The sequence below is a fragment of the Lagenorhynchus albirostris genome, chromosome X (genome assembly GCF_949774975.1).
Source record: "Lagenorhynchus albirostris chromosome X, mLagAlb1.1, whole genome shotgun sequence".
NCBI lineage: Eukaryota > Metazoa > Chordata > Mammalia > Artiodactyla > Delphinidae > Lagenorhynchus > Lagenorhynchus albirostris.
This window is the reverse complement of record NC_083116.1, coordinates 11,606,547-11,894,904: the sequence shown is the minus strand read 5'-3', so window position 1 is coordinate 11,894,904 and position 288,358 is coordinate 11,606,547. Positions and strand designations below refer to the sequence as shown.

Genomic DNA, 288,358 nt, shown 5'->3' with positions numbered 1-288,358 from the left:
TCCTGATCTGAGTCTTGAAAGAGAAACCAAGTTATTAGACAAAACCAAAAATGGGATTTCAGTCCAATTAAAGGGAAAAAGCATGTGCAAAGGCAAGGAGGTGAGAGATGAGTTCGACTGCAGTGTAGGATGTGAGGAGGGGAGCAGAGTGAGACAATAATAATATTATTATATAATATATGATATAATAATAATATTAATATATTATAAACATGACAGGTAATAACATAGCACTTACCTTGTGTCAGACACTGTGTTCACTATTTAACAGTTGATAGCACATTTAAATGTTAAAGCAAGAAAGCTAATAGTTTTAACAGCTAAAATATAACGAGTACACTTCATACACCGGCTACTAGACTGAGTGGTTTTTGTGCATGATCTAACTTTATCTTCATTATTAACCCCAATATACAGATCCGGCAACTGACCTTCAGAGAGATTTAAGTCATTGGCCCCAGGTCACACAGGTGGTAAATGGCCAAGCTGGGATTTGAACCAGGGAACTGTCGGATTCTTGGTCCATAGGCTACAGAGAGGCAGCTATTTCCTCTCGGTGCCTGTTGGGCAGATGCCACTCTGGTGAAAAATGATCCCACGGGGGACTTTCCTGGTAGTCCAGTGGTTAGGACTCCAAGCTTCCACTGCAGGGGGCATGGGTTCGATCCCTGGTCGGGGAATTAAGATTCTGCGTGCCGCAGTGCGGCTAAAAAAAAAAAAAAGAACCTTAAAGAAAAATAAAGAGTCCCACATTAGGCAATACTGCCTGGACACTAATTCAACCTCCTGGAATTTTTTCTGGAGTTAAGGCAGGTTATAATAAAATAATGCATACCCAAATGGACCTTGAAGCCAGCAGGGAGGTGATAACTGGTTACTCCTGAAGAAAAGTCTTTCTGCGCAGGAGTTAAGAGAGTTCCGAAAATGGTATTAAGCAGAGTCTCTGCCTTCATGAGAAACTCCAGGTCCTGCAAGGTCTTTTTAGAAACACTAAAGTCCTGTCTAGCCAGAGTAAACAGAGTATCTCAAATTGGGTTCCAATGCCAGTGGTGAGCTGTTTGTACAAAAGGGCTCGATCTTCCTTGTAGGCCATCAAAAGCCAATTTCCTTCCTGGCAGAGCTTGCCCTGCTTAACCCAGGTGGCATCCAGCTGCACTCCCCTGGGACTTGTGAGACCACCTCTGGGACTCTGATTGTAGCTTGGGCTTCGGCTCTACTTGCTTTTACACCTGGGTTCTGGCCCTGGCTCTTGTGCTGATTAGCTGTGTGACTATGGGCACGTCCCTTAACCTCTCTGAATTTTCCTCATCTGTCATGTGGAGCTGTGGCTATTCACCTTGCCTACCTCACTGGATTGTGGAGGATAGAATGACGGTATGTGCAGGTTGGGGCCTTGAGAATGCAAAACCATGAAATAAGCATAAGGGGCGATTCTTATTCTCTGTCCACGTGGCTCTTCTCCTGCACGGACTTTTTAAAATTAACTAAGGACAAGAGTGCAACCTTCTTACTTTTGGGAACTTAAGAAGATGAGTCTGTTCGTCCTGATGAGTGTTTGCCCAGAGGCCATCTTGGTACTTCTGGCAGCTACTTTATTAGGCCTGAGCAGCTGCTTATTTCTTTCATATTATTATGATTTCATGCTGTAGAGTCGCTAAAGAGTGCTTCACCCCCCTCCTCCTTTGGAAAATAGTGGCTCTTGGTTGTCTTCAGAGCTCTTGAACAGTCGCGAAAGTCCCAAGCAGGCCGGAGCATACTCCTTTCACTTGCGCGGTGAGCACGCGGTAATTAGTTGGCCAGGGACGGGTGGGGAAGAGGGCTTTGTAAACTGAGGACAAGTGAGTGAGTCATGGTACACAGGCTGACCCCCTCACCTGGGCAGCCTCTGAGGACACCTGCTTCAGATCATTAAGGCCCCATTGACACAGTCTGACTGCCTCCGCCCGTGGGGGGAACAAAGCCGAGCATTTACTGGCTGGAGTGCAGAGATGAATAGAATGAGGCTCTTCGGCCAGGCCTGGCCCAGACAGCTGCTCATGCAAAGGGGTTTCAAATGAACGTGTTTCTATTTAGAGCGTGTATGTTTTGATTGAATTTGAAGAAAAGCATGAGGTGGCTCCCCCTTTGGAAAACAAACTAATTATATACTCCCATGGTGTCTAGTGGTCGGAAGCCGGACATGTCCACAACAATACTTCATGGAAAGAATTTTCTTCCCTGTTGTACATGAGACTTATCTGTAGGACCACAGCTGGCGCTTTTTCAAAATCACATGGCTCGTGGCTTAAAAGGACCCTTTAGGGAAACCTTGAGTGCAGTAAATATTCTTTTTTTAATTGGGAATTACCATCCTGTAATTTTTGTGTTCTCTTAATTTGGTTTGGCACATACTGGGTTTTCCCTGGAGTTGGGATACAGGGTCTAGTAAGGTGATTTTCCCTTCTGTGTGCAGCTGAAAAAGTTCCACGGAGGCCAGAGCTGGTGGACCAAGTGACACCCAGAGCCGTTATTGGACTGAACCATTTGCATTTCCATTCAGGTCATGCTGTCTCGGCCAAGCTGTTGACTTAGCGCTGTTTTGACTTGGGTGGCTTTGACTCTTCCATTCAGGCTTTAGAAACATCATTGAGTTAACAGGCCACACACCAATTCACCCTTCTCCCTCCCTACTCTTCAACCCCTTTGTATTAGATAAGGAGGCCTTTCCCTGCTACAAAAAGGTAGCAGGCCTGAGTTTCCATGAGCTCTGTGCCCCTTCTACCACCCCCAATTTAGTCTTTGTGCAAGGCTGCTTTTGTTTCCCTCCAAGAATTAAAAGTTAATTGATACCTCAAATGGTTGTTGGTCACAAAGCATTTCACCATCCAATGCAGTCCTGCATCCCATTAGATTAACCCTCTTCTGCAGTTCATTGTAAATAAACATCCCACAACAAAAAAAGCTTACCTATCTGAATTCATTTGGGTTCTGCAGTGGGGCTAAAATTCTATGACATTGTCACTGGGTTAATTAATTTAGATTAATGACTCTTGGAGTTCTGTTTCCCTTTGCCTTCCCTATTTGTCACAGACTGCTGAACAAGTATTTCCAAATGTCTGAATTTATCAGGTTATCCAGAGCTCTTCCAGAGATGGGTAGTCATCTCAACCTTGGGCCTCTTATGGCAATACTGCAAGTCCTCCTAAGTGAATCAAAATGTTGGATCCTGATGTGGTAATCCAATATAGATGGACTGTATATTCCTATTGTTCTCTGATAAGAGTTTATTTTCAGAGAAGAGAAATATGTGAATTTTTTCCCAAACATGGAGGAAAAAATTTCTCTAGGGTCAACTGAAAGCACAGTGGAATGCACCCAATTAAGTTAAGAAGTAAAGAAATAAAGAGCACACTCATGTTAGACTTCTGCTGTTATTCCAAGGTACACAAGGGCACACACCAATGATCTGACATCAATAAGATGTTCTGGAATTTTGAGGCTTAGAGCTGACTAAGTTGTCTTCCTGCTAAACAAACTTCCCCCCCTACCTAGGTTCTGTTAACTCTCAGCTAAGGCTCCACAAATAGAATCATTTTTGTTGCCATTAGAAGCACGGGTTTTCTTTTTCCTGTAAGTTAAGCTAATTAATTCAGTAACGTGGTAGAAGGGCTTGGTGGATATTTAATATCTACTTAATCAGGGTTCCTATTTCTATTTCAGATGGTCCCACCTGTCACATAATGCTTCCCACACCTCTTGGAATATCAAAATGAAACCATGACTTCTCCAGAGAAGATATACAAATGGCCAATAAGCACATGAAAAGATGCTCAACATTGTTAGTCATAAGGGAAGTGCAAATCAAAACCACAGTGAGAGATTACCTTATACCCCCTAGAGTGGATATAATCGAAAAGTCAGGCAGAGGCAAGTGCTGGCCAGGATGTGGAGAAATTGCTGGTGGGAATGTAAAATGGTGTAGCCACTTTGGAAAACAATCTGACAGTTCTTCAGAATGTTAAACATAGTGTTACTATAGGACCCAGAAATTCCATATACCCGAGAAAACTGAACACATATGTCTACACAAAAACTTGCACTTGAACGTTATAGCAGCATTATTCATGATAGCCAAAAAGTGGGAACAACCCAAATGTCCATCAGTGGATGAATGGATAAACAAAATGTGGTATATCTTAGAATATTACTCAACCATAAAAGGGAATGAAGTGCTGACACATGCTATAAAATGGATGAACCTTGAAAACATTGTGCTAAAGTTAAAGAAAGCCAGACACAAAAGGGCACAGATTGTAGGATTCCATTTATATGAAATGTCCATAAATAAGCAAGTCTGTAAAGACAGAAAGTAGATTAGTGTTTGCCAGGGGCTGAGGGGAGGGAAAATTGTGTGTGTGGGGGATGATGGCTAAGGCACGTGGAGTTTGTTTTGGGGGGCTAATGAAAACATTCTAAAATTGATTGTGGTGTTGGACACACAACTCTGTGAATGTACTAAAAGCCGTTGAATTGTACACTTTATTTTTTAAATATTTATTTATTTAGGCTGTGCCGCGTCTTAGTTGCGGCACATGGGATCTTCGTTGCGGCATGCGAACTCGTAGTTGCGGCATGAATGTGGGATCTAGTTCCCCGACCAGGGATCGAACCCGGGTCCCCTGCATTGGGAGTATGGATTCTTACCCACTGGGCCACCAGGGAAGTCCCTGAATTTTACACTTTAAATGGGCAGGTTGTATGGTATGTGAATTATATCTCAAAAAAGCTGTTAACATTTTGAAATCATGACTTTGGGTGTAGAGAAGCAATCTTTGGGCATAGAGAACCATATTCAAGCCCTTAAGAAAAACTAACTTAAGCCAAAAGCAAGACAACCATATATGGTTTTCCTTGAAATGGGTACTCAAGGGCTGAAGCATGTTTGGTACTTTCCTTTAGTCTGTATTCAGATGGAAACAAACCCTATTAGTTTGAAACCCTGTTAGAAAGCCCCTATTAGTTTTCTAAGCTATACATAAAATAAGATTTGTGATGCTGTTGAATTCGAGTTTGTATTTTTCAGTTTCCCAGTTTATTGGTTCAAGTGATGGTTGCAGGACAAGTGGTGGGTTGAACTTTTCAGCCTTTATGACATTTCCCCTGAATTGCAGTCAGGTTTGTCAAAACTCTAAGCTGGCAATGAGAGACACTAAGACTTGCATACCAAGATATTTAATTGTAAAACAAATGAATATTTCCTTCTGAAAGGAGAATAATCACCTGCACTTGTATATCTGAAGATTTAAGCTATTTGGCAATATCATGCCCTTTTTCCCTATAGCACCAGTCTCTCCTTGCTCAGAAAAATGAGCAGTCCTGTCACCTTGATACAGAAACTGAAGGGAGAGGTGTACCCAGCCCATCCGTTACTTCCTGATAATAATAGTGTCTTATGTTTTGGAGTTCTACATGCACGATGTACTAAACTAAATGACTTACACAAGTCATTGTTTAATCTTCACAATCCTATAAGGTAGATTTTATTATCTTCACTTTACAGACGGTGAAACTGAAGCACAGGACTGTAGCACATAAGGTCACACATCTACCTGAGATTTGATCCCAAGTCTATATGATGCCAAAGTCCTGCCCTTGACCACAACAGTGTTATCATGCTCCTTAGCCTTTCAGACTAATTAATTTTTTTTGTTTTATTTTTGTTTTTGGATTCAGTGGGTCCCTATGGCTCACCTGGGGGTATTTTTGTTCCTCAGGAGATATTTGGGAATTTCTGGAGACAATTTTGGTGGTCATGACTGGGGGAGAGGGCAGGGAGTGCTACTGGCATCTAGTGGGTAGATGTCAGGGATGCTGCTGACAGAAGCTGGTCCTGTCTTTACTAAATTTTCATATTTTGTTCATTATGGATTTTTGGCATTAATTTTTTTTTTTTTTGCGCTACGCGGGCCTCTCACTGCTGCGGCCTCTCCCGTCGCGGAGCACAGGCTCCGGACGCCCAGGCTCAGCGGCCATGGCCCACGGGCCCAGCCGCTCCGCGGCATGTGGGATCCTCCCGGACCGGGGCACGAACCCGCGTCCCCTGCATCGGCAGGCGGACTCCCAATCACTGCACCACCAGGGAAGCCCAACCTTGGCATTAATTTTAATTTTTAAAATATATTAAAATATTATTTATCTTCATTACTGAATTTTTTGGTGTCCCCTTAAATTTTGTGCCCAAGGCAGGTGCTTTGCTCACTTCATTCGCCTCACCCTAGTCCTGGCCCTGCTGCTAAACATCCTACAATTCATAGGACAGCCCCAGAAACCAAGAATTATCCAGTCCCAAATGTCAATCTTGCCGAGGTTAAGAAACATTGACTTGAAGTACTGGAGGAATTTTCCCCATGGAAGGGTAAAGGGAGAATGAAATGGAAGCACAATAGGGTGAGTCATAACAATAGCCACCGTTTACTAAACTGGTACTCTAGGTGATGCTGCACTTGTGTTATCTCACACAGGTGTTGATCTATCTTTTGCCAAACCCACCCCAGGAGCCACTAGGCTGCCTTGCACTCCATCATCCGAGCCATCTTCTAGCCATTATTTAGGTCACTGAACTGCACTTTCATAGGGTCACAGAAAACAGCGTACAGTATTGCTCCGACTACCCATGTAGAATGGGTTTCGTTTCCTCCAACATCGAAACTATGTTTCATAACACAGCATTATAAATCAACTATACTCCAATAAAAATTAAAAAAAAAAACTATGTTTCACATTTTCTCCTAATAAATTCGGGAGGCATTTTGCTAAATGTTGTCACTGATGTAACTTTGGGAGCTGCCAGAAGACACAACCAGTTATTGCAATCCAAGTGCTCCAGAGTATCTTTCCAGATATAATTTAGTAATTTGATAAGGAGTATTAACTTAGTTTTAAACCACAAAGACGTTCTTAGCAAACACTCCCTGTAATTGTTTTATTCTAATCTGAATGGTAAAAAATGAGGTAGTTTGGAAAGCTGGGGGGGCTTCAGGGGCAGACAGAACTAAGTTCAAATTCCTCCTCCACTATTTAGTACATATATGACCTTGGGCAAATTAGTCAGCCTCTCCAGGCCTAGTTTTCCAGCCTGGCAATAATAGTAACACCTAGCTGGTTGAGGCATTAGTGTGAGAATGAAATCTGATAGGTTATACAATATAACACTCAATGAATGTTAGTTCTATTCCTTCCCTTGAAAAGTGTATCAGGACAAATGAATTTTATTCAAAGGAAAGGCTTTATAGTTCCAATTTTTTAGAAATCTAAAACTAACTTCTCTTTGGAGAAAATAAGCTAGATTTCATCATCTTTAGCTGAAAATAGTGGGAATAACAGTAAAACGTGTGGAACTTGAAATGTTCTTAGAAGTTTTCACTATGAAAACCCACTAGAACATCTTCCTTACCACCCTCCCCATCACTTTAAGGCTAGCAAGCTGTTAATTTATTTCTCCAATTTTTCCTGAAGCCAATCTTTACCTTATTCCTAAAGCCATCTGGGCTGGTTTAGCTCAGTCAGAACCCAGAGCTAATGAGGCCAAGGTCAGGGCTGGATCCCCATGGGGAGCAGTTAGCTTTGCCCCCTTCTTTGGCCCTACCCTGCTTTTCTAACCCTACCAGCTGGTTTCCCACCATGTGTTTGCTCCGAGGGGCGGGGGTGGGGTGAGAAGGAGAGGGGGCTATGGAACTTCACTACCAGCAACACGGCTGAAAGCCTGAGTCTTTGGATGAAAAGAGCTGCCGGTGAAAACCAACCCCCAATTCCACTGGGCCCTGAAGACAGATGATTAGCACTGATGGCCATATAAATGTGCTGATCACAGTACAGTTTATAATTATTTTCTTTCTAATTTATCCCCTCTTCCTGAATGACTGCCCCCATCAGACAGTGGCAGCAACTTCTTGGTGCTCTAACATGGTCCTTGGTCATTTGAAGCCACATAACTGATGCCTTCTATTGTCAGCAGTGCCAAGGCAGGAACCTTCTGCAAAGCTTGCAGCCAAGGTTAAACATTGGGAGAAGGCTCTTGTTAGTAGCATCCCATTACTGTTGCTATGATACATTTGGCTCATTGACTGCAAGGCATGAACAAAAAGTCCTCATGATCCAAGGCGGAGACAGTTTTTCCTGTGGCTTTTGACATACTTACATTGCATGTGTGTCTTTTAAAGGGCATTTGCTAACCCATTACACCTGTGTCACAGAGCAGCACATGCTTTACCATTCTGGTTGTAAACAAAAATTCTCAGCCAAAGTCCCCAAAGAAGAGACAGTTTCTCTTGGGATTTCTTACCTATTTCCTTCATTAGTATCAAAGTAGGAATGAAACCGGCTGAAATCTTTTCAAAATTTGCATCTAAATTGTGCTCAAACATTGTCCTCAGTGTGTGCAGGATGTGGACCTTCTGCTCTTTCGGAGGCAGTTTATGATTTCAAGGTATTTCTGGCAGCAACGTATGTAAAAAAAGAGAAACTACATTTTGTATGAATAAAATTATACACAGCTCAGGCTAAAGAAGTGTCAGAGGGAAGGACTAAGAACATTTTTAGGCATAACTTTTTATTATGGAAAATTTCCAACATGTTAAAAACAGATTAATACAACGAACCCGCAGGTACCGATCACCCAGTTTTCATGACCATGCCTGTTTCATCTCTACCCTAACTCGCCCCCTTCCCTATTATTTTGAAGCAAACCCAAGTTACCATATTTCATCCATAAATACTTCAGTAGATAAGGACTAAAGAACATGCGTAAAGAACATATCAATTTCAAGAACATTTTAAGTAGATTTGGAAAATGGCAGAAAATCCTGTGATGGGAGAAAATATCCTGAGTAGTGTTGACTGTTCTGGTATCACATTTTTTACATCACAGACTTTTAAAACCTGAACAATTGATTGGAGGGGCCTGAAAGGAACAGGATGTTTGGGAGTCCTCAGAGGACTGTCACTAGATGAGGCAAAGATACTGATACCCAGGTGGGTATTCCAGAAGAAGTCTGCTACCAAGCTGTCCTGCAGAAAGTCAGAAAGAAGAGTAGGATCAGTGATAAGAAGAGCAGCTCATCAAGAGGAGTGTACCAAGTGAGATTTGTACACATTGCTCTTATTTCTTTTAAAAGTTGCCCCCAAATCATCATAACAGTCATTAACATTTATTGAACGCTTACTGTGTACCATGTGCAGTTCATGGATTACCTCCTGTAATCCTCAAAATATCTGTGATATATACTGTTCTTATCCCCATTTTATAGATGAGGAAACTGAGACCTAGAGAGGCCTGAGGGCACAGCTGTGATTCGAATGCAATCAGTCTGACACCAGTGCCATTGTTTGTAACTACCATGCAGCTCTGCCTTTCATCTAGCTTTGAAAATAGTAGGTTAATGGTTAAATGTAGCTGTTCTAATACTTTTATTTTTGACCAATAAGATTTAGAAAATGTATAGTCATAAATTCATGGATACTGAGCCTTATCTGAATCTCAGCTAAAGCTCATGCCTGGTGATTTGGAACATATGCCTCCATTCATTCATCACACATTATATGGGCACCTACCACTGAAGTATATGCCAGACATTGTGTGTGCCAGGATCATTGCTGCCTAGGTGGACCCTTGAGTGCAAACTCTTTTTGCTTTAAAGTGAGTGTATCTCTTTAAAAACTGAAGAATGCCAAAATTAAAGTTTGAAAGTGCAGTCATTTGGACTCTTAGCTGTAAGGACTAGAGACCTACTTTAGCTGGTCTAGGCAAAAAGGAGGAATTTATTCTACAGGCCCCCAGGGTTCTCAAGGAACCCAGGGATAAGAATGCAGACAGGCTTCAGGAATGACCTGGGACCAGACACTGGGTTAGTAGTCAGGACTTTCTTTCACTCCTTCTCACCTCTGCCTCTCTTTTCATGTCAGCTTGAATCTTTCTTTCTCTGCTCCCTGGTCTGCTGACAGTAGATGGCTATCCCTACCACCTGCATTCATACTATAGGCCCAGCTACCCAGCGTGAGACCAAGTTTCTCTTAGTCTCAATTCCAAATTCATGGATGGCTGCTCAGCCCTGGACCAGTCACCTGTGGTCAAGGAGGGGGTCATGTTGTACCAACTCGGCTGCCAGTAGCCACCCCTATAACCAGGAGGATTGAGGAAGGAGGGGCTGTATCCAGGGAAGGAAGACAGAGGGGAGGCCAGTAGGATGATCTAATAGGCTTTCAATAAAGGGATAACAAATACTGTAGAAGTTTCTTTTTTTTAATTTTTCTTTTTAAATATTTTTTTCTTGTTTTAATTGAAGTATAGTTGATTTACAGTGTTTCATGTGTACAGCAAAATAATTGCATATATATATATTCTTTTCAGATTCTTTTCCATTATAGGTTATTACAAGATACTGAATATAGTTCCCTGTGCTATACAGTAGGTCCTTGTTGTTTATCTGTTTTACATATAGTAGTGTATATATGTTAATCCCATACTCCTAATTTAATCCCTCCTCCCACTTTCCCTTTTGGGAACCATAGGTTTGTTTTCTATGTCTGTGAATCTCTCTCTGTTTTGTAAATAAGTTCATTTGTATCCTTTTTTTTAGGTTACACATATAAGTGATATTATATGATATTTGTCTTTGTCTAACTTCACTAGTATGATAATCTCCAGGTTCATCCATGTTGCTGCAAATGGCATTATTTCATTCTCTTTTATGGTTGAGTAATATTCCATTGTATATATACACCACATCATCTTTATCCATTCCTCTGTCGATGGACGTTTAGGTTGCGTCCATGTCCTGGCTATTGGAAATAGTGCTGCAGTGAACATTGGGGTGCATATATCTTTTCGAATTAGAGTTTTCATATTCCTGGATATAGGCCCAGGAGGGGATTGCTGCATCGTATGGTGGTTCTAGTCTTATTTTTTTTGAGAAATCTCCATACTGTCTTCCACAGTGGCTGCACCAATTTACGTTCCCACCAACAGTGTAGAAGGGTTCCCTTTTCTCCACACCCTCAAGTTTCTTACTCTTCTTTCTGGGATGAAAATTAAGAAGCCAAATCAGATATTACTCAAATATCTGCCATTTGTCCACAGGCATCATCGTGGCAATTATTACATAACATATGTATCATACTGTTGTATGCCTTGTCTTGATTCTAGATAAAAACACTTGAAGTCAATATCAATTGGATTACCCCCCCCAAAATTCTGACTGAACACCTCCCATGGTCAGTTGAAACTTCTTTCAGTTTTATTTTAGGTACCTACAAGTTCCTAAATAGGACAAAAAAACGTATAAACCTTATGCTTACCCAAGTTCTTGAGACTGCAACAGGAATTAGTTCTTTGCTTTCTACAACTGGAAGGATACAATGAATGATACATGTATTAGTCCTTTAGCATTGGTAATTGTGCTTTTAAAAATAGTAAGATTTCCAGCTCCAAATTATACTCAGAATTAATCTAATAATACCTAAAGATATGCAAATATGCACTACATTCTTTTTTTTTGCCCATGCTACATGGCTTGCAGGATCTTAGTTCCCCGAGCAGAGATTGAACCCGGGCCTCCTGCAGTGTAAGCATGGACTCCTAATCACTGGACCGCCAGGGAATTCCCTGAGCTGCATTCTTGTAATGGGTGTCTTTCACCTTTTAGCGTAAGCTAATATGTCATTGTACCTCACAAATAATATTGTATACTGTGTACTCTGCTTTGCCTATAACTGTGTTGTTTGAACTGAGAAAAGTCTCATTTACTAGGTGTGGTGGTGATTTTCAGCTATTTAAACCTTCACTCGATGAAGGAGATGCAAGTGGTTATAACAACATGTTCTTGAAATTGGCATGAGTCATCAATGGCCTCAAATGTCTAGCCAGGGGGATCTGGCAGTTCAGAAGATGCAGGCTACATGAAATTGAACAGGCTGTCTGTGTTTCTCGTCCCCTCTTGGGAAAGACGCATCTTTTGTCAGAAGAGGGGGAGGTTCAACTCCTCAGCAAGGAACTCTGTGCAAAAAGGAGCTGACTTTCTGGTTCAGACTCATGAAAAGTCATTGAGGGATGCATGTAAATAAGGGTTGCGGGGTCAGTCCTTCAGTCTTAAAGCCAGAACGATGCTTAACATTCCAGACCATGGCCTTCTGCAAACCACCAGAAGCCTCTTCAAAGGCCTCCTCTGCCCCGTTCCTACCCTGTTAGCACAAGGTGGAAATTCCATTTTGAGTTCTATGATAGGAATAATCAATACCATTTTTATACTGCTTTACATTTACAAATCACTTCCACGTGCATTTTCTCATTGGATTAGAACCATCCATTTTACGGAGAAGGCCATTTCATTTAAGAGAGAATGGGTAACCTGTCTGTGGTTACAGAGCCAGTAAGGCACAAAGCCAAGACTGAAATCTAGGTTTTTGGCTCCAAATCCTGTTCTTTCCTGAGCATACATGTATCGCTTCTCTTGTGGGTATGTGTTATTGAGAAATCTCCAAGCTAAAGATACCATGGCTTCTTGTCTCAAGGGAACTAGATAAAAGATTTAGGGATAGTTGTGCAAAGCAGGGATAAGGAAGTTGATACTTCCCAGCCCAAAGTTTGGTAAACGAGTGACCACAGTTAATGATACGTTAAGATTCCTCACAATTACATCAAAAAACACACGTTGGGGCTTTAAGGAGTGACATGTGGAAAAAATAGAGCCTATTCAGATAAGATGTTTGAAGACCTTTATTAGTATTTACTCACCTAGCTCATCTTCCTGTTGCCCTTCCCCCATTGAAAAAACGGGAAGGATGTTGGGAGGTTAAAATTTTTTTAAATACACAATTTTATTTCGATTTATCCAGACAGCAGATCTAGGCATCTAGCTTTTGGGAAATTCATAGCACCGCTCTTAAAAAGTGAGCTCCATTACATGATTTTAAAATGATTTCATTGATGAAAACCTGACAGCTTTTTTCCCCAGGAGCACAGCAATAGCTTGAAGGGGGATCAGCCTGTGGTTCTAGGATGTTTTTCTTACAAGACTGTGTTTGCCTTTCTCAGTTACTCTCCGCCCTGTGGATGTGGCTGCAAAGCTACTGTTTGTCTGATTTTTCACAATGAGCTGGAGGACATCAGAGACTCACAACTGTTTTAGCGCCTCCCTTACAGATTCCTATAGAGACAGCACCCAGGACACAGCCAGGATGTGCTGTTGAGCCTAAGCTTCTGTAAACATTAAATATAAATACCAACCTCACTGAGCCCCCTCCTCCTCTGGAAAAGGAAAGTTAACGGCACTTGCACAGTCAGAATTTTCTATCTATAAATCCGAGTGAAAGAGGACTGGGATTTTTTTTTTAACATCTTTATTGGAGTATAATTGCTTCACAATGTTGTGTTAAGTTTCTGCTATATAACAAAGTGAATCAGCTATATGTATACATATATCCCCATATCCCCTCCCTCTTGCGTCTCCCTCCCACCCTCCCTATCCCACCCCCCTAGGTGGTCACAAAGCACCGAGCTGATCTCCCTGTGCTATGCGGCTGCTTCCCACTAGCCATCCATTTTACATGTGGTAGTATATATTAGTCCATGCCACTCTCTCACTTCGTCCCAGCTTACCCTTCCCCCTCCCCGTGTCCTCAAGTTCGTTCTCTGCGTCTGCAGAGGACTGGGATTTTAATGGGTGATGATAGTTGCATTATGGCCAGTTAGTGGCTTCTTGAGTGTGTAGCAGAGTGAACCATTTGCTTGATACATTCCCACCTGAACTAAACACTGTTATCTTCTTATTTCTTACCCGCTTCCCCACTCACCTGGAACCGAACACTTCCCTTTGTGTTGTATCTTATCTAGGAACAAGGAAATGCCACTAGCTACAGGTAAATATGACCTTTGTGAACTGGCAAAAACCTTCCTCAATGGCTGGCTTGGAGCTTTGGTTTCCAACATGAGTTTCATTTCAAAGTGGCCTCGTCTGAGTTTATACTTAACCATGGAGTCATGGGTAGTTGCTGGTGGTTTGTTGATGCAGTTATGCCTACTGCTGGTAAAAGTCATGTTACTTGGATTTATAGAAATTTAATTAAAATTTCTTAAGACAAGGAGTTCATTCTAGAACATTGAAAAAATGTAATTAGTTGATTTTGTGATCGAATATAGTGGTACTGACTGCTAAATGGATATTCTTTATGTCATCAAATTCATATATTTAGAAAGTTGTAAGTAAAGACCAGTAGTTGTATAAAAATAGGCTTGCCAGATAACATACAGAGTGCTTAGTTAACTTTGAATATCAGATAAACAACAAATATTTTTTTTTGTATAAGTCTGTCCCATGAAATATTTGGAACCTGCTTACCCTAAAAGAATATTTATTGTTTATCCGTAATTCAGACTTAACTGAGCATCTTGTATTTTTATTTGCTTGATCTGGTAAGTCTGGTAAATATCACCTATTTCTCCATCATATGAAGCCATTAGATCAAATAGTAATCATTCTTAACACACAGCTCAATTGAAATAAGCCTGTTAATAACAGGCAACCGACTGGAAAGGAATATGTTTCAGCAGCATTTCTATTAGCTAGCCTATTTTACAAATAACGTCAGAATTGCACATAAAGAAGTATATGCTTTTATTCATTCTCTGAGTTCAGTGATTCAATATTGTAATTAACCATATAGTAGCAGAGGGGATCTTGGGACAGTGTGTCCACCAGCTGTGACAGAGAGCCAGGTAGCAATTAGGAAGAACTGCAGGAGCTTATGAGGCATATGTTTAGATTTTTTTTTTGCTGCTATTAGGAAAAACTACAGACCTGTAAAGGTGATTAGTACAGAATACTGCTTCAGCCAGTATCAAAAACGTTTATAGTATTCCTTGATCTGCTTTCAATGTAAAGTTTTTAAGATTATTCTATGAAAGGAGTAATTAATAATGAGAGCAGTAGCAGCAGCAGCCCAGTTGCTATTTGTTGAAGGCTGACTATAGACCAGGCACTGTGGTGGGCTCCTGACTTCCTGTTGGACTCTGGCTAACTACGGAATCCATGCTTTTTGTAGTAGACCACCCTGCCTTCTCATGTACAGGTGATGATAGAAGGTGGTTGCAGGTAACTAAGGGGACCTAACTATTTGATATATTTTTGTTTTGTTGTTATTATTTATTATGTTATTGTTACTGTTATTATTATCTGCAGCAATAACATAAGGGGTTACTATGTGCCAGGCTCTGTACTTTTTTAAATTGAAGAATAGTTGACTTAAAACATTGTGTTAGTTTTAGGTGTACAGCAAAGTGATTCAGTTATACATATATATATATATGTATATGTGTGTATATATATATGTATATATGTGTATATATGTATATGTGTGTATATATATGTATGTGTGTATATATATATATGTGTGTGTGTATATATGTATATGTGTGTGTATATATATATTCTTTTCAGATTCTTTTCTCTTATAGGTTATTAAAAGATATTGAGTACAATTGGCCAACAGGCACAGGCTCTGTACTTTTAGTGCCTTCTCATTGACTCCTCATATCGGCTCCATGAGGCTTCACTATTATTCTTCTTTATAAGATGATGAATCTGTAGCTCAGAGAGGTTATATAATTTGCCCAAAGTTACTTGACAGAGCTAGAATTTTAACTTGGGTTGAAGTTCCTAACAGCTCTGCTGAATTCCTTCTATAAATGACTAACTCCATACAGAAGTATCTCAAAATATGGGCCATACTTTCACAGGTTGCTTAAACATCTGTAGTGTGGACTAATGGTGGAAAGTTCTGCCTCAGGTTTTCAGAACTCACTTTCAGTATAAGATCAGTTTAAGGACATTGTACTTTAAGAATCAAGAGGCTGTTGAGAAGAAATTAATCTCATCAATTTTGTTGATTTTATTTTCTACGCCATTCCAGAGAGGATTTCAGGCAACTTGTTAACTTTTATGCTAATTTATTTTCTGTTAAGATCAGCTGATCTTAATTTTGCTGGAACTGTGCTACTCAGTCATTTATTTAGCAAACCCTTTTAGAGCATCTACATGCTTGACTCTTGCCCTTAAGGAGCATCACCTGGCCTGGGAGAGAGGTAAAACAAAACTTGGATAAAGTCGTCCTCTCAAAGACTTGGAAATAATCCGGAGATTAAATCTATTCCAACACAACCTGAAACAAGAAGAAAAACAATATAAACGATTCCATTTCCACCCATCCCTTCCCCAATTCAGAAATTACCAGAAGTTTTGTCTTTCGCAAGATGAGGGCAGTTATCTCTTCTCTCTTTTCCACTTTACCTCTGAGCTCAGAGTGTTAGCACCCTCTGGGCTTCCCTCCCTTCCAGAAAGAACTGGCTACACTTTCTCAGCTGCCCCTTTTGTCACCTGATCTAGGTTAAAAAGGAATTGTGAACTTTTGATGACTGCTCCTGCAAGATGAAATCTGAAGGGCTGCCCTCAGGTGGAAAGATGAGCCTCTTGATGGATAATCTCGCTTAACCAGATGGCCTTCCCATTAGATTACATGCTCCTGTCTTTCTTCGTCATCTCAGTGAAATTCCCCGGAGTTAGAAGAACTCTAATTTTCTGGATGAGGAGATTGACTGAGGCTCAGAGAAGGGAAGGACTTACTATAGGAAACAGAGCTAGTTAGTTATTTGTTAGAGGCAAGACCACAACCTGATTACTAGCCTTCTCTTCGGTCAAGAAACAGATTCCACAGAGTCTCTGACAGAGTGTAACCATCATTTACCAAGAGCAGAAGCATGCCCGGTGAGAGTCATGAAATAAATCACATCATCTTTCTGGCTAGAGAGCTTTCGTATCCAAAAGCATAAATTTGAAGCATAAATTAGAATAACAACCCTTCCCCCACTAAAACAAAGCAGTTAGTGGTTTGTTATTATTCCTGGGGAAACATCCTTTAAAAAATGATTTTTGGAGTTCTTTGAAGGAAGAAACTAGAAAGCTGGGGATGGAGGTACAGTAATAGCCAAGTACAAGAAGTGGCATTGCAGAAGGTGGATTACAACTGGGAAACTGTAACACCCTAGTCGCTTCCATTGATAGAGAAGGAGGAAGATGGATTTCTCTTTAAATGCAATTGCATTTTTTATATGCGTATAGATATGCATATAAATAATATGAGTAATAACATTTGATTCCCAATTTTATCTGAGCTCTACTTGAATAAACCTGACACTGTGACTAAACCAGCCAGAGAAAAAGACAACCAGCGGGGTTATTTGGTAATGCGTAGACCAAGCTGAGTTTGTGCAGCATTTTGTAGACCCTGCTTTGGTCAGGCAAACAAGGATCAATAATTAACATTTCCCAAATGCTTTAAAATTATTCATTGATCACAATAGCACATCTGTAAAGACATTTCCATATGAGAAGCATAAGGCTCTGATCTCTTTAGATCAGACCACCTGGTCCCCAATTGGCAGCCCCCAATTTACAACTGAATCAGGTCATGTTCCAGACGTTAGTGTTTAAGTCAGTTGGAAACCTGGAGCATGTTTTCCCACAGAAGCAATATTATTTATGATGGTCAGTTTCTTAGGCTAGCCCATCAGTTACACCATGGGTTGGCTTACAAGTCTATTTAAATTACGGTGTAATTGATGGGAAAGAGTGTCGCTGGTTAGGCTAACAAACTAGGTAGAGGGGTGAGACCCATATTTCTCAGAAGATACTGGTAAGCAATTGACGTGGGTGCTATGATTTAGATTGCGGAACTCAAATCTACCTTGTAGCAAATTCTGCAAATTCGACTTGCCCCTGTCGTTCCTCATTTGTAAAGGGCTAAGCTGGAATAAACTAGTGTGGTACCATCATGAGGCAGCTGCTGTGGGGAGACCTGGCCTGAGCATCCAGACTTGAGAATTCTATGGCCAGGGCACTGCCACTCATTTGCTCTGTAATATTGGACCACTGACCTCCGTTCCCTGAGCAGCACTCAGGGAAAATGGAGTCAGACTCAGGGGGAAATGTGCTCCTGGCCTTGCTTGTGTTCCAGTTGATGTCCTGCCCCATCCTGGCCCCACCAGTGCTACCTGGAGAAGTGGATAAAGGAATGGAAGAGGACTCAAGAAATAACAAGTGTTCAAGTTCCTGTTTTTAAAATTAAAAATAGAAATAAATATACATGTGGGTACATAGAAACGCATATATATATATGAATATAGAAGTAATATGTGCTTGTAAAAAATTGTGATAAAGAAGTATTAAAAAGAAGAAAGTAAAATTTGTCCATAATTTCCCCACGCACAGATAACTACCGCTAATATTTTGGTGAATATGTTTAAATAATTTTTCTATGTTTGTGAGTGTACACATACCTTTTTAAAAATTACAGTGGGACGATACTAATATTGTTTGGTGACTTAAAAATATCATAATAGCATATTGCAGATATGTTCCATGTCAATAAATATAGGTCTATTTCAAAAGATAAGAAAATTTATGAATGAATAACTATAGATCCATGTCAGCATTTTTGACAATAGCTTCGTGGGCCATTGTATGGGTAAACTCTCCTTTGTTTAACGACTCCTCTCTTGACAGGCCCAATTCTGTTTTGCTACTTGGTACAGATTTTCCTGCTTGGCTCGTGCTGGTTTTGGAGAGCTGTTGTTCGTATCTCTTCCCAGATTCACATTCAGTGGGGTCACGTGGTAGCTTGAAATCACCCATGGTGGGTGTATTTACACCACGGAAATTGGCAACTGTTCCATCTAGGAGATGTTTTATTTTGTTTTGTTTTCTCTCTCCCTGCGGGAGAACTGATTTACTGGCACATCGTACAGAGCTCCTCAGCTCACTCCCTGGCTTCACTTTGCCTAGCTCAGCTGGCCTGATGAAGGGGGATGGATGGGAGAAAAGGAACTGACAACAAATCATCAGTAACAACCAGTCCTCAAACGCTGATAACATAGATCCATTTGTGGCTAATGCTCCTATCACAAAGTACAGGCATTGTATCTTAACAATGATGTGTAAATAAATAATAATAAGGTTTTGGAAGCTAAGTGTTTTGGCAAATAAATTAAAGCTGTGTTATCTGTTAACCTGGTAACAAGTTTCAGATTGAATAGATTACAGATGAGTAGCAAAGCCAGCAATAAGAAGAGGCTCAAAGAAGACCACAACTGGTGTTTTGGCTTTTCAGGGATTTTTGTTGTTTCTGTCGGGGAAAGAATGCTTGCCAGTAGAATGTCTCCTGTGATCTCCTTGTTTGTTCTGTTTATTGTGGGATTTTAAACCTGTAGGTGTGATGCCAAGGATTAGGGGCAGCACTTCTTGATTCTTTTCTGGTCAGGGTAGGATTGATCAGATTCTAGTTTTCGGAAAGAGTGATAAAGAGGGCCAAAGAATATGGGACTTCATACCCTTAGGGATGGCATAGACATGTCACTTCACTGCAGCATGTTTTGCTTTCTGCCTTGACAAAGTAGCAAGGGTAGAGTGTATAGGACATCTCAATAATCTGAGGGTGGCTACCGGCATCCGTTCCTGCCTCTCTGTCCCTGACACCACACAGTACCTTGAGTGCCTCAGAAACTGTGCTCTACCACATTCCGTTTCCCCCCGCCCATTACCTTTAGCCTGTAGTGTGGTGGTGAAGAGTGTAGGCTCTGGAGTCTGACAGATTTTGGTGGTAAAGGGTGTTGGTTTTGGAGCCTGACAGGTCTGGGTTCAAAGCCCAGCCCTGCCACTTACACACTATGTGACCCTGGGCATGTTTCATAAAATCCACTCTCTGCCTCAGTTTCTTCAGCTATAAAATGGGGATGATAATGTGCCTGATTTGGAGTTTTGTTGTGAGACTCAATTGGGATGATACCTCTGAAATGCTTGTTACAGTGCCTGGCATTTAGGACAAGTTTACTATCGTCGTGATTTTCCTGGATTGGTCTAGCTCTCTCCGGAAATTTTACAAAAATGCTATCAAAAGGACCCCCTGACTACTCTCCTGTGCCCTTCTCTCAGTGATCTTTAAGATAGTCAAGCCCCTACTCTGATAAAACTCATCTCCTGAACACAATACACACTGTCTAGTTCATCTTAGCTTCAGCTTTTTCTCATGAAACAGCTCCTGAAAATTTTCTCTGTCCTCCTCCTTCCAATCCTGTCTCCTCCAGGGAGCCTTCCCTGATCACACCAGCCCGCAGTGCTTGCGTATACCCACATAGCTGATGTTCTTCAGCAATTCAACTCCTTTTTCATCTCAGGATCATTCACTTGGCCCTAACTTGTGACAGGTCTGAAGCTGTTACAACAGAATTGCCATCTAACCCCTGTGTCATGTGATAACTGCTCCGGATTCCTAAGACACAGCAGCAAGTCCCACATCAATCCAGCTGTGCATTGGGAATAGGGTTGCCAGGTTTAGCAAATAAGAATACAGGATTCCCAGTAAATTGGAATTTCACATAAGCAATAAATAATATTTTAGTATGCATATATCCCAACTACTGTGTGTACTTATACTAAAAACTATTTATTGTTTACCTGAAATTCCAATTTAAGTGGGCATCCCATATTTATTTGGCAGCCCTAATTGGGATTGAGGAGAAACTCTGAGAAGGCAAAAGAGCTGTGACAAATCCTGGGCATGCAGGTACTCTGAGATAATTGACTCATTTAACCAATACCTCTTAACCCACTTTGTCATCTGGTTTCTCTGCCACCAGGGCCAACGTGTACAGTTGTGTGTTGGGCGCTCACAGCATCATTTTGTTTCAGGGGCACCATGCATTCTGTTGACATCATTAAGATTTATTTATTTATTTATTTATTTATAAATAACCATTTCCTGGCAGATGGCAGTCAAGTGTTTTACTCTAAAAAATCAACTTAGCTTGACAATTTTTTTTTTTTTGCGGTACGCGGGCCTCTCACTGTTGTGGCCTCTCCCGTTGCGGAGCACAGGCTCCGGACGCGCAGGCTCAGCGTCCATGGCTCAAGGGCCCTGCCGCGGACTCCTGGACTGGGGCACGAACCCGTGTCCCCTGCATCGGCAGGCGGACTCTCAACCACTGCACCACCAGGGAAGCCCAGCTTGACAATTTTTTGACAAATGGAATTAATCCTCTTGAGGGAGGGGCATCTTTTTCCAGTTTACACCAAGGTGTCATATGGCCAGGGGTGACCCTGTATCCATCGCAGATTAACCATAAAATGTGCTGCAGCATTTTTCAAACCATGGGTTGTGACCCATGAATGGGTTGGGAAATCATTTCAGTGGGTCACAACCAATATTAGTAATAATAATATGATGATGACAATGATGATGATGATGATGGAATAGAATATCAGAATGTGCTCCATGTAACGTGTCGTCATTGGAAGTTTTGATATATTTGTGTCTACTGGATAAAAATATGTTTCTGATTGTGTCTCACTATCAAAAAGGTTTGAAAGGCAGTAGTGATGTGGTGGTAAAGACCTGGGAATCTTGAGACCAGCAGGTCAGTGTCCAAATCCTGGTTCTGCTACAGGCTTGCCATGTAACCTTCAGCAAATAATTTGACCCTTCTGGGCCTTGGTTACCCCATCTGTAGTTTGGGGATAATAATTGTACCTGCCTCAAGGGTTGCTCTCAGGATTTAATTAATTAATCCATTCAAAGCACTTCTCACAGGGCCTGGCATGTAGCAGGGGATCAATGCAGTTTTTGCTGTTATTATCAGTGATTAGTCGAGAGCTGAGAGGGTTGGAAGAGACAGGCTCATTAACTGTGGGTGAGCAGTGACAGCTGACAGCCAGATGTGCAAAGAAAGAGAATTCAGAATAATGCAAAAGCAGACGAGGTACAATGAAAGATATTCATATTGATGACCCTGAGTCATCAGGAAAAGGTTAAATTATGCCCAGAATGTTCCACTGAATAAAACAAATTTATAATACATGTAGAAGGCTTTCCAGTGAGAATGATCCGAACAAACAGGATGAACACTTAACTGAAAATATCAGTTAATTGGATGGTTAATTTATGTGGAAGTTCTGCCTCCACTGCAAGTCCAGATAAATCCAGTCCTGTATTTCTCCTATAAGCAAGTCATGACTCGCAGCTCGGTTGCAGGCTCTCTGAGGGCACAGACTGAATTTTGCTTTCCTTCTGAATCCCCCGCAGAGTTGGTCCTAGGCTCCCCATTCCCTAGGCTAAAAAGTGGGGACAGCCTCCCACCCCATATAGCAGGGCACTTCTGCAAACTGGACCAGGTACTAGCCCACAGCAGTGTGCGTGCAGGGGTGGTGGTCTCCCCTTCACCTTGCTCCTAGCTAGCTTTGGGAAATGAGAGATGGGAGCAGGGGTGGTAAGTTTGCAACCCTTCTCTGTCATAGGCATGTTGCTGCTTGCTAATACTTGTCAGATGCTCACCTGTGTGTGTGCCTCTGTGTGTGCCTCTGTGTGTGTGTGTGTGTGTGTGTGTGTGTGTGTGTGCATGAGAGAGAGAGAGAGAGAGAGGGAATGTATTACGACTTCAGAGCTTTATTAGACTGGCCATTCATAATTCTTCTGAGTATGAAGATCACTTTTTATTTTTTTTATTTTAAAATTTAAATTTATTGAGGTATAGTTGATTTACAACATTGTGTTAGTTTCTGCTGTACAGCAAAGTGAATCAGTTATACACATATACATTCTTTTCTGTATTCTTTTCCATTATGGTTTATTATAGGATATTTAATATAGTTCCCTGTGCTATACAGTAGGACCTTGTTGTTTTTCTATTTTATATATAGCACTTTGTATCTGCTAATCCCAAACTCCTAATTTATCCCCCCCCCCTTTCCCCTTCGGTAACCATAAGTTTGTTTTCTATGTCTGTGAGTTTGTTTCTGTTCTGTAAATAAGTTATTTGTATCATATTTTAGATTCCACATGTAAATGATATCATATGATATTTTGAAGACCCCTTTTAAAATAATGACCATTTTTATTGAGTAAATCAAACAGCTAATCTTGAGAAACCCTTGATAAAAAAATGTTTTTAAATGTGTCAAAAATCCCTTCCAAATACATTTTGGGTTTGTGGCACAGCAATGCAGTATTCACTTAGAAAGCCCAAGGTTTCTCTCAAAGCATGGACACGTGTGAAAACCCTTTTCTAATGTTTGCAATTTCATAAGGTATCTTGTCCCATTCCATCCTCCTTACTGCCACATTGGTAATAGCTGTGCTCTTAGAATTTGGTGATTGAGAAAAAAATACGTGAATTCAACAGCACTTTAAATGAATCGATCATAACTACATCTATCTACATTTAAAAATATAGCGCAGGTAGGAGCAAGACACATTATTTCAATATATTGCTCTGATCGCTCCCTGCACTCTTTCTCCTTTGCAGTTGCACGACCTGTAACTATTTTTCTTGTTCGCTTGTGAACTAGCGTGATGCCTGTCTCCCCTACTGCGCTGTGAGCTCCACAGGGACCACCTCAATCTCTGCTCACTTTTCTTTCTCCCAGGCTCAGCACAGTGCTGGGGACCTACCTGGTAGATGTTCATTACATATTTGCTAAATGTGGGCTTGGATGACAACAGTTGCTAATGCAGCTTCTGGGCTTTTCTGTGGTTCTGGTGGAACAAATTAGAACTGAGCTTGCCTACATTCTCCAGAAGGCAAGAGACAACACCATCATAGGTGAAATTGCACACACATGGGTGTCAAACATTGTGCGTACACTGCCTTTATTCAACAAATACAGGCACAATGTCTAAGTGGGAGGGAGATCGAGCAGGGCGCCTAAGCTAGACGCAGGGGTGAGGAGATGACTGAGCCAACATCAAGAGGGTGTGTGTGAGGCAGGGGGTGCTGCACGAACCCTGGGCCTGCAATGGGAAAGCGGGGCACCTGTGCTAGAGGGGCCGAGGGAAGGCTGCCTGTGTGCCTACCGAGGAGACTCCTGGTTACTCCCTGGCTTCTGAGAGAGCCTGTAGGTCTTGAGATACAACACTGAATTTTTATTTCTTCTTTTGAATATAATATGTGCATATGGTACAAGATTCAAAAGGAATAACGGGGAAACAGTGAAGAGTATATCTCCCTCCCCGCCAGTCAATCCTGCTGCCGCAGACCCGGTTCTCTTCCTTCTGCCACTTGTTCTTAAGCGAACATTGCCCCTGAGGGAAGTTTTCAGGTTCCACTGGTGCAAAATAAATGCATAATAAATAAGTAAACAAATAAATGGTTTTCTACTTTTCACTCCCCTTGAGATATACACCAGTAAACATTGTACTGACCGTCCTATCTCACTTCTTTGTGTGTGTTTGTGTGTGTGTGTGGGCACGCACACAATTTTACCTAAATGGGAGTACAGAATACAAGTTTTCACTGTGGACACCTTTATTTGAAAAATGTGCAGTCTTTTTTCCTTACACTCCATAGCACTCCCACACAGGTAACAGATTTGAATAATCCAGTACATACCTTTCCATGCCTTCCTCCATGCTTGCATAATTATGTAGAATTTACGTTTCACAGAGATAAAGGATGTTTCAGACATTTCACTTTACAGCAGTGGCAGCCTAGTATATACGCTACCACATCTTGCTTTTCTCACTTAATACACCATGGAAACCACCTGGTTCTGTTAAATGTTAGTATAAAAGACCATGGTTTGGATATGCAATTCACAAACATTCCTTCCATTTCCAGTGCCTTTATTTCTGTGGACTAGATTCCCAAGAGTGGCATTGCTGGTTGAAGTGTATCTATATTTTTTATTTTAGTAGATAATACCAGATTCCTCTCCAGATGAGTTGTAAGGATTTATTTTTCCACCAGCAATATATGAGTACACTTTCTCCAACATTTCAGCATTCACTTTGGTAAAAAACAAATTTAGGATGACTGTTCAATTTGTTATCAGCTATTTGTTGGCTCAAATTGTGAAATATTTTGAACACTGAAAATACTTGAGTACACTCAACTTCTAAGCCAGAGCCCTGCATAGGAAAATGCTTTGACTTTATCCATCTTACCTTAGTGCAGTGTGGGCTAGTAATCAACATGATAGCTACCAGTTGCTAAGAGCTTCCATGGCATCCAGCTTTAACTAAGCACTCTCTCATTTAAACCTTAGAACCATTAGGAAACACTTATTCCTCCCATTTTACAAACGAAGACACTTAGGCACAGAGAAGTTGAGAAACATACCAAAGGTTACACAGCCAGGAAGTGACAGAATGAGTCTGTTTAAGCGCAGCTTGGGACTCTCAGCTACAGTGTCATTAGACTTTGATTGGTGTGTATACCTTTGGGCTACTGGAGGTTGAAGCTAGACCTGATATTTGTAGAGGTGCACCTTTGCCCTTTATAGAGACAGTGAAGAGTTAACTGGGGATACATCCAAGGTCCCAAGTACCGCATGTTTGGACCAGGCCAACTGGATGTGGGTTGCTCTGTCTTGCAGACCGTGAGAAGGTCAAGTCCCTCCTGAGGGGCGCAGAGCATCCCCCAGCCAAGGGAGATCATGGTCCCAGGATGAGAGGCTGGAGTCAAAGTGTGCAGCCGGCATTGGGAAGTTGGATTTTTTATCTCCTGTCCCCGGGCAGAATTTCTATCATTCAGGAACTGGAAGTCTTTCCTTAGGTGCTCTTCCTTCATGGCCACTTTGTTGCCAGAATTTTTCCAGCCTATCTCAGCAAAACAAGGCAGGCTTCTGCAGGAGAAGTCTTGGAGCAACGAATCGCCAGGGCTTGAGTATGTTTTCATCCCTGCAGCTCTGTTTCTGTGCCATCAGGACCAGATCAGGATGCATTCCTTAATGTCATTGTGATAGCACAAGTACTTATGCAAATAGATTCGCAGAGGCCATTAATTTCCTCGGCACAGAATCCCAGCCAAATCTTCCTCATGAGAGAATGTGAAGGACACATTACAATTCTACCCCAAGAGATACTTACAAAGAGTTAATCAGATGCAGATTGGTTCATCAAATAAAGGGAATCACTGTTATTAATGCTTTGGCTGGAAATTATTTCACCTTGGACGGGTAATCAAAGTAACTATCATTTATTGAGCAGCCAGTATATGGCAGGTGGTTTACATACATTATCTCATTTGATTTTTACCACAACCCTAATGAGGTAGGTACCATTACTGTGCCCATTTTGCAGATGAACCAGTTGGGGCTTGGGGAGGCTAAGTGGCTTTCCGTCTGAGATCTTAGTGAGTAAGTGATAGAAGCTGGGATCGGAAACCAGGAGTGTCTTAGCCTTCCTTAGCCTCCCCCTCTACCCGCTATCCTACTCAGGCTTCTGGAGCCATCCCTTTTCTTGGACAATTGTGTCTAAGCATCATCAGACATTCATAATGACAACAGTTTCCATTTATTGAAGACCTGTGATGAGCTAGGCACTTCATATCTATCCTATCCATTCTGCATGACTCCAAAACCTGTGCTTTTTGTTCTTTATTCTCCACTGCTCCATCTCTAGAAGTTTCCCTCTGTAGAACAAAATTATGTGATTCATATTATTTGCAAAGATGACTGTTTTCACCTTGCCCATCACATATGGGTCTTGTGTCTGAGTCTTGTGAAGTACAAAACATACTTAGCCATTACCTCTTGTCTGTCAGCCCTAAGCAACATTATAGAAAGTAGACTGACAGATCTGTTGACCAAAGTCCTCAAGGGAGATTCTTCATGTGGTGAAATGTAGTAATGACCATGGAACAACTTAGAGTGTAGTGGTGGGAAGTGGGAAGAAACTTGATTTTCAAGACACAGCCTCTAAAAGTCCCAGCTCTCCTATTTGTCAGCTGTGTGCCCTTGCATAAAGGAAGGTGCAAAATCCTTATGAGCTCACACAAATATGAGGTGATCAGAATGGGAATACGCATGTTCTCAACCAGCCTTTTTCATAGCAGAGTCAAGGGCTAAGGCCCCCCCCCCAAACCTTGTCTTTAAGGTGAGGTTTAACCTCACCCTCTTCTATCTACTGAGCTCTATTTCTCCTTGCTTATTCTGCCTGAAATGCCCATCAATTCGTTAGTTGTACTCAGTCCTGAATGAATATTTGAATCACGTGGGGAACTTTGAGAACAAGCTGTCATTCATTAAGCACCCAGTAAGTGACAGGTGATTTATATACATTATCTCATTGATCCTCATCATAATCCTAATGAGGTAGATACCATCCTTGTGCCCATTTTACAGATTAGTCAAATGGGGCTTGTCCTCTCCCCTAGAAAATTTGATTTAATTGACCTGGGGTCTCAGAATTTTAAAAAAGCTTCCTAGGTTATTTTAATGGTAGCCAGGTGTGACAGATCCTAACTGAGAGACCGGTGGGTCCTGTTATGGACTGAATATTTGTGTTTCTTCTAAATTGTTGAATTTGTGTCACTCCTAAATATGTTGAAGCCCTAACCTCCAATGTGATGGTATTTGGAGATGAGTCTTTGGGAGGTAGTTAGGATTAGATGAGGTCTTGAGGGTGGGACCCTCACATGGGATTAGTGCCCTTATAAGAAGAAGAGCGCCACCCCCCTTTCTCTTTCTTTCTCAATCTCTCTCTCTCTCTCACGCACATACACACGCACATACTTGCGTTTACCAAAATCATAATTACAGATTTAAAAATAAAATGACAGGTTCAAGATGCTGAGTAAATCTCAAACAAGATAAGCCCAATGAAATTGACACCAAGGTACATTATAGTCAAATTTCTGAAAACTAAAGACAAAGTATCTTGAAAGCAGCGAGAGAGAAAAAATACCTTCACTATAAGGAAAAGCAACTTTACTAACAGTGGATTTCTTATCAGAAACTCTGGAGGACAAAAGGATATAGCATAGCATTTTTCAAGTGCTGAAAGAAAAATACTGTCGATCAAGGATTTACACTGAGAAAAATTATCCTTCATGAATGAAGGGAAAATCAAGACATTTTCAGATGAAAGAAAACTAAGAACATTTGTTGCCAGCATATCCTCTAAAAGAATGGCTAAAGAAAGTTTTCTAAACAGAAGAGAAGTGATGAAAGAAAGTATCTTGGAATGTTAGGAAGGAAGAAAAAACAACAGAAGAGTAAACATATAGGTAAATAAAATACATTTTCTTTATCTTGAGTTTTCTGAATTATATTTATTTGATGGTTGAAGCAAAAATTATAACACTGTCTAGTATGGTTGTCAATGTATGTAGAAGGAATATTTAAGATAACCCTATTATAACTAGGGGAGGATGAAGTGACATAATGGGAAGTAAGTTTTCTGTACTTTGTTTGAACTAGTAAAATGATGATACCAGTAGACTGTGATAAGTTATGTATATAAAATATAATGCCTAGAGCAATCACTTAAAAATCTATACAAATAGATACACTCAAAATAAATCAAAATGGAATTCTAAAACATGCTCAAGTAACCCACTGGAATGCAGGGGGAAAAATAGAGAAAAGAAAAACCGAGAGAATAAACAGAAAACCGAAAATAGTATGGCAGACTTCAGCCTTAATGTATCAATAGTTACATTAAATGTAAATGATCTAAATAAATCAATTAAAAGACAAAGATTGGTAGAGTGGATTAAAAAATACAACCCAACGATATACTGTTTATATGAAACTCACTTCAAATTCAATAATGTAAGTAGGTTGAAAGCAAAAGGATAGACAAAGATATATGATACAAATGTGAATTTTTAAAAAGCAAGAGTGAATATATTAGTATTTTATAAAGTAGATTTCTAAGCAAAATTTCTAAGGATAAAGAGGGTCATTGCATAATGAGAAAAGCATCAGTCTAGCAAGAAGACATAGCAAATGTGTATTCACCAAACAGTAGAGCTACAGCATATATGGATCAAAAACTGATAGACTGACAGACAGTATTAAATGCTGGCAAGGATGTGGACAAACAGGAACTCTCATTTCATTATTGGTGGGAATACAACATGATACTGCCACTTTAGAAGGCAGTTTGGCAATTACTGGGTTGGCCAAAAAGTTCATTCGGGATTTTTGTAGTATCTTACGGAAAACCCGAATGAACTTTTTGGACAGCCCAATACTTAAAAAACTAATGTACTCTTACGATACAATCCAGCAATTGCACACTTGATATATAACCAAAGGAACTGAAAACTTACATCCACACAAAAATCTATACGTGGATGTTTATAGCAGCTTTATTCATAATTGCCAAAAGTTGGGAGCAACCAAGATGTCCTTCAGTAGGTGAATGGATAAATAAACTGTGGTGCACCCAGGCAATGGAATATTATTCACTGCTTAAAAAAATGAGTTATCAAGCTATGAAAAAACATGGAGGAAACAAATGCCTATTACTAAGTAAAGAAACCAGTCTGAAAAGGCCACATATGCTACATACTGTACGATTCCAGCCATACGACAATCTGAAAAAGGAAACAGTAAAAAGATCAGTGGTTGCCAGAGATTAACAGGGAGGGATGGATGAAAAGATGGAGCACAGAGGATTCTTAGCACAGTGAAACTGCTTTGTATGATACTGTAATGGTGGAAGCATGTCATTACACGTTTGTCCAAACCCATAGAATGTATAATGCCAAGAGTGAATACTAATGTAAACTGTGGACTCTGGGTGATGATGATGTGTCAACGTAGGTTCATCAGTTATAACAAATGTACCATTCTGATGGGGGATGTTGATAACAGGGATGACTATACATGTGTAGGGACAGGAATATATGGGAAATCTCTGTACCTTTAATTCAATTTTGCTGTAAACCTAAGACTACTGTAAAAATTACAATCTTTAAAAAACTGAGACTGAAACAAAAAGTAGGCAAATACACAGTTACAGTTAGAGACTTCAACACCTGTCTGTCAACAATTGATAGAAAAACCAGACAGAAAATCAGCAAGGGTACTGAAGAACTCAACAATACCATCAACCAACAGTATTTCATCAGTATTTGCAGAACACTCCACCCAACAAAAGCAGAAGACACATTCTTTTCATGTGCCTATGGAACATTATACCATGATTGACTTATCCTGGGCCAGAAAACAAACCTGAAATAAATAATTTCTGTATCAGATCATAGTGTGTGTTCTCTAACCACAAGAGAATCAAACTAGAAATCAATACCGGAAAGACAACAGGAAAATCTCCAAACACTTGGAAACTAAACAACATATTTCTAAATAATCTATGGGTCAAGAGGACATCTCAAGGGAAATAAAAAATGCATTGAACTGAATGAAAATGGAAATGTAATATATCAAAATTTATGGGACAAAGTTAAAGCAGTGCTGAGAGAGAAATTTATAGCACTAAATGTACACATTAGAAAAGAAGAAAAGTCTCAAACCAATCATTTAAGTTCTCACCTTGAGAATCTTGTTTTTTAAATTTTTTATTTGTTTTTAATTTAGGCCATGCTGTGTGACACGTGGGATCTTAGTTCCCCCATCAGGGATCGAACCTGTGCCCCCTGCAGTGGAAGTGTGGAGTCTTAACCACTGGACCACCAGGGAAATCCCTCACCTTGAGAATCCTAAAAGAGTAAAATAATCCAAAAAAACATGATGGAAGGGAATAATGAAGATAAGGGCAGAAGTAAATGAAATTGAAAAACAGAAAAACGATAAAATCAATGAAGCAAACAGCTGGTTCTTTGACAAGGTCAATAAAATTGATGAATCTTTTGCACGACTGACCAAGAAAAAAAAAAGAGAGAGAAGACAAAAAATTAGAATCAGGAATGAAAGGGGGGACATCACTATAAAACCTGCAGACATCAAAAAGATAATTCAGATTAATACAATTACAAATGCATACATTTGACAAGATGAAATGGACCAAGTCCTCAAAAAACACAAACTATCACAACTTTTACCCAACATGAAATAGATAACGTGAATAGTCTTATAATTATTAAGGAGATTGAATTCATAATTTAAAGTGCACACACAAAATCTCCAGAGTCAGATGGTTTCACTTGAGAATTCTACTTTGCATATAAGAAAAATCAATAGCAATTCCTCACAATCTCTTCCAGAAATAGAAGGAAACACTTCTCAAATCATTATATGAAGCTAGTAGTACTCTATATCAAAATCAGACCAAAAAAAAAAAAGATAAAGAAAAATACAGAGTGTTATCCCTCCTGAATATAGATGCAAAAATTCTTAACAGGGCATTGTGAAATAGAATCCAGCAATATATAAAAAGAATTAAACACCTTAACCAAGTAGATTTTATCCCAGGGATTCAAAAATGGTTCAACATCCAGAAATAATTAATGTAATCCATTACTTCATCAGGCCAAAGAAGAAAAATCACAAGATCATATAAGTTGATACAAAAAAAGCATTTCACAGAATTCAACCCGTTTATGATAAAATCTCTCAACAAATAAAGAATAAGGGGCAACTTCTTTAACTTGATAAAGAACATCTGCAAAACTCTAGCTAATATCAGACTTAATAATGAAAGGGAGGTTGCTTTCCCCCAAAGTTGGGAATAAGACAAGGATGTCTGCTTTCAACACTCTTACTCAACATAGTACTGGAAGACCCATGCAACTCAATAATGCCAGAACAGAAAATATAAGGCATACAGATTGGAAAAGAAAAATAAACTATCCTTGTTTGTAGTTGACGTGATGATCTACACAGAAAATTTCAAGGACTCTACATAAAATATCCTAGAAGTAAAAACTGAGTTCAGCAAGTCACAGGATCAAGATAAACTTACAGAAGGTCAGCAAGATGGCAGAATAGGAAGCCCCGGACCCTCCTCTCCGTGGATCTACTGATTCAACAGCAATAGATGGATCAATTCCCTTTGTGAGAAATCTAGAAACTAGTTGAGAGGCTCCTGCACTTCAGGCAAGTGAAAAACCAGCCACATCAAAACTGGTAGGAAAATTTGAGACACCTGCTCACAACAGTCCTCACACCAGGTACAGCAACATAGGATTGGGAGGACACCCTCAGCTCCCAGCTTCTTCCTGGGGAGGGAAGGAGCTAGACTATGCATCAAATATTCCAACTTTTCTAGGTGCTGCCCAAGGGACTGGCTTCTCTCTCACATGTCTTGGGACACTGACAGGGCTTGATGTTCACGAAACCCCTGGGGGCTATAGAGAAGAAAGGCAGTGGTTTGAACTGTTGTGTGAGCACTTGCCACAGCTCCTCACCCAGTGCAACACAGAGCAAGTAGGCAAAAAACTGCTGTTTCTCTCTGGGGAGAGAAAGAGTCGGTCCACACAGCTAACATCCTAACTTTTCCAGGTGCTGCCTAAGAGACTGACTCCTGTTTCTACTGTCTTGAAGTGCTGACTGGACTCAGCATATATTAGACACCAGGAGGTTACAGCAAACAATGGTAGCATTTTGGACTAGGGTGTGGGCCCTCACCACAGCTCTTGCCCCTGGCTCAGTGCAGAGTGAGCAGGTGGAGAAAACCATTTCCTGGCTTCTCCCATGGGGTGGAAAGAGTTACACAGCGTATCTAACATTTCAGTTTTTCCAGGTGCTTCCTGAAGGACTGGCTTGTATTTCACCTTTCTCAGAGTGCTCAGGGACCTGGCATATGCAAGACCACTGGGAACAACAGATAACAGAGACGACCTTTTGAATCAGCATGCAGGAACTCAGCACAGTTCTCCCCCACCCCAATTAGTACTGAGCACGTGGGCAAAACCCCACAGCTCCCAGCTTCTCCCTGGGGAGGGAAAAAGTCGCACTGTACATCAGTCATTACAGCTTTCCTGATGGATGCCTGAGTGGCTGGCTTCTGTCTCACCTGTCTCAGAGCAATGACAGGACCCAGTGTATTCTAGATGCCCAGTAGTCACTGACAACAAAGACTGGTTTGAACTAGCATGCAAGTACTTGCCACAGTCCTTCTACCCTGTCCAGAACAGAGCAAGTGAGAGAAAAACCTATTACCAGCTTCTCAATGGGGAGGGAAAGAGTTGGAGTGCACATTCAAAGTTCCAACTCCTCTGAGTGCTACCCAGGGGACTGGCTTTTGTCTCACTGTCTTGGAGCACTGATGGGACAGACCTGGCATACTCTAGATGCCTGGAGGTGGGGGAATACTAAGAACAAAGATGGTGGTTTGGTTTGGACTAGCACAGAGTTCTGAGGGACTCACAGAATATCTGACCAGGCTGATTGGTAAAGGCTTTCTTCTGTATGTGGCCAATCCATGAAGACTGAGAGAAGTGGTGTTTTTTTCTTATGTGTAGATATCAACACAAAGAGTCAAGGAAAAGGTGGAGGTGATCCAAACAAAGAAACTAGGTAACACTCCAGAAACTGACCCTAATGAAACACAGTTATATAAATTACCTGACAGAGAGTTCAAAATAAGTCATAAAAATGCACAATTAACTAAGAAGAGCAATGTATATACAGAATGATAATTTCAACAAAGAGAAAGTTTAAAAAGAACCAAACACAAATCTTGGACCTGAAGAGTACAATAACTAAACTTAAAAATTCACTAAAGGAGTTCAACAGCAGAGTAGATCAAGCAGAAGAAAGAATTAGCAAACTTGAAGACAGGTAATTTGATGTTATCCATACAGAGCAGCAAAAAGAAAAGAGAATGAAGAAAGTTTAAGGAATTATGGGTCACCATCAATTGGGCCAATATATGCATTATGGAACTCTGAGGAGGAGAAGAGAGAAAGGATCAAAAAGTTTATTTAAAGAAATAATGGCTGAAATCTTCCCAAATCTGGAGAAAGAAATGAAGACTCAGATCCAGGAAGCCCAAAAACTTTTAACTAAGATGAATCCAAAGAAAACCACATTGAGACACATATAATCAAATTGCCAAAAATACAGAGAGAATTTTTAAAGTAGTAAGAGAAAAGTGACTTGTCATGAACAAGGGAACTCTTACAAGACTATCAGTGGATTTCTCATCAGAAATCTTGCAGGCCAGATAGGAGTGGGATGGTATATACAAAATTCTGAGAGAAAAAAAAAAGCATACCAACCAAGAATACTATACCCGGGAAAACAGTAATTCAAAAAAGAAAGAGGGGGCTTCCCTGGTGGCGCAGTGGTTGAGAGTCTGCCTGCCGATGCAGGGGACACGGGTTCGTGCCCCGGTCCGGGAAGATCCCACATGCCGCAGAGCGGCTGGGCCCATGAGCAATGGCCGCTGAGCCTGCGAGTCCGGAGCCTGTGCTCCACAATGGGAGAGGCCACAACAGTGAGAGGCCTGCGTACCGCAAAAAAAAAAAAAAAAAAAAGAGGGAGGAAGCCTTTTTCAGAAAAACAAAAGCTGAGGGAGTTGATTACCAGTAGATCTGCCTTACAAAAAAAATGCTAAAGGGAGTTCAAATTGAAATGAAACGATGCTACATGATAGCATGTGAAAATGTAAAACTTATTTGTAAAGTTAAATATATAAACAAATACAGAATACTGTACTGCTATAACAGTGGTGGGTAAGTCACTTGTAATTCTAGTATAAAAGTTAAAAGGCAAAACTATTAAAACAACACTAACAGGGCTTCCCTAGTGGCGCAGTGATTGAGAGTCTGCCTGCCAATGCAGGGGACACGGGTTCGTGCCCCGGACCGGGAAGATCCCACATGCCACGGAGTGGCTAGGCCCATGAGCCATGGCCGCTGAGCCTGTGCGTCTGGAGTCTGTGCTCCGCAACAGGAGAGGCCACAACAGTGAAAGGCCTGCGTACTGCAAAAAAACAAACAAACAAAAAAACTAACTATGAAATATGTTAATAGATACACAATATAAATAGGTGTAAATTGTAATACTGATAAAGTGTGGAGAGAGCGTAAAAGTGTAGAGTTTCTGTATATGATTGAAATTAAGGTGTTTTCAGCTTAAAATAAACTGTTATTAATATATTTTATGTAAGCCCCATGGTAACCACAGAAAAACACCTATAGAAGTTGCACAAAAGAAAAAAGAATCAAAAAATATCAATACAAAAAATTAATGAAAGTTGAAGACAGCAAGAGAGGAAAAGAGGGACAAAAGAACTATAAGACAGATAACCAAGTGAACACAGATTTTCCCTTAGCAATAATTACTTTATTTTTTTAACATCTTTATTGGAGTATAATTGCTTTACAATGATGTGTTCGTTTCTGCTTTATAATAAAGTGAATCAGTTATACATATACATATGTCCCCATATCTCTTCCCTCTTGCATCTCCCTCCCTCCCACCATCCATATCCCACCCTACTAGCTGGTCACAAAGCTCTGAGCTGATCTCCCTGTGCTATGTGGTTGCTTCCCACTAGCTATCTATTTTACATTTGGTAGTGTATATATGTCCATGCTACTCTCTCACTTCGTCCCAGCTTACCCTTCCCCCTCCACTTAGTGTTTAAACAGCAATCTGGAGGCAAATCACACAAAGGACATACACATACACACTCACAATAAGAGAAAAAGGAAAAATGTATATAAAAAAGGAAGTAACCAAATCAATAAATCTACCAATGATAATAAGCTCTAAATACAAAACTAAGACAAACATAAAACCAGAAACAAATTAGATGCAGAAAGCAAACCCCAAGTCTACAGTTGCTCCCAAAATCCACCTCCTCAATTTGGGATGATTCGTTGTCTATTCAGGTGTTCCACAGATGCAGGGTACATCAAGTTGATTGTGGAGATTTAATCCGCTGCTCCTGAGGTTGCTGGGAGAGATTTCCCTTTCTCTTCTTTATTTGCACAGCTCCCGGGGCTCAGCTTTGGATTGGGCCCCGCCTCTGCATGTAGGTCGCCTGAGGGCGTCTGTTCTTCGCTCAGACAGGTTTAAGGTGTACAGCGTAATGATTTGACTTACATATGTCATGTAATGATTACCACAAGTTTAGTGAACATCCATCATCTCATAAAAATACAACATTAAATAAATAGAAAAAACAATTTTTCCTTATGATGAGAACTCTTAGAATTTATCTCTTCACAACTTTCGTATGTAACGTGCAGCAGTGTTAACTATATTTATCATGTTTTACATTACATCCCTATTTTTAAAAATAGTCTTTCTGTCCCTTTCTCTCTCTCTCTTCTTCTCTGGAATTCCCAAAATTCGTGTTTCTCTTGATGGTGTCCCATAAGTCCCATAGGGTTTCTTCACTCTTTCATTCTTTTTCTTTTTGTTCCTCTGACTGGATAATTTCAGATGACCTATTTTTGAGTCCATTGATTCTTTTTTCTACTTGGTCAGGTCTGCTGTTGAAGCTGTCCACTGAATTCTTCGGTTCAGTCATTGTATTCTTCAACTCTTCAGCTCTAGATTTTCTGTGGGGTTTTTTTTGGTGGCTTCTACTTCTTTGTGGATCATCATTTTGTTCAGGCATTGTTTTCCTAATTTTGTTTAGTTATCTTTTGTGTTCTTGTAGTTTGCTGAACTTCTTTAAGTTAAGGAGAATTATTCCAAATTCTTTGTCAGACAATTCATAGATCTCCACTTCTTTAGGGTCAGTTATTGGATCTTTATTAGTTTCCTTTGATGGTGTCATGTTTACCTGATTCTTCATGATCCTTGTATCCTTATGTTGGTATCTGTGCATTTGAGGAAGTGGTCTCTTCTTCCAGATGTTACAGGATCATTTCAGTAGGGAAATAACTTCACCAGTCAGCTTACCTTAGGTTCTGCATAGGTCGTCTGGCAGCATCTGCAGGAAGGTGGGGTTTTCTGTCAAGGTCTCTGATTGGATGAGGCTGCTTCCTGTGATCTGAGGTCAGGTGGTGGCTGCTGGTTGGACTCTAAGGTCACATGCGCCTGCTGGCTGGGCTCTGCCTTCGAGTGGGGCTGCTCGCTGGTTTCCCTGGTTGGGCCTGGTTGCTGGCTGGCCTCTGCAGTCATGCAGGGCAACTAGTTGGACTCTGCAGTCACCTCTGATCGACTGGAGTTGCAGGCTGTGTTTCCTGACAGGGTAGTTCTGCGGGCACCATGGTCAGATGGGGCTTCAGACAGGGTTCTGTGGTTGGATGGGGTCTCAGTCTGTGATCTGCAGTCAAGTGGGCCACATGCTGTGCCCTGCATTGGGGCAGGTCCACAGGCTGGGCTCTGCAGTCATGCAGGTAGCTAGCTATGCCCCACTGTTAGTTGAGTTTGCAGTCTGAGCTCCCTGGTTATGTGGGGCCTCCAGTTGTACCTAGAAATTGGGTGGTGCTGGAGACTCTGTTCCGTGGTTGGGTGGGGCTGCTTTCCAGGCTTCCTGGTTAGGTGGGGGCATAGGCTTTGCTCAGCAACTGAGCAAGCTTTGCTGCTGGATGGGCTTGTAGGCTGAGCTCTTAGGCTGTCAAGGGTCACTGTTTGGGCTCCCTGCTCAGGTCGGGTGAGAGATTACGATCTACAGTTCATTGTGGCTTTTGACTTGGCTCTCTGCCCAAGTGGGGCTGTAAGATGAGCTTTGCAGCTGCCCAGCATCTCTAGCCAGTCTCCCTGGTCAGGAGGGCCCAGAGACTCTGCTTAGCAGTTGTGCATGGCTGCTGTCTTGCCTTCCTGCCCAAGTAGGGTTATGGGATGGGCTCCATGGCTGCTTGGGGGGTTTGGCCAGGCTTCCTGGTTGGGCAGGACTGGAGGCTATGCTCTGCAGTTGTATGCAGCTTCTGGATTGGCTCTCTGCCAATCCAGAGCAGAGCTGTAGGATGAGCGCTATGGCTGGTACGGACAGTTCGCTTGGGACCCAAACCAGGCAAAAGTGCCAAATGAGCACTCTGGCCAATTATAGACAGTGGCTTGGTTCTACAAATAGGCAGAGCCATGGGCTGAGATTTCTGCATAGGTGCTTCTTGTGGGAACATAGCCCATCAAGATCCATGGGCTTGTTCCTGTAAGCCCCACCCCCTTCTCCATCTCTATTTGATCCCCAGTGATCCCTGTGAAGAGAGAGCCATTTGGGTCTCCTGGGGTGCATCCTGCAATGCCGGGCAGCTGGATGTCCACTTTGGGCTCTCTTTTTCCCAGTGGGGAAATCATAGGCCCTGGTGCAGTACTGTGCCATCCTGGGGAGGGGCAATGCAGTCAAGATGAATTTGCTCCCTCGCCCATCTAATACAGCCCTTCTTGGTTTCTGTGGCCAAAGGGCTTCTTCAGGCTCACCTCTGGGTTCTGAGATTTTCATAAAGGTATCTTTTCTATGGATAGTTGCTATTTGGTCTTCTTGTGAGGGGGCCTGAAGCCAGAAATGACCTATTCTGCCATCTTGATCTCTTCCTTTCTTTCTTCCTTGTTTCCTTGTGCTTACAAGATACTCCAGTCTCATCTTAAATGTTTCCTTTTCCAGTTCTAGAATTAGCCATTTCTCCAAGAAGCCCTCATTCCTTATACTGGAGAATGGTATTAGAAACCAAGATCTGCATGCCGGATGTGCTTTTTGCTACAAGGACGTTATTGCTTCTAGGCTCTCTGAGATAACAGAGCAAGGAAACATGTATACTAACCCATGTATATACACATATGTATAAATATTTCTATATGTAACTTGCCACTTTCTGCTAAAATTTTGAACTTTAGGTACATCAAACTGCTCTAATCTCACCCTAAACTTACCCTGCTGGTTGTCACCTCTGGGCCCTTGTTTATGCTGTTACCTTGATTTGCCTCCTCTAGGAAGTATTCCCTGACATATCCAATTTAGGTTACGTGATCTTCCTCTGTGTTTCCACGGCACACATGCGTTCCTTTATCACTGCACTATTGTGCAATATTTGAATGACACTGCCTCTTTCCTCAAAAGATTTTGAACTCCTTGTGGGAAGGGAATGGGCCTGATTGATTATTACGTATGCAGCACTTGTCTCAGGGTTTGTGTGTTCACCATCTCACACAAAGGAAGGTGGATGATTAGAATTTGTTAATGGATTGATTCCTTCAGACAAGGAATTGTATTTATTTGAATTAAATGGTTACTATATTTAAATGTCTGAGGTGGAGAGTTGTTTTGGCATTGCTTAACTGGGATCTAATTAGAGAATCCTGACTTTCAGTATCTACAGAGGCAATGTAAAGTTAAAATTAGTCTCAAAGGAAAGAGAATCCATTGCATAGTATTCCAGTTTCCCTCCTCCTCGTGCCCTGCTACACATCTAGCTAACAAACAAACAACCCAATTCCTCCCTGATGCCAGAAGTCAGCCCTAAATGTTACTCTCTCCTGTGCCAGGTCTTGGAGAAGCCTTTGCCTCATTATTAAGGAAAAAGAGATCCTTACCCTCTTTCCAGAAACTCTGAGTTGGGCTTTGCAAGGAGTCCCAATTACTTTTCCCTTTTTACATCTTCATGGAAATAGAGCTTAGCATTTTTTTCTCTAACTTTAATCAGTTCTGTAAAGATTAATACCAATTAATGCAGCAATATTCTCTTATCTGTCATGCTGAATGTTGACTAGACAAAATAGGAGATGGCTGCAGCCAGGCATTTTTGATTGGAAGCATTCTGTTCTGAGGCTCCTTGACTAAGGTGAAGCAGGCTGTGCAGTCATCTGCTTTGATGACGAGCTTGGGGCTGAGCTGGGTCAGGGACTTTGATACATGCCCACTTTCTAGCAGCAACATCAGGCGATAATCCTCTCTAAAGGTGCTGGCAAGGATTTCCCCTCAAGTTAGCTTGGCATAATTATATTTTTTCAAACCAAAATATACTGGAGCTATTTTAACTCTGATGTTAATGCTTCCAGAAATAATACTGAGAAGAGTGCTTTGAAAACCTGCTTTTTGGAGAGTTTTATGTCTTACATAACTGATGTGACCAATTTATAATACAAAAGACTTCAGCAATCAAATGATACCGACAGATTTTGCTCTAGCAATTCCCTGTGTAAACCTTTTGTGAGAACTGATGAACAATAGATTACTATGTAGGAATCAATAGTACTAATGAGCAAGAATTAGTTTATTCTTATTTTTAGTAGAATCAAAAGAGAACTCTCCTGATCTTAGAGGAAATGCTTTCAGCTTTACACCATTGAGTATGATGTGGGTTTGTCATAAATGGCCTTTATTATGTTGAATATGTTCCTTCTGTGCCCACTTTCTGGAGAGATTTTATCATAAATGGGTGTTGAACTTTATAAAAAGCTTTTTCTGCATCTATCGAGATGATCATATGGTTTTTATTCTTCAATTTGTTAATGTGGTATATCACATTGATTGATTTGTGGATATCCTTGCATCTGGGATAAATCCCACTTGATCCTGGCGTATGATCCTTTTAATGTAATGTTGAATTCGGTTTGCTAATATTTTGTTGAGGATTTTTGCATCTATGTTCACCAGTGGTATTGGCCTGTTATTTTCTTTTTGTGTTTTATCTTTGTCTAGTTTTGGTATCAGAGTGATGCTGGCGTCATAGAATGAGTTTGCAACTGTATCTTCCTCTGCAATTTTTTGGAATAATTTGAGAAGGATAGGTGTTAGCTCTTCTCTAAATGTTTGGTAGAACTCACCTGTAAAGCCATTTGGTCCTGGACTTTTGTTTGCTGGGAGTTTTAAAATTCCGGATTCAATTTCATTACTGGTAATTGGTCTGTTCATTGTTTCTATTTCTTCCTGGTTCAGTCCTGGGAGATTGTACCTTTCGGAGAATTTGTCCATTTCTTCTAGGTTGTCCATTTTATTGGCATATAGTTGCTTGTAGTAGTCTCTCATGATCCTTTGTATTTCTGTAGTGTCAGTTGTGACTTCTCCTTTTTCATTTCTAATTTTATTGATTTGAGTCCTCTCTTTTCTTGATGAGTCTGGCTAAAGGTTTATCAATTTTGTTTATCTTCTCAGAGAACCAGCTTTTAGTTTCATTGACCTTTTCTATTGTTTTTTAGTCTCTATTTCATTTATTTCTGCTCTGATTTTTATGATTTCTTTCCTTCTACTAACTTTGGGTTTTGTTTGTTCTTCTTTCTCTAGTGCCTTTAAGTGTAAGATTAGGTTGTTTATTTGAGATTTTTCCTGTTTTCTGAGGTAAGCTTGTATCACTATAAACTTCCCTCTTAGAACTGCTTTTGCTGAGTCCCATAGGTTTTGGATTGTCGTTTTTTTGTTTTCATTTGTCTCCAGGAAGTTTTTGGTTTCCTCTTTGATTTCTTCAGTGACCCATTGGTTGTTCAGTAGTGTACTGTTTAGCCTCCATATGTTTGTGTTTTTGCAGTTTTTTTCTTGTAGTTGATTTCTAGTCTCATAGTGTTGTGGTCGAAACAAGACAAGGAGGTCCACTCTCGTTTTTATTCAACACAGTTTTGGAAGTCCTAGCCACAGCAATCAGAGAAGAAAAAAAATAAAAGGAATCCAAATTGGAAAGGAAGTTGTAAAACTGTCACTGGTTGCAGATGACATGATACTATACATAGAAAATTCTAAAGACGCCACCAGAAAATTACTAGAGTTCATCAATAAACTCAGTAAAGTTACAGGATTCAAAATTAACATACAGAAATCTGTTGCATTTCTATACACTAACAACAAACTATCAGAAAGAGAAATTAAGGAAACACTACCATTTACCATTGCACCAAAAAGAATAAAGTACCTAGGAATAAACCTACCTAAGGAGGTAAAAGGGCTACACTCAGAAGCTATGAGACACTGATGAAAGAAATTGAAGACGATGCAAAAAGATGGAAAGTTATACCATGTACTTGGAGTGGAATAATTAATATTGTTAAAAATGACCATACTGGGACTACCCTGGTGGTACAGTGGTCAAAACTACGTGCTTCCACTGCAGGGGGCACAGGTTCGACCCCTGGTCAGGGAACTAACATCCTGCATGCCTCATGGTGCAGCCAAATTAAAAAAAAATGATCATACTACCCAAGGCAATCTACAGATTCAATGTAATCCCTATCAAAATACCAATGGCATTTTTCACAGAGTGAGAATACATAATTTTAAAATTTGTATGGAAACACAAAAGACCCCAACTAGCCAAAACAATCTTGAGAAAGAAGAACAAAGCTAGAGGAATCATGCTTCCTGACTTCAGACTATACTACAAAGCTGCCATAATCAAAACGGTATGGTACTAGCACAAAAACAGACACATAGATCAATGGACCTGGATAGAGAGTTCAGAAATAAACCCACACACTTATGGCCAATTAATCTGTGACAAAAGAGGCAAGAATATACAGTGGAGAAAAGACAGTCTCTTCAGTAAGTGGTGCTGGGAAAACTGGACAGCTTCCTGTAAAGAATGAAATTAGAACATTCTCTAACACCATATACATATACATTTAGTCAAAATGGGCTAAAGACCTAAATGTAAGAGCAGAAACTATAAAACTCCTAGAGGAAAACATAGGCAGAACACTCTTGGATATAAATCGTAGCAATATTTTTTTGAATCCATCTCCTAAAGCAAAGGAAACAAAAGCAGAAATAAACAAATGGGACCTAGTTAAACTTAAAAGTTTTTGTACAGCAAAGAAAACCATCAACAAAATGAAAAGACAACCTATAGAATGGGAGAAGATATTTGCAAACGATATGACCAATAAGGGGTTAATACCCAACATATATAAACAGCTCATACAACACAATATCAAAAAAACAAACGACCCAATTAAAAAATGGGCAGAAGACCTAAATAGACATTTTTCCAAAGAGGATATGCAGATGGCCATGAGACACATGAAAAGATGCTCCACATCACTAATCATCAGGGAAATGCAAATCAAAACCACAATGAGATATCACCTCACACCTGTCAGAATGGCCATCATCAAAAAGAACGCAAATAACAATGTTGGCAAGGATGTGGAGGAAAGGGAACCCTCGTACACCATTGGTGGGAATGTAAGTTGGTGCAGCCACTGTGGAAAACAGTATGGAGGTTTCTCAAAAACCTAAAAATAAAACTACCAAATGACCCAGCAATTCCACTCCTGGGTATATATCCCCCCAAAAAAACCCCCCAATAAACACTAATTTGAAAAGATACATGCACCCCAGTGCTCATAGCAGCAGTATTTTACAATTGCCAACGTATGGAAGCAACCTAAGTGTCCATCAACAGATGAATGGATAAAGAAGATGTGGTATATATGTACGATGGAATACTACCCAGCCATGAAAAAGAATGAAATTTTGTCATTTGCCCAGCATGGATGGACTTGGAGGGCATTATGCTAAGTGAAGTAAGTCAGAGAAAGTCAAATAGTCTATGATATCACTTATATGTGGAATCTAAAAAATACAACAAACTAGTGTATATAGCAAAAAAGAAGCAGACTCACATATATAGAAAACAAATCTGGGGGAGAGGGAAGGAGGGATGAACGATATAGATGTAGGGGGGAAAAGGGTTATGGGATTATTTGAAATCATGTGTGTGAAATTTTTGAAAATTGTAAAGCACTATAGAGTTTAAAGAATCTTTCATTCAATAAAAAAGATATGATTTGAGTTAATTAAAATGCTAATTAAATCTAATCCTAAATTTAAAAAAGAGAGAACTCTCTTCTGAAGGATTTACAAATCTATAAATTATATACCAAAATCAGCCAGTGAGTTGTTGATAAATGACTGGTACTCAGTAACTCTGTCACGGCAGGACCTATTTATTACGGGGGAGGAATATCCACCTCCAGTATTTTGCCTTCAAAAGCTACATTTAAACTCCTTTATGAAACAACTCCAACTGAGGAAAACAGATTGGTATAAGTGTTGATTGTGTTTTGCAACCGGCCATCAAAATTTGACCCTCATAGGAATGCAGAGAAAACTAGCTTTTTAATAAAGCACCAAAATCTGTAAGCTTCTGTAGGCCATCAGTTGATTCTTATATGAATAGGCTGAGAGGAAGGTTACTCAACCCACGTGGACTAAGGGGGGTTGCGAATTTACAGGAAATTAGGTGGCTGCGTGTGCGTGTGTGGGTGTGTGCGCACACGCACGTTGGGCAAGAAGGAATGGAAAATAATTGCAGCAAATTCCTTTACTTGAGCTTCTCTTCTTAGACCCTCCAAACATTATCTCACCATATTCTGCTTTCCATGGCTTTACTGTACTTGTATTGTTCTCTGCTCATGTCCCAGTTCTAGGCCAGGCCTGATTCTCAACAACTTCATTGGATAACTGTGTTAATAGTTACACATATATTGAGCAATGTACATGTGTCGAACTCTCTGGTAGACACTTTAAACACATGATAACATTTATTCTTCATCACAAATTGTAAGATTGGTGGAGAGTGGTAGGGGATGATTTGGAGAAATGAGCAAGAACCAGATCAGATAGGGACTTGTTGGCCGTAACAGGAGTTTAGGTTTTATTATGAATGTGAATGGACATCATTGGAGGGTTTTGAGCCAAGGAATGATACAGTATGATTTACACCATAAACTGAATCCTCTGGATGTCTGATAGAGTATTGACTGAATGGGGTCAGGAGCAGAAGTATCGAAATCAGTAAGGAGGTTGATGAAATGATGCAGACAAAAGAAAATGGTATCATTGACCATAGAGATAATGATGGAAGTGGTACAAAGTGCCTGGATTCTGGATATATTGTAAAGAAGAAAGAGTTGACAGTTCTTGCTGTTGGGTTGGATGTAGGGTGGTGAGTGAAAGAGGTTTAAGGATGACTCCGTTTTTTTGCCTGAGCAACTGGGTAAACGCTGGTGCCATTTATTATGATGAGGAACACTGGGGGAAGATTTGGAGTGAGAGTAAAAATCAAGAGTTTAACTTTTTAGGCACATAAAGTTTGAAATGCTTATCAGACACCCAGAGGGGAAGTCAGGTAGGTAGTTGGATGTAAGAATCTAGAGCTCAGGAAAATTTGACTGCTACACTTCCTCTCGGTGCCAGGGGCTAGAACATTATAGGAAGCTATTAGCCTAGGGTGGTAGGAAGACCAGCAATCAACTTTTGTTAGGAGGAACTAAATCAAGCTGCCACTGGCTGTGCTATATCTTCAATATCACTATGTGACAGAAATCTTTAAAATCTATAATAAGACCTGGTTCTGGACTACAGTCTTGGGAGCCCTGTAGGAGCAACACAAAATGCCAGTAAAAGGAAGCATGGAACCTAGAAATTGTGGGAGAGGAATAAAATTATGTTCTATTCAAAACGAGCCTCCACACCAAAATTTCAAAACACATGAAAAAATCTACACTGAGAAATATCACAATGGAAATAAACCATCAGAATGTGAATTCATTCAGGATGAAATGATTTAATGGTAAGGTCTGTCAAAGATTTTTTTAAAGTATGTTGATGATGCTCAAAGAGGTATACAAACAGTTTTCATCAAAAATATCAGGAAATTATGAAACAAGCAGAAACTAAATAAATGAAAATGAGACCCAATGGATATGAAAGAACCAGTTAGAAATCTTGGAAAGGAAAATAAAGTCATTTAAATGCAAATTCAAAACAGTATAAACTTGGGATTGGACATATAGAGAAAATAGCAAAGTGAAAGACTACTGAGGAATTCCAAATGTAGTGTGGAAAGAGAAGGATATTTTAAAAATATAACAGTGAAGAGAGATTGTGAGGCTTCAACGAATATCCTGCAGGAGTTCCTGAAGTGGTGAAGAGGATTTCGGAGAAATAATATTTGCTGATACAATAACACAAAAATTCCAGTACTGAAGAAACACCTGAGTCCTCAGTTCTGGAGTATACTTTGAGTATTGAGCAGTATAAATGAAAATAAATACACAGCTATACACATCAAAGTAAAACTGTAGAATATGAAAGATTAAGATAATACTTTAAAAAGTACCAGAAAAATTGATTACTTATTAAGGAATGGCAATTAGACTCAGAGTAAAATAAAGCGTTACCTTCAAAGTGCTAAAGAAAAGTAATTCTCAAGAGTGAGGGTAGAATAAAATAATTTTTAGGTATGCAGAGACTGAGTAAGTTGAGAGCCCAGAAACCATCACTTCACTAAAGGAACTCTTAAAAGAAATACTTGCCAAGAATAAAGGGAATGTTTAGGATACAGAAAAATGAGAAAAAAAATGATTGAGAAAAAAATCAAAGAGAGTATTTCATGACATGAAAATTATATGAAATACAAATTTTAGTGTCCATAAAGTTTTATTAGAACATAGATACACTCATTCATTTAAGTATTTTATGGTTGTTTTCACCTACCACAGAGTTGAGTAGCTGTGACAAAGACTGTACAGCCAGCAATACATAAAATATTTATTATCTGTTCCTTTACAGAAGAAATTTGTCAACTCCTGCTGTGTTCTGTTCCATCTATTTGTCTTTATGCCAATACCACACTGTCTTGATTACTGCAATTTTATAAGAAGTCCTAAAATGAGCCAGTGTAGCTTATTCAACTTTGCTCTTCTTCTACAAGATCATTTTGGCTATTCTAGGCCATTCACATATTCATATAAATTTTAGAATCAGCTGTTCTATGAATATGAGAGCCTGATACTATTTTACTGTGATGGTGTTTAATTTATAAATCAATATGGGGAGTTTACCAGTGTTGAGACTTTCAATCTGTAAACATGTTACGGCTCTCCCCTCATTTAGGTTAATTTAATTTCTGTCTGCAATGCTTTTTAAATTTTCAATACACAGCTCTTATACAATTTTTGTTAAATTAATTCCTAAGTAAGCGTGTTTGTGTGTGTATTTTTTAGTCAAGTGCAGTAGTAAAAAGGGGGGAAAGAGTACAACAAGGAGTTCGATCTCTAACTGACTATGAACAATCAATTGAGATAACTTCCTACCTTTGGACCAGTCTGTATTTTATATTTTGGTGCTGTTGTAAATGGAGTTGTCTTTAAATTTAATTTGTGATTTTTTGCCAGTATTTAAATTATATGGGAATGAAATTGATTATTATATATGGAACTTGCATCCTGTGACCTTTTAAATTTTACTTATTGGTTCTAGTAGTTGTTTTGTAGTTTCCTTTAGATTTTCTACCTAAACAATCATGTTTTCTGTGAGTAAATACAATTCTACTTCTTTTCTTTGCCACTTATAATTTTTATTGCCTTATTATACTAGACTATACCTTCCAATGCTGAACATAATTGACGAAAATTGACCTCTTTGCATTGCTCCTGATCTTAGAAGGAATGTAGTAAATATTTCACCATTAATTATACTATTGGTTATAGAATTTCTTGTTGACCTCCTTTATCATAATTAAGAAAGTTCCCTTTCACTCCTCATTTGTTGAGAAGTTTTTAATGAATGGGTATTGAATTTTGTCAAATACATTTTCAGCACCTTTCTAACCATATGTTTTTCACGTCTATTCTATTAATGTGGTGAAATACATGAACTGATTTTTAAATATTGCAACAAACTTGCATTCTTAAACTCCATTTGGTCAAGATGTATAATTTAAAAAAATAAATTGTTGTATTTGATTTGTTAAGATTTTTTGCATCAATTTTCATGGGTGATTTTGGACTATAGTTTTCCTCTTTTTGTAATTACTTTGTCAGACTTAAACATCAAGGTCATGCCGGCTTCATAAAAGCAGTTTGGAGGAACTTCCGCCTCTATTTTCTGAAAAAGTTTGTTTAAGATTGGCATTTTTTTTTCCTTTAGTATTTGGTAGTATTCACCAGTGAAGCCATCCACTTTTGGAACTTCCTTGTGAGAAGGTTTTGCATTTCAAATTAATTTTGATATTTGCATTATTCAAAATTCTAGTGTTGGGTTGGTTTTGGTAAATTGTTTTTCAAAGAATTTTTCCATTTCATATAAATTGTTAAATTTGTTAGCATGAATCTGTGCATAATATTCCATTCATAGTTTTTAAATGTCTGTAACATGTGTAGTGGTGCCACCTCTATAACTGGTAACTTGTGTTTTATGTGTTGTTTTTTTTTTCTTGATTACTTCTAGCTTAGCTTTTATCAACTTTATTAATTAAAAAAAAACTACTTTGGGCCTTCTTGGTTTTTCTATATTGTTTTGTCATTTTCTGTTTCATTGGTTTCTGCTCCTTGTCTTTATTATTTTTTTTCCTGTTTAACTTGGATTTTGTTTGCTCTTCTTTTTATAGCTTCTTAAAGTGGAATCTTATATAATTCATTTTAAACCTTTTGTCTTTTCTAATATAAAAATAAAACTATAAATTTCTTACTTAGGACTACTTCAGCTGCAACTCACAAAATTTGATACCTTGTGTTTTCTTATGCAGTTTGATTTATTTTCTAATTTCACTTGTGATTTCTTTTTTAACCATGAATTATTTAGAAGCATGTTGCTAATTCCCAAATATTTGCAGATCTTCTGGGTATACTTTCTGTTTAATGGAAGTATAGTTGATGTACAGTATTATATAAATTACAGGTGCATAATATAGTGATTCACAACTTTAAAGGTTATGCTCCACTTATAGTTATTATAAAATATTGGCTATATTCCATATGTTGTACAATATATCCTCATAGCTTATTTTATACCTAATAGTTTGTGCCTCTTAATCTCCTACCCTTATGTTGCCCCTCCCCCTTTCCCTCTCCCCACTGGTAACTGCTCTTTGTTCTCTGTATCTGTGAGTCTGCTTCCTTTTTTGTTTTATTCACTAGTTTGCTGTACTTTTTAGATTCCACATATAAGCAATGTCATATGTTATTTCTCTGTCTGACTTATTTCACTTAGTATGATATTCTCTAGGTCCATCCATGTTGTTGCAAATGACAAAATTTCATTCTTCTTTATGGCTGAGTACTATATATACTATATATATACTATATAGTATATATATACTGTATATATAGTACTATATATATATATCTCATATCTATCTATCTATCTATCTATATATATATATATCACATCTTCTTCATCCATTCATCTGTTGATGGATACTTAGGTTGCTTCCATATCTTGGCAGCTGTAAATAATGCTGCTATGAAAATTGGGGTGCATGTATCTTTTCAAATTAGTGTTTTTACTTCGTTCAGATATATATCCAGAAGTGGAATTGCCAGGCCATATTTTTAATTCTATTTTTAGTTTTTTGAGAAACCTCCCTACTGTTTTCCACAGGCGCTGCACCAATTTACATTCCCACCAACAGTGTATAAGGATTCCCTTGTCTCCACATCCTCATCAACATTTGTTATTTGCGTTCTTTTTGATGACAGGTGTGAGGTGATATCTCATTGTGGTTTTGATTTGCATTTCTCTGGTGATTAGCGATGTTGAGCATCTTTTCATGTGCCTGATGGCCATCTGCATGACCTCTTGGAAAAATGTCTATTCAGGTCTTCTGCCCATTTTTTAATTGGGTTGTTTGTTTCCTTGATGTTGAGTTGTATGAGCTGTTAATATATTTTGGATATTAACTCCTTATCAGTCACATTTGCAAATATTTTCTCCCATTCTATAGGTTGTCTTTCATTTTGTTGATGGTTTCCTTTGCTGTGCAAAAGCTTTTAAGTTCAACTAGGTCCCATTTGTTTATTTTTCCTTTTATTTCCTTTGCTTTAGGAGACAGATTCAAAACATACTGCTGTGATTTATATCCAAAAGTGTTCTGCCTATGTTTTCTGGTCTTATATTTAGGTCTTTAATCCATTTTGAGTTTATTTTTATATATGGTGTTAGAGAATGTTCTTTTTAAAAAAATTTTTATTGGAGTATAGTTGATTTACAATGTTGTGTTAGTTTCAGGTGCACAGCAAAATGAATTAGTTATACATATGCATATATCCACTCTTTTTTAGATTCTTTTCCCATATAGGCCACTATAGAGTACTGAGTAGAGTTCCCTGTGCTATACAGTAGGTCCTTATTAGTTATCTATTTTATATATAGTAGTGTGTATATGTCAATCCCAATCTCCCAATTTATCCCTCCCTCCCCCTTAACCCCTGATAACCGTAAGTTTGTTTTCTACATCTGTCACTCTATTTCTGTTTTGTAGATAAGTTCATTTGTACCCTTTTTTTAGATTCCACATATAAGCGATATCATATGATATTTGTCTTTCTCTGTCTTATTTCACTCAGTGTGACAATCTCTAGCCATCCTTGCTGCTGCAAGTGGCATTATTTTGTTCTCTTTTATGACTGAGTGATATTCCATTGTATATATATACCACATCTTCTTTATCCATTCCTCTGTTGATGGACATTTAGGTTGCTTCCATGTCCTGGCTGTTGTAAATAGTGCTGCAATGAACACTGGGGTGCATGTATCTTTTCGAATTATGGTTTTCTTCTGATATATGCCCAGGAGTGGGATTGCTGGATCATATGGTAGCTCTATTTTTAGTGTTTTAAGGAACCTCCATACTGTTCTCCATAGTAGCTGTACCAATTTATATTCCCACCAACAGTGTAGGAGGGTTTCCTTTTCTCCACACCCTCTCCAGCACTTATTGGTTGTAGAATTTTTGATGATGGCCATTCTGACTGGTATGAGGTGATATCTCGTAGTTTTGATTTGCATTTCTCTAATAATTAGTGATGTTGAGCATCTTTTTATGTGCCTTTTGGCCATCTGTATGTCTTCTTTGGAGAAATGTCTATTTAGATCTTCTGCCCATTTTCTGATTGGTTTGTTTGTTTGTTCGATATTGAGCTGCATGAGCTGTTTGTATATTTTGGAGATTAATCCCTTGTCGGTTGTTTCATTTGCAAATATTTTCTCCCATTCTCAGCGTTGTCTTTTCATTTTGTTTATGGTTTTTTGTTTGTTTGTTTTTTGCTGTGCAAAAGCTTTTAAGTTTAATTAGGTCCCATTTGTTCATTTTTGTTTTTATTTTCATTGCTCTAGGAGGTGGATTGAAAAAGATCTTGCTGCAATCTATGTCAAAGAGTGTTCTGTCTATGTTTTCCTCTAGGAGCTTTATAGTATCCAGCCTTAAGTTTAGGCCTTTAATCCATTTTGAGTTTATTTCTGTATATGGTGTTAGAGAATGTTCTAATTTCATTCATTTATATGTAGCTGTCCTGTTTTCCCAGCACCACTTATTGAAGAGACTGTCTTTTCTCCACTGTATATTCTTGCCTCCTTTGTCATAGATTAATTGACCCTAAGTGCATGGGTTTATTTCTGGGCTTTCTATTCTGTACCGTTGCTCTATGTATCTTCTTTTGTGCCAGCACCATACTGTTTTGATTAATGTAGCTTTGTAGTATAGTCCAAAGTCAGGGAGCATGATTCCTCCAGCTCTGTTCTTCTTTCTCCAGATTGTTTTGGCTATTCAGGGTCTTTTGTGTTTCCATACAAATTTTTAAATTATTTGTTCTCATTCTGTGAAAAATGCCATTGGTATTTTAATAGGGATTGCATTGAATCTGTAGATTGCGTTGGGTAGTATGGTCATTTTAACAATATTCTTCCAATCCAAGAGCACAGTTATCTTTTCATCTGTTTGTGTTGTCATCAATTTCTTTCATCAGTGTCTTATAGTTTTCTGAGTACAGGTCTTTTACCTCCTTAGGTAGGTTAATTCCTAGGTATTTTATTCTTTTTGATGCAATGGTAGGTAAATGGGATTGTTTTCTTAATTTCTCTTTCTGATAGTTTGTTGTTAGTGTATAGAAATGCAACAGATTTCTGTATATTAATTTTGTATCCAGCAACTTAACCCAATTTATTGATGAGCTCTAATTGTTTTCTGATGGCATCTTTAGTATTTTCTATGTATTGTATCATGTCATCTGCAAACAGTGACAGCTTTACAACTTCCTTTCCAATTTGGATTCCTTTTCTTTCTTTTTTTTTAATTAAAAATAATTTATTTATTTGGTTGTGCTGTGTCTTAGTTGCAGCACGTGGGCTCCATAGTTGTGGCATGTGAACTCTTAATTGCAGCATGCATGTAGGATCTAGTTCTCTGACCAGGGATCGAGCCTGGCCCCCCTGCATTGGGAGCACAGAGTCTTATCCGCCAGGAAAGTCTCTATTTCTTTTTTTTGTCTGATTGCTGTGGCTAGGACTTCCAAAACAATGTTGAATAGAAGTGGCAAGAGTGGGCATCCTAATCTTGTTCCTGATCTTAGAGAAAATGCTTTCAGCTTTTGACCATTGAGTATGATGTTAGCTGTGGGTTTGTCATATATGGCCTTTATTATGTTGAGGTATGTTCCCTCTATGCCCACTAATGTTGTATATCACACTGATTGATTTGCAGATATTGCAAAGTCCTTGCATCCTGGGACAAATCCCACTTGATCCTGGTGTATGATCCTTTTAATGTAATGTTGGATTCGGTTTGCTGATATTTTATTGAAGATCTTTGCATGTAGGTTCATCAGTGAAATTGGACTGTAATTTTCTTTTTTGTGTGATATATTTATCTGGTTTTGGTATCAGGGTGATGCTGGCCTCACAGAATGAGTTTGGAAATGTTCCTCCTTCTGCAAATTTTGGGAATACTTTCAGATGGATAGGTGTTAACTCTTCTCTAAATGTTTCATCCAGTTCACCTGTGAAGCCATCTGGTCCTGGACTTTTGTTCTTTCTCCCAGGTGTGTTTTTGTTATTGATTTCTAATTTAATTCTGCTGGGGTCAGAGAACATAAAATATTTTAAAATATATTGAAACTCATTTTGTGGCCCAGAATTAGGTCTGTTTTGGTGTAGATCAAAGTTGGTTGATGTAGGTTTCAAATATTATATATCCTTACTGATTTCTTTGTCTTCTTAATTTATCAGTCAAGAAGAATTATTAGAAGAGTGTTTGTATCTACAACTATGATTGTGGATTTATCTGTTTCTCTATTTTTGTAAATTTTTGCTTCATGTATTTGGAGCTCTGTTATTGCCTACTTAGTTACGATTGTTATATATTCTTGATGCATTAATCCTTTTATCATTGTCAAATGATACCAATTTCTGGTAATGCTTATTGTTTTGAAGTCTACTTTGTCTGATATTAGTGTACTTACAACAGCTTTCTTATGCTTTGCAGTTGCGTGTATATCTCGTTCCATCCTTTTACTTTCAAGCTAGCTGTGTTTTTATATTTGAAGTGTGTTTCTTGTTAAGGACATATAGTTGGATGTTAATTTTTTGAGTCCATCAACCTCTGTCTTTTAGTTGGAGTGTTTAAGCCATTTATATTTAATAAAATTATTGATATGACTATGTTTAAGTCTACTCTCTATTTGGTTTAAATTTGTTCCTTCTGTTATTTGTTATAGTCTTCCTTCTTTCTTGTATTCTTTTGGGTTAATTGAGTATTTTTTGTATTCCATTCTATTTCCTCTATTGGATTTTTAGCAATATCTTTTTGTATTATTTTTTTAGTTGTTGTAAGATTACTATATGCATCCTTATCACATTTTACACAGAAATAATAACATTAAATATATAGTATTCTATAATGTAATTACATTTATATTTATCCTGTTCTTAGTTATATTATTGTCATATATTTTACTTTTACTTAAAGTATAACAGCCATAATACATTATTATTTTCTGCTTTCAGTATTCAATTGCCTTTAAAAATTTTTTTTTAATTTCTTTAATTAATTAATTTATGGCTGCACCAGGTCTTAGTTACAGCACGTGGGATCTTCATTGCATCATGTGTGATCTTTCATTGCAGTGTGTGGGCTCTTTGTTGTGGCATGGGGGCTTCTCTCTAGTTGCAGCACACAGACTTCTCTCTAGTTGTGGCATGCAGGTTTTTCTCTCTCTAGTTGTGGTGCACGGGCTCTGGAGTGCGTGGGCTCTGTAGTTGTGGTATGTGGGCTCCAGAGTATGTGGGCTCTGTAGTTTGTGACACATGGACCCTCTAGTTGAGGCGTGCAGGCTCAGTAGTTGTGGCATGCAGGCTTAGTTGCCCTGCATCATGTGGGCTTTTAGTTCCCTGACCAGGGATCGAACCCATGTCCCCTGCATTGGAAGGCAGATTCTTTACCACTGGACCACCAGGGAAGTCCCACCTTTAAAATTTTTAATGAAAGAAAGAAAAATAATGTTTTATATTTACTACCGATTTAGCATTTCCATTGCTCTTCATTTCTTACCTTAGACCTGAATTTCCGTCTTGTATCAACACCCTTCAGCCTGAAAAACATTCTTAGCATTTTCAGACAGTGAATGTGCTAGCAACAGATTTTCTCAGCTTTTGTTTTTATGAAACTGTTTTTATTTTGCCTTGATATTTGCAAGGTATTTTTTCTGGACATAAATTTCTACATAAACAGAATTTTCTAAAATTTCAGCACTTTAATGATGTTATTCTTTGATTTTCAGGCCTCCATTGTTTCTTTCTTATTTTAATTTTTAATTTATTTTTTGGCTGCATTGGGTCTTTGCTGCACGCAGGCTTTCTCTAGTTGTGGCGAGAGGGGGCTACTCTTCATTGTGGTGCATGGGCTTCTCATTGTGGTGGCTTCTCTTGTGGAGCACGGGCTCTAGGCATGCGGGCTTCAGTAGTTGCAGCATGTGGGCTCGGTAGTTGCGGCACATGGGCCCTAGAGTGTGCAGGCTTCAGTAGTTGCGACACGTGGGCTCAGTAGTTGTGGTGCGCGGGCTCCAGGGTGCATGGGCTCAGTAGTTGTGGCTTATGGGCTCTAGAGCACAGGTTTAGTAGTTGTGCTTCATGGGCTTAGTTGCTCCATAGCATGTGGGATCTTCCTGGACCAGGGATTGAACCTGTGTCGCCTGCATTGGCAGGTGGATTCTTAACCATGGTGCCACCAGGGAAGTCCCTCCATTGTTTCTTATTTGAAACCATCTGTAATTCTTGTTGTTTCCCTGGTCATAATGTGTCTCTTTTCTCTGATTACTTTGAACATATTTAAATTTATCTTTTCAGCAATTTGTCTATGGTGTGTTTAGGTGAGGTTTTCTTTAGGAGTTTCACTAATTTTCCTGAATCTATGGGTTGTTGTTTTTGGTCAAACTTCAAATTCTTTTTTCCTGACTCATTCCTCTGGTATTACAATTGCATGTTTCTTAAGAGTCCTTGATTTTGCTCCAAAGGTAATTGAGCCTCTCAGGTTTTTTTCAGTATATTTTCTGTTTGTGCATCATTTGGGATAAATTTATTGACCTATCTTCAAGTTCATTGATCCTCATTTCTGTTGTGTTCCAATCTACTATAAAATTTTTTAATCCAATGATTTTTTGACTCAGATATCATATTTTTCAGTTCTAGGATTTCCATTTGTTTTTTTTTATAGTTTCTGAATCTCCCCTGAACTTCTCCATCTTTTAATCCATTATATCCATCTTTTCCTCTATACTTTTTTTTATTGACATAAAATTCACAAAACCGAATTACCCATTTTAAAGTGTACAGTTTAGTGGCATTTGGTACATTTACCATGTTGTACAACCATAACCTCTGTCTACTTCCAAAATATTTGCATCATCCCAAATGAAAAACTTGTAGCTATTAGGCAGTCACTTCCAACGTCCCCCAACACGTAGAAGCCACTAATCTACTATGGATTTGCTTACTGTAGATATTTCATATAAATAGAATCATACAATACATTACTTTTGTGTCTGGCTTCTTTCATTTAACGTAATGTTTTCAAGGTGCGTCCATGTTATAACATGTATCAGAACTTCATTCCTTTTTATGGCTGTATAATATTCCACTATATTTATATACCCCATTTATCCATTCATCAGTTGATGGAGACTTGGATTGTTTCCAGCTTTTGACTGTTGTGTATAGTGCTGCTATGAATATTTATGTGCAATTTTTTGTTTGAATACTTCTTTAAAAATTTTTTTGTTATATACATAGGAGTGAAATTGCTAGGTCACATGATAACTCTATGTTCAACTTTTTGAGGAAGCACCAAATGGTTTTCCACAGTAGCTGCACCATTTTACATTCCCATCAGCAATATATGAGGATTTCAGTTTCTCCACATCCTTGCCAACATTTGTTTCTGACTGTCTTTTTGACTATTGATATCCTAGTGGGTGTGAAGCAGTAGCTCACTTTGATTTGATTTATATTTCCCTAATGATTAATGATGCTGAACCTCTCATGTGCTTATTGACCATTTGTATATTTTCTTTGGAGAAATGTCTATCCAAGTCCTTTGCCTATTTTCAGACTGGGTTGTTTGTCTTTTTGTTTTTGAGTTGTATGAGTTCTTTATATATTTTGGTTACTAGACCCATATCAGATATATGATTTGTAAATATGTTCTTCCATTTTGTGGTTTGTCTTTTCACTTTCCCGATAGTGTCCTCTGATGCACAAGAGTTTTAAATTGTGACAAAGTCTAATTTTCTTTTTTTTTTCTTTTGTTGCTCATGCTTTCGGTGTTATGTGTAAAAATTCATTGCCAAGTCCAAGGTACAAAGATAATATCCCTATCTTTCCTTCTTAGAGTTTTATGGTTTTAGCTCTTATATTTAGGTCACTGATCCATTTTGAGTTAATTTTTGTATATGGTATGAGGCAGGCTTTCAGCTGTAGCATTAATTTATTTATTCAGATTAAATTGGTAGCTGCTAGTGTTTCCTGGGAGGAAAAAAAATTTTTAAACCTTGAGAACTGACATAAGCTCCATCTTCTGCTACAGCTTTGAAGATATCTCAACCCAGCTGAAGAAAAAAGAGCATAAGAGCTCCAAAACCCCTTAGCTTTACATTTGACATCCTCAGCCATCTAACACCAACCTGCTTTTTCAGGTATATCTCTTGCCTTTTCTCTAATTAGATCCTCCAAGCCAAGCAAATTGTCCCTCCCTACCTCAACCTCAGCAGCCCTTTCTTTTGTAAGTATCTTGCCAGAACTATGTCTATCTCATTGACCACTGTATTTCCAGCATCTAGCGTGATGCATGGCACACATAGTGAAGTCTCTCCTTACACATGAAACAGGTCCTAAAGTCAGCACATAAAATGAAAATCACGTGGTTTAAATTACTTTTGATAAGGTCTTATGAAGGTGCCACATTGGAGAATGACATCCTTCTCTCAGGAAGTCCAGCATGACCAGCCTTTTTTCCAGTGTGGATTGCAGATCACTGGGTTGTTCTTTTTGTTTGACCCCCAGATTAAGTAGTTGGCTTGCACTAGTAGTTGGCCATACTATATGAAAAATATATATCTTTAAACAAAAGAATGACACTCAGGAAAGTGAGGTGTTCACACTAGGAGACAGAAAACCAGATTCTTGCATCTTATCTCACAGTAGATTCAAGGTATATATTAATTGAATGTAATGGTAGGAGGATTTGCCCACACTATTTCTCTCCTAGTGTGTATTGCTGAGTTCACGTAAATGAAATATGCCTATGCATGCCAATGTCGTAGACATTCAGAAGTTTCTTTGCATGAGTGACTTAATTAATGCTGTTCTCTCTACTTGAATGTCTTCCTTTTGTCTCTGCCTATCAAAACCCTTTATGTTTTTCAGAGCCCGGCTGATGACCCACTTATCCCCCCAAGAGGCCAATTATTTCACTTATTATGTGTCACCTCTCCAGAACACAATGCAAAGCACCTTATATGCTTTGCCCTCCTCTAATGCTCACAGCAATCCTATGAAAGAGGAATAATATTCTTCCTGTTTTAAGGATGAGAACATGAGATTTAGAGAAGTTAACTATCTTGCCCAAGGTAGGTGGCATCTACCTTGCTCACTGCTGTCTCTCCAAGAACAGTGTCTGGCATGTAATCCATGTTCAAAAAATACCACTGACTGCATAGAATGACTGTCAGACTCCAAGCCTATACGCTTAGCCCATCCGTCAAGGGCTTTTTGACGTGTTTCAGTTAATGGCCGCAATCATACTCTCGTATTCTATTATCTGCATATTGCTCCTGCCAGTAATATACTGTGGATCTTCATTTGCTTTAAATTTGTGTTACAAAAACTATAGGTATCATAAATGTTATTTCAAACTCCACCCACTCCTGGAGAGTCGGATATGCTTTCCAACTCCTATTCCCTTCTCTTTCCTCATATCTCCCACAAGATATAAGGTCTGTACCATTCAAATCATATTTAACAAAATATTGCTTTTTGTGGCAGAGGCTTGAATACACACCTCCCCTCCTCTCTTAGCTGCTGACTGAGTAGTATCATTCTGAAGCATTCATTACTGAACCCTAGTCTTGATAAGCTACGTGTCTAGAGATAATTGCTTTTCTGCCAACATGTTTGATACCCTGACAATCTGGACTGAAGGGGATGTTCCTTGCAGGCCTCCTGGTTTCCCTCACATAAGTGTCTTGCTGCCCGTCCTGAAAGAAACTGGTCGAAGGATGATCATGCCTAAGTCTGCCTGGTCAGGTAACTGGCAATTTTGACGCATCAGAAATTTACAAAATGCATTTTACTGCTGATTGAATGTACAAAAGAGAAGGTAGAAGGATGACTTCTTAAATATTGACGTGATCTATTTAGAGCTTCTGATTTATTAATGATGTAGACATGTCTGCTCCCATGGCTTCATGGAACCCTTGGACCATTCTGAAGTTCCAGTGTAGGAGCAACCTTAGCTTTTATTAATCAGAGAAACAGAGACACAACGATAATAATCAACCACAAACTGTCATCTTTTTAAGTAAACAGGCTTATGGTGAGATTTGCAAACACAGAAATCATGGTTAGTTGGGACCGTATAGTAAAAGGATCCAAGTTTCCCTTCAGAAAATTATAAACAGCAAAGTATGTGTATGAATTGGGTAGAAATGACTAAACTAGATTTCTAACAGAATTTTTCATAGGCCATACCAATGTCATTCCTAGGCAATCAATCATTTTAATTACTGTAGTCAGGAGGAATGAGTGGATAGACAGATTTGGGCATTGTATAATAAGGGGTTACTGCATGCCAAGTCCTTTAAATGTATTAGCTCATTTGATTCTCATAACTCTGGGATGTGGGTACTGTTTTCATTCCCATCTTACAGATGAGGAAATTGAGGCTCACAGATTGTGAATTGTTTGTGATTATAGCCTGTAATGGCAGAGCTGGGATTTGAATTCAGATCCTGTGCTCATTTTACTATACCACACTGCCTCTCAGTGGTACCTATTAACCGCCGATAATAATAGCCAACATTTATTGGTAACTGTAAGAACAGAAGAATGGAAAAGTGGATACACTCCTTCTGCTTTATAAATAATAGTTACCGTTTACTGAGTGCTAGACATGGTGATAGGGGCTTTACATGTAATAACTCATTTAATCATCAAACCGCACTATGAGATAGGCATTATCGATATCTCCATTTTACAGATGAGAGTGGGCAGGTGTCTGGTGGTTAAGTAACTTACCCACAAGAAAGAAAGTTTCAGAGCCAGATTTCAAAGCTGTCTGTCGGATGCTGGAGCTAGAGCCCATATACCACTAGTTCAAGGATCAGCTGATGAGGCTGTTAAAAATCTGGATTCCTTGGCCCCATCCCTGAGAGTCGGATTTGATAGGTCTTTTCCAGCTTTACTGAGGTATAATTAACAAATGTAATATAGTTGGAATAATACAGCCCTTTCAGACTGGCTTCTTTCACTTAGCAATATGCAAACTATAGAGACAATGAAAAGGTCAGTTGATGCCAGGGGTTTGGGAGGAGGGAAGGATGAACAGGTGGAGCCTAGGGGATTTGTAAGGTGGTGACATTATTCTATATGATACTATGATCGTGGATTCATGACATTATGCGTTTGTCAAAATGCATAGAACTGTGCAGCATGAAGACTGAACCTTAATGTAAACTAAAGCCTTCAGTTAATCATGTATCAATATTGGTTTATCAAGTATGACAAATGTACCTCACAGCTCTAAGTAAGATGTGATATCTTTGTTGAATTTATTTCTTTTCTTTGGTGGCTCTTCTATCTGGTAGTATTGGCCTCAAAGACCAATTTGCGAAGTGTTCCCTAGGGTGGTGGTCCTATAGCCTTCTTGGTTTCTCCTCCCAACGTGGGACCTACACACTCCCAGTGAACTGGGGCACCGGAGATCAGGACGCAGGATATTCAGGCTGCTGTGCCTGGCTGGGTGTGGAGTGGGACTGTAGACCTCTCTGCCACACTTGCCTAAAATAGCACAGAGTTGGGGCCTGCCCCTCCCAGGGAGACACCATAGCCCTAGACTAAGAGTTGAGGGGAGAGGAGTCCCTATTTTCCTGACCGCACCTGCCTGGAGTAGAGCTCTCAGAGTAGATTCTTCCAAAATAGAGCTGGGAGAGGAGGAAGGGCAGAGCAGAGATGGCTCAGATACCACAGAGTCACTGTTCTTACCATGATTTAGTAGATTTCCTTGATTGTATTTTTCTCTACTTGCTATATGCCCTTAGGAAAATTTCCAGAGACTTTCAATTATTTAAAAATTTTTGTCCAGATAAATGGTTGTTTATTGGGGTGTGAGCTGCACTCCTCACTCCACCACTCTGGAAATCTTATATAAGATTTTACCTTCTGTCATGCGAGCAGATTCTCTCTCTTGCTGACATTGATGAAGCAAGCAGCTATGTTGTCAGTTACTCTATGGAAGAGACCTACATTGTCAGTTACCCTCAAGGAACTGAGGGCAGCTCTGACAGAGATATAGCAACAAGAAACTGCCTGTTGATCTGAATTCAGCAGACAACCGTGTGAGCTTGGGAATGAGTCTTTCCCCAGCTGAGCCTCAAGATGCAACCACAGCCCTAGCTCATGGCTTGACTGCAGCCTTTGTGAGATCCTGAAGCCGAGGATCAGGATATATATATATAAGGGCATATAGCGAAGCGGCGCCCAGACTCCTGACCCACAGAAACTGTGAGATTGTAAATACCTGTTGTTTTAAACCACTAAGTTTGTGGTCATTTCTTATGCGGTGACAGATAACTAATATGATGGCATAAAATAAAATTGAAATAGTTAGAATATTTAAAAAGAGCCTGTGATATAATACTATGTATGCGTCTTTGTTTCTTTTTTTATAATTTTTTTGGAGTATAGTTGATTTACAGCTTTGTGTTAGTTTCAGGTGTACAGCATAGTGATTCAGTTATACATATACATATATTCGTTCTTTCTCAGTTTCTTTTCCCATACAGGTTATTATAGAATATTGAGTAGAGTTCCCTGTGCTAAACAGTAGGTCCTTCTTGGTTCTCTATTTTATATATAGTAGTGTGTGTACATTAATCCCAAACTCCTAATTTAGTATTTCTTATATGGCAGGTGTGCTAGCAATGAATTCTCCAGTTTTTGTTTATCTGGGAATATTGTTGTTTCACCTTCATGTTTTTAAATTAATTTTTATTGGCATAGAGTTGCTTTACAATGTTGTGTTAGTTTCTACTGTACAGCAAAGTGAATCAGCTACATGTATGCTTCTTTATTAATGCATTAAATAACCAGATCTGGCAATGGATCTAATATTTGCCATTATTTAAAAGTCATTATTAGCATTAAATATATTTCAGGGTATCTGCAACAACAATAAGTGAAATAAAGATGTGTGATTGCTTTTGCTGAAAGAGGTACAAGTACTGTTAATACTATGGATTGTTGCCACATTCATACTTGAAAGAACTGCTAAATTTTATTTAGAGGTAAATGAAAATAAATGTTTAAACTATTTTTTTTAATTGAAGTACAGTTGACTTACAATGTTGTGCTAGTTTCTGGTGTACAGCAAAGTGATTCAGTTATACATATATACATACATTCTTTTTCATATTGTTTTCTGTTATGGTTTATTACAGGATATTGAATATAGTTCCCTGTCCTATCCAGTAGGACCTTGTTGTTTATCTATTTTATATGTAGTAGTGTGTATCTGTTAATCCCAAACTCCTAATTTATTCCTCCCCTACCCCCTTTCCCCTTTGGTAAGCATAAGTTTGTTTTCTATGTCTGTGACTCTATTTCTGTTTTGTAACTAAGTTGATTTGTATCATTTTTTTAGATTCCACATATAAGTGATATCAGATGATATTTGTCTTTCTCTGTCTGGTTTACTTCACTTAGTATCATAATCTCTAGTTCCATCCATGTTGCTGCAAATGGCATTATTTTATTCTTTTTCATGGCTGAGTAGTATTCCATTGTATATATGTACCACATCTTCTTTATCCATTCCTCTGTTGATGGATATTCAGGTTGCTTCCATGTCTTGGCTATTGGAAATAGTGCTGCTACAAACATTTGGGTGCATGTATCTTTTCAAATTAGAGTTTTCATCTTTTCTGGATATATGCCCAGGAGTGGGATTGCTGGATCATATGGCAGCTCTATTTTTAGTTTCTTTTAAGGCACCTCTATACTGTTCTCCATAGTGGCTGCACCAATTTACATTCCCACCAACAATGTAGGAGGGTTCCCTTTTCTCCACAACCCTTCCAGCAGAAAATAAAAGTTTAGATTTTCCCTCTCCTAAATTACTCAAGCTCTCTGCATTCTATTCACAAAACTCCCAAGGTTAAAACCCCCTGATATAGACCCATTCTTTGCAAGAGTCCTCTGTCTTCTCTATTCCTGTTTAAGTAGCCTCTCCACCCTGGGTCATTCTGTATCCCAATGTCCTGTGGGACATGCCATCAAGAGCAAACCTTTCCTAACATGTCAGCTGGAAGTTTTCTCTCTTTTGCCTGAACTTTAAGGGTCTGTGGGTACCAATTAATTGAAATTAATTACAACAAGTGTAATCTCTCAAAATTTTAAATGTACATAACACTTCATCCAGAAATTCTGTTTATAGAATTCATCCTGCAGGTGGACAAAGATAAATATAGAAGGATATTCATTACAATGCTGTTAGTAATGTTACACAAATGTACATCAATAGAAATCTTGTATAAATTACCGTAACCATGCAACTATTTAAAAAAAACACAAGGAATTTTATGTACTGCTAACAAATTATCTCCAGGGTTTATTAAGCAAAAGAACAACAACAACACAGATCAGGACAGTAGGTATAGTGTGTTTCCATTTGAATATGCGTAGAAATTTTCTGGAATTATATACGAGAACCATTAATACCGTGTACCCATGGGAAACAGAAATGAGGTCTGAAATTGGAGGGACATGTAATTTTCATTATATACCTATGGTTGCCAAACTGTGCACCAAGTTGCCCTGAGGCACTGGAGGATAATTTAAAAATTTAAGGCAAATAAAGTGATACTAGAAATCTGTTGCACATTGTGAAAACTACTGTCAAGTTAATTCATAGTTTCAACATTATTTTATGATATATTCGTTTCAATGATGTTATATCTTTGCAAATTTGGGTTTTTGGCAGATGCTATGATAAACTACCAAATGACCTTGGTGGGTCATCTAAAAGGTACCCCATTACAATTCAACTTATCTTCATCCTGAACTGACTGGAGAAGCCCTGCTAGTTTTGGTAAAAAGATCTAGACGATATTATCATTACTAAACAAGGAAAACCTTCTCCAAACCCCCAGACTGGAGCAGCTCAGTCTTTCTGGTTCATCCCCTTTGATTAAAAGTGCCTTCACTAGACTGACCAGGTTTCTTCATTGCTCTGTCCTCGGGCAGAAGCACTTCCTCTAAATATATCAAAGCCAACCACAGGAAACCAGGCATCATGGTCTGGCTCTTTTCTTCCCTTGAGAGTTGTGCACGAGCCCTGGTTCCAGAGACTTGACTGAGGTCACCCATTAAGACTGTGGCTCAGCCAGGACTTCAAAGTAGGTTCTCTGGACTAAGTTCAGTGCTTTTTCTATTCCATGTCACCACCTCCAATGTAAGTAAGAGCATGAGGGACTGAAGTTTCATACTTTGACTAACTTTAAACTTAGGAAGTTCAGCAGGTGTAATGTTAGTCTAATTGTGAGACTTCTCTAACCCTCAGTTTCCTCACTTGTTTGATGGGGATGATGATAATATATACCCCACAGGATTTTGTGATGAGTAAGTGAGATAATGTGGATAAAGCACTTGACGTAGGGCCTAGCTCAGGGTAAATTTTCCAGTAAATGTTGACCTTTACTCTTGGCTAAGAGCTTCATCTCTGGAGTCAGTAAGGCATGGTTCGAAGCTCAAGTTCTACCGCTCTTTAGATGTGTGACTTTGAGCTGGTTACTTAATCTCTCTGAGCCTGTTTCCTCATCTGTCTCATAGGATTGTTGTGAGGATGCAGTGAGATCATGCATGTAAAGCAGTGAGTACAGTGCCTTTCATAGAGGAAGTAATCAACATTGGATAGTGTTGCATGATTATTAATGGTGGGGGTACTAAGAGAGATTTGATGTGAGTTCCTTGTCTGAAACAATCTTGATTGTTTAATGGAGAAAGTCTGCCACTAAAGCTTGTGTTTGGGGTCCTCCATATTCGATTTTTCCTCTTCCTCCCTCTTTTTTTTTTTTTTCGGCCGCACCGCATGGCTTTTGGGATCTTAGTTCCCTGACCAGGGATTGAACCCGGGCCCTCAGCAGTGAGAGCGTGGAGTCCTAACCACTGGACCACCAGGGAAGTCCCCCTCTTCTTCCCTCTTGTACCCTCCATCCAATCCCATTCACATCTCCTTCCTTCATACTCAGATATAAAGGGTCAACAGCATAGAACATTGCTCTCAGTGGGATTTGCATTTTCCAAGGGACCAAAATCCTAAACTGGAAGAAGGAAGCCCTAACGGTGCAAGTCTCAGCCCTGCTTTAGAGAAGGGTTTTTCAATCTCAGCACTCTTAACATTTGGGGCTGGATAGTTGTTGTAGGGGACTTTCCTACGCATTGTAGCATGTTTGATAGCATCTCTGGCTTCAACCCACTGGATGCCAATAGCACAACAACCCCCTTCTTAGTTATGCAGCTAAAAATATCTCTGGACATTGCCAAATGTCCCCTGGGAAGAAAAATTGCCCATAGTTAAGAACTGTTGGTTTAGGGGATTGTGTGGAGGAAGTGAGGCCTTTCAGGATATCTTAAAAAAAAAAATCACACCAGGGGTCATAAGTGTAAATGCCTTCTGGGGCCAGGCAGAGATGGAAATGCAAAAAATCAGAGGAGTATAACACAATAAGGAGTGGTGGGGCTTATGGCATAAAAAGATCTCTGTGAGCCAAATGAAGCCCATGTGAGGACTGCAATGGGCTGCCAGTTTGGAGTCCCAGATGCAGGCTGTCCCTCAAGATGGCTTATGCGCTCTTATTTTGGGCTAGTGACTCCCCACCCCAGTTTCTGCTCTTTCCCCCCTCCCCTTCCTGCCTTCAAAATAAGGATGTCCCTAAATCATCAAGGCATATTAGGTCATCCTAAAACATAAAAATAATTTTAAATTCCAGTAAAACTTTGGAATGAACAAATTTCCAACACTATTCAGTCATTTGAAACTGCCAATATGTTAAGTGGACAGGACAGTACCATGTAAGAATCGTAAAGGCAGGAAGGAAAATCCACCAAAGAACACCAGAAAAACAGAGGTCAAAATGCTAACAGGGATTGTGTCTGGATGTATTTTTCCTCCTCGTTTTTGCTTTCCCATATTAGACGAAAGGTTAGTGTTACACTGGGAAAAGTCAGCACTTGAAAGGAGAGCTGTAGGCCATCCAGTACTTGTCCGGGTAGGGAAGGTGTCATGAAATCAAATCAATGATACAGATTCCAGTGGCTAAGCTAGCCCTCCCCATCCCCGCACTGTCGGAGGTGTCCTGTCTGCTGCATAACCAGAGAACCTGGAGTTCCCCGCATGTGGTTATTAACATTAATAATAATTGGAACACTGATCTCTGACCACCGCGTTCTGTTCTCCAGTTGCTTTCTGCTGCTTCTTAATGACGCGCTTTCGCTTTTTCCCATGTACTCCGCATTATACACATGCTGTACCGCTCTACCTTCCCTCGATTTATGCATGTCTCTAGCAGATGGTTGGGCCAGTCCACCTCCGGTGGTGCTTGTTTAGCATAACAGAGAGCTCAACTCCTGGGGCCGCTCACAGGGTTTATCTTGCATTTCTGGATCCTGGTGGGGTAAACACACAGGGTTAAGGCCAGCACTTGCCATCTCTGACCTACCTTCACAGCAGTTAGGGATGGGTTTTCCTTTTTGCTTTTCAAGAATTGTTTTTCCTCTCTCCCTTTATTCCATCCCCACTCAATCCTTTCCCTTGGGCTCCCCTAGATTTCTATGAGACTTCACATGGTGGCAATGGGGACAAGGAATTTTCCAGAAGCAAAACGCCACGTTGAAAACCCAGGACTGGGAGTCCCTGCCTAACCTCTGTTGTTGGTGACTGAGTCCCGGCGAGGACTGGAGGGTCGCCCCTCACTGGCCCGTTCCTCAACCTTTTCCTTTTTAGAGAAAGGTGTGCTACCTCAACCGTGCAGTCTCCTCAGTGTGGTAGGACTTGAAGCACGTGAAGATATGAGCTATTATAGAAATTGGGATTGACTCAAATAGCACGCTTCCAGTCTCTTGAACCCTGTGGAGTAGTTCAAGTCACCTCCCAGGAGGTTGGCCTTCTGGCTGCCTCAATTCAGAGCTACACTTCTCCCCATGCTCTTAGCACGTTGATTTTAAACTCCTGCTGGTCTCAGGAGTACTTATGGATGCTTCTTATGGCAAAACAAGCTTTATTTCTTTTCGTCTGATCTGTGTCCTAAGATCTTCTAGGCTTTTATGTGTGAAGGAAAAAAATCTCATGGTAAGGACACCTAAGGAGCTGAAGGTTGTCATTGTTCTAGGATGCTACAAGGTTTGCCTTAACGACTTAAGATGCACACAGCTTGAGATGAGAGAGCTGTAAAGTGCCAGGCTGAAGTTGACTGTAATATGTTATTTCCATGTGGATGGGAAAAATTGCTTTCTAATTCATAAAGTGTATCCCCAGATGCCAGTCATTACGTACTTTTCCAGTTTCAGCTTAAGAGTACTGTGAGTAGTGTGTTCACAGAAGGCAGAAAAGGGGAGTTGCTTTCTTCTCACCCCAGGTGAAGAAGGACAAAATGGAACTTTGTGGAGAGGAAGCCAAGAAAACAGTTGGGGTTGTGTGATTGTTGGGGGAGGAGCCTGGATAAATGGTGGTCCCCATATATTTTCAGGACGGCTCTTTTCTCTCCAGAGCTGGAGGAAAATCAATATCTTGTTTTCAGATGGGTAAATGGAGTCGTCTCTTTAAAGTGCCCCGGTCAGTTCACCACACGTCGGGCAGCTGCTGCTTTCCAGGCTGCCCTGCGATTCCCAGGCTAGGAGGATTGACAAGGCAATGATAAACTAACGTGCCCCCTCAGCTCTGGGTGTGCACCATTGTTCCCGCAGCTGAGACCCTCTGCTGCTATTTGCTTTCTCCCACATACATTATTCAACAGCCCAGGAAAAGGCCAAGAACCTCTTTCATTCAGGAATTCTGTATTAAAATAATCAATTTCAAACTGAAGCCGGGAAGGCCAGCTTGCTACAGGGAGAGCCTATTAATAAGCCACCAGTCTTTTCCATTTGCATTGAACTCATGCTGTATTGTGGTAATATGGGATTATTTTTTTTTTCGGTTTCCTCCAAGAAATTAAACATCACATTGGTTCTCCTGCTCTTTCATACGGAGCATGTAGAAGAGCTTCTTCGTTTGATCCCATCATTAATAGAACACCAGAGGCCATATTTGTACCTGCTACTCTGTGCTGGCTAATTCTGATTTTGAAAGTACTTTAAAAAAGCCATTAACTCTCCATGAAATGGAGCAGGAAGAAAAGTTTTCAAGTGTTTTGTTTTCCATTCATTGGCCTTACATTTCTTGTCTTGCCTCTCCTGCCCCCTGCCTCTAACCATCCCCCCACATGCAGGCACGCAGATACACACACAGAAGTTGTGCTATTCAACACCAAGCCAAAAAATTAGAAACCTTTCATACATAAGTCAGGATAAGTTTTAAGTGCCTTCTTCCAGCACCATGAAGTGCTCTCCCAAATGACTGAGCTTTTCTGGTTTGGTTAATAAAGGGTTAATCAGAAACTCCCTTTTTGTGGCTGGCTTATTGTCAAAATTCTTTCTAAGTTGACATTGGTCTTTTTTCATGCATTTAAACAACTCAGTGACCAAAAGGTAACTATTAATAATCACCCTTATGTAATCAGTTCAACAAACATTTATTGAACACCAATTGTGTATACAGGAAATCCTCAGGGCTTTAACTTGATTCCCCAAGTGTCGTGTGAAATATAGATTCTTAATAGGGTTGCCAGATTTAGCAAATAAAAATACAGGGCAATTAGTTTAATACAAATTTTGGAGCAATAAATAATTGTTTAAGTATGTTTCATGCAATATTTGGGACATACTTATACTAACAATATGCATTGTGTATCTGAAATTCAAATTTAGCTGGAAGTCCTATATTATATCTGGAAGCCCTGCTTTTGAAAGGAATTCTTGACGTGGCCTTGAGGGTTTTGATGTTTGCTCTTTTCTACTTCCCCCTCACCTCCAAAGCTTAGAACAGGGAGAAATTGATTCACCAAAGACTTATTTATTAGGGTTCAAATGGATCAAAATTTTACTTTTACATGTAAGGTGAAGCTTTTTCAACCAATTTAGAGGGACCCATTTTTCTTTTTTTTGTTCAACAGGTGGCATAGATTTTTTTCAAATTTGTTTGATAAAATAAATTATTAGAAGTACTAAACTATTTAAAAGTAATTCTAAAATAACTCATAAAAATAAACACTGCTATCCCAGTAGTAGATTGATATCATAAAGAAAAGTTACTCAGAATAATTCACTGTCTGTCCTATACTGTGCCAAGGACTGCTAAGCATTAGAGAGACAAAGCAGAGGCGAAGGCATCCGTGAAAGAGCCCAGGGCAGGATACTCGGTGAACAATAGCTACAGTGATCCATCCCGGAGAACAGAGGACTCAGCCTAGATTTGCAAAGTAAGACAACTTAGAACTGCCAAAGCACATGGCTATTGTCTACAAGGATGAGTTCTGATTAATCCTTTATTAAGGGTGATCTAGGTGCCGAGCGAGCTGAGGCACAGTTACTGCCCTTCAGGAGCTCAAAGTAGGCTCACAAAAGGCGCACATAGCGCATACACGACAGAATAGGTAAGTGTCAAGAGAGCAGATATAACAGCAGCTACGCTTTATTAATAGGCGTGCTATGTGCCAGGCACTGTGCTAAGTGCCTTACGTGCCTTGTTTCCTTTATCCTCATAATATCCTTTTTTAAAATTTAAAAGTTTTATTTTACATTGGAGTATAGTTGATTTACAATGTTGTGTTAGTTTCAGGTGTACAGCAAAGTGCTTCAGTTATACATATACATATATCCATTCTTTTTCAGATACTTTTCCCATATAGGTCATTACAGAGTATTGAGTAGGGTTCCCTGTGCTATACAGTAGGTCCTTGTTGATTATCTACTTTATATATAGTAGTGTGTTATCTTCATAGTATCCTTTTGAAGTCACCCATGTTCTTCTTTGAGGGTCTCAAAGGCGGGAAAGAACTCTGAAAATTTGATCTTTCAATGCAGCAAGTATATGATTCTCTTTTCTGTACCATTTATCTAATTTGTCTACTCCAATGCTAAGAGTATGTTGATTTCATTAGAGTGTGGTGGCTTTTTAAAGTGTTTGGATATCTGGTGATACAAAATGATAATTTTATTTATTGAGGAAAAAAGGTGATTTAATAAATGATAATACATCTAATACCTTTCCAGAAGAAAACTACATTGCATGGGCACTATCTTTCATCATATATTAAAATAAATTACAGATGAAGACTTAAATATAAACAAAATAGTAAAAATTTTGCAGGAAATTCCTGAAGACTACATATATAAGACAGAGGACAAGACTGGATACTCTCAGAATCTGTAAAAGAAAAGATGGGCTTACTGGACAGTATATGAATTAAACACTTCTGTATCACAAAAGAACCATAAACAAAGTCCACAGACAAATAATAGACTTAGCAATTGTTTGTAATGAAAACGACAGACAGAAAGTATAGCTACAATATACAGAGAGCTCTTGCAAATTACATAGAAGGGGACAAATACCCTAAAAGAAAAATCGGCAAAGGATGTGAAGAGACACACCCACACAATAGGAATGCAAAAGGGTAAGCAAACTTATGACAAGATGCTCAAATTCAGTAGTGGTCAAGGAGGCTCAAAGTAAAGTGATAACAGCTTACACCCATCAAACAGGCAAATTTTTAAAAAAGTGATACTACCTCTTCCTGAACAAATATTGAAAGATCCTGCAAAGTGCTTTACTTCAGCAGTCTTGCTCCTGAGAATATGTCCCATGGAAATAAAAGCACAATACACAAAAGTCTATATACAAGCATGTTTATTGCAGCGAACGCACGCACACACACAAATGAAAACAGAGAATGTTGTAAATAGTGAGGATGCTTGAATAAGTTGGTAATACATCAAGGCAGTGGAGTATTACACAGAACTCAAAAAGAATGAAAGGGAGCTCTACTGGGGATTTGGAAGGATTTACATGAGAAATTGTTCAGTATGAAAATAAGATGCAAAAAGATGTGCTGAATATCTCATTTTTAAAATAAAATGAAATATGTATTTTAAAGTGTGTGTAATTTGTATATAATTATTTGGCCATGAAGCAAAATACAAAACGATATGTATAGAGTTGTTGGTACAGGTTAGAAGGGTAGAGTAGAGAGGGAGGTGGGGAGTAAAAGATGTGGGGAGAGGAGTGAGTCATGTAAAAAGGGGAAAATACAAAGATTGCACTGAAGAGAAACTCCATGTATGTGTGTATTCTTCTTTAAGAAAAATCGAGGAATTTTCTTCTGCAACATCTTTTCTGTGTAGCCCTAAAGGAGGTAATTATTAGGTTTATTGCTGGTGACTGCAGCTGTCAGCATGTGTGTAAGGCAAGCTCCCTTGCTGAGGAAGAACATTCCAACTGCTGTGAAGTGGAACCTTCACTAGAGCGCGGAGACCGTGGTTTTGCCCAAGACCACTAAAACTCAGAGGGTTCGTCAACTTTAAATAATGCTTTTCCAAGTCTAACTCCTAGTTAGCAAGACTCGCTAGCTAAAATGGGAAGCTCTACTGATGTCCCACTCATTGCAGTATAACCCATCTCTGGGTTGCCTCATGAATTATGAAATTGACTTGAGGGTTTTTCCTCTCTGCCTCTGTGCTAAAATTGCTCCGACTCCTAGCAATCTGGTTCCTCAAACTTCCTCTGGCTATCAACATCCCATCTCAGTGATATGCTTCTGGAAACTGTGTGGGCTGTCTTTTAAATAAAACTAAAGTAAGAGAATATACCCTGGAAGAGTTCTACGATATCTCTGCTGCATTTCTAATAAAGGGCTCGCAGTGGTTAATGGGAAACTTCCCACTTCCAGTTCCTACAGCCAAGGAGGAGGCTCATCCCACCAAAAAAGTCAATCCAGTGCAAAGATGTACAATACAGCCTTCTTCATCTCTCCAGGAAAACAAAAAATGACAAGAGCCTGAGCTGAGGCTTTGGCAGCGGGTGTGGAAAAGACAGTCCGCTTCTCAAAGCCAAGTGAGTATTTTGCAGGGGAACTTAGGTGGTACTATTTATAGAAACAGACAAGTCTGTAGGAAGAGTGGGTTTGGGCTGGTGAGAGGTCCACAGGTGTCCCATGCTAGGCATGGGGATGGTAGAGGTTGAGCAGGGACTTGGAAATTTGAGACTTGAATTTAGGAGAGAGGTAAGGTCTGAGAGAGGTGGAGGAAGGAGAGCCAGGAAAAGATAAAGGTGTTGGTGAGAGGTGAGGGGGGAAGCTGGACGTAGGAAGGGGCAGGGTCTGTTACCACAGCTATGGTTTCATGAAAGAGCTTGATGGGCACTGGCAAATGCAGCCTGGGGGTGGAGATGTTAAGGGCTCCTGGGAAGCACTTGGAGTAGGCAATTAGAAGTGGTGATCTGATTGATTTGAAAGGCAGATTGGGAAGGTTTAAGGAGTAGTTGGTAAAGAGGCAGAGGAAGTAAATGTAGACCATACTTAAAAGATGTTCTTGGTGGGAGGAGGGAGTGGTAGAAAGAGCCCAAGGTTAAGTGAGAGTGATTCGGAGCTAGTAGGAATGTGATCATGTGTAAGGGCGGAGGAAAAGGAGCCCATGAGAAGGGAGAGAACAGAGCTTTCAAAAGAAGATAGTTAGTGATGACCCTTGAAAAAGGTGGGGGTTAGGGACGCTGCCCCCCCACGCAGTCGAAAATCCACTTTACAGTGGACCCTCCTATCTGTGGTTCTGCACCTACAGAGCCAACCAACCGTAGATCGTGTGGTACTGTAGGATGTGTTCATGGAAAAAAGTCCGTGTATAAGTGGACCTGCACAGTTCAAACCCATGCTATTCAAGGGTCAACTGTAATTGACCTTGGCGACAATGGAAGTAAACCTAGGACAGGAGAAGGAATACAGGTTTCTTTAAGACTTGAAGGAAAGAGAGGAAAAAGGGGATGAGTAGGTGGGTGGATAGACGGATGGATGCAGAGAAAAACATTGAAATTATGTTTGTGATTCTTTTAAATTATAAACATAATACATGTCTGTTTTAAAGAAGTTGGAAAGTGCAGAAAGTTAAAAAGAAGATAAAAGTAACCTGTAGTCCCATCACTCAGGGATAACATTTGGTTATATTTCCATCTATATTTTTTTCTATGCAAATATTTACTTTTATCTTAAAAATTGGGATCATAGGACTTCCCTGGTGGCGCAGTGGTTAAGAATCCACCTGCCAATGCAGGGGACACAGGTTCGAGCCCTGGTCCAGGAAGATCCCACATGCTGTGGAGCAACTAAGCCCATGCGCCACAACTACTAAGCCTGCGCACCTAGAGCCCGTGCTCCGCAACAAGAGAAGCCACAGCAATGAGAAGCACGTGCACCACAACGAAGAGTAGCCCCCGCTTGCTGCAACTAGAGAAAGCCCATGCGCAGCAATGAAGACCCAACACAGCCAAAAATAAATAAAATAAATAAATTTAAAAAAATTGGGATCATAGTGTATAAATTTGAATGCCCTCTCTTTGATTTTTGCTTAATGTTTTTGAGCATTTCCCCATTCCCATAGATATTCTTGGAAAACCCCACTATTAATCTGCACAATTGAAAGACACATTTGTTTAACTAATTTTGTCTTAGTGAGCAGTCCTGTGGTACGCGGTTTGTCAACATTATAAACACTAGTATTCTTAGGAAGGATTCCCAGAAGATAAATTAGCAAATAAAATTGTGAATTAAAAACATTCGATAGATTGCTTCCCAGGAAAGGTGTATCAGTGTAAACTCCCAGCAGGAGGATTCAGTGTCACTGTTTCATCTCATCCTCCCCAAATGTGGACATTATAATAAAACACACACAAAAATGTCTTGTTATAATGAAACACACAAAACAGTCTTTCTAATTACTAAGCCAAAAACATTTTAATTTGTATTTCTGTTATTACATATAGTGTTTAGCATTTAAGTATCTTGATTAGGCTTTATGTTTCATTTGTGTAGCATCTATTTATGGTCTTTTCCATTTTTTTTCTATTGGGTTGTACATTTTCCCTGCTCCTTTTTATGATCTCCTTACATAATCAGAATACCTACCAGCACTTTGTTATGTTGTTTCAAAACAAAAACCTTAGTTTTTAGTTGGTCTTTTAATTTTGTTCATTGCATGTTTCACATACAAAAGTTTTCAATTTGAATATGGTTGACTCTATTATGTTTTTCTCTTTTTGTTTTTTTTCCTATTGCTTGTATGTTAATAAAGTCTTTCTCTAGCACCAAGATATTTTACATGTTCACTTTTAGTTTTATCTATGCATTTGTACTTTCCTTTTCTCCACTAGCTCTCTGAATCACAAAATTTTATTTTGGTGTGAAATACGAAGAAAGGATCCAACTTTATTTTACAATAGTTAACCAATTTACCCAACACCGTTTGCACACTACATTTTGTTTTCTCTCTGATTTGGGGTACAACTTACTCATACTAAAAAGCATTTGAAGATATGACAGTCTTTTTCTGGGCTGCCTACTGCATTACTTTGATTTGTCTTTCAACTCTAGTTCTGGAACTGCACTGCTTTAATTAGTGTAGCTTTAAATTGTGTTTTAATATTGGAAGATAATTATTAGTTTCTCTAGCCCATTGCTTTGTAAATGAACTTAGAGTCTCTCAAGTTCTACTTGCAAAAATCCTGCTGGAATGGTTATGGGAATAGCACTAAACTTGTAACTTACTATGGGAAAATGAACATCTTGGCACTGTGGTGTATGAGGCATCACAGGGCTTTGGTGAAGTGCTCAGCCTTGGGAGTGCTTGAGTTCAATTTCTGGCATTGGTACTTCCTAGCTGTGTGACTTTTAGAGAGTTACTTAATCCTTCTGTGCTCTAGTTTCTCTATCTGTAAAATGGGGATACTAATAGTACCTACTTCATAGGGTTTGTGTATAGATAAAGTTCATTAACCCATGTAAAGAAGAGCTTAGAACAGCACATGACACATAGTGAGCACTAAGTAAAAATTAAGTTTGGTGTCTTTCCATTTATTAAAGTATATTGGGGCCCTTACGTAAAGTATGGGCAATCCTTTCTTTGCATGGTTCCAATATTCACAAATTTCAGTTACTATGAGTTATTAGATAATATCAGTCCTCCAACAACACAGTTGGAATTTCAGTCACCACGGTATATTAACTATGAGTAATTGCATAAAGTACAAGCTTCAGTGCTACCTCTTCAGTCCACAAATTTACTATGTAAATAACGGAACGATTAGTGACCAACCACATCACTTTTTCAAAGTCTGTTGGTGATTGGCCACCGTGCAAAATGTGTAGTTGTGTTGCCTCTTTGTCTCTCAGTGATAAACTCCATAACATTTTACAAAAATGGATCATCAAAAGAATGAATTGGCCAACAAAGATGAAAGTGCAGCAAAGAAACAAAAAGTGATAGTGCTAGAAGTGAAATTAGAATTGAATATAAATGAAGTTAAAGAAATAGCTAACCATGGGAATTTTGTCACTGCTGCATTTCTAGAGATCCTAGAAATGCGGTCCAAGGAATTTAGTGAGGGTGACATTATCTACATAAGTGCTGTTACGAAAAGTTGTTGTGATGAAAGGGATGAAGATGTCCCAGAGACAGTGATGCCAGTAAAAACCTACCCAGTGAAGGAACTCTTGGAGATATTTTATGACATTGAAAATGCAAAGGAAAAAATACTGAATGCTGATCCAGCACTTTAAAAGGAATGTGATAATTCATCTAGGCATAGAAAATATGCTTGCATGCATTGTAAGTTATACAAGGAGAAGAAGGCAAGCACTGTTAAAATGAACATTGGTAAGGTTTTTTACAAAGTAATACAATGCTTTAATTTTCAATGTTTTTAATGTTTAAATGAGAGTGTACTAAATAAATAATAATTTTATTATTTTTTCATTTCCCTGTATATTTATAATGGAATGGACAGTAAGAGAGTTTTTAGTGTTTTGCCAAAATTTTTTAAAGGTCACAGAACAATCGTAATTTTTCCCATTGATTATTAAGATTGGTTTGTGTGATTTCAGCATTTCTGGTCTCCTTTACAGTTATGGACCACCTTGCTTGTATTATCATTTTCTTCATATAGCCCATCTCATACATACATTTCTTACGATTATTCTTAGTTGTTTTAAATTTATCGTCGCTGCTGAGAATGGGATTCGTTTTTATTATTTTCTACCAAGAACTTCTGCTAGATGAGGAAGCTCTTGCTTTTTGTATATAGGCATCTGAATACTTTAAGTTCTTACTATTTCTAAGAGGTTCTCGGTTCATTTGGTGTCTGTCCCTGGGAATCGTGGCTCTAGATTTTACATAGAACATGCGTGTTAAAAAAACAAAAAAGTCTTGTCTAATTCAGAGAGAGGGTTGCTTGTCTTGTTCTGCTTCGGAGATGGGTCCTTGTTTCTGACGTCATAGCTCAGTAGGCTTGTTTCCAAAGCCATCTTGGTGGCATGGCACATTGCCCTGAGTTCAGACATCCAATAGCCACATACTCGCTGTGTGATCTAAACCTGTGTGAACTAAACCTCACTGAGCCTGTTTTCTCCTTGGGAAGCGAAAATAATAGTATTTACTACGTGAGATTATTAGAAGGATTAAGTGAGATATTGCATGTCAAACACCTCCCTGGGAGTTGGCACACAGAACAAACTACGTCAGGTATATATGTCAAGTATTATTATGTCATCGTTATTTTGTAATATTTTTTATTGAGAAATAATTGACACATAACATTATATTAGTTTCAGGTGTAGAACATAATGACTCAATATATGTATATACTGCAAAATGATACCACAGTAAGTCATTCATCACCGCACATTCTTAGACAGTTTTTTTCCTTCTGTTGAGAACTTTTAAGATCTACTCTCTTAGCTTTCAAATATACAATCAGTATCATTAACTATAGTCACCATGCTGTATATTAGACCCCCAGAACTTACTCATCTTATAACTGGAAGTTTGTAACCTTTGAACATCTCTCCATTTCCCCCACCCCCTGCCCCTGGCACCCACCAATATACTCTGTTTCTGTGATCTCACCTATAAGTGAGATCATATGGTATTTGTCTTTATTCGTCTGACAGCTCATTTAGCATAATGTCCCCAAGCTCATCCATGTTTTTGTGAGTGGCAGGATTTCCTGCTATTACAGCTGAATAGTATTCCATTGTGTGTGTATATATATATATATGTACATGCCACATTTTCTTTATCTTTTATTATTGCACAAATTATTATTACTTAGGAGCAACTTCTTCCTTCCCAGCCCAGCTATGCTGCTTCGGAGCCCACTATGCTTTGCTTAAGGACAGTTCTGCCAGGGCTGTGGCACATGTGGAGGCAAGTTGCTGGTTTTCAATCGTGCTGCATCTCTTTATCTCTCTGTGTTTTCTTACGTATTTAAATGAGGAAGGTGGCTTCTCTTTTAACCCCAAAGTCAATAAGATGAAGTTTTGAGCTGGAAAGAAGGGTGTGGCATGGGTCTGTCTTCTCTGGTTCCTCCCGGATTTATTCGGTTGATGAGTCCTGTGAGCCCCATCTCCAGTATCCACCATTGCCCTTCCCTTTCCGTTCCCATTGTCTTAACGTCTGGACCTCAGCTTGCACTTGAACCTCTATAATAGCTTCTAAACAGACCTTTCTGCTTCTCCTCTCTCACTGCCATTACTTACAACTTGCACCAGGAAATTCCTTCTAAACCGCAGGAAAAAAAAATCATGTCTTTATTGATTAAGGACCCTGACCACACCGTCTCACCATTGCTAACACCATTAGCAGCTTCACCTCTAGACACACACACCCAGTCACTCCCCGTTCCCCGAATATATTCTGTGCTTTTCTGCTTCCGTGTGTGCTCACGTCGTTCTTCCCGCCTACAGTTCTCTCCTCATCCCATGTCCATCTTTTAAAACCCTGCTCATTGCCACATGCCGTGCCTTCAGGAAACCCTTCTTGATTTTTCTTTTCCCACCCTCTCCCTCAGAAATCAGAGTGAATCTTTTCTTCTTCCGTGTTCCAGACGTACTTGCTTGTACTTTGTGTCCTTACACTGAATTTATCTTTCTTCTTAGAAGTAAAGTAGGTCTCTGTAAACTGAAATTTTCTCAAGCACAAGAGCCATGTCTTAAGCATCCGGTAGGCACTGGAGGACCTCCACATCATATTGTATCTGTCTGCTTGTCATTCACCCATCTCCCCACCAGCTCCCATAACAGGAGAAGGGTGAGAACCATATCTTGTTCACCACTGTATCCCAAGTGCCTGACCCAGAGCCTGGCACATAGTAGGTGCTCAATCAAAGCTTGTGGAATCAAAAGTAGCTCTCCCATTTCCTTGACCCCTTTGACCTCATGATTTGGGCCTTCGGTCGACTTCATCAGCCACTGCTATCACTTGCAATTGCCTGCTCCCCCTCTTAGATCTTGAACTCTGAAATGCCTTGCAGTTACCAAAACTTTCCATCTTTCGCCGTGACTGATGGCCCCCTGACCTCTCCCTATTCTTGCCGTCAGTTCCCCTCAGACTTCCCTCACCTCCCTTCCCAGCTCAACAGTCTGTTCAGTTCTTTTCAGAGCCCTGGCTAGGGTGGGGTCACCAGGGCACAGAAATTTAGAGGGCACCACATTTTTCTCCCACCACCTCTCTGGTCTCTGTTGGAAGCCTCGCCCTGGCCCCAGGCCAGCCCCGTTGGCAGTCGCAGAGATGGATGGAGTGAGAGGCCCGAGGTCAAGGGCTGGGAGCGCACCAGCCAGGGGACCTTTTGTGCACAGGGCTTCCCCTCCCCCTGCCAAGAGCAGCTTCCATTGAAGAGAAGGCGAGTTTCACGCTGCTTGCCCCGGGCGCCAAAAATGCGAGTTAGGGCTCGGGTTCTGTCCTCCTTTCCCTCACCCCTTGACACTGTGCCAATCTCACGCTGCTTTCCCTGCTACAGCCAGCCCTGTCGCTGGGCTTCCGGGGACCACCACCAGGTCCAGCTGTCTGCCCTTGGTGGACACTTGACGGCTGCTCAGCCATCTTTTTAACTACTATTTGTTGAATCTTGGGGAATATTTGTATGGGGGGATATTTGTGTTGTAGGATGCATCACTCACACACACACACACACACACACACACACACACACACACCCTGACACACACACACACACACACACACACACACACACACACACACACACACACACACACACACACACACACACACACACACACCCTGAGTCCAGGATATATAGGACTAACCGAAGAGGCAGCAAGTCCCTTCACCCCTCTAAGTCTCTGCTACCTCATCTGTAAAATGGCCGTGATAACAGTATCTACCTTACAGTGTTGTTCTGAGGAATAAAGTGCATAGCAGAGTGCCCAGTACATATAAGAAGCACTCAGTAGGTGTGAGTCGCTTTCCCTGAATTTTGAATGATCACCCTGCATTTACTCGTTCCAAGAATGATGAGGGTTAGATAAGGAAACTAGAATGCACCTGCTGTGTAGATGTAATCAATGTTAGTTAAGACCAACTCCAGAGGCCAGGCAGCAGCTCTTCTCCCCTTAGTGTCCCCCACTGCACCTCCGCCCCCATCCCATCGGTGATCTGAAATGCTGAAGGGCTCCTAAGAGAATTTCCCTTTCAGGATCTAGAAACTCAAAACTTTTTGAGCTGGTGCCAAGAATGTTCACTGCAATCAACTTCGTCTATCATAAAGAGGCCAGCCTTGGGTTTCAAATTCTGCCACTATGTCGGTCCTCTCCTTGGGTGCAATGGGAGATTTAAGTGCAGTTGAAATCAAAGCCAGCTCTTTCTTTTTATCAGTGGGTTTCAAAAACTCAGGGACTTTTATCCATGTTTTTGAAATTGCAACCAACTCTAAGGTCAGAATTGCGAAAAGTGAGGCTGCTGTGAAGTCCTTTACTGACTTTTACCCAAATGTGTTTCTTCTTAATGTGCCTGTTCATTATATGTTGTTTCCAGCTGACTTACCCTTTAGAAAAGTCACAGCCACAGGAAATGCACACCCTGGAGGTGAATCAGGACCTACAATAGCACATCTCCTGCATACTGCATACTTAGCCTCCAAGGAAAGTTGGCCGGTGGACTCACCACTCCACAGAAACTAAACCAAAGTCTCTATTTGCTACATCTGGAAATATTTGATCACGTTCACATTTTGGTTATTTATTTTTTATTAGAAGAATTATGTTTTAATGCTAGCTCATAGCATTTTCAGAGCAAAGTACCTTAATCTCAACAAGTCCAATATTTCAATTTTTTTTCTTTTATGGTTTGTGTTTCTGGTGTCAAATATAAAAACCCCCTGATCCCAAATATTTTCCCCTATGTGTTTTTTTTTCTGAAAGTCATATATTTTGCACTTAAGTCTGTGACCCATTTTGAGTTAGCTTTTGTATAAGGTGTGAGGCTTAGGTCGAGGTTCATTCTTTTGCCTACAGATGTCTAGTTGCTTCAGTATCACTTGTTGAAAAGACTATATTATCTCCATTGAATTGCTTTTACACCTTTGTGAAACATCAGTTGGGCTCATTGGTGTGAATCTATTCCTCATTTCTCTTTTCCATTCCATTGATCTATGTGTCTCTCTTTCAGCCAATACCACACTGTCTAGATTACTGTAGGTAAAGAGTAACCCTTATTATCAGGTGGAATGATTCCTCCCACTTTTTTCTTCTCTTTCTTCAATAATGTTTTAGCCACTTTAGGGCCTGTAACTTTCCATATAAATTTTAGAATAAGCTTGTCTATGTCTACCAAAATCCTTGCTGGCATTTTGATAGGAATTGCATTAAACCTATAGATCAGTTAGGGAAGAATTGGCATCTTGACTATGGTGAGTCTTCTAGTACATGAACACAATATATTCCTCCATTTATTTAGTTGTTCTCTGATTTCTTTCATCAATGTTTGGTTATTCTAAGCATACAAGTCCTGTACATGTTTTGGTAGGTTTGTACCTATTTCTTTTCCTTAAAGTGATTGTAAATTACATTGGTTTTATTTTGATTTCCAGATGTTCATTGTTAGCATAAGGAATGCAATTGATATTTATGTTTATCTTGTGTCCTATGACCTTGATGAATTCATTTATAAGTTCTAGGAGATTTTCTGTCAATTCCTTGGGATTTTCTAATTATACAGTCATGTTGTCTGCAAATAGGGACAGTTTTATTTCTTCCTTTCCAATCTATAGTCCATGTATTGCTTTTTCTTGCCTGTTTCAGGGCTAGAACTTCTAGTACTATGTTGAATAAGAGTAGTGAAAGCTGCCATCATTGCTTTGTTTTGGATTTTAGGGGGAAAGCATTCAGCTTTTCACCATTATGAATGATGTTAGCTGTAGGTGTTTGTAGAAGCTCTTTATCAAGGTGAGGTGTTTTTCTTTTATTCTTAATTTGCTGAGAGTTTTTGTTGTTTAAATTATGAATGGTTGTTGAATTTTGTTAACTACTTTTTTTCTGAACCAATTAACAGATCGTATGATTTTTCTTCTTTAGCCTGTTGATATGGAGGTTATATTGATTGGTTTTTAATTAATTGATTTTTGAATATTGAACCAGCCTTGGCTAAATAAATCCCATTTGGTCATTGTTTATAATTCTTTTTATACATTGCTGTATTCGAGTTGCTAATATTTTTTGAGGACTTCTAATCCAAATTCTTAAGTATTGGTCTGCAGTTTTCTTTTTGTCTTTTTCTTGTCTTTTTTTTTTTTTTTGGCACTATGTCAGTTTGTGGTATCAAGGTAATACTTGCCCCAGAAAATGAGTTGGGAAGAGCTTCCTCTTCTATTTTCTGGAAGAATTTGTGTAAGATTGGTGTTAATTCTTTAAATGTTTGGTAGAATTCTCCAGTGAAACCATCTGAGCCTGGATATTTTCCTTTGGGGGGGGGAGTTTTAAATTACATATTCAATTTTCTTTAAAGGTATAAGACCATTCAGGATGCCTATTTCAGCTTGGTTGAATTTTGGTAGTTTGTGGTTTTCAGGGAATTGTTTCTATTCTAAGCTGTGAAATTTATGAGCCTCAAGTTGCTTGTAGTGTTCTCTTATTTTTCCTCTAATGGATACATGCTCTGTAGTAATATCCACTGCTTCATGCCTGATATTGTTTATTTGTGTCTTCTTTCTTTTTATCTTTGTCAGTCTTTTACTGATTTTTTTCCGAAGAACCAGTGCTTTGTTTCATTGATTTTCTCTACTGTTTTTCTTTTTTTTTCAGTTTTATTGATTTCTGCTTGCACCTTTATCACTTCCTTCCCTCCTTCTTCTTGCTTTGGGTTTATTTTGCTTTTCTTTTTCTAGTTTCTTGAGGTAGGAACTTAGATTATTGATTTGAGATTTTTCTTATTTTCTAATGTTAGCATTTAGTGCTATAAATTTCCCTTTTCACACTGCTATGGCTGAATCCCACATATTTTGACAGGTTGTATTTTCATTTTCATTCAGTTCTCTATATTTAAAAATTTTTTGAGACTTCTTTGATCAGTGCATTCAGTTTGTTGTTTAATTTCCTAATGTTTGGAGATTTTTTTGGGTTGTCTTTCTGTTATTGATTTCTAGTTTGATCCCATTGTGGTCAGAGTACATACTCTGAATGATTTCAATTCTTTTAAATAGCTCATAGTGTTTGAAACTGTATGAAATAGCATTTTTCTATATTTGAGGCATTTGGGGAGCAGAGTACTTCATGAAGAGGTGCACAGTTATTTTTGTTGGGGGACAGGAGGTTATCACTTCTCGAGTACCTACTGCTCACTCCCTCACTGAGTGCTTTACATACATAATTTCATCTAACCCTCTCAGTAATCCTCTGTGGTCACTACTATTATTAATTCCATTTTAAATATGGGAAACCTGAGGCCAGAGAGTTTAAGTGACTTGCCTGATTTCACTTGGCTAAGATGGGATTTGAATTTGGGTCCTTCTATCTCCAACGCTCTTTCCACTAGAGAGTTACAGATGTAAAAACTGATGAGGACATGAGGAATTGAGCATACTGTGGGGCCACGTCCTAGAAAAGCAATCAGGCAACCAGTTATCCAATACCTCTCTTGTCATTGCTCCTCTGTGATGATGTTTATGTACCAATATCTATTTGATATTTAATTCTAAAAGTCTTAATTCAGGTGATACGGATCTTCTCAGCCACACAATGTCAAATAATTGGTTTGACTAAAATTTCATTTCTTGACTTAAGTTTATGGAATAATGTTGAGTTTAATGGCAGAATCACTTAAGATAGGCCTACACCATTGATATATTTGTACAACAGCGATGAAAATACCTAGCCCAAAGATTTGTTGTGGCACTGAGATAAGGGATCTGAAAGTGTTTTCACCATCAAGCACTATACAAATATATGGAATTATTATGATGATAAAGGAGATGATACTAGTGTTTCTCTAGGAACCAAGGCCCCTGTCCATCATGTAGAACAAATATTTTTGGCCTTGAGGCCACGGACCTCATGAGTAGGCTTCAGGGTTCTCTGAAATTGTATATAAACAATATGGGAAGGTATGTCTGGGGGAGGGAGACATATCATCTCCTTCCAAAAGATATTTGGAACTGACTAGCTGAATGGATGAATAAACAAAATGGGAATATCTGACCTATGCTACAGGAAATAGCACAGTCACTGACCTGTGCATACTGAGGTGGCTCTGTCAGGTGTAGCCAACTTGGAGAGTGTTTCTTTTCTTATCCCCAGGTTTGAATGGCCTACATGCTACTTCCTACCTGCACTGAGTGTAGCAAGAAGCATGTTCACGAGATAGAGAGAGAAGAGTGTGTGTATGCCTGGATAGGAAGCTTCAGGCATTTCACAGATGGAACAGTCTTCTTTAAGGTTCCGTTTTGAACGGGTCTGTAACACTAGCCATTTAGGAACTTGGATAGCTAGCTTTCTGGAACTAACTAAGATGATTCTAACACTCTAAGATGGAACAATTGAGGACACAGAGACTGTGAAATCTCTGTAATTAGCTTAAGAGTCTCCAAACAACAAAGTGGTCTTAATACTGTAAAACTGGTCTGGACCAAGCGACATATTGTAAGGGGTACAGAAGAAGCTCTATGAGTGACTCAGTACCCAGGTGACGAAAGAAGACTTAGGCAGAACTGGGAGAGATGTAACTTCTTTAGCCACATTTGGCTAAGGCATTGCATAGCTCCAAAGATAGGAGGTATTGGAGATGACATTAGGGCTGACCAGTTGGTGTTTGTGAGGCTTGAGTGAGCCTAGCACCACTGCTAGACCTCGAGGGCCCGTTTATGTGGAATGTCTTGGAGCACATGAAATGCAAGAGAAAAGAGTCGTGGTCCCAGAGGAAAACTGATATAAATATCTTTGTAGTATCAACCATTGAGTCCGAGCAACTGTAAACTTGCCAAATAAAATACAGGGTGCCAATACTGCATGGGAAATACATGTATTAAATATTATTTGTCATTTATCTGATATTCAAATTTAACTGAGCATCCTGCATTTTTGTTTGCTGACTCCAACAACCCTAGATGAGTGAGAAGTCATTTTCAGGAGCTAAAGGAGCAGGCTAGTGTTTCTTAGACTTTAACGTGCATATGAATCACCTGAGAATTCAGCAGGTCTGGGATGGGCCCAAGCACTCGTATTTCTAAAATGTTCCCAGGGACTTCCCTGGTGGCACAGTGGTTAAGAATCCACCTGCCAATGCAGGGGACACGGGTTCGATCCTTAGTCCAGGAAGATCCCACAGGCCACGGAGCAATGAAGCCCGTGCGCCACAGCTACTGAGCCTGCGCTCTAGAGCCCCTGAGCCACAACTACTGAGCCCGCGTGCTGCAACTACTGAAGCCCACGTGCCTAGAGCCTGTGCTCCGCAACAAGAGAAGCCACCGCAATGAAGAGTAGCCCCCGCTCGCCGCAACTAGAGAAAGCCCACGCGCAGCAACAAAGACCCAACGCAGCCAAAAATAAATGAAATTAAATAAAATGTTCTCAGGTGACGCCAGTGCCACCGGCCACAGACCATACATTAAAGAGCAAGGGGTAACATAGTCATTTAGGTTACTGCTTCAGGCACCTTTCTTGTTGCATAGTAAAAATTCCATCATTATCAGTTAACTCTTCTGACATTACCCTAAGCCCCAAGTAAAAGAAAGTCTTCAACTATTCTGCAGATAGGTGTCTAGAGGTGTCTAGAGCAGGTGAAGCATTTGGGGTCCCAACTGGGTGGACCAAGCAAACAGAAGCTCTAACAGAATGGAGAATTAACCGGACTCCTTGCTCTAACCCAGCAGTTCCCAAATTGTCTGCACATTATTATCATGTTTTTAAAAATTCCAGAGCCTAAGCTGCACCCCCCCCCAAGAGTAATGAAATCTCAATCTTTGTGGGGTGGGTGGGTGGGAAATGAGCATTGGTATTTTTGAAGCTCCCCAGGTGATACTTAGGTGCAAGACAAATTTGAAAACCACTGCTCTACTGCTGGTACTGCCAGTGAGAGGGCTTCGTCAAGAACAAAAACAGTTTTATAGTTCTAAAAACTGAGCTGGTGTGGTCGAGCCAAGCATATGGGCCTAAGAAACCTTCTTTGGCATAAAAGAAGCATAAACTCTCAAGTAGTTTGGAGACTAGCTACTGGTAAGGCCCTGTCTTGGATGTTCTGATCAGAGCTTTGTGGAAGCTCCAAGGCCTGATTTGGAATTGTTGTCAAATTTCTGGCCCCTCTCAGACTACCCATTACTTTAAATTTTCCCTGTCACCTTAAAAACCTTCTACCTGACATTGAGTACAAATATTTGCAGCTGTGGCAAACCATCTGCTGATGCTACTGGATGTGAAAGCATGTGAAAAGAATTCAACACTATGTAAACACAAGGTAATTATTATATTCTCCCCTCTTGCTAAAACAAACAAAAACAAAAATATTTAAAAAACCCTCCACCTTTGCTTTCTACAGCACTGGCCCTCAAATTTGGCTTCACGTCAGGATTAACTGGGGAGCTGGAAAAATACTGATGCCTTGGTCCCACTCCCAGAGAATTTAATTGATAAAAGGGGGCTTTTGGGTTTTTAAAAGATCCCTAGGAGATTCTAATGTTCAGAATGTTTGAGAACTACTGGGTAAAGCAATGGGCTTGGTCTTGTGTTCTCAGTCCAGCAGTATCAACATAACCTGGGAACTTGCTGGAAATGCAAAATCTTCAGCCCCACCCCAGGCCTAGCATCAGGAATCTCTGGGTGTGGTCTCAACAATCTGCTGTCTAACAAGTCTGAAACGTAGTTTTCTTTAAATTCATTTTTTAATTGTGAGCTAAATCTATGCCTTTGGTAATGCTCAAAACAGTGACACTGGCTTTGCAAGTCACCGTCAGGCTGAGGGGCATTTGGGCTGCACGCTTTCCCTTCCTGATGATGGTGAATGTGCCCATCAGCTAGTAGCAGTGATGAGCCTTGGAAGGGAACTGCCTATGGTCCTTCTACAGTAATGTGATGAACAGTGTTTGCTGTAACTGTGAACATGCTACGTTACTTGTTTGAACCAAGTCTGTTGAACCCCAAACTCTAGGATGGTAGCGACAGACCCCACATGGGTGAATTTCCCATTTGAGTGAGGATGTGGCTCTGACTCTTGGCACATGGTCTTCGGGATTGTAATCTCGAAATCCTTTTCTCCCATCCAAGAGGCACACTTTTGGGAACTCTTTTTATCACGGGGTGGGTTGAAAGTCCCATCTGTACGTGTTTTCTGTGCTAATCTGAGAGCTGGACTCAACCCCAGGACTTGGGTCACTTACACACAGAGATCTCATTGTGAGGGGGGAGGAAAATGGCAGCTCCTCAGCTGCACTTAGAAATTCTGCATTAAAAAAAAACACTAAGTATTCATAAGTCTCTTATTTAATGAATGAATCCCTTTGTGTTTACATCCTTCACAACTCAGGGAACAAATAGGGTTTAGTTGCTAGAAAGTGAAAACTTCAAGCTCCTCAGAATGGGGAAAATAGTAGGCAGTTTAGATGAACCGTGGAAATGGCTCCATCCCAATTTCTTGGTACCTGCTCCTAAGGACATGCCAGCCAACGCTTTAATTTTCAGTGTCTCCACCTCCTGTTTAGGGCATTATCCAAAAAGGAGTAACAAGATGCTTATCAGCATAAATCTGTATACAGCTGGTTATATGCTCACCTGAAATCAGGAGACAAGGGAACAGAACAACTAGTGAGGTTTGGTAATTGCCAGTTGCCCATGAATGGCCTGACTACGTTCTGCCACATGCCTTCACCTCGCTCCCTCTTTTATCTAAAATAGGTGTTTACTTCTCCAGAATGAGCAAACCATTGAGGAAGCATTTAAAGATCAAAGTCTTATGAGAATAGACTCAAAAGAAAATTTTGAGTTGACATGATTTCAAAATGGAAGGGGAATAAATTCATTCTTGGGTTTTCCCACTCATAAGGGTAATTTCAAGAAGCTGTTCAATACTAATTAGTAGGCTGTGAATTCGGTTCTGTGCAATTATGATGAGCCAGTTTTTGGAGGATGAAAGAGCTAACTTATCGTATGTTTGAATTACTCATCTAGAAGCCTGAATATTTTTGTATTTCCATATTTCTCGAGTAGCACTTAATTTAATCTTAGCCCCATTTCTTTCAATAAACCATTGTTGCATCTCGTAAGCAGCACAGCTTCTTCCTCTAACTCATCTCCCCGTGAAATTGGTTTAATGAAGCAGAAAGGTATGAAGCATTAGCAACACTGGAATCCATGTGGTAGCACTTCATTTTTCAGAGGCACTCACATTTCCACCCTAATTTATAAAATCAGCACACAAATGATTTTTATCACGGCCATTACATCAGTATAAATTACTGCCTTTTCTGTAACACAGCAGTTAGTCAAACTGTTGAAATGATATCTATTAGTCAAGGGCCGGGGCGGGAGGGCGGTGGGCAGGGAGAGGTAGGAAAGAGTTAGTGAAAATGAGGGCTGATGGTTGTCTTACACAAACACTAATATTAATTTACCATAATGAACACCGATGGGGTATTTTGCAAATGTACAGATGAAAATTAAATGCACAAAGTGAAGCAAATGGGTCAATTTGTTCAGGACAAAGAAAAGGACCTTCAATAAACAAAACGGTGCTATATAGAGACCGACAGCGATGCAATTAGTCAGGCACTCCTCCTGGCCAGTGGGCAGGCCGCGGCCACCCCGGGCAGGGGCCATTGTTGTTCTCTCCCGCGTGGGTGTCTTCATTTATCTCACTGTAGGAACTGTCATCCTGGTTTTGTGCCCTGCAGCCTCGCCATGTCAAAGCCATCCTGCCAGAGCCTCCTTGCAGAGTACTGCCCACTGGCATCTCCTCCTTTCACCGCTGCCACCTAGGTCGCCTGCCAGAACCTAGTGGCCCCCCTTTCAAGTTAGGCAAACCTCCGTCATCTGACCTCGCTAATTTGAACCTTGCAATCATTTGGGTGGGATTGGGTTCACGGTTCCCTTTACCCTCACTGTGAACAACAGTTTACCAAGCAAACAATTTACTAGTTTGACAGTTTCTTTTGGAGATGGTATGGATGGATGGGTATAGGATGAGTTTAAACTTAAAAGAATAAATGGTTCACATAGTTCAGAAGCGACATTTAACCATAAACAATTTGTGTATAAAGTGAAAGTCATTCTTGTCCATTGAATGGCATGGTTGCTCTGGGTAGACTTCTGTTGTGAATTCTATGCAACAGTAATTACACAATATTGAAGATGGAACCCTTCTTCATACTGGCTTCACTACCATCTACCAGTCTACTTTAGTGAGAATATGTAAAATCTTTATGGGCAGTTCTGAGTTCTATTGCTTATTCAGTAATTCATTCCATTAACGAATATTCATTGGGCATATGCTATGTGCCAGGGACCAGGCTAGGTGCTTGGGCTCCAATGGCAAATGAGCCTTCTAGTGGAGAAAGCAATCACTTAACAAGTAATTCCAAGCAAGATTTATACAGTTCCTGAGGTTAGTTGTAATTCCACATTGGTTTTTCTCAATTACCTCTCATTACCTTCAGCCAGAGTGTACTCAGGGAATACAAATTCATTGATCATAGGCAGCCGCCATGTCTGTTTAGTCACCATGTCTAAAAACCAGATGCATATTGGTTTTTACCTGCCAGAACCTAGTGGCCCCCCACTAATCTTAATATTAGACAAGCCAAAATTAGTAATATCTGGTATCAAATGTCCTAAAATAGAATCTAAAATCTTTTTGCTTTGGTTTATTATTTTTTTTTGGTAAGCACTGTTTTCTTTTTAACCAAAATATAGTAATTTACATTGTTGTGTTAGTTTCGCGCGTACAGCAAAGTGATTCAGTTATATATATATATGTATATATGTATATACACACACATATATATATACATCCATATACATATATATATATATAACTGAATCACTTTGCTGTACGCGCGAAACTAACACAACAATGTAGATACATACACACACACACACACACATATATATATATAATCTTTTTCAGATTCTTTTCCATTATAGGTTATTACAAGGTATTGAGTATAGTTCCCTGTGCTATACAGTAGGTCCTTGTTGTTTACCTCTTTTATATATAGTAGTGTGTATGTGTTAATCCCAAACTTCTAATTTATCTCTCCCCCCACTGCCCTGCTATCCCCTTTGGTAACCATGAGTTTGTTTTCTATATCTATGAGTCTCTTTCTGTTTTGTAAATAAGTCCATTTGTATCATTTTTTTTATATTCCACATATAAATGATATTTGTGATATCATATGATATTCGTCTTTCTCTGTCTGTGTTACTTCCCTTAATATGATAATTGCAAGGTCCATCCATGTTGCTGCAAATGGCATTACGTATTTCCTTCTTTTTTATGGCTGAGTAGTATTCCACTGTGTGTGTCTGTGTGTGTGTGTATACATACCACATCTTCTTTATCCATTCATCCGTAGATGGACATTTAGGTTGCTTCCGTGTCTTGGCTATTGTAAATAGTGCCGCTATGAACATTGGAGTGCATGTATCTTTTCGAATTATGGTTTTCTCTGGATATATGCCCAGGAGTGGGATTGCTGGATAATATGGTAGTTCTATTTTTAGTTTCTTAAGGAACCTCCATACTGTTCTCCACAGCGGCTGTACCAATTACATTCCCACCAACAGTGTAAGAGGGTTCCCTTTTCTCCACACCCTCTCTAGCATTTATTATTTGTAGGCTTTTTAATGATGGCCATTCTGACTGGTGTGAGGTGATACCTCATTGTAGTTTTGATTTGCATTTCTCTGATAATTAGCGATATTAAGCATCTTTTCACGTGCCTGTTGGCCATCTGTATGTCTTCTTTGGAGAAATGTCTATTTAGGTCTTCTGCCCATTTTTTGACAGAGTTAATTTTTTTTATATTAAGCTGTATGAACTGTTTGTATATTTTGGAAATTAATTCCTTGTTGGTTGCATCATTTGTAAATATTTTCTCCCACTCCATAGGTTGTCTTTATTTATGGTTTCCTTTGCTATGCAAAAGCTTTTAAGTTTAATTAAGTCCCATTTGCTTGTTCTTGTTTTTATTTCCATTACTCTAGGAGACAGATCCAAAACAATACTGCTGCAATTTATGTCAAAGAGTGTTCTGCCTATGTTTTCCTCTAGGAGTTTTATAGTATTTGGTCTTACATTTATGTCTTTAATCCATTTTGAGTTTATTTCTGTATATGGTGTTAGAGAATGTTCTAATTTCATTCTTTTACATGTAGCTGTCCAGTTTTCCCTGAACCACCTATTGAAGAGACTGTCTTTGCTCCATTGTGTATTCTTGCCTTCTTTGTTGTAGATTAATTGACCATAAGTGCATGGGTTTATTTCTGGGCTTTCTATCCTGTTCCATTGATCTATATGTTTGTTTTTGTGCCAGTACCATACTGTTTTGATTACTGTAGCTTTGTAGTATAGTCTGTAGTCAGGGAGCATGATTCCTCCAGCTCTGTTCTTCGTTCTCAAGATTGTTTTGGCTATTCGGGGTATTTTGTGTTTCCATAAAAATTAAGAATTTTTTGCTCTAGTTCTGTGAAAAATGCCATTGGTAACTTGATAGGGATTGCATTGAATCTGTAGATTGCCTTGGGTAGTATGGTCATTTTAACAATATTGATTCTTCCAATCCAAGAACACAGTATATCTTACCATCTGTTTGTGTCATCTTCAATTTCTTTCATCAGTGTCTTATAGTTTTCCTAGTACAGGTCTTGTCACTCCGTCATTAGATTTATTCTTTTTGATCTGGTTGTAAGTGGGACTGTTTTCTTAATTTCTCCTTCTGGTAGTTTGTTGTTAGTGTATAGAAATACAACAGATTTCTGTATATTAATTTTATATCCAGCAACTTTACCAGATTCTCTGATGAGCTCTAGTAGTTTTCTGGTAGCATCTTTAGGATTTTCTGTGTATCACATTATGTCATCTGAAAACAGTGACAGTTTTACTACTTTTCCAATTTGGATTCCTTTTATTTCCTTTTCTTCTCTGATTGCTGTGACTAGGACTTCCAAAACTATGTTGAATAAAAGTGGCAAGAGTGGGCATTCTTGTCTTGTTCCTTATCTTAGAGGAAATGCTTTCAGCTTTTCACTGTTGAGTATGATGTTAGCTGTGGGTTTGTCATATATGGCCTTTGTTATGTTGAGGTGTGTTCCCTCTATGCCCACTTTCTGAAGAGTTATTTTTATCAATGATGGATGTTGAATTTTATCAAAAGCTTTTTCTGTCTCTATTGAGATGATCATAGGGTTTTTATTCTTCAGTTTGTTAATGTGGTGTATCACATTGATTGATTTGTGGATATTTTAAAATCCTTGCATCCCTGGTATAAATCCCCCTTGATCATGGTGTATGATCTTTTTAATGTATTGTTGGATTCAGTTGGCTAGTATTTTATTGAGGATTTTTGCATCTATGTTCTTCAGTGATATTGGCCTGTAATTTTCTTTTTTGTGTGATATCTTTGTCTGGTTCTGGTATCAGCGTAATGGTAACCTCATAGAATGAGTTCAAAGGTGTCCCTTCCTCTGCAATTTTTTGGAATAGTCTGAGAAATACAGGTGTTATCACTTGTCTAAGTGTTTGGTAGAACTCACCTGTGAAGCCATCTGGTCCTGGACCATTGCTTGTTGGGAGTAAATTACTGATTCAATTTCATTACTGGTAATTGGTCTGTTCATGTTTTCTTTTTCTTCCTAGTTCGGTCTTGGGAGATTGTACCTTTCTAAGAATTTGTCCATGTCTTTTAGGTTGTCAATTTTATTGGCATATAGTTCCTCATAGTAGTCTCTTATGATCCTTTGTATTTCTGTGGTGTTGGCTGTAACTTCTTCTTTCTCATTTCGAATTCTATTGATGTGGGCCCTCTCCCTTTTTTTCTTGATGACTTTTGCTAAAGGTTTATCAATTTTGTTTATCCTTTCAAAGAACCAGCTTTGAATTTTGTTGATCTTTTCAATTGTTTTTTCAGTCTCTATTTCATTTATCCTCATTTTTTCTATGATTTAAAAGACAAAATGATAATTTAAATGATAATTATATACTTTTGTTTATGGACATACATTCATGTAGATGTAATTTGTGACGATAACAATAAAAAGGGTGGAAGGAGCTGTAAAGGGGCAGAATTTTGAATACTGTTGAAAGGAAGTTTGTCTTAATTTAAACTTAATTGTTATAAAGTTAAGATATTAATTGTAATCCCCAGGGTAGCTACTAAGAAAAAAATAACCTAAAAAATATACAAAAAAATAACTGAGAGGGAATCAAAATTGTACACTGGAAAAAAAGTCATTCACAGCAGAAATCAGTAATGGAGAAATTAAAGGAGTGAAAGAAGTTATAAGACATATGGGAAACAATTATTACGATGGCAAAGGTTATCTCCTTACCTATCAGTAATTACTTTAGATAAAATGGTTTTTAAATTCTCCAATTAAAAGGCAGACATTGGCAGAATGGATAAATACACATGGTCCAACTATCCATCTACAGAAGACTAAATTTAGATCCAAATGCACAAATAGGTTGAAAGTAAAAGGAAGGGAAAAGAGATTCTATGCAAATAGTAGCCAAAAGAGCTGGTGTGGCTATACTAATATCAGACAGAATAGACTTTAATACAAAAAAAATTGTTACAAGAGATAAAGGATGACATTATATATTGATCAAAGGAGTAATCCATCAAGAAGATATAACAATTGTAAACATATATGAATTTAATAACAGAGCTCCAAAATACATGAAGGAAAAACTGACAGAATTGAAGGAAGCACTAGACATTTGTACAATAATAGTTGAAAACTTAAATATCCCACTTCAAATAATGGATAGAACAAGTAGACAGAAGATGATAAAGAAATAGGGGACTTGAACAACACTATATAACTAATTAGACTTAACAGACATGTAGAACATATCACCTAACAAGGAGAGAAGGCAAATTCTTCTCAAGTGCACAAGGAACATTCTCTAGGACAGACCATTTGTTAAGCCACAAAACAAGTTTCAATAAATTTAAAAAATTTTAAATCATATAAAGAATCTACTCATAATGAAATGGAACTAGAAACAAATAACAGGAGGAAAACACAATTTTTTAATGTGGAAATTAAATAGCACACAGTTAAAAACAACCATCAAGTTAAAGAAGAAAATACAAGTGAAATTAGAAAATAGTTTGACATGAATGAGAACAAAAACACAACATCCTGACATGTATGGGGTGCAAGAAATTAGTGCTCTGAGGGAAATTTATGGCTATAAATGTTTATATTATAAAAGAAGAAATATCCCAAGTTAATAACCTAACTTTGCACCTTAAGGAACTAGAAAAAGAAGAGCAAACTAAATAAAAAGCTACCAGAAGGAAGGAAATAGTAAAGATTACAGTGGAGATAATTAAAATAGAGAATAGAAAAACAGTAGATAGAATCAGTGAAACAAAAAGTTGGTTTTTTGAAAAGATCAACAAAACTGGCAAACCTTTAGCTAGACTAACCAGGAAAATAAGAGAAAAGACTCAAATTACTAAAATCATAAATGAAAGTGGCATTATTGCTGTAGACCTTGCAGAAACAGAAAGGATTATAAGAGAACACTGTGAACAATTGTATGCCAACAAATTAGATAACCTATGTGAAATGGACAAGTTCCTAGTTGCACACAAACTACCAAAACTGACTTCAGAATAAATACAAAATTATAAGTGAAAGACTTACAACAAGTAAAGAGATTGAATCAGTAAACAACATCTCAACAAAGAACGGCCCAGGACCAAATGGCTCTTGGTGAATTCTACCAAACATTGAAAGAAAAATTAACATCAGTCCTTCTCAAACTCTTTTAAAAAATAGGTGAGGGGCTAAAACTTCCTAACTCATTCTATGAAGCCAGCATTACCCTGATACCGAAGCCATACAAAGACTGCACAAGAAAAGAAAACTATGTACTAATATCCCTTGTGAATATACATACAAAAATCCTCAACATAAAACCAGCAAACTGAATGCAGCAGCATCTTACAAAGATTATACTCTATAACCAGGTGGGATTTATCTTATGCCAGGATGCTTCAACATATGAAAATCATTCAATGTAATACAAGACATTAATAGACACAAGAAAAAAAATCATGCCTCAATTAACACAGAAAAGTCATTTGACAAAACCCATCATCCTTTCATGATAAAAACACTTACAAACAAGAAACAGAGGGAAGTTCCTCAACATGATAGTGGCCCTGTATGAAAAACTCATAGCTCATATAATGTTCAATGGTGAAAGACTGAAAACTTTTCCCCTAAGGAACAAGAGAAGGATGCCCACTATCACCTCTTCTGTTCAACATTGTACTGGAAGCTTTAGCTCAGGCAATTAGGCAGGGAAAGAAAAAAACAAACGATCTCCAAATTGGAAAGGAAGGAATGAAACTCAATTTTCAGATGATATGATGTTACATATTTAAAAATCCTAAAGAAACCACAACATATTAAAGCTAATAAATGAATTCAACAAAGTTATAGTATACAAAATCAACATCCCAAAATATGTTGAATTTCTATACACTAGCAATTAGCAATCTTAAAATGAAATTATGAAGACAATTCTATTTACAGTAGCATCAAAAAGAATAAAATAATTTGCAATAAATTTAACAAAAGTGTAAAGCTTATCCTCTAAAAAGTACAAAAAAATTTGAAATAAATTATGAAGACCTAAATAAATGGAAAGATGCCCATGTTCATGGACTGGTAGACTTAATACTGTTAAAATGACAATATTATCCAAGTTGATCTGCAGATTCAATGCAATCCCTATCAAAATCCCGATGACCTTTTTATTTACAGAAATGGAAAAGTAGATTCTGAAAGTCATGTGGAATTGCAAGGGACCCCAAATATTCAAAACAATCCTGAAAAACAAAACTAACATTGGATGACTCAAACTTTCCAATTTGAAAACTTAATACAAAGCTGCAGTAATCAAAGCAGTGTGGTACTGGCAAAGGGATAGACATATAGATCAGTGGAATAGAATTGAGTCCAGAAATAGATTCATACATCTATTGTCAATTGATTTTCGACAAGGGTGCTAAGACCATTCAATTAGGAAAGAATAGTCTTTTCAACAAATGGTGTCTGAACAACTGAATAGCCACATGCAAACGATTGAAGTTGGACTCCTAGTTCACAGTATATACAAAAATTAAGTCAAAATGGGTCAAAGACCTAAATGTAAGAACTAATGGTATAAAACTCCTAGAAGAAAACATAGGGGTAGATCTTCATGACATTGGATTTGGCAATGGATCCTTAGATATGCCATCAAAACACAAGCAACAAAGAAAAAAATAGATAAAATGGAATTCTTCAAAATTAAAAACATTTTGTGCTTCAGAGGGCACTATCAAGATAGTGAAAAGACAAACTACAGAATAGGAGAAAATATTTGCAAATCATATATCTATTAAGGGTCTAGTATCCATAATATATAAAGGACTCTTTGAACTCAATAACAAAAAGACAGCCTGATTAAAGTGTAGTCAAGGACTTAAATAGGCATTTATCCAAGGAATATAAATAAATGGCCAACAAGCTGGTGGTGGGAATGTAAAATGGTGCTTTGAAAAACATTTTCGCCAGTTCTCCAAAATATTACACATAGAATTACCATATGAACCAGTAATTCCACTATATACCCAAAAGAATTGAAAACAGATATTTAAACAAATACATGCATATGAATGTTCATATTAGCACTATTCACATTAGCCTCAAGATGGAAAAATGACAATAAATATCTATCAACTGATGAATGGATAGCCAAAATGTGGTATATCCATACAATGGAATATTATTCTGCCATAAAAAGCAATGATGTACTGATATATCCTACAACATGGATGAACCTTAAAAATATGCTAAGCGAAAGAAAGCAAACAAAAGGTCATTATATTATATGATTCAATTTATGTGAAATATCTAGAATCAGCAAATCTAAGAAACAAAAAGCAGATTAGTTGTTTCTGGTGGGGTAGCGGGAGGGAGAATGGGAGGTAACTGCTTAATGGGTATGGAGTTTGCTTTTGGGGAGATAGAAATATTTTGGAATTAGATAGAGGTGATGGTTGCACAACACTGGGAATGTAGCAAACACCTTTGAATTGCACACTTAAAATGATTAATTTGGGGGCTTCCCTGTTGGTGCAGTGGTTGAGAGTCCGCCTGCCGATGCAGGGGATACGGGTTCGTGCCCCGGTCCGGGAAGATCCCACATGCCGCGGAGCAGCTGGGCCCGTGAGTCATGGCCGCTGAGCCTGCGCGTCCGGAGTCTGTGCTCCGCAGCGGGAGAGGCCACAGCAGTGAGAGGCCCGCGTACAGCAAAAAAAAAAAAAAAAAAAAAGATTAATTTTATGTGACACAATTTTTACGGCAATTTAAAAAGTGATCACTCTAGATGCCATGAGGAGAATGGATTTGAAAATAGCATGAATGGAGATGAGACCAGTTAGAGGGCTATCACAGTGGTCCAGATGAGAGATGATGGTGGCCTGAATTAAGGTAGTGGCAGTAAGGATGAAGAGGGGCAAATTAATTCAAGTTATTTAGGAACCAGTGTGTATAGAACTTGGTAGCCAAGAAGATGAAGAGTGTATGACAGACATTGAAGACATCTCCAAGATTTTGAGGCTGGGTTCCTAGGCAAATCGCAACACCATTGGGATTAAAACCCATTTTACAGATGCAAAACTGGAGAAGCCATTGGCTTGCCTGCTGTCACACAGTGAGCCAGCAAAGGGGATATGCCAGTGCTGCTCTCCTGCTCTCCTGACTTCTGCGTATGATACAGAAAATATGAGTAGCAGCTTAAAAAAAATCACTTGAATATTTTCAAATAACTGCATAATTGGTTTCTTATTTGCCTTCATTTTATGTATTTTATTTTTTTAATTGAAGTCTAGTAGATTTCCAGTGCTGTGCCAATCTCTGCTGTACAGCAAAGTGACTCAGTTATACACATACAGGCATTCTTGTTTTTATATTCTTTTCCATTATGGTTTATCCCAGGAGATTGGATACGGTTCCCTGTGCTATACAGTAGGACCTTGTTGTTTATCCATTCTAAATGTAATCGTTTGCATCTACCAACCCCAAACTTCCAGTCCTTCCCTCCCCCTCCCCCTCTCCCCCTTGGCAACCACAAGTCTGATCTCTATGTCTGTGAGTCTGTTTCTGTTTTGTAGATAGGTTCATTTGTGCCAGATTTCTTTTTAATTAATTAATTTTTTTTTTTTCGGTACGCGGGCCTCTCACTGCCGTGGCCTCTCCCGTTGCGGAGCGCAGGCTCCGGACGCGCAGGCTCAGCGGCCATGGCTCACGGGCCCAGCCGCTCCGCGGCATGTGGGATCTTCCCGGACCGGGGCACGAACCCGTGTCCCCTGCATCGGCAGGCGGACTCTCAACCGCTGCGCCACCCGGGAAGCCCAGTGTGTCATATTTTAGATTCCACATATAAACGATATCATATGGTATCTGTCTTTCTCTGTCTGACTTACTTCACTTAGTGTGATAATCTCTAGTTGCATTATTTGCCTTCATCACTGTCAAGGACAATATCAAGGAGCTTTTTTCCTATGTTTCCTTCTAGGAATTTTACTGTTTCAGGTCTTATGATTTTTGGGTTTCTTATTTTTTTTTGAATTTTATTTTATTTTTACACAACAGGTTCTTATCAGTTATCTATTTTATACATATTAGTGTATACGTGTCAATCCCAGTCTCCCATTTCATCCCACCACCCCACCCACCCGCTTACCCGCCTTGGTGTCCATACGTTTGTTCTCTGCATCTGTGTCTCTATTTCTGCCATGCAAACTGGTTCATCTGTACCATTTTTCTAGATTCCACATATATGCATTAATACGTAATATTTGTTTTTCTCTTTCTGACTTACTTCACTCTGTATAACAGTCTCTAGGTATGACAGTCTCTAGGTCCAACCACGTCTCTATAAATGACCCAATTTCGTTCCTTTTTATGGCTGAGTAATATTCCATTGTATATATGTACCACAACTTCTTTATCCATTCATCTGTCGTTGGGCATTTAGGTTGCTTCCATGACCTGGCTATTGTAAATAGTGCTGCAGTGAACACTGGGATGCATGTGTCTTTTTGAATTATGGTTTTCTCTGGGTGTATGCCCAGTAGTGGGATGGCTGGGTCATATGGTAATTCTATTTTTAGTTTTTTAAGGACCCTCCATACTGTTCTCCATAGTGGCTGTATCAATTTACACTCCCACCAACAGTGCAAGAGGGTTCCCTTTTCTCCACACCCTCTCCAGCATTTATTATTTGTAGATTTTCTGATGATGCCCATTCTGACTGGTGTGAGGTGATACCTCACTGTAGTTTTGATTTGCATTTCTCTAATAATTAGTGATGTTGAGCAGCTTTTCATGTGCCTCTTGGCCATCTGTATGTCTTCTTTGGAGAAATGTCTATTAGGTCTTCTGCCTAATTTTTGATTGGGTTGCCTTCATTTTCATACCTGTGTTTGGAATGATAAAGTTTTAGACATGACCATATTCTGATGTAACTCTGTCTCTCCTCTCTGAGCCCCCAGTGTCTGCCACCTCTCTTTATAATGTTTTCTATCCAATACTGACAACATTGAAAGGCCCTTCTCTTATTGGCCTTCCTCCTTCCACCAACACAACTCAGGGACATACTGTAGGCCCTCCTCCTCTCTCTGAAGCAGTATAGTTGTAAGGGACTGAATTTCTGCAGCCTGAAGCCTTCTGGTATTGAGATGGAGATGAGCCACTCAGAGCACCCCAAATATAAGGATGAGTAGAAGAGGCTTTGGGCTTGGGGTTGGGGGCTGGGCAGGAGGAAGGAGAGAAAGCAGTGGCCCTATCACAAGGGAACCTCAGTCCTGAGTGGCAGGAGGCAGTCGGGGTGGGGGCACAGCAGAACCTCAGCTGCTGGAGAGGAAGAGCCAGGACCTTTTGTCTCATAATGTATGGAAGAGTGTGTGCATGTATGTGATGATGATGATTAAATGGTACACGGTATCAGCGAAAATTGTTAGCACGGATGCTGATTAGGGATGCTGAAGGTCTAATAGTATGGAAGGAAACTGGAAAAATTGGTCTGAGTGTGGAAAAGTAATACTAATTACAATCATTTATGCATACTGCTTACCATTTATGACTAATTACCACCCAACACAATAACCATTAGGTATATCATTAAATATGTGTCAGATTAACTTTGTTGTCCGTTTTATTTGTGATTAGAACGGTAAACTCTGCATGTATGCTTGTGCTTAATAGTTTGTTGCTCATGCAAGCACGGCTGTCAGCTCACAATTTGAAAAAAACATTATGTTAAGGGCTGGAGCGTGGCAGGCTTTGAATTCCAGGCTAAGTAATTTCTAGTTAATTTAGGAGGCAATGGGGAGCCCTTACAAAATAATCAACAGGGAAGATACATGATCAGTGCTGTACTTTAGGAATAACAGACTGGCAGGGCTGGAATATTCCTTAGAGATTACTCACCCAATGGTTGCCAGCCAGGGGGCACTGGCAACTACACTGGAATTCTGGAGCGACTGTCAAGATTACAGGGAACTATACTCAATATTTTGTAATAACCTATAAGGGAAAAGAATCTGAAAAGAATACATATATATATATGCATAACTGAATCACTTTGATGTACACCTGAAACTAACACAACATTGGAAATCAACTTTACTTCCATAAAAATATAAAATTTAAAAAAAGATTTCAGAAAGATTAAAGGGAACCATGTACTTCTCCATAATAAAGCTGTGTAGGCTAGAATCAGTCAAACTGGGACACTAATCAGAAGCATTGATTGACAGTTGTGAAAGTCTGATGAATTTTTTTAAATGGGAAAACAAGTTAATTGTTTCTTAACAAGTGAAAATTTTAACATTAGAAAAAATTTTCTAATCATGGGCTCCACACGTTAAAAACGAAACGAAAGGGGTCTTGGGTGGTGAAACAGTTAGGAGCCTCTATTATAACCCAGCCAATCCTTTCATTTACAGATGGGGAAACAGAGGCTAGAGATGGATGGAACTTGCCTTAGAGGAAGATGGATAAATGGATTGGACAGTAAATGTGGAAGGTGGGTAAGACTAGAGACCACAAAACCAATTCAGTAACAAATTGAGGTGCCTAAATTAGGGTGGTAGAAATTGATCTGCAGAGAAGAATGGCAGATGGGAGAGAATGAAAAGGCAGTGCCACCAGGACCACTTGTTGGATGTGGGCAGAGAAAAAGAGAAAAGTTGAGGGTAAGTCTGAAATCCCCAGCGTGCATGAATGGGGCAATGATAGCGTCATTAGCATAAATATAAAAATCTGGAGGAGGAATTGGTTTGGTAGTAGAGGAGAATCGTATGTTTGGTTTTAGACATTTTGAGCATAACTTGTAGTGTTGCATATTCAGAAAGAGAATGGCAATAGAAATTAGAAACATTTGGCCTTAAATCCTGACTTCTTTACACTGTGTGGCCTTTGGTAAGGAGTTTTTCCTTTCTCTCAATTTCCTCATCTGTAGATCTACAGTGATGATATCTGCCTTATTAGTGAGAAGATTAAATGGGAGAATGTATAAGTACCTCGCATAATATCTAGCAAGTGGCAGGCAAGTGCTTATTACTCTTCCCTGGAGGAAGTATGGAGGTAGAAATGTTTAAGAAGAGGCAGTTAAGAAATAAGGGAGGGCTTGGCTGGTGACGCAGTGGTTGAGAGTCCGCCTGCCGATGCAGGGGACACGGGTTTGTGCCCCGGTCCGGGAAGATCCCACGTGCCGTGGAGGGGCTGGGCCTGTGAGCCATGGCCGCTGAGCCTGCGCTTCCAGAGCTTGTGCTCCACAACGGGAGAGGCCACAGCAGTGAGAGGCCCGCGTACTGCAAAAAAAAAAAAAAAAAAAAAAAAGGGAGAATTCAAGAGAGATGTCATATCCCAAGCTATACTTTTAGGATCTAACTGCAAAACACTGATAGTACTTTCCCAGGGTTTCTGGGAGGATGAAGTTACTGGAACAGAATACAGGAGAAGCCACACTTGCTGAGAATTTGGGAAGGAATCTAGCAAAATAACTTGAATAGACAGAGGGGGTTAGAGAACATATTGTCAATGAAGCCAAGGGAGGCAAAATAATTTGAAAGTGGAAGGATTGGTCCATGGGGTCAAATGCAGTAAAAAGGTCTAGAAAATGAAGACAGAGATGAGGCCATTTTGGAGGTCACTTTTAGAGAAAGCAGAGAACTAGGGATGAATTAAATAAGAAGGTGGAACAGCAGAGGCAGTAAAGAAAACGTAACTCTTTCAACATGGCTCTTGAAACAAGAGGGATGAGGTGACAGTAACTCGAAAGACTAGCAACTATAAGGGAAGATTATTTCAGGCTACTTAAATCCTGAGCATGTTGTATGCTAAGGGAATAATTCCACTGGAGAGGAATAGACTGATATGGCAGAAGAGAGAGGTTATATTTGTGAAAGAGGTTCTATTAAGATATGCATACGCAGCCCCAGGCTATGGTCACTCTAAAGATGTACTTGGGGACGACCTAATGCTTGAGCCAGGAGAAGTCACCTGAGGTCAAACTAGAAGCAAGCAATCTCATTGGAGCTGTTCGCCTAGACTTGTGAACAAACCACCCCAAGTAAGGAGCTAATCTTCTCAGTGTGCATGATACATGACATAATTTAAAGACTCTGAACTCTGAGTATGTTTCCCCAAAGCAGGGCGGCTCAAATTTCTGTCCCTTAGGACTTTTTGATGCAATTATCAGGCATTAATGACTTAACAGTCACTAAAATTAAACCTTCTATTCTCTTTAAAGTATGGAATAAGACTTGGAGGTCCACCATTCCTACTTGACATTATTCTGAACATACTGGCTAATGTTAACTAGACAAGAGAAAAATAAGAGATTAAAAAAAATTGGAATGGCAGTGTGAAGAGCTTGGCAGACATTCTCCCCAGCAAAACAACCGTTTAATGGGTGAAAATTGTTTTTTTTAAAAACACACACACATAAACATTTAAAGTCTCTGGAAATTGTCTCAAGACATAAAGAACATGGAGAAACATTTATTCAAGAAAACCTACTAAATCTTGGTAATAACAATGAGAGACTGTGGCATTTAAGCCAAACATGCTCCCATCCCCTACCCTATCCCAGGTCAGTGATGGGAGTTCTATTCCAGCCAGCTGTGGCTAAGAAGAGGGCTCCCTCTGCTCCAGTTCCTAGTCTAGGGCTACTATTTCACAATTGAATAGGCAGGCTGGTAGCATCCCTCATTCCCCTGATCCCATGTTGCAGAACCACTATTCAGGGAGGTACAGCTAAGAGGACTGGTGCTCCCTTCTTCTCCTCAGCTTCCATTTGTAGGGCAAGGGCTCTGCCCCAATCATGACAGGCTGAGAATACTGAGATTCCAATCTCTCCTGCCCCAGCTCACTCAGAGGTTATAGGTTCCATGCTTGGAGGGCAAGCAAACAAAAGAGATCGGGGGCTGTTATCTCCCCTACATTACCTGCTTGTAGAAAATGGGTGTCATTCAGAGAGAAACAGACCACTGACCCACCCTCCAGCTCCAGTGGGATAGCATGGAGGTTCTGCCCAGCGAGAGAGGCAGACTGTAAGGATGAAGGACTCTGAAACTCTGGCAGAAGGTGTTATTTAAAACAATGGCAATCTTGGTAGCAAGCTCTTAAGAGAGGGCTGGTAGCTCTGTGAGACTAGTAGCAACAAGTGAAGCTACCTAGAACTTAAACACAGAATCAGGAAGAGAGATAATAAGAACCCTACTAGGATCACACTCATCCCTGGGGGCCCAAAAGGCTGTGTGCATGCCCTAGGCTGCACCTACTCAGGAGCAATCAGAGCAGGGCATGCAGCAGACTTGAAAACATTCCCCCAGTTGCACACAGACCCATCACCCCAGAGTGGAAGCCTCACTGGTACTAGAGGATTAAACACAACCTCTGATGAAACACTGGCTGAAAAATAAGCTATAGTGGCCCAGGGGCAAATCCTAGGAAGCACGAGGGGATTTTTCTTCAGTATTCACTGTGAGAACCTAGTAGAGCTCCAGGAGGTAAAACTCCGGAAAGTGTGGGAATTCCACCCCTCCCCCCATGACTGGGTCCTATGGAGTTTTTAACTTTCAGAGTTGCTCACACTGAGCCTCCAGTAATCCATCAATTACAGCTCAGGTTTTCTTACTCCACATTGGTTCCCATGGAGGTTTCTTCTCCATTAAGTTGTGAGTCTCTGCATTCACCTGTTGCTTTCTCCAATTTGGGGGGCAGTGGTTTGCCCTGTGACTTCACTTACCTTACAGATCTAAAAAGAGTTGTTGATTTTTCGGTTTGTTCAGCTTTTACTTGTTGTTAGGACAGAGTGGCAACTCCAAGCTTCTTACATGCCAGACCAGAATCCAGGACAATCTTTGTCTTTTAATTGGTATATTTGGGCCATTTACATTTAAGATAACTATTGATATGTTAGAACTGTGTCTGTCCCTTTCAGTGTTTGTTTCCTCTGGTTCTTGTTCCTCTGTTTTCTAACTTCCTGTGAGATTCTTGAACGCTTTTTAGGATTATTTCTTGATTCATTTAAAGTTTTTTAGAGCCTGTCTCTTTTTGTAGTTTTCTTAGTGGTCACTCTGGATACTAAAATATACTTTTGTGGCTATTGCAGTTTCCAGATACCAACATTTTACTACTTTGGGTATATATCCAAAGGAATTGAAATCAGGATCTCATAAAGGTATCAGCACTCCTACGTTCATTGTAGCATTATTCACATAGCCAAGATATTAAAACAATCTAAGTGTCTCTTGACAGATGAATGGATAAAGAAAATGTAGTATAGGGCTTCCCTGGTGGCGCAGTGATTGAGAGTCCGCCTGCCGATGCAGGGGACACGGGTTCGTGCCCCGGTCTGGGAAGATCCCACATGCCGCGGAGGGGCTGGGCCCGTGAGCCATGGCCGCTGAGCCTGCGCGTCCGGAACCTGTGCTCTGCAATGGGAGAGGCCACAACAGTTAGAGGCCCGCGTACCGCAAAAAAAAAAAAAAAAAAAATGTAGTATATATACGATAGAATATCATTCAGCCATTATAAAGAATGAAATTCTACTATCTGTGACAACATGGGTGGAACTTGAGGGCATTATTTCTTTTTTTTAAATTGAAATATAATTGATTTACAGTATTGTGTTAGTTTCAGGTGTACAGCAAAGTGATATGGTTTTTTATATATACATATATTCTTTTTTAAAATTATTTTCCATTATAGGTTATTACAAGATATTGAATATAGTTCCCTGTGCTATACAGTAAATCCTTGTTGTTTATCTATTTTATATATGTAGTGTGTATGTGTTAATCCCATACTCTTAATTTATCCCTCTCCCCTCCCCTTTTGTAACCTTGTTTTCTATATCTGTGAGTCTGTTTTGTATGTAGATTTATTTGTATTGTTTGTAGATTCCACATATAAGTGATATCATATGATATTTGTCTTTGTCTGACTTACTTCACTTAGTATGACAATCTCTAGGCCCATCCATGTTGCTGCAAATGGCATTATTTCATTCTTTTTGTGGCTGAGTAATATTCCATTGTATATATGTACCACATTTTCTTTATTCATTCCTCTGTCAATGGGCATTTAGGTTGCTTCCATGTCTTGGCTACTATAAATAGTACTGCAATGAACACTGGGGCTGCATGTATCTTTTCAAATTAGACTAGGGGTCCCCAACCCCTGGGCTATGGACTGGTACTGGTCCGTGGCCTGTTAGGAACCGGGCCGCACAGCAGGAGGTAAGCGTGGGCGAGCAAGCAAAGCTTCATCTGCGACTCCCCATCGCTCGCATTTCTGCCTGAACTCCACATCCTGTCAGATCAGCAGCGGCATTAGATTCTCATAGGAGCGCGAACCCTACTGTGAACTGCGCATGCGAGGGATCTAGGCTGCGTGCTCCTAATGAGAATCTAATGCCTGATGATCTGAGGTGGAGCTCAGGCAGTGATGCTAGTGCTGGGGAGCGGCTGCAAATACAGATTATCATCAGCAGAGAGGTGTGACTGCACAGAGACCATAATAAATCCATCGCTTGCAGACTCACATCAAAACCCTATCAGTGAGTGACAAGTGACAATTAAGCTGCATCTGGTGACAGGCTTTAAGTCAGAATCTGACACGTTTTAGTCCAAGCATAGCCCGCCCATTATTTTATTTACCACTCCTTGCCTCTTTCCCGCACTGTGCACTTGTCTCAGTCACAGTTTTGGTAAGCCCACAAGCTAACCCTAGCCAAAATGAGTGAAAAACAAATGTCGCTGGAGAGCTTCTTTGGAAAGGGGGAAAGACCCAATGATGAGACAGCAGAAGACTCTAAGACTGCCAACAAAAAGAAAGCTGCATTGAAAAGAAAATACCGAGTCCTACTTCAATTATGTGTTCATTGCAACAGGTGATTCACATTCTCCAAGCCCGCTTTGTATACTGTGGGGTGACCGGCTATCCAATGAAGCTATGAAAGCTTCAAAACTGCTTTGTCACATGGAGACCAAGCACCCTGCATTAAAAGACAAGCCGCTGGAGTTTTTCAAAAGAAAAAAACGTGAACACGAAGAACAGAAGCAATTATTGAAGGCCACCACTTCATCACATGTGTCTGCACTGAGAGCATCATTCTTAGTGGCTAACCGCATTGCTAAAGCTAAGAAGCCCTTTACTGTTGGTGAAGAGTTGATCCTGCCTGCTGCTAAGGACATTTGTCATGAACTTTTAGGAGAGGCTGCAGTTCAAAAGGTGGCACGTGTTCCTCTTTCGGCTAGCACCATAACTAGACAAATTGATGAAATAGCAGAGGATACTGAGGCACGCTTGTTAGAGAGGATTAATGAGCCACCATGGTATGCAGTCCAGGTTGACAAGTCTACTGATGTTGACAGGGCAACAATGCTTGTTTCTGTTGTTTTTCAGCAGGATGTGCATGAGGATATGTTATGTGCACTTTTGTTGCCAACCAACACCACAGCTGCAGAACTATTCAAGTCTTTGAATGATTACATATCAGGATAACTGAATTAGTCATTTTGTGTTGGTATGTGCACGGACGGAGCGGCTGCCATGACTGGACGGCTTTCTGGTTTCACTACTCGGTTCAAAGAGGTCACTTCTGAATGTGAGTCTATGCGCTGTGTCATCCACAGAGAAATGCTGGCTAGCTGAAAAATGTCATCTGAACTTAACAACGTTTTGCAGGTTGTGATTAAAATTATCAACCCCATTAAAGTACAGGCCCTTAACTCATGTCTGTTCGCGCAGCTCTGTGAGGAGCTGGACGCAGAGCACACACGTCTTGTCTTATACACGGAAGTGAGATGGCTTCTAGAGGTAGATCACTGGCCAGAGTTTCTGAGTTATGAGAGCCGCTCCAGAGATTTCTTTTAGAAAAACAGTCACCACTGGCAGCACATTTCAGTGACACAGAATGGGTTGCAAAACTTGCTTACCTGTGCGAACTGTCCACCCTGCTCAACGAACTCAATCTGTCACTTCAGGGGGGAACAACAACTGTGTTCAAGTCGGCAGATAAAGTGGCTGCATTCAAAGCCAAACTGGAATTATGGGGCCGACGAGTGAACATTGGGATTTTTGACATGTTTCAGACAGTAGCAGAGATTTTGAAAGAGACGGAGCCAGGGCCTTCTTTCTCCCAGCTGGCGCATGATCGCCTACCTCAGCTTTCAAAAGAGTTTGAGCGTTACTTCCCAACCACGAAAGACCCCCGAACTGGGAAGGAATGGATCCGCGGCCCATTTGTGAATAAGCCAGGTGAATCGACTTTGTCGGTGCTAGAAGAGGATCAGCTGCTTGAGATCACAAATGACTGCGGCCTTAAAAGTATGTTTGAGACAACTTCAAATCTCCATACGTTCTGGATTAAAGTCAAGGTGGAATATCCTGAGATTGCCACGAAAGCACTGAAAAGCCTGCTTCCATTTCCAGCATCCTGTCTTTGTGAAGCAGGGTTTTCTGCAGTGACAGCAACCAAAATGAGATTACGGAGTAGACTGGACATAAGCAACACACGTCAGGTGTCACAGTCTCCCGTCACCCCCAGATGGGACCATCTAGTTACAGGAAAACAAGCTCAGGGCTTCGACTGATTTCTGCATTATGGTGAGTTGTATAATTACTTCATTATACATTACAATGTAATAATAATAGAAATAAAGTGCACAATAAATGTAATGCGCTTGAATCATCCTGAAACCATCCCCCCACCTCCCGTCCATGGAAAAATTGTCTTCCATGAAACCAGTCCCTGGTGCCAAAAAAGGTTGGGGACCGCTGAATTAGAGTTGTCATCTTTTCTGGATATATGCCCAGGAGAGGGATTGCAGAATCATATGGTAACTCTATTTTTAGTTTTTTTTTTTCTTTCACCTATCTTTTAAAAAAATTTTTATTGAAGTATAGTTGATTTACAATGTTGTGTTAGTTTCAGGTGTACAGCAAAGTGATTCAGTTATACATATATTCATTCTTTTTCAGATTCTTTACCCATATATGTTATTATGGAATATTGAGTAGAGTTCCCTGTGCTATATAGTAGGTCCTTGTTGGCTATCTATTTTATATATAGTAGTGTGTGTCTGTTAATTCCAAGCTCCTAATTTATCCCTCCCCACCCCGTGTTTCCCCTTTGGTAACCCTAAGTTTGTTTTCGAAATCTGTGAGTCTGTTTTTGTTTTGTAAATAAGTTTATTTGTATCATTTTTTTAAAAATTAGATTCCACATATGAGTGATATCATATGATATTTGTCTTTCTCTGTCTGCCTTACTTCACTCAGTATGATAATCTCTAGGTCCATCCATGTCGCTGCAAATGGCATTATTTTGTTCTTTTTTATGGCTGAGTAAGAGTCCATTTATATATATACCACATCTTCTTTATCCATTCCTCTGTTGATGGACATTTAGTTTGCTTCCATGTCTTGGCTACTGTAAATAGTGCTGCAATGAACATTGGGGTGCATGTATCTTTTCGAATTATGGTTTTCTCCAGATATATGCCCTGGAGTAGGATTGCAGGATCATATGGTAGCTCTATTTGTAGTTTTTTAAGGAACCTCTATACTGTTCTCCATAGTGGCTGTACCAGTTTACATTCCCACCAACAGTGTAAGAGGGTTCCCTTTTCTCCACACCCTGTTCAGCATTTATTGTTTGTAGACTTTTTGTTGATGGCCATTCTGACCTGTGTGAGGTGATACCTCATTGTAGTTTTGATTTGCATTTCTCTGATAATTAGTGATCTTGAGCATCTTTTCATGTATTTTTTGGCCATCTGTATGTTTTCTTTGGAGAAATGTCCATTTAGGTCTTCTGCCCATTTTTTCATTGGGTTGTTTGGGGTTTTTTGATATTGAGTTATATGAGCTATTTGTATATTTTAGAAATTAAGCCCTTGTCAGTCACATCGTTTGCAAATATTGTCTCGCAGTCCATAGGTTGTCTTTTCCTTTTGTTTATGGTTTCCTTTGCTGTGCAAGAGCTTGTAAGTTTGATTAGGTCCCATTTGTTTATTTTTGCTTTTATTTCTATTGCCTCGGGAGACTGACCTAAGGAAAGATCACTATGATTTATGTCAGCGAATGTTTGCCTATGTTCTCTTCTGGGGTTTTAGGGTGTCATGTTTTATATTTAGGCCTTTAATCCATTGTGAGTTTATTTTTGTGTATGGTGTGAGGGAGTGTTCTAACTTCACTGATTTACATGAGGTTATCCAGCTTTCTCAACATCACTTGCTCAAGAGACTGCCTTTTCTCCATTGTATATTCTTGCCTCCTTTGTCAAAGGAGGGCATTATTTCTTAATAAATATTAAGAAAATACCCCCTTTATCTGTGGTGTTTGTTCACTCTTTCATGAGATATTTATTGAACGCCTACTAAGTGTCAAGTAGTGTGCTTGGTTTTGGGGAACAGTGGTGAAAAAAACAAAGTCCCTGCCCTCATAGAACTTATATTTTAATGGAGAGAGACAGGCAATATAAAAAATAATATTCCAGGTGATGCTAAGTAGAATAAAATAATAAAGCATTGTAAAAGAAGTAGGAAATGCCTGAGATGGGGGAGTTGCTATTTTATACATAGTGGCCAGGGAAGGCCTTTCTAATAAGGTGACATTTGGGCAGAAACCTGAAGGAAATGAGGAGGTAAGACATGCAGATATTCATTCATTTCAAAAATATTTATTGAGTACTTACACTGTGCCAAGCACAATTCTAGACTCTTGCGTTACAGCAGAAAACAAGGCAGACAAAAAAGAAACCTTGCCCCCGTGGTTCACACAATCAAGTGGGGGAAGAAACAAGCAATAAATGTAATAATAAATTCAATGTGTACTGTTAGTAGGTGGTATGTGCTATGGGTAAAAGAAGTAAAGTAGGCTAAGAGGGCTCAGGAGTGCCAGATCGAGAGTTTGCAAGTTTAAATAGATGACATCATGAAGGGCCTTGTGGGCCATTGAATGGATTTTGGCTTTTACTCTGAAATGGATGAGAACCACTGGAGAGTTTTATACAGACGAGTGATGTGACATAACTTTCATTTTTGAAGGATCAATCTGAGTGCTGAGTTGAAAACAGACTTTACGGAGGAAAGAGAGAAGTAAAGAGAATCATTAAAAGGCTACTGTCATCACCCAGGCAGGGGATGATGATGACTTGCAACAGGGTGTCAGCAATGGTAAGGGCAAAAGTGATTGGATTCTGCTTATATTTTGAAGGTAAAAATAAAAATGTTTCCTGACATACTGAATGTAGGGTATGAGAAGAGAGGAGTCAAGGATGACTATAAGATTTTTGGCCCCAACACTGGAATGATGGAGTTGCCATCAACCGAGATGGGAAAGTTTGTGATTAAAGAAGTTTTGGAAGGGTGAGGGAAGATCAAGAATTCAGTTTTGCACGTAAACTGTTTATTAGACAACTAAGTGACGATGCCAAGTAGGAAGCTGGATGTGTTCTAGACTGGTGTTCTAGAGAGAAATCTGGGATATATATATATATATGTTTATATTTGAGGGTTGACTACAAACAAATGCAGTTGAAAGGTATGAGACAAGATGAAGTCACCAAGGGAGTAGTGAATGTAGATACTGAAGAGAGAGGGTCTAGAGATTGAGGCCTGGGTGGAGAGATGAGTACGAGGCAGCAAGGGAAACTAAGAAGGAGCACTCAAAGAGGTAAAGATAGAATGAGCCTGTATCCATCTGGGAAAAGAGAATTCCGATGAGAGGGAACAGCAAGTGCACAGACCCTGAGGCAAGATTCTGTATGGCATTAGTGTTTGTCTTTTATTATTTTTTCTCTATGCAGAAATTTTTACTTTTATGTAGTCAGATCTATAAATCTTTTCTTTTTATGGTTTTGGGGTTTATGTCAGGCTTTGAAAGGCCTGTTAAAGTCATCCCACTACCATTTAGTGTTTCCTTACTAATGTAAAATACCAAATTTATCATACACTTAATTCCCATATGTATTTGGATCTGTTTTCCATTGATTTGTCTGTCTAATCGTGCACCTGTTTCAAATGGCTTTAATTAATGAAGCTTTATAATACGCTTTATATGAGGTAGGTCTATCCCCTCTCATTGCTTTTCTCCTTCAGAGTTCTTCTGGCTATTGTATTTTTTTTCATAAGAATCTTTGACTGTGTTTTTGCCCTCAAATTTTATTTGTATTTTTATTGGGACCATGTTAAAGGTAGTGATTAATTTAGGGAGAATTGATATCTTTATAATATTGAGTATTTCTAGCCAGGGGTAAAGTATGTCTTTCCATTATAATTATTCCTTTATGTACCTTAGTTGCATTTAAAAATTTTTCATCTACATATTATATTTTGCTTGATAACTTTATTCATAGGTCATTTTTCTCTTATAAATGGGGGTCTATCTTTCCTTTATGCTTTCTAAGTAGTTGTGGTTTACATATAGAAATGTATTTGTTGTTATATATCATTTTGGTATCCATTCACTCTACTGCATCTTATTGTTTATAAGATTTTTCTGTTGATTTTGTTGGACTTGCCTGGTATACAATCAAAGCATCTACAAATAATGAAAATTTTGCATCTTTCTTTCCAGTTTTTTAAAGAGTTTTATTCAGATATATTTTATCTATCATCAAATTTACCTATTTATAGTATACAATCAATGGGTTTTCGGTATATTTACAGAGCTGTGCAAGAATCGATGATATTGAATTATAAAATATTATCATGATCCCCAAAGGAAATCTTGTACTCATTAGCAGTAAATCTCCATCCTCCCCTTCTCTCTTGGCCCTGGGCAACCACTAATCTACTTCCTATCATTATATGTGTACCTATTCTGGATACAGCATATCAATGGGATGATATGATATACAGGTTTTGTGTCTGGTTTCTTTCACTTAATGTTTTCAAGGCTCATCCATGCTGTAGTACATATCAATACTTCATTCCTTTTTTTAATGTGGCAAAATATGTATAACTTAAAATTGGCCAATTTAACCATTTTAAAGTATACAGTTCAGTGGCACTAAACATTCACGTTGTTGTGCAACCATCACCACCATCCATCTCTAGAATTTTTCATAATCTGTACCCATTAAATAATAAAGTCCCATTCTCCTCTACCCCCAATCCCTGGTAACCACTATTCTACCTTCTGTCTCTATGACAGAAACTATTGTAGACAGAACTGTTGTAGTTTCCTCATGTAAGTGCAACCATACAATATTTGTCTTTTTGTGTCTGGCTTATTTGGCTGAATCATAGTCTAGCATATAGATATACCACATTTTGTTTACCGGTTTGCCAGTTGATGGACATTTGGATTGTCTTCGCTTTTTGGCTATTATGAATAATGCTGCTATGAACACTGGTGTACAAGTTTTTGTATAGACATATGTTTTCATTCCTCTTGGGCATATACATAGGAGTGGAATTGCTAGGTCACATGGTAGCTCTATGTTTAACCTTTTAAGGAACTGTCAAACTGTTTTCCAAAGCAGCTCCCACCAGCAATGTAGGAGGCTTCCAATTTCTGTCATCTCTACCAACACTTGCTATTAATTTAAAAAAAATTATCGTCATCCTAGTGGTATAAAGTAGTATCTCATTTTGGTTTTGATTTGCACTTCCCTAATGACTAATGCTGTTAAGCACCTTTTCATGTGTTTATTGGCCATTTGTGTATCTTTGGAGAAATGTATATTCAAATGCTTTGTCCATGTTTTAATTGGGTTGTCTTTTTATTATTGTTTTTTAGGTGTTCTTTATATGTTGTGGATACAGGTCCCTTGTCAGATATATTATTGGCAAACAGTTTCTCCCATATTGTGGGTTGTGTTTTCACTTTCTTGATGGTATCATATGAATCACGAAAGTTTTAACTTTTGATGAAGTCCAATTTATCTATTTTTTCTTTAGTTGTTTACACTTTTGGTGTCATGTTCTACAAACCATTGCCTAATCCAAGGTCATGGAGATTTACGCCTGTGTTTTTTCTTCTAAGAGTTTTATAGTTTTAGCACTTCAAAGCTAAAATACATAGTATTACTGAGGAACCAATCACATGGAAAAAGTTATTCAACTATTTGAAAATTTATAATATAGTTTTACGTAGATAAGTATAGATATAGGTATATCTTTATGAACTTGGAAATAACAAGATCTATTGGTGGGTTTAATAACTATTATAATTTTGAGGTACTGATGAGCATGATATTTTGAGATATCTACAACAATTGTAACGTGATATGAGAATATCTGTGATTTCTATTGGTGATCAAGTCATAAGTGTTGTTGATATTACTTTGGTCTGTTGCTTACACCATAACAAAAGGCACTGTTTCATTTTAGTTAGAGGTCAGTAGAAATAAAGTGTATTTTTTTTTCCTTTTGGACTAATTGGATTCAAATTTTATCTGAATACTCTAATTCGCTCTAATTCCAACTGAAGTTTGAAAACATGCATAATTTACTTTCTGGTCGGATTTATTCAAACAGTTCTCAGAAGAGACAAGTTTGTTGAGGCTACCAGCTGCTCTGGGTATTCTCAGGTGGAGAGCTGTGCTCAGTTGTAAAGGAAAAAAATACCAAATGCTAGAAATAGATCCCAGAAGAGAGTGTCTAAGGGAAAAGTTTAATGAGGGGTTATATTTACTAGCTCATTGGAAACAGATGCCACCCTCTAATAGTCTGTAGATATATTTGTTATTATTATGGTTTTGAATAGGTAGCACATTTTCATGGTTCGAAAGTCAAACTGATATAACAAGGAACCCACAGAAAAGTCTTACTCTCACATATAGTACCATTTACCTGCCCCCAGCCCCTATAGATAGTGATTCTTTATGAAAATGAAAGCAAATATATACATTTTTACGCTTTCTTATACAAATGGCAATATACTGTATATACTGCTTTGCGCTGTGCACTTTTCACTTAATAGTATATCCTGGAGATCTTTCCATATCAGTGTATCAGAGGATGAGCGCCCTACAGTGGGAATGTACCTGTCATTATTTACTTGATACATTCTGTTTGATAGACCCTAGAATGGTTTCCAATCTTTCCTATTTGTTGGTCTATTTTTAAACTTTTACACATTTTATTTAGAACTTGCATTAGTCTAGACTCTTTTGGTTGTAAGTGGCAGGAATTCAATTTAAATTAGTTTAAATTAAAAATGGGATGCTTATACTACTGAGTGGTGACTCAGTCTTCCCTCCTTTTTTTCCATTCAAACCACTGTGAAACCTTTGGCTTTTTTTTTTCTTCTGGTCTAAGATTCTTTATTTTTTTAATTAGAATTTAATTACCTGATGTGTTATATGTTCTTTATAATAAATACACATGGTCAGATTACTCTAAGAATAATTGTACACCAATATTTAAGTTCTCTCAGCACCATAGAATTCCTTAGACTATTTAAGTCAGATTTCACAGGCTAGTATTGCAGACATACATCTCTAATTGATGGCATATCTGGCTGACCACATTATTATCTGCAAAAATTCAACATATATTGAATATATATTTTTCAAAACAGATGGTGAAACCTTTGCTTTTACAACACACATCTGGCCTTTGCTTCCCTTCTTTACCCATTAGCCCACTACAATTCAAATATCACTGCTTGGAACCTCCTTGATCTTAAATCAAAAGCAGAGTCGAGCCCAGGAACCATATGTCAATCTTCTATTAGAAGGTGGCCATCCAGATGACTCATAGCATGCCTACATAAAGGTCTTTTTTAGATAAGCATCAAAATAAAAGCACAAAATTTAAATATTCTCATGGAGACCTCATATTCTCCCAGGATGATTTCTGGAATCACAAGTGGGGCAAGCACTGGACTTCAGTATAAGTTTCCAGGAATATTTTAGGTGCAAAACTAGGAGTCTAACACAGAGAAAGAGAGAACTTGATCCAAGACAAAATAGGCATTCCTGAAGAATGACCAGACTGTTGCCCAGGAAGTGGGGATAATCTGCACTTCAGAACTTCAGCAAGCTGGGAAGTACTGCTACCGCCAGAAATCAGCTTAGTGGGTGGAGCAGTTGGCCTGGCCTGCATCAAAAAGGTCATCGCACCCAGTGTGTGGAGAACTTTTTAAAAAAGACATTTGAAAGGGCTGGAAAATTAGAACTGTATGATAAAAAGTGAAGTGAATGGGTGTTATTCAGTTTGACGATGAAAAGAATGAATTTGAGTTGAATATATGAATCAAGATGAAGATCAGTTCATCTCTGTAGGAGGAAGAGAAAATAAGTGACCTTCACTTGCAGGTAGATAGTGAATGAGGACACATTCTCTGAGAATTAGAAAACATTGAGCTATGGAAGAGGATTAGGATTCCCTTTGCTTAAAGGTGAAAAAGGAAGCATCTGTTTATGTGTGGAAGCAAGGTGATAATCAAAGAATCTCTGGAGCACTCCTTATTTTAAGCACCATGGTAGAGTCTGTGGCTTTGCTAAGGGTTGAGGTAAATTGGAAAGGAACTGTGGGTGCTTTGGGGGATTTGCTTTGTAGATACAGCTTAAGAGACGATTCACATATCTTCCCCGAATCTGTTTTAACCAGTGAAAGATTTAAATTACAGGTGTGTTCCTTCGGGAAATGGCTGGGCCTCTTAGAGGAGAGAGAATGATGAGCTCTGCTCTTTTGTCTACTCTGAAAAGCAGCTGTGGCAAGTTTCATGTTCTCACCTAATTGAATGAGTTCCCTGGGATTAATCTTCTCTCAGGCTATTCTGCAAGACATACAACTTGACATCTTGTCTGTTTGGGGTTTTTTTTTCCCCCATCAACCCTGGTGCCTTAGTCCTAGGGTGACCTTGTTTTCTGAAAAAGATTTGTAACACCTGGTTTGAGAAGAACCTGCTTGGGAATAGTGGGATGGATTATTCCATTTATTCACTTAATAGTTATTCACTCTGCACCTACTCTATGCCAAACACTATTCTAACTACTTGGAAAACAGCAGTGAATCAAACATACGGAGTTCCCTGCCTTCATGGACCTTACACTATTGTGAGGGGAGAAAGAATATAAACAATTTTTCTTTTTTTTTTTTGCGGTACGCGGGCCTCTCACTGTTGTGGCCTCTCCCGTTGCGGAGCACAGGCTCCGGACGCGCAGGCCCAACGGCCATGGCTCACGGGCCCAGCCGCTCCGCGGCGTGTGGGATCTTCCCGGACCCGGGCACGAACCCGTGTCCCCTGCATCGGCAGGCAGACTGTCAACCACTGGGCCACCAGGGAAGGCCAATTTTTCTTTTTATTTATTTTTTTTGTCTCTGTTTAGAGGTTCTCGTTCTCATTTTTTTCTGGAGAGCAGCCTGAATGGTGACCCCATCATCATCTGTATGTATGATTCTGGAAACCCATATGGTTCGGGCGGGTTTGTGGGGGACCCATAGAGAATACACCTCGGTAACTGTCAGCATATAGCATTCCTTGCATCTAACCACCAAACTAATTTTTTTCTTTCTTTCTTTCTTTTTATAATTAATTTTTATTGGAGTATAGTTGCTTTACAATGTTGTGTTAGTTTCTACTGCACAGTAAATTGAATCAGCTATATGTATACATATATCCCCTCTTTTTTTGGATTTCCTTCCCATTTAGGTCACCACAGAGCACTGAGTAGAGTTTAAACAATAGATATTTTAAAATAAGTAAATTGTATAGTATGTTGGACAGTAATAGGTGCTACCGGAAAAAGAAAAGGCAGAGCCAGGGAAGGTGGATTGAGCATGCTGGGTCTCGGAGCAGGAAGCAGGTTGCAGGATTAAGTAGGGTGGCTAGCATGGGCCTCTATGAGAAAGTTAGTTTTGTTCAAAGGCTTAAAAGAAGTGAGGAAGTTATCCAGGTGGACATCTTGCGGGAGAGAGTCCTAGGCCAAGGGGACAGCCAATGGAAAGGCCTTGAGACAGAAGAATGCTTTGAATGCAAAGAACAGCAAGGAGGCCAGTGTAGCTGGAGAGGAGGAAGTGAGATGAAGAGTAGTAGAAGAGGAGGGCCAGGTCACGAGGCCCTCGTAGATCACAGGAAGGGCTTTGGCTTTTACTCTGAGGAAGATGGCAGTCATCGGTGTGTTTTGAGCAGAGGAGGGTCAGATGTGATTGCTGCTTTAGCAAGATTGCTCTGGCTGCTGTGTTTAGAATAAACTGAAAGCAAGTGAGGTGCATGGTTCTGATATCCACAAATTTGATTACCACAGTTTAGTTAAATAATGCGTCCCTAATAACACACTTCACATTTCAGTTATCATCACATACTGAGTAATTACATAAAGTACAGATTGTGCTGGTTGCTCTTTTCAGTCCACAAGTCACTACATAAGTAACAGATGTGCATCACCATCAGTGAACAATCACTTCACTTCTTTTAAAGTCTGTTGGTGATTGGTATTGGTGATACATGTTATTCAGTTTATGTATGGACAGTGTGTACTTGCGTCACCTCCTTGATTCGCAGTGATAAACCCACACAGTTTATAAAAATGAATAATCAGAAAAGGAGGAATTGGCCAACAAAAATGAAAGTGCAGCAAAGAAATGAAAAATTATAGAGCTGAAAGTGACACTCTAATCAAAGGTATATGGCATGATAGAAGAAATAGCTGACCAAGGGACCATGGTAATGTTGACACTGCCCCCATTTGACAGACCCATGCTATGCAGCCAGAGGAACTCAGTGCAGGTAAACTTTCTAACATAAATGAGGAAAGTTGTAACATAAAGAATAGATATCCCAGAGGAGGTGACGCCAGCAAAAAGTTCACTGAAGGAACTCAGAGATATTTCACAGTATAGAAAGTGCAAAGGATAAAATGGTGGAAACCGATCCAAACTTCAAAAGGAGTAGGGCAATTCACCGAAGCCTGAAGAGAGGTTCTCTTAGTATTGTAAGTTATGGGAAGAAGGAGGTAAGTACTATTCAAACTACCCTTGATAAGTTTTTTACAAAGACATGGAACACTTACTTCTCAATGTTTCTAATGTTTTAAATTACAGTGTACTAAGTAAATATTATTTTTACGATTTTTCGTTCTCTCTATACACTTATCGTGAAATAGTGAGTTTTCACCATTTTGCCCAAAAATTTTAAATGTCACAGAACAATTGGAATTTTCCCCAATGATTGCTTTGCACTGTTTCAGTTGGGAGTCATTTTCAACATCCCACACTGCTATGCACGGTGAGGACAGCCTGTATTTAGTGATAATGAGTAGATCTGGGGCTTGACCTAGAAGCTAGTGGCTGCAGTGAAGTGGAGGTGGTCTTGTGGTTGAAGGCTTTTTGTTGCTCCTTTTCAGTAGAAATTCTAGAACCCTTCACAGCTGTGAGAGATTTGTATCAGTGACTTGTTTATATAACCAGCCCAACAGCCTGATGCTTGATGGTATGAGCAGAGGTGCCAGGAAGATCCCACAGTCCCAGCCCTTCTCTCTCTTTTTGCCACTGTACCCTAAAATGCTGCCATTAGAGATTTAGTCCTTCAGGTTAAGCACTGCCCCTCTTGAATCATTAAATAATATATTCGCGCAGTGGCAATTATGAGAGGTGATGGATGTATGAACTAACCTTATTGTGGCGGTCCTTTGCAATATATATGTACATTCAATACAAAGGAAAGTATCAGGAAAGACTGATACAGCAAGTAAGCACACTGTGAAACTGCAGGAAGAAAGGGGCATTGAGGTTCCAGAAAGGGCATCTTTGTAGAAAAAGTAGAAATAAATTTGGCAATATGTAACAAAAGCCTTAAAGAGTGTGTTCCCCTCGCTCACACCATACACAAAAATAAACTCAAAATGGCTTAAAGACTTAAATATAAGACATGACACCATAAAACTCCTAGAAGAGAACATAGGCTAAACATTCTCTGATGTAAATTGTAGCAATGTTTTCTTAGGTCAGTCTTCCAAGGCAATAGAAGTAAAAGCAAAAATAAACAAATGGGACCTAATCAAAGATAAGCTTTTGCACAGCAAAGGAAACCATAAACAAAAATGAAAAGACAACCTACAGACTGGGAGAAAATATTTGCAAACAATGCAACCAACAAGGGCTTAATTTCCAAAATATAAAAACAGCTCAGACAACCCAATCAAAAAATGGGCAGAAGACCTAAATAGACATTTCTCCAAAGAAGACATACAGATGGCCAAGAGGCACATGAAAAGATACTCAACATGGCAAATTATTAGAGAAATGAAAATCAAAGCTACAATGAGGGGACTTCCCTGGTGGTCCAGTGGTTAAGACTCCGTGCTCCCAATGCAGGGGGCCCGGGTTCGATCCCTGATCAGGGAACCAGATCCCACATGCATGCTGCAACTAAGAGTCTGCGTGCCACAACTAAGAGCCTGCATGCTGCAACGAAGATCCTGCACGCGGCAACGAAGATCTCACGTGCCTCAACTAAGATCCAGCACAGCCAAGTAAGTAAATAAATAAATAATAATAAAAAAACTACAGTGAGGTACCACCTCACACCAGTCAGAATGGCCATCATCAAAAAGTCCACAGATAATAAGTGCTGGAGGGAATGTGGAGAAAAGGGAACCCTCCTATGCTGTTGGTGGGAATGTAAATTGGTACAGCCACTATGGAGAACAGTATGGAGGTTCCTTAAAAAACTACAAATATGGGCTTCCCTGGTGGCGCAGTGGTTGAGAGTACGCCTGCCGATGCAGGCGACACGGGTTCGTGCCGCAGTCTGGGAAGATCCCACATGCCGCAGAGCGGCTGGGCCCCTCCGCAACGGGAGAGGCCACAACAGTGAGAGGCCCACGTACTGCAAAAAAAAAAAAAAAAACAAACAAACTACAAATAGAACTACCATATGATCCAGCAGTCCCACTCCTGAGCATATATCTGGAAACGAAGAAAATTCTAATTTGAAAAGATACATGCACCCCAATGTTCACTGCAGCAATATTTACAATAACCAAGGCAAGGAATCAACCTAAGTGTCCATCGACAGATGAATGGATAAAGAAGATGTGGTGCATATATATAATGGAATATTACTCAGCCATAAAAAAGAATGAAATAATGCCATTTGCAGCAACATGGATGGACCTAGAGATTATCATACTGAGTGAAGTAAGTCGGACAGAGAAAGACAAATATATGATATCGCTTATATGTGGAATCTAAAAAAATGATACAAATGAACTTATTTCCAAAAGAGAAATAGACTCACAGACATAGAAAACAAACTTATGGTTACCAAAGGGGAAGGAGGGGAGGGATAGATTAGGAGCTTGGGATTAACAGATACACACTACTGTATATAAAATAAATAACAAGGATTTACTATATAGCACAGGGAACTCTGTTCAGTATCTTTTAATAACCTATAATGGAAAAGAATCTGAAAAAGAATATGTGTGTGTGTGTGTATATATATATATATAACTGAATCATTTTGCTCTACACCTGAAACTAACACAACATTGTAAATCAATTATACTTCAATTAAAAAAATTTTTTAAATGTGTTTCCCTTTGACCCAGTGACTCCATTTCTAACTCCAATTTTAAGAGGGTCTATCTGAAGGGAAGTAGACTAAAAATTATGCACAGAATTGTTTATCATGTTAACTTTTATTTCAAAAATGTTAGAAATAACAGTGGGAGAATGTTTAAATAAATGTATGATACATGCAAACGATGCAATATTTTATATCCTTAAAAATATATTTATAAACATTGGGAATTTTCTTTGGGTTATCATGAAAATATCAGGGGAAGAGTTTGTGAAATAATATAAATTGAGAAAATAAGAACACAGTGTTGTATTTACTGTGTTATCACATTAAAAGTATAGAGAAAAAAACTGGAGGAAAAAAATGCCAAAATGTTATTATGGTTACTTCTGGGTGTGGGGATTGCAGGAAATTAAAATGTACAAAAGAAGTGTATGTGAATTATTAAAAAAAATAATAATCCACGATAATACAGGCACTGGAGCCAGACTGCAGACAAGCCACATGGAGCTTGAGTAAATTCCCTAGCCTCTCTGTGCCTGTTACCTCATCTCTAAAATATAGATAATAGTTGTATTAACCTCCTGGCATTATTATGGAGATTAAATGAGTTAATACTTACCAAACATTTATGTATCTAGTATATAGTAAAGTGTTCAATAAATGTTAGCTATTAATAGTATTATTGACATTTATACAGTTACAATGAAAGTTTATTTTTTAGTCATTTTCTACACTTCCACTCCTCAAGAATAATCACTGTTAACAGTTTGGTAGGGATCCATCCAGTCCTTTTTTATGCAAACACACACACACACACCCCAGTCATTGTTTCTGATTATACAAATACACATATGCACACATATGTGTGACCCACATACACACATGTGTGACCCACATATGTATGTATGTACACACAGACCTATAAATATACATACATAAATATACACATTTATATACTTATGTATATATGTGTGTATTTATAAACACAAATATTTAAAACAGAAGTGGGATCATACAATGAATACTATTGAACAACTTGCTCTGTTCTAACTCAGTGATATACCAGTCTATTGTGGACATCCTTGTATGTCAGTAATGCAGATCTACTAACTTTTTGCAATGGCAGCATTAGTATTCCGGAGTTTGTGCCATATTTTATTTTACCAGTTCCTTACTAATGAATATTTAGCTTCCTCTCAAATTTCTCACCATTACAAATAATATTGCAATGATTCTGACCTTATACATACATTTCTACACTTATATGAGTATTTTTGCAGGACAGATTCCTAGAAGTGAAATGTTTGACTCAAAGTTATATGCCTTGAGAATATTGATGGATATTTCTGATTTCCCTTCCAAAAAAGTTGTACTAGTTTATCAATATATAAGAATGCCCTTGGGCTTCCCTGGTGGCGCAGTGGTTAAGAGTCTGCCTGCCGATGCAGGGGACACGGGTTCGTGCCCCGGTCCGGGAAGATCCCACATGCCGCGGAGCGGCTGGGCCCGTGAGCCATGGCCGCTGAGCCTGCGCGCCCGGAGTCTGTGCTCCGCAACGGGAGAGGCCACAACAGTGAGAGGCCCAGTTACTGCAAAAAAAAAAAAAAAAAAAAAGTAAAAGAATGCCCTTTTCCCCAGAGCTTCATCCACTCTGAATGTTATCAGTCTTTAAAAATTTTCTTACCTATTAGGCAATATGGTACCTCATTAGGGTTATAATTTGCATTTCTCTGATCACTGTTGAGGTTGAGCATCTTTTCATATGTATATAGGTCATTTACATTTCCTCATCTGTGAAGTGCTTGCTTAAGTTCTTTTCTGTGAGTTATTGCTTTTTTATTTATACTTCTTTGTATTTAAAAAGAAAGATAAATATTTTGTATTCTTTATGTAACCTTGTGATCCATTCTTTATCAACCATAGTAGGAGAGGAAAGCATTTACAATCCAAAAGAAGGGAAAATTTAAATATATATATTTTGTTATGAGTTTCTTTGTGGGGGGAAGGGAGCCAGGAAGCAAATTTAATTGTTTAATTCTGTTTTATCTCAACTTAGTATTAAAATGGTCCTCCTTTCATTCCCTGGGCCTCCACAATTGGAAGATGCCATTTGATGAATTCAAATTCACCATGGACCTCTTACACATTTGTCTAAGTCACTGAAGTTTAAACTTCTAAAATTTAACTCAATAGTTCTCAGTTCTATAGTTTAAAAAAAAGCCGTCTTTGAGGTCGATCCAGAAGGAAGTGGAGGACCGCAGTTATTTGATATATTCAGGCCCATTCTAACAACCCATTCTAACCGTTTAGGCAGAGGCCGATGCATTTTTTTTTCTTTCAGAATTCTTTCAGAATGACCTCATAATTGAACAGCCCCCGTAGGCTCAGCGTTGAAGAAGAATGAGTTTTTGAACGGTGAGGAGGACATGTTTTTAAACAGAGGCAAACAGTGCTGATTATTTACACTGCTGCTATCAAGGGAATCTGAGCAAGAATGGCTGGAAATGCTCCTGTGATTGGCGCTGAGTTGTCCAAGGGAAAGAGACATGGGGTGGGGGGACTACCCTGTCCTTAGTTATCACCAGTAACATCGATTTAAGGACATTTCTGTAGTCAGACATAGTAAGTATTAACTTCAGTAAATCTGGTACCTCCTAGACCCTTTTCACTTACATATTGCATGAAAAGACCCCCAGATGCTTTCTGACATTTTGATTCAGTGTCTTAACTCTTAAATTCAGCTTGAGCATCGTGTGTAATCTTGGATTCATCAGCGAGCAAGTATTTACCTTGACCATAATTAGTATCAAGGGAGTGTTATTTCAGGAAATAAGTTTAGACTACTAGAATCTCACACCTTAAAGGGCATCAAATCTAATCCCACCTGAGCCTTGAATATCCCTTCCAGGTCTCCCCCTACCCCTCCAAGTGGGGAGGTAGCCTCAGCTCACTTCAAATCTCTCCAGTGACATGGTGATGACTGTTCTATGAAATAGCCCAATCCATCTGGAAATAGTTCTGACAGATATAAAGTTCTTTTTACTGAACAGAAATTTTTCAGTAGATTCAACCCATTGATCCAATGGGAGTCCAGTGGTGCCTTCCAGAACACATTTACTCTCTCTTATGCACCACAGGCCTGTAAGTATTTGAAGATGGCCTGTTCCTTTTCTGAAGCTCCACCCCACTCCCCCTCCACTACCATTCAGTCTGAATGTTCCCAGCTTTTGTGACTTTTCTCATAAGGAGGCCCTGGCTTCTTCTCTAGCCTAATCTCTTGCTCCTCACCTGTAACACGTGGCTTCCTTCTGTTCCTCAAACATGTACAGCGTATTCTTGTCTCAATGACTTTACACTTTTTCTTCCTGCTACCAGAAATGCTCTTCCCTCAGAAAGCAGCAAGGTTTGTTTACTTACTTCATTTTGCTTAAATATCAGCTCCTCAGAGAGGCCTTCCCTGACCATCATCTCGAAAAGAACCCTCCTTCCCATCTCCATCATGATCTTTTTACCCTGAAAGATGATTAGCTGTCTGTTTGTAAGTCTGTCTATCTCTCCAAGTAAATGTAAGCATCATGAGGGCAGGGACTGGGCATGCTTTATCTAGCACTTAGTATATAGTTGTTGATTGACTCAATAGGATATGGTTTTTATTCCTTTCACCATCCTGCTCACTCTCTGCAGCTTGTCAATATCTCCATCAAAGTGCAGTAGACAGATCTGACAGTAGAAATCTAGCTATGAGACGACCAAGGCAGAATAAAGCAGGGCCACCACATTATTCAATCAGTGAGTATATACCATGCAGCACGTACCACGCTAGATCATGGATATGTGACAGTGAACAAGCTCAGCAGGGTCCCTGCCTCCGGAGAACTCACTGTCTAGTATCTTAAAGATGTCCTTCTAGTATGATGAAGTCTTAAGGTCACATTTGCTCTTTTGGTGGCCATATCACACTGGAGAACTTATAGTCAACTAAAAGTTGAAGCTCCTTATCATGAGTGCTTTTTGTGCTCAAATGCAAAATCATGTACTCTACTAAATTTCATTGGTCTAAATTCTGCCCATCATTCTTCTAAGTCACATTATTTTGGGATCCCATTTCAGTCAACCAAGATATTTACTAGCCTTTCCAGCTTTGTGTCATATCCAAGTCTAATAAGTGGCCTTCTATTGATGCAAGTCATCAATAAAATCATTGACCAGGGTTTCCCTGGTGGCGCAGTGGTTGAGAGTCCGCCTGCCAATGCAGGGGACACGGGTTCGTGCCCCGGTCCGGGAAGATCCCACGTGCCACGGAGCGGCTGGGCCCATGAGCCATGGCCGCTGAGCCTGCGGGTCCGGAGCCTGTGCTCCACAATGGGAGAGGCCACAACAGTGAGACGCCTGCATACCGCAAAAAAAAAAAAAAAGAAAAAAAATCATTAACCAAGACAGACCTCAATGGCACACCACCAGCAGATTACTTCCAGCTCAATATCCAAGTGACAGTACCTACAAATGCCTTGATGCTGTCCAGATTTTCTGCCTACTATGTTTCCAGGTTTACCAATCTGGAAACCCTGCCAAAGAAGGAGTTGAGGTTAGTCAGATATGCCTTGTCCCTAGTGAACCTATTTTGGTCCCAATGATCATTTATGACCCTGGCAACCACTACAAATTCTATTAGGTGCACCTAAACCATCCATTTAATGTTCCATTTTTATAGCTTTATCCGATATCAACATCATGCTCATAAATTTGTAATGTCCAGAATCATCTAATCTTTTGCCACTTTTGAAAATCAAAATAAGTATTTATTTCCTTGATTTCAGGTTCTCTCCTATTTTCTCTGATTCCTCAAACTCTGGCATGATAGCATGATAGCATTCTGTGTGTGTGTGTGTTTTCTTTTTTATCTAAGCTCTCTCCTTTGGGGACACAGTCACCTGAGTAAGGACTTTCAAACTCATTTATATATCTCCTATGTGTTCTCTTACACTCTCATCTCAATTTTGGTCTTCCGCTGACTCTCACTAAAGTTCTTTTCTAACCTTTTCAGTCTGAAGCTCATTGCCTTTTTCAGAGAAGGCAACAGATTTGGAGTTCTGCCATTCTTGAATTCCATCAACATTACTCCTTCAGTCCCAAGCAGCATACCTCTCCCCTGACTTTGTTCTTGCTCAGAACATAATGAAGCCCCATGCTGTTCCTTAAAGATGCTAAGCATATCCTCAAATCAGGGCCTTTGCATTTCCTGAACCCTCAGCCAGGAATGCTCTTTACCCAGATATTTGCAGGACTTGCCCCTCAATTCATTTAGATATCTTGCCAATTGTCTTCTAATCAGAGAAGTCATCCCTAGTACTGTGGGTGAAACAGCACACACATATACCTATAACCACCCCTGTGATCACTCTCTGCCCCTTACCCTGCTCTATTTTTCTTCTTAGCAATTATCACCATCTGATATATTTCTTTGGTTACCGTTTGTCTAGTCCCACTAGAAAATAAGTTGCACAAGGACAAGAATTTTTGGTTTTGTTTATTACCACAACAGTGCTTGTCACATAGTAGATGCTCAATAAATGCATTAAAAATTAATGATGCCTACATACTTTTTCTTAGCACATTGTCCCATGAGACCTACATATAATTTTTCCACCCTGAAGATGACTCTGAAGGTCCTAACAATAAATAATACTGCCATGAGAATAATGATTGGAAGTGACTGGAAAATAAAACTTAGATCCTGGAATTTTTATGACTTGACCCATGTGATGTGCAAAGCCAGCCTGAAGGTCTAATGGAGGACAACACATGTGAGATCACAGTACTCACTGGAATTTAGTGGGACCAGCCTAAAGCCTGGAGGCAGAAGGGGCTGCCCTATCACAAAGGAGCAGATCTGCTAGGAGAGGGGGTGGAGTCATACTGTATACTAAATTGACATTCACTTAGATACATAGGTGTTGATATGGAAAGAAGTCCATGACATTATGTTAAGTGAAGAAGGCAAGAAATGCAACAAGATGTACGTTATGGTTCTACTTATATGCCATTGGAGGAGGTGGGGAGAGATGTCTAGGGTGTAGAGGGATATATTAAAATATTAATATTGTTATCTCTGAACGGTGTCATTTTATTTTAGATTTTTTGAAAGGTCTTTTTTTGTGTCTGGTTTTTTAAAATTTATTTTATTGAAGTATAGTTGATTTACAATGTTGTGTTAATTTCTGCTGTACAGCAAAGTGAGTCAGATATATATATATATATATTCTTTTTCATATTCTTTTCCATTATGGTTTATCACAGGATATTGAATATAGTTCCCTGTGCTGTACAGTAGGACCTTGTTATTTATCCATCCTATATATAATAGTTTGCACCTGCTAACCCCAAACTCCCAATCCATCCCTCCCCCACTCCCCCTCTCCCTTGCCAACCACAAGTTTGTTCTCTATATTTGTAAGTTCCTTTCTGTTTCATAGATATGTTCATTTTTGTCGTATTTTAGATTCCACATATAAGTGATATCATATGGTATTTGTCTTTCTCTTTCTGGCTTAGTTCACTTAGTATGATAATCTCTAGGTCTATCCATGTTGCTGCAAATGGTGTTATTGCATTCTTTTTTATGGCTGAGTAGTATTTCAGTGTGTGTGTGTGTGTGTGTGTGTGTGTGTGTGTGTGTGTGTATACCACATCTTCTTTATCCATTTATCTGTTGATGGACATTTAGGTTTGTTTCCATGTCTTGGGTATTGTAATTAGTGCTGCTATGAACTGTTTCTGAATGGTTTGATTTTCCTTTAAAACAATGGGTGTGGATCATTTCTGCAAAATAACAGAGTTCTCTTTGACAGGGTCCACAGGGGTCTGGGGAAAGTGGTTGCCTCTGGACAGTAACTGGAGAACCGGTAAAGAAGGAGGGATAGTCAGTTTTCACTCAATTTGTGTTTAGACTAGTTGATTTTATACCATGTGCATGTTATTATTTTTTTAAGAATGCATGGGCTTGCAAATCTTTGAATCTGATAGTAGATATTATAGGTATTCTATGGGGGATGTTATCGCTCACCTGACCAGGGAGCAGCTGAAAAGTTATTAAAATTGTGCTGACAGTTTCCTAGAGAAAACAGCTAGAGGGACTGTGGCTTTATGCCTAATTCTGACCAACAGGGGGAATCTTTTGGGAGGTAGAAGTGATAAAAACCTAAAGAGGGAGTGAGCAAAAAACCACGGTCTTTGACCTCCAGAAGGGGGATGGCTGAGGAAAAGTCTGACGTCCCAGTCCATAGCATGAGACACTGCAAGAGAAGACAATTCAGGAAGGCTGGGAAGCTCTCTGAAATGCCACTCTGACTGCAACTACAAATGATCTGCATAGAGGAAAATGTGGGAAGGTTCTTAAGGAAGCCAGAGAATTTGTAGAGGGAAATCACAGAGAAACTAGTTCCAAGTGTGGGGAGAGTGGTGGGATATGAACTCAGGAAGGCAGAGGGGAGCCCGATCATATAGGGCCTCGCAGGCTCTAGCAAAAGCTTTGAACTTTATTCTGAGATGGATCGTTATTGAGAGGTTTTGAGCAGAGGAGTGGCATGAACTGACTTTTGACTTATCAGGACCACTCTGGCTCCCATGTTGAATAGACAATTGGGGACAAGGATGTCAGCAAGGGGGACATTTTAGGAGGTTACTCCAGTAATAAAGGTAAGAGATGTTAGTGGTTTAGACTGAAGGGTCAGTGATGGGGCTGCGGAGACACGGTTATAATCTGGATGTATGTTGAAGGAAGAGTTGATAAGATTTCCGATGGGGTAGACAAAAGATGCTAGCAAAAAGAGAAAAGTCAAGGGTAACTCGAAGATGTTTGGCCTGAGCAAGTAGATGAATGGCGATCCCATTTATGGAGATGGTAACAGTTGAGGGAGGATCGTGTCTTGGAGGGTGGGGTTCATCATTAAGTTGTGGATGTACTGGGCTGAAGATAGCTATTCGATATTCAAGTGGAGATGTTCAGTTGGAGGTATATACGTGAGTGTGGAATTTAGGGAATGGTCGTGGTTAGAGATTAGATTTAGGACTTCTCAACATATTGATGGCATTTAAATCCAGGGGACTGGAAGAACAAGTGAATACGGCTGTTAGTTAGGCTTTTCTTCCACCACCACCCCCCCTTCCCTGTCCCCTGCCTCTCTCCCGTCTGCCTCCCCTCGTGCCTGGACCGCAGGCCTAACTCATCGCTTGGATGTATCTCATACACCTTTTCAATATGCTCTGCTCAGAGACCTCTGGCCTAGAGAACACAGTGTCTCTACTACTTTGACCTTCATATGACAAAAAACAAAAAGGGTGTAGTAGGCATGGAGAGCAGGTATTGAATACAGGGATGAATTCTGGGGTCCTGAGAAAATCTCTTACCCACAACACACAGTAGCTCCCTGAGCTGCTGGCAGAATCCCCCAATCATTCCTTTAGTTCAGCTGGGAACTCGTTGTTGCTGAGGACTCATGATCTCTAGAGGGAAAACTTTGCAGACCACCTCACAGGAAAAGCACCTTAGAGCCACTAAACTGTTCAACTAATCCACTTTTTAAATTGAGGGAACTTCAATGAATAACCACAGAAGATATTAAAATTATGCTTCATTAGCTTCTAATAGCTAGTTTTAGAGGGGAAAGAGGCAAGAGGGTGAGAGAAGCAGGACCTTCCCACACAAACACTGTGCCAGGCCCTGTACACGCATTAGCTCAATAATGAGCCCTCCCACAACTCTATGAGGTAGCAATCATTGGACCCAGTTTACAGATGAAGAATGTGAGGCGCAAAGGGTTTGTCACTTGCTCAGATTCGTATCTCTAGTTAGCAAGTGGTATAGCCAGTTCATCCCACCTGGAGCCCACCTAGACTCCCAAGCCCTCCTGACTGCATCTGTCTGCTGCCCTAACAAGGTCGAGAGTCTTAAGTGTTAACACTTAACACCTAGTATAATATTTTAAGGTTGTAGCATATACATTAGTAGTCCATTTCTTTTCATTGCTGAATAGTCTTTGAAAGCTATTTCTTAGTTTCTCCTCCCCCAACACCCCCGATTAAGAAAGGACCAGATGTGAGGCCCTGCGCCGTCCAGCTGCTGCTCACTTCTCCAAACTCACCTCTCACCACCCCCGACGCCCTGCCGTTCCCCATGCCGCGAGCATACTGGCCTTCTGTCGGATCCTCAGGTGTGTCCCATCTAGTCTATTGCAGTACTGCAGAGAGTGTTCATCAGAGGCCACATCCTGGGGCTCTGGGATTCACAGTATTTATTACCTGTTACCCACCTCTTTGAAATGTTGAGTAGCCATTATTCCCAGCTTGTCGAATGCTTTCATCCTTAAACCTTAAAAGGTTTTTTTTTTTTTTATATATATATAAATAGGGCAAACCACCGTTTCACACCAAGCTGCAAACTATTTTCTGCCCTTAGGCCAAATAAGCAGAGTTATCCTAGGTTTAGGTCAGGTGCAGCCGTGGGCCCATCAGCCCCTCACGCTCCCAATGGTAAAGGTTCGGATTCCTGTTAAAATGCAGCTGCCCCTAACACCGATGCTGTCAGATCCTTGCAAGCTTAGGGTATATGAGTTTCTGACCTTTGCAAGGAGAGGTATATAGCGGGTAAAGTCAGATTTGTACCAGAGACCACAGGAAGCTTGGAAGCAGGCTGGCCCAACCAGGAGCGCATGCGCCTTCACGTGTGCACATCCCCCCTACCAGGTGGGTCTAAGGCAGTTTACACAGAGGAGGGGACTTCAATTTAGCGACGGGGGACCAGCGCCGCATCTTACAGATTGTGTGCCTGTTTGGCTGGTGGTTGGGCATCAGGGAGGTGGGAGCAGGATGTCTGTCCTGATGGGTAAAGCGGAACTGCTCCTTCTGGGGTTTGTTGGGCAGGAAGTTGCTTTCTACCTTCCTCACCTGGGACCAAGAACTGTATTCAAGGGAAACTTGGGCTTCCAAGACAGTCCAGGGGCCCCATCTGGATACAAACACAGTCTGAAGTCTTGATGGCATTCTTTTCTTTTGAAGTTGTTAGAGTGAAACAGTGTGTCGTATTTATTCCTTCCTCTGCCAAGACAGCTCGCCTGCTATTCTCAGTTGAAATGGATTTTCCCTCCCTGTACTCCTGTAGACCTTTGCTTGTACTTCTATGCCAGTGTTTCCAAGCATCATCCTTATTAGCATTATTTATGAGCACGTCTGCCTCCTCTTCCAGATCATGAGCTCCTGGAGGGCAGAAACTGCAGTTTAGTCATCTCTATCCCCCAGGGACTGCGTGCAGGGCCCCGCACATCGTAAGCACTCAATAACTGCTGGTTGAATTGAATTATTACTCTCCGCCGCTGTTGTTGTGATTGGCATTCATTCATTTAGTCCATTTGCCCCTTAAGAATCTCCTGCCAAGACTCAAAAGTAGAGACGCACAAGTACAAAGAGACACATTTTTAACAGTTGATGGTTCGGGGTTGTTTTATTTTAAATCGGCCCAAATGAAAAGCAATGTTTTCTTAGGTCTTGCCAGCCAAACAGAAAAGGTTATCAGCAGATTAAGAGGAGTGTTCTCAAACAGCATCAAGGGTCTTTCAGTGTGCCCAATGGGTGGAGAGCTCTGTGTGGCCTCGAAAGCTGGCTGGAAGGCTACTTGGATTCATTCTGACATATGTCATATTTTCGAGAGAGGTGTTGAAAGCAGAGTCAAACAAACAGCCGAAGTGCCGCTCAGTGCGCTGGAATGGGCGTTACATGAAAGCGTGAGTGAGCACCTCTCTGAACAAGGCTACCCCCAGGTCTTCCCCGGGAGCTACTTGAAAAGCTGAGAAGTGTACGGGAGTTCTCATCACTTAAGGACATTCCCTCCATTCCACACGGGGCAGTGGGCCTCCCGGACACTTTGTACCGACTACATTCTAGCTGTCAGGTTGACTTTATCTTCAACCCGTTGATGGTACCAGTTGAAAACAGCCCATCTTTATAGACTGACACATTTAGGAACTCCGTGGCATATAAAGTACAGATTCCTCCTGCTGTGATGAGAGAATTGGACACGAAGAGAGAAGATCTAGTGTCTGCAGCGCCAGAGGCAAAGGCTCAGGCAGGCAGGCAGACAGGCAAGAGTGAATATTTACAGCGCACCCATTACGTGCCTGGTCCTGGGCTACAGGTAACGAAACAGATGCGGTGCCAGCCCTTGTGGCATCTATAGCTTGGTGGAGGGGGAGGGGGACTCAGTGGAAGTGGAGAAGGGGTTGGGGAGGGGCGGGACAGGCATTAAAGAAGTAGTTACATATGTCATGAACTAAGTACACACTAAATAAAGGCTCTGATGGAGATGCTAAGAGAGCATGTAAGGGAAAGTCAGACCTAGCCTGAAAGGGCAGGGCAGGATTTTCTGAGGGAATACGTTTTAAACAGAGATCCGATGGTTGAGTAGGAATTAACTGAGTGAGGTACATGTGTCCACGCTGGAGGGGCTAGTGTTTAGGGGAAGGGGACAGCATTTTCCATAGCACTGCAGTAGACTAGATGGGACACATCTGAGGATCCGACAGAAGGCCAGTATGCTCGCGGCATGGGGAACGGCAGGGCGTCGGGGGTGGTGAGAGGTGAGTTTGGAGAAGTGAGTAGCAGCTGGACGGCGCAGGGCCTCACATCTGGTCCTTTTTTAATCGGGGGTGTTGGGGGAGGAGGAACTAAGATATAGCTTTCAAAGACTATTCAGCAATGAAAAGAAATGGACTACTAATGTATATGCTACAACCTTAAAATATTATGCTAAGAGAAGAAAAGCAGTCAGAAAAGGCCACATGTTTTATGATTCCTTTCACATTAAATGTTTAGAAACGGCAAATCCATAGACAAAGAAAAGCAGGTTAGTGATTGCCTGGGAGTGGGAATAGGGAATGACAAAAAATGGGCATAAGAGATATTTTGGGGTGATAGAAGGTTCTTGAATTGTGGTGATGATTGTACAACTCTGTCAGTGTATTAAAGATCATTGACATATACACTTAAAAATAAATTAATTGAAAGTTTAAAAATAAAAAAAGAACTAAGCCTTCTGCTCTCCCATGGAGGAAAATGAAACACATTACAGAGAAGAACCTTTTCTCCCATTCAGCCTAACCCTTCCCCCACGCCCCCCTCCAGGGCTCTGCCGCTCTCAGACCCCACTTATAGTCTCCATGGGCAAAAGTGGATACCTATTCATTTATTTGGTACCCCTAGCTCCATGTGGACAGTGGGCACAAGCAGATCACATCTGCAGAGCTATGAATTGGGCACACAGTGGGGTGGTTAGTTATGCAAGGGATGGCTGTCATCTTTGTAGAGAGGAGAACAGAAGTGTCCATGACCAGCCATTGGAAGAGAGTTATTAGAGCCCAATGAACATCTCTGCTTTCCAGAAGCCACACTCTCACGTTGGTGCCTGGCCAGAGAGGCAAGGGAAGCTGGGCCATGATAAGAATTACGAGCTAACTGCTCATCCAGATGTTACGGGGGCAGTGCCATCGTCTACAAGCCTCCGTGGTCCCTCGGCCACTTCCGAGGACAGCCTCCATCTGTTAAGTCTCTGCAGCTTTCATGGTAATAGTCACCTAATTGAGGAATTGAGAGTGAAATCAGGGGGAAATCTGTGGCTCATTCACTAGAATAGTGCCTTTCCTGTACCTCGGATGAGAGACAAAAGATCATAACTGATTTCCTACTCTTCCCAAGGGAACAGTTTATAATAGTTTAAAGCAATCAAGCAACAGAATGAATTGGCTTTCTGACCCAACAGTCCTTGGGGAGAGTACTGTGAAAGGCCACTAAGTTGTTATATTTGTATAATTAAATCTAACATTTTGATCAGTTTGATGAGGACAGTGTTGTCTGTTGCCTTTGAGATCTGTAGAGCAACTCTTCTCCGGCTGTGCTGGCTCTGTAGCCGATGTGCATGACTAAGGCCACGGTTTGCCCATATCTTGCATTCTCGCCAACATAATTTTCTATGGAAATCATCGAAAGACAAGAATGGGATTGAAGGAAGTGATAAGAATGAATGCCAAGGTGAATAACTTCAAATGAATGAGTTTCTGAATCGTGGGCACTCGATGTCACCAACCTGCTACTTGGGGAGGGACTTCCCTTATGCCTTTTGATGGAATCCATATTGACTTGACGAAACAGACCCTCTGCTCCCCTTATTTCTCTTTGCTAAAGTTAGCAGTGAACACCACAAAAAAAAAGGGTACAGTTGGACAAGACCACTATCAGTTGCTGGTGAAAGCTTGCACAGAGTCTCCGGTCTGTTACTGAGGTGTTGTCTGTGGACCTTTGGTTTGACCGACTTGACTTCCAGGTGTGGTGCGCCCTCTCCTTCCACCCCGTCCACCTCTACGCTCCATCCCGTTAAGAGCAGAGCTACACTTTTTGTATTTACCGGCTCCTCCTCATTCTTGTCTTCTTTCGGACCATCAGGATGCCAAGGGAAGAGACATTCTTTATCATTATCTGCATAGAATACCAAAAATTGAGTCAGAACTGGGTAGAAGATAAATCACTTCCTGGTAGGATGACCCTGGGGAAGTTGCTTGATCCCTGTAAACCTTCCTTTCTCCATTTGTAAGATTGAGATAATAGAACCAACCTCACAGGATTGTCATGAGACTAAAAGTAGTTTGAAACCTGTAAAGTACTTAAAACACTGCCTATATCACAGTAATTGTTCATTCTCTATTCAAGCAGCCACTGAATTAAATACCTAGTATGTATAGGTGCTGCTTCAGGGCATATGGTATATTACATGAGGTTTATATGAGTGTATGAAAGGCAACATGATATCGTGGAAAGAACATGAACTTGTAATCAGAAATCTGGATTCCAATCACCACTCTGCCTTTTACATGCTGTGTGACCTCAGGTAGGTTACATGAACTCTCTGATCCTGTTTCTTCATCTGCAGCATGTAAATGATGACACCTTATATGGTTCTGCTGGTAATTAAGTGACATAATGCACATGAGAGCCTCTCAGATCTCCTGGGGGCATGCCTGTAGACTAATACGTAAGGAATGAATAAATGTGAGACTCATTTTTCCTTCTTCATTAGGCATAAGCCCTGAACCTCAATCCACCTTCAATCTAGTTTGGGAAGTAACTCTAACATTCTAGATATTTTGAAGATTGCTGAACTATTCCATAATATTCTGTGTTAATGCCTTATTATTAAGATGTCGTATTTTAGAGATCTCAAAAGTCTTACATTGAATCCAGAACAACAAATTGTAAATTTTGGAAAAAGTTCATCCAGTTCTGCCCCTCAGAAGATGTGTGGCCTTGGGCAAGTCATTTCATCTCTTTCTCCATCTGTAAGATGGAAATAATTCTAGAATTTACTTCATTGGGTGGCTGGGAGGATTCAGTGAAATAAAGTAGGGAATGTGCTTCACCCATTGTCTTTTACGTATAGGTGCTCGATAAGTGACAACTAGTATTAATATTCAGAAAAGAAAATCAGAATAAAATATTAAGTGCTTGTCTTTTCTAGCTGTTTGGCTGTCATTATCTAATATCAGATCCCCTCATGTTAGGAAGGAAAATTCGACTATTTTGAAGCATATTACTAATCTTTGGGACCTGACATTGGAAAAAAAAATCCAAGTCCTCCTATCAAATGCACCATCATATCCAAGGCAAAGACAGATTCAAAGCTCCTGTGCTTGCAATCATGATGTCCTTGTATCGAACTCACAAAGTTCCCTGCTGCGCAGTTTACAGATGGAGACACTGAGGCACATGAATACTACTGAGAAGAAATGGCAGGCAGGGATTTGACACTATTAGTTCCTGTCCCCTCTAATTCTGCCTTTTTGTATCCAGTAAACCAAGGTAGTAAGTGAATTCTTATCACTTAATTTGCAAAAATTCCATGACAGGTATTTTCCGTCCCTGCAGTGTGTCTGAAATAGTGACATCATTTAAATGTTTTTCATTTTTATATTTATCTTCTCTCTACTCATACTTTGTCGGAGGCTTTGTGGAGCAGCCTGGTTTCTCCCCTTGATGAGGGGTGTGGATAATGAGACTCTCGAAGGTTCCTTCCAGCTCTGACATTATTCATTTGTACGGATGTCTCTGGGACTTTCAAGAATGCATGCAATGGGGTTTCCTTAGTAAAGATCCTTGTGAAAGAAGGTTATGTCCACCTTTCCTTGAATGATCCCACCAGATACTTCGGGAAATCACCAGGAATAATTAACGCATTCTGGATGACGCGTGCTTAGCTAATTGGGCTGAAACATGGCATTGGTTAGCAAGTTGGCTGAGTGCCAGGTAGCAGGTGTCTGCATAGAGTCAGCACTGATTCTTTTTCAAAGAAGGGAAGGAGGCCTATGCATGTTTTGTTTTTGAGAAACTTTGCCTAGGTTTTGCCCTACTCCCACCCTCATTTGAAAATGCTGAGGGCAAAATAAAACCAAGTTTATTAGCACTAAAATAAAGATTCTTTCTTTTTAACGTAGTTTTCTTTTCACCATTTTCAGTCTGTTTTTAAGAGGTCAGTGCATGTTTCTCTGTGTCTTTATTTACCTCTTAGTTTGATCAGAGGCACACAACCGGGATCGTTTCATAGGGTCTTGCTTTGAGGCCAGTTGAACTGGGGCTTTTTGCATGGAGACTACTTTTCTCAGTATATTCCCAATTGTTTAATATTTTGCATTTCCAAATCAGTATATCATTTTCATCTTTGGATTAACTTGTAGCTTCGCTCTTCAAACAATAAATTTCTATTATTTTAATTTTCCTCCATCCAAGTATTATAAAATTTCTATTCATCAGAAGCCCTCCAAGAAAAGGTTAAGGATGTTCAGTGATGGGTACATGGATACTTAAGCAGGATTTCTGGATCTTGTAAGTGGGAAACAACATTCTCTACATACCACTGAGAAACAAGCATCTCTGAATGTGCATCTGAATCCCGGTCCCCTGGGGTCATTTGGGTAAACACATACTTGAGTCTAAGGAGGGAGGGCTTTCCTCAGCCTGAACGATTTGGGCTAGAGAAACTTTCCCCTGAGTTTCTGCAGCTTGCTGCAAATAACAGAAGCTCACGTCAGCTAGCATTATAAGGATTCTTTGGAGCCTCACAGAACTCTGGGACAGGAAGTGGAAAGCCACCAGGAAGCCAGACCATCATTCTTTTGCTGTTGTCTTGCCTCAGCGTTTCCCGGCACATCTACTTCCATCTCTACCTGCGGTAGGGCTTTTTAGTCGTTCTCCCCTGGTCTATATAAAATGTCTCTCAGTGTTCAGAAGTCCCCAGGCTATTGTGTAAGAAAGAAATGATGTAATTTTAGAAAGGCTATTGGTGGCATTGATTACTTTTTAAAAAAGAAAACAAAGAGGGGAGCTCAGATAATCCCTGGCCACACTTCTAGCTCTGACTTCTTAGGATCCTGCACATACATACGTGGACATCTCTTAGAAGATAGTCTATCTATCAGGCACCATGTTTCCTCAAGCATACAATTTTATCAGCTTGTTAGACTTCTTGAATCACACTGGGTGTTAGGCAGTAGTTGCGAATATACCAGTCCTCTATTAGCAGGATGAAAAGTTTGTGGCCCTTAGGAAGCCCTGTAGCCCTCTCTCACCCAGCACCTTGGCAGACAGCTCTTTTGCCTGCTGCTCTCGAGTTGGCCTCAAATCCTTCTCAGAATTGATAAATGAATAAACAAAATGTGGTACACCCACACAATGGAATATCATTCAGCTGTAAAGAGGCATGAAGTACTGACACATCCTACAACATGCATGAACCTTGAGAACATTACACAGAGTGAAAGAAGCCAGACACAAAAGATCACATAGTGTATGAGTCCATCTATGTGAAACGTTCAGAATAGGCAAATCTATAGAGACAGAAAGGGCACTGGTGGTTGCCAGGGGCTGGGAGGAGAGGAGAATGGGGAGTGACTGCTTAATGGGTAAGAGGTTTTTTGGGGGGTGGTAAAAATGTCCTAAAATTAGATTGTGGTGATAGATGCATAACTCTGTGAATATACTAAAGCTGTCCAATTGTACACTTTAAAAGGGTGAATTTTATGGTATATGAATTATATCTCAATTTTAAAAAATCCTCCCTAGCACAGCACTCCAGGAAACCACTACTAGTGGAGTTAGCTTGTATCATAAAATGTGAAGTTTTGCTATTTAGCGTTTTAACTCCACTTGTGCTCGGGCTGAGATCTTCTCCAGCTACACACTATGCACTTACAGACCTCTGGGTCTTTGCTTCTACGGAATGTTATCGCCATTTCTTCTCCCCACATCCAGTACAGATGCCTCTAATACAAATGGAGCGTCCTCTGTGAAGCCTTCCCTGACTCCTTCCACCTCCACACTCACCCCAGAAGAATTCAATTCTCCCTTCCCGATAGCCAGCAGCACTTTGTGCATCCCTCTTGCCCAGTCCATGTCACGCTGTACTGTGACTGATTGCCTCCTTATTGCTCAGGATTTCCCTCTTGACTGTCTTCCTCATCTTTTTTAAATTAATTTTTATTAGAGTATAGTTGATTTACAATGTTGTGTTAGTTTCAGGTGCACAGCAAAGTGGATCAGTTATACATATACATATATCCACTCTTTTTTAGATTCTTTTCCCGTATTCATTACAGAGTATTGAGTAGAGTTCCCTGTGCTATACAGTTGGTCCTTATTAGTTGTCTATTTTATATCTAGTAGTGTGTGTATGTCAATCCCAATCTCCCAATTTATCCCTCCCCCCCTTTCCCCCTTGGTAACCATAAGTTTATTTTCTACATCTGTGACTCTATTTCTGTTTGGTAAATAGATTCATTTGTACCATTTTTTTAGATTCCACATCTTCCTCATCTTTGTACTTGCAGCCTCTCCACAGGGCCTAGTCCAGAGTAGTCTTCCTCAGAAAATGGATAAAATATTGTCTCAACCCTCAGGATTGCTACAGATTGTTAGGAGGAGACAGACACTCAACTACAATAGCATGTACCCCAAATTAGACACTTAGATACGTGGAGAGGAAAATGACTGATTTTGCCTGTGGCAATCAAGGATGAGGCATTACAGAGGAGGTGACATCTGAGTCGAGCCTGAACATATGAATAAGAATTCTCCAGATGGGGGCGTCCCTGGTGGCGCAGTGGTTGAGAATCTGCCTGCCAACGCAGGGGGCACGGGTTCGAGCCCTGGTCTGGGAAGATCCCACATGCCACGGAGCAACTAGGCCCGTGAGCCACAACTACTGAGCCTGTACGTCTGGAGCCTGTGCCCCACAACAAGAGAGGCCGCGATAGTGAGAGGCCCGCGCACCGTGATGAAGAGTGACCCCTGCTTGCCGCAACTAGAGAAAACCCTCGCACAGAAACGAAGACCCAACACAGCCAAAAATAAATAAATTAATTAATTAATTAAAAAAAAAAGAATTCTCCAGATGGAAGAGCCATGTGTGGTGCCAGGAAGTAGGGAGATGACTTCTAACATTCCAGGTAGAAGAAATAACAGAAGCCAGGACAAACAAGTCACAGTGCATGGCATATCCTAGAACTCCAGGCTGGTTATGGCTGGCAACTGGAGAGGGAGGTCAGGGTCATAACATGACAAGCTTTTAGTACCATATGAAGAAGTTTAGACTTCTTTCTGCGGGCAGTGGGAAGTCATCAGAGGTTTTTTTAAGGAGTGGCATAATCACATGTAAATTTTAGCATGAATAAGAGAGAATCTAGTGTTGGTCACTATTTCAACAGTCCAGGCAAAAGATAATGAAAATTAAAATTAGGGCAGGCTGCTGTGATGTAAACTGCCTATTGTGAGTGGCCTCAGCCCTACAACCACAAGGAACTAAATTCTGCCAACATCTCTGAAGCTTCAAAGAGGACCCCAAGTTCCAGATGAGAATGCAACTGCCAACACTTTGATTGTAGCCTTGCGAGACCCTGACCAGAAAACCCAGCCACTCCATGCCAGACTTCTAACCTACAGTTCTGTAAAACTAATAAATGTGTACTGTTTTAAGCCACTAGGTTATGGTTACAGTAATTTGTTACATAGCAGTAGAAAATTAATATGGGACAATTTGCCATGCATGATTAAATTTACTGTTTACCATCTGTGATAAAATATTTCAGCAAATTAGGAATGGAAAAGTTCTAAATTTGATAAAGGACTTCAACCCTCAAATATACAGTGAATATAATTTTTACTGGTGAAATATTGATCATTACCTCCTTAACAATGAGAAAAAAAGCAAGGATATCTGTTATCATCACTTCCAGTTGATATTGTACTTGAAGTTCTAACTAGTGCAGTAAGGCGAGAAAAGAAACAAAGACGTGCAAATTGGAAATGAAGCAGTAAAACTGTCTTTATTTGAGATGGCATGATTATGAGTATAGAAAATAGCCATACAAATGAATAAATAAATTTAATAAGGTCACAGGATGCAAGGTCAACATACAAAGATTTATTGTATTTCTATATACTAGCAACAAACAATTTGAAGATGAAGTTTTAAGAAAGTGATACCATTCACCATCGCACCAAAAACGTAAAATACTTAAGAATAACTTTACAAAGGAAGTCCAAATGAAAACTACATAATATCACTGGGAAAAAATTTTAAATCTAAATAAATAGATATAACACGTTTGTACACTGGAACACTCACTATTGTTATCATTTATCCACAGAGTGATCTATAGATTCAGTTCAATCCTACTTAAAATCACTACAGGTTTTTCTTTCTGGAAATTGACAAGCTGATTCTAAAATTTATTATTAATGCAAAAGGACCTAGAATAGCCAAGGACAACCTTCAAAAAGGAAGAACTATGTTGGGAGACTTACACTACCCGATTTCAAGACTTACTACAAAGTAGTAAGGTAGTCAAGGCAGTGAGGGAATAAGGGACTGACCTAAGGATAAACTAACAACTAATGGAAGAAAATAGAGTCCAGAAATAGACCCATACACATGTGGTCAATTGAGGACTCCACTGCGATTCAATGGGGACAGAAAAATCTATTAGGCAAATGGTGCTGGAGAAGCTCAATAAATGTACAAAAAAAATGAACCTTGTCTCCTACTTTGCAGTATACGCAAAAATTAATTACATAGATCGTAGGCTGAAGCTTATAAGCTAAGACTATAGGATTCTGGAAGAAAACGTAAGACGGTATGTTTATGACCTTGGGGTAGACAAGGATTTCTAGGAGAGGACACAGAAGGAACTAAAAATATTGATAAATTGGATTTCATTAAAAAATGTTTTGTTCTTTTAAAGACATGGTAAACAAAATGAAAAGGCAAACCATGGAATGGAAAAAATATTCACAGTATATATATCTGACAAAGGACTTTTATCAAGAATGTATAAACATTTTCTACAAATAGGTAATAAAGATAAAACAACCCCGTTAAAAATGTAGAACAGGTTGGTAGCAGTGGAGGTGGAGGGAAGTAGTCACATTCTGGGAATATTTTGAAGATAGAACCCAGAGGATTTGCTGATGGAATAAATGGGGATGTGTTAGGAAGTAAGGAGTCAAGGGGGACTCCAAGGATTTGTTGGCCTAAATAACTAGAAGGATGAAGTTATTGCTGAAATGAGAAAATCATAGAAAATTAGGTTGGGTGGTGGTAATGAGAGGTACAGTTTGGGACTAGCTTAGTCAGTCAGGCAGCTGGATGTGGGAGTCTGGAGGTCAAGACCTGACTAAAAGGTGGGAGTCATCTGCTTATATTGGGTATTTAGAGCCACGGGACTAAATGAATTCACCTGAAGGGCAAGTGGAGCTGGAGAAGTGGAGAAGTACAAGGACAGAGCTCTGGGGCACTCCGAATACTTTGTACAGACATCCTCGAAGAGGAAAACATGAGCCCCGGAGTAAGAAGATGTGGGATCAGCTTCTGGCTCTGCTACTTGCTGACTATATAATTCTGGGCGAATCACTAGCTCACTCTGGGTACCAGTTTCTTTATGTGTCAAACATACCTTAGTAACAATCCTTTGCAAAAGTTGAAAGAATAGCATGAGACACTGTATTGAAAAGTGATGTGTAGTTATAAGATGCTGTACACATGTGTTTCCCCCCAGAGCGGCCCCACCCGGAAATCTCAACCTTCAGCTGGGACTAGTGAACATGGTGGTGCTTTTAAGAAATCAGCGGGATGAAATAGCAAAGTCACTCATCCTGGAGGGGTCGTGAACACTGACGCTCCATAAGCTTGAGGGGTCTGTTGGAAATGGGCTAAACCACAGCCAAGGTGGAGAGTGAGTGAGAAAACTCTGGGTGCATTAGATGAGGTCACAGTGAAGGGCCGCCGACCAGCAGGACATACCTCAGCCCCTCTTCAGCACCCAGTGAAAGTGTGAGTCTGAGGCCCTTCCTAAAAGCCCCCGAAAGCTACTGCTGCATCTCACCACGTGGGATCCAGCCCTCCATGGGCTAGTCCTCACTGTGAGGAAGGGCACGCCTACCGGAGGCCTTGCCTAAGTTCCAGACACTAAGAGAACCCTGATTGGGTGGTATGAGCCCCTGCTGTCCCCATGTCACAAGCATTCCCCAGTCTCTGTGAGGTCAGCTGCAATTCTTGAGAGCCAACTGCTAGACCCCGTGCATTTTCAAGTTGGAAGATCACTCAGAGATTACTGGTGCCTTTTGTGTGCTGGTACACTAGATGTTCATAGCATGAAAAGGTGTGTTATGGTCGTATACTTAGAGGACATGTCGAGTTAAACCACATTAAAGTGTTGTGTTACTTCAGAAATTCTCAGAACCTTGAATATGGCAAGGTACATGGCGACATTCTAAGAAGGGCATAGAGAATGAAGTGAGTCCCAAACGTCTCTTACTGCTGAACCGTTTTGTTATTTTTTTCTCCCAAACTAGCCACACCTCGTAAAAGCTACATGGAACATATGCTTCCAGTGAGTTCATTTCACAGCTGTAAGAGCAGGGCCCAGAGAGGGGAAAGGACTGGCCACGGTCATGCAGCCGGACACTGGCAGAACCAGGACTGAAACTTGGCTTCTCCGATCCCCAGACCTTTTCCCCACCAAACACACCATGCAGGCTCCCTCTCAGCTCACTTTGTTCCTCAGTGATTTGAATGCAAACCACAAACCAAACAACAAGGCGTATTCTTGATCAGAGAATAGAAAAATGCCACAGGAAACTCTCCTCGATGTCAGCTTACAGAAACAAGGCTGTGGTTATTTGTGCCCATCGCTGGCTCATTATTGGCGCTCCAGTGTACTCCTAAGCTTTGGAATTGGTAGTGTGCCATGAAAATGTTGCTTGTCAATCAGCACAATCAGAGAAAATCACTTTTGGATGAGGTTTCCCCCACATAAATGGCATTTTGTTGTTGTTGTTTCTGATTCAAAGCAAAAGGCTTCTTTAGAGCTAAGGCTATTTGCGGCTGACATTCCATGGACACTAAGCTGTGATGGTAGGAACATGAAGGTGGCTGTTTTGAACTCTTTCATTAGAGTGGTTCTGAAAGTTTAGAGCCTGGACCGGCAGTAGTAGCATCACCTGGGATCTTGTGAAAAATGTAGACCTACTGAATCACAAACCGTGGGGCTGGGGCCCAGCAATGTTTTCCACCAAGCCTTCCAGGTGGCTCTGAACCAGAGCTCAAGTTCCAAAACTGCTACATTGGAGAAAAGGAGGTTCCCGGTCGAGGACAAGAAAGGAAAGCTGTTCAATTTCTGTTCAATTTCACTGTGTAAAACCCAGGCAAAGACACACCTTGTAACAACATGAAGGTCATTTTTTTGTGTGTGGTCTTGAAAAAAAGGGGGAATTAGGTAATAGGTGAGAAGAACATATGGAGCATATTAAGAAAAAGGAAGGAATGAGAAGGGACCCAACCTGGAAAAAGATGAACAAACAAAGGATAAACGCCGGCCAGAAAATGAACCTGTTTGGCCATTTTGCAGGATGACTTAAGGCAGAGTGTATGTTCTGATTTTTTTGGCTTCAGTTTGTTTTAATTACCTTTCACTTGATGTCTGGAGCTCCTAGAATACAGGGCGTGCCAGGAGAGCTCTCTGTTAGGGAAGATGGGAGGTCAAGAGATGTTGTCTGCTTTTCGACCTGCCATTGACTATTAGTGTGACCTGAAGAAAGTCACTTGACCTCTCTGGACCTGTTTCCTGTTCTAAAACATGGAAACGAAAATCTCTGCTCGTTATGAATGCTAAGGCTGGAGATAAAAGAAGTTTTGAAATTATCTAAGTCAGTTTCTCAACTTTGCTGGTCTGGAGTCTGAGCCCAGAGATGTGGGCTCTGCTAGGGTTTTTTCTAAGGTTACGGGGCCGATTAGTGGCCACACCAGAGTAAAAGCTGGGTGTCCCTGACTCCCAGGCCAGTGCTTGGGTACAGGTACCTTCTTCCCGGTATTCACTGCCTGCCCCACTGGGGTGAGAATATGGGGTGACTGTGCACTGTGGGAGGATGGGTGGGATGGGTGGGGGGGAAGGGAATAACACTTGAGCCCCTCAAGTGGGAATGCGAGGTGGGTGCACTGCTAGCCTTGGTGTCTTCTTTTCCATTGACCTTGGATGAGAGTTACTGGTGCTTCAAAGCCTGAATAGTAGAGAGTTAAGGAAAAGAGGCATAAGCTTCTAAGGCCTCTGATTTATGCCTGACTTGTGTGGTGGTCCTCGATGCGTTCATTCCAGTGACTACAAGGACAAACAATTGCGAGAGACCCACCGGCCCTCCCCATGCAGCCTGGAGATGCCTACCCACTAAAGAAAACCCAAGCAGAGAAAATCAAAGACCCCGCTTACCTACCGTGTTTGTGGCACCATCCCCCCAGTGAATTAATGCATAATATTAAATATTGTTTGCTAATATTTATTGAAATACTACTTGGTGGGGGGTATTTTTCTAAGTAGTCTCTGGGTACTGGTCTACTAGGTGTTAATATACGTGCCATGAAAGGGGGGGTTAGATCACATAGTTTGGAGAAACATGGGAGTTACGTAACATTAAAAGGGTTGCTTTGCTGCAGGACTTCTTAAGAGCCTTTAGTCATATGCCAGGTGCATTGTGATTCTCTAAGGACAGATAGTATACAACGATTTCCAAATTTATTTTCCATTGGACTGTTCCTGTATTTTTTTTTACCTTTTGTTTTCCCCCAACCCATCCACAGCTATTTAAATACACAAAGAACAATTTAACTCTTGAAATAAGAACATTCATTACCCTTACTTTATAGATAGGAAAACTGAGTCTTAGAGATGCTAAATGACTTGCCCAAGGTCACCCAGTGAGTAAAAAGCAGAGCCAGGATTTCAGCCTCGGTAGGCTGGTGCTGGACTGGCTCCAGACCACGATGCCTACTGCTGCTTTTATAATAATAACGCTAAAACTTTTACATCATTTATTATGTGGCAGGTAAAGTGCTGTATAGTATATGTGTTATGTCATTCACCCTCCCAATAACACTGGGAGGTTCGTGCTACTATAGTCCCCCATTGTCATTGAAGCTAGAGAGGTTATTAACTAAGTAGCTCGAGGCCACATAGTCTGACTAATAGTAGAACTGGGATTTGAACCCAGTTCTGTCTGGCTCCAAAGCCCATGCTCTTAACCATGAGGTGCTGCTACCTAACTTCTTCACATACTTAGACACTTTCATGACCACAGCGACTGGTAACTCTTAACATTAGGTGGAACAAGTGGCACTTTCGGTTTCTTAAGTGACCATGGCCATGGAGAAAGTGGATTCCACATAGGCTTCGAGGTAGTGCCCGCAGGAAAGCCAAACAGGAAACCGGACATCTCTCATGACGTGTAAGTGTCTCACAGGAGCTACTAACATATCTGCCGGGGAGGGGCTGGCTAGGTGCCGTGCCCCAGACTCCCAGCTGTCAGGCAGAGGCCTCGCCCTGGAATGAGGATGTTTTGTGGACCCTCTTTGTCAGAGCACCCAGCTTTGAGATGGGCCCCCATGCAGTCCGTACTCTTGCAGGAGCTGTTCTCATTTAACAAAGAGGCAACCAAGCCCAACTTGTGGCCTGCTGTATATGCACCCCAAGCTGGCTGCCCACTTGCTGCATCTGCTGGTTGGCAGGCCCTGCCCCATACAGGCTGGGCTGATTTTGAAGCGGGGAAGGAGCACAAGCAACTAAGAGAAGCCTATCCTGACGTTCACAGCCGAGTGTGAATACAAGTGATAGACTAGGCTCTAACATTGGCAAACCTGGCGTCATGCCGTGAGGGCATACAGGCTGAGCCCCACCGGAAAACACTCAGGCCTCATGGTCACAGGACAACGCCCAATCTCAGCTCTATAGCTTCACTTCTCTTTCTCTAAACATTAGAGAAAGAGAATAAATATGTTCTGGTTGCCTGTAGAGCTGCTGAGGCTGGTGCCCACCAAGAGACCCCTGATGTTAGCGATCTCTGGGAAGCCAGGAATTGATAGACTTGGCCTCTGCTCCATCAAGCCTCTCCGAGCCCCTACTGCTGCAGTGGTTCGTAAGTCACGTCATCAGCATGAGCAGGCACTGTGCTAAGTACAGGGGATAAAGTGGGCAACAAGTCAGAACGGAATCCTGCTTCAAGGGGGGCATGTTTAGTACGTGAGACAGACATTAAGTGAATATTACACTTAATTTATGTGTTTACATGCTGAATTCTTAAGGACGTTAGAGGGCAAGTCCTTGTTGGGTCTTTTGAATCTTCACTTCCTGCGGTACCTGTGGGTGCTTAGTCTCGCTTGGCCGTAAGTCCCAAAGCTGTGGCTCTGGCCAGTTATCAGTGTTGCCTGTGGGCGGCAAAGGCGACTTCCTGTCCTGGCTTTCCAGGGCTCAGGGCGCCAGGAAAGTACACTAACGGTCCAGAGAGCTTCTCAGGTTGTTTGGCAGAAGAGCTGACCCCAAGGAATGGTAGTCTGAGGCCAGGGCCCAGAACTGATTATCAAGCCCAAAAACCGGGCACTGTGACTTTACAAGAACCATCGAAGCCCATCTTCTGTAATGGTGGGTAATAGCCCCAATCCCTCTTATCCTAGAGCCCTGGGAGTCATGCAGCTTGGGAGGTCAGAAATTAATGCTCTCTCCTCTTCCTTCTGCGTGACCCCAGTCTCCTTTGCTGACTCCCTCTCCTCTTAATGTTGGAAAACCTCCGGGTTTTGGTCTGTTTCCATCTTCTTTTTACTGTGTACACATTCTCTCTAGGTAATCTCATCAAGTCCCATTATTATAGACAACAACATATGCTGATGATTCGCAAATTTGTATTTTTAGGCTCGATTCACATCTCCAACTGCATAACTGGCATTTCCATGTAGATATTTAAAACGCTTTTCAAACACAGCAAGTCTAAGACTGAACTGTTGATTTTCCCCAAACATACTCTTGTTGCTTTTCCAATCTTCATTGGCTCAGTGGATGACAACCATTCACCAAGTGATTCAAGCCTCTTTCCCTTAGGCCACACATCCGTTTCATTAGGAAGTCCATTGCATCTATTTCTAAATATATCCCCAAATCCATCCTCCTTTCTCCGTATCTACTGTGATCACCCTAGTCCAAGTCACAATCATCACTTTCCTTTACACCTACAAATGAAGGGCTTCCCACTTCCGCTTTTGCTTCCCTGCAATTCAATCTCCACAACTTCAGCCAGTGATCTATTTTCAGTGAATGTCATCTCATGTCATCCATCCCTCTGTCCAAAACCCTCCAATGGCTCCCTATTTCATCTGGGATAGAATTCAAAGTCTTTACGACACTTTAGAAAACTCTACGTAATCAGCTTCTAACCTTCCCATCCACCTCATCTCGTGCCACTGCTTCCCTTTATTTACCATATTCCCACAGCATGGCCTGTTTTCTGTCCCTTGAACATACCAAGCTCTTTCCTGCCTCAGGGCCTTTGCACACGCTGTTTCCTTTGTCTGAAATGCTCTTTGTTTTCACACTTCATGTGTCTGTCCTGTCAGCCTGTTCAGGCTTAGAGAAGCCTAAAGTAGGTGCCCTTATTTTCTATCTCAGCCTCTTACCTGTTTTCTTCATAGATCTCATCACAATTTACAATATCTGTTTACTTGCTTTTCATCTGTTCACTTGATTTTGGTGTGTGTGTGTTGGGGCGGGAATTGGTCTGTCTTCCCAACTAGAATATAAACTCTCTGGGGACCACTACCACTGTGAGTTGTGCTTGGAAGTTAAAATACAAATTAATTTAGGAAAATAAGTCATTTCCACCAGAATTGTCACATTTATCAAAGAATTCTCAGGGTGTGAAAATGATAAAGAAATTTTGTGAATGTATCAAAGTCGAAAGGGCTACTCCTTTTTTCCCTATTTTAACGACTTTCAAAGAAAGCAGTGTGCTACAACAGAAAGAGCACCCACTAGTTTACAGATAAATAGAAGAAATGGCCATCAGTCTCAGCTTTCTCACTGAGCTGTGTGACCTTGCAGAAGTTACTTGAGTTCTCGGAGTCTCAATTTCTACATGAAAGTAATGGTACCTGCCTCAAGGTGGTTATTTTAAAAATGAAATGAAATGAAGACCATATAAAGATACATGGCACATGATGGGAGCTCAATAAACGTCCATTCTTTTCCTGTTAGGGTTAGCCAGTAAAGAAAGACATTTCTTCTTCATTATTCTATTTTAAATGGAATTTCCTGGGCTACCTACTTAATTTTTGTCTTTGGGTAACATATGGCTTCTATCCAAAAATCAAATTCCAAATATGCAGGATTGTCACCATTGCAGAGATTCTTAGGAATATGGTGCAAACTCTGGAGATAGTCCCCCAGAAGGGGTTTCAAAACTGTTTTTGACAGTGGCAACCTCACTGAGCTAAGTGTCTGGAACCCCATGGGTTGGCTAAATTCATATACATTTGCTGAAACTACAACAGCAGCGTCCAGGCTCATGACCTTCCAGGCACAGCTCTAGATACAAGACCATCATTTCAGTATGACTCCAACCTCTTCAGTCACTTATAGAGTGTCTTCAAATACGACTACCTTTGTGGGGAGTATTACAGGAGCAAAGACCCTATACTGCCTAGCTCTTGGTAGACGCTGTGTCCTGTTAATTGGACTAGTTCACACTTTGAGGCCATCTTGAACTCAGGAGTGGCCTTGAGGTTAGAAGACAAAAACAGACTTTCGAGGAGTTAATGAATGAATTCACGCTGGAAAAGGTTTCCCTTGGGCCAGAACTCCCATTGATCCCTTTCACATTCCCAGTCCCTGATTCCCAGGGGCCTCTCGTCACATATGACAAATGGCTGATCGTCCAAGCGAAGTGACCTGCCATTCAATAAGCCATATCTCAGCCGATATAGAAGACAGCTCATTTTTCTCCGTAGAGAGCTCTTCTTCCTTCATCTGTATGAATAGCTCACATATGGTCCACTGAGGCTTTTCCCCCTGCAGAGGGAAGACAAGCTCCTCTAACCTGCCTGCAGGAACTTTCTTCCTTGTAGAAAGAAGATCTTCAAGGGCTCTAAAGGTTTTATTGCTTCAAATTAAGCTTGGTCAAATTACTCACAAGTGCTGAATCCTCTTAGGGGTGTCAGCCTGAGAGAAGGAGGCCTATTCAGATGGGAGCCTGCATTGAGGCTTCCGACAAAGACCAATTAGTCTGGGTTGTGCCGGCCGCATTTGGAGGGTGACTGCCCTCAGACCACCAACTTGTGCCACCAAAGTGCTTATCCCACCCAGGAGTCAGCTGCTTTCCCTCAGTTGCCACCCCAGCTTCACATGACCCCTGGGTCAAATGCCTCTCTCCTGCCCTGGCTTGCACTCCTGCCAGGTTGTGGACCGTGCTCTTCATCCCAACGGCATTCTGTTCCAACTCTGTCTGAAAGCTGGTCACGTTTTCTGGTGGTCATGACAAATGACACAATCCAACCTTTCCTGTGGAAAATCCATGTGGCTTCATTGTGATGTCTTTTGCCTCTTGGTGACCCAGACTGTAAACTTGATTTGGAGGAATTTGGGTCTAGTCTTTAAATTATTCAGCCATGTATAAGGTTATACGTTTCTGTGACTGGAAATGTATTCAAGCAATGAGATGATGTCTTTCGTTCAGTCAGACGTCATTTATTAAGCTCCTACAAACTGCAATGCAGTGTGAGGCCTTGGACATTTGAGACACAACCTCTGCCTCTCCCAAGACTTCGCTGCCAGTAAGGGGTTAAAGCCAAGTACGTGAATGACCGTGATAACGATAGTTAACTTTCTTTAAGCATTTCATATGTGCGGTCGCCACGTTAAGCGTTATACGTATTTCATTTAATCCTCGTGGTCCACAATCCTTTATCCTCAAATCTAAAATACAAAGCTTTAAAAACCCGTAGTTGATTCGTATGACTTTTTTCACAACTAATGTGGCATAAAAAGCAGACCTGAACTTTTTCATGAACTTACATGAGGCTATTTGTCATTTTATCCCACTTTGTGTAATTATTCATTTGTTTCACTGTTGAAATACTAAGATGTTTGCTTTTAAGCCCATCCCAGAACCCATGGCTGGGGGTGTTTTGTAGGACACAAAACGTGCACTCTACTTTTAAAAATCCCCAAACTTCTGAATTCCAAAACTCCCATGGCCTCAGGATTTGTGGATAAGGAAAATATACCATGATGGAGTCCATTTTATAAATGCTGAGATTGAGGCTTAGAGAAGGGATGCAGCTTTCCCATAATTACACCACCAGGAACTGGAAGCGCCAGGATTGAATGCCAGTTTTGTCTGGCTCCAGAGTCCATGCCCTTAACCACTGAGCCATGCCACCCTCTCATCCGAAAACACAGTGTAGATCATAAAAGAAGCCCAGGAAGGGGTGGGGGGACGAACTGGGACATTGGGACTGACATGTATATACTACTATGTATAAAATAGCTAACTAATGAGAACCTACTGTATAGCACAGGGAACTCTACTCAGTGCTCTGTGGTGACCTAAATGGGAAGGAAATCCAAAAAAGACGGGATATATGTATACATATAGCTGATTCACTTTGCTGTACAGTAGAAACTAACACAACATTGTAAAGCAAATATACTCCAATCAAAATAAATAAATAAAAAGAAGCCCAGACTGAGGGCTACAAGGAATTTGAGGAGGAAAAGCAGACCTCCTGGTGGGGATTTAGTCAAAGCTCCAGGGAGGCAGGGTGGATACAGGTGGAACCGTACCTTGAAGGGAAGAGTGAACTGTGGAAAGGGGAGAGCCATCTAGCCCAGAAACATTTGGGTAAATAGCAGGCAGCCCTGGCCAAGGAGAGGAGAAGCTGGAAATTAGCCTGAGAAGATAAGTCCAGGACAGAATACGAGGGGCCAGGATGACTAGAGTACAGAGTTTTGAATGAGAACCAATTATGTTCCCCTTGCAGATCCCAAAGCACTTATTGGACTTCCTGTCCCCCTGTTTTCATTCTGCCTTAGAGGAGCAATGAGCAGATAGGAACATCTCCATGTATTTTTGCTGGCTTTCTTTTCTTTTACTTTATTTTTATTTTGTTTTACGATTATTTTTATTAAGCAGATTGACAGAACGGGTTGAAAAGGCAGCCAAGAAAGCGAGGAAGCAGAGAAGAGCAATGGTCATAAACATCTATAGTAGAAGTATCTGTGCTGGGCTTTGTTGCTTCTTTGTAAGCAGAGAGTTAAAATTTAACCAAGGAACTCATGCCTCACTGCAGCTGGCAGGGATTCAGTGGGAACCCGTCTGGCACCCCTATGATGACTCACTATCCCCCTCCTTCTGCACTTAAAAACTCTTTCCTCCTCCTCCTCCTATTTGGAATCCCAGTAACGGTTGTAGGGGGATACATCCATTACCATTACCATTTAAACCTAGAATCTAAAGATGTTCTCCTTTGTCGTGAATAATCAAAGTTCTAAATTGATATTTTAGAAGTCAGGTCCAGTCCATGAGTAGCGAATTGAGTGTGTCTAATTACATTTTATAGTTATTTAACAGCTGTTAATAATGTAATTTTCTCTTATGCCCAATTTGCACTGAATTACTTTAATGACACACATTATATTTATTTTCCTTTTGGTCTAACAGTAATCAAACACTAGGGAATCGACTTGGACATGGAAAGAAATAATTTATTATTTTTATAAGTTTGAAGGTAAAGGATATTTTTCAAAAGAATAAATCATATCATAAAAATAAAAGTAGCTACACATGAATGCATATGTCTTTTTGTGAAAAAGAATAATTTAACGAACACAATACATTTGTTTCCCATCCAAGTCTGTATTGTTTGATGCGAACCAAGTGTTTGCAAATACACATTTGACTGACAAGCGAATGAGCTTCCTCCTCCCCCCGCCCCCCGAAAAATGTCCTCCTGGAATGAGAAAAACAGAGTTCTAAGTTTCTGGTGTATGAGTTAAAGAGACACAGCATTCATTTAAATAGACTCCCCAATGGAAACTTGTATGTCCAAGGTGAGGCTAGAGGAGAAAAGCTGTGTAAAAACAGGAGGAAATAGGAAAAACAGCTTGAGAGAAGAAAACTAAATGCAAAGACGGTAGGCAGGAATTTCTCCCCCACGTTAGAAGAAACTTCTACACGAGATCTTTATTAGGGTGCAAAGAAGGCTGAATTTGGGAGCCCCCAAAATAGCGAGATAATCAGAATGGGACGTCATGAAAAGTCTGCTCAGCGTTTTTCCATTCAGTTTAAGCACTGGAAGAACCAAGCATCTGGTATTGTACCCGTATGTAAGTGTTTTCTGCAGCCCACGTGGATTGATGCCCTTTGTGTTTGAAGTGAGCTGTGAGAGGAGGGCAGAAAGGAGTTCTCCCTGTCTGGGGGATGCTGGCTGCCCTCGTTCCAGCCAGGGCTTGACCTAGCATGTTCTGCCTCTGCGCACTCGCCTCCTGGAACCTAACGTGGGAGGAACTACAAATGGATGCGTCTTCTCTCCGGGTGAGTCAGAGTCATTTTGCAGTTTGTCAAGAGTAGGAGGCTAATTTCATCCTCATTGCTCAGGGCCCCAGTGACTGGGGCAATGGTGTACCCAGGGGGGAGGGCTGGTGGGAGAGGTCCACCCCAGGTGCAGGCAATAAGGGGGAGAAGGGGTACATTGCCTGTGGCGAATTCAAAAACAATAATGAAACTGACGAAAAGGCGGTACGCTTTTCATGCTCATCATGTGCTAGCCATTCTACAGAAAGTCAGTGACGAAACAGCCTCCGCGCCGGGTTGCCCGCTCCCACCTGCCTCTCCCACTGGGTGTTCCTTGCCGTTGGCTCCCCAGCCGTCCCCTTTCCTTGCCGTGGCGGGCATTATTGCATTCTTCTGCAGCCAGCACCAAAGTCACTCTTTTTTTTTTTTTTTTTGCGGTGCGCGGGCCTCTCACTGTTGTGGCCTCTCCCGTTGTGGAGCACAGGCTCCGGACGCCCAAGCTCAGCGGCCATGGCTCACGGGCCCAGCCGCTCCGCGGCATGTGGGATCTTCCCGGACTGGGGCACAGAACCCGTCTCCCCTGCATCGGCAGGCGGACTCTCAACCACTGCGCCACCAGGGAAGCCCTAAAGTCACTCTTCTGTCAGCCTCTTGCCGGCCGTGACTAGCAGCTGCCGCGTCTGTACTCCTGCTCTGTAGCCTCTACGGGCCTTTCCTGGTCACCGTTGTTGCTGTTGCCAGCGTGTGGGTGAGTTCTCTCTCTCTGCCAATGTTTGCGGCTCTTTATTAGCTTCCTAAAGGGTGTTGTGGCTCCTTCAGTTGACGAGGCTTCTGTTGAGGAATTTGGGACAAGTTGCCAAGGGCTGGCTTGAGGGCATTTCAGTGACACCACCTGATGTCTTACTGTGCCAACAGTCAGCCACTGTCTCCCAGCCAAAGCTCACAGCCTTTGGATCTTTCCTGCTTCAGGGTAAATGCTCGCCTTACTCAGAGCACTGTCTTCAGAAGTTGGTGGAGGAGGGCATAGACTTGAGGCTTAATCCTGGAGTCCTGGAGGCCAGCTGCAAATGCTAAAGTTCTCTTTACCCGACCATTCCCTCAGGGCTGTCTTAGTACAGAGTTCCAGATTTGACCAGGTCTGTATGTCATGGGGAAGGGGCTGGTACCTATGCTTGAGTCAAGGAGCATCAAAACCTATGCAACCAGGGCTTCCCTGGTGGCGCAGTGGTGGAGAGTCCGCCTGCCGATGCAGGGGACACGGGTTCGTGCCCCGGTCCAGGAGGATCCCACACGCCGCGGAGCGGCTGGGCCCGTGAGCCATGGCCGCTGAGCCTGCGCGTCCGGAGCCTGTGCTCCGCAACGGGAGAGGCCACAACAGTGAGAGGCCCGCGTACCGCAAAAAAAAAAAAAACACAAAACAAAACCTATGCAACTGCTTCTATAATCCTCAAAATACGGAGCTTGAGTTATCTCAAGACAGCCTTGCATTGGGGTTCCTCGGCGTACCTTCATTACAATGGGTGGTCTTCTTTTTCTTTTTTTTTTTGTGGCAAACCGGGTGGCAGCATCCATTCCTTTTGCTTTTGGCTTTGCTACCACCTCTGCTACTTCGTGTGTAACAACCACAGGGTTCTTACTTGCCAGGGGAAATATATCTTAGCCCAGGAACACAAATTTCAATATTGTCTCAGTAGGGAATGCTGTTCACCCAACAGCATCTGCAGGATTCCTCCTCGTTTCTGCTACCCAGACATGTTCTTGGACCATAACAGAATTAAATTATAAATCAATAACAAAAGGATACTAAACATTTTAAAATCCTAAAATAGTTGAAAATTAACAATATACTTTAAATAACTGAAAAGTCAAAGAAAGAAGCCACAAAGGAAATTGGGAAGTATTTTGAACTGAATGATTATGGCAGTTTTTCAAAATTTATGGAATGCAGCCAAAGAAGGGGTTAGAGGGAAATTTATAGCTTTAAATGCCAGAAAAGGACAGAGGTCTAAAATGAATTGTATAATTTCTGTCTTAAAAAGCTTAAAAAAGAGAAAATTAATCCCAAATAGAAGAAAAATAATAAAGATAATAGTGGAAATTTATGTAAAAGAAAGCAAACAATACAGAAAACTAACAGAACCAAACGTTTGAAAAGGAGGAGGTGAACCAGCCCTAACTTAGAAAATATTATGTACATAGAACATCTAAAGGAATTTAAAATAAAAAAACATTAGAAGTAATAAGTAAATTTATGGAGAATACTAGATACAAGGTGTGTTAGTTTTCTATTACTGCACACCAATATTACCACAAACTCAGCAGCTAAAATACAATACATATTTATTATCTCACAGTTTCTGTGGGTCAGAAGTCTGGGCACAGCTTATCTGGGTCCTTTGCTTAGGGTCTCACAGGGGTGCAGTCAAGAAATTGACCAGGGCTGGGGGTCTACCTAGAAGTCTCAACTAAGGAAGGACCCACTTCCCTGTACTCGTGAGTTTTGAGAGCTTCAGGTTCTTTGTTGGCTATCAACCAGCAGCAGGCTGCCTTCAACTCCTAGAGGCCACCCACAATTCTTGCCACATGCGGTTCCCCAGCATGGCTGCTTGCTTCCTCAGTGCATCAAGGTAGAGAGATTAGAGCAAGATTGATGCTACAATCTTACGTAACGTAATCACATGAAGATAATAATGGGTATCCTGTCACCTTTGTCATAGTCTATTGGTTATAAGCAAGTAATAGGTAACGCCCATATCCAAGGGGAGGAAGTCACACAATGGCATTAAGGCCAGGCGTGGGGATCATGGGGGTCCTCTTAAGAATCAGTTCACCACACAATGTCAATTGCATTTCTAACATGCTAGCAGCAAAGAATTGGAAAATGAAAATTTTAAAATGTCATTTATAATAGCATCACAAAATATAAAATAGTTAGGAATAAGTTTAACAAAAAATGTATAAAACCACTGCAGTGAAAACCATGAAACATTACTGAGAGAAATTTAAGAAGACCTAAGTAAATGGAGAGATATATTCTATATTCATGAATTGGAAAACCTAATATTGTTAAAATATTGATTTTCCCCAAATTGATCTATGAATTCAATACTATCCCACTCAAAATCAGAGCCGGAGTTGTAGAATAGCCAAAACAAATATGAAAAAGAACAGTGTTTACATTTCCGTATAAGTTTTAGAATAGTTAAAACAAACTTGATCTTGAAAAAATAAATTCGATGATTCACACTCTCGGATTTCAACAAACTGTGGTAGAAAAACTGGCTATCTGTGTGGAAAAGTACACCTAATCTCTAACTTATACCACACAAAAATTAATTTGAAATTGATTAAAGGCTTATAGGCTAACATCATAAAACTTCTAGAAGAAATTTTACAATATCTTTATTACCTTGGGGTAGACAAAATTTCTTATGTCACAAAAAGCATTAGCTGTAACAGAATTGATAAAGTAGAATTCATCAAATTAAACACATCTGCTTATCAAAAGACCCAGCTAAGACACTGAATAGGCAAGCCACGGACAGAGAGAAAAAATTTGTAACATATAATGTAAAAAAATATATATATACATATATATCTTCATATATATATGCAGAGAGTTGTATACAGCATATATAAAGAGCTCCTTAAAATCAATAACAAATAGATTAGCAAACCCCCCAAAATGACAAAAGACTTGAACAGACAATTTCTAAAAGAAGATACAGGAATCAAAAATAAACACATGAAAAGGTACTCTATCATTAACCATGAAGGAAATGCAAATTAAACCACAATGAGATAATACTTCATATCCACCAGAATGAATAAAATGGAAAAGACTGACAACACCAAATTTTTTTAAATTAATTATTTATTTTCCATGGGTAAAGAGCTTTATTTCTATTTTTATTTTTTTTCACACACACACTCTGTATTTTATTTTTACAAGAGATAAATAGACTGACACCAAGCATTGTAAATGGATGACCACAACAAAAGCAACAATGATTGCAATTACCAAACACGAAACACACTCATACTATGTCATAATATTGACATTCAGTCCAGGAATCCTCCACTATAACAGCTCCTTTACTTTGCAGTGAAAATTGATTTGTATATTTTTTGTCTCTGAGTCCTTGTGAGATTTTTTTTTAATTCAAACAGAAAGTCACAAAAATTATAATCATCCTCATCAGTTCACTCAGTCCCATGTAATTTTTTTTCATTTTTATCTTTTGTTAGCACTTTTATGAGTTCATCAGTTTTCCATTAGAGTTCTGAAAATGCTTATTCATTCAGTTCAGCAGTATAGTCAGTTACCAGAAACCTGTACTTGTCAGAGTCTTTTCCATGAATTCCTTGAAGATGAAACTCTTCTATAGGAACATATTTGCAAAAGCATCAGAGTACACCCAGAACTGTCTGTAAATGGCACAAGACTTAAAAATGACCACAATTAAAGATTTGATGAAAGTTCATAGTAATGCAATTGTCAAGGAAATTTAGTTATTTCTGAGATATACATTTTAAAGTAATAACTAGAATTATGACTTATGACATTATACCGGCACATATAAGATTTTTAGAAATTTCATGTAATGTCTGAAACATTTATATTAACATATTTCCATACAAATAACCCAAAGAAAGTTTAGTGTTAGTCGTTCTGTTTCTTTGTTTTTTTATACTGCAGGTTCTTATTAGTCATCCATTTTATGCACATCAGTGTATACATGTCAATCCCAATTGCCCAATTCATCACACCCCCCACCTGCCACCGCTTTCCCCCCTTGCTCTCCATACGTTTGTTCTCTACATCTGTGTCTCTTTCTGCCCTGCAAACCAGTTCATCTGTACCATTTTTTTAGGTTCCACACATATACGTTAATATACGGTATTTATTTTTCTCTTTCTGACTTACTTCACTCTGTATGACAGTCTCTAGGTCCATCCACATCTCTGCAAATGACCCAATTTTGCTCCTTTTTATGGCTGAGTAGTATTCCATTGTATATATGTACCACATCTTCTTTATCCATTTGTCTGTCGATGGGCATTTAGGTTGCTTCCATGACCTGGCTATTGTAAATAGTGCTGCAATGAGCATTGGGGTGCATGTGTCTTTTTGAATTATGGTTTTCTCTGGGTATATGCCCAGTAGTGGGATTGCTGGGTCATATGGTAATTCTATTTTCAGTTTTTTAAGGATCCTCCATACTGTTCTCCATAGTGGCTGTACCAGTTTACATTCCCACCAACAGCGCAAGAGGGTTCCCTTTTCTCCACACACCCTCTCCAGCATTTACTGTTTGTAGATTTTTTGATGATGACCATTCTGACCGGTGTGAGGTGATACCTCATTGTAGTTTTGATTTGCATTTCTCTGATAATTAGTGATGTTGAGCATCTTTTCATGTGCCTTTTGGCCATCTGTGTGTCTTCTTTGGAGAAATGTCTATTTAGGTGTTCCACCCATTTTCTGATTGGGTTGTTTGTTTTTTTGATATTGCGCTGCCTGAGCTGTTTGTATATTTTGGAGATTAATCCCTTCTCGGTTGCTTCGTTTGGAAATATTTTCTCCTATGGTTTCCTTTGCTGTGCAAAAACTTTTAAGTTTTATTGGGTCCCATTTGTTTATTTTTGGTTTTCTTTTCATTACTCTAGGAGGTGGATCAAAAAAGATTTTGCTGTGATTTATTCAAAGAGTGTTCTGCCTATATTTTCCTCTAAGAGTTTTATAGTGTCCGGTCTTACATTTAGGTCTTTAATCCATTGTGAGTTTATTTTTGTGTGTGGTGTTAGGGAGTGTTCTAATTTCATTCTTTTACATGTAGCTGTCAAGTTTTCCCAGCACCACTTATTGAAGAAACTTTCTTTTCTCCATTGTATATTCTTGTCTCCTTTGTCATAGGTTAGGTGATCACAGGTGCGTGGGTTTATCGTTCACTTCCCTTGCTCATGAATCATCAGCCTTCATAACTACATTGCAGTAATAGTGGGCTGCTAAAGATGGGAGCTATTGCCATGAAATGTCGGTAGTTGACTAATGGCCACAGCTTGAGAAGGCCTGGATGGCCCAGGTTGCTGATTACCGTGATGGGAAAACGTTGTCCTCGTCATAAATTTCATCAAATCCTCGTCCCAGTTAGGAAGCTCCGAACATCCGTCACATATCACTGAGTATCTCAGAGTGAAGTCTGTCTCATGCCAAGCTCAAGATTGTCCACACTGTGACGTTAGAAATTTTGTCTTTGGGGACTTGGGCAAGTAGAAGGCTTCCAACCTGTTAGGAAGGAAGGAAGAACTCCTGCACCATGAAATATCACAACTTTAGACAATGATGATAACTTTTGTCTCTAAAATGTGGTCACATGTGAGTTGTCCAGACCCAGAGTCAACATTGCTGTGCTGAGTGAAACCAGACTTCCTGTTGAAGGGTAGCCCCTGAGAAGGATTCCAGCTGCGCTTTTCCTTGTAGAGATCTCTACCCTCTAGCATGAAGGCTATCAGGTGTTGGCTTCACAATTGGACAATCACTTGTCTCAAAACTCCCCAACTTGCTGAGAGGTATTAGTGACCTTCTGGTGACCCCACACCTACCCTTCAAAGTCAATCCCAGTGTTTCTGACCTAGCATAATGGCTAGGAATGATGAGAAAGGGAAATTGGATCTAGATGGAGGTAATGTCAACAGAGAACAAGCTGATTGTCATGAGGGAGCTTGGTCCAAGAAGGAAAATCATCTGGTATCTCAGGAGTGGAAACTAGATATGCCTGGATTGCTTCTCCTTATCAGATGTTGCAAGCATCACTTCATGATCACTAATTCCATCTTCTGCCTACTACTTAGGGAAAATGCCAGCTGGGTACAAACAGGTTTTTAAACAGTATTGCCAGCTTGTCATGCTTGTCAGTGGAACCAACGGAACACTAAGGCCACCAAAACTATTTGTTGTTCTGAGTACTGTCCTGATCAACACCTCATTTGCTCTGATCCCAGAGTGTAGAAAACAGCCACTAACTTAGAAAAAGAAGGGGAGGAAAAAGAGGGTTGTCCTGATCAAGTGAATGAAAGGTTCGAGTTCTAGAATACTTTAATGACATTGAAGAGCACGTGAGGTTGGATGAAAGGAGAAAGAAAACAAAGATTTGTTTAGGTGGGGAGTGGCTAAGAGCCTGGGCTCTGGAAGCTGAGGTCCTGGACTATAATCCTGATATCACCGCTGGCCAACTGTATGATCTTGGATCAGTAATTCTCAGTCTAAGTTTCCTCATCAAAACTCAGGGATAATAACTCTCCATGCAAATTTGCTCTAAAAAATAAAATCTATTAAGAGCTAAACCCAAGGATAGCTTCAAAGGATTGTTGTGGAGACCCCATGTGTCAGTTATTAGGCTATTGTCTGTCAGCTTGAAACCCATCCATCTATAGTCTGTTTTGTGATGCTGGAACAGGGACCCCACAAACCATATTTCTTTTCTGCCAGCTGGCTTCCTGTTAGGCTCTGCCAGTGGAGACACTAGAGGAAGACTGACTGCAAGGCTGGAGGAGGAAGAAGGGACTTGCTCCTACCTGTGTGCTTCCTATAGGTTTCGTGTGTGTGTGTGTGTGTGTGTGTGTGTGTGTGTGTGTGTGTGTATCACCCCAACAACATTTCTTTTTTTAAAAAAATTTTTTGAAGTATAGTTGATTTCCAATGCTGTGTTAATTTCTGCTGTACAGCAAAGTGACTCAGTTATACATGTATATATTCTTTTTCCTATTCTTTTCCATTATGTTTTATCACAGGATATTGAATATAGTTCCCTGTGCTATACAGTAGGACCTTGTTGTTTATCCACCCTATGTATAATAATTTGCGTCTGCTAATCCCACACTCCCTGTCCTTCCCTCCCCCAACCCCATCCCCCTTGGCAACCACAAGTCTGTTCTCTATGTCTGTGAGTCTGTTTCTGATTTGTAGTTATGTTCATTTGTGTAGTATTTTAGATTCCACATATAAGTGATATCTTATGATATTTGTCTTTCTCTTTCTGACTTACTTCGCTTAGTATGATAATCTCTAGGTCCATCCATGTTGCTGCAAATGGCATTATTTTATTCTTTTTTATGGCTGAGTAATATTGCATTGTATACATATATATCACATCATCTTTATTCATCTGTCGATGGACATTTAGGTTGTTTCCATGTCTTGGCTATGGTGAATAGTGCTGCTGTGAACATAGGGGTGCATGTATCTTTTCAAATTAGAGTTTTGTCTGGATATATGCCCAGGAGTGGGATTGCTGGATCATATGGTAATTCTATTTTTAGTTTTTTAAGGAACCTCCATACTGTTTTCCACAGTGGCTGCACCAACTTACATTCCCACCAACAGTGTAAGAGGGTTCCCTTTTCTCCACACCCTCTCCAGCATTTATTATTCAAACAACACTTCTTCAGCAGCTACAGTTCCTACCAGAAGCAGTACCTGAATCCAGTTTTTCCCATTTTTCTAGCACTTGTAGAACCAGCCTTGTCACACTCCTCTCAGAGATACCAACTCTAGCCTCCTCGGAGGTCTGGGTCCTAGCTTCACGGGGCCGCTCCTCCAAGCTCAAAGTCAGCAGCACTATATGAAAAGTGCTCTCCTCTCAGAGGTCTGAGTTTCAGTTCCATGGGGCCCCTGCTCCAAGCTTCTAAGTTTTAATAATTCCAACGTCTTCTCTTTGTTTTCCCAGGGATAGTTTCTGCTTCCTGCAGTTGCTATCTCTTTGATACTTCAGAGTTCTCTTTTTACCTTTCCAGTTACCTTAGAAACAACTTTATTGTGCCTAGTTATCAATTCTTTATACTAAATTCTGTGTTTGTAAAACTGGTATGGTCTCTGTCTCTGACTGGACCCCCTGATTGATATACTATATACCTAATGTTTACTGAGTACCTACTAAATGCTAGGTCCTGTTATAAGCATTTTATATATTAACTAATTTAATCTCACTCCCAACCACTATCCTAAGGAATATGAAGGGAATATTACAATGCCTGGCCCATAGTAAGCACTCATTTAGTGTTAGTCACTCTTTTAGTTTGGGCTCTGCCTAAAACAGACCCTAAAACAAGGACTACTAGGTTTCAGGTGGTTTATTTGGGAGGTAACATAGGCAATGAATTGTGAATAGTGAGGCAGGAAGGGAAAAAACCCCAGTAACATGTGCATTAATGAGCAGGTTACCACTGTGGACAAGTGGCGCTGAATCCTCTTGAGGAACCCCCTTTTTTTTTTTTTTTTTGAGGAGCCCCCTTTGAGAAGGCTAATGTGACATGCCTCTGAAGTGTCCCATCAGAGCACAGGGAGGATGGGGCATTTATATACCCTGTCCCATCCTGCAGGAGTACTAACTCTCCTACATTTCCAAGTTAGACAAATAGATATGCTGCTGCAAGACATTAGGGTCATCTGTTAAAGTTATTATTATCCTTGTGGGTCTGAACTACAGATCGGCCAGATAGAGGCCATGAAAAGTGTTTACCTAGTACAGATCACAAAGCCAACATAGATGCAAGGGAAAACCTACAAATAGTGCCTACAAATGTACTAGGCATTCAGTAAATGTTTCTTTAACTGAACTGTTGGTGGCAAGATTCTGACAGGAATAGTATTTGACAGATAAGAAAACATTTGGTAAAATTATCTCTTGAGTAGAGTAGAATTTTTCTTGAGTAGAAGGACTTAATTCTAACCAAGGAAAAGTTAACTGGAAATTAAAATATGGCAGAAACCTTGGAGTATTGCTACCACGTCACTCTGGAACTCAATATAGTAAAGGAACTAGACAGTTGTGTACCCAGGATGGTCTTTGTGACTAGGAAAGGAAAACATACACACATATGTGAGTGTGTGTGCAATGTGCAATATATGTATATATATATCCATATATACATCATCCATTCTTGGGCAGGATGGATAGGCTGGATAGATAGATATAAAACCTTACAAAACTCAACAAAATCCATTATCAGGAACAGAGGAGAGAGAGAGAGAAATTGGTATTCTTGAGAGAGATTTGGGATTATTTTAATGTGTTAAATACTTAAATACATTTACATGTTATTCATGGAGATGTTGAAGATAATAGGAAAGAGAGGGAATAATGTCATGGAACAGAGAAAGGATTCAGGGTACAAGGGAAGAAGTTAGCCTTCAGGAGTAATAAGACATACTTTTTCCATGAGATAGAAAGGAATGGTGTAGCTGAACATAAATACTGTGTGTGGTAGGGAAGAGGGGAATGGGGTTGAGGAAGTTCTACCTGAGTGCTCCAATTTTCTTTCTAAGTTAGAAAGACTGAGGGTGAGGGGAAATGAGGGTGGAAGTAATAGGATAGTAGTCTTAAAGGAAATCCTGAGAGGAAGTCAGCACGATAGCAAAATAGGAGGTCCGCTGCTCATCTTCCTGAACAATGACGATCATTTGGCAGCTTACATGGACAAAAGTGCCTCTGTGAGAGCTCGGAGGGATTCAGCCACAGACTGAGAGTAGTCTTGCCTTCCCAGGAACCCACTAGGAGTCATGTCCATCTGAGCCCCTGGAGGTATGCCTGCCAACTTCTGTCCCATTGAAGTTCCTAAAAAGACCTTGTTATTCAGCTCTAGCCCCTCCCAGCTGCAGTCCAGGTGCAGTCTTGCCCGCCCAGGGTCTGAGCAGGAGACACACACCTGTGCCCCCAAAGCAGGCCTGCTGATCTCAATCTGACTGCAGATCTTGAAGAAGCCCTGCACCTGCCTCCGGCCCCTCCCAGAAATGGTCTAGGAGCAGTCTTGTCCACCCAGGGACCTACCAGAAGACATGTCTGTCAGTTCCAATGGAAGCAGGCTTGCTGACCTCAGTTTGCAGATCCTGAAGCAGCTCTGTGACCCAGCTGTAGCCCTGCTCTGCTGAAACTCCGGGAGCCGTCCTGCCTGCCCAAGAACCCCAACAGGAGACATGTCCATCCATGTCACCAAAGGTGGTCCTGTAGACCTTGGTCCCAGCAGTGGTCCCAACAGTGGTCCCAGCAGTGGATACGGGTTCGTGCCCCGGTCCGGGAAGATCCCACATGCTGCGGAGCGGCTGGGCCCGTGAGCCATGGCCTCTGAGCCTGCGCGTCCGGAGCCTGTGCTCCACAATGGGAGAGGCCACAGCCGTGAGAGAGGCCCACGTACCGCAAAAAAAAAATAAATAAAATAAAAGACAAAAGTATTAAAAATAGCTATAGCTACAATAATTTGTCAATGGATGCACAATATAAAAAGATGTAAAGTGTGACCTCAGTAGCATAAAATGTGTGGCAGGAGGAAGTAAAAATGTAGAGTTTTTGTATGAGATTGAAGTTAATGTTGTTATGTACTTAAAATAGAGTGTTACAACTGTAAGATATTTTATGTAAGCCTCATTGTAACCACAAAGCAAAAACCTACAGTAGATATGCAAAAGATAAAGAGAAGGGAATCAAGGCATACCACTATGCAAAATCATCAATTCACAATGGAAGACAGCAAGAGAGGAAGAAAGGAACAAAGAAAATATTAACAAGTTATAAAACAATAAGATGGCATTGGTAAGTCCTTACCTATTATTGATACTTACTTTAAATGTAAGTGGATTAAATTCTCCAATCAAAAGACATACAGTGGCTGAATGGATTTAAAAAAAAACCACAAGAAAACAAGACCCAGCTACATGACTTACAAGAGACTCACTTCAGCTTTAAGGACATGTAGGCTGATACTGAAGGGATGGAAAGATATTCCATGCAAATGGAAACCAAAAGAGAGCAGGGGTAGCTATACTTATATCAGACAAAATAGATTTTAAGTCGAAATCTAACAAAAGACAAAGAAGGTCATTATTTAATGATAAAAGAGTCAGTTCATCAAGAGGATATAACAATTGTTAATATATATGCATCTAACATCAAAGCACCTAAATATAGTAAGGAAATACTAACAGATTTGAAGGGAGAAATAGACAAAATCACAATAATAATAGGGGAGTTCAATACCCTCCTTTCAACAATGGACAGATCATCCAGACAGAGAATCAGTAAGGAAACACTGGACTTGAAATATACTTTACACCAACTAGACCTAACAGACATATACAGAACATTCTGTCCAACAGCAGCAGAATCTACACATTCTTCTCAAGTGTAATGGGACATTCTCCAGGATAGATCATATATTGGGCTGCAAAACAGGTGTCAATAATTTCAAGAAAGTAGAAAATATATCAAGTATCTTTTCTGACCACACCAGTATGAAACTAGAAATCAATAAGAGGAGGAAAATTGGAAAATTCACAGAAGTTTTTAGAAATTAAACAACACACTCCTGAACAACCAATGGATCAAATAATAAATCAAAAGGGAAATAAAAAATATCTTGAGACAACCCAAAATGGAAATATAACATACCAAAACTTATGGGATGCAGCAACAGCAGTTCTAAGAGGGAAGTTTATAGTGATAAATGCCCATATTAAGAAAAAGAAAGGTCTCAGGCAACCTAATTTTACATCCCAAGGAACTAGGACAAGGAGAACAAACTAAGCCCATGGCTGTGGCCATGGGTGCATGGCTTGGGTGGAGTGGAGGAAAGGCCAATGTAGATGAGGTGAGGAGAATGAGAAGCTAGGACTGTGAGTGGGTTGTCACTATGGGCATTGAAATCCCCCATCGTAATGATAAAGTATGGGGTAGAAGGGAAGGCGCAGAATCAGGGCTCACAATCTTCCATGAATGTTGGGGGAGTGACCAAGAGGTTGATTGATGAGAGTAAAATGGCAGGGTAGAGAGTAATGGTTTGGAAACAGCAATTAACAGCTAGAAAAAAGAAAAGATCCTGCCTCCAGGCCCTCTCCTAAAGAGGCTGGGAAAGTGAGCTCACTGGAGAGGCTGCGGAAGCAGCAGAATCTTCTGGCTTCCATTTGTAGGTCCCCAGGCCTATGAGACATAGTCTCGACTCAGCATGAACTGACCACAGCGTCCTTCACAATCTGGTTCTAAACGCACCTTTCAGTCCATTTCTTCTACCCACCCACTCAGGGATGTTTTAATCTACAAAATCAGAGTTTAACACTTAAATATGATCTAATCTAACCTTTTGAGATAGAAATTTATTTACTGCAGCGTGTGTACAAGGGACGGTAGTTAGATGATTTTAACAACACTCGGTGGAACACTGTTGCTTTTGAAAGGCAATACCAAACCAAGCATGTAGATAGATCTTTAAAAATCTATCCCTTAAGTTGAGGTAACTCAAAGGCTGGGCCCTCTTACAGATGAGCCCTCCCCCCCCACCCCTGAATCCATGCTGATCCATCAATCAATTAGTAAGCAATAACTGAGCACCTACAAAGGGCCTAGTATTGTGTTTAGGTTCTCTGCGAGTTACAACAAAATCATGACATAATCCATGTTTTCCTAGAACTTTCAGTCACCTTGGAAAAAAGTGACACATGCCTGAAACAATTCAGGAGATAATATGTAATTGTCAGGGATTGGGCTGCAGGAGTCAGGAGGAAAGAAAAATCATTCAATTAGGGCATTCAAGCAAAGCTTCAAGCAGCAGGCAAAACTTAATGTAAGCCTGTAGAGCTATACTACATCTAATAATACAGCCACAGCAATAATGGTAATCATAGCTATCACTTACTGAGTGCTTTTAATGTTCCAGGCACTGTGCTAAGTAAGCATTTTACCTGCTTCTTCTCATGCATTTCTCACAACAATCCTATGAGACGGGTACTACTCCTATCTCCGTATAACAGCTGAAGAACCTGAGCATTACGTATTGATAGTGTAAGTGACCTGCCCAAGGTAGTAAGTGGCATACGCAGGCTTCTGTGCGACCCCAGAGTCTGTGCTCCTCACACCTCACCGTCTTTCCTGGGAGCTGCCCAGTCACATTCGGTTAAGCATCTGAAAGAAAAAACAACAGTAATAATCACCGTCTATTGAGTGCCTAGATTACCTCTAATCCTCCTTTAAGGCAGGTTACTAGTTTTCAAGGACTGCTGTAACAAAGTACCACAACTGGGGGGGCTTAAACAACAGAAATTTATTATCTCACTGTTTTGAAGGCTAGAAGGCGAACATCAGGGTGTTGGTAGGGTTGCTTCCTTCTGGGGGCTGTGAGGGAGAATCTGTGGCAGGCCTCTCCTTTAGCTTCTCATGGTCTGCTGACAGTCTTTGATATTCCTGGCTTGTAGATGCATTCTCCCAGTCTCTGCCTCTGTGTGTCTCTTGTCTCCCAATTTCTCCTTATTATAAGGATACCAATCATATTGATTAGGGCCCACCCTAATGACCTCATCTTAACTTGATTCTCTGCAAAGACCCTATTTCCAAGTAAAGTCACATTCACAGGTGCTGGGTGTTAGGACTTTAACATATGAATTTGGGGAGATACAATTCAACTCGTAACATAGACATCATCATCCGCATTTTACAGATGCCCAAGAAAGTTAAACAACTTGTCCAATGTCACACAGCTACAAGTGCTAGAGCTAGGGATTCAAACCCAAGTCGACCTAGCTCCACAACCTTCGTTCTCCCCCCATAAATCTGATCTGGTAACTTCTCTGCTGAAAAATTTTCTTTTGTCTCCAAGGTCAAGTCTGCCCTCTAAGTAGCCCCAGGCCAGGTCTCTGGGATTGGTTTGCATGTTCTCTTCCGGAAACTCCATCCCTACCCAGCCCGTGCTAATAGCTGGGCTTCTGCACTCCTACATTAGACTCAAGCTTTAGTGGTAATGTCAGTCACTGTCCTAAGTACTTTCACAGACCTTGCCCAGTTAGTCCCATAAATCAACCCTGTGAGATTACATAGAAGGGTCTCCATTTGCCAGATGAGGAAACAGACTCAGAGTGGCTCTGTTACTTGCCCAGTGTTACACAGGTCCCAAACAGCATTGTGGTGACTTGAACACAAGCCTGTCATGCTCTAAGCAAAGCCAATGCTCCTTCCACCACACTACCCTGGCCTAGGGCTCTTGGCCTTTGAGGCCTGGGGACATGCCTCCTAGGGCTTGACCTTGCATCCGAGCCCAGAGGCTGGAGCCCTGCTGCTTGCTGGCAGCCCACCTGATGCCCACCTCTGCCCATTGGCATGCCCTTTTACCTAGAGTTGAACCTGTTCCCTTAGCACTTGTGCCCCCGAGAGAATAGGAGTAGTTCATGCCCTGGTCCCTCCCAGGTCTTCTTGTTCCACTGCAGCCAACTAGTCCCTGCTGGCCATGTCCCAGCATATGACATGGCTGAGCCAGCATCTTGTCGGTGACCCTGTCGAGTAAATAGAGCTGTTGCTGCTGCCCTTGCTGTTATCCTTGGGTGCCCCTGCAAAGGCAGGAAGCGCGAGAAGCTGAGCCGTGTCTGTCTCAGCAGGCTGCCCAGAAAGGGCCCTCCTCCCCGCCCCGGAAGGGCCTAATGTCGGACCCAAGCCAATGAGGGCATTTTCTGGGACAGCATTTTGAAACAAGTGCAGTGCCAGCAGGGATGAGACAAGTTTAGGGAACTGGTGTAGGTGGGAGCGAACCTCCATAATGGCTGAGCATGAGGCATCAAAGAGGAAGGGCTGGAAGAGGCAGAAGAGCAGAGAGGTTAAATGAGGGGCCGATATCAAACCAGAAGAGCTGAAGGGAAGTGGAGGAAGGGCTTGCAAGGTCTGCTTGAGGTCTGAGCTCCAAATGGAGCAGATCTGTCAGAGCAACAGGGTGGCCTGGAGCTGTCCGCAGAGCTCCCCAGGGCTTTAAGCATCTTCTTTGTCCCCGGATAGGCTGTGGGCTCCCCAAGCACACTCTTCTCTAGCTGCAGTTTCCAGATGCCAGCCTCTAACATGTGACCTTCGTACAGTATTACTGGGCCCTCTTAAAATAGGCATAGTGTTTTTTCTATGAAGACTTCACGGGCCTGGAGAGCTTGAGATCCTTGAATCTGCCACTGGACGTTCCCTTGGTGTGGATGCTGGCAGGAAGGACCTGAACTGGGCAATAGTCCAGAGCAGACAGTGCTGGCCACGGTCCTGGTTCCCTGACCTGGTCCACTGCCCTCCTTGGCTACCAGACAAGGTTTGCAGAGCCTGCAGACATCTGTGCCCCTCGGAACAGCTAGGGAGCTGCAGGGTCTGGAGACACAAGAGGGTCCCCTTTGTCTCCTTCTATCCTAACTAGTGGCCTGAGCAGCTGGCAGATTGGCCTCTGATCAGAGGAATACAGGGCTGCCCTTAAAGGGGTGGCCCAGCTGTTGTGAGTGAATACACAAGTGTACATGGGTGACTCTGACCCTCACCCCCCGCACTCCTGGCCAAGGCGGCCCTGCCCACACTTCTGGAGGGCATGCCAATCTGGCTCCTGACCTTGTCTTCCTGCTAGGATGTGAGCCCCGGCCACCTTCACCACTTCCATTGAACCCCTGGCATGATGCAGTGCAGCTTACACATGGCATCCCCCTGTTGGTACGCCCACCCACAGAGGCAATTCTCCTCAAGGATCTTTGAAGCCTTCCCCTTGTACTCACTTCGTCTGCTCGTTCCTTCCCTTGGACAGCTCTCTCAGGTGTACCTCCCTCTCATCTCTCTCCAGTCCTCTCCTCTCCGCTCTGCACCCCACCCTACCACCCGTGTCCCAATACACACACCCACACACATGTACTTGCATACACACACACTCACATAGTTTGTCACAAGACCAGTGCAGCTGGGTTATTTTGCGCCATCTCTCTGGGAGCTATTTCTGTTCCTCAGTGCCCTCTGTTGCTGAGTCTAGCTGTGCCCCTATACTTCTGTGCCTCCCCACTCTAAGTATCATGGCAGATTTAGGATACAGTAGCCCCTCTCCCAGCCAGTCATGGATTCATCCCTACAGTAAAAGAAACCACCTTCAGACATGTAGGATGCTTTGCCTGCCCGAGCGCCTCACAATAGCTTGGTGTGGTCAAGAGAGGGCAGCTTGGGTTGGTACATTTCACAGAGGAGGAAATTGACCTAAGAGAGCAGGTAAGTGATCTGCCCACACAGTTAGTGACAGCAGTAGATATCAAGCCCCAGTCCGATGCTTTTTCTTCTCTACTTTTATACTACGTTGCTTCTCCAAAGATGACACCAACAAAAGTGTGGCCCAAGGACTGGTGGTGGCCCTAGGACTCTTTGTCACTGGTCCATGACAAGATAAGGAGCTAGTGCCAGAATGTAAATCAATGTACTGCTGCTTCATCAAAACAGTCTTGCTATGAAGTAAAGTATCAGCTGAACGAAACAGCACGCTTAGTGACGCCGCCGATTTACACTGGTGCAAAGTCTCTAATTCAGTGCCATGCCTGTGCCCAGCAGCCCTGGTGCTCATGGCTGTTCGGCACAAGGCTGGACCTGTTGCAGGACTGTGCCTCGCCTCCTGGGCAAGAGGAATGTGTTGCAATAGAGGCTGGAGTTGCAGGTAACATGGTCATGGAATAATCAGAGCCCTTCGCGAGTGAAAATGGCCTTATGCAGCCCAAACTAGTTCTTGTCTGCCCAAGCCCAACCCTGTAGATCAGGGCTGCTCAAAGAACCAATCTGCAATGGTTTGTTGCCCTCGTTTCCCGAAGTTTCTCCACCTGTTACGTGGCTGTACCAGTCCTGGGCCTGGTGACCCTCAAGTCCGTTCCTAGCTTTTTGGCTGCCTGCTTTGCTCTGTCCGGCAGGGCGTCTGACCCCTGCAAGATATTTTCCAAAATGACTTCCTACTCGGTCCAGCCCGTGGGAGGTACTGGCTGGAGAGAGAGAAGAAAGAGGAAGGGAGAAGGCAGGAAATTTCTTCTGCCTTTTTCTCCGTGTCCGAGGGTGACCAGCTGGTCCCAGTTTGTCCAGGTCTCTCCTGGTTTCAGCGCTGAAAGTCCCGCATCTCAGGAAACCCTGCAGTTCTGGGAAATCCAAAACGGTTAGTCCCTCTATCTCTGCTTCAAGCAGTTTCTCTCTTCTCTGGCTCCAGCTCCTGTCCCAGAGACGGCCACTGTGGTCCCAGCTTCTACTGGGTGACCCTGGCTTTGTAGCCATGTCCCCTCCCTCGGGCCCTTTGGCTTCCTTGCTTGCTACTGCTGATGCCCAGCCTGCCTCTTCATCCTTGCGGTTCCTCAGCTCGTCCCTCACCTGTGTCACCAATTCCTTCCATTAAATTCCCACTGTTGTTTACACTTGAAGTAGTTTCTGTTTTACGGCTTAGACCCTGACTGATGCAATGGGGACAACAGAATTTAGTTTATAATGTTATCATGAGGATTAATATTAGTTCAATCAGCCGCTTAGAGCAGCACCTGGCACGTGGTAATTGCTTGTTAAAGGTGAGCTGTTATTATTAGTGTGGTGTGAAGTAACATTTACGTGCACTTGCCATATTCCAGGCGCTGTGCTAATTGCTTTCCACCCATTATCTTATGTCCTTATAACCCTTATACATACCTGGGTTAACCGTGTTCTTGAGTTAATTGCTTAGTAAACCTGTTCGCATTTCACACCTAGCAATATCCGGTTTCTTTTGAATCACCCCCTTCTTGAAACCGACCATATCATTTCTTTACTGAGCACTCTCAGGCGGCTCTCAGGACATGGAGATGGACACAGTCTAGTGGGGGAGGCTGCTACGTCCATCAGCTGATCTGTCCCAGCCCAGGGTGGGCAGTGACACCTCAGTGAGCGTTGCAGGGTGACAGGGTGGGAGAGAGTGTGGGTTCTGGGGCTGGACTGTCTGGGGCTGGATCTAGGCTCTGGCACTCTCTACATCTACGGCCACCTCCCGAAAGGGAGAAAAGTCATTTTTAACCCTCGCTGTCTCAGTTTCCTCATAGGGCAAGAGTACTATTTTGATAGTACCTATCTCATAGGGGTTTGAGGATTCAATGAGTTAGTATTTTTAGTGCTTGCTAAATTAGAACAATGAGACAATGCTTTAGTGCTTGCTAAATTAGAACAATGCTAAATTAGAACCAATTGTATGGGGGAACCCAGAGAAAGGTGCCACTTGATTCTACCTACAAGTGTGAGTGAAGGCTTCACAAAGGCTTCACAAAGAGGTGACACTGGAGCTGAATCTTAAAGAAACAGCGCACGTTTTCCAGGTATAGAAGAAAGCACCCAAATCCCAGGAAAAGCATGTACCCAGGCACAGAGTCAGGAAAGGGCCTGGTGTGTCTGGGGAGCAATGAGAAGTGAGTAGCTGAAGTTTTGTGGTAGGAGGTGAGGCTTGAGACTTAGTGTGGGATACAGTTGGCAAGGCCTTGAATGACGTGCTAAGGAATTCAGGTTTTATTCTGAGGGAAGGAACTGGGGTGTGAAGGGAAGATTTTAAGTTGGAGAGGGTGGAATGATCAGCTGTTTTGTGGCTATGCCATTCTCATGTCAATATGAGTTTAAAGCTGAAAAACCCTGCTTGGGTGTAATTAAAATACATACATACATATATATATATATATATATATATATATATATATATATATATGGGAACCAAGTGGCCCCAAATTGGAAACAACCCAAATGTTCATCAACAATGGAATGGATAAATAAATTGCGTGGCATATATGCACAGTGAAACACTATATGACATTGATGACAAATGAATTACTGACATATGCAAAAAACATGGATAAGTTTCCCAAGCCTAATGTTGAGCAAAAGAAACCAGACACAAAAGGGTCATCTTGTATTATTTCATTTATGTAAAGTTCGAAAACAGGCAACACTGATCTATGCTGGTAGAAGTCAGGACAGTGGTTTCCTTGGGGGAGGAGTAGTGACAGAGAGGGGTACCAAGTAGGGTTTCTGGGCTGCTGGTAATGTGTCTTGAAGTTGAACTGGGTGTTGGTTTCACATGAACTTTATGATCAAGTTCAAGACACAGAATATCTGTACATGAAAACAACAACCATCTTTTTTAGTGATCTGTGACACGTACAGAAAAAAAGTCACTTCTTGTTTTAAAGTACAAGTTGGGGACATTCAACCCTGCAGAGATTCAACTGACCTTTGACCACAGTGGGATGTAGGGAATTGTGAACACAGGTGTCCATTTCAAAGTTGGTGCCCCCAACAGAGACACACCTTCTTTTAGGTGTTGCCAGGTGACCCCAATATTATGCTTCTAGATGCATTCAGCTACAGATGGCTGGTCTGCATGATCATTCTGTGTTTCTGAAGTTCAAATTTGAAGCGCTTTAAACATTCCTGTGAGGAGAGACAGAAGGGACCAGAATGTGGGAAAGAAGTCAAGGGAGACTTTAGCCTTATTACAATAGTTTGAGTCTTTTCAGGGGGAACTTTTGAGGTGTTTCTTACAGATTTAACACTTAGCCAGAAAAAAAAAAGACACAGTTCTGCCTTGTCATCAAATGATGATGGAAAGTGCTGGATATTATGTAATTAAAATCGAAAATCACTAAGCCTGGATTATTGTTGATGCAAATGAATACCTTGTGTTCGTATAGTGCTTTCTTGATTGACCCTCGTAACACCTCTGTGAGGTAGACTGATGATGCTGGGGACAGTATGCAGATGATGAACAGACTGAGGACCCTAGAAGTTACATGAGCAGCCCCTGGTCAAACAACCAGTTGGTAGAAAACCACTGTCAAGATGGCCTGGCCATCTCTAGACCAAGCCTCCATTATCTCTTGCTTGGACAACTACAATAGTTTACTAGTTGTTTCCCAGGATTTACAACGCTTCCCAGAAAGTTCTCCACACTGAGAACTGTGATTTGCTACTGCTTTATTTTATTTATGTATCGTTTGTTTCTTTCACTAGAATGGAAGCTCTGTGAAGGCAGGAATCTTGTCTTGTTGACCACTCTTTCCCTTAGCTCAGTGCCTGGCACGTTCTGAGCCCCTGATTAATATCTGGTAAATCCATGCAGGAATTAATATATCAAGGAGTCAGTATGTCTGAGTTCCAGTGGGGCTCTTTGATTAAGCTGGAGAAAGTCCCACTCCTCTCTGAGCCCCAGTTTCCCCCATCTGTACAACGAAAGAGTTGGACCAGCTGATCTCTGAAGTTTCTTCCAGTGCTAGATAATTCTCAGACTGACAGGTAGCTAGCTCCACCATTTTCTCCTTGAGGCTGTGTGGGCCAGCTCTAAACACGAGATGGAAAGTTCTAACACTTTTTAGTTTAGCATGGGTCACTTTCTGTGCCTCCGGCAGACACCTGTTGATGGGTGCACTTACCCAAGCCGCCCCAGTCTCCTTTCTTCCTTCCAGTGTTATTACAGTTTGAAGTTATTTTAGTCTTTTTGAGGAAAAAATAATTCCAAACGGATGTAAAATAACATGAAGCAAGTGACTGCCAGTTGATTAACTGGGAAGGCAATTTTTGGAAAACAAAAGGCCATCCTTTGAAGAATTGTAGAAACTAAAACATAACTAGTAATAGTAGAAGACAATATCACGTAATGATTTAGAGAACAAGCATTAGCTTCAGACAAGCCTTGGTTCTGCCAGGTCCTCACTGGCTTTGTGACCTTGGGTAAGTTATTGGTACTTCACCTTGCTGAGTTTCCCTGCTGTAAAGTGCAGAAACTAGCAGAACCCACCCCAGAGGATGGTTGTGAGGATCCAGTGACAGGAGGTATTTAATCACTTAAGTACCTGGCACACCAGAAATCTTCAACAAAGTATGGCTACTCTAGTAATGATTATGTGACAACACCTAAAAACTTTCTTCAACTCAGGCTATGAAGACAACTGGCAAAAACACAGCAGAGCATGGCATGTTCAGGAAAGGAAGAAAAAAAATCATTTCTTGTTAGGAGCCAAAAGATGTCAACAGATTCCACTATTTAAGTAAAGGGAACACCAGACTGAGGAAGTATACGGTAGGGGTAAGGAGCCAGCTTCTTAGCCCCTCTGACCGTAGCTTCCTTGTCAGTACCAGAGGCCCTGATCTCCACATCACCAGGTTGTAAATGAAGTCTAACTGTCGTCATGCTTGTGAAGCGCTTAGCACGGCGCCTGGCGCATAGTAAGCGCTTAAGAAACGGTAGCTGCTGTTTCTTCAACCTAAGTTGCTGCTTTTATTCTTACTATTCTTGAGCCAGAGCCTCTGCAGCAGGCTGCCGAGGTTAGAGCTCCGGCTGCATCATCCACACCGGTTCTCAGGCTTCTAAATTCTGTGTCAAGTGAACTTCTGGGCCATTTAAAACACAAAGGCGAGGCGAGGGGGCCCCCGAAGTGCCCCGGATTTTCAAAGGGAACGCCGGCGCCTGCAAGAAGTCTTGGTGCCCGGGGCATCTGGGGTGGCGCGCTGGGGAAGCCCGCGCCGCGCGGCCCCAGCCCCGGCGCGGCAGCCTCAGGGGGCGCGCGCGCGGCGGGGGCCCGGCCCCCTCGGAGTCCACCCGGCCCGGCCCCTGGAGGTGTTCCCAGGTACCCGAGCCTCGCGGCGTTTTCAAGTGCTGCCTGCGAAGCTTGAAAAGGGCCCGCCGCCGGGCCGGGCGTTTTGTGTTTGCCAAACAAAGCATGAAGGGAGAGTGAGCAAAGGGGGCGGGCCGGGCGCGGCACAAAGGCCGGGGGCGGGCCCGGGCCGGGGAAATACAGTTCAGTGGGCCTGAATTGATACGCTCGGCCCCCGAGGCCCCGGGCTGGGCGATCCCAGGGCACGGAGGCCCGGCACCTAGCGCTCCGCCGCATTGATCCAATCCCGAGCGGACGAGCGGGAGGCTGCCGAGGGGAGGGGGCCGGGGAGGGAGGGAGCGCGGGGGTCGGCGGGGGCCGCCTGCCGCAGATGAGGCGCTTTTCTTAGAAATGAAGGAATCTCCCGGCCCGAGCGAGCGACGGCCCTCCAGATGGAGCGTGCCCTGGAACCCGAGGGGCCGGGGTAGGAATGTCTCCCCGGTTTCCGCGGGGAGCGGGCACGCCGCGGGGTCGACCGCGACAAAGATGTTCTCGCTTTCTCTCCTGGAAAAGATGGAGGGGGGAGGCCGCCAGTTCCCTGCCCCCCACCTCCAGCACCCCCTGCATCCCGTGGGGCAGGGGATGCGGGATGCCTGGGGTCCTACGCCCCGCCGCGCCCCTCACACCCAGCAGCTACGCAGGGGCTGACACTGTTGATTGGATGGACGGTGGGAAGGACGAGTGCAGAGATGCGTGGTTCAGCCAGATGGGTTTCTGCTCCCTTAGTTCTTGTCTAATGGATCTTTTTGACTGGGTGGCATTGTCTCATTGGAACATGACTATGGGTGTTTTATTTTCTCTTTGTACTTTTTCGTGTTTTCTAGATCATTGAACATGGTCACAAATCATTTATGTTATTAGAGAAAATAACAAACATTGTTCAAAATAGAAACAGACTGAACAGACTAAAGAGAGAGGCTTCAGAGACGGTGAGATGGTGACAGTGTAATAATGATAAGAATATCTTAGACATTACCAGTAGCCGAGTATTCTCACATACCTGGGTCCCACGCGTCGTTTACCGACCGCGACCACCCCATACTTAACACAGGACCTGGCGCACGGTGTTGAATAAATAAATGGCTGGATCTGACTCTGGTGGAATCCGATGCCACTGAGCAAATGAAGTAGCTGGTTCAGAGGGGCTAAACGTTGCGCAGCCAGGACTGCAATCTGCCAAATGCAAATTCAGGGCCTCCTTCTCCTATGCCCCATAGAATCCTGAAGGGCTTCTTCAAACACGGGCTATTTCATTTCACTCCTCTGTGTTCATTTCTGGACTATGAGGGCCTAGGTTTCCTTTCTGAAGACACAAGGTTTTGTTTGTTTTTGTCATAATGACACACTCGGCATCATTAAGTGTCCATGAAGAGGAATCTTTTAGTTGCATTAGAAACGTGGTTTGTGACCACTGAGAGCCTTCGGAAACGCAGCTCTCCTAGCAGGAAGAGGCAGGCCGCTAATGAAACGGCTTTCTGGGGGCGGGGTTTCTGCATTCTCTTAGGGCCGACTTTAGCATTATTGCCAAGGAAAAGCTTAGGCCATGTCTGAACGACACTGTGATTTGTGAGTATAAGCAGTTCAGATCTAAGCAAAGCGGTTCTTACCCAGAAAAAGAGTTTCCCATCCATAGCTGCTTTCCCTGACTTGTAAATTGTAACTGGTACAAAATACTTGACACTTTGCCTTGATTTGAAGTTTACTGAGGGAATCAGGACAAGTAATTGAGCAAGAATATACTTTTTGATGTTAACTTAGTATTGTTTAAACCATTTTATATGAAACCCTTAAAACAGGTTTGTGCCATGATTTCTTGCAATTCCTTTTTTAAAAAAAGTCTTTATGATGATGTCAATTTTCTTGCTTGGAAGTAACCTTTGCCAGTATTATATTTTCACTTGAAACATCCATCCTAGTAATGAATATCAACCTACCACTTTATTTTTAAATTTAGTTCTTACATGTGGTTTTGTGAATTCTTAAACCTCACTTGAAATATTTTTCTTAAAAATCCACTGTGCAGATCCATACTGATTTAGCCCATCTGTTTTGATGAAAATAATTTTGGCTTTAGTAGGAAAGAGGGCATGAGTATTTCCTTGCAATATTTTTCTCTCACTGAAAAACCCATGAATGAAATAAGACCTCAGGATTGCCTGAGATAATTTACATACCAATTAATTAGCACAGTGTAATTGAGAAAGAGAGCAGAGGCACTCTGGATGTGAGCAGACATGGGCACCACGGTCTGCCAGCAGCATTGATGGTGAGTGAGTTGCTTATCCTCCCCAGGTCTCTGTTCACTCATCAGTCAAAACCCTGAGGGCTATTTAGAGGATAAAATGAGAGATGTTTGGAAAGAGCCTGGCACAGTAGGTGCTCAAGAAATGCTTATTCCTTTTTACTACTCACAATATCCATCACCTTCAGCCTTTAGAAAAAGGACTGGTTTCCTCACCTGTAAAGTGGGAATAATGACGCAACGAAGGTAGTATAGTATAGGATATTGACTAAGAAGAGCATGGGCTCTGGGCTCAGACTGTCTGGATTCAAATCTCAGCCCCACTACTAGCTGTGTGACCTTGGGCAATTTACTCATTCTCCTTTTCCCCCATTGTACTGCTGTGTAAAGAGAGGGTGGGCAGAGGTGATAGTACCCATCACCCAGGTTGGTTGTGAGTACTCAGAGAATTAATGCACTTGACATAGAGCTGCCTAACCTTCTTGCGCATGGCTTCCTTTGGCAGTCTGCTGAAGCCTCTGGACTCCTCAGAATAATACTCTTAAATGCATAAATACAGTACTTTAGATTACAAAGCGGAAACGAGTTATAATGAAATAAAGTTATCAACGTATTTTTAAAAACAGATTTGTGGTATATGTGCTTCCCTGATAGCACATTAAATAAATAACAGATTTAGAGTCTGTCAAATATCTACCACTATTTCAAAGTAATAATGAATGGAAATGGTATCGTGAGAACTGCAGTGACTGCAGTGTACTGGGGAAGTACCTGTGATCTTGCTGCTGGTGATAAAGGCACAGGTATTGCTAATAGGACTTTGATTTGTTACCGACATTCATAACGGAAGGAGTGCTTGCTTTCAGTTAGCGGTGAAATGGAAATTAAATTGTAATCTTTTCCCAACTAAATTTAGGGGCATCAGATTAAAAACATGAGTCTGATTAGCACAATAAATGCCAGCTAGTATTACGTCAGAGGAGTCATAGGGACTGTGTGAAACAATGAATGTAACAGCTGTGGCAAACATCGGGCACTTCAGACGGGGGAGCTATTTCAGTTGCTGTCCCCATCCATAGCTGTACTGCATAAAAACAGCCACAGACAACATGCAAAACAAAAATAAGTGGGCCTGGCTGTATTCTAATAAAACTTTATTTACAAAAACAAGTGGCCAGCAGGCAGGATTTGGCCCGTGGGCCTTAGTTTGCTGGGCCCGGCATTAAAACATTGTTCCTTGAGGAATGCTGAGTTACACTTAAAACATGTCAATGTATTGTCAAGTACTTGGTACAGGGCCCTACTGGGAAGTGCTGTGCATATCCTTGATAAAAACTAGAAATTGGTCTACAAATGATAGGTAATCAGAATAAACTGAATTTTCTTGGCCTGTTACCTGCTATAATGTCTAGACTTGCCTCGTCTGTGAAGACATAGAGAAACGTAAAGCTGACAGCAAGGATGACATACTGAGTAATTAGAACCAGTAACACTTTAATATGTGGGGAAAGCAGATGACAGTGGAAACTATTAATGACAGTATCATTTGGGATCTGGAGCTTTCTCCAAGGAGCTGTAATTACCCTGCAGCTGCTGCCTGCCTGGCACACTGTAGGCATACAGTAGATGCTTGTTAGTTGACTGACTCTCCCCCATGGTCCTGATGAGTCTCTAAGGAAGAGTAGAAGCAAGTGTATATTCGTTCTGAGATCTTAGTACTTCCATCGTACAGACAGTGTTCTGGAATTTCTAGGGCTGATGGAAAGAAAGGAAAATAAAGTAAGATGGTTTGGAGTTCATTAGAATGGAGAAGGAAATGTACTGGGATGGTTGCTTTTCAGACAGAAAAAATCTCAGGGCAACAAATATCATTCAGCAACTACTACCTGCAAAGTGCTATGGTGAGATAGAGCGAAAGGAAAAACGATCCAGTGGCTTTTGCTCCTCCTGCAAAAAAGTTAGGTCATACAGCTATGACAGCGATAGTGGTTGTGTTAGGGAATGAGATGACAGCTTAGACCTAGAGATGTTTAACCTTCCAGCCAGCTATGGAAGTAGGGTGTCTGGAGCTGGTATCTCTTGGTGTCCTTTGTTTCTAGCCCCCACACTATCCATTTCCTTTTTTTTACTGTCTTGCTTAGCATCTGCCTTCAACCAGGAATAAAAGCTCCCTATGCAGAAGTCATCAAGACATTGTACATGAGAGGGCCCACAACTTTGGTGTATATGGTCTGACCCCAAATTGGCTCTGACGCAAACACAGAGGACTATAGGCAGCTGCCAGTGTAAGACTTTAAACAGATCCCCTTCATGGGAAAAGAAGTTCTACGACTTCAGTCCAGGTCCCACCAATGGAAACTGTCTTCAGCTGTAGAAGTCTTCACCGGTGGTTCCTGCTTCCTCTGCTTGTCGGAGTGGAAATATCCCCACTGCATCTGCCAGGGCAGCAGGGCAGCAGGGCAGAGCTGGACTCTTGTCAGGCCAGGCTACAGCTCTGGAAAACTTTTCTCACAGAAATAATGTTATCTCGAGTCTTGAGTTTTACAGATGTCAGATCCTACCTTTTCTGGTTTTTTTAGCTGTGGGGCATGTCCTTACACCACACAGCTGGTATCACATGAAGAAGTGGGTTTGGGGAGTTCATCTCAGTCAGCCAGGCACCATTCAGAGGTTTGGTCCTGAGCGATTTCACACTCTGCGCTGGTTCCCAGTGCTCCTGGTTTCTGACCTCATATCTCATTGTCAGTCTCACCTTTGCCCTACATACCTCATGTTCAGTATTGCTTCTCCAGCAAAAACCATTTGTTACTTTGTTTATTATTGTCTAAATTTTCTTAGCTTGCGGGGATGGGGCTCAGTGAGGCTTGGGGGCAGTGCTAGGGTTGTTGGTGAGAGTATCCTGGATATAGCTGAAAAGATGCCCAAACCAAGAGAGTGGGCAGAGAGGAGAAGCAAGTGGGAACTCAAAGTCAATAAGCCAGAGAAGGGCATGCAAATACGTCATGAAGCTGAGTAGGCAGTGGGGAGCAGTTATTGAAAGCCAGGCTGTGTGGCCAGGAAGTGGAGGAAATGAGAGTAAACATTTGCATTTTGAGAAAGTGAGTAGGAGGACAAGCCTAGCTAGATGTCTGAAACAGGTGGATTAGTCATGGCCAAACTGACCCCTCCTCCAGAAGGGGCATGGTACGTGGTAGGGGCCAGTGTATTTAGAAGGCCAAGGGGCAGACAACCACTATATCAGTCAAGGGAGGCTACTTTACAGTGTTGTGACTACCCACCATTTCAGTGGCTTAAGGTGACACACACTTGTGCTTTACTCACATGCTTACATGCCTTACATGAGTCAGTGTGGCTTTGTACCACACAGTCACTCAGAAACCTAGACTAACAGACGTCTTCCATCTTGTGGCTACACCACCCAGAACATGTGGCCGCTTTGGCTGCCATTTGGCTGCCCAACTGGAAGGGGGGCTGGGAAATGTGGGGAGCACATCAGTATTTGATGAGCACTAACTACAGGCAGCATTGAGATGATGTCAATGGCTGCTCCAGCGCCTTGACATGGACGGAGCCCCTCCATGGATAGCATTTAGTCTGGGTTTACTCCAGCCACACACTTGGGTCCAAGAAAATGAAATTTCCAAAATAACAGTCCATCTGCTGGCTACATAAACCATAACTTTATGGGACAACAAACTCTGGGTTTTAAACAGTTGCTTCACAAATAGGGTTCGAAGCTTGCCTGTTAGTAAGCTGGGAATGACCTTAGTGACCTCAAGCCTAGGATGGTCATGTGGCGACACTGTACAGTGAGCTGTGGCAATCTATAATGACCTCTTCCTTCCGTGGTCCCTATCCCAGTGAATGACGCCACCATGTATCCAGGGGAACAAGCCAGAAAACTTTCCAGCCTTCTCTGCCACAAATCTCTCCTTCACTCACTAGGCTCCTATCCCACTGGCCTTTTCTCTGTCCCTCATACACTCCAAGCTTGTTGTTGTCTCCAGGCCTTTGCATTCGTTGTTCTTTATGCCTGGCATACGCTTCCAGTCTACCTCCATCTTTATTTAACTATCTCTTACCACTGTGCACAGCATAGCCTACAAAATATGAGATCACCACCACTGGGTGGTGATGCAAGGCCGGTCACTAGAATGTAAACTCCATGGGACCAGGGACCACTGTGTATCCCCTGGAATATTAAGGAGCTCAATAAATATGGGCTGGAATGATGACTGGTCATAGCAAGTCACCAGTGAAGGCAATATAGAGTATCCCCTTCTCACTTCCATGGTCTTAGGGATCACATGTGACATGTTTAACTTCACCTTCACATGGGGCAGTATAATGGTGGAAGTAGTTTCGCAGAATTTCTTTCCATGCTTTGCCTCTTCCTCTGGGTGAAGAAGTCAGACCCAAGAGCAGCTTCAGTGATTTGTTTTGACTACGTCTGATAAGCAAGTAATTGACATCAAGCGCTAGTGCTCTACAAATGACTGAAAGCCTTTCCTATTATTTCTTCTGGGAAGTTTCCCTTTGATATAATCATTTTGGTATCATGCACATTGTTTCAAGCACACAACCTTCCAGTAGGATAAGTTCAATGTCTATCTCGTTACCTCCCCTCCTCTCCCCTTCCCCATGCACCAGACTGTAAGTTACATGAAGGCAGGGATTTTGCCTATTTTGCTCATCAGTCTATTCCCAACATCCATCGTGGGCCTAGCACCTCATGGGTGTTCAACTAATGTTTGTCGAATTAATGAATGAGGCCAGAGATGGGATACCCCTGATTCCTGGTTTCTAAGCCATATAATACCCAGAAAAGAAATCTTCTGCTTTATTTGCACTCTGGGTCACCGGTCACTTGCCTTATTGTTAAGAAGGATCAAGCTTTACTGAAAGGATTTCGCTGGCAAGACAAGTTGATCTCATTTCGGTGAGCCCATTCTGGCCACATACAGTGTTACTGGGATCTTAGAAAACAAAAATCCAGTATAATTTTCAACATATTAAAAGTGACATATGTCTTAAACAACCATTGCGTCAAAGAACGAACCAAAAAAGGAAATTAGAATATGCCTCGTGACAAATGAAAATGAAAACACAGCATACCAAAACTTACGGGATGCAGCAAAAGCAATAATACCGAGAGGGAAATTCATACTAGTAAATACCTATATTGAAAAAGAAGAAAGATCTCAAAGTAACCTAACTTTACACCTCAAGGAGCTAGAAAAAGAAGACAGCACAAAGTTATCAGAAGTTATCACAGAGTTATCATATGGAACCAGAAAAGATTAGAGCAGAAATAAATGAAATAAGAACTAGAAAACAATTTTAAAAACCAATGAAATTTAGAGTCGGTTTTTTGAAAAGATGAACAAATCAACAAGTCCTTAGTTAGATTGGCTAAGAAAAAAAAAAGAGGACACAAATAAAATCAGAAATGAAAGGAGAAATTACAACTAATGCTACAGAAATAAAAAGGATCATAAAAGACTACTGTAAATAATTATAGGCTAACAAATTGGACAACCTAGGAGAAATGGGTAAATTCCTAGAAAAATACAATCTGCCGAGATTAAATCATGAAAAACTAGACACTCTGAACAGACTTATGACTAGTATGGAAATTGAATCAATAATTAAAAACCTTCCAACAAACAAAAACCCCAAATACCTTCACAGGTGAATTCTGCCAAATGTTTTAAAAAGAATTAATGCCAATCCTTCTCAAGCGCTTCCAAAAAATTAAAGAGGAGGGAACACTTTCAAACTCATTTTGTGAGGCCAGCATTACCCTGATATCAAAGCCAGACAAAAACATCACTAGAAAAGAAAATTACAGACCAATATCCCTGATAAATATAGATGCAAAAATCCTCATCAAAGTACTAGCAAACCAAATCCAACAGCATATCAGAAGGATCATATGCCATGAACAAGTGAGATTTATCCTTGGAATGCAAAAATACATGGAAATCAATTAATGTGATTTACCACAGTAACAGAATAAAGGATAAAAATCACATGATCATCTCAATATATGCAGAAAAAACATTTGACAAAATTCAACACCTTTCATGATAAAACCTCTCTACAAACTACCTACAGAAGGAATGTACCTCAACATAATAAAACCATATATGACAAGCCCACAGCTAACATCATACTCAATGGTGAAAAATTAAAATCTTTACCTCTAAAATCAGAAACAAGGCAGGGATGCCAACTCTTGCTACTCCTATTCAGCATAGTACTGGAAGTCCTAGCCAGAGCAATTAGGCTAGAAAAAGAAGTAAAAGGCATACAAATCAGAAAGGAAGAAGTTAAAACTGTCTGTATTCGCAGATGACATGATTTTATATATAGAAAATCCTAAAGACTCCATTAAAAAACTGTTATGTAGGATACAAAGTAACATAAAAAGCAGTTGCATTTCTATATACTAACAGTGAACTATCTGAAAAGGAAATTAGGCAAACAGTCCCATTTACAATACCACCAAAAAGAATAAAATACTTGGGAAGAAACTTAACTAAGGAGGTGAAAGACTTGTGTACTGATAACTACAAAATGTTGATAAAAGAAATTTAGCAAGACACAAGCAAATAGAAAGAAGTCTCATGTTCATGGATTGGAAGAATTATTATTGTTAAATGTCCATACTACCCAAAGTGATCTACAGTTTCAATTCAATTTCTATCAAAATCCCAAAGGCATTCTTTACAGAAATAGAAAAACAGTTCCAAAATTCATATGGAACTAGAAAAGACCATGAAGAGCCATATCAATCTTGAGAAAGAGGAATGAAACTGGAGGTATCACACTTGCTGATTTCAACATATATTACAAAGCCCCAGTAATCAAAACAGTAAGGTGCTGACATAAAGACAGACATATAGATCAATGGAAAAGAATAGAAAGCCCAGAAATAATTACATACATGTACCATCAACTGATCTTTGGCAAGAGTGCTAGCAATAAATGGGAAAGGATAGCCTCTTCAACAGATGGTGCTGGGAAAACTAGATGTCCACATTCAAAAGAATTCTAATTGGACCCTTACCTTACACCAAACATAAAAATCAACTCATGGATTAAAAACTTAAATGTAATACTCAGATCTGTAAAGCTCCTTGAAGAAAACCTAGTGGAAAAGCTTCATGATGTTGGTCTTGCTAATGATTTCACAGATATGATACCAACAGCACAGGCAACAAAATAATAAATAAACAAGTGGGGTTTCATCAAACTAAAAATATTCGGCACAGCAAAAGAAACAGTCATCAGAGTGAAAAGGCAACCTATGGAATGGGGAAAAATAATTCCAAACCATATATCTGACACAGAGCTAACCTTCAAAACATACAAGGAAGCCCTACAAATCAATAGTAAAACAAAACAAAACCCCAGAACCCTAGTAACCCAATTTAAAAATGGGCTAAGGACTTGAATAAATATTTCTTTAAAGAAGACAATACAAATGGCCAACAGGTATATGAAAGATGCTGAATGTCACTAATCATCAGGGGAATACAAATCAAAACCCCAGTGAGATAGCACCTGTCAGGATGGCTCTTATCCAAAAAACCCAGAAGAACGTGGAGAAATTGGAGCCCTTGTACACTATTGATGGGAATGCAAAATGATGCAGCCACTACAGTATGGAGTTTTCTCAAAAAATTAAAAATAGAACTACAGGGACTTCCCTGGTGGTGCAGTGGACAAGACTCCGTGCTCCCAATGCAAGGGGTCCGGGTTTGATCCCTGGTCAGGGAGCTAGATCCCACATGCATGCCGCAACTAAGAGTTTGCATGCCACAACTAAGGGACCCGCGTGCTGCAACTAAGGAGCTGGCAAGCCACAACTAAGGAGCCCGCCTGCCACAACTAAGACCCAGTGCAACCAAATAAATAAATATTTTTTTAAAAATAGAACTACCAAATGACCCAGCAATCCCACCTCTGGATATTTATCCAAAAGAACTGAAATCAGTAGCTTGAAGAGATTTTAGCACTCCTGTGTTCATAGCAGCACTATTCCCAATAAGCAAGATGTGGAAACAACCTAAATGTCCACTGACAGATAAATGGATAAATAAACTGTGGTATATATATAAAATGGAAGACTATTCATCTTTAAAAACAAAAGGAAATTCTGCAGTATTCGACAACATGGATGAACTTTGAGGACATTATACTAAGTGAAATGAGCCAGTCACAGAAAGACAAATACTGCAATGATGGCACTCATATGAGGTATCTAAAATAGTCAAATTCATAGAATCAAAGAGGGAAATGGTATTTTCCAGGGGCTGGGGGCAGGGGGAATGGGGACTTACTAATCAACGGGCATAAAGTTTCATTCAAGCAAAATGAATAAATTCTAGAGGTCTGCTGTGCAACATTGTACCTGGAGTCAACAATAATATATTGTACACTTAAAATTTGTTAAAAGGTAGATCTCATGTTACGTGTTCTTTCCACAATAAAATAAAAATAAATATTAAAAAGAATACAAAAATGTGATCTACCTCCTCCTGTGATAATGATGGTAATAGTAATAGTAATAATAATATTAGCTATCATTTATTGAGTGCTTATTATATACCAAGCACCTTGCTAAAAGCTTTGCATGCATTGCCTCCTTTAATCTCAACAGCGGCTTGAGCTGCTTTCTCTCCAGGGCCTTAGTTTCTCCTGGGAGAAAGTGAGACACAGCCCAGTGTTGGGGGCAGGGATCTGAGAGGCAGCAGCCAAGAGCTGCAGCAGGAAGGCTTCCTGCTCCCCAGGATCTGCTGACCGATTCTGTTGTCAGGCTTCCAGCACTGAAGGTGGGCATTAAAAATACATCCCCAAACTCTTCAGTGCTGCCAAAAGGAAATATATCCATTTTCTACTTACCATGTTGGAGTTGCTTTAAATATAATTCCTGTGAGAAATGAGACTCCAATGGGAAAATATTAATGGAATAAATTTGGGAACTACCAGTTGGGTTGTTTTCACCTCTCTGGAAGGAGATACTTGTATGTTGGCAGGGGGATGATTTCTCAAGGCCCACGGGCCTGACTGGCAGATGCTAGGTAGATGGTCACCCTGCCTTACCCTCCCTCCTCAGGCTGTTTCCGGAGAGGAAGGTGTACTACTAGATGTGTCATGGAAACCTCCCTCTTAAACCTGCCTGTGTTTACCCACCTGAGCCTTGTGAGAGCTGTTATGGCCCTGTACACATGTGGTCCTCTTGTCTCCCACTTTCAACATCTATGAATTAGTTTTCGAGGCACCATCCTTCAATACTTCAATACTTGCCCTTTTCCTCAAAGCTTTCTCATAATCCTTGTAGGAACCAAGACAATGTATACAATTTGGCAGCCAGGAATTTGGGATTTAGTAAGTCGCCTGCATGAGCCAGCATATCTACAAATAGCCTGTAGGATTAAGGTTCCCTAGCTTCGTTTGGAACTGGGTGCAGCTGACCTGAATAATGAAACAGGGGACCCAAAGTTATGAATCCCCTTCAAGCATTGCTTCATTAGAATCCCCTTACAAAAAAAGAAATGGGACTCATCTCATCAGCTCGATTTTATGGCATCTGATTAGACCACTATTTTCTCAGCAGGTCTCTTTTCTTTAAACTGTTGACTATGGATAGCCTGCTGAATAGAATGAACTTTGGACCACTAAATTGCAGCATTATGGTTATTTAGTATAATTTATAAAAAACGAGAGAAGCCATGATCACTTACTTCTTGTTGCTAATGACATCTCCATTTATCTGAACAGGTATGGGTTTGGAATATCCGTCCCACCCCTAATAATCATCCTGGAACACTTCCCAGTTAGAGACCCCAAAAATGTTATCTGGAGGTACAAACTCTACATATGATAAATTAAAAATTAATAGCACCTGTATATGTGTTTATGAACATCCGCCTGTCAGGAAAGCTATGCATTTTAACTGTGATTACCTAATAAGTCCTTCCATTCGGTGTTTGACTTATAATTCAACGAATTTGGTAAAAGCCTAAGTGGGCCTTCAGTGTAATATATTCCATTAGTGCATCACTGTCTCTCTGTTTTGAGATATGAGGGAAGGTGTTGAAATTATGTAGTATTTATTTCAAGCACTGTGATCATGAAAGTAGTGCATATACCATGCCACTCTTTTCTGGTTAGTGGGAAATCCAGTTACAAGCATTACAAATGGAAAAGCCGTCCTAAAACAATTGCTACCTGAATCGATGCCTTTCCAGAATATTGAACTAGAGAAGCCGCACGCAGATCACCTTTGGCTAGATTTGTTTCTCTCAAGCATCTAGTCACCAAGAGAACAGTGTGGTGGGGTAGTGAGCAAGGACATGCGCTTTGAGGTGAACCAGAGCTGGAGCTGCATCCTAGTTTTATCAGTGATGACCTGGTGACCTCGTGACTCTTCTTGAGCCTCGGTAGCTTTATTTGGAAAACAGCGTTATTTCAAGGGTTGACGGAAAGAGCACATATAAAGTGCATAGCTCAGTTTCTGATTCAGAGGGGACATTCAACAAACGTTAGCACACTTTCCCTTCTTCTAGGGGAGCAAAACCCAGATTTAGTGCTCGACCCTACTTTACAGTGTCAGTGGTCATCACAGGAAATCTCAAGAAAGTTCCCAAACAAAAATACTTTTAGGGCTTCCCGGATGGCACAGTGGTTAAGAATCCGCTTGCCAATGCAGGGGGCATGGGTTCGAGCCCTGGTCCGGGAAGATCCCACGTGCGGCAGAGCAACTAAGCCCATGCACCACGACTGCTGAGCCTGCGCTCTAGAGCCTGCAAGCCACAATTACTGAGCCCGCGTGCTGCAACTACTGAAGCCCGCGCGCCTAGAGCCCGTGCTCCACAACAAGAGAAGTCACCACAATGAGAAGCCCAAGCACTGCAAGAAAGAGTAGCCCCTGCTCGCCGCAACTAGAGAAAGCCCGCGTGCAGCAACAAAGACCCAACACAGCCAAAAATAAATAAATAAATTTATTTAAAAATAGTTTTATTCAAGCTTCACTTTAGAAGTTAATATTAGAGTTAGAACATCTAGGAGGTTGATGAAAGGATGGGTGCATAATAAACTCTGGCATCCGAGAGTTCAAACTACAAAGGAGTTTCTTCTCTGGCAAAGCTTTTTTCAGTAAGGGTCTACACTAAGACATCAGATGGCATCTTTTGTTCATAGTGATGGTGACATGGGCCTGCTCAAATAAGTAACATTTCGCTTGGCCACTGGCTCATTGGCGAGGAATGACCAAGTTCGCTTACCTGTGTGTGGGCGGACCCACCTAATCCAGGTACCTATGAATATTCAGTAAGTCTTTGTATTTTCACACTAGCAGTTGACCAAACGTGGTCAACTTTTTTTCTTGGTTTTAGAGGGACACCTGTAATTCTGCTGGTGCTCGTGTGCTGAAAACTGGGGCCTTAATAGAGAAGGAGAAAGGCGTGCATGAAAGAGGTAGTGCGGGAGAGGAGGCATTTTACACTTGATCAATACCTGGATGCTGGCGCTCTATCAGGATTCGGTGGATTAATCTCCACTTGACCACAGAGATGCTCCTTTAAGATTCTGTGTTTGACGTTAAGTTGGTTACAATTGATGGCCGTCCTGCAATGACTAGTACAGTTCTCAGCACAGCCTTCTGAAACAATTTTACTGATACTTTCTCTCTCTAGATTTTATCTTTACTCCTAATTCTTCATTCATTGCCAGGGAAGAAAATCCCTTCCAAAAGCTTTCTGTGGCAACAACTGGACAATACTGAAGGTTGAGTACTACAGTTTTAATCTAGCTTAGCTGGTGATCATTGCTGGTGGGCTCCTCCATTTCTTGGGGCTTGTGTTTGTATTGGGGGGACTTCTGCTAGAGCGACACTGCCAGTGTTTCTGCACTCCATCTGGTTGGTGCCATGGGGCAGAAGAACTAGGCATGCCCAGTGCAGTCTCTCCTTTCACATCTGCTCACCTGCCCAGAGGGTCACTTCTGCCATGCTTACTGGGTAAGCTCTGCACCAAGGATTCAGCAGTGAGCAAGACAAGACTTAGGCCCTTCTCCTCATGAGCCAGTACCATTTAGTGAAGAGCCAGACAAGTAAATAAACAAGAAAATGCCATACAAATAGAGTGTGGGGCTTCCCTGGTGGCGCAGTGCTTGAGAGTCTGCCTGCCAATGCAGGGGACGCGGGTTCGTGCCCCGGTCCGGGAAGATCCCACATGCCGCAGAGCGGCTGGGCCCGTGAGCCATGGCTGCCGAGCCTGCGCGTCCAGAGCCTGTGCTCCGCAACGGGAGAGGCCACAAGAGTGAGAGGCCCGCGTACTGCAAAAAAAAAAAAAAAAAAAAAAAAATAGAGTGTGATAATCCCGGTGGAAGGGGAACACTCCGTGAACATAGAGGAGGTGCAGCTAACCAACTATCCACTGTATTGTCAAGTGTCAAAAGTCAAGAAGTTTGAATCCAATAAACATTGACTGAGCAACAAATTGGGGCTCGCTCTTGCAGCACATACATTAAGCATCCTTTCCAGGTCAAGCCCTGTGCTGGGAGCTGGTGATATAAGGAAAAATAAGATGCAGTCCATGTTTTTAAGGAGCTCACAGTCTGATGGGGAAAACTTCCAAGTAAGGTAAGACTTTCAGTATAGTGCGGAGATAGGGTTGTGCACAAAGAGCTGTAGGAAAACAGAGGATGGACCATTAATGTAGTCTGGGGATCAGGGAGGGCTACCCAGAGGAGATAACTCCTGAGCTGATTCTGAAGGGATGAATAGGTTTTAGATGGTTGAAAAATATGGGCCAGGTCAGTCTAGACAGAGGGAGGAGCAGCGTCAAGAGTGTGGAGATGGGCCTGAGCATAGAGTGTTGAGCGGTGAAGCTTGGATGATAAAGTGGGGCCAGATAATGAAGGGCCGTATATGCCATGCTAAGGAACTGGGCAACTTGGACTTGATCCCGTGTGAAAACAAGTCAGATGGGGTAAGACTAAAGGCGGTGGTATAAGCTAGGAGAGTACTGGGATATGAAGATCCTAGGGAGAGTTGATGAGGGCCTGAGCTAGGCCAGTAAGAGAAGAGAGCAGAAAGATGTGGGCTCGTTAGGGGGGTAGGCTGATGAGTGGCTGATGGGATGTGTGGCTGAGAGAGATGGAGGAATCTACAATGACTCAGCGTTCTGGTTTGTGTCCAGCTGGTATTGAGGATATAGAAGGAGCAGGGGTGGTGGAGGTGGGAGGAGGCTGATGAGCTCAAATTTGGACACATCTAATTTGAGGTCTCTCCATGTCATCCAGTAACTTCCGAAGAAAGAGATTTTGCAAAAGAGACAATGCTTGCTAATTGCACTCCTTTGCTAATCTAAGTTTGGGGTGTGTCCAATGTGGTGATCTTAAAGAGACACAGAAGACTCATCAAAGCAGGCCTGAAACCAAGCATCAAGAACTCTACCTGGTATGGAGTGAAAAAATGGACCTCCTCAGATCCTCCCAACCTGCCCTGTGTCTCGCTGTTTGACGTCCGGGCTATTCTGACGCTGAGGGTGTCTAAGTGGCTGCGCTGCAGAATACACTGGGAGGGAGATTACCCTGGCAAAATTGTCACAACATCTATTTTTCTTCTCTTTTTTAAAAATAAATTTATTTATTTATTGGCTGTGTTGGGTCTTTGTTGCTGCGTGTGGGCTTTCTCTAGTGGTGGTGAGCAGAGGCTACTCTGTTGTGGTGCACGGGCTTCTCACTGTGATGGCTTCTCATTGTGGAGCACGGGCTCTAGGCACGCGGCTTCAGTAGTTGTGGCATGTGGGCCCAGTAGTTGTGGCTCACGGGCTCTAGAGCGCAGGCTCAGTAGTTGTGGCACACGGGCTTAGTTGCTACGCAGCATGTGGGATCTTCCCGGACCAGGGCTCGAATCCACGTCCCTGCATTGGCAGGTGGATTATTAACCACTGCACCACCAGGGAAGTCCTTTTTTAAAAAAACACATTGATTCGGTCCATTTTATTTTATTTATTGGATTGGCCAAAAAGTTCATTCGGCTTTTTCTGTAATATCTCACGAAATCAATATTTTTGGCAGCGCGGCTTGCCGGATCTTAGTTCCCCAACCAGGGATTGAACTTGGGCCCTCGGCAGTGAAAGCATGGAGTCCTAACCACTGGACCGCCAGGGAAGTCGCTGTTTTTCTTTTGACATACATTGTGGCTTCTGTGGTAAATGAACAAAGAATGAACACACACAAGAGAAGAATTGCAGGCCTACGTTCTTCTAAAATGACTTCTGACAGGAATAAAATAGAAGTGATTTTTGCTCTTATTTGTGTCACTTTTTAGCTGAGAACTTTACTGAGATATAATTTACATGGCACACAACCAAAGCCTCTCATGTGCCTCCTGAGATGGTGCAGCTTTGAGCATGCGCCCAGCCACTCTGGGATAAGAGCGGTTTGAGCGTGACTCTCTTTGTCTCTTCCCCTGATATCTCTGTTAAGCTGTCCACCTCCTTCTGTTCGCCTGCACTAATTTCTGGCTGATTTCTCTACTGTTTTCGGTAATTCTTGGGGCATAAATTACGTCATAGTTTGATTCAATTCAGTTTAGGCAGAGTCAGCTTCAGGATGCAAGTCTTTGAAGTTTGTTTTCATGCCAGAAATTTGTTTCACTCTTCTTGGCTGGATTATCTCAGTAAACAATATAGCCTATGGTTTAGCTTCTTGTTCTCATAGAGCTACCAGCTTCCTCTTACTTGCTCACCATCAAAGTCTCCAACGTTTTCTAGAAGACCCTTAAGCTTAAATTTCCACATATTCTTTCGAATTAAGTCAGTTCTTTTGGGTAGCACTTCAGAGCGATCTCTTCTTTTGGACCCACTCTCCCCCTGAGCCATTGCTTTGAGCATTGGATGAGGATGGGAGCCTGTGGTCTTCTCAGTTTCCGTTTCCCAGTGTGGAAGCTCTTCCCTACAAGCTGGTAGCAGGTGAGGGTGATCAGGGCCCTAGCATTCTCTCCAAAATATACAAAGAACTCATACGACTCAATAGCACAATATCAAATAATCTGATTAAAGAATGGACAGAGGATCGGAATAGACATTTTCCCAAAGAAGATACACAGATGGCCAGCATGTGCATGAAAAAGTGCTCAACACCCTTAATCATCAGGGAAATGCAAATCAAAACCACAGTGAGATACCATCTCAAACCTCTTAGAATGGCCATCATCAAAAGGACAAGAGGGGGGCTTCCTTGGTGGCGCAGTGGTTAAGAATCCGCCTGCCAATGCAGGGGACACGGGTTCGAGCCCTGGTCTGGGAAGATCCCACATGCCGCGGAGCAACTAAGCCCGTGTGCCACAACTACTGAACCTGTGCTCTAGAGCCCGCAAGCCACAACTAGTGAGCCCATGTGCCACAACTACTGAAGCCCGCGCGCCTAGAGCCCATGCTCCACAACAAGAGAGGCCACCGCAATGAGAAGCCCAGGCACCGCAACGGAGAGTAGCCCCCCGCTCGCCGCAACTAGAGAAAGCCCTCGCCCAGCAACGAAGACCCAAGATAACCAAAAATAAATAAATAAAATAAATAAATTTTTTAAAAAATTAGGAAAAAAAAGACAAGAGGGCTTCCCTGGTGGCACAGTGGTTAAGAATCCTCCTGCCAATGCAAGGGACAAGGGTTCAATCCCTGGTCTGGAAAGATGCCACATGCCGCGGAGCAACAAAGCCCGTGCACCACAACTACTGTGCCTGCACTCTAGAGCCCTCAAGCCACAACTACTGAGCCTGCACGCCACAACTACTGAAGCCCGCATGCCTAGAGCCCGTGCTCCACAACACGAGAAGCCACCGCAATGAGAAGCCCGCGCATCACAACGAAGAGCGGCCCCTGCTCGCTGCAGTTAGAGAAAGCCCGTGGGCAGCAGCGAAGACCCAATGCAGCCAAAAACAAATGAATAAAATAAATTTATGTTAAAAAAAAGACAAGAAATAACAAGTACTGGGGAGGATATGGGGAAAAGGGAACCCTTGTGCACTGTTGATGTAGCCACTATGAAAAACTGTGGAGCTTCCTCAAAAAATTAAGAATGGAATTACCATATGATCCAACAATTTCACTTCTGGGTATTTATCCAAAGGAAACAAAAACACTAGCTTGAAAAGATATCTGCATTCCCATGTTCATTGCAGCATTATTCACGATAGCCAAGACGTGGAGACAGCCTAAGTGTCCATCGATGAATGAATGGATAAAGAAGATGTGGTATATGTATCCAACGGAATATTATTAACCGCAAAAAAGAAGGAAACCTTGCCATTTGTGACAATATGGACGGACCTTGAGGGCATTATGCTAAGTGCAACAAGTCAGACAGAGAAAGACAAATACCATATGATCTCACTTATGTGAGGAATCTTAAAACAAAAAAAAAAAACCAAACTCATAGATATGGAGAAGAGATTGGTGGTTGCCAGAGGCAGGGGGTGGAGGGTGGGCAAAATGAGTGAAGGGGGTCAACATGTACAAACTTCCATTTATAAAATAAATAAGTGATGGGGATGTAATGTACAGCATGGTGACCATAGTTAATAATACTGTACCGCGTATTTGAAACTTGCTAAGAGAGTAGATCTTAAAAGTTCTCATCACAAGAAAAAATTTTCCAACTATATGTGGTGATGGATGTTAACTAGACTTATTGTGGTGATCATTTCACAATATATACAAATATTGAATCATTATGTAGTATAACTGAAACTAATATAATGTATGTTAATCATCTTAATTAAAAAAATTAAAAGTAAATAAATAAAAATTTAGAAAGAGAATAATGGGGACTTACCTGGTGGTGCAGTGGTTAAGACTCCATGATCCCAATGCAGGGGGCCCAGGTTCGATCCCTGGTCAGGGAACTAGATCCCACATGCATGCTACAACTAAGGAGCTGGCGAGCTGCAACTAAGGAGCCCACCTGCTGCAACTAAGACCAGGTGCAACCAAATAAATAAATAAATAAATAAATTTTAAAAAAGAGAATAACGGAGAAAATAACATCATATTGTATGTCAACTATACTTCAATAAAAAATAAATACTCACCAGCAAATAAACAAGTGAAGGGGACATGTAGATAAAACATGATGGAAAAATTTTTGACAATTATTATACTGGGTGGTTATAGGGATTCAATTATACTATTTTCTATAGCTTTGTTTGAAATTTTCCATAATAAAATGTTTAATAAAAAAAATAATGGAGAAAGCACATAGGCTACATGGGTTTTCATGGTTACTGGAAAACACAAAATGTGATCTCACAGATGACCAAGTTCCAACCTGCATGATCCCCTTTATGCACTGAAGCATAAATAATAATTGAATTCCAAAATCATTTGGAATAATTTTGCACATTTAAAACTATAATCCTTTCTAGAGATACTAGCAATGTAATTTTCACAAATGTAGTAAAATCAATCAAGTCCAATCACTTGAACAGGACACTTCTGGTACATTCTAAGTCAACTTGTGCCCCAGGAAGGAGACAGTCAGGTAGAAGGAAAAGTGTGGCCTTGTTACTTACTGACTTATGATTATGGTCAAGTTATTTAATTGCTCTGGGCATCAGTTACCTCATCTACATGTTGTCTGCATCAATTGAAAGAACTTACATGAAATTCTTAGTAGAATTTATGAGAAATAAGACCTAGAAATCTAGGGGAGATTTCACATGTCTTGAAATGGGTTTATTTTATAGAGATGGTATACATCTCCCTCAGAGAAAAAGAGGAAACATGTTTTTTGCCTGAGTTTAACTATATGAAAAACTTCAAGACATAACGAGGAACTTAATATTACTTTTAATGCAAGTTTGGCTAATAAATCAAAACTAAGATTTATCCTCTCTAAAACTCAACCAAAGGCAATGTTGGTTGGTTTAGCAGCGAAGTGCATGGACTTGTGCCTGACTACTTGGGTTCAGACCCTGAATCGACCACTTTTGAGCTGTCAGAGTTTGGGCAAATCACATAACCTCTTCATGTCTCAGCAGAATGAGGATAATACCTTATGGGTTGTTTTGAGGCTTTAATGAATGAAAAGATATGAAGATGCATAGAGCCGTGCCTGGCGCAGCGTAAGCACCTGTAAGCGAGAGTGATGATGAAGATGATGATGTCAGCTTGGAGATTTGTCCTTGTTTGAAAGTTCTCATTCTGCCCCAAATGAATTCTTTCAGATTTCCTCAAAAAATAGCTGTTCTTTCCTCAGAGAGGCATTGTGGAAAGACCGTGAAGAAAATGTCTCCAGTGCAAAGCCATTGGTCATCAACATGACCAATGTGAGAAAAGACAAATCCGTTGTTCTGGGCATCAAGTCCTTGGAAATGTTGAAACTGACAGCATGTCTGATCAAGTGATGCCATTCAAGACATTTAGCCAAGGGTGATGCTCTAGGATAAAATTAAAAGGAAAATGACAAATAAACTGTGGCAACTAATCAATACGTGGCCCAGTATGCAAGCTAACGGTCCATTTCAAGAGCAAGATCTGGCTTTTGCAGAGCCCGCCTTTTTATGGGCAGAATTGGGTTTTGTTGTGATTGTGTTGGGAATTGCAAAGATTAGTGCCCTGAAATCAGCATTGCACTATAAATATTTCTTTCTTTTGTGTTCCTTAATAGTTAGCAAATGAATGAATGATAGATAGATAGACAGGTATGCAATTGTTATTGGAGTGATCCTATTTCAGTATTGTAGTGTAAGAAATTTATTTGAAATTTCACTGAAACTTTAAAAGAGGGACAGAGAGACAGAAAGACATTGTCAGGGCTGTACGTGGATTCCGGATTAAACATCAAAGCAGAAGTATACGCCTTTTATCTCCTGATTATCTACTTGATAATAATTGTTACTTTATTTCAGCCATGGTTCTTAGGGCCAGCACCTCAGCCTGGTCTCCTCTTATAAGCATTAACATTCTCTTTGGCATAAAATGCCCCCATTTGAACCTTTTACTTTAAAACTGATTTAGTGGTATCAGTAACCTCCAGAAGGGATTGATGAGTATCTGCTCCCCAGAATGAATGACTGTAGGTCAGGCCACCCGCCCCTTCAACAGGCACCTGTGGGGTAAGGGCTGGCGGCATTGAGAACAGCACTGGGGGACCGAGGCGCTAGCTAAGGGGTTGCCAGACTACAGCCCATGGGCCAAAGCTGGCCCACCGCCTGGTTTTGTAATTGAAGTTTTACTGGAACACAGCCATGCCCATTCATTACGTAGTTCCCGCGACCCCTTTCATACTACAATGACAGAGTCGAGTAGTTGCAAAAGAGACCATATGGCCCACAAAGCCTCAAATATTTATTATCTAGCCCTTTACAGGAGAACTTTGCCAAGCCTTGAACTAGCTGGCGGTTTGCAATTTAAAATGTTCTAACGTGTTTAAAGTCCCTGGGCAGGAGTGTAAAATTAACCGGCCTGTATTTGCTGCCTTGACTTGTTTGCTTATAGTCAACTGAGCAGATCAGGGCAGCCTGAGAGTGTGGGCTGAAAGGGCAGCCTGAGAGTGCGTCCCTCTGAGCCTTTGCTGATCCGATCCCTCTGCCTGGATCCACCTGCCCATTCCACCTCCTCTCTTCTTACCCGCCCACCTCCTGTTGGGCCTTCAGGATTCTACCCAAATCAAGCCTCTTTCGTGAAGCCTTCCCTCACCCCGGACCCCAGGCAAAAGGAAGCATTCTCTCCTGAAGTTTCCAGAGCTCATGGGATAGAAGTGGGCCTCAGCTGGCTCATGTGGGATGGCCGGTCCCGTCTCATCCACGCTGAACTCTGCAGGGGTAGCAGGATTGCTGTATTGGTCTTCACAGCTCAGCCGTATCCGACCCAGTCGCTTGTTCAATCCAGGCTCATGTCTTCCCACACCAGACACCTCATCAGTTGCCTCCGCGTTTCTCCACTGTCTTACCGCCTCCAGTCTGCAGCTAGAGTGGCCTTCTCGTAGGGGAATTCAGGTCATGTCACTCCTCTGCTCAAAACCCTGCACTGGTCTAGACTTGGAACAAAATCACAAGGCTGACCATAGCCTGCAGGGCCCTGCCTGACCTAATTCTCTGCCTGCGTCCCCACCATCGTCTGTCTCTTCCTGCTCTGCCCCTTGCAAGCAGCCTTCCAGACACACTGCTCTCCTTGCAGGTCCTCAGACAGGCCAACCATGCTCCCGCTTCAGGGTCTTTGCATTGGCTGTTCCATCTTCCTGGAACACTCTTTTCCCAGATGTCTTCAGAGCTCGCTTCCTTCATTCAGGCTGGTCACTGCTCCAATATCACCTCCTCAAACAGGCCTTCCTTCTCTGAAGGGACAAGAGAGCCCCCCCTTGTCACTCTTTGTCCCCTTAAATGTATATGGCTGCACAGCGCTCCCCGCTTCCTGATGTCACATGGCATATCTGCTTCAGTGTTTCTTCCCTGCCTCCCTCAGGGACGAGGGGCCCTGACTTGTTTGCTGCTCTCTCTCCAGGGTTTGGAATACGGCCTGGCATCTAGGAGGTGCCCAGTAACCATTCCTAGAATACAAATGAGTGGAAGGAGTCTGTCTGTTGATTCTGGCACCAGTGCCACAGTGTTTTAATCATTTCGGTGCCATAATGTGTGCTAACAGTACTTTTTAATGAATGAGAAAATGTGATAGGAAAGCATGGGTTTTAGGAGCAGACAGATCTTAGTTCAGCTTCCAGCTCCAGCAGGTTGCATGACCTCTCCAGGCCTTAAGTTCCTTTGAGTTAATAAGGGGGATAGTTATACCCACAACACAGGGCTGTTGTAAGGAATAAATGAGATAATACGTGTACTGTGAAATTTTTTATAAGGCAGGCTATAAAATATTATGAATGGTATAATCCCATTTTTGCAAACATGTGTTTGTGTTAAGAAAAATGTCTGCAAGAGCATAGCCCAAAATGTTGACAGTGGTCATGCCTGGTGGGCTTAGGAGTGACTTTTATTTTTCTTCTTTAATCTTCTATAGTTTTTTGTTTGTTCGTTTTTACAACAAAGTGCATTTCTTGAGTCATCAGAGGGAATACGGCATTTTAACTTTGAAAAAGCCAAAATGAAAATAAGACCATGCCCTTCCCACCGCACCATGGTGCCCATTGGCTGCGGTACGCCGGTGGGGGGATAGCGTCTTGATGAGTGGCTTGGCAGGGGAGGGTGGGCGGGGCTGGGGTGGGGTGGGGTGGGGTGGGTAAGGCCATAACTGTGAGAACGGAATTAGAGCAGACGTAAACTCATCATCTTCTGTACACCATCCTCCTTGCTTAGAGCAGGTTGGTAAGTGGGGCACTGACCCTCCGTTTCCTCATCAGTATGGGTACCAGACCTCGGAGCGGAGTGGAGACGGTCCAACGAGCCTGTGCCTACGGCCAGTAGCGTGAACGGCGTCTAGGAGCACAGCGCTGGAGCCAGTAACCTGACGAGTTCAGATCCTAACTTCCTCATTACTAAGTGATGGCCTCACACTTCCTGAAGCTGTTTCCTCGCCTCTGAAATAGGGAGAATGCTTTAGACCTGGCAGATGTACTGTGAGGACTCAAGGGGCAAATGGCTGGCTGATCTAGGGAGTCTTGCGTCCTACTTTGTACTCAGCCCCTGCGCCCCGCTTCGGGGTGGAGAGTCACGGGGGAGGAGGGGAGGGGCACCTCTCTGACTCTGGCTACATTTTCCTGGGCCTTGTTTCTGAGCAGTGGAAAGCCGGGAAGGCGGGTCAAGGAAGGTAGGGAGTGAGTCATCTCCGATTCTCTTTGTGTCGCTGGAACAAATGTGGGAGGGGAGCCACAACCCCACCTGCCCACTGCCACTCGAACAGTCTCTGTGCAGCACAGAGCACTTGGCTGCCCGGCAGAGAGTGAGGGCAAGGCTGAGATGTCTGGCGTGAGCCAGCTGAGCAGGGGGTGGCAGGCAGGAGAGCGATAGCGAAGAGACCTACTGTTTGGCGCAGCCTCGCGTGTATCTGGCCCCCAGAGCCTACTGGGGTGAGTGCTGTGTACCCCCCCAGATGGCGTTTCTCCAGCCCTATAGAAGCCTGGAACTGCTCATCAAGTTGAAGTGGGTTTTATTGTTGTGGCTACGTTCCCCCTTTGTGGTACTAAATGTTTTGAGTCATGATAAAGAGGTTATTAGGGCAACAGGGATAATCTCCCGCACCGTTCCTTCCTTCCATAGCAGAGTATCGAACCCGCAAGTGTGCTGGGATCCAGGGACGCAGGGATGAGCGCACCCCGGGCCCTGCCCTGGCGGAACAGTGAGTGGTGGCACCGGGCATGTGCCAGGCAGTCAGAGTGCCATGGGGTCAGATGGTGCCCCAAAAGGCACAGCAGTGGTACCTACCAGGGTGTGAGCAGCTCTCCTTCCCACTAGAGGCACAACCTGGTTTCTGAAGGAAGTCAAGGAATTTGCTCAGGGCAAAGGCCCTGAGATAGGGGGCCAGCAAGAAACCACTTGGCGATGGCAACCTTGTCCTGTCTAGATGCCCGGAGGGACCTTGTCAGTCAAGTGAGTGTCCTCTTTGAGGCCTAGGGCAGTTAGCGTTAATCTTCTTAACTTGGGGCATTCAAGGTCCTACTGACACCCTCTCCCACATCTGGCCTCAGTGTCCCTTTCCAATCTCATTGCCATTATTTGGCCCCATCCTCTAGCTCCCATCCTACTCTCAACCCACTTCACTGAGCATGCCCTGTATTTTCCTGCCCCTTTCCAGGTGCCTTTCCAGGCGTAGTCCCATCCCCCAGAGTGCCCTTCTCCACATCTGCCCTTGGCATAGTCCAATCAACCGGTGAGGGTCAAACCTCTCCTCCAATAAACCTGACCCCCGGGACATGTCCACCATCTTTTACCTCCATGCCACCAGATAGACACAATCTCTCCTTCCCCTTTATGCCCAGGACACTTTATGAGAGTTAGGAGACCAGACATAGGAACACCTGTGTGTTCTTTAGGCAAATCTACTAACCCTTTGAGCCCTCAGTTTCATCATCTGTATACCGGAAACAATAATACTATCTGCTCACTAGAGTTACTTTTAGGATGATATGAGACAATACACGTAAAACATAGTGCCAGACACACAGTAAGCACTCAGTAAATTATAGCTATTTTTGTAACACCCTAAGTTGTGAGCTATTCGAGGCCAGGGACTGTGGTTAATCTTTGTATTGCCTCTCTTCAGTTTAGTAACTAGCACATAGTAGGTGCTCAATAAAGTTTGATCTGACCTTCTTGAATCACTACTTTGAAGATCCTGGGGCAATTCTGGGTGCTCCAGAGTTCAGGTTGCCGATCTAAGATGCAGCATAACCCTAATTGCATAAGACCCATACAAGGCCTACTCTTACCAAACAGCCCCTTGAGATGGGGGTCCCCCGAGGGTTGAGCTGTGGTGGGTATATGTTTGAAAGGGGCTTTTTTTCAGGCCACTAGTGGAATACTTGAAGTTAAACTAGTGGAACTAGTGGAACAGTTGGGGTATGAGATCATCAGAACCCTGTCGTTCCCCAGAGCAGTCATGTGACATGCCCAGGAGCAGGTTAAGGGACCACTCCAGACATCTAGAAGATGTGGGAAAGGAAATGAGCCACTGAGATCCGCTGGGAACAGCCCAAGGAACCACTAGGAAGAGGGCAGACATGGAAGGGCAACCCCAGCCTTGTGCTGAGAACCCTCAGGGACCTTGGAGAGAAAGGGGGCGGGGCTGGTGTGGGTTTATTTTAAACACCACCCGAGTGTCTCTGTGGGTCTGTATTGGGTGGGGAGAGGCAAACAGGAGAGGGACAGCCACTGCCCTGGGCCGTGGCTAGTCACGATTTTAGTAGGCTTGAACTCCCCTGGAATAGACTTTACATATTGTTCTTAGCTCTGATTCCTTCCTACTTCCCCACCCTTGTTTTATCGCTACCTCGGCTTTCTCATCTATGTTTTTTTTCTCCTGTTGAAGTTGATACATCTCTATGAGGACCACAAATCTTTTTTTGGAGTGATGCATGGTATAAATAATCTTTTTAAAACTACAAAACCTCAGTTGATGCTCAAAACAATCTTTAGATGTGATGTTCTTTGGAGAGTATGTGGTTTGGGCAAAATCGAAGCGTTTTTAAGTATCTTATGACTCCAAGCCCAGTGCACTTTCCACCAGTGATGAGCTGTTCAGCCCTTACTGCGTGCTGGTGCCAAGCACCTTCTCTCAGTCCTGTGAGGACTCATCTAAAGGTGAGGGACCTGAGGCTCACGAAGCTCAGGTAGCTTGATGGGGTCATACAGCAGAGCAAGTAGCAGAACCCGGATGCTGTCCCACATGGGGCTCATTTGACTCCCACTTAGCAAGGGAGGGAGCAGCAAGGGAGGGAGCTCGCTGGTGAGAGTGTTAGAGGTTGCATCCTGCCCTCCACTCAGTCTGCTGCTCTTCAAGTCTGTGGTTCTGTAATAACAACACTAATAAGAGCTAACATGCTTTGCTCACCTTCCAGGTGCCGGGGGCCATGTTAAATCCTTGACTTTCATTATTTCATTTCATCCTTACAATAATCCTCTGAGGCAGGTACTGTTTTGTTCCCCTTCCTCACTTCCTTCCCTCTCCCTACGTGATCTCATCCACACCCTCAGCTGTAGTTAGTACCTATATTCCCACGGGTGACAAACATCTCTCCAGACTTCTCTGAGCATTCAAGGCTAGGATTTCTGATGGCCTACTTGACTTCTTGCTTGAATTTATTCATGCATTCACTTGGCAAATGTTTATTGAGCACCTACTATGTATCAAGCACAGTTCTAGATGCTAAGGATTGTAACACTATAGAAAATAGACAGGGACTTCCCTGGCAGTCCAGTGGTTAAGGCTCCGCGCTTCCATTGCACAGGACACGGGTTCCATTCCTGGTCAGGGAACTAAGATCCACATGCCACGTGGCACAGCAAAGAAAAAAAAAAGACAAGAATCCCTTTCTCAAGGAGCTTACATTGTGGTGGGGAAAACACAATAGGTAAGAAAGAAAAGAAAAATATCTAGATAGTAAGAAGAGCTAAGGTAAAAAAATAAAGCAGAGAAGATATCAAATATTGGAGGAGTGCTGAATTTTTAGGTAGGGTGGAGAGAAGAAGGCCTTGTTGATGATGTGGTGCTTGAATAAGGGAGGTGAAGGAGGTAGGGGAGGAGAGAGAGGACTGTAAAACACCTCCAAATCAGCAGGTCCAAAACCCAACCCATGATTTCCCCCTGAAAATCGAATCCTTTTCCAGTGATCTCAAGATCAAGAAATGACCCCACCAACTATTGAGTTAGTCAAGTCAGAAACATAGGAGTCATCCCTGACTCCACACTCTCTCTCTCCCTTCACCACACCCTTGTCACCAGGTCTAATCTGTCACCAAGTTCTATTGCTTCTGTCTCCTAAATGCTTCCAGTAGAGCAGTGTGCTTCCCCATCTCCATTCCCACCACTGTGGTCCACATTGTCTCTCACCTGGACCAATGCAATGGCCTCTTAACTGGTCTCCCTGCTTCCGCTCTGGACCTCATCTAATTTGTTCTCCTCACAGCACCCAGAGTTACCTTTTCCAAACTCAAATCTGATAATGTTATCACCTTGCTTAAAGCTTACCATGTCATCACATAGCTCTTAAGCTCTTACTGGTAGGATGGAGGCCAAACTCATGACCTGTATGGTGTGACACCAACCTCCTTCTCCAGCCTTGTTTCATACCAGTATTGCCCCCCTCAACACACACACATGCACAACACACACACCAGTCACACTAGCTTTATTTCAGAATCTTAAGCAAGTCATGTTCTTGCCATGATAAGGCCTTTTTACATGCTGTTCCCCTTTCCTGGAATGCCCTTCTTCACCTATCTTAAGCCAATCTCTCTCATCTAGTTACCACCCCCTTCAGAGCCCAGCCTTCTCTGATCTTCTTGATTAGGTCAAATTCTCCTGTTACAGGCTGTCACGACCTCACAGATTTTCCCTTTATAGCACTTTCACACATGTAATTTTACACTGATTTGTCTGCCTGTTTGATTACTGTCTACCTGTCCCACTAAATGGTAACTCCCTGAGGACAGAGATTCATATGCTCATCACTGGTTCCCAGTGCCCAGAACAGTGCTTGACACTTAAGTAGGTGCTCAACAAATGTTTGTTGAGTGAATGAATGAATGACCATTTTACAGATGAGAAACTGAGGCTCAGAGAGGTAAAGTGTATCACTCAAGGCGACACAGCTAGTTGGTGGCAGAGCAGGGATTTGAGTCTAAATCTGTTAGATTCCATCTCCCATGTTCTTTCTTCTGCCTCTTCCTGCCTTTTGAGTTTTATGTTGTTAACTTCACAAGTTACACGTGAATATATTCATACTGTAAAAATTCAAACCGTAAAGATTTTTAAACAGTAAAAAAGTATAATTCCTTTGGCTTTGGCCGTCCTGAGAAGTACCACTGTTAACATTTTGGTATCTATATTTTTAAGGTTCATTCTCTGCTTGGACTATATATACATATATATATATATATATATATGTATATATAGTCTATATCTATATTATATACACATACACACTGATAAACATAGTTCCATTGGGTTTTGTTTTTTACATTGATGGCTCATACTAGGTGTATTCTTCTGAGATTTGTTTTATTAACTTAACTTTATGCTGTAAGACCTTTTGATGTCAGTTCATCAGCCTGGCACACTCCTTTGCATACATGAAAAGATGCTGAAATATTAAATAAATGAAGCATAAAATGTACAAGTGCCATTAAGTAATTATTTGGTTATCAAAAGAGAGTCAGGTAATAGCATTTTGGTGCAGTTCTTTATTATATGTAACTGTGCTACACTTTGGGGATTCACAGATGAGGAAGACAGTTCTTGCTTGTATCCTGTCAGCATAGATAGAGCTAGGAGGCATGAGACAGCAAGGCACGCCTAGGGCAACAGAAGTAGCTCTGTATTACCAGATCCTATAATGCAAAGGCAAATGTGGGAAAGACAAGGCATGGACACAGGCAGGGGCAAGATCATGTGGGGTCTTATTTAGCATGTTAAGGAGTGTGGATCTTCTCCTGAGGGCACAGGGAACCATGTAAGGATTACTGGTTAGGAATGCATTGACTGTAAGTAGCAGAAAATCTGCTAATAATGTATTTTTTCTCAAATACAACAAGAAGTCTTAAGGTAGGCAGTTGCCGGCTTTGGTTCAGAAGGTCAACAATGCTCTTGGAGCTCAAGATGTATCTTTATATTCATCATCCTGATTTTGTTGGCTTTCATCTCTATGTTTATTGCCTCATAGTCACAAGGTGGCCACATGGCTCCAGGCATCACATCCATGTTCAAGGAAGTTAGAAGGGGAGAAGAGATTGTCTGCTCTCAGGAAAGCAAAAATATCCCCAGGATCTCCCAGCAGATTGAAACTTATAACTCATTGGCTAGAATCGTGTTATGTGGCCACCCTAACTTCAGGGAATGCTGGAGGAATTAGTATTTAATTTTTACAGTTTCTAAAATGAGGGCACACAACAACTGGGAATGAGTGTTTTGGTACCCAGCCCAAATGATCTGCTTACAGTAGGATTTTACTCAGGGAATTGGCAGGAACTAACCTATCAGGCCCTTCTGCCCCTGTCGTGCCATTACAATTCTTCCCAAGAGATTTTTTTGGGCAACTCTGAAATGTTGGGAAATTTTTCAGTCAGGCCTAAAAATGTTTGCCAAGAGAATAATGCAGGATTCCTGGTTGCATAGAGAGAATAGGTAATGCCCTTGTTAAAGTAGGATATTGCCACTTTCACCTGGAGGAAAGGTCTGTCCATCAGTCAGTCTCCAAATTGCAGCTGTTGGCTTAAGCCTATGTTGGAGAGGCCATACAGTTCTAAGAAGCCACTCAGGAAGGATCAGATTCGAACTGGTTGCACTCATAGAGCTGCATCGGCTGTTCCACTTCAGCTTGTGGCCAGTCTCAGTTGGTACTTGTATGTATGCCCTGTCTGGGAGAACCGTAACCAACCTACTGCCAGGAAATGCCACTACCTACAAGAAAAGGAGGACCTACTGGGGTCACAGTCTGATTCCAGGCCCCAGAAAGAAGAGTGTATTCATTATTCAACCTGCAAATGCTACTCTCCTGAATCACACATTTGAAAAAAAATGGGATCCAAAACCAATTTATTTTTTATTTTATTTTTATTTATTTTATTTCACTGTATTTTTTTGGTTTGGCTGCACCACGTGGTTTGCGGGATCTTAGTTCCCCGACCAGGGATTGAACCTGTGCCCCCTACAGTGGAAGTGCCACGTTCTAACCACTAGATCGCCAGGGAATTCCCCAAAACCAATTTAAAAGAAGAAGGAGGGGGAGGAAGAGGAAGAAGAAGAAGGAGAAGGAGAAGAAGAAGAAAGAAGGAGAAGAAGAAAGAAGGAGGAGAAGGAGGAGGAGGGGAGGGGGAGAGGAGGAGGAGGAGGAGGAGAAGAAGAAGATGAAGATGACAGCCTGGGGGTTCAGGCTCTGCCGAGGTCCCTTGGCCTCAGCACTAGCACTGAGATGGGAGGAGACTGCTACTTCTTCCCCCTCTTCTCTCCCCTCTTTTATCAATTCAGAGGGGCCCAGGTATTCATGAAGCTTGGCTGAATCCATGAGGGGAACACCTACAAAATGACTTTTCAGATGTGGTTGGGGCAATTAGAATTATTGACAATGTTTTTTGACCTGTGTGAATAACTTAATAATATGCCCATTTACTCTTGGCCTGAGCTTTCAAGACCAAACCAGGACAGCTCCATCTACCAAGTGCCAGGCAAACCAGAATGTGGATGACTCAGACAAGCTATCTGAAGTCCTAGATTCCTTTAATCCCCAACTCCCACCTCTCCATGTTAAGAACATATGGAAGGACTTCCCTGGTGGTGCAGTGGTTAATAATCCACCTGCCAATGCAGGGGACACAGGTTCGATCCCTGGTCCGGGAAGATCCCACATGCCGCAGAGCAACTAAGCCCGTGCGCCGCAACTACTGAACCTGCGCTCTAGAGCCCACGGGCCACAACTACTGAAGCCCGTGTGCCACAACTACTGAAGCCCACACGCCTAGAGCCCATGCTCCGCAACAAGAGAAGCCACCACAATGAGAAGCCCGCCTACCTCAATGAAGAGTAGCCCCCGCTTGCCGCAACTAGAGAGAGAAAGCCCACACGCAGCAACGAAGACCCAACGCAGCCAAAAAAAAAACAACGTGGAGATTTGGATGTTGCCCTTGTATCAAAATCCAGAGTACAGAGAGTTGGTTGAGGCCATTTTTGCACTGAAAAATTAACTGCCTAAAAAACTATTGAGTTCTGTAAAGGACAAGTCCAACCAGACACCTACCTCCATCCATGTCTGACTATCAATTTGGACTTTGTAAGTGACCTGTCTTATTTACATCAACCAGTGTTACTCCTCCTTTACATGAATTACCCAATCTCAATCTCCCCCAGTCACTATTAAAACAGGGGGTCCCAAACAACAGACTCTCCTGGTAAGAGCCTAAGAATCTGGTTATTCTCATGTGTAGTCAGGTTTGGAAACTGCTGACCTAGAGGTCATTCAAGAAAAATGGAAAGACATTGTGTAATACAAGGGAAGTTTCTTCCAGAAGGGACAGTTCACCAGGGAAATGTACAGGCATGAGACCATCTTGGTCCTGCACTTATCTAGCCACCTACCCATCCATTTATCTAGCTGATCAGCTAGGCAAAAACTGTTTTACAGAGTAGTATAGGATAAGATTGAGTTCTGCTGCGGAGTATTGGGGAAACTAACAGATCTTAAGGAGGGGAGTGACAGCATCAGATGCCTCAAACCACTCTCACTTCTTCTAGTGCCGCAACTCAAGCTTCTTCCTGGTTTTGAATAGTTAAGCGGGATAGGAAGTTGACCAAAGGCAAGGGAATTTCAGGCTGAGACTGTGTGCCCAGATGATGTTGTAATTCATGACTCTACACAATTGTATGATATTTCTCTGGAAGAGACTATTTATAGAAACGACAAAAAAGTTGAAAGGATATATGTTGCCTAGAAGCAGAAGACCTAAAAAACCCAAGCAAGACCATTACATTCGTAATGGATGTTGATAAAAAGAAGGGTTAGAAAGCTAAAGGAGCTCCTTTCTAAAGATGAGACGAGCATCTACTCTCCCCAGGTCAGGCAGAGAGCTGGGCTCTAAACAATATCAGTTCATGCGACACAGGGAGCTGGTATCACTAGCCCCATTTTTTATATATGAGATCTGCCTAAGTGAGGTCACGTCGATGTGAACTGCAAAGTATGGGATTCAGTTCCATTTTTTTATGATTTTAATGTTCATGCTCAAAGGCACCCTCACTATGCTGCATTGAACAGAACTTCCCTGGATGCCAGAAAATGATAATCTGTTTGAGACGCTATTTTTCAGCAGAGAGAGAGAGTGACTATCTTTTATCTGCAATTTCTTATTAGTCTGGTTTTTGAAAGCCCACTTGAACTGTCTCTGCTTGTTTGTTGGTTCTTTTCATTCAAATGCACCCTGACCTAAGTTGCAATGGATAACTTGCTGCCAGTATATCTCTGTAATAGCCAGACTGAAAAGTAAACAATAGCAAAACAGCACAATCATCTAGTTCTTTGTGATGCCTGCATTGCTTTTTATTAAACCCATTATTTCTGAATCTTTCTTTGGGTGGGGCTACAGATGGAGGAGAGCTATTAACAGCCAACTATTCTTTTTTGTTTTTTTTGTTTTTTTGTGGTACGTGGGCCTCTCACTGTTGTGGCCTCTCCTGTTGCGGAGCATAGGCTCCGGACGCGCAGGCTCAGCGGCCATGGCTCACGGGCCCAGCCGCTCCGTGGCATGTGGGATCTTCCCAGACCGAGGCACGAACCCGTGTCCCCTGCATTGTCAGGAAGACTCTCAACCATTGCGCCACCAGGGAAGCCCCCAACTATTCTTTATTTGAAATTATTTTTTATTTTACTTAACTATTGCTCTACAGACATTTAACAGCCAATCTACAACCCTTTTGGTTAAATTGTTGGTGACTACATCACCAGATAAATAACAATCTTAAATAAAGGTGGGCAGAATAAATTGAAAACTGACAAGGACTTTCAGGACCCTGCTAAGTTTCCAAATAAGAACATTTGTGGGAAGCAATTCTTACCCCTTGAAGCTCCACAAGAGACATTGGTAGCTCTCTGATACTTTCTCACACAATCCCACAGTAATCAAGCCCATTTTACAGATGAAGAAACTGAAGCCCAGAGAGGTGAAGTGACTAACGTAAGGGCACACAAACAATGAGTGGTAGAACCATGATTTGAGCTTAAGGCTGTACAGTCCTCAAATGTGTGATCTTTCTGGCTCAGCTTTAAGAATAGGTAGGATTTCAATCTTGATAGAATAATAGAAAAACTACATTTAAATGTTTCTATTAATGAGCTTGACCTATTGATCTTTATAGAGCTTCACCCAACAACGATTGACTACACATATTTTCAGGTACACATGAAACATGAACCAGAGTAGACCATATTTGGGACCATAAAATAAGTCTCAATACATTTAGAAAGATTCAAGTCATACAAAGTCTGGTCTCTGACCACAGAGAATTAAATTAAAAATCAATGATGGAAAGATCTCCTGAAATTCCCTAAATATTTAAACACAAAATAATATTTTTAATGAGTCATGGGTTAAAGAAAACTCGAAAGTGAAATTAGGAAGTAATTTGAATTGAATGCAAATGAAAACACAACATATCAAAATTTGTGGGAAGCTGTTGAAGGAGTAGTCCTGGGGGACACTTACAGCACTAGATGCCTATATTGGAAAAAAAAGTCTCAAATCAATGGCTTCAGCTTCTACCTTAAGAAACTAGAAAAAAAAGAACAATAAGCTAAAACCGAGTAGAACAGGCAAATATTTCAATAGAACAGAATTAGGAAGGAGTTGGCAAACTTTTTCTTAAAGGACCAGATAGTAAATATTTTAGGGTTTACAGTCTCTGTTCCAGCTACTCAACTCTGCTCTTTTAGCACAAAAACAGCCATAAATAATACCTGCATGAAGAGTAAATGTGTTCCAATAAAATTTTATTTATGGACACTAAAATCTGAATTTCATCTAAGTGTCATGTGTCATTAGATGGTTTTCTTTTTCTTTTTTCTCAACCATTTAAAAATGCAAAAACCATGCTTAGCTTGAAGGCCATATAAAACCAAGCACATATGAGAAATTTGTTGGAGGCAAGTGGGATGACTTACATCTCCACAGAGACTTAAATATGGCCACATTTACCTTGGAGGGATTTTAGGTAAGACATCCAAACTCGTAGGAAATGAGAAGGATGGGAGTGAACAGAATGACCACTGATAGGTGACTGTAGAAGGGCTTGGGGGAAACACGCTCTCTCTGCCATGTGGGTCAACAGAATTGCACATGGGGAGCAGAGGAGGGGCAGCAGGCCAGTTGGGGAAGGCTCTTTATGAGATGTTCAAGAAAACCCCTTTCTCCAACCACAGCATCTTGGCCTCTCCAGGATGCCCCCACCATCTCTTCTTCCCAGGGAGGTATCAGGAGCAGGGCTTTGTGATGCCTCAGCCACCGCCGGGGCTACCATTGGCTGGAGCAGTACCTTGATGACCAACGCTGAAGGGTGTGGCTCCTCATTGCCTAGGGGAGGGTGTGTACAGTCAAGAAAGGAAGAAGAGGATGACCCCCTGTCAATTCAAGTGCAGAGACAGTGCAAAACGATAATAGTAATAACAATAACAACAAAAGTCCAACTAAAAAATGGGCAGTTATGGAGTCAGAATTCAACTGTGCTCAGTGGCTGCTGGTAAGAAACTAAGCAACATGAGGGAAAAGTGCTTTCTTCACCAGACGCTTCCTTAGTTCCCTAATGAGAAGAACCTCTGGCTGTTCCTGGTCACTTGTATTTGTTTCTGCCAACGTATGGGTAGATGTCCAGGGCCATGTTAGGGTCAGTAAACATCCCTAATTGAGAAAAAGCATGCAGAGAAAGCAGTTGAAGACAAAACTGGAGAATTTAACACCAGTTCTCACTTCTACTAAGACTAAAATCTGGGCCAAGTGTTTTAATTCTTTTGATTTCCACTAGATAACATTATCCTGTTATATATTGTTATATGCATTATATTAATCATAATATAAAGATATGTAAACGGTGACCACAGTTTTGAAGCAAAGATTAGAACTCACTGTCAAATGCAAGTGTACTTATAGGCATAGTGAGCATTTAGATTTGAACTCAGGACCAGAGTTATATATGCTATTATATTTCTATACACATAGTGGTGTTTCTTGAGCAACCACTATGCATACATATTTGAATTTTAAAATACATTTTAAAATTTCTCTAGACGTTCATTTCCATGAGTGAATAAATATATCTCAAAACAAATTCTGAAGAATGTTTAGTTTTTCCCAAAGAAAAGAAGGAAAAAGAAAGTGGTGCTTCTCACTCTGGATGAAGTATTGGTATTCCCTAGCAGAGTTCCCTTCAGTCATCAACAAGGATATGTGATATATTTATTTTTTAATTAATTTTTAGCACTGTATGGAGGCAAGGACTCTGAGCTGGCAGTCAAAAGCCCTAAATCCTCATCCACGCTCCACCACCAACTCCTGGCGTGACCTTGATGAAATCCCTTCCCCTTGCTGGGACTGTATTTCCCATATAAGAAGAAGGGTTTCAACTAGAATATGACATCTCTGGCCCTTCCATAGAATTCTATGACTGTGTGTGTGCGTGTGTGCGTGTGTGTGTGTGTGTGTGTGTGTGTGTGTGTCTGTCTTTTTATTTACCTACTTCGGGAAATAAAAATGCTTTATCGCTCAGGATATATAACCCAAGCTGTTACATTTAATCTCTGCACAACTGAAGAAATGTTCTTTCCTATATGTTTAGATACAAGTAAAAGAAAAGACTGAATAAATTCCATGGTCAATTACATGGTCAGTGAATCACAAGAGTAGAGGCTCTTGGAATTTGGCGGCTACTGGTCGATTCAAAGGATGTGCTGAGAAGCAACGGTTTTAGCAAGTAGTTTCCCTATTTACTCAAGCCTGAAGTCTGTTGTTAACATTTGGGACCAAAAATATTGTAGATTGTTCCATTTAACAGCCCCTATGAAGATCAAATTCTAGGATTTCGTGGACTTGCCACATTTTAAAATCATCATCATCTATGACATGCAACCATGTCTGTTGTGATTTCATTCTGGCCCTGAGTTATTCAAAAGGCCAGTGGCTCTGAACTAGCTGGCCATGGGGGTTGCAGCTTAGAGGCAACGCTGCTGGTGGAATTCTCATTCTTATTCTTGTCTTGTTTTCTAGTAGCTCTCTAGGGTCTTGGTCTAACTATGAAAGAATTTGATTCTTTCCTTCCTTTTGGAATCCTTCCTGAAGAGAACTTCCATGAGAGCCTGCAGAGACCCTCTTGGAAACGGAGCCCCAGCCTCTCTCAGGAGGCTGCCCCAGTGGTGCGCAACCCTCACCGTCCATTGTCACTTCCCCGTAGATGCGACACGATTGCTCTGGGTGAGCATTCAAACTGAAATCCCGCATCCTGGGGCAAGAGGCCTGAGTCCAGCGTGGTGGCCACTTTACTTCAGTGCAGGTAGAGAGCTTGGTATGGACATGAGAAGAATGATGTCCTGAAGACATGCCAGGAATCAAATAGGTGTGAGTTCAGGGGTAGCTTATATAAGTGCACAGGATTGGAAGGTGAGGCTGACTAGAAATCACTGTCTCCTTCACTCCATTGTCCAGATGGGGGAAAGCAAAATATAAATAGGTACTTACCCAGTGATCAGAATTAGCTTTCTTTAATTCTTTAAATCTAAGTGACAGTCCCAGTATAATATATGTATGTATGTATATATATGTATATATAAACATATACATGTTATGATAAATATATATATCGCCTGTATATGATATGTATCCCCTACATGTTATAAATATATATCTATATTTATCACATATAAATATATATATATTTATCACATATATATATATATATATATATATATATATATATATATATATATATATATATATGGTTGGGCAAAGCTACCTCCACAGAATAACAACTGGGAAGGCTATGTTGGATGACAGAATCAGGACCTGACAATGAAAGCTGGACTGAGTAGCTAAATTAAATAATATGAAATTGAAGGTGAGTCAGCAGTGCAATGTGCATGTCTGTGGACTTCCGGCCTGGTGAAACTTGCTCTCCTGAGTGGGGAAGTGAGTGCGTTCTGCATTGCTCTGCACGAGTCACACCCCACCCGGGGGATCTAGCTGCTACCCTGGGCTGTTGGATGAAGAAATACATATTGCAAAATTTTCTGAGAAGAGTGCTAAGGAACACCTAGAGCAATCCAACTGAGAAAAAGTTGAGAGAAGAATGATTGGCCTGGAGATGAACCACCTTGGTGCACAGGCCTGACCCAGAACACATGGGGAATGACCTCTGGAAGGCCCAGCTAGGAGGAGGGGGTGGAAGGTGCAGTACAAAACAGTAAGAGCTTTTCAAAGAGAGGACAGGCTGCCCCACATGGTAGCGATCTGGTCATCCCTGGAGGTACTCAGATAGGCCATCTACTTGACTGGGATGCTAAAGAGAAGATTCAAATGTCACATGGATGTGACCCTGAGATCCATGGCGCATGACACGTGACACTCTTCAACATGTGGAAATAGTAGAGTATCCGGTTTAGAGCATTCACATACAGCTTTATAGATACATAGATACGTTGATATATAGATGTGTATCCCAAATGAGAGATTCAGGAGAAAATGTGGAAAACTTGTGCAGTGTACATCTTCCACTCCAAAGGACACAGAGACATCCTGTGACATTCTCAGATCCAAAGAAGGTAGAGTGGTCCTGACTAAGGTCGACATGGTCATCATTTCTTTAGCAAGTGCAATTCCAGACGATGCCCTCTTGTGGGTGGCTTACCTCCTAGTCAGCTGTGCTCTTTCATAGTCTAGGCCCTTCCATCCTCTTCAAATGAACTGCAGTTGATGTGCTGACAAGCTTGAAGAAAGTGATCAAAAGTAAATTGAAACTCACTGTCGACAAGAATGTTCTTCTGCGTGGCTGAGTTGGGAGACATCTGAGAGTTTAGACATCAGGAATTGCTTAGGGCGAACAAATTTCAATCCCCTGGGTAATCATCTTTCAACCTCATTTGTCCCTGAGAAGTGTCCATCGAAGACTTGCTGTAGTTCTGTGTCTTGTCCTGCAAACCGGTACCCCCTCCAGACATGGTAGTGCTAGCTTGCTCACCAGTGGGAACATTCTTTGAATGGAAATAGTCATTTATGCTGGTGACATATGATCTTTAATTTCTGGAGATGACTTTTAAAATTTTTCTATTACTCTAGGACTTTTCCCATCTCTTCCATCCTTTTTCATTCCAAATGAATTATATTTTCAGTGGACGTGTCTTTACAATAAAGACAGTGCTTTGTAAAAACGGTTAAATTGGGTTCTTTTAGACAAGGGTGATATGTAGCTTTCTTTCCGACTGCAGGAAAGTTGGGAAACAATAGTTGATCTGTTGGGACTTAAGCTGGAGTTAGTCTTTTCAGTTTCTGTTTTTGGTTTATTTCTTTACTCTGCTGGTTTAAATCTATCTTAAAGGCACAAATAGCATGGGGTGTAACAACATCTGGAACATGGTAGAAAGTGGGCTGAAAAAGAAAACAAGTGATTCTTCATTCGGTAGCAGTACCATTTCATGAGTGGCCAAGCACCACGGCTCTCAGACATGGTTAAACCCATGGGGAGCCTTAGAGAACATCGGGTCCTACCGCCTCACTTTACTGACAGCTTTGCAGCCTCCCTCAGTTACCATTGTTCCCCACATCTGGACAAGCTGATGAGAAAGCTTGGGCACCCCCGCCTTTAGCACCCAGGCAGGAGATTCAAACCACACAAGGCCCCGCCCACCTGTGGGAGACTTCACCTCTGCCCACCCCCCAATCACAATAAAAACGCTGGTGGGGGTCTTCTTTCCTTGCTTTCCCAAGCCATTTTGGACCATCTTGGGAACCCTGCCCTGCTCTCCCCAGAAAAACCCCGTTACGTAATTAATAAACCTTTTCACACCCTCTTGGTGTTTGTTTGGCAACATCAGTCTTGACATTGGAACCGAATTTGGGGTGGATGACCACAGCACAACTGTGAGGTATGTGTTGTTACAACGAGCGTGTTACCCATGAGGAAACTGAAGGATGGGGGGGGGTCAAAGTAATGCACAGGGGTTGTGAAAAAGCTTACAAAATTACAGAAACCACTTCTGAAAATAAATACACTGCTACGATTTTCATTCAGACCTACCTGAGAATGTTCTATGGCTAGTGTGTGCCATTGAAATGTAAGCAAAGGTTCTACGACGAATCTTTGACTTCTAATTGAAGTTCCTACCCAAGGTCACACAGCTAGTAAGTGATGGAGCTGGGATTGAAACCCAGGCCCTGGGGCTCTGGAATCAACACTCTAAACATCTCAAACTAAGATCTGCCTGATAGCAAAGCCTGTGCTCTTTCCACTGTAGCAGTAGAATTAAACCTGGGTTTCATGAAGCTGTAGAAAGGCTGTGTAGAATCATTGTCATCATCATCATCATCATGCTATATACCAGACAGTGTGCTAAGTTTTTTATTGACTCTTTTTACAACTCTGTAAAGTCAGTACCATTATTATCCCCATTTTACAGATAAGGAAATTGGAGGCTCAGAAAGGTTAGGAAACATGCCCAAGGCCACACAGCTAGTCAGCAGAGTAGCTGGCTTGGGTAGCTCCATGGGTTGATATATTAGAGGTCATAGTCTAATGTTCATTTGAAATGTGGGCATTTTGGATCCTAGGTCTGTAATAGTAAAGGTCAAGTTTTCCATGTATTGAATGGTTAGCCCTTTCCATGCATCATCCTGGTTAAACTTAATGCTATAACATAAGTACTGCTTTTATCCCCATTTTATAAACGAGTCACTTGAGTCTCAGAGAGGTTAGCAGAACATGTTAGAGGAAAGCCAACTAACGTGTGGACCTGGGGAGGAGCTGAGCTTTGAAGTTTGTCTGATTAGAATGCCCAAGCCCTGGAAGACTTAACTTGCTGGGTTTGTAGTTTGAGCCTCAGGTCTCTGCCCGCTGAAAGTACACAATCTCTAGCAAGGACCCAGCCATATCTTTAGGATTTTAAAACACAACCAGCTGCTCTGCCCTGGCCCTCCCCCCATCAGCACCTCTTGAGCTGTTGCAGCGTATTCCTGCTCAGCACCTCCTGTCAGATGCCTCGTTCTTGCTGATTTCGGGGACTGGACTGTCACTGGAGTTGCCCTGGCTGCTGTGGCTACTCAGGCAGCACATGCTGCAAGGCCCTGTTATCTCTGGGACCGCTCTTGCTGGTATGTTAAGGATTTATTCAGTAGGAAAGGAAGAAGGAAAGGAGAACGTTCTGTGGCCCATATGTATATTTCTCCTTGTGCATACCCTGGCTTTTCTAGGCCTGGAAATGGAAATCCACATACCCAGCAAGGAGAGTGCTGGGTGGACCCACAGAAAATGGAGAAGAATGCAACCACTGGGGGAGGCCCAGGCGTCGTCCTTAGGAACCCATAAACTCCCACCAAGTCAGCCCTACCACAAAAACTGAAAAGTGGGTGCAATTCCTTCAGATTTCTTTACCCGAGCTTACAACGTGAATCTAATTATCTTCCCATAGAGAAAGTTCATGTTCACACAAGCTGGAGGTGGCCCTAGGACTTACGTGGACCCAAAGAGGGATGGAGAAACATTACCTGCAGTTATTATTAAACATCTTCAGAGAATCAGAGATTTCAGGGGTTAGCAAGGAGGCTGAAGCAGTGAAAGTACTTCGTAGGAGTAGAAAGAGCCCTTGAGTCGGAGTGAGCAGGTTTGGCTAAGCGAGTTAGTTGTTCCAGCTCTGCTTGACCTTGGACATGCCCTCGCCTTTCCCTTCTCGGGGCCCTTCAAGTCCTTCCTCATTTGAACTTCAGTGATCTATGCCCTTTCTTTCCTTTTCTCTTTTTTTTAAGGTTACTTATAGCTCTAGCATTATTCGATTGCATTGAAGAAAATGACAAACCTTCATCAAGTACCTCATCGTATGTGCCTCAACAAGCCTCCCCTGTGCAAGTTCCTCGAATAAAGCTACATCCAAAAAGCTTGGGGAACACAAAGGCAGGAGGAGTCAGGACCGGTGTCTCAGAAAAGGTGCCTCTGAAGCTGGGCCGTGAAGGATGAGAGGCAGAAAACAAGAGCAGGCAGCGAGAAGAGCACACGCTCTTCTGAATCACCTGAAATGGCGAAAGGCTCAGAAAGAACCTGGCTCGTTTCCAGGAACCTGGGAGCCATGGGAAGTTTGGTATTGCTGTCGGGATGTGGGTGGTGGTGGGCAATGAGGCTGTGGAGCTAAGAAGCCAGGAACAAATCATGGAGGGCCTTGAATGGCTGGGCGAGGAGTTAGCACTTTGTGCTGTGGGCAGCACAGGTTGCCAACAGAGGTTCTTTAGAAGTGGGGTTGCATAATCACATGGTTTCTGCAGGACTATCACTCAGGTCTCAGTATGGAGGATGACCTGGAGCGGGGAGACTCTGGAGGCCTAGAGACCAATTAGGATGCTAGTGCACAAGTGACAGACAAAGGACAAGGGCCCTCTGGTGGACGGTGATGTACACCTCCTGATGTTCACGCCCTGTGTGATCCCCTCCCTTCGAGTGCAGGCTGACCCTAGTGTCTCATTCCTGAGAACAGATACAGCAAAGGTGACGGGATGTTGCTTCCGACGTTAGGTTACAGAAAGACTGTGACTTCTGAAGCCAGCTGCCATATTGTGAACTGTCCTGTGGAGGGGCCCAGATGGCAACTCACTGATGTCTCTGGTCAAAAGCCAGCTAGGACCAGAGGCCCATTTGCAGCCACTTGAGTGAGCTGGGAAGCAGATCTTCTGAGGCATACCAGCAAGAGCCGTAGCAGTGACTTTGGAAGCAGACCCTTCCCCACTGGGGCCTTGAGCCAACCGTACTCCCAGCCACCGTCCTGGCTGCAGCTTGTGAGAGACCCGGAGCCAGCTAAGCTGGGCCTGGATCCCTGGCGACAGAAACGGTGAGTAATTAGTATCTGTTGTTTTATACTGCTAACATTTGGGGTCATTTCTTACACAGCAACGGAGAAGTAACAACAAGAGCCAACCAAGGCAATGGGAGGGAAGAACAGATTGATTCTGGAAATGGTAGGAAGTTGGGTTAGAGCGTGAGGGGGAAAGAAATGTCTAGGCAGACGTGAGTGCTCTTTAACTGAGATGGAAAATAGAGTGGAAGGTGTTGGTCTGGGGAGCAAAATGATAAGTTAGTTTGGTCCAGCCAAAGTTTGAGTGACCGTGGGACACACCAGTAAATATAGTCAAGAGGCAGTTGGGTCCAAAGGTCTGAGCCTCAGGGAAACCGTACAGACTGAACTTTGGGGAAGATCAATGGAGGGAGGCTCAGAACGTGCAGAAACCAAGGCCAGAACCCAGAGATGTTCAACAGTTAAGAGACTGTCCTTTATCATCAGACAAGTGTCAGTCTTGTGTGTGTGTGTGTGTGTGTGTGTGTGTGTTGTCTATGTATTGGATTGGCCAAAAAGTTCGTTCGGGTGTTTGTAAGATGTTATGGAAAAACCCGAATGAACGTTTTGGCCCACCCAATATATCTTCTCCCAAGCAGTTACATCCCGTTCTAAAATACTTCTCCGGGTTTGAAACATGGCAGACCACGTGGACCAGCAACAAACTACCAACACCCTAGTACAGCCCCTGGATCTTCGCGGCCTCAGCCTGGATGAGCGAATCTGTGACAACTGTAGAAACTGATGAAGAAACATATGAACAGATACACAAATCAACAAAATGGAATATTCCGATGCTCTTTGTCTGGGGAGACGGTGGTGTGCTAGTTGCCCTGCCATTGACAGTTGGCTGAAACAAAGAATTTATCCAGTGTGGAAAGCAGGAGATTTTGTATGATTGCCTCTTTAAATGTAGAAGATATTCAAAAGACAAACTGGCATACATTTTTATATTAAGAAGTAGCCAAGAATTCTTCCACTCCTGAAATAAGTTGATCTGCAGGTAACTCACAAATTCTTAAGCTAAATGGCATTTTTCTTTTTCTCCAACCCTTTCAATAAATGTGACCACCAGGATGCAGAAAAATAAAATAAAATACTTTTCGTTTGCTTTGCAGCCATATTTGCATCCCAGTTTTACCTCAGTAAAGACTCCAAAATTAGTGAATCTCTCCACCTTTCAGGTCTACCTGAGCCTCTCCAAATGGGACAAGTTCCAGTTGCAAGACTGCAAGCGAATCTGCTGTTGATTTCCACTGCTTGTAATTATTGGGAACATCTCTAGAGTTTATATGTTGTTTACACACTCAGCCTAATTTATTCTTTGCAAAGAAATCACATAAAGTAGCATAGCAGGAGAGCTTGTTACAGGAAGAAGTGTAGTACATGGCGAGTCTAGGAGAAGTCAAGTTGACCCAGAGATCTTTTTCAGGGGTCAGTGGTGGTGAGAGTGTTTTTAGCTAACCTGCAGAATGTAAACAGAGCCTGCAGACAGACTGAAAGACAGCTCTATCAGCTCTGCTGGAGGTGTTGACACTACTATCCTACCCAGGGTGTGAGCACAGAAGCTTGTTACCATTCCAATTTTGCTGAACTGCTTGGGGCTTTTGACATTACAGATATCCTGTTCCTGCACAGAGAGGCTGGTAGAAGATTCTTAAAGGTAGAAGGCACCTTTAGAGGTCTTTTTAGAATAGGGTGCACAGACTAATTCTGAACGTTTCAAACTGTGTACTTGCAAATGATCCATGGTTTTTCAATTGAGCAATTAATAAAGCAGCAAATAGAATTCAAGTGAGCAATATTAGTAGATGGAATTGGCTTTTATTACCATACAAAACCACATTAAATCTGATGGAGCAATAGTTCGTTTGCACAGAAGTGATCTGTCTATGAATGATAGTAGTTGTGTGCAGAATCCTGTAGCACCAAACTAAAGTTACTTATAAAACGTCATCCTCTTCACTTTAAAAGTTCAAGAACTTAGGCTCCTTTTCTTGTGTTCTCTGTTTACACCACCTCCCTCTTTGTGCACCCCCAGCCGAGGGACAACAGAGATTCCCGTCTCTGGATCCTACCACTTCGCGGTTTCACTGCCATGGCGCCTGGTCAGGTCTTTCTCTCTTGCCTGAAGCAAAATGAAACAACCTCTTGGCTAACCTCCCTGCCTCCAGTCTCTTCTGTCGCCAACGTGTCCTCCACACCACCATCAGCTTGATCTTTATAAAGCACTGAACAAAATCCTTTTGTGGTTCCCACTGAGTACAGGATCAAGGACCTTAGTGAAGCATTCACGGCCCACAAGTAGGACCTTTTCTACCTCTCCAGCCTCAATTCCCACAACATCTCTCCACCCCCTTTCTCTGCAGCCATGCTATTTGACCACACAAAGTTCCCTGACTCCAAGGTGTATGACCACGAGTCTTTCTCATGCTGTTCTTTCAGCCTGAAGTGTCCGCCACTCCTTCTCTTCCTAAAAAAGTCCTACATGCTGTAGAAGGTGCAGCTTAAACCATCTCTTCTCCAGGGAGCCCCTTCTCTGGCCCCTCTCGCAGACCCTGGCTCTTTGGTGCAATGGCTCCCATTTCATTCTGTCTCAAGACGGAGTCCCTGTTGACTTTGCCTCTCCAACCCTATATTGTGAGCCCCTAACTTCCTGTTGTCCCCAGATCCTTGCACACTTCCTGACACATAGAATGCCTTAAAAATGTTGATGGGATAAATAAATCGTGGGCTTTGGCAAAGCTTTTCAAACACATTTCAAAAGTCCCTGATGATTTCATATTTAAATAAAAGTTAACATTCAGTAAATGTTTTGAATAATATCTACTAAGTATTATACATTTTTGGGGGTTTTTTGCTCATCAGGAATTTCCAAGATGTGCATATAAATGGATATTAATAAAATCTAAGAGTAAAACATACAGGCGAATGTAAACTTCTGCTAAATTTTCCTGACATTTCCATAGAGAATAACATTTTAAAAATAAATGCGCTCTTAATTACTTTTTAAAAAACAGGAGCCCTTTTTCTCAATGAAGGTTTCCTTTAACACACAAAGTGCTTAAAATGAGTTTTGAGCAGAGCTTCTACCACAAGAACCAGTTGGAGACTTAATCTAGGTTTTGAGTAACTGAAAAGATTTCTTTTTCTTTTCTTTTTTTTTTTTTGGCCACACCATGCGGCTTGTGGGATCTTAGTTCCCCGACCACAGATTGAACCCCAGGCCCTTGGCAGTGAAAGTGTGGAGTCCTAACCAGTGGACCGCCAGGGAATTCCCTGAAAAGATTATTTTGTTTTTCTTTTGGTAATGATTTGATCTTTTCCATCTACCCTCCAACTGAGAAGAGGTTCACTGTCAAGGTGGCTAGAAACATAGTCAACCTTATTAAAGGCAGCTTGGGAGATAGTTGTAAAACTCATTGAACAGAGAGACAGGATACCCAAGTTCTAGTTCATTGATTCTGGCATTAACAAGCTAAGTGGGGACTTCCCTGGTGGCGCAGTGGTTAAGAATCCACGTGCCAATGCAGGGGACACGGGTTCGAGCCCTGGTCCGGGAAGATCCCACGTGCCGTGGAGCAACTAAGCCCGTGCACCACAACTACTGAGCCTGTGCTTCAGAGCCTGTGAGACACAACTACTGAGACCGCGTGCCACAACTACTGAAGCCCGTGCACCTAGAGCCTGTGCTCCGCAACAAGAGAAGCCTCCATGTTGAGAGCCCGCGCACCGCAATGAAGAGTAGCCGCCGCTCGCCGCAACTAGAGAAAGCCCACGCACAGCAACGAAGACCCAGCACAGACAAAAATAAATAAGTTAATTAATAAATTAACAAGCGAAGTGACCTTGTCCTGTTTGGATCCCTCTGGGCCACAGATTCCCTCAATGTAAAATGAGGGTACTTGACTGGATGATTTCTGAGGACTCTTCCAGCTCTAATAGACTAGGTTAGGAGAATGCATTTGACTTTGAGGTAGCATCTGGTGTGTACAGCAGCCCTTAGGACTGAACACGCTGCCTCCCAAACACCTCTGCTACCATCATCCACGAGGGTGTTTTGTTTTTGTTGTTTTCAATAGCTGCTTTATTGAGATATAATTCAATACCGAAAAACTCATCTATGCAAAATGTACAATTCAATGGTTTTTAGTATATTCAAAGAGCTGTGCAACCATCATCACAATTGCTTTTAGAACTTTTTCATCACCCCAAAACGAAACCCTGTACCCATTAACAGTCACTCCCCAGTTCCTCTCAATCCCTCCAGCCCTAGGCAACCACTAATCTACTTTCTGTCTCTAAGGATGTGCCTGTTCTAGACATTCTCATATATGGAGTCATACAATGTGAAGTCTTTAATGACTGGCTTTTTTCACTTAGCATAATGTTTTCAAGGTTCACCCCTGTTGTAATATGTATCAAACTTTACAGGAATTCCCTGGTGCTCCGGTGGTGAGGACTTGGCACTTTTAACTGCCGCGGTCAAGGATCCCCTGGTCGGGGAACTAAGATTCCACAAGCCACGTGCGGCCAATAAGTAAACAAACAAATAAATAAAATAAACTTTACTTTTTAGAACCGTTTTAGATTTACAGAAAAATGGACACTATAGTACAGAGATTTCCTATATACTGCCATACCCCGTTTCCTCAATTATTAACAGCTTACAGTAGTATGGTACATGTATTACATTAATGAACCAACAGTGATACATTATTACTAAATAAACTCATGCTTTATTCAGAGTTCTTCAGTTTTTACCTAAAGTCATGTTACTGTTCCAGGATCCTATCAAGGATACCATAATACATTTACATTACATTGAATCGCAATGTCTCCTTAGGCTACTCTTGGCTATGACAGTTTCTCAGACTTTCCTTGTTTTTGATGACCTTGACAGTTTTGAGGATTTCTGGTCAGATATTTTGTAGAGTATCCTCAATTGGGATTTGTCAGATGTTTTTCTCATGATTAGATTGATTATGGGTTTCGGGGAGGAAGGCCACAGAGGAAAAGTGCCATTTTTATCACATCACATCAACGTACATACTATCAACGTGACTTGTCACTGCAGATGTTGACTGTGATCTTCTGGCTGAGGTAGTGTTTGTTAGATTTGTCCTCTGCAAAGTTACTCTTTTCCAGAAGAAGTAAAGCTGTCACTGTTTGCAGATGACATGATTCTATGCATAGAGAATCCTAAAGATGCTACCAGAAAACTACAAGAGCTAATCAATGAATTTGGTAAAGTAGCAGGACAAAAAAATTAATGCACAGAAATCTCTTGCATTCCTATACACTAATGATAAAAAATCTGAAAGTGAAATTAAGAAAACACTCCCATTTACCATTGCAGCAAAAAGAGTAAAATATCTAGGAATAAACCTACCTAAGGAGACAAAAGACCTGTATGCAGAAAATTATAAGACACTGATGAAAGAAATTAAAGCTGATACAAATAGATGGAGAGATATACCGTGTTCTTGGATTGGAAGAATCAACATTGTGAAAACGATTATACTACCCAAAGCAATCTACACATTCAATGCAATCCCTATCAAATTACCAATGGCATTTTTTACAGAACTAGAACAAATCATCTTAAAATTTGTATGGAGACACAAAAGACCCCGAATAGCCAAAGCAAACTTGAGAAAGAAAGATGGAGCTGGAGAAATCAGACTCCCTGAATTCAGACTATACTACAAAGCTACAGTAGTCAAGACAGTATGATACTGGCACAAAAACAGAAATATAGATCAATGGAACAGGATAGAAAGCCCAGAGATAAACCCACGCACATATGGTCACCTTATCTTTGATAAAGGAGGCAAGAATACACAGTGGAGAAAAGACAGCCTCTTCAATAAGTGGTGCTGGGAAAACTGGACAGCTGCATGTAAAAGAATGAAATTAGAACACTCCCTAACACCATACACCAAAATAAACTCAAAATGGATTAAAGACCTAAATATAAGGCCAGACACTATCAAACTCTTCGAGGAAAACATAGGCAGAACCCTCTATGACATAAATCACAGCAAGATCCTATTTGACCCACATCCTAGAGAAATGGAAATGAAAACAAAAATAAACAAGTGGGACCTAATGAAACTTGAAAGCTTTTGCACAGCAAAGGAAACCATAAACAAGACGAAAAGACAACCCTCAGAATGGGAGAAAGTATTTGCAAATGAAGCAACTGACAAAGGTTTAATCTCCAAAATTTACAAGCAGCTCATGAAGCTCAATACCAAAATAACAAACAACCCAATCCAAAAATGGGCAGAAGACCTAAATAGACATTTCTCCAAAGAAGATACACAGATTGCCAACAAACACATGAAAGAATGCTCAACATCATTAATCATTAGAGAAATGCAAATCAAAACTACAATGAGATATCATCTCACACCGGTCAGAATGGCCATGATCAAAAAAATCTACAAACAATAAATGCTGGAGAGAGTGTGGAGAAAAGGGAACCCTCTTGCACTGTTGGTGGGAATGTAAATTGATAGAGCCACTATGGAGAACAGTATGGACATTCCTTAAAAAACTAAAAACAGAACTACCATATGACCCAGCAATCCCACTACTGGGCATATAACCTGAGAAAACCATAATTCAAAAAGAGTCATGTACCACAATGCTCATTGCAGCTCTATTTACAATAGCCAAACATGGAAGCAACCTAAGTGTCCATCGACAGATGAATGGATAAAAAACATGTGGCACATACATACAATGGAATATTACTCAGCCATAAAAGAAATGAAATTGAGTTATTTGTAATGAGGTGGATGGACCTAGAGTCTGTCATGCAGAGTGAATAAGTCAGAAAGAGAAAAACAAATACCGTATGCTAACACATATATATGGAATCTAAAAAACAAAAAAAAAATGGTCATGAATAACCTAGGGGCAAGACAGGAATAAAGACGCAGACCTACTGGAGAATGGACTTGAGGACATGGGGAGGGGGAAGGGTAAGCTGGGACAAAGTGAGAGAGTGGCATGGACAGACATACACTACCAAATGTAAAATAGCTAGCTAGTGGGAAGCAGCCGCATAGCACAGGGAGATCAGCTCCGTGCTTTGTGACCACCTAGAGGGGTGGGATAGGGAGGGTGGGAGGGAGGGAGAATCAAGAGGGAAGAGATATGGGAACATATGTATATGTATAACTGATTCACTTTGTTATAAAACAGAAACTAACACACCATTGTAGAGCAATTATACCCCAATAAAGATGTTAAAAAAACAAAGAAAGAATTTTTGGAGGAGATGGCAATTTTATATGTAAATATTTAGGGAATTTAGTAAGTGTAAATATTTATTTTCAATGAATAAAATGAGGAATTTGACTTACTCTACTTAACTTTCTTTTTTTTTTTTTTTTTTTTTTTTTTGCGGTACGCGGGCCTCTCACTGCTGTGGCCTCTCCCATTGCGGAGCACAGGCTCCAGACGCGCAGGCTCAGCGGCCATGGCTCACGGGCCCAACCGCTCCGTGGCATGTGGGATCCTCCCAGACCGGGGTGCGAACCCATGTCCCCTGCATCGGCAGGCGTACTCTCAACCACTGCGCCACCTGGGAAGGCCTACTTAACTTGAAATAAAAAATCTAGGGAAAAGTAACCTAACATTTTAATCATATTTAAGCTCAATATAGAGATACTTTTATGAAAATAGCAGAATTTAACTTATGAGTTACCCTAGAAAATAGTATGCTTCGTTTCATAGGAACAGTTCACGCTATGACTGCTAGAGTTGCTATAAATGTGGCAGCGTGTTGAGTTAGATGACTTCTAAGACTCCCTCCAACTCTTGGATTGTAGTATTCGGGGCAGGGCAGGGAGACAGGGAGAGAGACAAAGAATGGAAAAAATACTTCTCTGCAACCATATTAGTTACTCTAATTTAAAAAACGTGATAAAAAAAAGTTACTCTTTTCCCCCTTTCCTTTAGTATTCTCTTTGGAAGGTAATCACTATGAGTAGCCCAGAATTAAGGGGTGCAGAGTTACGCTCCACCTCTCCGAAGCCAGAGTATTTACATAAATTATTTAGACTTCTGCACAGGCGATTTGTCTCATGCCCTCCCCTCATTTCTGTATTTACTTATTTATATCAGTGTGGGTGATGCATATTTGTTGTATACTTTGGGTTGTAATGCAGTACTACTTTATTCATTTTGTTGCTCAAATTGTTCCAGATTCGGTCATTGGGAACTCTTTTAGGTGGCTCCGATATCCCTTTGACACACCTCCATTATTGTGGTCCTCCCTCCCTTCCTTCCTTGCCTTCTTTCTTACCTTACCTTACTTTCTGGCACTGCAGGGTGCTCCAGACTCATTTTGCATATTTCTGGCTCCAGTCCTAGAAGCAGTCATTTTCCCAAAGATGCCTGGTTCCTTCCATTGAAGAATGATGTTAGAAACTAAGATCTGGATTCTAGATGTGTTTGTTGCTACTGGCATGTCATTGTTCCTTGGCCTTCTCATCAGCTGACAGAGCTAGGTAATACATGTGCATATACTAACCTTGTATATATACGAGTACTCAATTTCTTTTTATTGCAGAATAATACTCCCTTGTATGGATATACCACATTTTATTCATCCGTTAATCAGTTAATAGGCAATTAGGTTGCTACCACTCTTTGGCTATTATAATGCCACTATGAACATTAGTGTGCACATTTTTGTGTGCACCTATGTTTTTGTTATCCCTAGGAGTAGAATTTCTGGGTCATATGGTAACTTGATGTTTAACTTTTTGAAGAACTGTCAGCCTGTTTTCCAAAGTGACTTTACCGCTTTACATTCCCACCAGCACTACATAAAGATTCAATTTCTCTACATCCTCGGCAACACTCGTTATTGCCTATTTTTAAAGAATTATTACTGCCATCCTAGTTAACGTGAAGTGGTATCTCATCATGGTTTTGAGTTGCAGCTCTCTGATGACAAATGATGTTGAGCATCTTTTCATGTGCTGGTTGCCCATTTGTATATTCCCTTTGGAAAAAAATGCCTATTCAAGTCCTTTGCCCATTTTTAATTGGGTAATTTGGTTTTTTATTATTGAGTTTTAAGTCTGTATATAGTCTAGATACAAGCACCTTATCAGATACATGATTTGTACATATTTTTTTCTTATTCTGTGGGTTGTCTCTTACTTTGTTGATGGCGTCCTTTGAAGCAGAAACGTTTAATTTTGAGGAAGTCCAATGTATCTATTTTTTGTGTGTTTATGTTTTTGCTGTCATATGATTTGTTCATTTTTAATGGTGATGTTCTATTTTGCCTTCTTTGTATAGCAAGAACTGGCCTCAGCAATGAGAAACATCACTTGTGATGGTCGAAAATACAGAATCAGACCAGAGAGCACTAGCTCCTCCCTGAAGAGTCAACAGAGGTTCCTAAGAAAGGTGACAATCATCACTAACACATACTGCACAAAGCTGTGTGCCCGACACTGTGCTCAGCTCTCAAAGCATCTTTTTTTTTTTTTTTTGAATCCTCAAAACAATCCAGAGACATTGTTGTTCCCACTTGAGGCTCCGTGTAAGTGATATCCTCAACCGCCTACAGCTGGTAAGGGATGGAGCCAAGGTGAGAGATTGTCTTGATTTTCATGGGCTTCCACTCCTCCCGTTATTTTCAAGCCCCCAGAGCCCCCATTCCTTAAACATGCAGCAAACACTCCACGTTATTTTTGAGAGCCTAATGTGGAACAGGCATTGTGCTAGGTATTGGTGAACAAACCAGGCACAGTCTTTGCCCTCAAGGAACTTACAGACTGGGAGCTAGACCAGCGATAGGCAAGATCATGCAAATAAACGTAAAATGACCATTGGCATCAGTGCTGGAAAGAGGTGCCCAGTGCTGTGAGAGCTTAAAACAGGAGACCTGTCTTGTTCTGGAGGAGAGCATCATGGAAGCCTTCCCAGAAGTGATGTTTGAACTGAGATCTTCCAGAGGACATTGAACCATTTGAGGGAAGAGCTTGGGAAAGAACATTCCAGGAAAAGGGAACAGCCAGTTCAAAAGCCCTGAGGCAGGAAAGAAATTATGTACTTTTGCTAGTAGATTTTTGTTTTAATTATCAGGAAATCTGCACTTGATGTGGAGATTTGGGGGGACCCTGCAGATGCAAAACAAAATCTGCGCTGTGCATAATAATCTGTATCTGAGAAAATTACTGGACTTCAAGATTTATTTAGATATGAAACCATCAGGAACCATGGCTTATTTATTCAACAAACGTTTCTCAGTGGGACCCTGGGGGAGGGTGTTGAAGGAGGGAGGCACAGAAGTACACGGAGTTGATCAGGCAAAGCTTTGGAGGAGTTGGGACATTTTTTCTAAGAGCAATCAATAGGAAGCCACCAGAAGATTATGAAGAAGGGGGGTGACAGCGATAGGATTTCTGTTTGAAAAGTGGAGGGAACGCTCTAGGGAGAATGGATTGGTGAGGAGCAGAGTGGACGCAGGGAGAACAGGTAGGGGGCCACGGCAGCGGCCCAGCAAGCAATGACGGTGCTGTGGATGAAGATGGTGGTGATGGGGAGAAGGGACACAGCTTCTTGGGGTCCATTCAGCTGCATGGATGCTAGCTGGGTGCTCCCCTAGCCCCTCCTCTGCCTGGCCCAGGACCCACCCCCTGGGTTTGCTCTCCACCCTCCTCCCAAGAAGGGCAGTGAGAGTTGCTCAGGCCCCTGGGCTTATGTGCCTTCTGGTTCCTCAGTGGGCCCTGCTTCCCGCGGCCCAAGCCGTTCAGCTTGGCTCCCAAGGAGGTCTTTTTCTCCAGTGAGTGGGTCTGAAGAATGACGGTGCCGTCACTAATCTGCTCCTGTCCCCGCGTACTGAGGAGGGCGCTTGGCAGGAGGTTGCTCTGGTGTGTGCACTGCAGCCCCGAACCTGGAGGAGAGCTAGGGAATTGCTGCTGCTGGGGCCCCCTGCCCTCTCCTCGCCCCAAAACAAACGAAGGGAAAGCTTGAACTTTCTTCTTTCACAAGGAGACACATTTCTGTATTTGTGACTGGGAGAGAATATGTCTTAAAGCTGCCTTTTCTGGTGACAACAGGAATACAATCCTATCGGAGAAAATTGGAAAGTACGAATAAATAGAAGGAAGGCTAACCCGTATTCATACCACTACCCTGCATTTTTGTATATTTTCCCAGTCATATATACTTATTTTTAAATAGGTCATACATACGGAATATACTTGTGCATCTTGCTCTTTTCACTTTGTGTTTTAAGCATTTCCCTGTGTCGTTAAAACCTCTCCACACACAATTTTTAATATCTGCAAAGTAGTCTTTGTTTTTGAAAACATATTTTACTTTTCCTATCTGTTGAAGAGTTGGCTTGTGTGTAACTTTTACCATTGCAAGGAGGTCTGTGCTGAACGTCTTTGTTTATAAATCTTTACCTGCATTTTGGATGCCCTCTCCCCCTATAGATTTCTAGAGGGAGATTAATGAGGGGAGTTGTATAGACAAGCCAGGAAAGAAAATCTCTGTGTAGGATAATTCCCATCAAAAGGTAACTCTGCTCCTATCAGGGGGTGTAAAGGATGGGCTGTGCTTTTCCCTCTGTAAGGACCCCGTGCTCCCCACGTCACTTCTCCATTCGCCAAGCAGTGGCCACTAGGTGTCTGTGTGTCAGGAATTACCTCTTTTCTCTAGAGACCCCGCTGGATTAAGGGCTTGAGCGGCAGCTGGGGCTGGGATTTCATCGGTTTCTCTCCATCTTGTGGCAGAGCGGAGAGCCCTCCAGGCCTGGGAGTCTGGCTCCGCTATGCAGCCAGAGAACCAGCTAAGCAACCTTGAGCGCTGTCATTTCCCCTGTAGGGGCCAGTTTCCTCATATGTAAAACAAGCCGAAAAAGGCAGGAGTTGGGGATTGACCGGATTTTGTTATTGTTGCCATTTAAGCAGCAGAACCCTTATTTCAAATTAAATTTTACCAGAACCCTCATCTATAAAACAGATTAAGGGCCAACTGTCCCAGTAGAAGCAGGGGAGGAGTGGGAGGGGGGAGGGGATGCTCTAGTCGGAAAACTCTGGCCTAGAGGATGGAAGTTTCACTCCAGTTCAGTTCAGTTCAGTTCTCTTCCCTGTTGCTGAAGTTAAAAAACAATTATCTTTCATCTATATTTCAATCCTCCAAATGTGCTGATTGATGAAATCCTTTCTCTTAAAGGCAATTTGGAAATCAGACAAAGTAGAGCACAAAGCCGTGGATGTTTAGAGAGGGAGTGAGCAGTGTGTGAGACCGGCTGAAAGGGTGACCCTGGCACTTCTAAGAAGGCAGAGCACAATGGACTCTTGGAAAGAAGCAGTGTCAGTTTATTCCCGCGTTGGCACCGCCCCCTCAGTGGGGCGGAATTGCTTGTTTTCACCATCCCTTCCCTGGAGTCTTTCAGACCAAACTTGTGTCCACAATTGCTAGCAATCTGAACCCAGAGTCACCTACGGACAGGTATTTTATGAAGGCCCAAACACTGTGAAAGATATGAATAGGGGCGTGGATATGACAAGACTTTCCTCCCGCCCCTGGGACGTGGAGCACGGGGGAGGGGGGACCTGGCAGCCTGTGACTTTGCTTCGATCACTGCAGCAAGGCTGCGGCACCGACCGGCTCGAAGGGGCCCGAGGTCCGTGGCCCTGGGACGGGGAGAGGAGGGAGTGGTACCGAGGCCTCGGCACGCTGGACGCAGCAGGCCCGGGGGGAGCGCCGGCTGTAGGGCGACGTGCCCGGGCCTGTAAATCTCCGCCGGGAGCCCTCCCACCCCGTGCGGTACAGTCGGGGATGGGGTGCGGCGGGTGGAGGGATGCAGTGCCAGCGTCTGCAGGGGAGGGGTATTGCTGCCTCGGAGAGGCGTGGTGAGCTTGGCCTCCGGGATCCAAAGGGATGTGTAAAAACCGCCTACGACCCCCGAAGCCGCAGAAGGCGCCCGCCCCTCGCCCCGAGGCCCACCCCGGCTCGCAGGTGAATGGCTGGCCCGCACAAAGGAAGCCGGTTGGAAATGTGGAATTCGGACCAATTTACGGGAGATTCTGTCGCCCAGAGTCCAGCAGACCTCAAGCAAAGAAACCTGTGGTCAGGAGTGGATGAGGATAAAAAACAGTACACCAGGCCGAGCTTATTGGAAAGCCCGAGTTTATTCTGGGATAGCGAGGTAACAGGATTAGAGGGATTAAGGAAATCACCTCAAACAGCTGAGGAGGGGGTAAAAAAACACTGGTTCTATTTGTTTTCTTCCTAGGCCCCAGATACACTGGGGCCGTGTGGCCAGGCGCGAAACGAAAGGCCTTTCGGGGGGCACAGTGGAATGCCCAAGGGTCAGGGACGGAGGGAGAGTAGGGGGAGGGAGGGAGGGAGTCGAAAGCGGGCTCGAGGCTTGGGATGAGAGGGAGTCTCTTCTAGAAAACAAATCAGTGGACTGGGTTGACAAGTCAAAAAGAAAAAGCCATCGAAGGAGTTTGAGAGACCTTTTAAAATCTAAGGTGGACTTTTAAAAACCACACCTTCCAGCGTTGAATGCTGGCTCCGGCCGCTTCACCCACCACGGTTGAAATATATATTCGTTTCCTGCCAGGGATTCCTGTAATTATTTGTGTTTAATAGGCTAACTGATATTTCCGAAGGGTTTTCGTTTTGTAAATCGTTCAGCTTGGCTCGAGTGTCTTCCCGCCCCAGTGCACAAAGGTAAATGTGCCCCTTTGGAGGCCGGTTTCCGCGGCCGCGGCGGCCCCTCCCCGCCCCGCGTGGCCGCCGCCGCGATCAACAAGTGCGTGGCCGCGGGGTGCCTGCCTCAGCCGGCGTGTGCTCGCTCCTAGGAGACGCTCCCAGGAAGACAAATCGCTTTCTCCTCGGAGTTTCAGTTGAAAATATCGGGAGCCTCTCTCTGTGTTTGGGTTCACCGGTAGTTAAAAAGGAACCATTTCAGGTCACACAAGCCTCTCCCCAGCCTCCCACCCCTGGCCCCGGCATGGGACCCCGGCATGGGTCGTAATACCGAGTGATGGTCTCCTCCCTAAGCCGCATCTAAAGTTTCAGGCCCGCAAAATTACCAGGACTCCATTATGTTGGTTATAAAATTTATTGATCTCTCATTTAGGAATTCGGAGTAAAACCTTGAAAAACCTGAAACAAAATAGACCCTTATCCCCACCACCCAAACGAAATCCAAATACGTTAGCGCGACGAAATATCAAACAGATCACGGCAGAAATCACCAACTCAGTAGCCTAAATGCGGACTGGACAGAAGCTGTCCCGCGGCCAGGGGCGGCGAGGCGGGAGACACACGCACACCTGGCTATAAATTAACATCTGCTTTGGCTGCCGCGCCGCTCCGAGCGGTCAGCGCCCCGCCCCCCACCCCCCGCAAAGCCCACGAGGAAAACAGATGCAACGCTACTGGGGGAGGAGGCGTTGCAGTTCTCAGGCTAGCCTCACCAGAGAGTATGTTTCTCCCATCCACTCACTCGGCTAACAGCAAACTAACGAAACAACATTTTCAAATGCAACAGAAAAACCCAGGAACCCAGGAGGAGAAGGGGGTGCTGCTTTTTCTTTGCAAACAACACAGCGATTCCCAGCCTACAAAAGGGGAGGGAGGGGCAACGGAGAGAGGCAGGCGAGCTCGAGAAAGTCCCATTTCCGCCACTCCGGACTCCTTTTTGCTTTTGTACAAAACCCGACAGCTATAGCAAAACTTTCTGTCCTCCCCATCATCGGTACAAGGCAACAGTCCCAGGCAAGCAAAGCTAAACAACAAGGCGTCCCAACTCGGGGGTGCGGGGCGGGGTGGGGCGGAGGAGCGGCGAGCGCAGGCCGGTGCTCAGATGTGGGTCAGCGGCACCGTTCCGTTGACGGCAGTCCCGGCGCCCTGGTAGTGCTGGTGCACGCTGTGCAGGCGGCCGCCCGGCAGCGGCGAGGCGGCGTCAGCCGCGTCCCCGCCGGGCGGCAGGTACATGCTGATCATGTCGCGCAGGTCGCCGAGGCACGCGCGCTGCGAGTGCGACGCGATGGCGGGCGGCGGCGAGCTGGGCTCGGTCTTCACCACCGTGCCCATGGGGCCCAGGCTCATGGCGGCGGCGGCCGCGGCGGCGGCGGCGGTGGCTGGCTGCTGCCCGTAGGCGGCGGCGGCGGCGGCGGCGGCGGAGGGCGCCATGCCCCCGTAGCCCGAGGCGGCAGCCGCGGCGGCGGCGGCGTTCATGTAGCTCTGGGCGCCGGGCGGCATCATGGGGCTGTACTGCAGGCCGGCCATGTCGTAGCGGTGCATCTGCGGCAGCGCGGGCGGCGGCGGCGGGCTGCTCATGGTCGCGGGCTGCGCGTAGCCCAGCTGCTCCTGCACCAGCGAGTACGCGCCGTTGGCCCAGCCGTTCACGTGTGTGTACGTGTCCAGGCGCTGGCCCACGCCCACCGGGCTGCTAGCGGCGGCGGCGGCGGCAGCGGCGGCGGCGGCGGCCGCGGCTCCGGGGGGCAGCAGGCCGCCGGGCAGGGAGTACTTGTCCTTCTTGAGCAGCGTCTTGGTCTTGCGGCGCGGCCGGTACTTGTAGTCCGGGTATTCTTTCATGTGCACGGCGCGCAGCCGCTTGGCCTCGTCGATGAACGGCCGCTTCTCGGCATCGGTCAGCAGTTTCCAGTCGGCGCCCAAGCGCTTGCTGATCTCAGAGTTGTGCATCTTGGGGTTCTCCAGAGCCATCTTGCGCCGCTGCCCGCGGGACCACACCATGAAGGCGTTCATGGGCCGCTTCACCCGGTCCTGGTCACTGCCCCCGCCGCCGGCGCCGCCGCCGCCGCCGCTCGCGCCACCGCCGCTGCCGCCGCCTGCGTTCGCGCCGCCGCCTGCGTTCGCGGTACTCTTGCCTGCACCGCCCGGGGCTGCGGGGCCGCCCGCGCCTGCAGCTGGGGTGGGTGGCCCCGCGGGGTTCTTGAGTTCAGTCTCCAGCAGGCTGTACATGGCCTGGGCGGGAAGAAGGTGCGCCAGGGTGGCGGGAGGAGAAGGCGCTCCCGGGGCTGGAGCGGCCACGGTGAAAAGGCCTGGGGACTCCGTCGGAGGGGCGCTTGGGGGCCGGTGGGCCAGTGGGTCGGGCAGGAAGGGCAGTCTTGCCGAAGTGCTCAGCGCCAAATCAGCGGGAACCTGCAGGCTACTCGCACCTGATGCGTTGTCTCGGGCTGGTCACATTCGGAGTCTGGCCGGGCGCTCTCCGGGCCTCTTATATACCTGCTCGGATCCCCCGGGGTTGGGGCTCGGTCCGCCCCTCGCTCCCGGGAGGCCCGGTGATTGACAGGCTCGCAGTGGTGCGCCCTGGCCAATCATCACGGAGCCGCCGTTCGGCCCCGCTGGAAAAAAAAGTTCGGGGAGTCCTTTCGTTCACCCCCACGCCCCTCTTGGGCCCGGTGACGTGATGAGAGTTATTCAGGAGGCGGGAGTCCCGGGGAGCCGCTCAGAGACCACCAATTAGGGTCTCAAAAAGTTTGAAAGAACGAAACTCGAGGAGGTGACGGAGGGGGGAGGGGGAGCGCGAGCAGGTTTGGGGGGGCAGGGGGCGCCCACGGGGTTCAGAAAACAACTTTGCAGCCCTGTCAGTGACGAGAGGCGTCCGGTCCCGGGTCCACCCTGCAAAGCTTCCCGCTGTCTGCGCGGAGGTCCTCTGACCGCTTCTGCTGCCAGCGTTAGGGACACTAGGCATAGCCAGCTACCCAGGCGGGCTTGGGGACTCAGGGCGCAGCGGAGGTACCCCGGGCTGCGGCTCCGAGAAGCCCTCCCAGGAATCGGCCCCTGTCCAGATGGACCCTCCGCTGGGAAGCCTCGGGCCAGCGCGCCCAGTACAGAGCGGGGGTCAGGGACCCGGGCTCGGGAGACAGGCTTCGGGACCGCGGAGCGCACGGGGGCGGCGAGGCTCCCGGTGGTTTGCGGGAGGGCGAGCAGTCAGACGCCCGCTGCCCCGGCCGGGCGGAGGCGCTCCCCTGCGGTGGTGCGACGAGGCGTGTGGGGTGGGCGGAGGGGGTGAACCGGCTTCGGCTCTCTTCTCCGGGCCCCCGCTTAGCGGCCCCTTTTTGTCTCTGCTCTCTGGCCATTTCGGTTTTTCCAGTCCGATGCCCCTGAGGGGGAGGGTCGGGCCCCTTGGAAAATCCGTTTTCATGGCAACACAGAGCCTCTCCAAGTGAAAGAAAAGTTTCTTGGAGGGGGGGGACGGTGGCCGGAGAGGAGCCGAGGCCGTCCTCCGGGCGAACCGCAGGGCCCCCTCCACTGGCCGCGCACCTGCCAGGACCACTGAGCGCTGCTCTCGCTGCGCAGCCGCGCGGCCTCCCCGGGGAAAAGGCTCTGCTTAACGGATTCCGTCCTTCTCCTTTTTTGTTTTACAGCCTTCCTGACCAGAGCCTCGAGACGCGAGACTCAGAGCGCGACATCACCCGCCTGTCGGGTTGTCTGCCAGACTAGCGGCGCGGGAACGCGGGCTGCGGGGAGAGGGAACCCCCGACTGCCGCCGCCGCCAGCCCAGGCGAGTGGCACAGCGTTTGAAACTCCCGGAGCCTCCGGGGGCGACGGGTGGGAAGGAGAAGCCAGGGGGTAGAGGTGGCAGAGACTGAAAGAAGGTGTTCGCACGGTGTGGCCCACCAAACCCCTAGCCTCGTGGAAAGGTGGGGAACCAAAAGAAAGGCGTAAATCCTAAGTGTGAAAAAAAAACCAAACCTAGGTTTTTAGCCCCTTAGTGCTAATGCAAGACCCGGCGATCCTGGGAAGCCTGCACGCCAGGAATGTCCCCCTTTCTTGCACAAATTTTAAAGTAAGCCGTTGTGGCTTGGGGGACGCGGAGAAGGCCAGCCCGCCCTGGGGCCGGCGGACCGCGGGCACCAGAATCCAGGCTCCCAGCAGCAACGCCTCCTGGAAGTTTGGGGTCTCGAAACACTCCCCTAAAGTTTGGATTCCGCCTGGTCTACGTTCTCTTGCTCATCTGGACGGGGGTGGGGGGAAGCAAACGTATACGGTCAAGGGCTGTGATCATTTGAAATGGGTGTACGGATTTAGGGTTTTAAAGTAAACTATCTGGGATGGTTATGTGTATGAGTCGTGTGTGTGTGTGTGTGTGTGTCTGCACGCGGGCACGGGTATGTATACTTCAGCTTACACGGACTGGAAGGCAAGTCTCAGAAAACGGAATGATTCGCCAATCCCCACCTGCACCTGTTTTCTTGCCAACTGGCTGACACAGTCAAAATTTCCTAGGCAAACCCACCTTCTCCCAAAGAAGTCAATGTGCAGTAGCCCTGCCCTCCTGCCGCCTTCTCCAGATGCCCTCTCGGGTTCTCTGGGCCTCTGAGGCTGTTGCTAAGTGAAGCGCGTTTTAGGAAACTACCCAACCGACGCGCGGCCTGGCGTCCAGTAGCCTGACAGATGTCAGGATTCTTTCCAAGTTTTAGGACCCAAGTAAGCCGTTGTGGTGACAGCGCCCGGGCTGCGTATTTCCCTAGGCAAGGGATGCAGTGCGGGGCCTGCGCTCCTCCCGGCAGCAGATTATCCGGGGAACTAGTCACTGCTCCCAGCTGTTTGTCACTTGATCACACCTACCCCGCGGTTTAGGTAAGCTCATTTTCACATCACCTCCTTCTGCCAGATTTACGGCAGTCTTGCAAGGATCAGACACCCTCTTCCACACTCCTGGCTTCCCTTGGAGGCCGTGATTAAACCGCTCTCTGTGCCCGTTAGCTCGGGTGGTCTGCACAGCCCCAAGTAAGAGTCACACCGAATTATCTTCGAAACATTTCCGAGGAAACGTTCTCAGCCCGAAGTACCATTTCAATAATCAAGCGAGGTTACCATTATGGGCGTGGGGAACTGGGGGCAAGGCAGGAAGGAAACCCGTTCTCTTAGCACACTAGCAGTACCGGCACAGTCACCAGCCGAGAGGCGCGACCTTCGCTGGGGGTCGGGAGAAGTGTCGCGGCAGGTACTACGGCCCGAGGGTCTTCCGGGGACTGCGGGGAGGCAAGACTGCCAGCGGAGCCCGAACCGGTGTTTCCGACACGCACCCTGCACCCAGTGAGGAAAGCAGAGGGACACAGTGGGGTTCAGGACCAGTCCTTTCCACCCTCTGCGGGAGAAGAGAGCGTGTTGAGCAGCTCTCTCGCCCTTGGGGCCTCCGAGAGCCCATGGGCGGCATACAGAGCCCCGGACGGCGGGCTGGGAACCCGGCCAAGCACCCCCTCCCCCTTCTCCCCGCCCTCCCAAGAGATCTCCGGCTCCCTCGTACTGGGGCTGGGCCTGGGGCTTCCAGGACCCAGGGCGCGGCAACAGCGCCGTTTGTTGGCTTCGGTTGGAAACTTCACCCAGAGGCGCCCCTTCCCTCCCTGCGGGGCTTCGAGGTCGCCCCAACCCTCCAAGGAGAGGCAGCAGGCTTCGCTGCGGGGCAGAAGTGGGGCTCGCTTTAGAGGGCCGATTATGGCTAAACTCGGGGGACCCAGGCTCTAGCGTGGGTGGCCCGGCCGCCGCCGGGCACCTAGGGCGCTTCCACTCTGCCTTCCTCCGGTCTCGAGCCTTGGCAGAAAGCCGGTGTCCCAAGAGCCTCATAGCTGCAAAGTAAACTTTTAACAGTTGTGCCTTGGAGCTACTGGTAGAGAGCCGAGCAGAGGGGGGGGGGGGCTGTCCCAGTACTCGCTCTGGGGTGCCCGCGTGGATCCCTGCTCAGCAACTGCTCAAGGGGGTCCTTTTTCTGAGTCTGCGGCTCGATTAGGACCCCCGCCTCTTAGAAGATGCGCCCTTTGCGTGCGGGGTGGGATGGGATAGGTGTGTATCAGTGTCCGCTCCGGGGGCCGAGGCCTGACAATAGAGTCGAGTGTTCGCTTTTTTTCAAGTGCAGCCGAGCCCAGCGAGGGGTCTGGCTTTGAGGAAGTGCGAAGAACTTATCCTGGCGACCCTCAGAAACGCTTTGCTTTTCAGCAGGAAAAAAAAAGTTTGCTTATCTAGAGACAGCTTTTCCTATTTCTTCCTTGAGAACAACCCTTGACTATTTACTCTGGCTCCTGGCCAAGAGGGTGTATTTAGGCCACACATTGAGGGCCTTGATCAAGAAATCAGAGGCTTGGGTCTATTGTAAAATCATCTCCTGAAAAAGGTCGGAAAGGTCACCAGCAGTCCAGCGGGGGTGGAAGAAGCAGCACAGAACCTCGAGCTCTAGCTCTCGGTTTGATCCTCCTCCCCCAGTCCACCCCAGCCCCTCGCAGCTCCCAATGAAACACTCGTTCTTGCAGGTCTGGGAAGGAGCTGAAGCTCCCTAGGTTGGCGGTGCAGTGTGCAAAAAAGAACATGGTTAATATTCTCCAAGGAAATGTTACAAGGAGCTTCGGAAGTGCGTGGTGCCAGGACCCTCGAGGTATCAAAAAGTCTCCGGCGGGCGGTTCAATATGTTCTGTTGCACTTTGCTGTAGCCCTTTTCAGGAGGGAGGGTGTGCTTTTACAAGAGTTTCGAATTCGATTCCCTTGGTTAGCTGAGCTGTACTTGGTAGATACTGGGAATCCCCTTGGCTCACATCAGGCGAGTCCTTTCACCCGCAGGGTATGACGATACGAATGCCAGCTCTCTTTGCCCTAGGTGCGGAGCGACTACGAGGAATTTGACAATCTTTGCCTTCAGTGCCCTCTCGCTGACCTCACAACCCGAACACTGCCAAACAACCCGAATACCGCCACCTCCCCGAAGGAAGGAAGGCTCTGCCCGGGAACTGGGTCCCACTTGCAGAGCGTCTTCCGGGTCACTGCCGTCGACCTCTTCGCCTCTCCCCGCCCCCCCCCCAAGCCCACAGCTCTCCGCACTCGCTCAGCCCTCCAAGCTGCTGCACCCGCCCCCCTGCGGAGCAGCCTCCCGGCACCCGGCACCCAAAGGCCAGGCTTGCCCTCCCGCTGGGACTGTCGCCTTTCCCACTTCCTTCAGTGGCTGCAAAGGCATGGCCCTCTACGGCGGCGAGGTGGCCTGCCAGAGGCCAGGCCAGGGAAAACAATCTAAAAATCGTTATCAGTGCATAACGCTGCTTGAGTTATTCCAAGTCCCCGCAGTTCCACACGCTTATTCAGACCGGGGGGCCCGGGTCCATTGGGCCGGCAGTGCTTCCCGGGGAAGGGTGCCTGTAATGTCGCTGGACCTTCAGGCACCTCCAGTGTGACCGGGCAAGCCCATCGGCCCCAGCCGTAGGGGGCGCAGTATGGCGGGCTGGGGGCTGGGGAGAGCGCCCTGGAGAAAATTTTAAATCTCAAGGCAGCATTCAGCTGTTTCTCCCTCCACCCCCCCCCCGGCTTTTCTCTTTTTCTTTTTCTCTTTTTCATTTTCTTTCAAGAGAGTGGAGAGCCGTGGAATTCGAAGGGCGGAATTTCTGTGTTCCCTTCGCCTGTCTTGTCTGCCGTCATTTTTTTCATGTCACTAAACCTGGGTCGCACACTTACTATGGGCTACGTTGTGCGCCCGGCGCGAGAGGAGACCCGCTCTTTTGCGTCCCGCAGCCGAGAGCGGCGGCGGCCCGGGAGAGCCCAGGGAAGGCTGCGGACCGCGGCGCGCCCTGGCCGCCGGGGGCCACGCTCGTTCCCCTGCGCGCGCGCTTTCCCGCCGCCGCGCCGAGCCGCGCGGCCCGAGCTGCCTAGCCGCAGAAGCGCCCGCGTGCCGGGAGGCCCGGCGCCGCCGTCCGAGTGGCGGACGAGCGAGGCTCCGGGGCCGCTGCTCGCGACGGAGAGCCGGGCGGAGGACGCGCGGCCCGGGAACGGCGAGCGTTCCGCCGCCTGCCAGGTATGGAGGCCGCCGAGTCTCGGGCCGCCCCGTTTGCGCGCGGGCCGGCGGCCACAGAGTGCGACAGGGCGAGGTTTGCTGGGAGGCCCGGCCGCGCTGGCGTTTGGGCGCCTAGGTTGCAGTCACCCCGATTCCATTTCTCCGGAAAGCGTCGCCGGGTTACGACCCGGAGGCTCGGCTAATGTTATGTTTGTGTAATTAGCACCGTCTCCCCTTGTTTGTGAACATCTTTCCTCCCCCAGCCCAGCCCAGCCCAGCCCAGCTCGCATTTGAAAAAGCAACGGGCAGAACGTCCCAATAACCCTTACTAATGGGAAGAAAACTGCCCCTTTTGTGGAATGGTTTCTTTACAAAGCCAACAACCAACCTTATTTTCTAGTTCCAGTGGCTATCCCTTTATGAGTTATATTATTAAAGAAATCCGACACTAATTGTGCCGATTTAACTTGTTAATTAGTGGCAAATAAACTATTCATTAGTGGTAAAATAAAATAAAACCCATGTGCCTAGATATCATTCCACATTCACATATTGTAGTGTCTGCATAGCATAGGCATACTAAATTAAGTTCCTAAAAGGTTTCTCCTCAGGATAAATAATTAAAATATATTCTACTTTAATTGACATTATAGAGGACATAAATGAGCTTTTCCTTTTAGAAAGAAATAGCCATTTCTAAATAAAGCTTGCAGTCTGGAGAATGGAGGCTTCAGCCAAATGAATAGTCATTACTACCTTTTCAACGACGTGGGCCTTTTGATCAGAAAAGAAATTAGCTCTAAAAAACAGACAATGGAAGCCTGCCCTGCAATAGGAAGAAAATTAGACGGCCAAGGCTCTTCACAACACCTATTTCTATAAACCATAGAGCTCCTTGCTTTTCAATTACAGCTGTTCATTTCATATAAGGAAAGGGGAAAAACAGGCCTCTAATGTAAACTCGATTTCACCATAAAGCCTTGCTCCTGGCACGCAGCCAGGCTGCCTACTTACTATTGTTTTTAGTCCTCTCATCAATTAGCTAATACTATATATTTTAAATGACTCTGAGGGTATTCACAGACTCCCTCCCCCCTTCCCCACCCAGACAAAACCCAAGCTGGACTCCCATGAAAGGGCTACCATTCGGTGCACAGACACTTAAATGCATAAAGTTTAATGTTTTTATTGTTCCCCAAAGAAAAACCATATTGAAAACCCTGCTTTTTTTTTTTTCCTATATTTCTTAGTCCATTATTGAAAGACCCAGACAAGGTGATGACAGGGGAGGGACATAAATGAGCAGCTTTCAGTATTGTTTCTAATTGTTCATAGAGCTAAATCCATCTCCAGATAATTTTTCTGTGCCCTTTAGACCATAATTTGGTTTACACATCTTTGTGTTTTTAAAATACGCATTTTGAAATTTGCTAACCCCATCAGTTTCGTGTCATTAGATAGAATTTCATTTAAAAAAATTACTAAGTCTTTACCATTTGGGTGAAATTATCTAGCCTGCAAGAAGAAAAAAAATCCCGTTTTTTAGGGTGTGCTACAAAATAAAACCTTCGACATACATAAACCAATAATATGAGAAAAATATTCGGTAATAATACCCTAGAGTTTTAATAAGCCTTTAGATGCATGTTCTAGAAACATCAAAATAGAGTCATGGGTTGGGAAGGCTTTGCTTCCCTTGAAAGTAGAATACCTATTTATCGATCTGATCTTTATGAATCACTACGTAAATTCTCTGGAGAAGAACTAAATAATAGTGCAATCCTATAGGGTTGGTCTGGGAACTTACTGATTCGTTTTGTGTTAATAAAAGGACTTAAAATCATTTTAAAAATTCAGTTGAAGAGGATTGATTTGTTCACTATAAAATAAAGAAATATTTTTACATAACTATAAAATCATTTGAATAAAATAACACAACCATGGACTTGTCCATGAGGGGTGTCATTCCCTTTATCCTTTAAACAACCTAGAGATAGTCTGCCAACTTAGAAGGAAGGAATGGACAAGAGTAAAGCCACTAGGATGGTTATTCAAAGTATTTCCAAAGAGCAACTACCAAAAAATGGTTACCAAAATGGTTCTTATGCGCCTGTTTTCGGCATGCATTCCTCATTGATGATGCTCCCACTTGATGGTTTCCTACCATATTTTTGGTATCGAGTAAATTCATATGTTTGCTTTTGGCTTTTGAGCATTTACTTCTTTGCTGCTTTGTTCAAATGGATGTCAGAATAGAGTTACCAAAAGCATTTTGCCAAGGAGCACAAAGTTGCCACGTTCGATTTCCTTGGCAGCCTGAAGAAGGGACTCTTTCTTGGCAATCAAGTCCCTTGATCCTCCCTACCCTTGGGTTCCTACAAAAGAGGATGCCGTCTTACCAGTATGCAAGTGTGAGACTGTTTCTCTTGTCTATTGCACGTGACGGTGCCTGTTTTCAGAAAGAATTCCGCAGGAGCTGGGCGGAAATCACCATCTTCCCAAGACAAGGTTTCATAGCCGAGGTCAGCAACGTGTGGTCACAGATCGTTAACTGAAAGTTGTGCGGACTGAGAGCTGCGTGATTATTCTGATGGGTCCGATTCCATGTGTTACAGCACTTGGCTTTCATTTTGGAAGGAGGATTCAGGTGTGTGATGTTGTGGGCAGTTGAGCTGAAATTTGGGGGAGTACCAAAACTACCAGCGGAGAGGCCTGAAGCTAACTTTAGCAGCTTTGGAAGGGGACAGTCTACTCAGAAGGGGAATACGTAGAAAGAAAGGTTTCTCAGGATGTTGACATGAAATGGAGCCTGGATGTTTATAGTACCTGTATGATTTGGGCAAGTTTTTTTTTGAGGGATAATTGACATATAACTTTATATTAGTTTCAGTGTACAACATGATTTATTGATATTTGTATACATTGCAAAATGATCACCACAGTAAGTCTAGTTAACATCCATCACCATACATAGGTACGATTTTTTTTTCTTATGATGGAGACTTTTAAGATCTACTCTCTTAGCAACTTTCAAATATGCAATACAGTATTATTAACTATAGTGGGCAAGTTTATTATTCTCCCTGAACTTCAATTTTCTCATCTGAAAGAGGTGAGTAGTCAGGCCTTCTTCAGTGGGCTAGGATGGAGATTCAGTGAGATAATACGGCCGAAGCACCTGGCATTCTGTTTAGCACAGAGCATGCTCAATTAAGAGTTATCTTGTTTTTCAACTGCGCTTTCTTATTCCCCTGAAATGGGATTGAAAATTCCTCTAGTGTGGGGGAGAGGGGACCATGGCACTTTTCTTACCCCTTACGTGGGTATGCACAGATGTTTCTGGAATGAATCATAGTCCTTGAGGAAGACCTCTTTGAATGAAAGGAAAAAAATGAACCAATTACTCCATGGTTCCAATTCTGCATCGCCATCTCCCACATTCGGCTCTATCACTTGAGATTGTTTCCGTCAGGGCTCTCCAGAGAGCACTCACTGACATGATGGGAGTTTTGGTTTGTGACAGAGGGGGCTCTTGTGTTTAATTTTGAGATAACATAAAGTATCCTTAATAATAGAGACATGCCTGCTGTTAAAAATATGCAATTAGTGTCATATGGGTCTTAAATCCTTTATTTTTGTCTAAAATGTAAGTTTTAATTTTTTTCTTTTAGAGCTCAATAGAAAGGTTATTCTTTCTACAGATTGCATCAGGAGTCGTGTGGAAGTAGGAGAGGAGTCTTGTTCAGATTTCATAGCTTTTATGTTTTCTCTGAGGTCTCAGAAATAGGCACAATTGACCATGCCAAGGAAGGAAAAGTAGTTCTAATCACCTGCAGAGATTAGAGTCTTATCATTCCTCACAGTGGCTTTTAAAAAGACTTAGAGAATTACAAAAACCATTTTTAAAATAAACAAATTGGGGAGACTTCAGATTAAGAGTAATTCTGTGGTTAGTCTGTGCCATTGCATTTGAAGAAAGAGATCTGGCATGAAACCTTGATTGACTCCTAGTTAAAACTCTTGCTGAAAGACTAGGTAGGGCTGTGATGGATAAAAAGGCAGCACAGAGGAAAGGTTAAGAGCTCAGACCTGGTTTGAATCCTGCCCCTGGCCTTTTCTAGAAATTACCTAACTTCTCTGAGCTTCAGTTTCATCTATAAAAATGGGAATTGATGATACTTACCCCTTAAGATGATTGTGAAAAATAAACGAGATTATGTAAATAAAGTACTGAACTCAGTGCCTGGTACATAGAGGACTGAGTAAATGTTAGGTTATCACCATCATCACCACCATCATCATCATCACAGCAACCTTGTGAGCTATGTAGCACAGATAGGGACAAACTTACCTATGTTTTAACAGATCAGGAAATAGGCTTAGAAGGATTAAGTGCCTTGTTCAAAATGGTGGAGCATATTATTGGCAAAATCAGGCATGGAAAGGACCCCTGCTGACTCCTTGTCCAGTTATCTTTCCACCAAACTATAGTTTGCTTGCACTTTGTCAGTAAGAGTATTTTTTTTCATTAAATGCAGAGCCTAAAGTGCTGTTGATACTAGATCATATTAAGAAGCATATCATTATTTCTTCCTATATTTAAGTAGAGCCCCTAATGATGGCCACTTGTCTTAATGAACAGTGGCAAATGGCAAAGGAAGAAGGACCCACCTTCCCAAGGTTGTTTCCCCAGAGGAGGGCTGGAGAGAGACGTCACCAGTTCTCAAACTACACTAATTAGAAATGTTAAAATTGATACTGAGTCAGATTCAGGATTAAATAAATAAACCAATATGCTAGTGTGAGCTTCTCGGACAATGCACACTAATCTCTCACGGTGATGCCTATTTCCCTTCATTCTTAGGAGTTGAAAGGATTCCATATTTTGTTCATCAGCCCTGCCAGGTAGGCCTTCCATAGCAAAGTCATAGCAAAGCAGTCCGATGACACAGTGTCCAATTCACCAGCAGTGACCTCCCGCTTTTCCCAGTGTTCAAGTTAATCTCTTGGTTTATGTCAAACCCACTCAAAGGTGGGTTTGCCAAAGGTTCCAGAAAGTTATAATGATAGTGGCCATTTACTGAAAGCTGCCACAGGTTGATAACTGTGTGTGACCTTTACAGATGTTACGATATTCGTTTAATCCTAACAACCTGTTTTAAGTTAGGTTACACAGTGAGAAAACTTTGAGATTTGATTTATCTTGAAATGATGGGTTCTTCCCACCACACTGCCCTAGGAGGGCCTCATTCCCTTATTGAGTGATTTTAGACAAAGAACTTCCTCTCTCTGGATCTCATTTTCCCCATGTGAGGAATGAGGGCTTTGGACTAGATGCTTTCTAAGGGCCCTTTCCCTTGCAAGATTTTGAAGATTCTGAAAGTTCCCATGTGATGCTGTTTTTAATAGTAAGTAAACTGAAGTGGTCCTTGGTTTTCTTCAGAAATGGCGGTTCTCTTAGATGCACCGCCCCTGGCAGCGAGCAGACCCTTGTAGAAGCAGAAGCAAGCCAAGGAAGCTAGATTCCAGATCTTTATCCACAGAAGGCATCCCAGTCTGCTGTGGGCTGGGGCTGGAGGACGCCTCTGCAGTTGTTACAGACTGAATGTTTGTATCCCTCTCAGATTCCTATGTTGAAGCCTAATCCCCAATGTGGTGGCATTTGGAGGTGGGGCCTTTGGGAGGTGATTAGGTTGTGATGATGGAGCCCTCGTGGGGATGGAATTAAGTGCCTTTATAAGAAGAGGCCAAAGAGCTAGCTCACTCTCTTTCTGCAGAGGACAGATACGAGAAGTGGGCAGTCTGCAATCAGGAAGCCAGCTCTCGGCAGAACCCGGCCATGCTGGCTCCCTGATCTCGGACTTCCCAGCCTCCAGAACTGTGAGAAATAAACATCTGTTTTTTTAAGTCACCCAGTCTTTCATGGTATTTTGTTATGACAGCCCAAGCTGACTAAGACAGGTTGGAAGAGTAGAGGGATCAAAAGGTGACCTAGAGCAAATCATCCATCGCTAGTTACCTGCTCCACAACTTCCAGGAGCTCTGTGTGGATCTCAGGAGGTGGAGGAAGCAGGGATCACAGGCCTGCCCCTTTCTCATCTCTTTGACCTCATCTTTCTTGACTCACCTCACCTTGCCTCTAATGCACTGCAAGGAATTGCTTCCCTAGTGTTCTTGACCGGCTTCTACTCTTTTGCTTCCATCTTTACAAATTTGCTTCTCTGCTTGGAACTCCTTCCTTAACCGCCCTCCCCTCCTCCTTCTGTTAAATGATTAAATGCTACTCAATCTTCAAGATTCAGCTCAGGTTGCCAATTTTCTATAACATCTTTCCTGATTCCCCCCCAACCCCATAGTCCAGGCGGGGTTGGGTGCCTTTCCATGATGCTCCCAAGACCACCCATGCGTTTATTCTCTCAGAGCTCTTGCCACACTGTTTAATCACCATCGGTTTATCTGTTCTCCTCATCCCTTAACCGTGAGCTCCTTGAGGGCAGGGACTTTCTTATTCCTTCCTGGTTTCTTTGGCACTCAGCACAGAGCCAGGGACATCGGGGGCACTAAGTCTGTGACAATAGGATGTGATTAGGACCGTCCACGGTGGACACTGAAATGGGATTTCACTGAGCCAAAGAACATCTGGATTGTGCCCCCAATGAGCTCTCAGCTCACTAGGAAGTAGCTGGTCTTCCAGGGAGCAGCTCTGGCATTGCTTATGGGAAATTGCTGGGAAAGCATCAAGCAAGAGGGCATGTTCAGGAATGTAACACCGATTTTCCTCCCCCCACCCTTATGCAGAGGGTATCCTGACCATCCTCTTGATTTTATCCATGGAGGTGGTGGGGTGAGGGGACAGGGGCACATACATTCCATGCTCCCCTTGCTGACCTGTGTGCCCTGGCACTGGCCTGCATCTGTGTGGAGGAAGAAGTTCCTTTCCTCTGTTACAAAGGCATTCTTCACTCACTAAGCCCTGAACCTAAGAGCTGCTTGCACCCAAGGTGATGCCTTGTTCTAATTTGCACAGAGGAGTCCTGTGGTCTGATTGGCGGCCCTGATGTTTTGGGTCCCGGGATGAGCAGAACAGTGGATGCTAGTGTGCATTAGAGCTTCTCAAACTGTCATCGTGGGTCTGTCCTCACACTTCCAGACCTAAAGATGTAGGAGTAGTCTTTGGGACCGTAGAGGAGAGGTGTGCTCTCTGCTGATAAGAGCAGGAATGTCAAAACTAGAGATTAGAAGTAGGAAGAGTGCCCGCAGTGATAGCCACAGGCTGAAGTATCTCTCTCCTCTAACTTCACACTAGTGCTGAGAGTCAGGAGTAAGCCATGATTAAATTGGAGTGAAGATATTCTGGGTTCAAGTTCCACTTAACGTGTCATTTAAATGATATGACTCTCAGTCGCACATCTGTAAAGCAGAGCTGTGTGTGAAGGGGAGGGGCGTGGGGGCAGCCCTTTGCTTGAACGCTGTGGCTTCCCAAGGTAGAGGATCATGTTGAATAAATGCTTCTCAGTTTGTTATAAGCCTTTGATCAATCTCCGGAGTCTTTGAATAATTATCTTTGCTAATTTTGACTAGTTTAATAGATGCATCTCCAGGTGAGAGACTTCTCCAAGCCATTTCCCCCAGTTACTAAACCGCTTTGAAGAGTTTTTAGCAGGGGAGTGACATCTGGATTTGTGCATTGGAATGTCATTCTGGCTGTTGAATATATCTCCCAGGGAGATTTGTGAGTGTTAAGTACTTCTGAAAACCCCTGATATATGGTGGGTACTCAATAGATGTTTATTGTTTTGGTTGTTAAATTTTTTCTTATCAGCTCAAGTGCGACCTTAGAGGAATCATTTCCTTCCCCTGGGTGGGTCTCAGTTTCCTCAGTTGTGAAATGCAAGTTATCTATTTGTTTTGTTTGTTAGTTGTTCATTCATCCATTCATCGCATTCCCTGCTTCTTCCCTTTCTCTCAGTGACCAGATAACCTGGGTTCTCTTCCAGTCTATGTCGTTAGAGCTTTAATATCTTCTACCTGACATAATTTCCCTTTGAGTTGGGGATTTCAATTAAAATTTTAAAACCCATGGTGGTATTCTCTGAAAAGAGGCAGTTATGGCAGTGGCCTCCAGGAAGAACTCTGTACACGAGAAAGCAGACACTATTTTAACAGGCTTTGTGGTTGCCTTTTGTCCTCATTTTGGTAAGTTACTCCTTACTTTTGAGGCCCCACAGGGCATTGAACAAAGGAGGGCATAGACAAAGTTCAGGTAGAGATTAGGCATGTTATCTGACATCAATATACTTTCATTTTGGCAGGAAGAAAATAATTACTTGCTCAGCCATTTACAGTTGCGTTAAGTCAAGAAGCTAGTCTGATACTTAGTCTTGTTCAACGCTCATTTTTAAAAGATCACTTACCCCGCCTTGGACAGTGTGGAAGAGACCGATGCTGCTCTCCAGGAACTCAGTCTATTAGAAGAGTAGCAGAAACAAAAGTCAGCCTCTCCTCAGGGCATTTATCAATACAAAGGTCTTGAGTGCTGTAGGAGTATAGGGAGAGAGGGAGCCGTTTTGTCTGGGGTCTTTTAGTAGGATTCTTGGAGAAGGTGGGCTCTGGGTTGTGAGCTGTGCCTTGAAAGACGCAGACGGCAAGGATCCTGATGAAGAAGCAACGAGCACAAAGGCCCATAGGTAGGATAGTGCAAGGTGTGTTTGGGAAATGGTGAGATCCATGTGGCCTAGAGATGGAAGGAACCACAGTGTAAGGTGGGAGTTGGGGTTAACTTGGGGAGGACATTGAAAGCCAAGCTGAAGACTTTGACTTGATTCTTTGTGCAGTGAGGCACCAGCAGTCCCCCCACTCCCTGCCCACCTCAGGTAGCATTTACAGACAGTACCTCAATGATTTTTGAGCAGGAGTGTTATCATTATAATGATGTTCAAAATCAGTTATAAATTTGCAATGGAGAAACTGGGGCGTTTTTCAATTTTTCTGAGCTATCGTTCCAAGAAAGAAAATACCTTGGTAATCCTTAGTGCACAAGAGAAGCGGTATGGGGAAGCTGTGAGGTCCTGCCCTGGAAAGCCAGAGACCTGAGGCAAGTCACTTCCCTTCTGTGAGCCTTCGTGAGCTCGTCTGTGGAAGGGGGATGACCGTGGCCTTCTCAGATGGTTATCTTAATCAAGTGATGTAATAGAGAAAATCTGTTTGTAAATTCTGAAATACTGTCTGTATGTAAAGAACTGTGTTTATTTTTTATTATTCTTTTTAATTAATTAATTAATTAATTTATGGCTGTGTTGGGTCTTCGTTTCTGTGCGAGGGCTTTCTCTAGTTGCGGCAAGCGGGGGCCACTCTTCATCGCAGTGCGCGGGCCTCTCACTATCGCGGCCTCTTGTTGCGGAGCACAGGCTCCAGATGCGCAGCCTCAGTAGTTGTGGCTCACGGGCCTAGTCGCTCTGCGGCATGTGGGATCTTCCAGGACCAGGGATTGAACCCGTGTTCCCTGCATCAGCAGGCAGACTCTCAGCCACTGTGCCACCAGGGAAGCCCAAAGAACCGTTTTTAAATGAAGAACTGAACGTTTCAATGAAGGTGCATTCCAAAGGAGAGATTCCTGCAGGGGTTTCAGCTCATTTAGCCTAGGGCCAGTGGTGGGAGGAGTTCCCTCCCATTTAGCTTTCCTACCCTAGGCCACCAGGCCTCCTTACAGTTTTGTTTTGTTTTGTTTTAAATTTTGTATTCCCCCATAGTCGACCCAAATTTAAAATTTTTCTCCAGAGCAAGTGATTTTTGAGCCTAGTTGTGTGGACCCTGTAACCAATGAGCTGTAGAGCCTTCATTCATTCATTCATTCATTCAAGTGTTATTACTTACTATATGCCAGACACTCTTCTAGGCACTTGGAGTACATCAGGGAACAAACTCCAAACCCCTGCTCTTGTGGAGCTTACATATCCAGATTTGAGCCTGTCACTTACCTGTTTTGAATTATTCAGTGGCTCTCCAATTCCTGTAGAGTAAAGCCAGTCTCTTGGATGTGGCACGTAAGGGTCTTCCTGATCTGGTCCCTGCCTGCCTCTCTCTTCCTTCCCTCCCAATTCTGTGACCAGATGTTTACATTTTAGCTCAAGCTTTACCTCCTCTGTCCCCTGCATCTCAGGCGTGGTTCTATGTTCCCGCCTTGGTGGATTTTGTATACAACGTTGCTTTAATTATAGTTTCCTAATTGTTTGCTTGCTTTTCTCTCTCTGCACCATGTTCTGAGTTACCTGAGACAAGCATTATTCATTTTTGTATCCCAACTGTTTTCTTCCTGTGGTCACCACATCTGACCATGAGTAACTCACCCTTCTTGTCTCCCCTGACACATCCCGCTTCTCTTTGGCATGCGCCATTTATTTCTCCTCCCCTCGCATTCCTTTTCATTTCAGTTCACTTCCGATCATGCTATTTACCAGGCAGTGTGGTCGTTTTGGGAATAGGAACATAAGGAAGATACGGTTGCTGTTTGGGGAGCTCACAGTCTAGTGGGGAGACTGCTGGGGACAGAAATTCTTGCCGGCAGTCTGTAGAGCATGCAGACCTTTTGGAGTGGCCTCGGGGTGGGGGGTGCCTTTCCTCCTTCCCTGTCTTCAACTGGAGCAGCCCTGCCTGTCTCTTTTCTTCTCGGGATTCTGTAGGGTGGGAGGCAAAGGGATTCCACTGGAAAAAAACAATTGTTTGGATACCGCTTTAAAGTAAGACATACTGTGTTACGTGCTATAAAAACAGTCGAAACAAAAGAGACAAACACCCTGTCTTCTTGTTTGGCAAAAGTCGGTTTCTTTGCTAAGCCCCAGGCATTCTGTTTACACTTTCAAGGGAGTTTAGAGGTAGGTGAGTAGACGCCCTTCTACATGGTTCCCACCCTTCCCTACTTGCTGCCACCTCCCTTGCTGAGTGAATTCTACCTTTTTCGCCAGTCTGTGATTCTGAGGTCTTCCAGCTTTGGGGGAGATAACAGTTTAGCTACCTCAAAGCGTTAAGTTACCTGGAGAGGAGTTGCGCTGAGTCGCCTGTTTCCAGGACAGGGTTACTGGCCGTGATTTCTGTGCCAGGAGAGGGTGCCGTACTGACCTCAGTGAGGCCCTGACCACAGTGTCCTGCCGTTGCCCGTTTTCCTTGTGTCAGCCATCCCCCCAGCAGAGGAGAACGTGAGCCCTTGAGGGCATGTGTCCTCAGTGCCTTGCAGTGGGCCCTGAGAGAACGGATGCTTATTTTAATTTAGATTTGAGGAAGCAAGGGAAGAAGTATAAGGAAGTTGTCATTTGACCCCAAAAGGGTTTTAGGGCGATACCTCAGGAAAAGTTGAATGTGGCCTTGGGGAAACTAGCATTTCCGGAGCACAAGCTCGAGTCTCTGTCCAAGGTACTTTCACCCGGGAGTTTATGTATCAACCCCCCCTCGCCCCCATACTGCGCCAGGAAGGCAGGTCACTGGAAGCGATGATATTTTCAAGGCGATCGCCTTCCTAACATGCTAAGAGTCAGGATTCGTGTTTGAATCGACAGCCTTGTGCTGAGAAGGACAAATCTCTTCGACTTTGAAAACCACAATTTCATGCCACAGCAGAAGAAAATTTCATACTTCTGACTGATTGATAGTGATATTTTAGTTTTTAACGTGCTGGATTATTCTGCTTTGGCCACCTTCTGGGTAAGTTTCGATTCTTTCCCCGAGGAAATCACTGTTTTATTTTCCCCCACTGCTCGGGGTAAGTCAGATTTTCCACCAACTTTCTACATGAGAGTTATGCAAAAATGCATACCCATCATCAGGAAAATGTCTTCATTAACACATAAACAATGGTTCGTTACCCACCAATGTGTTAATGTATGTTAAACCCATCTATTGGCATGCAAATTCTCGTTTGCTTACCCCGGGTTTTACCTGCCCCACTCACCTCTAAGCCCTCTGAGGAACCCTTTGAAAAAATCTTCCTAGTTTTTTTGTCTGGTAGTTTCCCTAATGGACAGAATTCCAACAAGCAGTGGATCTGTAGGATGACTAAAGAGCTGAGGCTTTTGCCAAACTGAGAAGTGCTCGTTTACTACAGGAAAAGTCATTCAGCCTCTTTCCATAACATAGTTTGCAATTGTTATTAACTATGTTTATCCTCCGAGCATCCAGAGAGGTACTAGGAAAATCACAAAAGATACACTTTAGACATCTAAATAATCTTGTCTGCCTTAATAGTTAATGCACAGGCCGGTGAGGACCAAAAGGTAGTGATATATCACCATTATGGTCATTCATTCTCATTTCATGTATTATCGAATTGGGCAAGGGGCCAGCTCAGACAAGATGTGCATTTGAACATCTGGCTGTTTGTCAAACGGGCCACTGAATCTACCCACTACTGTAGCTGTGGGGTAGGAAAAACTCTATTTAAGACGTGCTGTCACTTTACCAGAAATTGACTTGTCTGGACAAGACTGTTTGCTTTTATTGTCCTCAAATTAAACTACTCTCTGTCTGACTCTTCAAGTTGTCTTCAATGTGTGATTAAACACTGGGAGGATTGTCAATATCACTCAACTTCTAAGTCATCAAACATCCTAATCCTTCACATTCCTTGCGGCTGAGGCCATTTTCTTTCCGTTTTCTCTCCAGCAGTTGCCTGGTTGCGTCAGTTGCCAGGAGGGTTAGAGCCTTTACTTTGGCGTTTGCAGTCTGGTGACATCCTCCGTGAGGGAGCTGGGGAGCTTGACTAGAGGTTTACAACTCACTAATGACTCAGTGAAAAACAAGCAGAGGTCCATACATTCCGAAGCAGATGCAAAGCCACGTGCGTAGCTGCTTCAGAACAACTCCAGTTTACCCCAGTGTGCTCGTGCCTGCTTCCCTCAAATATGCAGACGCTAGAAAAACTTCTCCCATCTTTGGTCCAGATCCCAGTTGTTGAAATTGGGGAAATTAATGTATTCTCTTGAGCCCAAACACCTGTTCATCCTGTATCCCCGACCACGAATAATCAGTTCTTCTCATGATTATGATAGGCCTGTTGAGAAAATTGCCCATCTTCTTCTTATAATTTTTATGCATACTCAGAATGAATATTTAAACTGTGATTTGTCAAGAGCTATGTCCAGTTCTTCGGTTTGCACAATGGTATGAGAGTAGGGCATACGCACAAAGGGGTTTTAGTATAAAAATAAAATGCTCGGGATTTCTCAGTCACATCCACCCTCTCCCACCCTTTTTATAACACCCCTGGTCACAAATATATGCTCAAAAGGAAGGTAATTATCATAAGGCATCTATATGATTACAGATTACTCAATTGTAAATCCTTCTTCTTTGGCAAAATGACTTGATTGATTTTGGAATTTGAATCTCTTTGTGATACGCCGCTTAGAAGTGACCATTTCAGCAAAGGCAAAAGGGGAGTTAGGCACACTCAGAAAGGAGTGCTGCATAAATAAGGGGAATCACACTGAATTGCCAAAGATTATTTTAATGGCTCGAGCCCCTTCCTGTTACAGTAATTACAGAAACATCTTTAAGCTCTTCTCTGAAGAACTTCTGAATTGAAATAGAAAATGTTTTAATGAATTTAAATTATTTAAAAATTTGTATTAGAATTTTCAGGAGGAATGATTTTTGTGTTCCCTCCCCGTTCATAAGCAGTCTTTAACGCATTTTCCTTCTATAATATGCATATTATTTATACAATTATGTGTAGCATTGTGTTGCATAGAAATATACCTCTTTAGGATGACTGTCGTTTTAGGGTATATGCATAAATCGGTTTTCTGAAAAGCTACATTTCAGACTGCAATGTTTCTTCCTTTTGGAACTGCAAAAGAAAAATAAGTCTGGTCCTAATTTCTGCTTGTAAGTTTAGCTAAGTGGTGACAAACATCATACTATTTTATACATCACAGGACAGTGATGCACCGGCTTCCTGTTTCTGAAAGTCCCGTTAGTTGTCGCAATGGAAGTGAAGATTTCTCTCTTCTGCCTGGAACAGAAGTCCTTCTGACAGACTGTGCATAACCTCTCATTAAATCAGCATGCAGAGGACTGACCAGCAGATGCTGCTGACGTGAACCCAGATGTAATCTCTTTAACCTTGCCCTGTAAGGCGCGCACAAGTCGTGACGGGGGAATTCAAAGTAAATTAGGTTTTACATGAAAGTCTATAATCTAAATTCAATTTGATTAAAACGATGCCTGATTTGTGTTGGTAATGAAATATTCCATTGGAGCTATTAGCAATTTTTTTGAACTTGTACACGGAAGTCTATTTTTCATATCCCTATCTTATTTTTATTTTAAGATGGCCAGTTTTTCATCATTGCCCTGCTCCTGCATTCTTCAAATGAAGAGGCTTTTGAAGAAAGAAGATGTAAGGAAAATGACTATTTGGTTATTGAAATGATCCACTGAGATGGCAAACATTATCTGATTTCAGGAATTAATGGGAAAAGTGTCACTTTACAAGTCCAAATGTAGTTGTTCTCTATGTTGTAAATATTTTCTCTCTATTTACTATCAGAGTCTTAGAACTACTTTATTACACGTAAGCTTCATCCTGTAACTATTCTGTTAAATTAAATTCATCATTCTCATCAACACAATTCCTCATGGAAATTCCATCAGTGATAATGAAAAGTGATCCGTCATTACCGGAAGTCCTCTGTTATGTTTTTACATTTCTTGTTCCTTGTTTCTTGTTTTAAGTATGTAATTCCACTTTCTGAGGATAACCTACAGAGAGCTCAAAGCGTCTTGGCCTAAGCTGGTTTTTGAGCCAGGAGCAGAGTTGCAGGAAATTTTACCGTTCATTTTTTAAAGCTCTAGCTTTTCCTCTCTCACATCTTTAACACCACCCTCCTGCCGTAACCCTCAGGGGTTCGAATGATCTGATGCCCAGGAGACCCCAACTCTCTCCCCTCACCGCCACCACCTGGAGGTTTGCTGCTTGACCTCAAAGTGGTCCTGGGAAGCAGGGTGCAGGCATGGGCCAGGATGGCTGGTATTAGGGAATCTTAGGAACACTCTCAGGAGGGAGAAAAGTGAGAGGAGGCTGGTGACATTTACAGTTTGGGGACCACAGCGCACTTCTGGGTGAGTGCTTCCTGCTAAGGATTGCTTCTGATATTTATTTGTAAAAAAGTCAGCACTATTACTAACACAGAGAACACAAGTTTGCTCTTTGCAGACCTAACCTAAAGAATACTACTCATGCGGTGGTTGAAGCATCCTGGAGATTTGGAACGCATACTGGATTGGGAGTCCTGACACTGGAATTCTAAAACAGCCTCTCACCTTTTAATAGCTAGCTGTGCGGCCTCGGGCCAGTCACTTGCTTTAGGTGGAAATTTATGCTACTCCACAGATATGTTGTTGGCTCATCCTTCTTAGAATTGACTAATGGTAATTTTTTAAAAGTTACTGAGGTGTAATTTACATTCAGTAAGGTGCCCAAGTCTTAAGTGTGGAGAAGGATCAGTTCTTCAATACGTATACACCCATGTGGCCACCACCCGGATGGGGATGGGGGACATGCCCAGAACCCCAGCGGACCCCCCAGGTACTCCCCCAGCCACTCTCTGGACTGCTATCACTAGTTGAAACACGCTGGGCAGTGATATGCAAAAGTCTTGATCCCATTTAGCTGAATCTAACTTTTTGGACACCATCCACTCAATGTGTTTGATTAGAAAAATATATACATATTTGGAATGTACTCTGACTTTTCTGCAGTCTCATTTCTTAACCAAGTGGAGTTCCTAAGTAGCCTATTGCTCTCTGAGTCTTAGACTGACTATGAAGTCAAAGTCCAGAGGGCCCACCTGTCAGCCAAGCAATAGGCCGAGCGCCATGATTCCTCAGGACTCAGCCCACCCTTCTAGGTTTCAATCTGGGATCCGGGAAAAGAGCAAAAGGAACTGTTTCCACACGCGGCGCTGGGCGCAGTGTTATACGGGTTAACAGAGGAATAACCACATGGAATGCTGCTCTGAAAGGCCTGTGCTATTCGCTCTGTTACAGGGGAGGGTACAGAAACTCAGAGAGTGAAATGACTTGCTCAGGATCACACAGCCAGGCAGTGGAGGTATTTGAAGTTTATTTTAGATCCACCTGACCTCCAAGCCACTTAACAGAGCAGGAAAACCTTCAGAATCTTGGCCCCGTGTTCCAAAATGCTGTCCTTCCTCCCTTTACATTTTGTTTTCTGCAGGAAAGTGGCCTCTAGAAGTTGCTATTTCTCTGCTTCCCCCTTTCTGCCTCACAGGGCATAGTAGTTTTGTCATCTGTTGAACCAGTGAGAAACGGCAGTGGCAGCACGTGGGCAAATTCTTCCATAGGGACATTACCCCAGAGCTGCTGTGGAAGCGAGGAGTTAGTATGAACTGGAAGCAGTGCCAAGTGAGGCAGTAGAGTCGGGCTCAGAGGAGTAGCTGGGGATTTGTGAGCTGGGCCCCAGATATTGCAGTGCCTGGCAAAGGGGGCTCCCCTTCTGTGAGTGGGCGGGGCCAGGAGGGGAAATTGTCTGGACCACCCTGTCCAATAACGTAGCCACTAGTCACATGTGGCTATTTCAATTTAAATTTGGATTACTTCAAATTAAGTCAAATTGAAAATTCAGTTGCTCAATTGCACTAGCCACAGCTCAAGTGCTCAATAGCCTGTGGCTACCGTATTGATCCGTGCAGATATAGAGCGTTTCCGTCATTGCAGAAAGTTCTATTGGACACCACTGGTCTAGACCAGTGACAGCCTCCATCCTACGGGCTGGGAATCTCACCTAGCAGACTTTGGAGAGGCGCACCCCAGACTCTCTGCAAACCTCTGAGGATACTCACCCTGTACTCCCGCTCCCTCCCTTATGTTCACTGCTTTGGAACCAGATAGAAAGCATCTCAGGGAAGAACCATTGTTTCTTTTTCCTTTCCCAATTTGGGCTCTTTTCCTTCAAGGTAGGGGAAGATCTTGCCTTTCAGAAGAAATCTGTTCTCTTCGTTGCTAAAACAGAAGGGAGTCTAGTCTTTGGGGGTCTTGAAAGTGGGAAGACAATATAAGGATTCCTGCCTGAATTATAATTCTCTTAGCCTACCTTTCCCCACTTTTGTCGAACAATATAATTTCTTAGCAGATTATATAGTTAGCCAGTATGAGACTAAGTCCCCTTTTCCCAATCAGGTCTTGAATATTTGCAGCTTTGGCGGAGTAGGTCATGGGGACCTTTTGAATTTTGGTCATGGGGTCATGGAGATGTTTTGAATTTTGACGGAGAAGGTCATGAGCACATTTTGAATCACCTTAGATTGTAGGATGCAGTTTGTACTTGTTTGCAATGCCAATAGGGATTTTCGTATTTAGAGTGCTTTATTAGTATCAGGAATTAAACCCTTTTATTAACGGCCAGACATCTTAAAACAATCACCAGTCATTGTTAAAGTAAAGAACAGCTCATGAGTTTTCATATCTTAAAGATTGAACCCTTCACCATGATTAATAAAGGATAGTTGTTATCTGCTTTGGTCACAAAAATTCATGTACAAAAGAAACACTTTGGCAAATTAAAAGGAAAATGGTAGCATGAGCACTTGTATCTGTGCTGCTAATTAAAAGACTTAACTTATTAGGCCTTGAGGGGGAGGAAAAAAGAAACAAACAAGTATAATTTGCCAGATTAATTTTATGGTCTGTTCTATTTAATCAAACTATACCTTTTAGTGAAAATGACAAATCTCAGTTGTCAGAATGTGGTAGATAAGGAAGATAAAGGTCATATATTTTAATGTCACAGAAGGTCTTATTAAAGGAACCTTAATTACATTAGGAACCCATGAAACATTAATTAAATACTGTCTGAAATAATTAGGTCCAAGATACTGATGGTTTAATTAAACTCAGTTTCTTATTTTATAAGAAAACTAAAGGTCCAGTATCTCTGTCGGTAGCATAATTGATAGTATGTCAAAAAGGCAACATAGTAACCTTGACCAACCATGGGGAGAGGGTGATGCTGCTCCCAGGGCCTTGTGTGCACTGGCTGTTCTTCATGGTGGCCCTGCTGCCACGAACACCTCTTGATGTGTGTTCCTTTGCGACCTCCCAACTTCTGGGCAAAAAAACATGGGTGCCCTAGACTAGGGGAGGCGGATACAATACAGAGAGAATCCACCACCTAGAGCTTGAAAAGTTTAAACCACATATGCGGAAAGGTGAGATGCCTTATACGCGCACCTTTTCCTTTTTAGAAGGAAGAAATTTAGCAATAATCTTGCCTTTTGTCGCCTCCGCACATTGTACCTCAGAAATGCTGGACACCCTTTCTGACCACTCTGTGCAGTCTGCACAGAGGGTATCACGGCATTGAAAAAGACTGCCCTAAACTCCATTCTTGTATTTATTTAGTACCTGTATACCCTAACATTCCTTTTCTTCTTTAGTTGCAAGTCTTTGCAATTAAGACCATGGGCTTTGGAGTCAGACCACAGGGTTCGGATCTCAGCTCTGCCACCGCTGTCCAACTAGACCTTGGACTGGTTACTTCTTTGAACTTGTCTCCTCATTTGTAAAATATTATGTGTGATGATGGCTACTTACCAGGGTTGTTGTGAGGATAATACTTTAATGTATGTAAAGCATTTAGCGTAAGTGAAAAGTGTATGATGAGCCCTAAACATGACCCAGGACACTCTGTGGTCTACAGGATCATGGGGATTTGAGACCCAAGTTGTATTAGTTAGATGTAGGTGGATCCAAGGGGAATGCTCGTTTAAAAGAAATTTAGAATGTTCCAGAAGAGAAAATCATGATGCTACAAAAGCAGAAATGGAGCTGGAGATTTTATGGGCTGATGGTTTGAAATGAGCTTCAGGTCTGATTTTTTGTTCGCTGGGTTTTGGTTTGGCTTTTTGAGTCTCAAGCTGTCCAAACCGTTTCCTCCCTCGGTGGTTGGTGATTTGGGTGGGGGAGGGAACAGCTGTCGTCCAAGTCACTGCATTCTTGGACAGCCAGCTCTTCTTTCACTTTGAATGAGACAAAAATTATTAGGATGATAGTCTTACAGTTTCTAAAGTCCATTAGCATACGTTATTGTTTTCGCTCAATAGTTCTGTGAGGTGGGTACTCCTAGTAGCCCTGTTTTACACACAAGCACCCTGGGTCGTAGAGACGTTAAGACACGTGGGGAAGCTCACATTTAGCTCTGGGGATTTTGACTGTATTTGCTTTGCTTTCTGTCCGTGACACCAAGCTCCCGGAGCTCAGCCGTGTGTGCGTGTGTGTGTGTGTGTGTGTGTGTGTGTGTGTGTGTGTGTGTGTGTGTCGGGAGGGGGGCCCGGAAACCCAGGCCAGTGGGCTCAATCTCACCACTCCCTGTGAGCTAAGAATGGAGTTTACATTTTTTGAAGGCTTGTAAAGGAGGAGGTGGAGAAGGAAGCAGGGACAGAAACTGAATGCGGCTGAAAAGCCCATTTAGTATCAGGCCCTTAACAGGACGAGCTCGCTGACCCCGGTTTAGTGCAGTGCTTCTTCAACTTTAATGTGCATATGAATCCCCTGGGGATCTTTTTCAAATGCAGATTCTGATTCACCGGGTCTGGGGCCGGGCTGGAGAGTCTGCGTCTAACAAGATCCCAGGTGATACCCACGCTGCAGGTCCTCAGGCCACACTTTGCATAGTAAGGGCTGTGCTTCACACCGACTCCACACCCCTCCACATGCTAGCTCCTTGTAGACGCCTGCGCTGAGGACTACTTGCCATTTGTCTGTATCCTGAGGAAGTTAACTTCTTTTCAGTGTTCAGAGCAGGTGAACTTTCAGCAATTCCCTTTTAAAACATCCTAGATCTTTTCCTTCCCCAGTGGTCATGGCTTCTGTCTGCTGCCTTTACCAGTCTATTACCTTTCTATGCCAGGAGCGGGGTGCAGCGGTGGGGAGATAGAGAAGCGCAGGACTTAGTCGCTGGCCCCAGGGAGTGCCTTGCTGAGGCCCACCCATGCTGCTCACTCTGGACTCGGCTGTTCCCTTTCCTCCTGTCTCAGTACTTGCGAATCCCGCTTCCATGTTAAGTGTCTCCCACAGAGACCCTATTTTCCCTTCACCTTGGGGCTTCATGTCTGCTATAGACTCTGGGTCCTTCCTCCGGGCTTTCCAGCCTTCTGCTTTTACAGGGGGTCTTCCCCTTCCAGAATATGGTCAGCTCCCTCCTTTTTGAATCTAATCTATTGGATTTAGATGCTATGCACGAGGACTATGACTTATTCCATTTCTGTTTCACATAATGTCTTGTTAATAACGAGTACATATTAATGACATATATGACACATCCTCAGTTAGTCCAGGGGTTGGTACTCAGCAGTCTTTCATAGTTCAAAGAAAGTAGCGTTCTTGGCTGGGCCGGAGTGCTACAATCCTTCCTCTGTAGAGAATGAACTTTGCTGATTATTGTCCTACCACTCATCCTTCTACTTTGGTTTAGGGTGTGTGGGATGACTCGCCATTGCAACCTTCTTTTACTCCAGAAGTCCTGTTGTTTTAAGCATGAGTCCAGAAGAGTTAAGTTTCACTTTTTGCTGCAATTGTATTCTTCTGGCTCTCTAGCCCCACCTACTCCAAACATCTCTCAATTGATCCTGTTCTTTGTCCCCTTAAACAAGCCTTCCCACTGACCATGCTCCCCATTTCCAGACTGATTGAAAGAGAATCATGGACTGTGAACATTAGAAGGAACTCATCTGATACAACTGCCTCAAAATAAGGGCAGAAACTGAAGCCCAGAAAAGACAAGCTATTTGCCTAAGGTCACACAGCACATAATTGGTGGCACAGCAAGACTAAAATCCTCACCTATTTTTCTTTTCATCAACGGATGAAATATGAGGATTTCAGTCTTGCTAAATCTGTTGCCTCATATAAAGTACTTCAAGTTGAAAAATCATTGACTTACTAGAAAAATAATGTGAATGTCTGCATTCTTTTAAATTCACTATACACGTGACTATAGTCTACTAATAAAACAGAACAATAGCAATCTTTATTTTCCCACTTCCAAGACACATCTTGGCCAACATTAACTTTTATGGCTTTCTACTAATTCTCCAGCTAATTTTTCACACATATATTTTATGGTTTTTTTTGTTTGTTTTTGTTTTTGCCGTACGCAGGCCTCTCACTGTTGTGGCCTCTCCCGTTGCGGAGCACAGGCTCTGGACGCGCAGGCTCAGCGGCCATGACTCACGGGCCCAGCCGCTCCGCGGCATGTGGGATCTTCCCGGACCGGGGCACGAACCCACTTCCCCTGCATCGGCAGGCGGACTCTCAACCACTGCACCACCAGGGAAGCCCCACACATATATTTTAAAAATTAGCATTCTTTTTGGAAAAAAAGTCTCTAGCATATTTGCCTTTTTGAATATTGCTAGTAGTGTACTTAAATGCAAAACCCACAACCTCCTGCCATGAAACCTCCAAACCTAATAAAACCTCAGGAGGATGGTAAACCTAAAACTAGGAAAGCAAGCAATGGGCAAGTTAGCCAGGCTGCCATCTATGCATTCATCTGCTCATCTGTCTACCTCTAGTCAACTTAATCCCCCCTCTGCCATCTTCCTCCTTCAGCCCCTTTATCTCTCAGTGAGGCCACATAGAAAGGAGAGAAGCCTGAAGAATCCAAGCTGTGCAGAGACCTGTCTCCCAGCCTGGTCAGTAAGTACATAGGATCTATGAGATACAAGGACAGTTTAGAAAATGCTTCATTTTAAGTAGTGAATTTTTTCTTCTTCCAAAGCCATTAGATTTGTTTCCAGTGAAATGTATTAGCCATTTCTTTCGTACAATTTTATTTTGCTTTCTACCATTGAGAAAAAAAAAGTTGGGAGGCCGGGGAGAGAGTATACTGTTTTTCTTGCTTTGTTTAAAAGGAAACATTCAAATTCAGATCTTATATTTAACTTTTGGGGTTTTACTTACAGGTCAATATGGATATTGTCCTAAATCAGTATCACAGTTTGGTCGATGGCCACACAAATGGTAGTTATGGATTGATTTGCGAAAGCAAAAACAGTTTTTTTAAGGAATAAAATAATTTGGTGGCAGTGTGGCAGATGTGGTCTTCTATTGGCGTGTTTGCCTTTTTTCAAGCTCTATTAAATCCTAAAGACAATCAATCTTTGATAATTTATTTTAGAAATCACCTTTTAAAAATGGGAAGTAGTTTCGGATGTCTAATGCATCTCACATGTTGATCAGAGAGCCCTAACCTTTACACACCAACCAAAATGCTACGTATTGCTACCTCGGATGGCTGCTCCTCTGACACCGTTGTGATTGTAGAGCCCTTTGCTGGTCTTTATACTATGTCCACAGTGAAGCGTGTGCACACCGAGACCCTGCCAAAGGTTGTGGGTTTGGGACAAAGGGACCAGAGTAGACGAATGAATGAGCTCCAGGATTCTGAAGGCTCCGTGGCCAGGTTAACACACTATGGGATGTCTCGCTCCTTCCCTCTTCCCTGCAAGAATCCTCTTAGATTTCAGGACGTTGCTTCATTCACAAAGAAGCAGTTTGTAAGAAGAGGTCTTCTCTCTCTTATCCCCTCCCTCACTTTCCTTCGTCCACTCAGCTCGCCCTACTGGAGCCCCAAGTTACTTATCGACATGTTTGTTTGCCCAGAGTAACTCATAAAGGCTCCGCCTTTACGCAGTGTGTTTGGATTCAGGGAGGACTCGGTGTCATCTTTTCTAAGCCAGCCACCCGGCAAGCAGGCAGGTCAGACAAACTGAATTAACCATGACACTTCCCAAAGCAATAGAAAGCTTTCCCCAGGAATTATCCTTTGGGGGTTTTAATGCTAAGATATGCAATCTCGTGTGAATTATCTTGATATGGAACACAGAGCGGTTAGGCAAACAATACATTTTTTTGTTTGAAGTAACAGAAATCTTAAATAAAAGTTATCTGGAATCAGTGGCCTGGCTCCTGCTGGGACCCTTGTTTGCCTGAGGACAGAGAAAAAAAGGCTCTTTGGGAGCTTCGGAGCCCTCTGCTAGAGAACCCTCAGGAGGAGCACCAACCAGCATTGGGAAAGAAAGGCAATTCCAAATCAGCATATTCATATTTCATTCTAGCCCGGCAAAAGGAAACTCAAACCGAAGTGGGCCGAGCCCCTTGTAGATATGCCCTTATCACAGTGCTTGAACTCTTAGCAGAGCGGGCAGGTAGCTGGATGGCCTACTGCTTGTTGCTGGAAGGCACCCCCTCTGGGAGGGCTACTGCAGGGCCAGCCAGGGATCGCGGGGGGGGGGGGGGGGGATGCACACCCAGCCCGGCAGCCCCAGGAGGTTAGCTGGACTTACTTTTCTCCTAAGAGCACTTACCTGCTGTCTTGCCCACTTTGCCATAAAGATCTTTCCTAAAAAGACAGTGGCCAATGAATTATGGAGCAGGAATGTAATAACGAAGGTAGAAATGTGTCCTGTTATCAGTCACACACATTCAAGCCCAGCCCCGGGCAGCACAGTAGACAGCAACTATAAGCTCTGGGATCTTCTCATTCAACCAAGATTGCTTCATACAAAAGTTGACAATGCTCTCCTGAAAGCCATTATTGATATTCAACATTTTTTAAAATAGCTGAACAGACTAGACAATAAGGCATGACAGAAAACTTGGACAGGAGGCTGGCTTGGAGTCTGGCTTAAGAAAGAAATATGCTATTAAAAGTAGACAACAAACACACATTTCCGAATGTTTAATTTATTTGAAAATAAGAATCAACTTTACCATTCATGTATTTTCCTCCTCTAAATCAACAAAGGCAAGCAGAACGCGATTTCGGTTGCTCCTTAGGGTATCTCTGCTGTCTTCCTTTTTCACGTTGAAATTCTCTGGCGCGGTGACGCAATGATCCTCACTATTTGCTGGGGCGGGGAGGGGGCTAAGAAACGCTTGAATGGCCTTTCACAAAGGAGGTGGAGCGCCTGAAGGTGTCCTGGGGCCATCATAAAATCATTCATTCTATCTTCCATTCATTCATTCAGCAAATCTTTGTTGAGCAGCCATGCTGTGCCACGGGTGTACAACAGCGAGCAAGATAACACCGTCCCTGCTAAAGTCACCATTTGTCCCCGTTTGCCCGACACTGTCCTGGTTTTCGCGCTGGAAATCCACGGATTCCTGGCAAAGGTGGGTGCGTGCATTCTGCCGGCCTGAGTCCTGGTACCAGCCCTGCTCCTTACCAGTTATCTGTTCTCAATCAGGACATTTTACTGAGCCTTAGTTTTCTCTTTTATAAACGGGAAAAATAATATCTATCTCCAAGAGAAATTTGAAGATTAAATGAAGTTGGGTACTGATTCTGTAGAAACTGCCTGCATTGACAGCTTTTCACCAGCAACGGAAGGCGGGGATGTAGCTGAGGATATGTCATTGGGCCTGGAAATAGAAAAGGCTGCTCTATGCTCTGCCGAACCAGAGTGAAACCTGCCAGAAATCTGGCTGTAGTATCTAGTTACTGGTGTTTAGATGAGGTAGCATCTGAGGTCCACAGTGCTTTGTTGGGGAAAGGGACTGACCCCCAGGGAGAGGACCAGCTGGTAGCTTAAGCATTTTGTCCGAAGGCAGGTGCAAAGAAAAAAGCAAGTACCTTATTCTCCAAGTGGGGATTTGGGCTGAAGATGAAAGCGTTTAAGTGAAAGGGGGACATGTGTAATCCTACATTAGCCCTCACTCCTGCTAGGGGGTTGTTTTCACCTTTCTTCTTCAGGGGTCTCAGAAAGACTCCTTTTTATCTTTGCCAAGCTCTCTCTCCCTTATCTGTACTTTATGATCTTATTTAGCATTCCATGAGCATCTATTAGGCACCCAGCGGGTACCAGGGACTGGGATGCTGAGAGGAAGCAGACCTTGTTCCTGTCCTCAAAGAACTGGCAGTCTAGTCAGTAATACACACACACACACACACACACAGTTTTTAAAGTTTGTGATTCCTTCCTTTTCTCAACTGCCTTATTCTTTGGAAAGTAGCTCAAAGGTCTTCATTTTTCCCAGTCTTCAAATGTCTCCCTTCCTCACTTCAATTAACGTTACCTTCCATACCATGCCTGCCATCAACTCACCTCGCAGGCACTACTGGTGATGGTTCTCCAAGCATCATGTTGTAAACTAACGTGGCTTTTAGGATTGAACTTCATTCGTCCATACTAATACTGTAGGCTGTCTTATTATAAGTTGGTCACAATGCCATTTTTTAAATTGGGATATAGTTACTTTACAATGTTGTGTTAGTTTCTGCTGTACAGTGAAGTGAATCAGCTACATGTATACATACATCCCCTCCCTCTTGGACCTCCCCCCCACCTCTACCCCATCCCATCCATCTAGGTCGCCACAGAGCCCCGAGCTGAGCTCCCTGCACTGTACAGCAGGCTCCCACTAGCTATCTGTTTCACACACGGTAGTGTACTTATGTCAATCCTAATCTCCCAATTCATCCCCCTCCACCCCTGTGTCCACGAGTCCATTCTCTACGTCTGTGTCTGGATTTCTGCCCTGCAAACTGGTTCATCTGTACCATTTTTCTAGATTCCATATATATGTGTTAATGTACGATATTTGTTTTTCTCTTTCTGACTTCACTCTGTGTGACAGACTCTAGGTCCATCCACGTCTCTACAGATGACCCAATTTTGTTCCTTTTTATGGCTGAGTAATATTCTGTTGTATACATGTACCACATTTTTTTTTTTTCGGTTTGCGGGCCTCTCACTGTTGTGGCCTCTCCCATTGCTCTGGACGCGCAGGCTCAGCGGCTATGGCTCATGGGCCCAGCCGCTCCGCGGCATGTGGGATCTTCCCAGACCGGGGCACGAACCCGTGTCCCCTGCATCGGCAGGCGGACTCTCAACCACTGCGCCACAAGGGAAGCCCCATGTACCACATTTTTAAAGCTTGTTAGGGGAGAAGACGCTCGATCCCCATTCCTGATATACAAAGGGGGGGGCACAAATTTCCTACCCACTTTGAATTGTTTGCAACAGGTAATCTCTTACCTTCTCATCAGCAAGCTACTCAGTTCCGTATGGTGATGGAGGAGTATGATGCCATGAGCCTTGGTGGCGTGCCTTTTATTAATTCGACCTATTTGTTGACCTACTTTGTTGATGGGCCCTGTGCTCAGCAAGGTGAGGACTACAAAGGGAGAATGAAGGGGCATAATTTTAAGAACCAGCCAGAGAATTGGGGTTAATGTTGTGATCGGAGCCCAGGATGGCACAGCTCTTGTGCCCTTCATTACATTAACATATTTGCTGAGCATGCCATGCAGTGTCAGGGACTTTTCCTGTGCTGGTCATTTACTATAAAGATGTATAAGATCAAATCCTGCTCTAAAGGACCTTGTGACTGTGGGCCACCAAGTGGATCTGCAAAAAAGAAACACGAGATAGCATGTAAAGGAGGCATGGTCCAGGGGGTGCCGTAGGGTTCTGAGGAGGCAGGAAAGTATGGGGGTGGTCTTCGTGGAGCCGTCTGCTCAGTGGTAGAAGCAGGCATAGTGTCTGCCAATCACTGAGTAGCCTTGTTACTAGAAAACCAGTGATCTTTTTCCGCCCTCATTTCTTCCACATCTTCAGAAAAGCCATATTGAGTCATGATCGGCTTCTGCACTGCGCTTTTCAAATTTGCTGCCATGGTTATGACAGCTCATGAGCCTGTGTCCACCCTTACTGTTTTTCTGTCTTACTTCTCATCATAATCTCCATGTCAACTACACTTCAAATACAGGTTTTGGAAATTCTTTTATCCCTTTTGGTTATACCCATTTCCATAGTGTTTCATCGTTATAGAATGGTGATAATTTGAATTGTCTTGTGTTGTTTCTTCTTCCAAATATTCCATAAACTGGCAGCAGGTGAGGGCAAGGACAGAAGTACAAGTGAAAATTACCTTCTTGATCATTTCTTCTATCACATAATAACTGTAGCATCACTACTGTCTTACCTATGATGTCCTAGGTACTTTATACACATTATTCCTAATTTTTACACCGTCCATATAAATTAGGTATTATTGCCTGCATTTTACAGATGAAGAAGCCAAGGAACAGAGTTATTAACCTCCCTGGGGTCATCGAGCTCATACTGGGTTGGCCAAAAAGTTCGAACTTTTTGGCCAACCCAATAGAAGGTTTACAAGCACAAACACTACTGATACATTGTTAGCAAAGTTTATAGAGCAAACTCTCTTGGCATGATGGTAGCTGGCCCTACCAACTTGATTTTGGCTAACGTAGATTATTTAAGTCTGCTTTCACTCATCGGCAGTGAGAAAACCCGGCTATTTTCCACCTTTGGAGTCAACTTTTCAAATTCCTTGGTAGCAGGTGGTTTGTTCTACTACTAGTTTGGGATGCTTTCTTAGGGAAAATTGTACTTTGTCTTTTAAAAGAAATCCCTAAATTGGCTACCCACTGGGCTCAATGTACTTCATTTCTCCTGCAGGGGCTGCATCCTGCCCTCCATCTCTGTGGCAGAGCCAGGTCTTGTGACTTTACAGCCCCTGCGTGCCCTTTCCCATGTGTGCACCCCACATTCTTGCCCCTAAACCAGAATACTCTCGAATGTCATCTTTCTGCCCTAATTCCAGCTGTTTTAGAATGTCTCCACGTACAGCCGAGAATTCACAGCTGTAAACCATGGTCAAAGAAAATGCCATTCTTCTCTTTTCCCTGCTTTTTGGTAAGGATGAGTCTCAGCTTAGCCCCTTAGTCAGACCCTGCATTTTGGGCCAGTGTAGAAGACAGTCTGTGTCTCTACAGGGGCTAAAACCATTCTTCCGAGCTGCGACTTTTTTGACATGGGACAACTGTCTTCTTTTTTTTTGCAGTACGCGGGCCCCTCACTGCTGTGGCCTCTCCCGTTGCGGAGCACAGGCTCCGGACGCGCAGGCTCAGCGGCCATGGCTCACGGGCCCAGCCGCTCCGCGGCATGTGGGATCTTCCCAGATCGGGGCACGAACCCGCGTCCCCTGCATCGGCAGGCGGACTCTCAACCACTGCGCCACCAGGGAAGCCCCAACTGTCTTCTTTAATGCTGCCTCAGGGAGGAAAATGGAAAGGGGGTGACATGTGCATGCATTTCTCTGTGGGTTCCCAAAAGGCCTGCAATGGTAGATTCAGAAAAGTACCTGCAGCTGATGATGTTGGAGCACTGGAGACATTTCCTGTTTATTATGCTGGGGAGAGGGGTGGCCCAAAAAGAAGTGGGGGGGAAAGCATTTTGTAGTTACATTTACCTCCTTCAAGTGCTTGAGATTAGGCGAGAAATGTAGAGGAGAGGCCTCTTGGCGTCGGGGGCCATTGTGAGGGAGCTGGACCACTGCGCACCGCACAGCACAGCCTGAGCGTACAATCTGGCTGGAGAAGGAGGCGGTCTGTGTGAATTCCCAGGCCCACATTTAACCCTTTCTCAGCTCTTACTGTCTCACTAATTGCTTTCCTTTTTCCTCTTCCACCTGTGCACAGAAGATGTGGTGGCAGGAATTTTTAATAGAATTTCAGGATGACCCTGTGATCTTGTGGTGTCTGGGGTCACCTCCTGAAGCTAAGAGGAAAGACTGCCCGTCTTCTGGGGAATTCCCAGGAGTTGATTTATCTTAATGAGATGTAGATAGGTGTGTTGCTCACACCTGACGCTGTTGTATATTTTTTCTCCGTCCCCTCTGGGATGAACACTGAGTAATCAAGGTGTACTGAATAATTAAGAAGGAATCTCTCGTGCTCCATTTGGAGTTCAAAAACAAGGACATTTTTTTCCATTCTAATTGTTCTCGAGACTTGCCCTACCCTATCTATGACTGCTCTCTGCTTCACACGTAATGAGATAAGCATTGGACCAAACTCGCAATTGCTTCATTCAATGAATATTTTTTTGAGTACCTAATATGTGCTAGGCATGTTCCTAGGAGCTGCGGTACAATAGTGAACGAAACAGTTAACAATCCTAGTCCTTGAAGAGCTTATACTCTAGTTGGGCAGAGATGGACAATAAACATTCGTTTAAATAAATTAGTAAAATATACGTGGTTCCCCTTCATACCAGCCTGAGGGTACAAAGAGATAGTGAATACTGACACAGAGTCATCTCGGCCTTGCCTCTACCACCTAGGACGGTGAAACTCCTGGGTTCCCCTCCCCACTTGGGTATCTTTTGTTCCTTAGCAGACCACTACTTTTTAAAAATTTAATTAATTAATTATTTTTATTTTTGGCTGCGTTGAGTCTTCGTTGCTGCACGCGGGCTTTCTCTAGTTGTGGCGAGTGGGGGCTACTCTTCGCTGTAGCACAGGCTTCTCATTGCAGTGGCTTCTCTTGTGCGGAGCACGGGCTCTAGGCAGGCAGGCTTCAGTAGTTGTGGTTCACGGGCCTAGTTGCTCCGCGGCATGTGGGATCTTCCTGGACCAGGGCTCGAACCCGTGTCCCCTGCATCGGCAGGCGGATTCTTAACCACTGCACCACCAGGGAAGCCCCAGACCACTACTTCTAAGTTTTAAACTTCTTGGCACTGTTTCTTGCTGTGACCATCACAGGTGGTGTGGGCTAGTGCCTTGCCACTATGTAAGGCTGTATCACTGCCACTACCAGTGTGACTCTTGCTTACTGTGGAACCGTCTTTTTTGTCCGTACACTGTGCTGATCCTTCACATCTTCCTAGATTGGGACGGGGACCTTTTTTTTTTTTTTTTGCTGCTAGCTGGGGTCTTGTTTCCTCAGTCAGCTGCAGGGCTTCCCTTCCCTCTCCCCATCTTTTTGTGGCGGCTTCTGACTTTGTCCCCTCTGGCCAGATTGCCATTTGTCCCTGCATCCCAGATTCAGTCCTCACCTGTCTGTGATGTAGCATGGCTGGTGTTTCCAATCATCATGCTACTTTATAATTATAGGTCAATATCTGTTAACTTTTGTTAATTCTTTTAAACATCACTCATTATATTTCCTAAAAGTAAAAAATAATGTATGTTCACGAACAGAACTTGGTGAATACAGGCAAACAAAAAGGGAAACAATCACTGATACTATTAACACCCAGAAATACCTAACCGGCATTTGGGCCAGCTTCCTGAACATGCAACCTCTGCAGTCCCACAGGGCTCCATGCTTAGAAAGACCTCCCTCCCCCAAAACTTGGTTTAGAGCTCTGCTCTTGCTGTCTGGACATTCTTAATAAGTTTTTTTTTTTTTTTCTTGCGGTACACGGGCCTCTCACTGCTGTGGCCTCTCCCGTTGCGGAGCACAGGCTCCAGACGCGCAGGCCCAGCGTCCATGGCTCACGGGCCCAGCCGCTCCACGGCATGTGGGATCCTCCCAGACCGGGGCACGAACCCGCGTCCCCTGCATCGGCAGGCGGACTCTCAACCACTGCGCCACCAGGGAAGCCCCTTAATAAGTTTTTAACAAGGGGCCTCACAGTTTCATTTTGCACCGGGTCCTGCTAATTATGTAGCCGGTCCTGCTTCCTTTTAACATGGCTGGTATATGTCTTTTTGGTCCTTCCTCTACCCATGTGTTGGCTTTAAAAATAGTTGGGATTACACCATTTGTATATTTTTAAATCCTGCTTTTTTCAGTTAACATTATAGTCTGCAAATGTTCCTATTTCATCAACTATTATTTGAACGCATTTTCAATTGATGAATGATATTCTATCACTTACTTAACTGTTTTCCTGTTGTTCAAGTTTTAGGTTGTCGGTTGATTCTTGAGGTCTTGTTTCATAGGTCAGTGCCTGGAACACTATAAGTGCTAAACAAATGTTAGCAATTATTATGTGTCTACGGTCTCTCAGGCATTTTTGAGAACAGGTATCAGTGATCTCTCAGGGAGGGAATTCAGTCCAGGAACTGGGCCACCGGGCTTCTTGTTCTGGCATCACGAAGGCTTTGTTCCATCAGCCCAGGTGATGACATGCTGCAGAAAGTTGAAGCCTGGAACTTTACATCTGAGATCTTGGTTTTCAGTTGTCATGCCTGACCCCTCCTCTCAACCCCCAACACAACTTTAAACAGAAGTGTTGTGGGGCCTTTGGAATTCAAATAAGTTCTAGAACTGGGCAGGTCCCTAGAAAGAGTTGGAAATCCCTCACCTTGCAAATGAAGAATCTCTAGCCCTGAAGATAAAGGTTCAAAGGCTCTGTCTATAACCACAGAGACAGGTGAGATTTGAACCTGGTTCTCCATCCATTGATAGCTTTTCTTCATCAATAGTCCACGATGTTCAATTGTCAAGGCGAGAGGTGCACTACCTCTCTTGAATTAACCTAAGAGCTTCTTGAAGATGGTAGATCTGTAAGTATCTATGCTCTTGTTCTTTGTCTCTGATGGTGGGGAATCGAGGGGTAGGGTAGGGACAGGCATGACAGCTGTTAAATTCACTCCTCTTCAATCAGCTTGCTGTATCCCTTGTGAAGGACAGTGCTCCCACAATACCTGACAGACACTTGGACAAGGAAAAGGAGTCAGTCATTCACTGGGCATTAAGATGCTTCAAATGTTCTCACTCCAAAACAGGTTTCAGCTGCTGAAGACAGCAAAAAGGTAACAAAATACGATTGTTCTCGGCTTTGGGTATTAGGACAACTGGTATTTTTTTCTTTCTGCTCTTTGAAATTTCACATTATTGTAATGTTCTTTCTCCTTTTTATAGAGGAAGAGATGTTTTAAGGGGAAGAACAGTCAAGTGTATTTGAGTGGTTTTGTTTTCTTTTCCCAGTAGGAATGGTAATGATGGCGAGGCCAATTGCTTCCTTGACCTAGAGTCCTAATCAGCTTCTCTGGCCTCCACAGCTCATGGACACAGAGAAGAAGGACTGTTAAAGCAGTTGGCATGTGGAATATTGTATCCTCTCTAAAGCATTCTTATGCCCCCAGAAACCATTTTGTTGCCATGGTTCAGCCAGATGCGAGAAAAAGTACAGTTTATTTCCCCCGAATATTTGAGTCTATGCGGCTGCAGCTTTTGCATCTGTGCTCACAGCCATGTGAGAGGCTGGGCGTGACAGTGGAACTTTTAACACTGCTAAGCGATTCTACTGGAAGTTGAGATTTAGGAGGGGTCAGTGTCCAGGCCAGGCACAGGAGAGTTTGCTGACGGTGAAGACCGACTGCCAACACATCTACAGGAGCCAGGCTCTGGGCTGCCGTTTGAGGGAAGGCATCTCTTTCTGCAGGAGGAGACGACTGGGGCCCTGCCTTGTTCGCCTGACTTCCAGATGGAAGTCCTGAGCAGGTCAAGATTGAGCCTAAGGCCAGGGTTTCAGAATAGAGGTCCAGCTATAGGTCCCATGGCAGGAATTTGAGGTCTCGTGTTGACAGTAAGATGGAGCAAAAGCTGACCTGATGCCGGGTCCCCCAGAGATTAAATGGGGTGCCTTACGGCCACCACGACTAGGGGCTGTGACGCAGGTCCAGAGCGTGGAGCAGGGGAGAGTCTGCATGTGGGACAGTGGTTCGGGGAGGGGGCTGCTCGGGCAGAACACTGAGCAAGTTGTTACACGCTTTCTGGAGGTACGAGGGAGGACTGACCTCCCTTGTTGACAGGAATTCACGCGGGTCTTGAGAAGAGTCACTTGTTCTATTTTAGAAAAGAATTCATCTTCCCATTAATCATTTGACATATTTACATACAAATACATAATTCTGTCATCTGTTGGTGTTTATAGCCAATAATGAAATTCTCCACTCAGAACCTAAGGTCCTTTCCGTGCACAGTGCACATTCTTCTGACAGTTACTATGCTAGGCCACGTGGCCACCTAGAATTAAATACTATTTTATAGCAGTCTGTGGAATAATAGGTTTGCCTAATATTAAAGGTTTTCTCTGGCTCCTTCTAAAGGCTCTCAATTCACAAATTCAAGGTAAACCTGTTTTCTTCAGCATAAAGCTTTACTCTTTGTCAGGCTTTAATAGACCGGTGTGACCCTGAAATGGCGGACTCTAAGTTTTCTTTATCTATGCTATTTGCTGGGTTAGCCGTGGCGGAGGGAGCCGTGTCTGTGTTGGAGAGGGTGGCAGGGAAAAGAGGGAGAGAAGGAAGGAAAGAGGTACTGTGGTTCCAGTAAAAAATCATTATGTGCAAAGAAAGAGTACCAGTACCAGCCTGTACCAGGGCAATAGTCCTTGTGAGCAGGGTAAGACCCACAGTGATATGTGTGGTTCTGGGATCTGATTTCCAACCCATCCACTCCTGTCCCCCCCCCTCCCCCCACTGCTCTGAATGGAAGTTGCCAAGGGCAGGCGGGCGGTGGGGGGCTTCTGCCTAGTCAGCGGCTGCCCCCAGTCGGTTATCACGTAATACTGCGCAGAAAGAGCCTAGAGACCCTCTGGAGAAAGGAATATTTTCTGACAATCTGTTTATCCAAGCGATGAAAAAGAGTGCAGAAAGTTTAAGGTTTCAATGGCGACGTCCCTTGGAATAGAAAACATTTAAGCATTAGAGTGAGGAGGTCTGGTGCTGTCACACTCGAGCTGTGCAACTTAGGACAGGCCTGATGACCTCTCTGGGCCTCAGTTTTAGTAGAATGTTGCTTACTGTGAGTTTGATGAGGTGACAGAAGAAAAGGCAATCGTTTTCCTGTTTGTACTGCAGGCATGGGTTGAAGCTTCAGCCCTCAGACAATTCCCATTCTTTACAGGGCTGTGGTAGGACCAGGTGGGACTTGATTTTAGAAAATGCATGTGCAGAGCCGAGTAGACAAAAGCCCCTTTTCAGCTTCTGCTTCAAGATGACCACGTTCCATATGGCTTCACCTGCTGCGCACTGTTCTAATTGCAATCAGAATGGATCTCATTAGGGTTACAATGGCCCAGGAAAATGAAGCGTGGTTACCACGGCCCACTCCCTGGGCCTCCCAGCCGCGCAGTCAGAAAAGAAGCAGAGTCGAAAATGTTTCCTGTAATTACAGTGGCCAACACGGCACCCCAAGGATGTTGGGAGCTTAATAAATAGCCTTTGAGAATTTTCCTTTCTATCTGGCAAGTGTTCATTACAAATAAGTGGGGGTCTGCTTCAGTGGCAATGTGTACACCTCCCTTCCCTGTAACATACGCACGAGCTTGGTCTAAGGGGGCCAGTGTGGATGGGAGCAGGGAGCCGTGGCCGCGTGCTTCTTGCACGGACGTACAAGTTCCCGGTTGAAGTAAAGGAGTTAACATCTAGTTGTAATGGGTTCATAGCAGTGTTTGGCACACAGTAAGCCCTATCAGGTGTTCGCTAAATGATTAACAAAGCAACCCAACTCTCCCCTGAAGGGGACTAGATTACAAATTGGTGAGGCTTTCTCACTTCTGGGGTGGGTGGGATGGGAGCAGGCACAATGATTTACGTCGGGGATCTAGTCTAACTTTGTCAGATCATTTGGGGAGGACACAGTGGGTGTGGGTCACTTTACTCTTCATAGACCCTTGGCCTGGTCCTGGTGCCATTGGCCTTGATATGAGTTTGGTTTGTTTTCTGGGCCACATATCTGCAGTGTGGGTATCTGCAACCAACTCAAAGTGATGCCTTTCGGCTAGGGGCTGTGGCTATTTCCTAAATAATAACTAAGGAGAAGGAACCAAGCACATGATTTAGTCGGTCAGAACTTTTTCTGGAAAAGCAACAATAAACTCACAAAGCAATAAGACAAATGTGATTTAAGCAAGATTTAATATCATGTGTGCATAGTTAATGGAAAGACAGACTATAGAAATGTACATGCGTCTATATTTTTAGTCTGTCTCTATACTCCGTCTATCTAAATCACTTAGATGATTGAACTATGACTATTTACAAATTTTGTTTTATCTAAGTGGGTATTCCTCACCAGGATTAAGTAAAAAATGTCCTTCACTCACCCTGAAATTTTATTAGAGGCTGAAATCTCTGCTGCTGTGCTCGGCTCTTGTTCAGGCTCCATTTTGGGTGTTAATCACTGCTTTAGTATTAGAAGCCCTTATGGTACCTCTGCCTGGCTTTACTTTTCAGAGAAAAGGCCTTAATTTGCTTGCTCAGCTCTTTCCTTTCATTCTTCACGCTGCCTGTGCTTGCCGCCTCCTCCTGTTGTGTTTCATTTTTGTTCCAGGAAGAGATGGCTTTTCATTTCACTCTGGGTAGTGATGTCCTGGATGAGCCTATCTGCATGCAGAGCTCTGGAATTCTGTGATGTGGGGGCAGATCCCTGGCCTCCTTTTTTATGAGAACCCCTGAGCCCCCAGGGAGAAGGAGTAAAGGGGCTTTTGGCATTGATACTTGTGCTCCAAGGACACTGAGATTAATCCCCCCCATTCCTCTTGCCATGCGCAAAGGAGGGGTGGGGCATGCATGGGTTCCTCAGGAAGTCGAGGAAGTCAGACAGAAGGGCCCCAGAGCCATTCGGTGTCCTCTTAGAGAGCTGATCAGTAGAGATGGCCCATGAGGAGGCACGAGGGACGCTCCTAGCCTGGCGATGTGGCATCACTTCCTCCTTGGCATATAGAACTGTCCATCTGAAGAGGCATCAGAGGGACTGTGGCCACTTCTGAGCCAAACCTCCGAAGGTCAATTGAGACAGTGGTCATACTGGAAAGGAGAAAGTCTGCTTTCACACGGAGCAAGAAGGGAGATAACCCTGGGTGGATAACTGCGGTTCCCAAGGCAGCAGAATCTGAGTCTGTGATGGTTGTAGCGATGGAAGTGGTGGGAATGGCAGCAGCAATAGCAGCAGGGCTGTAAAGAGCAGACCACTGGCGATCCTAAGCCTGAACTAAGAACAGCTACACAGTCCAGAGGGCAGCATTTAAGCAGCAGAAAGCTGCTGGAGTAGAAGAGTGGGTCCAGGCCCATGATGGGAGCCTACTTTTAACAACATTTCATTGAGCCCCTATTATGTGCCAAGCATTGTATTAGGTCCCGTTCCATCAAATCTTGAGGCACATTATGTTTAGTTGTCCCACCTTGGAGCTGCTAAGATTACTCAATTGGTTCAGTGACAGCCTGATCCATCCATTACATGGTTCCCTCACAAAGATTTAAGCAGCCAAAGATAATCTATGCCTAGGAGTGGGTTAAGTCATTCCATTAAAAGTCAGTCCTGGGACTTCCCTGGTGGTCCAGTGGTAAAGAATCCGCCTTCCAATACAGGGGACCTGGGTTCGATCCCTGGTCTGGGAACTAAGATCCCACATGCCGTGGGGCAACTAAGCCCACGTGCCACAACTACTGAGCTCGTGCGCCTCAGTTAGAGAGAGCCCGCGTGCCGCAAACTACAGAGCTCACGCGCTCTGGGGCCTGCGTGACACAACTAGAGAGAAGCCTGCGCGCCACAACAAAAGATCCTGCATGCCTTAACGAAGATACCGCGTGCCGCAGCTAAGACCCAACGCAGCCAAAACAATAAAAATAAATAAATTAATTAATTTTAAATAAAAGTCAATCCTACCAGGGGAAGATGGTACCCTGGCATGTGTGACCACTGGGCTAACAGTAGGGACACTTAAAAAACATAGCCGTAACATAATTTCATATATAGTAGAATAATTAATGCTTCCTTAATAATATTGTACACTCCAGGTTCACATTTCCCTGATTGTATAAAAAATGTTTTGCTTTGTTTTTACATTTGGTTTCTTAGAATCAGGATCCAAACAAAGACAACACATTGTGTTTGGTTGCTATGTCTCTTAAGTCTCTCTCTCTCTTTCTCTCTCTCTCTCTTTCATTATGACATCACCCCTCCCCCCTCACACACACATTCTATTTTTTCTTTTCATTTTTTTTAACATCTTTATTGGGGTATAATTGTTTTACAACGGTGTGTTAGTTTCTGCTTTATAACAAAGTGAATCAGTTATACATATACATATGTTCCCATATGTCTTCCCTCTTGCGTCTCCCTCCCTCCCACCCTCCCTATCCCACCCCTCCAGGCTGTCACAAAGCACCGAGCCAATATCCCTGTGCCATGCGGCTGCTTCCCACTAGCTATCTACCTAACTACGTTTGTTAGTGTGTATATGTCCATGACTCTCTCTCGCCCTGTCACAGCTCACCCTTCCCCCTCCCCATAACCTCAAGTCCGTTCTCTAGTAGGTCTGCGTCTTTATTCCTGCCTTACCCGTAGGTTCTTCATGACATTTTTTTTCTTAAATTCCATATATATGTGTTAGCATACGGTATTTGTCTCTCTCTTTCTGACTTACTTCACTCTGTATGACAGACTCTAGGTCTATCCACCTCATTACAAATAGCTCAATTTCATTTCTTTTTATGGCTGAGTAATATTCCATTGTATATATGTGCCACATCTTCTTTATCCATTCATCCGATGATGGGCACTTAGGTTGTTTCCATCTCTGGGCTATTGTAAATAGAGCTGCAATGAACATTTTGGTACATGACTCTTTTTGAATTTTGGTTTTCTCAGGGTATATGCCCAGTAGTGGGATTGCTGGGTCATATGGTAGTTCTATTTGTAGTTTTTTAAGGAACCTCCATACTGTTCTCCATAGTGGCTGAACCAATTCACATTCCCACCAGCAGTGCAAGAGTGTTCCCTTTTCTCCACACCCTCTCCAGCATTTATTGTTTGTAGATTTTTTGATGATGGCCATTCTGACTGGTGTGAGATGATATCTCATTGTAGTTTTGATTTGCATTTCTCTAATGATTAACGATGTTGAGCATTCTTTCATGTGTTTGTTGGCAGTCTGTATATCTTCTTTGGAGAAATGTCTATTTAGGTCTTCTGCCCATTTTTGGATTGGGTTGTTTGTTTTTTTGTTATTGAGCTGCATGAGCTGCTTGTAAATTTTGGAGATTAATCCTTTGTCGGTTGCTTCATTTGCAAATATTTTCTCCCATTCTGAGGGTTGTCTTTTGGTCTTGTTTATGGTTTCCTTTGCTGTGCAAAAGTTTTGAAGTTTCATTAGGTCCCATTTGTTTTTTTTTTTTTTCATTTTAACATCTTTATTGGAGTATAATTGCTTTACAATGGTATGTTAGTTTCAGCTTCACAACAAAATGAATCAGTTATATATATACATATGTTCCCATATCTCTTCCCGCTTGCGTCTCCCTCCCTCTCACCCTCCCTATCCCACCCCTCCAGGCGGTCACAAAGCACCAAGCTGATCTCCCTGTGCTATGCGGCTGCTTCCCGCTAGCTATCTACCTTACGTTTGGTAGTGTATATATGTCCATGCCTCTCTCTCGCTTTGTCACCGTTTACCCTTCCCCCTCCCCATAGCCTCAAGTCCATTCTCTAGTAAGTCTATGTCTTTATTCCTGTTTCACCCCTAGGTTTTTCATGACATTTTTTTTCTTAAATTCCATATATATGTGTTAGCATACGGTATTTGTCTCTCTCTTTCTGACTTACTTCACTCTGTATGACAGACTCTAGGTCTATCCACCTCATTACAAATAGCTCAATTTCGTTTCTTTTTATGGCTGAGTAATATTCCATTGTATATATGTGCCACATCTTCTTTATCCATTCATCCGATGATGGACACTTAGGTTGTTTCCATCTCTGGGCTATTGTAAATAGAGCTGCAGTGAACATTTTGGTACATGACTCTCTTTGAATTATGGTTTTCTCAGGGTATATGCCCAGTAGTGGGATTGCTGGGTCATATGGTAGTTCTATTTGTAGTTTTTTAAGGAACCTCCGTACTGTTCTCCACAGTGGCTGTATCAATTTACATTCCCACCAACAGTGTAAGAGGGTTCCCTTTTCTCCACACCCTCTCCAGCATTTATTGTTTGTAGATTTTTTGATGATGGCCATTCTGACTGGTGTGAGATGATATCTCATTGTAGTTTTGATTTGCATTTCTCTAATGAGTAGTGATGTTGAGCATTCTTTCACGTGTTCGTTGGCAGTCTGTATATCTTCTTTGGAGAAATGTCTATTTAGGTCTTCTGCCCATTTTTGGATTGGGTTGTTTGTTTTTTTGTTATTGAGCTGCATGAGCTGCTTGTAAATTTTGGAGATTAATCCTTTGTCGGTTGCTTCATTTGCAAATATTTTCTCCCATTCTGAGGGTTGTCTTTTGGTCTTGTTTATGGTTTCCTTTGCTGTGCAAAAGCTTTGAAGTTTCATTAGGTCCCATGTGTTTACTTTTGTTTTTATTTCCATTTCTCTAGGAGGTGGGTCAAAAAGGACCTTGCTGTGATTTATGTCATAGAGTGTCCTGCCTATGTTTTCCTCTAAGAGTTTGATAGTTTCTGGCCTTACATTTAGGTCTTTAATCCATTTTGAGCTTTTTTTTGTGTATGGTGTTATGGAGTGATCTAATCTCATACTTTTACATGTAGCTGTCCAGATTTCCTGGCACCACTTATTGAAGAGGCTGTCCTTTCTCCACTGTACATTCCTGCCTCCTTTATCAAAGATAAGGTGACCATATGTGTGTGGGTTTGCCTCTGGGCTTCCTATCCTGTTCCATTGATCTATCTTCCTGATTTTGTGCCAGTACCATACTGTCTTGATTACTGTAGCTTTGTACTATAGTCTGAAGTCAGGGCGCCTGATTCCTCCAGCTCCTTTTTTCGTTCTCAAGATTGCTTTGGCTATTCGGGGTCTTTTGTGTTTCCATACAAATTGCGAAATTTTTTGTTCTAGTTCTGTGAAAAATGCCAGTGGTAGTTTGATAGGGATTGCATTGAATCTATAGATTGCTTTGGATAGTAGAGTCATTTTCACAATGTTGATTCTTCCAATCCAAGAACATGGTATATCTCTCCATCTATTTGTATCATCTTTAATTTCTTTCATCAGTGTCTTATAATTTTCTGCATACAGGTCTTCTGTCTCCTTAGGTAGGTTTATTCCTCGATATTTTACTCTTTTTGTTGCAATGGTAAATGGGAGTGTTTTCTTGATTTCACTTTCAGATTTTTCATCATTAGTATATAGGAATGCCAGAGATTTCTGTGCATTAATTTTGTATCCTGCCACTTTACCAAATTCATTGATTAGCTCTAGTAGTTTTCTGGTAGCATCTTTAGGATTCTCTATGTATAGGATCATGTCATCTGCAAACAGTGACAGCTTTACTTCTTCTTTTCCGATTTGGATTCCTTTTATTTCCTTTTCTTCTCTGATTGCTGTGGCTAAAACTTCCAAAACTCTGTTGAACAAGAGTGGTGAGAGTGGGCAACCTTGTCTTGTTCCTGATCTTAGTGGAAATGCTTTCAGTTTTTCACCATTGAGGACGATGTTTGCTGTGGGCTTGTCATATATGGCCTTTATTATGTTGAGGAAAGTTCCCTCTATGCCTACTTTCTGCAGGGTTTTTATCATAAATGGGTGTTGAATTTTGTCAAAAGCTTTCTCTGCATCTATTGAGATGATCATATGGTTTTTCTCCTTCAATTTGTTAATATGGTGTATCACATTGATAGATTTGCGTATATTGAAGAATCCTTGCATTCCTGGAATAAACCCCACTTGATCATGGTGTATGATCCTTTTAATGTGCTGTTGGATTCTGTTTGCTAGTATTTTGTTGAGGATTTTTGCATCTATGTTCATCAGTGATATTGGCCTGTAGTTTTCTTTCTTTGTGACATCCTTGTCTGGTTTTGGTATCAGGGTGATGGTGGCCTCGTAGAAGGAATTTGGGAGTGTTCCTCCCTCTGCTATATTTTGGAAGAGTTTGAGAAAGATAGGTGTTAGCTCTTCTCTAAATGTTTGATAGAATTCGCCTGTGAAGCCATCTAGTCCTGGGCTTTTGTTTGTTGGAAGATTTTTAATCACAGTTTCAATTCCAGTGCTTGTGATTGGTCTGTTCATATTTTCTATTTCTTCCTGATTCAGTCTTGGCAGGTTGTGCATTTCTAAGAATTTGTCCATTTCATCCAGATTGTCCATTTTATTGGCATAGAGTTGCTTGTAGTAATCTCTCATGATCTTTTTTATTTCTGCAGTGTCAGTTGTTACCTCTCCTTTTTCATTTCTAATTCTATTGATTTGAGTCTTCTCCCTTTTTTTCTTGATGAGTCTGGCTAGTGGTTTATCTATTTTGTTTATCTTCTCAAAGAACCAGCTTTTAGTTTTATTGATCTTTGCTATTGTTTCCTTCATTTCTTTTTCATTTATTTCTGATCTGATTTTTATGATTTCTTTCCTTCTGCTAGCTTTGGGGTTTTTTTGTTCTTCTTTCTCTAATTGCTTGAGGTGCAAGGTTAGGTTGTTTATTCGAGATGTTTCCTGCTTCTTAAGGTGGGCTTGTATTGCTATAAACTTCCCCCTTAGAACTGCTTTTGCTGCATCCCACAGGTTTTGGGTCGTTGTGTCTCCATTGTCATTTGTTTCTAGGTATTTTTTGGTTTCCTCTTTGATTTCTTCAGTGATCACTTCATTATTAAGTAGTGTATTGTTTAGCCTCCATGTGTTTGTATTTTTTACAGATCTTTTCCTGTAATTGATATCTAGTCTCATGGCGTTGTGGTCAGAAAAGGTACTTGATACAATTTCAATTTTCTTAAATTTACCAAGGCTTGATTTGTGACCCAATATATGATCTATCCTGGAGAATGTTCCATGAGCACTTGAGAAAAATGTGTATTCTGTTGTTTTTGGATGGAGTGTCCTGTAAATATCAATTAAGTCCATCTTGTTTAATGTATCATTTAAAGCTTGTGTTTCCTTATTTATTTTCATTTTGGATGATCTGTCCATGGGTGAAAGTGGGGTGTTTAAGTCCCCTACTATGAATGTGTTACTGTCGATTTCCCCTTTTATGGCTGTTAGTATTTGCCTTATGTATTGAGGTGCTCCTACATTGGGTGCATAAATATTTACAATTGTTATATCTTCTTCTTGGATCGATCCCTTGATCATTATGTAGTGTCCTTCTTTGTCTCTTTTAATAGTCCTTATTTTAAAGTCTATTTTGTCTGATATGAGAATTGCTACTCCAGCTTTCTTTTGGTTTCCATTTGCATGGAATATCTTTTTCCATCCCCTTACTTTCAGTCTGTATGTGTCTCTAGGTCTGAAGTGAGTCTCTTGTAGACAGCATATATAAGCGTCTTGTTTTTGTATCCATTCAGCCAATCTGTGTCTTTTGGTGGGAGCATTTAGTCCATTTACATTTAAGGTAATTATCGATATGTATGTTCCTATTCCCATTTTCTAAATTGTTTTGGGTTCGTTATTATAGGTCTTTTCCTTCTCTTGTGTTTCTTGTTTAGAGAAGTTCCTTTAGCATTTGTTGTAAAGCTGGTTTGGTGGTGCTGAACTCTCTCAGCTTTTGCTTGTCTGTAAAGGTTTTAATTTCTCCATCAAATCTGAATGAGATCCTTGCTGGGTAGAGTAGTCTTGGCTGCAGGTTTTTTTCCTTCATCATTCTCAGTATGTCCTGCCAGTCCCTTCTGGCTTGTAGGGTTTCTGCTGAGAGATCAGCTGTTAACCTTATGGGGATTCCCTTATGTGTTATTTGTTGTTTTTCTCTTGCTGCTTTTAATATGTTTTCTTTGTATTTAATTTTTGACAGTTTGATTAATATGTGTCTTGGCATATTTCTCCTTGTATTTATCCTGTATGGGACTCTCTGTGCTTCCTGGACTTGATTAACTATTTCCTTTCCCATATTAGGGAAGTTTTCAACTATAATCTCTTCAAATATTTTCTCAGTCCCTTTCTTTTTCTCTTCTTCTTCTGGAACCCCTATAATTCGAATGTTGGTGCGTTTAATGTTGTCCCAGAGGTCTCTGAGACTGTCCTCAGTTCTTTTCATTCTTTTTCTTTATTCTGCTCTGCAGTAGTTATTTCCACTATTTTATCTTCCAGGTCACTTATCCGTTCTTCTGCCTCAGTTATTCTGCTATTGATCCCATCTAGAGTACTTTTAATTTCATTTATTGTGTTGTTCATCGTTGCTTGTTTCATCTTTATTTCTTCTAGGTCCTTGTTAACTGTTTCTTGCATTTTGTCCATTCTGTTTCCAAGATTTCGGATCATGCTTACTATCATTATTCTGAATTCTTTTTCAGGTAGACTGCCTATTTCCTCTTCATTTATTAGGTCTGGTGCATTTTTATCTTGCTCCTTTATCTGCTGTGTGTTTTTCTGTCTTCTCATTTTGCTTATCTTACTGTGTTTGGGGTCTCCTTTTTGCAGACTGCAGGTTCGTAGTTCCCGCTGTTTTTGATGTCCGTCTCCAGTGGCTAAAGTTGGTTCAGTGGGTTGTGTAGGCTTCCTGGTGGAGGGGACTAGTGCCTGTGTTGTGGTGGATGAGGCTGGATCTTGCCTCTCTAGTGGGCAGGTTCATGTCTGGTGGTGTGTTTTGGGGTGTCTGTGGCCTTATTATGATTTTAGGCAGCCTCTCTGCTAATGGGTGGGGTTGTGTTCCTGTTTTGCTAGTTGTTTGGCATAGGTTGTCCAGCACTGTGGCTTGCTGGTCGTTGAGTGAAGCTGGGTGCTGGTGTTAAGATGGAGGTCTCTGGGAGATTTTCGCTGTTTGATATTATGTGGAGCTGGGAGGTCTCTTGTTGACCAGTGTCCTGAAGTTGGCTCTGCTACCTCAGAGGCAGAGCCCTGACTCCTGGCTGGAGCACCAAGAGCCTTTCATCCACACGGCTCAGAATAAAAGGGAGGAAAAGTAGATAGAATTAGTAGAAGTATGAGGAAAGAAAGAAGGAAAGGAGGGAAGGAAGGAAGGAAGGAAGGAAGGAAGGAAGAAAGAAAGAAGCAAAGAAGGAAAGAAGGCAAGAAGGAAAGAAAGGAGGGAGGGAGGGAGGGAGGAAGGAAGGAAGGAGGGAAAGAAGGAAAAAAGACAGAAAGAAAGAAGATACAGTAAAAATAAAATAAAGTATAATAAAGTTATTGAATTAAAAAATTCTTATTTAGAAAAAAAAAAGGGACGGATAGAACCTTAGGACAAATGTTGGAAGCAAAGCTATACAGACAAAATCTTACACAGAAGCATACACATACTCCCTCACTAAAAGAGGTAAAGGGGGAAAAATCATAAATCTTGCTCTCAGAGACCACCTCCTCAATTTGGGATGATTCGTTGTCTAAAGGAGGGAACGAAGGAAGGAAAGAAAGAAAGAAAGAAAGAAAGAAAAAGAAAGAACGAAGGTAAAGTATAATAACGTTATTAAAATTAAAATTAATTATTAAGAAAAAAATTAAAAAAATAACCATGGACGGATAGAACCCTAGGACAAATGGTGGAAGCAAGACTATACAGACAAGATCTCACACAGAAGCATACACATACACATTCACAAAAAGAGGAAAAGGGAAAAAAATCATAGATCTTCCCCTCAAAGCCCACCTCCTCAATTTGGGATGATTGGTTGTCTATTCAGGTATTCCACAGATGCAGGGTATATCAGGTTGATTGTGGAGCTTTAATCCGCTGCTCCTGAGGCTGCTGGGAGAGATTTCCCTTTCTCTTCTTTGTTCCCACAGCTCCCAGGGGCTCAGCTTTGGATTTGGCCCCGCCTCTGCGTGTAGGTCGCTGGAGGGCGTCTGTTTTTTGCTCAGACAGGACGGGGTTAAAGGAGACGCTAATTCGGGGGCTCTGGCTCACTTAGGCCGGGAGGAGGGAGGGGCACGGAGTGAGGGGCGGGCCTGCGGCGGCAGAGGCCGCCATGACGTTGCACCAGCCTGAGGCCCGCCGTGCGTTCTCCAGGGAAAGTTGTCCCTGGATCCCGGGAACCTGGCAGTGGCGGGCTGCACAGGCTCCACGGAAGAGGGGTGTGGAGAGTGACCTGTGCTCGCACACGGGCTTCTTGGTGGAGGCAGCAGCAGCCTTAGCGTCTCCCGCCCGTCTCTGGGGTCCGCGCTTTTAGCCGCGGCTCGCGCCCGTCTCTGGAGCTCCTTGAAGCAGCACTCTTAAACCCCTCTCCTCGCGCACCAGGAAACAAAGAGGTAAGAAAAGTCTCTTGCCTCTTCGGCAGGTGCAGACTTTTCCCCGGACTCCCTCCCGGCCATCCGTGGTGCACTAACCCCTTCAGGCTATGTTCAAGCCGCCAACCCCAGTCCTCTCCCTGCGCTCCGTCCGAAACCGAAACCCGAGCCTCAGAGCCTCAGCTCGCAGCCCCGCCCGCCGCCCGCCCCGGCGCGGGGAGCAGACGAGCCTCTCGGGCTGGTGAATGCTGGTCGGCCCTGATCCTCTGTGCGGGAATCTCTCTGCTTTGCCCCCCACACCCCTGTGGCTGTGCTCTCCTCCGCGGCTCAGAAGCTTCCCCCCTCCGCCACCCGCAGTCTCCGCCCACGAAGGGGCTTCCTAGTGTGTGGACACTGTTCCTCCTTCACAGCTCCCTCCCACTGGTGCAGGTGCCGTCCCTATTCTTTTGTCTGTTTTTTCTTTTTTTCTTTTGCCCTACCCAGGTACGTGGGGAGTTTCTTGCCTTTTGGGAGGTCTGAGGTCTTCTGCCAGCCTTCAGTAGGTGTTCTGTAGGAGTTGTTCCACGTGTAGATGTATTTCTGGTGTATCTGTGGGGAGGAAGGTGATCTCCGCATCTTATTCTTCCGCCATCTTCAAGGTCCCCTCCACATTCAATTTTTTTAATGCCATTTATTTGTTGAAGAAACCAGTTTACTTTTTCTTTAGAACTTCCGACATATTGGATTTGGCTGCTTATATCTGTTGGTGTCATGTAACTGGCTCCTGTATATCGCATATTTCCTGTAATTAGGTAGTTAGACATATAGGCTTACTTATTATTATTATTTAGCAAAATTATTGCATAGTCGTTACTGTGTATTTCCTATTTCCTATAATTATCAGGAGACACATATTGTTTGGTTGTCCAACTTTTAATGATGTTAAGATTCATTAGTGAGTGTAGGTGCTGGCAGCTCAATCCATCGATTATAAATTTTCCTGTCAAGATTTCACCTCTTGGTTTGATAATTGGTGATGGTCATTTCCTAGATCCATTATTTCACAAGGGCTGTGAGGTGGTGATTTTCAAAGTCTATCATTTTACATTTACTCACAGGAATTTTTCCATAAAGGAGGACTTCTCCTTATCAACTATTAGGTTATCCTGAAATGAAGTTCATGTAGGGAAGGCATGATAGATGCTTGATTCTTTCCCTTTATTTAACAATTTTCAAAATAAAGGATAGGTACCCTAGTAAACTCCAATGGTAAGAATGAGATTTTTAAAAGTATTATGGATTCATAGATTTGTTAGTAATCACTATCTTTCAATCCAATGAAGTCATTGTTTTTCTGATACTCAAATTAGCTCATTTTTGGCCAGCGGGAGCCCTGTGAATTTGACTTTTGGTTCATTTGGACAGAGCCCATTAGCATTTTTTAAAATAAATTTATTTATTTTTGGCTGTGTTGGGTCTTTGTTGCTGCACGTGGGCTTTCTCTAGTTGTGGTGAGTGGTGGCTACTCTTCACTGTGGTGCATGGGCTTCTCATCACCGTGGCTTCTCTTGTCATGGAGCACGGGTTCTAGGCATGAGGGCTTCAGTAGTTGTAGCACGTGGGCTCTAGAGTGTGGGCTCAGTAGTTGTGGCTTGCAGGCTCTAGAGCGCAGGCTCAGTAGTTGTGGTGCACGGGCTTAGCTACTCCACGGCATGTGGGATCTTCCCGGGCTAGGGTTTGAACCCGTTTCCCCCACATTAGCAGGCGGATTCTTAACCATTGTGCAACCAGGGAAGCCCCCATTAGCGTTTGATAGCTTCCTTGCTTATGGGCAAGATGTTACAGACTCATCTTTTTTTTTAAAAATAATTAATTAATTAATTTTGGCTGCGTTGGATCTTCGTTGCTGTGCGCCGGCTTTCTCTAGTTGCGGTGAGAGGGGGCTACTCTTCGTTGTGATGCGTGGACTTCTCGTTGCAGTGGCTTCTCTTGTTGCAGAGTGTGGGCTCTAGGGCAGGTGGGCTTCAGTAGTTGTGGCTCGTGGGCTCTAGAGTGCAGGCTCAGTAGTTGTGGTGCACGGGCTTAGTTGCTCCGTGGCATGTGGTATCTTCCCAGACCAGGGATCGAACCCCTGTCCCCTGAACTGATTCTTAACCACTGTGCCACCAGGGAAGCCCCAAAGCAGATTCTTGCTTTTGTCCATAAAAAAAGAAATGTTTATAAGCAAATTTCTGTTGGTCAGAGACAAAGGCAGATTTTTTTGGTAGCTGAATAATTCCCTGACAATAACTCCCTATAGAAAATAGTATTTTATATACTCAAAGTAATTCTAAATCCCAATGAAATTGAAGCTGTGATAAAAAATCTTCCAACAAACAAAAGTGCAGGACCAGATGGCTTCACAGGTGAATTGTATCAAACATTTAGAGAAGAGCTAACACCCATCCTTCTCAAACTCTTCCAAAAAATTGCAGAGGAAGGAACACTCCCAAACTCATTCTATGATGCCACCATCACCCTGATAACAAGACCAGACAAAGATAGTACAAAAGAAGAAAATTACAGACCAGTATGACTGATGAACATAGATGCAAAAATCCTCAACAAAATACTAGCAAACAGAATCCAACAACGCATTAAAAGGATCATACACCATGATCAAGTGGGATTTATCCCAGGGATGCAAGGATTCTTCAATATATGCAAATCAATCAATGTGATAAACCATATTAACAAATTGAAGGAGAAAAACTATATGATCATCTCAATAGATGCGGAAAAAGCTTTTGACAAAGTTCAACACCCATTTATGATAAAAACTCTCCAAAAAGTGGGCATAGAGGGAACCTACCTCAACACAATAAAGGCCATATATAACAAGCCCACAGCAAACATCATTCTCAATGGTGAAAAACTGAAAGCATTTCCTCTAAGATCAGGGACAAAACAAGGATGTCCACTCTCGCCACTATTTTTCAACATAGTTTTGGAAGTCCTAGCCACGGCAATCAGAGAAGAAAAAGAAATAAAAGGAATACAAATTGGAAAAGAAGTAAAACTGTCACTGTTTGCCGATGACTATACATAGAGAATCCTCAAGATGCCACCAGAAAACTACTAGAGCTAATCAATGAATTTGGTAAAGTTGCAGGATACAAAATTAATGCATAGAATTCTCTTGCATTCCTATACACTAATGATGAAAAATCTGAAAGAGAAATTAAGGAAACACTCCCATTTACCATTGCAAAAAAAAGAATAAAATACCTAGGAATAAACCTACCTAAGGAGACAAAAGACCTGTATGCAGAAAACTATAAGACACTCATGAGAGAAATTAAAGATGATACAAACAGATGGAGAGATATACCATGTTCTTGGATTGGAAGAATCAATATTGTGAAAATGACTATACTACCCAAAGCAATCTACAGATTCAGTGCAATCCCTATCAAATTACCAATGGCATTTTTTACAGAACTAGAACAAAAACTCTTAAAATTTGCATGGAGACACAAAAGACCCCGAATAGCCAAAGCAGTCTTGAGGGGAAAAAAATGGAGCTGGAGGAATCAGACTCCCTGACTTCAGACCATACTACAAAGCTACAGTAATCAAGACAGTATGGTACTGGCACAAAACAGAAATATCGATCAATGGAACAGGATAGAAAGCCCAGAGATAAACCCACGCACCTGTGGTCAACTAATCTATGATAAAGGAGGCAAGGATATACAATGGAGAAAAGACAGCCTCTTCAATAAGTGGTGCTGGGAAAACTGGACAGCTACATGTAAAAGAATGAAATTAGAACACTCCCTAACACCATACACAAAAATAAACTCAAAATGGATTAGAGACCTAAATATAAGACCGGACACTATAAAACTCTTAGAGGAACACATAAGACATTATGTTTGTCTTGCTTTGACATTAATCACAGCAAGATCTTTTTTGATCCACCTCCTAGAGTAATGGAAATAAAAACAAAAATAAACAAATGGGACCTAATGAAACTTAAAAGCTTTTGCAAAGCAAAGGAAGCTACCAAACAAGACAAAAAGACAACCCTCAGAATGGGAGAAAATATTTGCAAACGAATCAATGGACAAAGGATTAATCTCCAAAGCATATAAACAGCTCATGTAGCTCAATATTAAAAAAACAAACAACCCCATCCAAAAATGGGCAGAAGACCTAAATAGACATATCTCCAAAGAAGATATACAGATTGCTAACAAACACATGAAAGGATGGTCAACATCACTAATCATTAGAGAATGCAAATCAAAACTACAATGAGGTATCACCTCACACCAGTCAGAATGGCCATCATCAAAAATCTACAAATAATAAATGCTGGAGAGTGTGTGGAGAAAAGGGAACCCTCTTGCACTGCTGATGGGGCTGTAAATTGATACAGCCACTATGGAGAACAGTACGGAGGCTCCTTAAAAAACTACAAATAGAACTACCATATGACTCAGCAATCCCACTACTGGGCATATACCCTGAGAAAACCATAATTCAAAAAGAGTCAAGTACCACAATGTTCACTGCAGCACTATTTACAATAGCCAGGACATGGAAGCAACGTAAGTGTCCATCGACAGATGAATGGATAAAGAAGATGTGGCACAGATATACAATGGAATATTACTCAGGCATAAAAAGAAACGAAATTGAGTTATTTGTAGTGAGGTGGATGGATCTAGAGACTGTCATACAGAGTGAAGTAAGCCAGAAAGAGAAAAACAAATATCGTATATTAACGCATATATGTGGA

The 288,358-nt window shown here is 42.3% G+C and overlaps 1 protein-coding gene and 1 pseudogene across 1 annotated transcript; one reads left to right on the top strand and one right to left on the bottom strand.

Annotated features, from left to right (window-relative positions):
* Positions 1–217,568: 217,568 nt before the first annotated feature.
* LOC132513927 (U6 snRNA-associated Sm-like protein LSm3) lies at positions 217,569–217,992 on the top strand (annotated as a pseudogene).
* A 13,804-nt stretch (positions 217,993–231,796) lies between these two features.
* SOX3 (SRY-box transcription factor 3) lies at positions 231,797–233,146 on the bottom strand. Its single transcript, XM_060137836.1, is given in 1 exon segment — positions 231,797–233,146. A coding segment is annotated over 1 exon segment (1,350 nt).
* Between the last annotated feature and the right edge of the window lie 55,212 nt (positions 233,147–288,358).